The sequence below is a fragment of the Ranitomeya variabilis genome, chromosome 8, assembly GCF_051348905.1.
Source record: "Ranitomeya variabilis isolate aRanVar5 chromosome 8, aRanVar5.hap1, whole genome shotgun sequence".
NCBI lineage: Eukaryota > Metazoa > Chordata > Amphibia > Anura > Dendrobatidae > Ranitomeya > Ranitomeya variabilis.
The window spans coordinates 7,286,736-7,575,093 of record NC_135239.1 but is presented as its reverse complement, the minus strand read 5'-3'; the positions used below and the strand labels follow the sequence as shown (position 1 = coordinate 7,575,093).

Below are 288,358 nucleotides of genomic sequence, written 5' to 3'. Positions count from 1 at the left end.
TGCCTTCTTCTTCCGAGTTGGTGCCCCTGTTTTTTCAAAATGTTGTTCGTTTGCATGGTATTCCTGAGAATATCGTTTCTGACAGAGGAACCCAATTTGTGTCTAGATTTTGGCGGGCATTTTGTGCTAGGATGGGCATAGATTTGTCTTTTTCGTCTGCTTTTCACCCTCAGACTAATGGCCAGACCGAGCGGACTAATCAGACCCTGGAGACATATCTGAGGTGTTTTGTGTCTGCTGACCAGGATGATTGGGTTGCTTTTTTGCCATTGGCGGAGTTCGCCCTCAATAATCGGGCCAGCTCTGCCACCTTGGTTTCCCCGTTTTTCTGTAATTCGGGGTTCCATCCTCGATTTTCCTCCGGTCAGATGGAATCCTCGGATTGTCCTGGAGTGGATGCGGTGGTGGAGAGATTGCATCATATCTGGGGGCAGGTGATGGACAATTTAAAGTTGTCCCAGGAGAAGACTCAGCTTTTTGCCAACCGTCACCGTCGTGTTGGTCCTCGGCTTTGTGTTGGAGATTTGGTGTGGTTGTCTTCTCGTTTTGTCCCTATGAGGGTCTCATCTCCTAAGTTTAAGCCTCGGTTCATCGGTCCGTATAAAATATTGGAGATTCTTAACCCTGTTTCCTTCCGTTTGGACCTCCCTGCATCCTTTTCTATTCATAACGTTTTTCATCGGTCGTTATTGCGCAGGTATGAGGCACCGGTTGTGCCTTCCGTTGAGCCTCCTGCTCCGGTGTTGGTTGAGGGTGAGTTGGAGTACGTTGTGGAAAAAATCCTAGACTCCCGTGTTTCCAGACGGAGACTCCAGTATCTGGTCAAGTGGAAGGGATATGGCCAGGAGGATAATTCTTGGGTCACTGCATCTGATGTTCATGCCTCTGATCTGGTTCGTGCCTTTCATAGGGCCCATCCTGATCGCCCTGGTGGTTCTGGTGAGGGTTCGGTGCCCCCTCCTTGAGGGGGGGGTACTGTTGTGAATTTGGATTCTGGGCTCCCCCGGTGGCTACTGGTGGAATTGAACTTGTGACACAATGTTATCAGAAGCCTCTCTGTGCTTGTTCCTGCTCCCAGACATCTACTAGATAAGTTGGACATTCGTCCATGTTTTGTTTTTGTATTTTGGTTCCAGTTCACAGCTGCAGTTTCGTTACTGTGTCTGGAAAGCTCTTGTTGATCAGGAATTGCCACTCTGGTATTATGAGTTAATGCCAGAGTCCTAAAGTAATTTCTGGATGTGTTTTGTTAGGGTTTTCTACTGACCATGAAAGTATGCTTTCTGTCTTCTGCTATCTAGAAAGCGGACCTCAAATTTGCTAAAACTATTTTCCTGCTGCGTTTGTTGTTTCATCTCATATCACCGCCAATATATGTGGGGGGCTTCTGTCTCCTTTTTTTTTTGGGCATTTCTCTAGAGGTGAGTCAGGTCTTATATTTCCCTCTGCTAGCATTATTTAGTTCTCCGGCCGGCGCTGGGCATATAGGGATAAAAAGTAGGACATGCTACCTGGCTACTTCTAGATGATGCGGTAGGTTTAGTTCATGGTCAGTATAGTTACATCTTCCAAGAGCTTGTTCCTATAGAGGCTTATGCTAGTTCTCTGGCCATGGAGATCATGACATTGGCCCGAGCACAAACGTCACAAGACTGCACGAAGCCTCGCACATCTCGAGACAGGGAAGGCCACCAAAAGGACCTTGCCACCAAATCCCTGGTACCAAAGATTCCAGGATGACCTGCCAACGCAGAAGAATGAACCTCAGAAATGACTTTACTGGTCCAATCATCAGGAACAAACAGCCTACCAGGTGGGCAACGATCAGGTCTATCCGCCTGAAACTCCTGCAAGGCCCGCCGCAGGTCTGGAGAAACGGCAGACAATATCACTCCATCCTTAAGGATACCTGTAGGTTCAGAATTACCAGGGGAGTCAGGCTCAAAACTCCTAGAAAGGGCATCCGCCTTAACATTCTTAGAACCCGGCAGGTAGGACACCACAAAATTAAACCGAGAGAAAAACAACGACCAGCGCGCCTGTCTAGGATTCAGGCGTCTGGCGGACTCAAGATAAATTAGATTTTTGTGGTCAGTCAATACCACCACCTGATGTCTAGCCCCCTCAAGCCAATGACGCCACTCCTCAAAAGCCCACTTCATGGCCAAAAGCTCCCGATTCCCAACATCATAATTCCGCTCGGCGGGCGAAAATTTACGCGAGAAAAAAGCACAAGGTCTCATCACGGAGCAATCGGAACTTCTCTGCGACAAAACCGCCCCAGCTCCGATTTCAGAAGCGTCGACCTCAACCTGAAAAGGAAGAGCAACATCAGGCTGACGCAACACAGGGGCGGAAGAAAAGCGGCGCTTAAGCTCCCGAAAGGCCTCCACAGCAGCAGGGGACCAATCAGCAACATCAGCACCCTTCTTAGTCAAATCAGTCAATGGTTTAACAACATCAGAAAAACCAGCAATAAATCGACGATAAAAGTTAGCAAAGCCCAAAAATTTCTGAAGACTCTTAAGAGAAGAGGGTTGCGTCCAATCACAAATAGCCTGAACCTTGACAGGATCCATCTCGATGGAAGAGGGGGAAAAAATATATCCCAAAAAGGAAATCTTTTGAACCCCAAAAACGCACTTAGAACCCTTCACACACAAAGAATTAGACCGCAAAACCTGAAAAACCCTCCTGACCTGCTGGACATGAGAGTCCCAGTCATCCGAAAAAATCAAAATATCATCCAGATACACAATCATAAATTTATCCAAATAATCACGGAAAATGTCATGCATAAAGGACTGAAAGACTGAAGGGGCATTTGAAAGACCAAAAGGCATCACCAAATACTCAAAGTGGCCCTCGGGCGTATTAAATGCGGTTTTCCACTCATCCCCCTGCTTAATTCGCACCAAATTATACGCCCCACGGAGATCTATCTTAGAGAACCACTTGGCCCCCTTTATGCGAGCAAACAAATCAGTCAGCAGTGGCAATGGATATTGATATTTAACCGTGATTTTATTCAAAAGCCGATAATCAATGCACGGCCTCAAAGAGCCATCTTTCTTAGCCACAAAGAAAAAACCGGCTCCTAAGGGAGATGACGAAGGACGAATATGTCCCTTTTCCAAGGACTCCTTTATATATTCTCGCATAGCCGCATGTTCAGGCACAGACAGATTAAATAAACGACCCTTAGGGTATTTACTACCCGGAATCAATTCTATGGCACAATCACACTCCCGGTGCGGAGGTAATGAACCAAGCTTAGGTTCTTCAAAAACGTCACGATATTCAGTCAAGAATTCAGGAATCTCAGAGGGAATAGATGATGAAATGGAAACCACAGGTACGTCCCCATGCGTCCCCTTACATCCCCAGCTTAACACAGACATAGCTTTCCAGTCAAGGACTGGGTTATGAGATTGCAGCCATGGCAATCCAAGCACCAACACATCATGTAGGTTATACAGCACAAGAAAGTGAATAATCTCCTGGTGATCCGGATTAATCCGCATAGTTACTTGTGTCCAGTATTGTGGTTTATTGCTAGCCAATGGGGTGGAGTCAATCCCCTTCAGGGGTATAGGAGTTTCAAGAGGCTCCAAATCATACCCACAGCGTTTGGCAAAGGACCAATCCATAAGACTCAAAGCGGCGCCAGAGTCGACATAGGCATCCGCGGTAATAGATGATAAAGAACAAATCAGGGTCACAGATAGAATAAACTTAGACTGCAAAGTGCCTATTGAAACAGACTTATCAAGCTTCTTAGTACGCTTAAAGCATGCTGATATAACATGAGTTGAATCACCGCAATAGAAGCACAACCCATTTTTTCGTCTAAAATTCTGCCGTTCACTTCTGGACAGAATTCTATCACATTGCATATTCTCTGGCGTCTTCTCAGTAGACACCGCCAAATGGTGCACAGGTTTGCGCTCCCGCAGACGCCTATCGATCTGGATAGCCATTGTCATGGACTCATTCAGACCCGCAGGCACAGGGAACCCCACCATAACATCCTTAATGGCATCAGAGAGACCCTCTCTGAAATTCGCCGCCAGGGCGCACTCATTCCACTGAGTAAGCACAGCCCATTTACGGAATTTCTGGCAGTATACTTCAGCTTCGTCTTGCCCCTGAGATAGGGACATCAAGGCCTTTTCCGCCTGAAGTTCTAACTGAGGTTCCTCATAAAGCAACCCCAAGGCCAGAAAAAACGCATCCACATTGAGCAACGCAGGATCCCCTGGAGCCAATGCAAAAGCCCAATCCTGAGGGTCGCCCCAGAGCAAGGAAATCACAATCCTGACCTGCTGAGCAGGATCTCCAGCAGAGCGAGATTTCAGGGACAAAAACAACTTGCAATTATTTTTGAAATTTTGAAAGCAAGATCTATTCCCCGAGAAAAATTCAGGCAAAGGAATTCTAGGTTCAGATATAGGAACATGAACAACAAAATCTTGTAAATTTTGAACTTTCGTGGTGAGATTATTCAAACCTGCAGCTAAACTCTGAATATCCATTTTAAACAGGTGAACACAGAGCCATTCCAGGATTAGAAGGAGAGAGAGAGAAAGGCTGCAATATAGGCAGACTTGCAAGAGATTCAATTACAAGCACACTCAGAACTGAAGGGAAAAAAAAAAAAAAAACTTCAGCAGACTTCTCTTTTCTCTCCTTTCTCTGTAAATTAATTTAACCCTTTGTGGCCGGTCAAACCGTTATGGTTCTCAATGGCAAGAGAACATAGCCCAGCAAACATAAGAACTAGCTCTTGGAAGGATGGAAACTAAACTGACCATGAACTAAACCTGCCGCACAACTAACAGTAGCCGGGTAGCGTAGCCTGCGTTTTATCCCTAGACGCCCAGCGCCGGCCGGAGGACTAACTAATCCTGGCAGAGGAAAATATAGTCCTGGCTCACCTCTAGAGAAATTTCCCCGAAAGGCAGACAGAGGCCCCCACAAATATTGGCGGTGATTTTAGATGAAATGACAAACGTAGTATGAAAATAGGTTTAGCAAAATTGAGGTCCGCTTACTAGATAGCAGGAAGACAGAAAGGACACTTTCATGGTCAGCTGAAAACCCTATCAAAACACCATCCTGAAATTACTTTAAGACTCTAGTATTAACTCATAACATCAGAGTGGCAATTTCAGATCACAAGAGCTTTCCAGACACAGAAACGAAACTACAGCTGTGAACTGGAACAAAATGCAAAAACAAACAAGGACTAAAGTCCAACTTAGCTGGGAGTTGTCTAGCAGCAGGAACATGCACAGAAAGGCTTCTGATTACAATGTTGACCGGCATGGAAGTGACAGAGGAGCAAGGCTAAATAGCGACTCCCACATCCTGATGGAAACAGGTGAACAGAGAGGATGATGCACACCAGTTCAATTCCACCAGTGGCCACCGGGGGAGCCCAAAATCCAATTTCACAACAGGGCCTATACTGTTTGATTGAGGAAAGGGTGAAATTTAGGATTATTGGATAGTGAGGTGATGAGGATTTTGAAGTAGGTTTGTTTGGAGAGGTGCATGGTGGAGCTGTGTGTTTTAAGCATAAACTTATAATGGATGAAATCTTTAGCCAGATTGGATTTTCTCCATATATGTTCGGCGCACCTGGAGCACCGCTGTAGGAAACGTGTTTGCAATGTGTGCCAGGGTTGTCACTGTCTGTAAAGGTCTGTTCTATGTATAGGAGGTGCAGCTTCATCCAGGGCACTCTGCAATGTATCATTATCATGTCTGAGTCAGGACATGAGAGGGAGAAGATTGGGGTCAACGATGACTGCAAATTCCTCATAAGTTTCTGGATGTTAATGGCCTGTATATTTCTATATGTATGGAAAGTGGAGGTGTCCTGAGCAGGGTTACAGTTCTTGACAGAGAATGAAAGAAGGTTGTGGTCAGAGAGCGGAAGATGGGAGTTAGTGAAGTCATACACTGAGCAGAGCCAGGAGAAGAACAGGTCAAGAGTATTGCCGCCTTCATGTGTAGGAGAGTTATTAACCTATGAAATGCCGAAGGAGGAAGATACAGATAAAAGGTGGAAGGCAGATGGGGAGAGGGAATCATCGATGGGGATATTAAAGTCTACGATGATGAGAGTGGGAATGTCATAGGATAGAAAGTTTGTAAGCCAGGTGGCAAAGTGATCCAGGAACTGATGGGAGGAGCCCAGAAGGCGATACACAACTCACAGGGAGAAGGGCTGGAAAAGTCTGATAATGTGGACCTCAAAAGATGGGAAGATAAGGAATGGTACTGAGGGTGTAACACCCCAGGGTCCTGGTTGTTACAGTGGCATTGCTTTCCTCATGGGGAGAGTGATGTTACGCTTGGAAGAGAAGAAAATCTTTCACCAGGTAAACACAAAGCACAAAACATGTTCGCACTCCAGGCCAGAAGGGGGAGCTCTGAACCCGGTTTTCAGGGGAACTTCCCTAGAGATATATTCTGGCTGGTGTGGAAGGGAGTGAGTAGTCTGTCAGGAGGACAGAGAAGAGAGCAGTCAGAAAGTGAGTGTCAGGACTGAACATTTTTTACCTTTTGTGCATTACTGCCCTTTTCCAAGATAGCGTCTTTGGTCTCATGTGCACTGTGTCTTCCTGCTATAAAACTCCACCCCTGCCTTCAGTCTGTGCTAGAGTATTCTGCCTTGCATCCAGCTCCTGACCTCTGATTACTCCCTGGCTATATACCTGCTCTTGTGAACCTGTGTGGTGATCCTGCTACTCTGCTCTGAGTTCCTGCTGCATACACCAGTTCCAGTAATCCTCCTTCATCTGCTGCTCGTGTTTACTTCCATCTGCATTTGCTGGACATGTAAGCTGTTGCTGCTCTGCAAAAACCTGAGACTATTACCCAGGCCTCCCTGGTTGAGCTAAGATATGATTTGAACTGCCTATAAGCATATCTATCTGTGTTTTGACTAAGACAAGGATTTATTCGTGTCAAGTATCCTCAAGAATAACTGTGCTTCATAGACTTTCTGCTTGATTGCATTTTCCTCTGAAGTTTCCTATAGACTGCTAAGCTGCATTTAATATTTACTCCAAGTGTTGTGGACTTGAGTTTCTCTCTGCACCTGTTTGAATCACCTTGTGATAATATAGACTTTACCACTTATAAAACTGTGTCCTGTAGTTGTCTTGTTCCACGCAAAGAGTCTCCTGAGTTATCTCCTATAATTATTACAGTGAGTGTCAGAAGGACTGAAGGGGCCATGTAGCCAGAGGTGCTGCAGCTCCTAGATATTGAGAAACTGAAAGAAGAACAGTGTTCAGTGCGCGTGCAGGAGAAGGAAGCAGGAGAGAGACACCAGGGGAGCATATCAGCGTTTGGGCTACCTCCCTGGCCGAGCGCAGATTCCGGTAGCCGGAAGAGCGAGGTTGTGTCAGACTCCAGGATGCACAGCAGAAACCGGCAGGACAGCTGGATTGCACATCACCTGTCTGCCCTAATACCCAGGAGGCACAGTGACACATAGAGCCCGGGTCGTGATAGAGACCCTTTAAAAAGGTTCGAGCCACCTGTCATACGGGTTTGTGTCCTAACCTTCATGGAGGACAGAGAGAATTGTGAGGACCTTGCCAGAAGCCAAAGGCAGTAAGGGACTACAACATCACTGCGCTAATAGGAAGGCTTCTAACTCCACCTGGTAAAGGGGACTCTGAATTCGCTTCCAAGCCGGCCGGACCCTGCCTGCCCTGTGATCTGGTGCCCTGGACTGTGGTTGCCTGAAGCCTTCAGTAAACCAGGTAAAGAGACTGCAAACCTGTGTCCTCCGTTCTTTACTGCACCATTCACCATTTTCATCTATACACCGGGAGTCCTGGGGCCCTACTTCACCTGTGGGAAGTTATACCATCTAGCTGCCATAACTTCACCCCAGAGGACCCCTTTAAGCAGCGTCGGTCCCCACTGACCGAACACCACAGGTGGCGTCACGAACATAAACTTTATTTCAAATCCCCTTAAAAGACCTTCCCCTTTATTTGGGTGTCCAGGGCCACAGACCGGGTCACAGCCACCGTGACATCCCCTTTAAGTACTGGACCGAGTACCCCACGGCCCTGGCAGGCGACTCAGGGGGAATACCTGAACAGTACATTTTGTTGAAAGGAGCAGGTTATCTGTTTTTAAGTCTCGGGGTATGAGAAAAGTGTAGCCCACCAGATGAGAGCGCAGCGGCGGTGTTGTCTGACTGATGGATCCAGGATTCTGTAAGAGACAGAAGGTTAAGGGAATTTGAAATGAAAAAGTCATGGATGAAGGGCAGTTTGTTACACGCCAATTTCACGTTCCAAAGAGCACAACTAAAAGAGACAGAAAGCATGAAAGGAATATTAATGAGATTAGCAGGGTTTCTGAGTGTAGCAGAAAAGGAGTAAAGGTACCTTCACACTAAGTGACGCTGCAGCGATACAGACAACGGTGCCGATCGCTGCAGCGTCACTGTTTAGTCGTTGTGTGGTCGCTGGGGAGCTGTCACACAGACGGCTCTCCAGCGACCAACGATGCCGAAGTCTCCTGGTAACCAGGGTAAACATTGGGTTACTAAGCGCAGGGCCGCGCTTAGTAACCCGATGTTTACCCTGGTTACCAGCGTAAACGTTAAAAAAAAAAACACTACATACTCCCATTCCGGTGCCCGGCGTCCGGTTCCCTGCACTCCTCCTGCATCCTGTGTCAGCGCCGAACATCTCCGGCATCTCCCACAGAGCAGAGCGGTGACGTCATCGCTCTGCTTTACGGCCGGCACTTACACAGGATGCAGGAGGAGTGCAGGGAAGCGGACGCCGGGCACCGGAATGGGAGTATGTACTGTTTGTTTTTTTTACATTTACAATGGTAACCACGGTAAACATCGGGTTACTAAGCGCGGCCCTGCACTTAGTAACCCGATGTTTACCCTGGTTACCAGTGAAGACACCGCTGGATCGGCGTCACACACACCGATTCAGCGATGTCAGCGGGTGATCAGCGACGAAATAAAGTTCTGGACTTTCAGCAACGACCAGCGATATCACAGCAGGATCCTGATCGCTGCTGCGTGTCAAACACAACGATATCACTATCCAGGACGCTGCAACGTCACGGATCACTAGCGATATCGTTGTAAAGTCGCTTAGTGTGAAGGTACCTTAAGTCTTATTAGTCTTCCATCCTCTGACTGTGACGTGCAGGTCAGAGGGCGCGATGACGTCACCAGTGTTCGCCCTTTGCCTGAGCAGTCACAGCACAGAGAGCAGGAAGACGCAATACTGAGTAGTCCAGAGCAGCAACGAGAGGTGAGTATTTCATTTTTTTATATTAGGAGCAATATATGGGGACTATCAGAAGGGGCCCATATATGGAGCATTATATGGGGCTAATTCTATATGGAGCACCTTATGGGACCAATAATATAGGGAGCATCTTATAGGGTCAATTAAATATGGAGCATCTTAATGGGGCCAATTCTAGATGGAGCAGTATATGGGGCCAATTACATATGGAGCAGTATACGGGGCCAATACTATATGAAGCATCTTATAGGAATAATTATATATGGAGCATTTTATATGGCCAATTATATATGGAGCATTATATGAGGCCCATTATACATGGAGCATCTTATGGGGCCAATTATTTTTGGAGCATTATATGGGGCCAATCATATACTGTAAGGAGCATTATATGGAACCCATTCTGTAAGGAGTATCATATGGGGCCCATTCTATATGGAGCACTCTGTGGTGCCCATTATACTGTATGGAGCATTATATGGGGCTCATTATTCTGTATGGAGTACTACGTGCTGCCCATTATACTGTATGGAGCAATATATGGGGCTCATTATTCTGTATAGAGGACTATATGGTGACAATTATACTGTATGGAGCACCATATGGGGCCATTATACCCTATGGGCAATATATGGGGCCATTATACTGTATGGGGCAATATATGGGGCTCATTATTCTGTATAGAGGACTATACTGTCCGGTTTCTGAGCTAATGTAGAATGTACAATAGATATCACTCATGTAATGTAAGAAGTAAGTGAAATCTTTGGCATTGTACTATACCTACATTTCTCTGCTGTATCTGTGCATTATGAATTGTGGAACGTGTAAAAGGGGCGCGCTGGGACTCTTTCGCCCAGGGCCCATGAAAACCTGGAGCCGGCCCTGGGCTGAGTGATTTGTAAGAGCATATTTTGTGTTGTATGGTGGGAATGAATGGATCTGTGCAGTATAACATTGTTAAGAGCTGAGCATAGGAGAAGAGAGGAGAGACGGGTTGATATGGATGGAGCGCCAAGAGTTGGTGAAAGGACGGCAGTGATTGCAGCAGCCAGAACATAAATGGCACAAATACATATGGTGAATACTCTTCAGATGACCTGGAAGCAAGTTTGTTTAATTGTCTTGCATGACCTTCTTGCTTCCTGCCCTGTCTAACTGCCATATCTATCTGCCCTGGCACTTTCAAAAATATGGCACTTGCAATAAATCTACATAAATGCCCCTGTATAAATGCTATCCCTTAGCAGTGTCTGAATATATAGGGTGCTTAGTATGTGCTTAGATCTAACACAAATTTAACTCGTTAGGTATCAGTCAACTAGCTTAAGACAGCAGGAGACAACAAACTGCAGAAACAACAGACGTGCAGATAAACCTGGATCATAAACTGTTAAAACAACCGTAAAGCATCATAGATTAAGCACAGTAGATGAATGAAATATACACTGCTCAAATAAATTAAGGGAACATTAAAGTACCACATCCTAGATATCTCTGAATGAAATATTCCAGTTGCAAATCTTTATTCATTACATAGTGGAATGTGCTGAGAGTAATAAAACCTAAAAAGGTCTGGATTTGGAATGATACTCAAAATCAAAGTGGAAAATCAAATTACAGGCTGATGGAAATGCCTCAAGACAAGGAAATGATGCTCAGTAGTGTGTGTGGCCTCCACGTGCCTGTATGACCTCCCTATAGCGCCTGGGCATGCTCCTGATGAGGCAACAGATGTTCTTCTGAGGGATCTTCTCCCAGACCTGGATTAAAGCATCAGTCAACTCCTGGACAGTCTGTGGTGCAATGTGATGTTGGTGGATGGTGCGAGACATGATGTCCCAGATGTGCTCGATTGGATTCAGGTCTGGGGAACGGGCGGGCCAGTCCATAGCACCAATGCCTTCATCATGCAGGAACTGCTGACACACTCCATCCACATGAGGTCTGGCATTGTCATGCATCAGAAAGAACCCAGGGCCCACTGCATCTGCATATGGTCTCACAATGGGTCTGAGGATCTCCTCCCAGTACCTAATTGCAGTTGGGGTACCTCTGGATAGCATATGGAGGGCTGTGTGGCCCTCTAAAGACCTGCTTACCCACACCATTACTGACCCAAAGCCAAAAGCAGTCATGCTTGAGGATGTCTCTGGCATCAGCGTCTCAAAACTCCGTCACATCTGTCACATGTGCTCAGTGTGAACCTGCTCTCATCCATGAAGAGCACAGGGTGTCAATGACGAATCTGCCAATTTTGGTGTTCTTTGCAAATGACAATAGCCCTGCACGGTGTTGGGCTGTAAGCACAACACTCACTTGTGAAGGTCGGGCCCTCATACCACCCTCATGGAGTCTGTTTCTCACACATGGATGTTAGTGACCTGCTGGAGGTCATTTTGCAGGGCTCTGGCACTGCTTCTTCTGTTTCTCCTTCCACAAAGGAGGAACCTGAGGTCCTGCTGCTGGGTTGTTGCTCTCCTATGACCCCCTCCACGTCTCCTGTCGTACTGGCTTTCTCCTGGTATCTGCTCTATACTCTGGACACTGTGCTGACAGACACAGTTTGCATTGATGTGCCATCCTGGATGAGCTGGACTACTTGAGCAACTTCTGTGGGTGACTAATTATAAAAGGTCTGGCATGGCTGAGAAGGGGCAGTTGGCACCAGAACCTGTACCAGGCAGGAGGTGTGGCTGGGGGGTGGGCTTATTACCACCATCGCCACAGAAGAGCCCAAGAGCTGTCACATGACGGACAAGGCCTGAGCTGTGAGGAAGATCTGTGACCAGCCCCAGTAGAAGTATTTGATGCCTTGCTGATTTTGTAAGTTTGCCCACAGACAAAGACATGAACAGTCTATAATTTTAAGGGTAGGTTAATTTTAACATTGAGAGATAGAATATCAAAAATAAAATCCAGAAAGTCACATTGTATAAATTATATAAATGTATTTGCATTTTGCAGTGAGAAATAAGTATTTGATCCCCTACTAACCATGAAGAGTTCTGGCTCCTACAGACCAGTTAGAAGCTCCTAATCAACTTATTAACTGCATTGAAGACAGCTGTCTTACATAGTCACCTTTATAAAAGACTCCTGTCCACAGACTCAATTAATCAGTCAGAATCTAACCTCTACAACATGGGCAAGACCAAAGAGCTTTCTAAGGATGTCAGGGACAAGATCATAGACCTGCACAAAGATGGAATGGGCTAGAGAACCATAAGTAAGACGCTGGGTGAGAAGGAGACAACTGCTGGTGCAATAGTAAAAAGAAGGAAGAAATACAAAATGACTGTCAATCGACATCGATCTGGGGCACCATGAAAAATCTCACCTCGTGGGGTATCCTTGATTATGAGGAAGGTGAGAGATCAGCCTAAAACTACACGGGGGAACTTGTTAATGATCTCAAGGCAGCTGGGACCACAGTCACCAAGAAAACCATTGGTAACACATTATGCCCTAAAGGTGTAAAATCCTGCAGTGCCCGCAAGGTCCCCCCTGCTCAAGAAAGCACATGTGCGGCCCGTCTGAAGTTTGCCAATGAACACCTGGATGATTCTGTGAGTGATTGGGGAAGGTGCTGTGGTCAGATGAGACAAAATTGAGGTCTTTGGCATTAACTCAACTCGCTGTGTTTGGAGGAAGAGAAATGCTGCCTATGACCCAAAGAACATTATCCCCACTGTCAAGCATGCAGGTGGAAACATTATGTTCTGATGGTGTGTCTCTGCTAAAGGCACATGACTACTTCACTGCATCAATGGGATAATGGATGGAGCCATGTACCGTAAAATCCTGAGTGATAACCTCCTTCCCCCCACCAGGACATTAACAATGGGTCGTGGCTGGGTCTTCCAGCAAGACAATGACCCAAAACATACAGCCAAGGCAACAAAGGAGTGGTAGAAAAAGAAGCACATTAAGGCCATGCAGTGGCCTAGCCAGTCTCCAGACCTTCATCCCATTGAAAACTTATGGAGGGAGTTGAAGCTCCAAGTTGCAAAGCGACAGCCTCAAAATCTTCATGATTTAGAGATGATCTGCAAAGAGGAGTGGAGCAAAATTCCTCCTGACATGTGCGCAAACCTCATCATCAACTACAAGAACCGTCTGACTGCTGTGCTTGCCAACAAGGGTTTTACCACCAAGTGTTAAGTCTTGTTTACCAGAGGGATCAAATACTTATTTCTCACTGCAAAATGCAAATAAATGTATATAATTTATACAATGTGATTTTCTGGATTTTATTTTTGATATTCTATCTCTCAATGTTAAAATTATAGACTGTTCAGATCTTTGTCAGTGGGCAACCTTACAAAATCAGCAAGGGATCAAATACTTATTTTCCCCACTGTAGTGCTTACATGTGTGTATATATACTGTATACACAAATGTATGCATCCGAGTAACCTGTTCTTATGATACTTCTGTTTTTATAAATCAACAGTTGAAGATAGAACAAATAAATACTGCCTCCTTGTAGTAGTAATAATATCATAAAGGCCTCATTCACACGATCAGTATTTGGTCAGTATTTTACATCAGTATTTGTAAGCCAAGACCAGGAGAGGAACAATCAGAGGAAAACTTTAATTAAAACTACTGACACCTGCTCTGTGTTTCGGAGATGCTCCTGGTTTTGTGTATAGAAATACTGATGAAATACTGATCACAAATACTGGTGTGTGAATGAGACCTAATGATCAGTATGGGATTTGAATCTTTTGTGCACCCACAGATTTCAATGGATGAGTCTGATCCCCAAAACAACAGAAGGGACTTGTGGATGCTGCCGATTTATTCATGTGAAACGAGTCTGATTTGGAGATTACACGTCAGTCACATCGGTCTCTGCTGTCTGCGTGCTCCTGGACATTAGGAACGCTCGTCTGAGCCTGGCCTAGTACCACGCAGCCTCCGAGACTCAGGTGAGACCGCGCCGGAGAGCACTCGCCAAGCACAGAATCCAAGGGCCGAATGTGGATGCAAAGTCTCTGCAGACGGAGCTTTATGTGGAGAATTTGGCGCCATCCACTAAAAAAATCACTTTAAAAACAACTTGAAAGACTCTACCTATTCATGTCCCTTATAGACCCGTCTGCCGCTCACATGTTCAGTCTTATCAGCGTTTCAAGTGTTTTTGCAGCCTTCTGATTGGACAGCAGCAAGTTTGGAGAATTTTCCATCTGGATCCGCTCCAAAGAAGTGACTTGTACAGAGAGGGACAGAGACAGACAAAGGGAGGCAGAGAGAATGGGGACAGATGGACAGAGAGAGGGAGAGATGGGCAGGGATGGACAGAGAGTGGCCGAGATGGACAGAGTGGGGCAGAGATGGACAGAGAGTGGCAGAGATGGACAGAGAGTGGCAGAAATGGACAGAGAGTGGCAGAGACGGACAGACAGGGGCAGAGATAGACAGAGAGGGGCAGAGACGGACAGAGAGGGGCAGAGATGGGTAAAAGGAGGCAGAGAGAACAGACAGAGAGGGGCTGAGACAGGCAAAGGGGGGACAGACAGAGAGGGGCAGAGAGAACGGGCAGACAGACAGAGAGGGGCAGAGACGGACAGAGAGGGGTAGAGACTGGGAAAGGGAGGCAGAGAGAACGGACAGAGACAGACACAGAGGGGCAGAGATGGGCAAAGAGAATTGGTAGAGACAGACAGAGAGGGGCAGAGACAGACAAAGAGGGGCTAAAGGAGGCAGAGAGAATGGGCAGAAACAGGAAGAGAGGGGCAGAGACAGCGAGGGGCAGAGACGGGGAAAGGGAGGAAGTGAGAATGGGCAGACACAAAGAAAGAGGGGCAGAGATGGGCAAAGAGAATGGGTATAGACAGAGAGGGGCAGAGACGGACAAAGAGGCAAAGGGAGGCAGAGAGGGTCAGAGAGGGTCAGAGACGGGCAAAGAGGGGCAAAAGGAGGCAGAGAGAATGGGCAGAAACGAGAAGAGAGGGGCAGAGACAGAGAGGGGCAGAGACAGGCAAAGGGAGGCAGAGATAATGGGCAGAGACATGCAGAGACAGGCAGAGAAGGGGAACATGAGTAGAGAGACACAGGACAAATGGGCAGAGATTGACAGAGAGAGGCACATAAGGGCAAAAAGGGGCAAAGAGAGGTTTCAGAGTCTGACGGAGAAGTACAGATGAGCAGACAGGGATAGAGAGTATAGAGATGGTCAAACAAATGGGCAGAGAGGGAAAGAGGGTAAGAGAGGGTGAAAGAGAAGGGGCAGAGAGGGTCTGGCTCGGCTCTGTTGGGGATAACACACAATGCCAACCTCCCACAGTGATGAGCCTCATAAACTGTCTCATATGTAGTCTACCTTTATTGCCCATAGCAGCCAATCAGAGCGCAGCAGCTTTCTCCCATGCTTCCCCTGTGTCCTTGGATTTGCTACTCCAACCAGTCATCTCTTTTGTATATGACTATGAATGATTGTCATCCATCACAAAAATCACTGATAGAAAGTGGAGCCACAAGTCAAATATTTTCGAATGCAAACTTTTATTGGGAATGAAGAAATACATTACAAAGTCTAGATTACTTCTTGGGGGTCACCCTGAAATGAAAATCATGTCTCTGTGGGGTGCACAGATTATACAGAGAATTAAAGGATGGTGACGGCGGGACGCCGGATTAAGAGGAGCATGCCGTGTCTTCACATGAACAGGATGTATGTGCTTCCACGAGTTCTGTGAAGTCTTCAGACTTGTCCAAGCTCACTTGTCCTTCAACCAGGTCCAGAGTTGCTCCTACAGAGATGAAGACATAGAAAGTCATAAATCTTGCTAAAAAATTGACCCCATGGGAATTACATGATCATTATTTAACAGTAAAGTCTCGAAATACTTTGCAAAGAGGAAGGTTCCACTCACCAGCAGGTAGGCAGTGGAAACCAGTGGTTACTTCGGTTGTCTTAACTGGGGAGCATCCTTTGGCGCATCGTAATACGGGATGAACTGAGTAACACTTGGCATTCTCACCATCGATTTCCTTCTCAAGTTTCACAAGAGATTGTTGAACATTGCAACCTTAAAGGAAGAGAAACTCTGTGTTAGGCCATGTTCTGGATCTACCCAGAGGTACAACTCAGGATATGTGAGAACAGAGCAAAGCCGCCTACATTACCTTCAGCACAAGTCTGGGCAGGAAGAATCCAAGAGTGAATATGGCTCATTTCATCCATGGCCACGGAGCCATCAGGTCTACGGAACTCCTGTACTGACTCGTCATCATTGCGGCCACATAAGCCACATGTCTGACCCTTCATCCAGATGGCTGGTATCACCTGAAAAACCATTCATTCTGTAAACTGTATAGAAATCACAATCAGGTCTTTCCTAGAACAGTTTCCGACCCTCTGAGCCTTTATGATGGGTTTTAAACCTAAGACTGATGATCCATTTCTACCAAAACCTCACGCATGGAAATCCTTATTATTTCCAACACGATGGGCCACTCGCGAATACAATCACACCAGAAGTACCTGGACGTTCAATCCATCATAGTTGATCCTCTGAATGCCATATTCTGGTGCCAAGATGGACAAACCGTTTTCTGCTTTCAGAATCTCCACCACTGGCTCTAAAAGATCAAAATCGCATATGGTAAAGTTAGAGGGAAGGTATCACATGTAAAATTTTTACTAATGACATATCTTATGATAACTATTTTCTCTTTTTTTTTGTTATTGTAGATATATTAATTTTATTTTTTGTATATGATTATCAGGGCAACTAACTTGTATGGGGTGCAGCAGCTATACGGACCATGGGAAACAATAGTCTGGAGACGTTCCCTGACTTCTTGGTAAGAGTAGGGTATGCCCTGTAATCTACAGATATAACTGTGCAGGAAGGGAAGGTGAGCTGTGTCATCCATAAACTTCTACAGAAGAGTGTTGTAGGCATGCTCTATAGTCTGTGCGGAGGTCACGGTGCAGAGAGGAGGAAGTGAGTTGTGACACCACCTATTGGTTTCTGTAGGAAAGTGCTGTGGACATGCCCTGTGACCTTTGCAGAGGTAATTGTGCAGGGAACGGATGAGTAGGTAAGTTGGGAAATCATATATTATTAATAGTGGATCCTCTGCTATCTATATGTAGGTGTTACCTGTCATTGTAAAACATTGCAAAACAGGAAGAGTCAGCCTGGAACTAGGCTCTGTGTCCAAAGTCAAAAAAGTAAAACTTCAGGATTTTTTAACTATAGTTGACATGGAAACTTTCAAAAACATCAGCAAAATGTATTAAAAATTGACTTTATCCCTTGATAATTTTCTGGCACATTCCCTTCAATACTGCAGCTTCCCTTCCATGGGTCTATAATTTCCAATCACCTACCGGCCATTGACTTATATGGGAGCTGGCTTTCTGACAGGGGGACTCCGTTGAGGGTCATCTCCGGTGATTCAGATTTGTAGGACATTGAAATGTCACTATCAGGGTACAAAATGAAGAGGATTGTTTGTAATAGTCGATCACTTCTATATAGGTTTCACTATATGAAATCATCACCCCAGCGTCGCCTGATATCTCACCTTTTTCTTAGATTGGAAAACAAAAGCTTTTCAAATTTTACATTTAATTGAATTTCCTAAATTTAATAGCTTCTAAAATTTGTAATTGGTTATTTGATTTTTTTGTGAGATACTCACTAGTTGCCAACTTTAATGTTCAAGTCCTTGTGTCCGGGAACATGCTTAGATTTCTTCACCATCACCATGAATTTCATCTCATCGCTGCAGTCGTGGGCTAGGATGTGGTAGCAGTTTTCAGGCATGGCGTAAGCAAGGTCAATACCATTAAAGGTGGTCAGGCGGTTTTCAGTGGCCTTACATTCACCTGTAAATGTTAAAGTTATATGAGACAAAGTGGCAGATTGTGGGGAATTGTATTTATTTTCCATGTTTTCTGTGCACCATCGAACCTTGCAAAGAGTCCATGATCATCTGAGGAGCTTCAGCAATTAAGTTCCAAGTTGGGGACTGGAGAATCTCACTTTGTGAAACGCGCCGAACTGGGACTGGCAGTGGGATTCTGAGCGCTGTGTAGAGCATGGTCAGCTGTAGCGAGGACATTAGAAAATATTGATTATTACCACGTTCACCTTGTGAGATGGAATTCAATAGTATATAAGCTCATGTCCCAATTTACCTTTGGCAGGCGGAGAATGACATCGACGGTTCTAGAAGAACTGAGGGACAAGATGAGTTTTGCTTCACGTTGAGAATTCTTCTTGTATCTCTGAGAGGCTCCCAACAAGTACGCAACTCCTGGGATGAATTCTGAAACACTGACACAAATATTGACTTGTTAGTCCCTAATATGCTACAAAACCATCGACAAAAAAGCCTACACACGTGATCAGAGCTCTCAATGTCACGGAGTGAAGAGAACTTACTATGTGGCGGCATACTTCAGTTTGGATGGTACTTTTGGCCAGTTTACAGTCACCTTCACGGCAGGTTGGTTACCCAAGTGACCAGTTTGAGCTTTGGTTATAATCTTGTAATCCTGACAGTTCTGTCCCCACTTGAGACTGGCCTGAATTGGTAAAAATGTGGACACATTCAGTAGAATGGATTTAATACAGATATTTCAAGACTTATTTGACATAGACGTTGGCTCACCTCAGCTTTATGGGAGCTCAGCACTGCAGCATTGACACAAGCTCTCCACCGGCTTGCCTTGGTGAAGTCCACAACATAGGCCTGGAGACGAGGTTTGGAGATGGAATAGTCGGCATAGACGATGAGTTGATATCCTTGACGAACGTTGTCATTTCTGATGGCGCGGACAGTGACGACCAATGCAGGGGGCTTGTTATCACCCAAAAATTTGTTCTACGGGCAGAAATAGCCATAATGTGATGCTCTATAAACTTCAGGCGAGTTTAGGTTTAGCACATGTGCCAACAAGATCTACCTGGCGAGGACCACGGCTGATGCTTGAAGATGACGAGCTTGAGGATGAAGAGGACTGCTGCTTGCTGTCAGTCTGGAAAGATAATGGCTTTAGTCAGGATATCATAATAATTTTTAGAGATGCTTTTAGAGGTGATCCACGAGTGCATGAGAAAAGTGGTCACTTACTCTTTGTTCCCGTACTGGTCTGAAGCGAAGGTTGTAAAAATGTCTCTGTATAGGAAAATGACACAAGTTTATTAATGGATATGGATGGAATAAATGGTCACAATATGTGTTCTCAAGTATAAACTTATATATGCCGTACATGCAGCTTTACATGAACACCCGAGCCTTACACTATGGCTGGTCCAAATAACTAAAGCAATTGTTACCATCCACCTCTCGTGTCTCCCCTTTTCCTCATAGTTTGTAAGCTTGCGAGCAGGGCCCTCATTCCTCCTGGTATCTGTTTTGAACTGTGATTTCTGTTATGCTGTAATGTCTGTTGCCTGTATAAGTCCCCTCTATAAGTTGTAAAGCGCTGCGGAATATGTTGGCGCTATATAAATAAAATTATTATTATTATTATTATTATTATATGCCATACCTTGGATTGGCTGCTGCTGCTGCTGCTGCTGCTGCTGTCGTCGCTGCTGCTGCTGCTGCTCTTCTTTCCATGTTGGTGTTGCTGTGCTCGATCATGCTGCTGTTGCCTGTCCTTGTTATGCCTTCTTGAGCTGCTGCTGCTACTACTGCTGCTGCTACTACTGCTGCTGCTGCTGCTGCTACTGCTGCTGTCGTCCTTTTTAGGTCTTCCCATTCTGCTGCTGCTGCTGCTGCTGCTACTGCTACTGCTACTGCTACTACTGCTGCTGGAACTGCTGCTGCTGCTAGAGCTGAGTTTCTTATTATGGCCTCTCTTTGTTTCATCTTCATCATGTTTGTGCGCATGGCCATGTCTCCTGCTGCTGCTACTGCTGCTGCTTGACTGACTGCTAGAGCTTTGAGGCTTCTGACCATTTTGTCGGCTTCTAGCTCTATGACCAGGTGATGATGATGATGATGAAGAAGAAGAAGATGAAGAAGAAGATGATGAAGAGCTTGAGGATGATAAAGCACGGGCCAACTCAGTCTCAGTACCATCTGCAGCAGGTGTACGCTTTCTGGTCTGCTTTGCCTTCTGCTTCCTGGCTTTTTGGGCCAAGCTCTGGTTCCTTGCCTGTAGGAAAAAAAAGTATAATTTCAACCAAACTATTACATACTTAAGTTTATGAAAACCAGCAAACTAATATGGGTTAATTGACACCTACTGCAATTTGCTCATCGATGCCAAGAATGGTCTTCAGTCTCCTATGGATCTCAGATTCCTCCAGTTGTTCTCCTTCCTTCTCCTCTACATCAATCAAGGCAATTACCTTTGATGCTGCTTTGGGTCCGGCTGTGAACTCAATTTGGATCTTTTCAATAGAGGCATCGGTGTGAGCTGTAAATGTGCACAGATCAGACATCAAACAACCTTAAACCAATGAACGATAGACTGCAAGGTGTGAACAGTCCTGTGACCATGACCCCACTAACCTGGTTTTATTGTGATTTTGGTGTCCAGATCTCCCACCATATGATAGAGGATTGAGTTCTTGCGTGCTGCAGCTGTCAAAAACTCGTTCTCAAGACAAACTTGGATGGCAACTTGGCTGATTTTCAAACATTTTTTGAATGCCTGGGAAGAATATTGGCGATGGGTAGATGCAAGACCCATGTACTTCTTGGGTCCAGTTTCTGAGGAGGCCTCCTGAAAAAGAGAATAAGATGGGATTGATCACAGTGATCAGTAGAAATATGACTCTTCTTCTGGGCTATAGAAATTATTAGTTGTTACCGTCATGCTTGCTCCTTCAGCTGAAGTCCTGCCTGTAGCCTCGAAGTGTTTCTGGAGGATGCCTTGACTGACTGCTTTTGGCACCAATGGTGTCTTCTTAGCGGCATCCAAGTCTTCAGCATTTCTAGAGACGGCGTAAGTATGTGCACTATACAAAATTGAAGACAGGGGTTATTTGTTGCTGTCTTGGAATCCAGAAATGTTTTTTTTTGAGACATTTGGTTAGCAGCTCGCGATGAATTTAGCTTTCTTTGGATTTATTTACACAGGCTTGTGAAATATTGGTCTAAATGTACCTTATGCGAAGTAAGTCATCCTCTTGTTGGCAGGGTTGTGCTTCAAATTTAATGTTCTTTTCTTTCAAATCCACACGTGCTGTGAATTTCGCTGGGATGTTTGTGAGCACTTTGCCATGATATTCAAGTCCACTCTGGATCAAGGGGGTGTTGATTCCAATTGTTGAAACACCATGGATTAACAAACTGCAGGTACAACAGACAAGACATTATTAGATGGTTAATCTACAAAAATCGCTGATCATCCTGATTGAAGTTGGATCTCACCTGGGGTTGACATCTGCATTGATCTGCAACTGAGATTCCAGCAACTGAGCAATACTGAAGTCCGGTGTGTAAGCTGGGGTCATCTTGACATCAACTATAGTGAGGAATGGATATTCTGATCAATATCATACTCATAAAGGATATGACACAGGAAAGAACTCAATCACATTGACGTACTGTTCACAGGGGCGTTGGCCACAGCGGTAGAGTACCAACTGAACTCCATTGGAAAACCAACAGTAGTTGGGGTGATGTGACGAGCTTCAAATGCCACAATAGCCTTGGCGTATTGTCCAACCAGACCATTCAGAAGCTTGTTAAGGATGCTCTTGATGGCAGCATGTCTTTCTACTGGCTCATTCAATGCCTGAAATAATCCAATCTTATAAGTTACTCCTGACATATGCACAAAATGATATACACTCGTTGTACGTTCTTCTTACCTGGGTCAGAGTTTGAAGAGTCTCTTTGTTGATGTTAGTGAAGGAAAATTCTTGACCGAATGCTTTGATGTATCCAGACAGAAGTGGAGCCTGAGATGGTTGAGGCTTGAATCCGTTCAGCTGCCAAGAAAATTAAAGTTACAGCCTCTATTGCAAGCAAAGACATCTGGACAACATCAAGGAAAGACAAACGCTCACCATTTTCACAATCTGGTAGATCTTCTTCTTCATTGGGAAATCACGGAACTGGGCATCTTGCTTTCTCAGGATCTGCTCGATTCCTTCTCCTCTGATACCAACCTTTAAAAAAACAACAACAACAAAATCTTTATCTCCTTGACATAAATAATGGTGAACAGAAAAGAGGAAAAGGGCATCAATGGCACTGTGGCATCTCTGTTTTGTGTCAATCTTTTGGTTACTCTTGTACCTCTAGAACGTCAGTCTCTGCTCCACCAACATAGGCTTTCAATTTTAACATAAGGAACACGGGGAACATGGTACTGGCACTATTCATCACGTACAATTTAGCTGCGGCTCCACTCATCAAAGAGTCTACGAGATGAAAAAAATTCCAACAATTTAGTATCATGATATATTAGCATATAAACCGATACGATAACATAACTCCTTCCATAAACTCACATTTGAATGCGTCCATACGAATGACTTTGCTGTAGCGATAGCCCAGACTATCAATGCTTGGGTTGAACAGTTTGAGGGCAACATTGCAGGCAGCAGCCCTAGAAGATAATAGGCATTGGTTTATGGATTAGGACCTCATGAAATAATATACTTCCAGACGTTTTGAAGCTCAATTCAAATTTTGTCCATCATATTGTTTTCAGCACAGCTCTTAAAAGGGCCTGAGTTATAATGATATGTGGGCGCTATACTCACAGGGGCTCCAGTTGGGGAACACTGCTCTTGGCCAAAGCTTTGAGTTGGGAGTAGACGAAACTGGCAATCTGGAGGTTAGCCTTGCTCTCTCTAACAGCAATATTTGCAATATTGGCAACCATGGCGAGGCTGGGTTTTGTTTCAAATAAGCACAGAACGGCGACCATTCTCACTTCAGTCCGTGCCTCACGGTTCATGTAGACTTGCATAAGGATTTCTTGAACCTAGAATGCATATGCCAGTCAAGTTATTAATCAAAAAGGCCCCAAAAATGAATAAATTAAGAGTTCTAGAAGGCTATCTTACTCTTTGGGGTTCCTGCTTGGCAATATTCCTTAAAGCCATGATGGCATCAACCTTAATCCTGACTGGAAGTTGGGAGGCACTGGAGGAAAATCCTGGCAGGAATTTCTGAATACGTTTTAAGGATTCTGGCCGACCAGCGTTACCCAGGGCTTTCAATGCCAGAGCCATGTCTTCTTCATGGACCTTGCTTAGGGATTCTGCTGCCAAATCTTGGATAGGCTATAAAAGAAAAAGCACAAAAGTCAGGAAATCCTAAAAAGTAGATTTATAGGAGGTCTCTATGTCCGCCTCGCATGGTTATGGTCACCTTCACTAGGTGTAGACCCTAGGTTTTCTATGGATAGCCTACCTGCTCATGAAAAACACACTACAAAGTGGTTTCCTGTAGACCTCAGTAGTTATAATCTCCATCACATGCAGCAATAACTCACCTCGAGAACTGAATCTGGACAAGTACTGAGTTGGTTGCAGTATTTCTTTACCATTGAACCATATCCAAGCATTGCAACTTTGAACAATGAGGGGCTTTTCTCAATTTTGGAGTCCTTGATGATATCCTACAGCAAGAAGTATGAAAATGTGACTATTTTATGTAATTATAGTATTGGATAAACTGATATCAGAATGCACAATATATTAGTGATATAATATTAGGTAACAAGGTGAATACTTACTTGAGCAATCTGCAGTGCCCGCTGGGTGCCTCTGCTAAAGTGCATTGCAAAGGGGATCAATTTGAGGGCTTCTGCAGTTGTCAGATCTCCACTGTGAAGAATCTGGTAGACCACCTTCAGGCTGTCTGCTGTGGCAGCCATAGGAAGAGCTTGTAAGATCCAGGGTCTAGGAAAATGAGATACAATGTTCATTGTCCAAGAGGATATATCAGTTTACATAGGAATTAATGACCTGTTAGTATATTGATGACTCCTATCAGGTTTATGCAGTATGACATGAAAACCAGCAGGATATAAAATCACCAACCTATATCTTGGCTTTTCGGCAAACTGCTTCCAAATGGTCTGCATGATGTCAGGGGTGGCATGACGCAAAAGCTGGACCAGTTGCATGAACTTTATGGAGACATCCTTATGGAGCTCCTGCTGATTGTTCTGTACTATGTGCTGAAGAATTTCTACGATCTGATGGGAGTCAAAAAGAACAATTGAGGAATGAAATGCACTTGTGATATCGTTGTGGTGGGTTACATTGATGAATGTAATGAATATATATAGCTAGAACCTGTGCGTGTGCCCTGCTCCTACCTGCGCCTCAAGGCTCTTAGTCTTGATCATAACAAATGGAATTTGGTATATTTCATCTCCAAAGTTATAAGGAAGGTTTCCACGGTTCTGGAGCTGAAGTTGAGGGGTGCTCTGTTGGCTGCTCTTGGTTCCTGCCCAGGTGAGAATTTGCCTAAAAGTGAAAAGTTGTAAATAAAAACAAAACTAATGCATAAAATATTCTCAGCTTTTTCTATGTACATCATGAGTTTAGTTGGATTTGAAGAACTTCCTTACTTGGCTTCCATTACGGCACCACCTTGACGTTCTTGGAATGGAGAGTAGCGGATGATCTGCTCGGAAGTGACCTCGGTGATAACAGTATTGTGTTCCCGGTTCTTCATCTTGTAGGTGAAAGTTGCAGCATCACGAATGTTCCTGTGCATCTATATGCAATTACAAGCAGAACAGACAATGAGCAAGTGATAAAAGCCAGATGTTATAGAGTCTGTTGAGATTTCACAAGGAGCGTACCCTCTTGCAGGTGATGCATTCTTCCATGAAGGCCATCCCAATATCCTTTGATACTTTTTCTTGGCAGTTATTGAAATCGATGGATTTTACAACAACCAGTTGATCTCCTTTCTTGTCTTCTTGGATCACATATCTTGTATGGCAAACACCGGCAATGCTTATCTACGGCATGGAAAGAAATTAGTGGTGAGTACCCAACATAAGAAAGTACGGGGTATGGGTTACAGCAGAGTACGGCAGGACATTCACAGCAGAGTGTGATAGGAGGACATCCACTTACCTCTTGCAGGTCGTATACATTCTGGGTCTTCTTGATGGTGACCTGGAACAAGCTGATGATTCCTTTGTAAAAGTTGACCATGGTTTCGGAAACATCATTAGAAGCATAAATGTTTCCAATTCTTCCGCTGTGGTACTCAAACTTGATGGGTTTACTGAGCTGCTCAGCAACAACCTGGGTCAACTTAGAGGAGCGAGTGAATGGGTCTTTAGGCCACGCACCATTCATTTCTTTGATGGTCAGAGACTGGGCCTAAAAATTAAAATAGAATGATCAAAACAAATTCTGCACCCATTTCAGCCTCACCTGTTAATATTCACTTTGTGGCTTAGCTGTAGAGCCACAAATTGTAGACCACTGACCTAAGCCATTGGTGAGTCCACCATTGGGCTGCCTCCGATGAGCACTGAGAATCTAGGAGGACCTTATCAAATTTCTGCTCCTTCAGGATAAATACTTTGGACCAGCTGGGTTTTCCCTGACTTGTTAAAATATTTTTCTCCATGTATGATCAGTTGTACTATTAATTAGTCTAAAATCTACTCCCAACTAGTTACTTGTTCATAGTTACCCTGAGCCACTGGTTAAAGGGGTTTTCCATGACTTCCAAGCTAATGATCTACCATTTGTCACCAATGAATAGTGCCACCCGCAGAGAGCTGCAGTACCATACACAACCACTACAAGGCTTATGGTGCTGTGACTTGTAAACAAAGGAGAGGAAACAGGAAACCGATCGGTGGGATCAATCAGCTGATCAGACTTCAGATCCCACCAATCTGCTGTTGATGGATTACAATTTGATCCCATAAGAGAAGGTTTGTATCTTTCTTTACCTTTAACAAGTACATCCTCTGGGAATAGGGAATGATCTCAAGCTTGCAGGCGATATTAATTCCAGCTCGTACAAAATCATTTTCAGGAAGTCCAGTCATGACAAAGGCCTCATAGTCAAAAACTGTGATTTTGTTCTGGCTGAACGAAGGATCTGAGACATAAAAAGTAGAGAATCCGGTAAAATATACATTAAATCATTGGGCTCCTGGAGAGGGTCGCATTGTTTTATGATGCATACTAGTAATGATGACATAGAATCTGTGTATGAATCGGGCGGCAAGCTTCTACGTTCCTGCAGCGCCTCCACGGGGGGTATTAGGTAGTAAACATTGAAATCAATGGATTGTCTGTATTATGTACAAAAGTGATGGGTCCTCCAGAGAGAGATGATCTCTACAGCTCATAGAAGAGGCCCCTGAATATGAAATACACTTGTTTCCCCATAATTATCTGATAGATCATTGGAAATTGGGTTTTGTAAACTGTATCCCTTTAATGTGGCCAGAGGGTCATGAGTTACATTGGTGAGGATGATGGGTGTGTTAGTAGAGCAGTTATGCAAAGCAAGGATAGTCCACGACTCGTACATCTCTGATGACCACAGATTCTACTTCTAGAATATCCTCAGAAAATATCAATGAAATATTAATTACATCATAAAAATATATATGTAAAAAAAAGAAAACCGCCATCACTGTGATTACTGCTGGTGACACCGCGAATGAGCGGCTCAAAAGCTAAAATATATTTACTGGAGATATTCAGATCTGTCAATTATTATTTAATAATCAGAATAATGCTTATTACGATCAATAGACCATAACATAAATATGGCATAAGAATGACAGATCATTGCACTCATTTTATAGTCCATCATCTCCATGAAATCTATCAGAAGGCTTTTCCTGCGTAATCTGAGAACAGCATGATGTAGGATCCCTGATTCCAAACCCTGGGGCCGCTTGCTTCAGTTTTGATACAATACCTGTGTTTTCTGCTGTAGATGTAGCAGTGCTCAGAATGCTGAGCTGTGTATAACCCCGCCCACACCAGTGATTGGCTGCTTCCCGTGTATATTGTGAGAAAGCTGCCAATCAGTGGTAGGGGCGGGGCTACAGATTAGCTGGACCCTAGTAAGTGGCACATAGCTGGAATCAGGATCTTAGCCCCCACATCATGCTGCTCTCAGATTAAAAAGCAAAAACCTGGTGACCGATTCCCTACAAAACACAATCTGGATAGACAGATAGTAGTATCACATCTGTAGTGTTCATCTTACCTAAATAGGCATTGTCTGCACCTGTGGAGAGAAGACAAGAGATGTTATCTAACCTGGAGAAACTGGGAATGTGACTGTATATATATATATATATATATATATATATATATATATATATGTGTCTGTATATTAGGACCCCAGATATATATACTTGTATACCCCTGTGATTAATATACTTAGAATGAAAAGTACACAGATGTTGGACTTTATGGGGAGAATGTTCTAAGGTTTTTGCAGAATTTTTTTTTTACCATCACAAAAAAATCACAAATGTTGAAACTTTTTTATATTTTAAGCCTCTCTTGACCCCTTTGGAAAAGTGGGTGATAAAGTAGGTGTGGTTAGCTATGTAAATGAGCTGAAGAACAGATTTATAAATTGCAATTAAAAAAAAGTCACAAAATAAACTGTTAATTTTACTCCAGTAACTGAGATGGAAAACAAACTGAAGAAAGGTTTAGCGAGAAGTTTTATGTTTAAAGATGTGTCACAATCAATAAATATCACACAACACACGAAACGCAGACCCAGGAAAAGTGACCGCGAAAAGTCAATCATGATAGATAGCTAATAGATAGATAGATAGATAGATAGATAGATAATAGATAATAGATAGATAATAGATAGATAGATAGATGGATAATAGATAGATGGATAATAGATAGATAGATAATAGATAGATAATAGATAGATAATAGATAGATCATAGATAATAGATAGATAATAGATAATAGATAGCTAATAGATAGATAGATAGATAGATGGATAATAGATAGATGGTTAATAGATAGATAATAGATAAATAGATAATAGATAGATAATATAGATAGATAATAGATGGATAATGGATAGATAATAGATAATAGATAGATAATAGATAGATGATAGATAGATGATAGATGGATAATAGCTAATGGATAGATAGATAGATAGATAGATAGATAGATAGGTAGATGGATAATAGATAGATAATAGATAGATAGAGAGATAGATAGATAGATAGATAGATAGATAGATAATAGATAGATAGATAGATAATAGATAGATGGTTTATAGATAGATGATAGATGGATGATAGATAATAGATACATAATAGATAATAGATAGATAGATAATATATAGATAATATATACTGTAGATAATAGATGGATAATAGATAGATAGATAATATATAGATGGATAATAGATAGATAATAGATAGATGGATAATAGATAGATAGATAATAGATAGATAATAGATATTAGTTTCGGAGCCGCCACTCACCCGCCAGTGCGAGCACTAGCGCTAGGATGATTCCCCTCATGATGATGGTGAATGTCGGACTGCGGAGCGCCCAGCATATTTATAGTGCTCCGCGGGTGCACGTCACACCTTGGACACATCTCCGCTGGCATCGGCTCGGGTCCTTATCAGCTTTGGCCGGAGGATCTTCCATCAACCATTAACCTCAGAACTTTTGATAATTCTGGATTTTCTCTTCTCGGGGGATTAATCATCTTCTATCGCCCCGGGTCTGTGTTACCATGTGGGGATATTTTGTGTTTATACTTTGTATCATTTCTTTTTTACTTTTGGCGCAGGTCCAGGATGTGGATTAGGTCCAGGTTGTGTGGACTTTGGTGCGGTCACCATGACCTGCCTCCGGTCACATTAACTCCACAGTCATCAGATGTTCTCTGGAGACCTTTTCTGTCATTTTGGGGTCCATATTTCTGTAGTGCTGTCTGTATGATCGAGGGGCATTTACTGTGAGGACCCTAAATCTATAAGATGGTTATGAAAATGTAACGTGTCGCTCTGTGGCCCCAATCCAAGATATGAACCAGACACTTGTCTGTGTTGCCATAGAAAATGAAGAAAAATGGGGACAGATTGGGGGCACCAGCAACACCGAATACCCCCCATTGCTTATTCCTGCTGCCCCGGGATCAGAATTGTAAACTGTAGTTTCATCGTCCCTATCTCTAAATTTTGTGGCAGTTTGGCCACTTCTTTGGCTGCCTGCTCTACTGCCCTGGCTCAGTGGCTAAGAGCGCTCAGCGCATGTGAAGATACAGCAGATCCTGCAGCTTTTATCTGCAAATGTCACCATCTACACAGACGATTCAGGGGCAGCAGGGGGCTTGAAATGCAGCAAAGGGGAAAGTATCCGGTATTCAGAGTCAAGTGTCGGATCACTGCAGTCTCAGGCACTTTACTAGTGGCGGTAATGGTGGCAAACTGTGCGCACCAGGATGATGCCAAGGAAGGTGGTTTAGCTCTTTACTAAAGAAAATGTTGTTTTCAAAAAGTGTAGTTCATTGTATTTTTTTTGCCTTGTAATTTTAACTTTCGTCATCAAACGCTTTTCTGCCCCCTTTCTGGGGGGATAATTTCTGGGGGATATTTTGGAATAACTGCAGCCCCTTCATGAATTGCCCCATAGACAATGAATAGGCAGCTCATGCGCAGATCCGCTCTGCCCGGGAAGGGGTGCGGATCCAGTCTCTGAATCAGTGGGGGTCTCAGCGGTCGGACCCCAGTGCCCAGCAATCAGTAATTGATCCCCTAACCCATGGGTATCCTCTGATTGGGGATCAACTGATGTTATGGGAACAACTCTCTAATCTATTGTCATATTTCCATCGATGTTCTGCAGCAGCTGAGGTACATAGCTTCATGGGACATAGATCTGCCCCTGGGTGACTGGAGCCCTATGGAAGCCTCATCTGTGTGCAATCATAGCACCAGAGAGCCGCCCTCCAAGATGGCCACTTCATCACTATGCTGCACCTGTGCTGCTCCCGCCTTTATCATGGGGGTCTGCGGCGTCCTGCTGGTGCACTGGCATTGTAGACTGGTGTTGGAGGGTACGGCTGCCTTTTTCTCTTTGATGTTTTTTTTTTATTTACCGTATTTTGCGGATTATAAGACGCACCCCAAATTTTGAGGGAAAAAAAACCCCCTTTTTTTAATAAAATGGTGGTGCTTCTTATAATCCATGCGTCTTATTGCTTATTGGGTGTGGTGGCTGCGGTAAAGTGGGGTCCCAGGGTCACTGCTGGAGGAGGTAAAAGTGGAGCGTTGCCGCAGGCTGGGATGATGGGGTGTTCGGATGTGCTGCGCGCTGCTGCCAGTATTCGGTGCTGCGGGGGCTCTGCCGACATTTTGTGAAAGCCCAGAGCCCCCGCACTTACATAACTTACTATGCGGTGGACTCATGGCTGCTGGGGGCGGCGCATGCGCAGATGGAGATCTCAGGAGGTGAGATCTCAGTGCTGAGATCTCATCTCCTGAGATCTTGGTGCCGAGATCTACATCTGCGCATGCGCCGCCCCCAGCAGCCATTTTCCCAGAGTCCACCACATAGTAAATTATGTAACTGCGGGGGCTCTGGGCTTTCACAAAATGTCGGCAGAGCCCCCGCAGCACCGAATACCCGCAGCAGCACATCCGAACACCCCCTCATCCCAGCCTTTGGTCTGCAGCAACGCTCCACTCTTACCTCCTCCATCTGTGACCCTGGGACCGGTAAGGTGTATCTGCATTACAAGACACAACCCCATTTCCCCCAAAAAAATTTTGGAGAAAAAAAGTGCATCTTATAATACAAAAAATATGGTATTTGGGGGGGGGGATAGTTGACTATGGTGTGAAATAACAAAATAAGTAATGCTCCCCTTCCCATTCCCCGGTCCCCTGTGGTGTCATCCCCGGGTTCCAGCGCAGAGCAGGAGGAGACCCTTCTAGGGGATTTAGACACTTGTAAGGGGCTTCTACAGTAACCCTGGGCCTGAAAGACAACTTTCATTTACATTTTAAGCCACTAGAAAAAAAAAGATATTTATAACATTCAAAAAATACATTTACAAATAACAAGAGGAACATTTGATTTAAAATGGATCCTAATAACCAAAATAATATAAGTCAAATAGTCCGATCCGAGCGAAGTAATGTTTCCAAACACGAGCCCTCTTGGTAGGAGACTTTCTAAGAGCAGCTGCTCAATTTTTTTTCTATTAAAATGATGTACACCCAAATGGAAACCAAATGGGCCGTGTTAGATTTGCCTTGTCTGGTGCGGTTTCATCAATGAGTTCTGTCTCTACTATAAAGGAACAGAACTTTATAAGTCGCCAGAGTCCGCTCTGAGATAACAGAAATAATACCAAGAAATGAATAATTCCTGTGTTACATAGAAAGGAGGAGAATGCCCTCGGTGCAGATGTAACCGTAGGATAAGGCTACATTAGAATACAGATACATTTATTTTATTAATTACATGATAAAACAAAGTAAAGTTAAAATTAAGAAAGGTGCAAGAATCAAAAAATGGAGAGACATAGGACTCGGTCAATTATTATTGCTAAACATGATGAAATCTTCATGTCTTCATGCTCAGAAAAAATGCAACTAAGGTGTGAAATCAGAGTCCAGCAGTGTAAAGAAATTACAGAAAATCATAAAATGTCAGAACATCCATAGAATATGAAAGTGCCTGGTGCCAATAATGAAGTATAACTAAAAGTATATAACAATATATTGCTGGGAAAGTGTAAACTTAGGCAGGTTCTACACAGCAGACAGACAAAAACAATTCATTCATGTAATTCATTGATGTAAAAGTTTTAGTTCTCTGGAAGAAGCTGGGCGAAACGTGCGTCGGGGCAGAGGGACAGGACCGCTCTACACTTCCATATGCTATCTAGTGATGAGCGAATATACTCGTTGCTCGGTGGTCTCCAAGTATTTGTTAGAGCTCGGAGATTTTGTTTTTGTTGATGCAGCTGCTAGACAGCTTGAGTACATGTGGGGGTTGCCTGTTTGTTAGGGAATTCCCACATGTATACAGGCTGTCTATCAGCCATAAGCCATGCAGCTGAGGCGAGGAAAAGTAAATCTGCGAGCACATCCAAATACTCGGAGATCACCCGAGCAATGAGTACCCTCGCTCATCACTAAAGCTATCCCCACTCAGGTAGAAGCTTCGTGCCTCGTTCATTTTGCTTGGCTCTAATCATGGCTATGTCTGCTGCCAGCTCTATTCTATTGTGAGTTCTTGACAGGCGCTAATCTTCATGCTCAATACCTCTTATGGGGTTTATACAAGGCTCTGCGGTGTTTTCATGCGCACAGGCTTTGCGGCATGCTGCTTCGCTCTGTTATGTTAATACATTTTCTGCACCATCGTTGCATCTCAGCCTGTAAAACTGATCTCTCCTGTTTTGATTCAGGTCCGCTGCTAATTATCTAATCAGAATTTCTGACACTAAGGCCGGGGTCACACTTGCGAGTGTAATGCGAGTCTCTCGTATCAATACCCGGCACTGCCGCCGGCACTCAGGACCAGAAAACAGCACAGAAATACATAGAGCCGCACACTCCGGTCCCGTGTGCCGGCGGCAGTGCCGGGGATTGATGCGCGAGTTTCTCGTATTGGACTCGCAAGTGTGACATCGGCCGTACTCTTGCATCAATGAATTCCATGAATGAATCGTTTTTGTCTGTCTGCTGTGTAGAACCTGCCTAAGATCACACCTTCCCAGCAATATATTTTCAGATGCTTTGGTTATACTTCATTATTGGCACCAGGCACTTTCATATTCTATGGATGTTCTGACAGTTTATGATTTTCTGTAATTTGTTTACACTGCTGGACTCTGATTTCACACCTTAGTTGCATTTTTTTCTGAGCATGAAGACATGAAGACTTTATCATGCTTAGCAATTATTATTGACTGAGTTCTATGTCCCTCCATTTTTTCATTCTTGGACCTTTCTTAATTTTAACTTTACTTTGTTTTATCATGTCATTAATAAAAATAAATGTATCTGTATTCTAATTTAGCCGCTCCCTTATCCTATGGTTATTAACAATTGCTTCATGAATTGTCGCGAGTGTGCACCTATTATTATAGGAGTGTTACACTAACAAGGATCTTAACATTTAATACTAATAGAAAGGATGATGACAAACTACACATGGAACTAATGAGATTTTTACCTTTCACCTACTGAATTCATTTTAAAAGAAAGTTGTGGATCTGGCAAACAACAAACATTTTATGTTAAATACAAAATATAATAAATATTTAAAAAAACAAAACAAAGACTTTTCATTGTAAATATAATGTTTCAATGTAAATTCACTGGATTTCATACTATTAGAACAAATATTATTTACTTTTACTGTCCCGTTACTTTTTGACCCAATTTTTCCGTTACAGCTTCAGCCCCCTTAGCTTGTCAGGTAATCTGATGACATTTAGCCGCCCCCGGTAACAATATGAATGTATCCTGGCTTCTCACAAATACATTTAAGTGAAAGAATTACATTTCAGCATTTATACAAATATGCTCATACCGTATTTAGATTTCCCTTATATTATTCCAATTGAATAACAGGAATAACACAAATTGAAAATTTCTCCCACAGAGAGCAATCAATCTTTTTTTTTAACTGGTTAACATGGTACTAAAACCTTTTTTTTTTTCTTTTATAATTGACAAGACACACTTGACTTCAAGTTTTCATTTCGAGAATATGTATGAAAACAAAAAGAAAAACAGTGAAAAAGAGCCAACTATACAGATGGAAGAACGTAATGTACGGATATTCTTTATTTCACAGTAGTAATAACTTATGTTAATAATTTAATTTTATAAAGTGGATGTTAGAAAATAAACTGTTAAAAATCAGAAAAAAATTACCCAAAGCAAATCAGATATTTTCATTAGTTAAAAACAGTTGCAAAAATAAAAATAAATTGCCGAAACTAATTTTTAAAATGTGTACCATATATAAAAATGTGTGTAATAAATATGTTCACTAGATTGAAGATTGTGCCATCTTAATACACTGTTAATAGAAGATTAATATTTCATTACTAACTTCTAAATAATATTTTATAAAAAAAAAAAAAAGATATAGTAAATCAACTAAATGTGAGTTAATTGCCTGTACAGCCCTGAAGGAAGGATAAGCTAGTGAGGAATGAATAAGAAATATAAAACAGATACAGATTGTAGAAAACATGATCAGTTACAATTGCAAGTCACTGAGAAAATTCATATAAAATTAAATTAAATGCAAAATATTTGTAAACTAGGCAAACGCGACCACATTGCCAAAGAGAAAAACTATAAAACTGTTAAGCAAATGTACATTTTATAGTTTAATAAAGAGTACAATGTAGGCAGAGAGAAAAAGTACGGTAGTTCCAAAGAAATACAGAAGGAGAAGATATAGATGGGAATTTATTTTATCAAGAAAATAAAAATGCACAAAAAAGATATTAAAATGTGTCTGCAAAAGATACTAAATATATCAGAAGAATGCAGTGTAAATGGAAAGTAGAGGGGAAACACACAATGACATTGCTATTATATGTATATATATATATATATATATATATATATATATATATATATATATATGTATATATATATAGGTGCACGGACTCAAATTCATATAGTATAAGGAAACCTGGAATAGAATAGATTATATGTAAAATAAATGTCAATGCTAAAATAAAAATATGATATATAAATAATTTAAAAAAATATATAATTCGTATAAAATATATGAATGCAAAGCAAAATAAATTAAAAAATTACTGGAATAACTTAAGAAATAAATGATGAATGAAAATGTAGAAATCTGTAGATGTGGGAATACTGGAATCTGATGCACAAATAGTGGTCATAAAGTTCTGGGAAGATATTATTCTAGTATTAATCAGACACAGATTCTTCCTTCCCAAGAGATATTGTTGTTAAACCTAAAATTAATCACAATAGCAAACGAGACTCGGCAGAGAAGTCGAGGGATGTGTGTGCGGGTCACAGAGAAATGTACGGAGAACAGCAGGGACAGCGGCAGCCGCCGGTCACACACAAAGCAAACACAGAACGACTGTCGGCGGGGAAATAACAAGGTCATGTTCCCACATGGCGGAAAAGTTGTTGGGTTTTTTTGCAGTTTATTTTGTGCTGAAAATCCTCTAAAAGTAACAATTCTAATAAAGTGTGTGCGATTTCATGAAAACTCCGTCCATCGTGCTCTGTAGGTTTCTATAGAGCCTGAAAATCTGCATGGAAAAAACACAGCTACGTTATTAAGTGCAGAAGCAAAGCTTTTCTGTATGACATAAAATGCATTAAAAAGGCTGCTTCAAATCAGCTGCAAAAAGAGAATATTATGCATAAAAACAGCAATAATCAGAGCAGATGGATACTGTGTACTGTATGTTGGCAGATAAAAACCATAACATTCATGCTACATGTGAACACAGCCCAAGAGAGAGGAGACGATACAGGAAACCAGACTGAAAAGCTACAAGGAAAGGAAATGGTTCATTCTGCAAAAGCGAATATTAACCCTATACAGACTCAATCCGCCCGGGCTAGTGATACTCCTCACACTCCAGGATGGAGTTTCTTCTCTTCTTCCTCTGATCTGGAATTTTCTACCACTTTCATTTTCATTTATAAGTAACATTTAAATGTAAAAACTTTCATGTTTGTCTCAAAATTTTCTTGTTTTAAAATATTAAATACACAGTAAAGAAAATAAAATTCCACATAAAACCTATCAAAATCTGCATCTGAATAAAGGAAACATATCAGAAGAGATTAAAGATAGAAATCAGAGGGGAAATGTCCAAGTGCACGACACAGATAGTCATGGGTGAAGAAAGCAAACCGGTAAATGAATAAGAATTATTACTAAAGTGAATATGAACACCAAACTAAATATATAAAAAGTAACATCGAATATATAAATAAGATAGAAGGGAATCAATGAATAAATGATGAATATGTGGAGAGATTTGCAGGGATTTACTAATCAATTGTCACCAATCACTGAGAATCTGCCCGGTAATGTGATTTCTATACTTTTCTCACAACTTCCTCAGTCCTTAAACAGGTGTAGAGAAAATCAAAGTGTTGTGCGGAAATGTATGAGACGTGATGGAGCCGGGCACAGACATGCATGTGAATATATCCGCTCACATAACTGCGATCTGATGTTATTCCTTCATTGTACCATGTGTGTTTTATGTCGTCTACTGAATACATTTACATGTAATATTGTCCCTTAACTTCGAGCCTCTACAGGACAGATATATATATATATATATATATATATATATATATATATATATATATATACATACAGTACAGACCAAAAGTTTGGACACACCTTCTCATTTAAAGATTTTTCTGTATTTTCATGACTATGAAAATTGTACATTCACACTGAAGGCATCAAAACTATGAATTATCACATGTGGAATTATATACTTAACAAAAAAGTGTGAAACAACTGAAATTATGTCTTATATTCTAGGTTCTTCACAGTAGCCACCTTTTGCTATGATGATTGCTTTGCACACTCTTGGCATTCTCTTGATGAGCTTCAAGAGGTCGTCACCGGGAATGGTTTTCACTTCACAGGTGTGCCCTGTCAGGTTTAATAAGTGGGATTTCTTGCCTTATAAATGGGGTTGGGACCATCAGTTGTGTTGAGCAGAAGTCTGGTGGATACACAGCTGATAGTCCTACTGAATAGACTGTTAGAATTTGTATTATGGCAAGAAAAAAGCAGCTAAGAAAAGAAAAACGAGTGACAATCATTACTTTAAGAAACGAAGGTCAGTCAGTCCAAAAAATTGGGAAAACTTTGAAAGTGTCCCCAAGTGTAGTGGCAAAAACCATCTAGTGGTATCTTCCTATCGTCACACTTTGGTCCGGCACAACCATGGTGAATCTTTATTTTTATATAGCGCTAACATATTCTGCAGCGCTTTACAGTTTGCACACATTATCATCGCTGTCCCGATAGGGAACTTAGATTATGAGCCCCATCAGTAGGTCTTTGGAATGTGGGAGGAAACTGCTGCAAAAACGGGGAGAACATACAAACTCCTTGCAGATGTTGTCCTTGGTGGGATTTGAACCCAGGACTCCAGTGCTAACCACTGAGCCACCATACAGTGCTAACCACTGAGCCACCATGCTGCCCCTCCAGGTAACAGGACAGTATAGAAAACTGCATTAAACATTTTTGGTATCTTTAGCAGTAAACAGATGTGGCGTTCGAGTGGTCTTATTCGCGACCCTCACTTTGAGGGCCGGGAGGGTGCAGAGTTGCACATTGGTTATTTTTGGGTTTCTCTGTCCGGGGCGCTCTGGATCAGGTCACTGTGACTTTGGTAAAGAACAAACATTTGGCAAATAAATAACGGCGCTGGTCCTGAGATCAGTCGCATCTCATGAATTGTGCAAACACCAGACTGCCGCTTCCATGTAACGTCCTTCTCAGTTAAAGGGACATCACCACTGCAGCCATGGATTCTCCACGTGATAAGTGTCTGACGGATGCAGGTAGCGCGCAGATGCTCGGCTCTTTCTGTGACTGCTATCGAGAGTCATGGAGAGAGGCGCAGATGTGCAGCCCCCTCTCTGTGCAGTGGAGACCCCCATTCTATCTGACACACCCTGGGGGGATTTCGGTATCTGGCGGCGGCTGCAGCAAAACTACAACTCCGAGCGGACTGTAGACATCAGAGCATCCTGGGAGGTGTAGTCACATGTTGAACACTGCCGTGTTCAGGACCCTCATGTACCACTCACTTACAGTGGCTTGTGAAAGTATTCATTCCCCCTGGCATTTTTTGTGTTTTACCATCTCACAACCTGGAATTTCACCGTTTTCTTGAGGGTCTCCATCAGTTCACATAAAGAACATGCTGACAATCGTGAACATTTGGTTTTCTTTTTATTGTGGAGCAAACAACAAATAGGACAAAATAGATAAAAACTTCACTGTGCAAAACTACTCACCCCCTAAAGTCAGTACTTTGTAGAGCCTCCTTTTGCGGCAATTGCAGCTGCAGGTCGCTTTGGACAAGTCTCTGAGCTTTCCACATCTTGTCACTGGGATTTCTGCCCATTCCTCAAAGCGAAGCAGCTCCGGCTCCTTCAGGTTAGATCTGGTGAACAGCGATCTTCACGTCTGACCACAGATTCGCCATTATATTAAGGTCTGGGCTGTGACATTTCCACGTTTCCCCTTACACCACTTGCTTTAGCGGTATTCTTTGGGTCATTATCTTGGTAGAAGTAGTGATGAGCGAACTTGCTCGGATAAGGTGTTATCAGAGCACACTCGGGTGCTAACCAAGTGACTTTTGCATGCTCGAAAAAAAAGTTCTCATCCCCGCGCCTGTATGTCTCACAGCTGCTCAACTGTTGCAATACATGCTCTGATTGCCTAGCAAACGGACAAACCCTGCATGTGTTGTGGCTGTCAACCAGGTGCGGGGACTCGAACATATTTTTCGAGCATACCAAAGACACTTGCTTAGTACCTGAGAACTTTCACTCATCACTAGTTAGGTGAGCCTCCGTCCCAGTCTCAAATCACCGACAAACAGGTTTTGATCACAAATATCCCTGTATTTCGCACCATCCATCTTCCCCTTGTCTAGGACCATTTTTCCTGTCCCTGCTGCCTAAAAAAAATAAAAAAAAAATCTCCACATCATGATGCTGCCACTGCCATGTTTCACGGTGGGGATGGTGTTTGTGGGTTGATGAGCTGTGTTGGTTTGGCACCAGACACAGCATTTACCTTGGTGGCAAAGATCAATTTTGGTTTCATCTAACCACAGCACTTTCCTCCATACACTTGGGGAGGCTCCTACATGTCTTTTGGCAAACTCAAAAATGAGCCTTACAATGTTTGTGTATAAGTAAAGGCTTTTTTCTGCCCACTCTTCCATAAAGGCCACCTCTATGGAGTGTACGGCTTATTGTGGTCGTATGGACAGATACTCCTGTCTCTGCTTGGGAACTCTGCCGCTCCTTCACTGTTACCATTGGTCTCTGTGCAGCCTCTGATTAATAAAAACTGGATTCCAGCTCACCTAGTAGCTCTATGCTCATCCACCTGGGGCTCAGACACCGTCATTTTTTTCTATTCTCTCTGATTAATGCCCTCCTTGCCCGGGCTGAGAGTTTTGGTGGGCGCCTCTCTTGGCAGGTTTGTTGTGGTACCATGTTCTGTCCATTTGATGATGATGGATTTGATGGTGCTCCAGGGGATCATCAGAGATTGGGATATTAATAACCCAACCCTGACTTGTACTTCTCAACTTTGTCCCTGTTTGGAGATCTCCTTGGTCTTCACGGTGTTTGGTTAGTGGTTCCTCTTGTTAATGGTGTTGCAGCCTCAGTGCCTATTCAGAAAAGGTAAAGTGTATATACTGGTGCCCCCGGACAAAGCATCGGCGAAACAGCGTCAGGTGTGGGAAGGACACAGCACTCATATTGTTTCCACCTTGGCTTTCAAGATTAAGGTATTATACTTGCTATTTTTTGCTGATCTTACCTGTCTGCAGCATAGGAGCTTCTCACAAAATTAGAATATCATCAATGCAAAAAGTGAATCTCATATTCTATAGAGTTATTACACAGAGTGATCTAATTCACGTGTTTATTTCTGTTAATGTTGATTATAGTTTACAGCCAATGAAAACCCAAAAGTCATTATCTCAGTAAATTAGAATACTTTATAAGACCAGCTTGAAAAATGATTGTAAAATCCAAAATGTCGTCCTACTGAAATGTATGATCAGTAAAGGCCCTCAATACTTCGTCCTTTGATCAATTACTGCATCAATGCGGCGTGGCATGGAGGGATCAGCCTGTGGCACTGCTGAGGGGTTATGGAAGCCCAGGTTGCTTTGATAGAAGCCTTCAGCTCGTCTGCATTGTTGGGTCTGGTGTCTCATCTTCCTCTTTTTGTATTGAAGAACTGAAATAAATTAACTTTTTGATATTCTAGTTTTGTGAGAAGCACTTGTACGTCCAGCCATCATTTTTCTTCACATATAAGTTATACGATCACGGTCATTAGGACTAAATTGGTTATTATTTATATAGCACCATTAGTTCCATGGTGCTGTACATGAGAAAAGGTTACATACAGGGTTATAGATATCGTTTACGGTAAACGAATTTACAATGACAGACTGGTGCAGAGGGGAGAGGACCCTGTCCATGAGGACTTACATTCTAAAGGGTTATGCAGGTTTGACACCTTAGGCCGGTTTCACACGTCAGTGGCTCCGGTACGTGAGGTGACAGTTTCCTCACGTACCGGAGACACTGACACACGTAGACACATTAAAATCAATGCATCTGTTCAGATGTCATTGATTTTTTGCGGACCGTGTCTCCGTGTGCCAAACACGGAGACATGTCAGTGTTCGTGGGAACGCACGGATTACACGGACCCAATAGAGTCAATGGGTCCGTGTAAAACACAGACCTCACACGGACGTTCTCCGTCTGGGGTCCGTGTGCGTGCAGGAGACAACGCTACAGTAAGCGCTGTCCCCCCCACATGGTGCTGAAGCCGCGATTCATATGTTCCCTGCAGCAGCGTTTGCTGCAGAGAAAATATGAATAATAGTGTTTAAAATAAAGATCTATGTGTCCGCCGCCCCCCCACCCCCTGTGCGCCCCCCTGCTGTCCTGAAAATACTCACCCGCTCCCACGTTGGCTGTCACTCCTTCCTCTCTGCCCCGCGCCTCCTACTGTATGCGGTCACGTGGGGCCGCTCATTTACAATCATGAATAGTCGGCTCCGCCCCTATGGGAGGTGGAGCCACATATTCATGACTGTAAATGATCGGCCCCACGTGACCGCATACACTAGAAGCCGCGGCCAGACCAGGAAGCAGCGAGGGAGGCGGGTAAGTATTTTCTGAACAGCGGGGGGGCGCACAGGGGGTGGGAGGGCGGCGGACACATAGATCTTTATTTTAAACACTGTTATTCATATTTTCTCTGCAGCAAACGCTGCTGCAGGGAACATATGAATCGCGGCTTCAGCACGATGCAGGGTACCACACGCGTGGGTACCACACGCTCCGTGTGGTACCCACTCGCCATACGGGCGGCACACGTGTGCCGCACGTATGGCCTACGTGAGTTCCCAGGCACACGGACACGGATAACTCCGGCACCGATTTATTCCGGTACCGGAATTATCTGGATGTGTGGGACAGCCCTTAAATAGGTATGTCCACATATACCTTTCCCCATCTGTCTGCAATTTGCTGATACCTACCTGATTATGGTTGGAACAGTGGATGTCATCTGCACAGGCCCTTTTGAATAGAAATATATATATATATTTGTCTAAGGTCCACTTCCGTCTGTTTGTGACGGAAATCCCGCGTCGCTGATTGGTCGCGGCCGGCTGGGCGCGAGCAACCAGCGACAGGCACAGTTAGACCGCGAATTGCCCCCTCCCCTCCAGTCAGTGCCCCCTCCATACTCCCCCATAGCGTTTTAGCAGTCCATTAAACGGACTGCATTACACCGCGGCATAACGCAGTCCGCTAACGCTGCTATTAACCCTGTGTGACCAACTATTTACTAAAACATATAATGTTAAAAATAATAATAAAAAAAAAACATTCTCATCTTCCAGCGTATGGGGCAGCCTTTCCCGCTCCTCGCGACGATCCGGTCCCAAGAATGCATTGCGGCAACGACCAGTCATGACGTAGCGGTCTCGTCAGACCGCTACATCATCACGGGTTATTGTCGCAAGGCATTACTGGGACCGGAGCGTCACTAAAGGCCTGGGCTGGATTCGGGGGCCACCGGAAGGTGAGTATATATAACTATTTTAATTTTTTTTATTTTTTTTTTAAACAGGGATATGGTGCCCATACTGCTATATACTACATGGCTGTGTTATATACTACGTAGCTGTTTTATATACTGCGTGGGCTGTGCTATATACTACGTGGCCTGTTATATGCTACGTGGGCTGTGCTATATACTACGTGGGCTGTGCTATATACTACATGGCCTGTTATATGCTACGTGGGCTGTGCTATATACTACGTGGGCTGTGCTATATACTACATGGCCTGTTATATGCTACGTGGGCTGTGCTATATACTACATGGCCTGTGTTATATGCTACGTGGGCTGTGAGACTTTCGCCTGGGGCCCTCAAAAACCTGGAGCTGACCCTGGCTTCACTGATTGGTTGCACCAGGCCGGCCGCGACCAGTCAGCGACAGGCACAGTCCAGCCGCGAATTGGCGCAGGATTTGAACCACGCTTCGCTAATTGGTGGTGCCCGGCTGGCCGAATCCTGTGTATTCATTGCATTAATTCTGAAATCTTCATAAATAAACTACATATATATTCTAGAATACCCGATGCGTTAGAATCGGGCCACTATATATGTATTATATATACACACATACTCCTGGTGTCAAATTGTGTACACCTGTTTTTTTCCATATTGCCCCGGAGATGTCTATCTACTGTATTTATATCGATTATACCAATCTGGATTCAATTTTTTGCTCATGTCCTCCCTCTTTTGGAGTTTTTTTTGCTCACGCTGTCTTTTGAATCTTTGTTTTATATTAGAATCAATAACATTTTGAATTTTTAATTAAGCTTGTATCTCTTTATACAGTGGGGGAAATAAGTATTTGATCCCTTGCTGATTTTTGTAAGTTTGCCCACTGACAGACATGAACAGTCTATAATTTTAAGGGTAGGTTAATTTTATCATTAAGAAATACAATACCAAAAATAAAATCCAGAAAATCACATTGTATAAATTATATACATTTATTTGCATTTTGCAGTGAGAAATAAGTATTTGATCCGCTACAAACCATGAAGAGTTCTGGCTCCTACAGACCAGTTAGATGCTCCTAATCAACTCGTTACCTGCATTATAGACAGCCGTCTTACATAGTCACCTTTATAAAAGACTCCTGACCACAGACTCAATTAATCAGTCAGACTCTGACCTCTACAACATGGGCAAGACCAAAGAGCTTTCTAAGGATGTCAGGGACAAGATCATAGACCTGCACAAAGCTGGAATGGGTTACAAAACCATAACTAAGATGCTGGGTGAGAAGGAGACAACTGTTGGTGCAATAGTAAGAAAATGGAAGAAAAATATAGTTCTTACCGATAACGGTATTTCTCTGAGCCCATGACGGCACCACGGAGAGAGGGGATCCGCCCACCAAGGACAGGAAACCTACAGATAAAAAGGCGGTACCACTCTCCCGCATCAGTTGTTTACTAGAGAACGATGGGAGACTATGGAACAGCTTATTAGTTTCAACATTACTTTATATTAACTTAATTGAGATACCACGTGGCCTATCAAAACTATCAAAAAATAAACTATGGCACTATATTAACGTGCACACCCATAAGTGAAGGGAGGGAATGTACGGGTGCCGTCATGGGCTCAGAGAAATACCGTTATCAGTAAGAACTATATTTTTCTCTGTCGCCCATGACGGCACCACGGAGAGATTTCATAGATTGTACATTCAGGGAGGGACCACCGCTTCCAGAACCCTTTTACCGAAAGTAAGGTCCGAAGAGGAAATAAGGTCCAATCTATAGTGCCTATAGAATGTGGAAGGTGATGACCAAGTAGCGGCTCTACATATCTGATCGATAGAGGTTCCGGCCTTCTCCGCCCAAGAAGCCGCCACTGCCCTCGTTGAGTGAGCCTTGACTTCCCCTGGAACAGACACTCCACTTGACGAATATGACAAGCTGATAGCGTCCGTGACCCATCTTGCCAAAGTGGATTTGGAGGCTTTTTTCCCCTTTCGGGGACCCTGAAAGCATACAAAAAGAGAGGCATCCTCCCTACTCTCTCTAGTGGCTTCTAAATATTGTATGAGACATCTCCTTACATCTAGCGTATGTAATGCTTCCTCCTCTTTATTTTTAGGGTTAGGACAGAAGGAGGGAAGAGAGATCTCTTGAGTTCTATGGAACCGGGAAGCCACTTTCGGGAGGTATGCAGGATCTATCTTGAGAATAACTCTATCCTCTAAAACCTGAGTGTATGGAGGGTTAGCAGATAAAGCTTGTATGTCGCTAAAGGTACCGTCACATTAAGCGACGCTGCAGCGATAGCGACAACGATGCCGATCGCTGCAGCGTCGCTGTTTGATCGCTGGGGAGCTGTCATACAGACCGCTCTCCAGCGACCAACGATGCCGAGGTCCCCGGGTAACCAGGGTAAACATCGGGTTGCTAAGCGCAGGGCCGCGCTTAGTAACCCGATGTTTACCCTGGTTACCAGCGTAAAAGTAAAAAAAAACAGTACATACTCACCCAGCGTCCCCCAGCTTCTGCTTCCTGACACTGACTGAGCTCCGGCCCTAACAGCACAGCGGCTTTCACTTTCACTTTAGGGCCGGCGCTCAGTCAGTGTCAGGAAGCAGACGCTGGGGGAGGTATGACGCTGGGGTGAGTATGTACTGTTTGTTTTTTTACTTTTACGCTGGTAACCAGGGTAAACATCGGGTTACTAAGCGCGGCCCTGCGCTTGGTAACCCGATGTTTACCCTGGTTACCAGTGTAAAACATCGCTGGTATCGTTGCTTTTGGTGTCAAACACAACGATACACGGCGATCGGACGACCAAATAAAGTTCTGGACTTTATTCAGCGACCAGCGACATCACAGCAGGATCCTGATCGCTGCTGCGTGTCAAACTAAACGATATCGCTAGCGAGGACGCTGCAACGTCACGGATCGCTAGCGATATCGTTTAGTGTGACGGTACCTTAATCCTACGAGCGGATGTGAGGGCAACCAGCAGGGAAGTTTTGAGGGATAGGATTTTTAACGGGACCTCCTCCAAGGGTTCGAAGGGAGGTTTAGTCAGGGCTCTAAGGACCAAATTTAAATCCCATTGAGGGGAGGTTTTAATTGGAATTGGCCTTGATCTGCTTGCTGCCCTGATAAACCTTGAAACCCACCGATTCCCTGCCAGATCGTAATTAAACAGAGCTCCCAACGCTGCCACATGGACTTTCAGGGTACTCGTGGCTAAACCGATCTCCAACCCCTTTTGTAAAAATTCTAATACAGTTTTAAGGGGAACCTTTTCTCCTACTTTGGAACCTGATGATGATAGGAATTTCTTCCATATCTTCCCGTATTGTTTTGTCGTGACCGGTTTCCTACTTTGTAAGAGAGTGGATACTAATGCTGGTGAAAATCCTCTATCCTCTAGTAGCTTCCTCTCAAATGCCAGGCCGTCAAGTGCAAGTTCATAACTTGTGGATGGTTGATCGGCCCTTGGGAGAGCAAGCCTGGGAGGTCTGGGAGTACCCACGGGTCGGATATCGACATTCTCCTCATCCAAGAGAACCAAGGTCTCTTCGGCCAGAACGGGGCTATCAAGATTACATGAGCCCCGTCCTCCCGAATCTTCCTCAGCACTGCCGGAATCAGGGCAAATGGGGGAAATGCGTAAGCTAGATGATGCTGCCATGGAATCAGAAACGCATCCAGGGCTACCGGGTTCCCTTGAGGATTTATGGAGCAAAAGGAGGTTACTTTTTTGTTTGTGTTGTTGGCAAAGAGATCTATGTTGGGAACCCCCCATTTTTTTGTAATCTGGGTAAATACCGTCTGATTTAGCTCCCATTCCCCTTGCTTTAAACTGGAGCGGCTTAGAAAGTCCGCTTTGAAGTTGTCCACCCCCCTTATGTGTAGACTTGTCAGGGATAAAAGGTTGCTCTCGGCTATCTGAAAAATTTCGTTGGTTACCTCCATCAGTTTTTTGGAGCGAGTCCCCCCCTGGTGATTCAGGTATGCTACTACCACCCTGTTGTCCGACATGACTCTGACATGGTGGGAGTGAAGGGCCCCCAAGAATTCCTGGAGGGAGAACTTGACCGCAAGGAGCTCTTTCATATTGGAGGATTCCTCCCGCAGGGATGTTGGCCAGGTGTTTTGAGCTACTAGGTCGCCTAAATGAGCCCCCCAGCCACTGGGGCTTGCATCTGTCGTCAGTATCTTTGAGATTGGGATTACCCATGGGACTCCCTGGGAAAGATTCCTTAGTGATGCCCACCAGGTTAGTGACTGAGTTGTTTTTGGAGATAATCTCAACCGACTTTCTAAATGCCCTCCCAGAGAGATCTCTTCTGATAAAATCTGCCATTGAAGGTGTCTCGAATGGAGCTGCGCCCATTGGACCGCCGGTATGCACGAAGTCATGGATCCTAAGAGGGACATAGCCTGGCGTAGTGTTATAGAAGGGAGAGCTTGTATTTTGGCCACTCGTCTTATCATCCTCTGTATTTTTTCCTCTGGAAGACGGCATTCTTCCTTTATAGAGTCCAGTATTAGACCCAGATATTCTTGGACCTGGGAAGGTACCAGTCTGGACTTTTTTAAGTTTATCAGCCAACCCAGATCCTGTAGGGACCTTGTCACTGTATCCAGCTGATTGCTGCAGTGTTGGGGGGAGGAGCCTATTATCAAAAAATCGTCCAGGTATGGTACAATCAAAGTGTCTTGCTCTCTGAGATGAGCCATTACCTCCGAAATTATTTTTGTGAATATTCTCGGGGCTATTGCCAGTCCGAACGGTAGGGCTGAGAATTGAAAGTGGCGTAATGTCCCCCTGATATGAACTGCTATCCTGAGAAACCTCTGGTGATCTATGTGGATGGGGACGTGATAATAGGCATCCTTCAGGTCCAGGACTACCATAAAACACCGAGGAAAAAGCATTTTTATAGAGGATTTTATCGTCTCCATCTTGAATGGTTGAATCTCTAGGTATTTGTTTAGGCTCTTCAGGTTTATGATAGTCCTGTAAGACCCATCTGGTTTTTTTCTCAGGAATAGAGGGGAATAATAACCTTGTTCTCTTTCTTGTGGAGGGACTTCTAGAAGAACCCCCTTGTCCACTAGTCCTAGGACCTCGTTCTCTAATGCCCATTGTTCTTCCGCTGAAGACCTTGGAGAGGTTATTGAAAAGAAGGGACGAGGAGTTCTCAGAAATGTTAGCTTTAGACCTGATTTTATTATGCCCAGGATCCATTGGCTGCATGTAATCTTTTCCCAGGCCGGGAGAAAGAGTGACAATCTCCCCCCCACCCGGGGCCAACCTTCATTGAGAGGGTTTCTTGTTGTCGCCGGGGTTTTTATTAAACAGGTACCCTTTATTTCTGTTTTTCTTATCCTCCCATTTTCCCTGGTTTCTCCCTTGCTTTTTACGGAAAAACCTCTTGCTCCGAAAGGGCCGTTTGTAAGCGGGGAAACCCAGGGCAGGAAAAGATTTCTTTTTATCTCCTGCCTTCTCCAGGATGTCGTCCAGGGTGGGACCAAACAGAAATTCCCCTTCACAAGGAATAGTACATAATTTAGACTTCGTCTGTAAGTCCCCTGGCCAGCACTTAAGCCAGAGGGCGCGCCTTGCCGCGTTAGAGAAGACCGCTGATCTGGCAGCCAATCTAATAGAATCAGCAGAAGCATCTGCTAAAAACGCGGCCGCCCCCCTTAGTACCGGCAAGGTATTCAGTATGGAGTCACGGGACGCCTTCCCCTTTAGCTGGCCCTCCAGTTGGTCTAACCAAATCATTAATGAACGGGACGTGCATGTGGCTGCGACTGCTGGCTTTAGACCTCCTCCAGATGCTTCCCAGGCACTTTTGAGAAAAGCATCCGCTTTTTTGTCCATAGGGTCTTTCAAGACCCCCCATGTCCTCAAAAGGGAGGGCAAATTTTTTAGACGCTTTAGCAATAGCTACGTCTAGCTTGGGGGCTTTTTCCCAGAAGGAGCAAGATTCGTCTTCAAAGGGGTACTTCCTTTTTGGCGTTAATAACGCCTTTCTCAAGGGTTTCTTCCACTCCTTTTTGATTAGTGCGGAAATAGTTTCATTGAGTGGAAAAGCCCTCTTTTTCTTTTGCTCAAGACCTCCGAACATGATGTCCTGAACCGACCTTTTGGGGTGAGAGTCTACTAACCCCATAGTGCTCCTCACTGCTTTAATGAGGCCATCGGTGTCTTCTAAGGGGAAACAGCTGTGACCCCCAGAGGAAGAAGACGATGACGAAGAAGAGGAGGAGGAGGTGGAGGAGTCAGATGAATCTGAGTCCGCACTATCCTTGTCTGTATTAGACACCGGGGACGGAGACCTGTGTTTAGTCTTCCTCCGTTTTTTTCCCCTTTTCAGAGACTTAAAGGTGTCTTCTACCTGATTTTTAATCAGGGTTTTGAGGTCAGCTGCAAACCCGGGAAGTCCCTCGGATACTGTTTGCTGTATACATATACTACAGAGTCTTTTCTCCCAGGTATTTGGAAGATCTTCTTTACACAGGGCACAAATCCTATGCTTGGTTTTCCCTAAGCTCTTCTTTCCCTAGAGGAAAAGAGACAAATAATACCCTTACTGTCTCTAACTTTCACGAAGATCACTTACCACCTCCAGGACCCATAAATACCGGTTGAGGATGCTCCATGTCCGTCTTTTTCCCCGACGCCGTACTGGACTCCTTGCTATGTTGGGACCTTTGGCGTTCTTTACCGGTGGTGTCCTGGTGTCCTTTTTGCTGTCGCCGTTTTTGCTGCTGCTGCTGCTGCTGCGATGCTGATGGTGGTGGTGGTGACTCAGGTAAGGGTGATGCCATGTCACTCATTCTGATTGCAGGTATGGCCTCACGTAGGCTGCTGTCAATCGACTGATGATGCGGCTGACCGCCGCTCTGCTATGCTCTGGCCGCTGATGCTGCGCTCTGCGCCGGTGCCATGCTCTGCACTAGTGCTGCGCTCTGCGCTGGTGTTGAGGCTTGTGCCGCTGCTTGTGCTGCGGTCTTTCGCCTCCTGATGACTGGAGCCAGGTCCATTTTATACCGCCGCGCTTCCTGTGGCGCGCTTGCGCAATAGCTGCGGCCTTGTTCCCGGCGCCTGCGCAGAAGCGCCCATCCGGCGCCTGCGCAGAAGCGCTCTGTCGGCGCCTGCGCAGAAGCGCTCCCCCGCCGGCGCCTGCGCAGAAGCGAACCCCGCCGGCGGCTGCGCAGAAGCGCCCATCCGGCGTCTGCGCAGAAGCGCCCATCCCGACTGCGCAGAAGCGCTCGCAGAACGCCAGCGCCCACGTCATTCGGCGCCGCAGGAGCTCCCGCGCACGCGGCCCAAGATGGCGCTGCCCATGGCGCACATGAAACGCTGCCTCTCCGGAGCTCCCGGTTTGCTCGCAGCCTGAATGCGCGGTCCCTGCACGCCTCCTGGCCATGCAGTGTGCAGACTGACGCTTGAAGGGGGGAGAGCCGCGCTACCTCTCCCACAACCACAGAGGGACCCCCCTGGATGTTGCCGCTGCTGCATCTTACCTAGGGAGGTGACCGCGAACTCCATGTCACCTCCCCCGCACACCCTAGAGGCCCACTAGCCCCAGCGGTGGCGCTTCGGGTCACCACACCAGCCGAGGCAGAGGGACCCCAGCTGCCTGAGTCGGACTGATTGGCCCCGGAATCCCACGATGATCTTCTTCTGGTAAGTCTGTAGGTCTCCCATCAAGGACAGGAAACCAACTGATGCGGGAGAGTGGTACCGCCTTTTTATCTGTAGGTTTCCTGTCCTTGGTGGGCGGATCCCCTCTCTCCGTGGTGCCGTCATGGGCGACAGAGAAATACAAAATGATTGTCTATCGACATCGATCTGGGGCACCATGAAAAATCTCACCTCGTGGGGTATCCTTGATTATGAGGAAGGTGAGAGATCAGCGTAAAACTACACGGGGGGACTTGTTAATGATCTCAAGGCAGCTGGGACCACAGTCACCAAGAAAACCATTGGTAACACATTACGCCATAAAGGTTTAAAATCCTGCATTGCCCACAAGGTCCCCCTGCTCAAGAAGGCACATGTGCAGCCCGTCTGAAGTTTGCCAATGAACACCTGGATGATTCTGTGAGTGGTTGGGAGAAGGTGCTGGGGTCAGATGAGACAAAAATTGAGCTCTTTGGCATTGAATCAACTCACCGTGTTTGGAGGAAGAGAAATGCTGCATATGACCCAAAGAACACCATCCCCACTGTCAAGCATGGAGGCGGAAATATGTTTTGGAGGTGTTTCTCTGCTAAAGGCACAGGACTACTTCTCCGCATCAATGGGATAATGGATGGAGCCATGTACCGTAAAATCCTGAGTGACAACCTCCTTCTTCCAGGACATTAAAAATGGGTCATGGCTGGGTCTTCCAGCAAGACAATGACCCAAAATATAAAGCCAAGGCAACAAAGGAGTGGCTCAAAGAGAAGCACCTTAATGTCATGGAGTGGCCTAGCCAGTCTCCAGACCTTAATCCCATAGGAAACTTATGGAGGGAGTTGAAACTCTGAGTTGCCGAATGACAGCCTCAAAATCTTAATGATTTAGAGATGATCTGCAAAGGGGAGTGGACCAAGATTCCTCCTGACATGTGCGCAAACCTCATCATCAACTACAGAAAACGTCTGACTGCTGGGCTTGCCAACAAGGGTTTTACCACCAAGTATTAAGTCTTCTTTGCCAGAGGGATCAAATACTTATTTCCCCCCACTGTATGTGGCAGCTTCTTCTTGCTGCGACAGCTCATACAGGTATGCTCACACTGAGGCTTTTCCACATCGATTTTGCTGTAGATTCTGCTCCAATATTAACATGAAAAACTGCCTCAAATACACTGAGTAAGCTTACAATATATTAAAGGGAAAAACATGTGATTTAACAAAAAAACAAAAAACAAAAACCAGTCCCTCCCAAAAATGCGTTTTCTATGTGTTTTGGACTTCATGAGAAGGAGTAGGTTCACACAAGAGCAAAATTCACACCAAAATCCACGTCAGAAGGCTCTGGGTACAGACGCGCCTGGGCTGCATCTAGTGCAACATATCAATTCTGGCAGAAAAATCCTTATCAAAAAGGGCCCAGATCACAGGAGTATTAATGGGGGTCTCGGAGCAGAGACCACCGGTAAGCAGTAAAATGAATCAGCAGAGCTCCGTGCTGTTCGCCACAAGATGACGGCCCCGACCGCAGTCATTGGGGCAGACAAAGCTAATCTTTAGCTAACGACTAAAATTTATCAGTTTGTGACCGTGATTTATAAAGACGCATTTGGCACCGTTTTACATGCCGTCGTCTGAGCTTTCACCCGTTTACACCATTTTGTGCCTGCGGTCACTCAGGACCCCAATTCGAGCACGTAAAACGCAGTGAAAGCAGCGGAGGAAGGGTCTCCACGTAACTTGGTAAATCTTCCATCGAGTCGGTGTTCGTGACTGAGCACTATGTCCATCTATCGGTTAGTGGGGGTCTCTGCCCTCTGAGGCCTGGGGAGGGGGTCTAGATTTCTGGCACACTTCACTTTGATAACGGCATTAACTCTTTATATTCCTTGTCTCCCCGCACTGTACTGGCAGCAGGAGACAGACTCCGGGATCTACTGCCCCCTAGTGGGGACTCGTGGCAGATTTGCCTGTTCTTTCAGCATGACCTCTATAAAGGAAGAGGGGCATAATGGCAGCATATAGTGAGATCACACGTACTCGCATATACCGCCACATGATGGGAGCACTGCTGTTCTGGGCATTTGGTCTTCCAAGGCCTCCCCCACTATGAGGTGGTGCCCGAGAAATGAACATTCATTTTCTCCATCCGAGCCCCCCGCATTGCAGTCTGTCATGGCGCACAGGTGGTGAAACATGAATGAAGATGTTCCCTACTGCTCAATCCCTGGAGCGAGGCCTCGTCATTTCTCCAACGATCGCACCGGCAGGAATGACAGAACAAACAATAAAAAGCCAAAAATAATTTTATTATAAATCTAAAAAGACAAAAACAGGGAGGAGAATATAATCTGTAAGTGCAGAAAGCGATGCTGGAGACCGGAGGCGTCCTACTGAGAGTGCACAGCAGATGAATGGGAGCGACGAGGTCCCGCAGATCAGGACCGGCAGAAAATCCCAAATTTACAGATGAGACCTTGTACTAGAATATGTAGCGTCAATCAGGGGCTACGAGGGCAGAGCGGAGCCAGTGCAGGCCTGTGTGACCATAGTCGGCGGCTCAGCTTCTGCATTACAAGCCTTAAAGGGAACCTGGCAGCAGTTTTGGCCGATCTGAGTTACGGCCATCACCTTTAAGGCTTATCTACAGCATTCTGTAATACTGTATATCTGTCCCTAACCCGACCTGTAAGAAGAAAAAAAACAAAAAAAAACACCTTTTATTATCCTCCCCTGAGGAGCCGTCCGGTCTCAGTGGTGTGGTTCTTGGCCCGGCGCGCCTCTCATCTTCTTGCCATGCTCCTGCTTGCTTCGTGTGGATGACGCATCTCCCGCTCCTGCGCAGGCGCACTTCTCGGTCCTGCTGAGAGCAGAGCAAACTACTGCAGTGCGCAGGTGCCAGAAAAGGTCAAAGTGCCCCGGCGCCTGCGCACTGCAGTAGTTTGCGCTGCCCTCAGCAGGACAGAAGTGCGCCTGCGCTGGTGTGCAATGCCGGAGACTGTGGATGATGCAGCGATGCATCCTCCACACGAAGCAAGCAGGAGGACGGCACCGGACCAAGAAGAGCGACACCACCGAGACCGGACCGCTCCCCAGGGGAGGAATGAAAGTCACTGTTTTCTTCTCTTGCAGGTCGGGTTGGGGCAGATATACAGCATTATAGAATGACGCATATCAGCCCTGAAAGGTGATGGCCGCATCTTCTATCAGCCACAACTGGTAACAGGTTCCCTTTAATGAAAATGTAGAACAACAGAAGTAACGACACAGGATTCAGGCGACACGAGCCTGCGGTACGTCAGAGTCCGATGTCGCTTTGCTGGCGGTGCAGCCTCACTCACCATGTTTGCAGCGCCACATCGCAGCCCTGTGTCGTCACGTATCCCATGTGATAAAGCTGTATATGCCATGTAATAAAGAATATAACAGGACAGCTGCTGCTCCAGAGACCGCAGACATACCTGCACGCTCCAACCACCAGCCTCTAACAGTAGTGTTTCTGGTGCAATGTATGCGTGCAGACAGTACTGTGCTCTAGGACACATCTTCTAATGCATCACCGCCGTACAGTCTTTCCAGGGTCCAGTCCCATCCATGAGCATGGTGGACATCTGGTCTCAATCACATGGGATTGCTCCAAGTGTCGTAGGACTACAATTTCCAGCATGCCTGGACAATCACACCAGGGCATGCTGGGAGCCATGGATATCTCTTTCATCGACGGACATTCACTGCGGGTCAGAGGTTTAAAAAAAAAAAAAAAAAAAAAAAAGCTACGTCCTAATAAAAAGAAAGCTCCAAAATATCATCTAAAAACCATCCAGAACAAAAAAGTCCGTAGCAGCAGGCAGCTCCAACTCCTGACTACTACACCCAACATGCTTTGTACACCTTCAGAGCATGGCAGGAGTGGTAGTTCCCCCAGAACAGCAGCCTTACACATAAGCATCTCCCCCCACCATACACTGGGCTCCGATGAACATGCCGGGGGGCAGCGAGTTAAAGCAGCACAAACAAAAAAGGGTTAGGCATGTTAAAATCCAGCAGCCCAATCCCCATCACATATGTGGTCAGGGATGTCGGGGCCCCATACACACCATGAACGGCCAGATTTACCCATGGGCTAAGCTGCGATTATGGGGCTGCTCAGCGCATCACATGACGATATGTAATAAATCGCAGCTTTTATTTACCCCCCAAACTAGTGAGAGACCAGCAGGGCTCAACACGAGTCTGGCCCACCAGCAGGCACAGAGGACCCCCATGTAAAGTTTTTCTTGGACGATTTGTGAACCCGAGCTCCATTCTGATATGAGATATCATTGTGTGCAGCCAATGTGAGGCCACAACGACGCTCGGCTTTATTCCCTGAGAGAATCAATTCACATTCAGTCAGAAGCAATGAGATCCGCACCTCCACGGCCGGGACACAGCGTGGAGCACAACGAGGGGCGAATGATAACTCCCTCCAGCGTTAACGACAGACGACTCATTCAGGCAGTGAAATCCACAGAAGAAACGGACACGGGGTACAGGGAGAAGTCCCTAAGAATTCACATCAGAAGCAAGGCCACGGGCCGGCGTGTGCAGGAGCCGAGGACGATCCCGCACCTGCCAGGGCGTCACAAGCCGCTGCCATCAGTACGAGCTGATCTGGAGGGGAGAAAAATAAAAATGTATTACATACACACAAATATTGAGTGTATATATATATATATATATATATATATATATATATATATATATATATATATATATATATATATATATATATATATATATATATATATATATATATATATATAGTGTGTAAATATTATATGTGTGTGTGTAAATATTGTGTGTGTCAGATCATGAATGTAATTGGGAAGGATTCTCCATCTCTCGTCCCGGCTGCAATAATAGATTCCTGCAATGTAATGGCGCCATCTGCTGTTCAGTCACCGATCCAGGAGTCCGTTATAACGGAAATAATTCCAGGAACGTTATCATTGGATGATCAACAGCAGATCAACATATAACGTACATTAGTGACAAAGTAATCATTGTTTTTGCTGATCCACAATAATAGCTACATAAGTTTTGAATGAGTCCACGTCTTTTCGTCATGTCACGCTGCGGCACAATTCTCATTTTATCTTCCCACACAGAAAGTCGCTGTCTGCACAGACAGTATAATCGATGGCTGGGCCGTATGTCAGAGCAGAGGTGTAAGTGACCGCTCTCCCTATAGATTCCATACATTTTAGTTACAGGCCGCTCCTTTCCTGGCATCAGGTAATGGAGGGAGGACTGGGGACCAGTCAAAAATTACCCAAAACTTCTCAACGCTGCATCAACAATGGCAGATCACTAGGAAGGAAAAAAAAAAAAAAAAAAAAGAAGTGGCACCGGGAGATCCAGTGGATCTATGCCACTAGTGGTGAGGAGGAGGAGGAGGGGTTCCTAAATGATAAAGTGGAGCTCTACGTCCATCTACAATATCTGACAGCCGAGTGGTTTCTAGTCTCCAGATGGGGACTCCAGTGGAAATACGACGGATTGATGCACGCATTGCACCGCTGGGATGACATGTCCTTAGGGTGCGGGGGTACAGCGCCTACAGATGCAAGATGAAGCCTCTACAATATTTAACCATCGTTATGCTTCTCTTTAAGCCGATAGTCCAGACTGATGTACGGACTGATCACTGGTCTCCTGAGCGATGTGCCCAGGAGACGGCACAAGTGGGGTCAGGAGACCAAGTGTCGGATCGTACATCACAATCTGAGTACAGACCACGAGAACCAAACACGAGACAGACCCCAAAATAAAGATCTGCTAGAAGACGCTGCAAACAGTTTGTGAGGCTTCAGACATGTGCCACACACAGCTCTGGGGTTCTGTACATGGCACTGGGGGGAATCCGCATTCTTCTAACCCGCGGGTGGAGGCGAGCTGCCGGCCACAAGCTGCGGGAAACGTACCTGCACCTGTAGAGAGGCGATCGGCCGCAGGAAACGTACCTGCACCTGTAGAGAGGCGATCGGCCGCGGGAAACGTACCTGCACCTGTAGAGAGGCGATCGGCCGCGGGAAACGTACCTGCACCTGTAGAGAGGCGATCGGCCGCGGGAAACGTACCTGCACCTATAGAGGCGATCGGCCGCGGGAAACGTACCTGCACCTGTAGAGAGGCGATCGGCCGCAGGAAACGTACCTGCACCTGTAGAGAGGCGATCGGCCGCGGGAAACGTACCTGCACCTATAGAGAGGCGATCGGCCGCGGGAAACGTACCTGCACCTATAGAGAGGCGATCGGCCGCGGGAAACATACCTGCACCTGTAGAGAGGCGATCGGCCGCAGGAAACGTACCTGCACCTGTAGAGAGGCGATCGTCCGCAGGAAACGTACCTGCACCTGTAGAGAGGCGATCGGCCGCGGGAAACATACCTGCACCTGTAGAGAGGCGATCGGACGCGGGAAACGTACCTGCACCTGTAGAGAGGCGATCGGCCGAGGGAAACGTACCTGCACCTGTAGAGAGGCGATCGGCTCGCAGGAGTCGCTGGCAGTGATTTTCGCGCGCTTCTTGTGACATCTCCTAAAGACGATGGGCGAAGGCTACTTTCAGACTTAGACTGGACATTAGGAGATTCTTGATCAGGGCCTAAAAAAGTAATAAATAAATAATAATCTAATTTATATAGCACCGACATATTCCACAGCGCTTTACAATTTGCACACATTATCATGGCTGTGCCCGATAGGAAATCTAGATTGTGAGCCCCATCAGTATGTCTTTGGAATGTGGGAGGAAACAGGAGAATCCGGAGGAAACCCATGCAAACACGGGGAGAACATTATCTCCTTGCAGATGTCGTCCTCAGTGGGATTTGAACCCAGGACTCCAGTGCTAACCACTGAGCCACCATACAGTGCTAACCACTGAGCCACCGGGCTGCCGCCAAAATTAAACTAAATAACGAGCTTTGCAGATCTGTATGTAAAAAATGCAGTGGATGGAAACGTAGCGGACTGAGGTTTGATCATACACAATGGCCAATCTCACATGGAAAGCACAGGTCTCAATGGAAACTGTAATGCCTCATTTTGCCTGTTGGGGCGCTGCAGGGCAGTTCACCACACTGTGGAGTCCCAGCAGAGATTATAGGTGGTCTCTGGTGGTGCAGGGGTCCTAGCAGCAGGACAGCCAGCTGTCAACTCATCCTCACGGGACCAATTCATTAGAGATGACGCCATTCTAGCGATGTTGGGGCCTCTGCTTCTGGCGATGACGTGACATTAATGTGTCACATGTCAGCTACAGCCAATCAGAGGCTGGAACTCATCAATATGCCGTCAGGGCACGGGGTCCGCTCAGATAAAATAGTAAAGTCTGCAGCCCACACAGGACAACAAGGTCACCGCACCGCCAGGAGCAGTGGGGTCCGCACGGATGCAGGTTATAGATTGCTTTTATTATCATTCGGGTCTTGAACGGATAAAGCCGAGGTGGTCCGGTAGTTCCCGGTAGTGGGCCACACTGCTCCAGCGAGGAATTGAGCAAAGACCATTGTAGGATTTACATGGCACCTTCACAGATCCCGCAGGAGCATCTTACCTAAGGCACTTCGGGGGTGGCCGTGCTCGGAGCTCCTCCGCTCAGAGAACAAGGTCATGTTCAAGAACTGGTGCTTCAGCCACAGCGCCCGATCTTCCTCAAACATTTTCCTCTAAAGAAAAAAAGGAAGAAAAACCTTGTGACAAAATACAGAATAGCCAGGGGGTTTCCATGAAGACAATGGGGTGTAACTGAGCTAAAGGTGACCGAAAAAATAAAGCCTGCATGTATAGGGAAAGGCTTCGCCCCAAGACTACCACCACTAACGGATATAAAGACAGAGGTGGCAGAGGGGCCACTTTATGGACCCGGAGGGGCCGCCGACACCATCCACAGACTCACAAGACCATCCCACGCCCCATTAGTGGTGAGGGAGCGCCACCTAGTGACAGCTTTTAATATTTCTTTGTGCTACAGGCTGTACAGCACGTTACTTCATGGCCGAGGCGGATTGCTGCTTCGGTGAAGTTTCTTCTTTCCATTTCAAAGTTTTTCTTTTGCTCGTTGAACAGCGTCCATTCTTGCTGGAGCCGCTCCTGGTCTTCTAGGAGGTAGCAATCCTGCAGCAGGGTGGAGGTGTCATCGTCACTCGCTTCAACAACCTGTTGCTGCACATAAAATATAGTCATTAGTTAATCCCCCAGATAAAGCATAGAGGAGGCTGCGGCCATGGTGAGCGGCAGCAATGGAGGTCGGACTACTCTGGCAGAGAACGTTTGCTGTTTGTATGTATTCAGACCACTGCAGCCGCCACTTTAGATGTTAAAGTCCTACTCACATGCCAGAAAGGAAGAAGACACAGAATGCCTCGTCCTAAACCAGACAAGTCTTCTGCTTGCAAAGCTCAACACAAACACTGGCGGCTAAAAGATGATCGAGCACAAAGCCCAAGACCACCGAACCTCCGCCAAGTCTAGGACGATCGTACGGAAGAGTTTAGGAAATAAAGAACCTTCTGTGGAACATACACCACAATCCTGCAGATGGCAGCAGCGCACCATGAACAAGCCGCGCACCATAAAACACTGTACCCCATAAACACGACGAGCACCATGAATATGCAGCACCCCATAAACAAGCCGAGCACCATAAAACACTGTACCCCATAAACACGACGAGCACCATGAATATGCAGCACACCATGAACAAGCCGCGCACCATAAAACACTGTACCCCATAAACACGACGAACACCATGAATATGCAGCACCCCAGGAATACACAGCACCATGAACACGCAGCACCCCATGAACGCACTGCTCACCATAAATACATAGCACCCAATAGACACGCCGCCCTCGATCGTCCCCGCAGTCTGGTTATTGGGTACATAACTTCAAGCTCCTTTACTGATAAAGCGACTGGGGCAGATCAGTGTAAAACATAAGAAACCTGGGGACACAAGATGGCGGTCAGTGATCAGACGGCAGCCGCCTCGCTCAGCCGTGATCAGACGGCAGCCGCCTCGCTCAGCCGTGATCAGACGGCAGCCGCCTCGCTCAGCCGTGATCAGACGGCAGCCGCCTCGCTCAGCCGTGATCAGACGGCAGCCGCCTCGCTCAGCCGTGATCAGACGGCAGCCGCCTCGCTCAGCCGTGATCAGACGGTAGCCGCCTCGCTCAGTCGTGATCAGACGGCAGCCGCCTCGCTCAGCCGTGATCAGACGGCAGCCGCCTCGCTCTCATTCACCGTTACTGTAGTAGAAGAGTAAAATCCCCGGACCGCACATATTCTACATTGAGCTTCTGCAGCTGAGCAAAAGCTCCAACCTGAAGAGATTCTCAGTGAACATTACCATCAGGAGTCGGATGTACAAGACACTGCCACGTCACAGCGACTCTTCGCACATCCCTTACTGGTAGGCGCAGCACTGTGTACGGACGGCTACCACCCAGGGGCTCCGCAGCCCCCAACCTGCCGTGTAATGACACCATGGCGCTGGGCATCACAACAATGGCTGCCACACAGCATGGAGGTGAGACCAAGGTACAGAAGAGCAATGTGTAATATCTGGATGTGCGGCCCACCTACAGCATGGATTCATCTCCCTTGAACCCTCCATACATGCAATCTACAAGCAGTAGTGTGTTTTCAATGGGGAGCGTGGAGAAAGCGACTTCTAGACGCCTCTGGCAGCGGCTTATCTCCTCTGAAAAGAGCTGATGGAGAGAGGTTGGAGACCCCCCAGAAATGTCAGATGGTTGGCTGGTCCCCCCAAATTTGGCCGACTCTAAAGTGTATAAGGGCCCTGAAGAATACCGATTCTACATTGAAGATCTATTCACTTTCCCAACAGATGAGTTATGGGGTCAGACTTTCTATGAAGCCCATATACCCCTGGGCTGCAGTGAGAGACAATGTGGGGGTCTCAGGACCCGGACCCCACAGATCAGCTGCTCATTAGTAAGGGACTATAAACAGAAGACAGGCAGCAGCTTTCAGAGTTCTAGGACATATAGCGCTGATACATTTATCGGCGTTCTCTGTAGTAAGTGCAGATCTCCGTACATTCTAGAAATGGACATCGATGGGACGACCCTCAGCAGATTATGGGAAGATCACAGTTATATTCAGCCTACAAACCTCGGATTCGGCCTCAGCGCCCGTACCTGTAGCAGGTGCTGCTGGTTCTTTATGGTTTCTTTGCAGCTTTGAATTTCTTTTTTTAGTTGGCCGAGCTCCTTCTCATGATCTTCTCTGGACATTAGGCCTTTGCGATCTGGAGACTCCACACGGACTTGAGAAGCTGCAGACAGATCACAGATGTAGCGTCATCCAACCAGAGACCGCGAGTAATGAATACAGGGGTGGGTGGAGGCGCACCTTGGTGGTCCAGCTTCTCTACGTGGCTCTTCAGGATGCGCCACTGCTGACGGATGCTGTTCACCAGCTGCTCTCGGACCGCCTCACACGATAACTCAATCAGATTGTCCTTGCTGGAGTCTGCAGCATCATCTTCTCCATCTGAAAAGGCCTGAAAGTGAAGATCAGTCAGCAGCAATTCTGGCCAACTACAGCACCGGCGGCCATAATCAGGTACAGAAGGATGAAGAGAGCAGAACAGGAGCAGCCGACACTCACCGGGCCAAAGCTGTCCTCCAGCTTCTCCTTGGTTTTGGCTTTCTGCGGGCTCAGGATGGAGATCATTTCTTTCTTCATCTGCTGCAGGACTTTCTTCAGTTCTGCGTTCTCCAACATGAGCAGCTTCTGCCTCTGCTCATAGTCACTCAGCAGAACCTTGTACATCTCCTCTTCATTTCTGAGACCAAAAAACAAATTACGTGCCGTCCGCAGCTACAAAACCACCGCAGAGCGAAAATTCACACCTGATCGCAATATCTCTGGTCATACAGCAACCAATGTAACACCGATGCCCCAGGGCCGAAGAATCCGACCACAGCTAGTGTAACACGTAGGCAGAGGGCGGCCTGGAAGGAAAGAGCTCCTGTCTGCTGGTCAATATAGGTTTATAGAAAAAAATGCAAGGTTTACCTATATGGAAAAGCAGAAGAGGGCGACCCTTTCCCCGTGCAGGCTGGTTAATCAATATAAAAAATCTAAAATATATATTCGCGCTAAAGTTTCAGTATAAAAATATAAATAGAAACATAACACCTCATTGAATAGGCCGATTGTTAATTAGGTGCAATTTCATGTGACATACCTCAGTCCTTATATGCTATGTGTAGACGTTTTCCCCTTTCAGATCCTTCCAGTGATGTCCGTATGGTGCCGATGTATATAAATGAATCATGGCAGATGCCCATAGGATTAGGAGATGAGAACTCTATTGGAAACTAAAGAAAAGGTTGGAAAGTGTCCACGTGTGGAATTGTTGATCCAGAGGGACAAGACTAAAAATACTCACGAAGAATGGGGAATTGGTGAGATCCCAATCATCACGCAATATAACTCCAATAGTAAACTCCTACATAAAATTGTGAGTAGACATTGGAATATTCTAAGGGAAGATAAGGTGATTGGGGACCTTCTGTCTGTACGTCCCAGATTTATTTATAAAAAAGCGAACAATCTGGGCAATATAATAGCCCCCACAAGCGGCACGTTGAAGAATACATCTAATTCTGTACCGCTAAAGTGTCCCAATGGCTTTTTTCCTTGTAAAAATGTGCACCGTGCAAGAAACTAAATACAAAAAAACAAACATCTATTTCCAATAAATCAGTTGTTATGGACATTAAGGATTTCATTACATGTTCCACCAAGGGCATTATATATGGAATAACTTGTCCCTGCGGAAAAGTATACATAGTCCGCACCATAAGAGCTATGCATGTCAGAATTGGGGAACATTTAAGGAATATTATCAATAAATTCACGGGACACCCTTTATCCATGCACTTTTTAACACACCATGGGAGCTCAGTGAAAGACATCCAGGTCACGGGACTGAAAATAGTTAAAAGAGATGGTCGTGGTGGTAATTTTATCCATCAGATGTCAAGGGCCGAAACAAGATGTATTTTTGAGCTGAACACTTTAGCCCCATATGGCCTTAATAGTGAGGTGGAGCTGTTTGCTTTCAGCCAATAAGGCACAGCACAGGATCCGGTACTCTATATAGGACGCACACATCGCACACCTTACCATCCCTGAAGAAGGAATCAGTGATTCCGAACGCGTTGGAATTTGGTCTGGTGTGCGTTCCATAGCCGGTCACGTGACTCATCACGTGGCAGTGACGTCACGCAAGGTCCTGCAGCCGCTCTGCACCTTGCCGGCTCTGTTTCTTGGAATAGAGCTTTTTTGTGCCTGTGCACGGCACACTTTGTCCAGCTCTTTGTGGGGTATCACACCTGTCACCGGCCGGGACGGCGACCCCAAAGCTTTGGCAACTTTCTCATCTCCTAATCCTATTGGCATCTGCCATGATTCATTTATATACATCGGCACCATACGGACATCACTGAAAGGATCTGGAAGGGGAAAACGTCTACACATAGCATATAAGGACTGAGGTATGTCACATGAAATTGCACCTAATTAACAATCGGCCTATTCAATGAGGTGTTATGTTTCTATTTATATTTTCATACTGAAACTTTAGCGCGAATATATATTTTAGATTTTTTACAGTGCTTATTTTTGGATGAAGAGGGTGGTTTTCATCAATATATTTGCTGCATATTGATTCAGTTTTTAGAGCAGCGCCTCCTGGACGTTTGTTTATTTATTTGCTTAATCAATATATCCACCGATACATGATAGAAATCAGGAGACTGTCCTGTGAATAAAGCCAATAATGTGCATTACACTCGGCTGCAGAGAACCGACAGGCGCCACCATTGTGCACCAGAGACTTTCCACAGGTGTATGAAGGTCAGCCCCACAGACACGAGTGGCACAGGTCCCTGCCCCCACAGCTGTAATCTGCAGAGGTGACGGATCAATCACTTAGGTCTCATCACAAGTTACAGTCTCCCACCAGCTGCCATCTTGTGTTCTTCTGCACTTTACTCACTTGGCATCCGTTCTGCTTGTTCGCCATGCCATCCTCTTGCCATCAGCTCGGCCGACGTAGTTCAGCACATCGATGGCTGTGGATAAAGCGTTCGTTATTCATGGTGGATTTTTGACAAATCAGCAAATTCTCCTTATTCCATCACGAGCCTTCCCGCATGTCTACAGGGGAGCACAGACTGGCTCCAGGAAAAAACAAAACCCTCCCCAAACTTATGGTGTGTGACTATATCTGGGCTACAGGACTTCTACGTAGACCGCGAGCAGCAGCGTCCACATCTCTGCCTTACACAAGGTCCCGTTTCGCCATTCACAGACACGGATGTAATAAAGCGTCACGCAATGAGGGAGATGACAGCAGTGTGGAGCCACAGCGTCTGGAAAGAGTCTGCAGCAATTTACAGCACTGGACCAATGAACCGACATCAGCGCCGGCTGTAGATCGGCAGCACGTCCAGCTCAGCCTGCACATACAATACTGTGTAGTGGGAAAAGGTGACGTCTGTGGCCAGATCAGCGGCAGGAGATTCCTCCAAGGTGTGAACATGGCCAGGACCTCAGATAACTAATGTGCCGAGTTGCGGCTGTGGCTCGTGGACGCGCGCTCTGCACCTACAGATTTTCTTGTCCCTCTTGTCCATCACCAGCTGGTACAGCCGCTCCTTCAGTTTGTTATACTCGCGCTCCTTCCTCTTCAGGTTGTGATTGTGCTGAATGGATCGGCTGCTAATGATGTTCTGCAGCTTCTGCACCTGCACAGGACAGATATCAATGCTTGTGTCATATGTGCCCTTACTGATGGGATTACAGCCCAGTATATACAGGTACTGACGGGCCGGCGCTCACTACAGATTCTGCTATACCGATCCAAATTTGGGAGAAGACCGATTATTTTAGTGAATTGTGCAACAAACGTCTTCACAGACAGAAGCTGCTGTTCATGGAGGTCTGTACTCTGCGTACGCAGGAGCAGGCAGTGTCTGCATCCACGACCTCCATGCCGTACTGGTATAAAACCCACCAGCACACTCCCATGTCAGTCTGCAGACTCGTGCCTTTCGGCCGCGTCCCCCCCATGCACCCCGCACCTCTTCTTTCTCGTTCTTCAGCAGCTGGAGCAGGTTGTGGTTCTTGCACTGCTGCTGTCGCTCTCTCTCCAGGAGAGCAGCGTTTTCTCGTTTCGTTAGATCCAGCTGATCCTGCCGGTACAATAGATATATATTATATACATTGTGTAGGTGCAGACATTGTACCGGGTCACACTGGCACTCACCTTCAGTTTGCTGTGGCCGTTCTGCAGATGCTCCAGGTCGCTGTTCATCTTCAGGATCTGCATTTCTACATCTTCTCGTCGTCTCAGGTCTCGGCTTTGTCGCTGCAGCAGCTCGTGGATACAGTTCATGATGGACACCAATTGCAGCCTCCTGCCGACACCATTTTGGGGGACAGTTTGCAGTGAAGGAAACCCCAATGTTGTGAGCTCCTACAAGCACAGAATGAGACCGAATGCAGCAAGTTTCCACAATACAGGGTCTACCTTACCTTATATTGCTGTGTATTACCGCAGACGATGGCTGACAATGTCACCACCTATCCGATAAGCAGGAGGTTTCACAGTGGATTCTGAATATTACTTTTTCCCTGGCGCATATCAAAAATATAACACTGATTTAAGAAGGTAAAAAAAAAAAAAAAAAAAAAAAAAGGGGGAAGAATAGAGAACTTGTTGTTCAAAACAGCTGACATGTGGCAGGAAAGATGTGAGCTCAGCGCCAGAGCCCACATCAAAGGGAAGGACGCAACATGCGCAGTACATGTACGGCACACCATGAAGGGGTTAAACATGAATCTACGCTCAGCAACATTTGGAACATTTACAGGTACGCTGCCGATTTTGCAAGGTTTCCCACCTACAAAGAATGGAGAGGTCTGTAATTTCTATCGTAGGTACACTCCACCTGTGAGAGACAGAATCTAACAATTATTTCCAGAAAGTCATATTGTAGGATTGTTACATCATTAAATTCACATTTTATTGCATGAAATAAGTATTTGATAAAGTATTTGATATAAGTTCTGGTTTTCTAATATTTGGTCCAGAAACCTGTGTTTGCAGTTACAGAGGTTGGACGTTTCCTGTGGTTCCTGACCAGGTTCGCAGACACTGCAGCAGGGATATTGGCCCCCTCCTCCATATCTTTCAGGTTTTGGGGCTGTTGGGCAACATTGAGTTTCAGCTCCTCCAAACATGTTCTATCGGGTTCAGGTCTGGAGACTGGCTCAGTCACTCCAGGACCTTGAAATGCTTCTTACGGAGCCACTCCTTAGTTGCCCTGGCTGCGTGTTTCGGGTCATTGTCATGCTGGAAGACTCAGCCATGACCCATCCTCAATGCTCTTACTGAGAGAAGGAGGTTGTTGGCCAAAATCTCGATAGAGGACCCCATCCATCCTCTTTTCAATATGGTGCAGTTATCCTGTCCCCTTTTCAGAAATGCACCCCCAAAGTATGATGTTTCCCTCACCATGCTTCACAGTTGGGATGGCGTTCTTCTGGTTGTACTCCTCCTTCTTCCTCCAAACACGGCGAGTAGAGTTGATACCAAAAAGTTCTATTTTGGTGTCATCTGACCACATGACCTTCTCCCATGTCTCGTCTGTATCATCCAGATGGTCATTGGTGAACTTCCACCAGGTCTGGACATGTGCTGGTGTGAGCAGGGGGACCTTGAATGTCCTGCAGGACGGCGTAGTGTGTTGCTAATGGTTATGTTTGAGATTGTGGTCCCAGCGCTCTTCGGGTCATTGACCAGGTCCTCCTGTGTAGAACTGTTCTGACCTGTCTCAGAATCATCCTTACCCTATGAGGCGAGATCTTGCATGGATGATTGACAGTTTTGTGTTTCTTCCATTTTCTAATAATTGTACAACAGTTACCGCTTTCTCACCAAGCGGCTTGCTTATTGTCCTGTAGCCCATCCCAGCCTCGTGCAGGTCTACAATTTTGTCCCTTGTGTCCTTAGACAGCTCTTTGGTCTTGGCCATGGTGGAGAGGTTGGAGTGTGATGGAGTGTGTGCACAGGTGTCCTTTATACAGGTAACGAGGTCAAACAGGAGCAATTAATACAGGTAATGAGAGCGGAGTAGGAGGCTTCTTACAGAAAAACTAACAGGTCTGTGAGCAGGATTCTTGCTGGTTGGTCGGTGATAAAATACTTATTTCATTAAATAACGTGCAATTTAATGTTGTAACAATCCTACAATGTGATTTTCTGGATTTTATCTTAGATTCTGTCTTTCACAGGTGAAGTAAACCTACGATAAGAATTAGGCTAGGGTCACATTGCGTTATGTGACCGCGTTTAACGGACTACGTTACACCGCGGCATAACGTAGTCCGTTAACGCCGCCATTGCCTGTAATGGCGAACGCATCGCTAGCGCCCGCCCACATTGGGCGTGCGCTAGCGATGTTCTGTCATTTGAGTGACGGCCCGCGAACGCTGCAAGCAGCGTTCGCGGTCCGTTCCTCGCTAGCGCAGATCGGGGATCTGCGCTAGCGGGATCGGCTAACGCGATCCCTTTTGGAACATTGCGTTAGCGCAGTCCGTGTAGCGCTATACGGACTGCCCTAACGCAATGTGACCCTAGCCTTACAGATCGCTCCATTCTATGTAGGTGGGAAAACAAAATGCAAAATCAGCAGTGGCTCAAATCCTTATCTTCCCAGTGTATGTGCTGATGGCGCACACGTCCTGGCAGGTGTCCGTACACCTCAGTGCCGCTGCTCACCTGATACAGAGGTGAGCGGAGCTGGAACATCCCTATACGCTACGTGCCCACAATCCGTAATCGCAGCGTTCTGGACACAACTCACCTGCGCTGCGTCCTACGATACAAGCACAGTGCAAGGGACTTCTAGAAGTCTCACGCCCACTGTGCTACTATTTGACGCTGTGCAGATTTACCATATACAGCATGTAAATTTCTGTGGTGGAGACGAGCATCTCTGCACCAGAAATTTTCACAATAGAATGTATTGGATGCGACAAATCAACATTATTCAATAAACACATCCGGATTAACTGCGTTTCTGAAGGCAGCGAGAATAGAGTCCAAAGCGCTGCCATCTCCTGATCATGGGCAGGTACCCCTAGTCACATCCCTGTGTGCAGAGCGTAGACCCTGGGCATCTCTGTACACACAGAGGCACAAACTGCTCCGATCCCAGCAGTTTAACCCCCGAAAAGCCATCACCAATAGCGACACTGTGGAGTCTTGTTTGAGGCATTTCCAATTTTCAACAATTCTTTCTGAATGCAGTTCTCAGAATAATAAAGCCTGGGGGCCACTACTGCAACCTAGAGTGTGTGCCTTCCTGGAGGATCCCACAACATTATCCATGTCTCCATGCTGTACAGTAGCGGGCCGCGTGCTCACCTGGTCGATGTACGCTATGCACTGCTCCACGTTGTCATCAGTACAGAAGTTCAGGTCTTGGGACACTTTGGCCGCGCTGGCCGGGGGCTGCAGGAGGGCCGGGGGCGTCATCCTGGGCTCAGAGTTGTATCGGGAGAGGATTCGGCTTTCTGGAATGAGCAGTAATGGAGGAGACGGGGCAGTATCTACATGCAGGAGATCAGGCCAAATGCTCTGCACCTCAGGAGCGATTAACCTCAAAAGCAGTCGCTCCCGATAGTCATATTACTGGCTACTTAACAATAGCAACTCTATTTCCAAGCCAGATAGTAGTAATGGAAGAAAATATTATAACATACATACACTTTTTTTATATATTTATTTAGGTCCATATATATTTGATATTTGGACAGAGACATTTTTCTAATTTTGGTTATAGACATTACCACAATGAATTTTAAACAAAACACTTCAGATGCAGTTGAAGTTCAGACTTTCAGCTTTCATTTGAGGGTATCCACATTAAAATTGGATGAAGGGTTTAGGAGTTTCAGCTCCTTAACATGTGCCACCCTGTTTTTAAAGGGACCAAAAGTAATTGGACAGATTCCATTATTGTAAATAAAATGTTCATTTCTAGTACTCGCCCCACTCCTGTGACCCCGCTCCACTGCAGCCGCCCCACCACCGGTAAGCTACAGTCATATTATAAAACGCACCCCCATTTACCTCCCAAATTTGGGGGAAAAACGTGCGTCTTATAATCCAAAAAAATATGGTGCACTTACAGGGGCTAAGGCCAGAGGGACGTGATATTCGCAGACCGCGTAATAAGAGCAAAGAAGAAGAAGAAGAAGAAGAAGAAGAAGAAGAAGAGTGTCAGGATGCAGAATTACCTGGTTCCGGCATGTTTCCAGTCCTCCAGTCACCCATAGTTGGCATACCACATGCACCAATGGCCGGTATACAGCGAGAAGGAGCCGCATCTATGGAGACATTGCCTAAAATTAAAAAGAGACAAGAATTAGAACTTGACAAACCTAACGCAGCCTTTATATAAAATGAAAGACAAAAGTGATACTGGGGCGATCTGTAACCCACGTACGAAGGGCACCACGATCCCCCTACATACATCACAGGGCAGACACTTTATATAAGCAGTAGGATAGCCCTAACCTGGAGATGCAGCCCTCGGGCATCGTGCCCTCACTAGTCTGGGTATAGCGCTGCCCATGAAGATCATACCAGTTTAGGGAATCCCATCGCCCGTACACACGAACCTCTGACAGCAACAATTACTATAAGGAACACTGATCACATAACCAGACGCCACACAATCTACTTAGAGCCCCTACATTTTGGCCACTAATCCCCTCCAGATGGCTCTGCTGAAATGAGATCGTGGCCTAGAGAATTACAGAAGACCTGGTCACAATCCATTATCCCAGCGCTCAGAGGAGAAGATGATATGGGGCAGAGACTTCAGGACGATCATCCTCTGCCCATCGCACAGACACTTCATCTGCGCCTCGGGGACGCCCAATTTATGAGCTTTGACACTTTCCACAGACGTGACAAGGACAAATACCCCCTCAGAGTCATAGATCACGCTCAGTGTGGTGGAGTTATTCTGGACCGGCACCGAACACAACTTCAGTTTAGAGAAGAAGTTAAGGTAAAACTTACTGTATAGATACAAATACTAATAATGGAAAAAAAAAAAAAAAAAAAAAAGCTATGGAGCCTTAATGGCAGCAGATGGAGTCACTGTAGCCTAATATTACAGACCTTGAAGCAGAACATGTCAGCACCTGTATGTTCTCACTAATCCTTACTGCCTCCATATAATGCCCACAGCAGTGGAGGGGCCCCATAATGGCCGGCACAGACGGGGGACCACAGATCTGTCGCATGACGCCTTTTAGTTCTGACTTCATTAGTTCTGACTTCAATTTAGTATTCAAAATACTGCACAAACGACTCAAACAGCAGAGATTTACATCTTTGTACCGTGTTAGCCAGCAGTCCACTAAAGACTCAATTCTATATATTTTTCATAAGCAGCAGAAACTGATTAGACCCTTCAGAAGTGTTTCAGCTTGTAAAAAATGCACCAAAAATATTCATAAATAAAACCCAAACGTGTTGTAACTAAAACATTTATAACATAATAAAAATGGTTACAATTCAGTTTTAGGACAAATGTAACAATTCTAGCCAAAAGGATAAAAAAAGATCAACAAGTAAAGTAAACCTCACAAGGGATCGTACTTGGGAGTGACGGCCATCGTGCATCATTACACGTGTCGCAGCCAAGAAACACAGACACCACGACAATCCTGATGGTACAGTGCCCTGACCTGGTAAGACACGGCCGGTGGATGTAGCATCTGACCCTACAGAGGCCGCCACAGGTGAGAAGAAACACAGAAGATGTCAGCAGCAGACACTTACAGCAGGTCCAGCGTGTCGGGAGCGTCTATCCCTCCAGCAGTCACCTCCTGCACTGGGAGATAAGGAGCTTACACTGGGCTCAGCCCACACCGCACCCGCCTGCTGCTAAAGCTCAGGCACTAAAGCCTCCTCCACCAGCACACGACTCAGCTGCCCCTGATGCATCATAGTGGTCACCTGCCCGATCCCTCGGTTCTTGCAGATGAGCTGCAGCAGAGCTGTCCGGCCGCAGATTCTCTCCTCTGGAGAGCACAATAATACGTTCGCCACAGGAGGGTACAAAGTTGTCAGGAAAAGCATCTTAAAAAGGGATTGTTCCAACTTGTACATTTTTATTTATTTATTTTTTTAAATGGGCCTTTGATGGTTTTAAAAGTAAAAGCCCTACGAACTCACCTAGCAGACCCTGGTGGCACCTCCATAAGGCTGCCTGTGTCCCCCCTACAGCCACGGTCTGTCAGAAGAGGCCAAGAGGTAGGTGATTGAACAGCAGGGGTCCGGTACGAGTGTCTGGGTGTTTTTTTTTGTTTGTTTGTTGTTTTTTTTTTTAAAAGTAGAGAACACTAAACTGCAAAACCAAATCTGAACCATGGGCAGGAGTGGCCCCGTCCCTTTAAGACTATTTATACATCCAGTTCTTAGGCTATGTGCACACGTTGCAGATTTGCCTGTGGAATTTTCTGTGCAGATTCTGCATTTCTTGGCAGAAAATGCAGGTCAGAATCTGCGCTTTTTTTGGTATGTGCACACGTTGCAGATTTTTGTGCGGATTTCTTCCTTTTTTTAAGGCTATGTGCACACGTTGTGGATTTGCCTCTGGAATTTTTTGTGCAGATTCTACATCTCTTGGCAGAAAACGCAGGTGCGGATTTGCTGCATTTTTTAATGCGGATTTTGTGGGGTTTTTACCCCTGCGGATTTCTATAATGGAATAGGTACAAAAACGCTGCAGTTCCACACAAAAGTAGTGACATGCTACTTTTAATCCGCAGTGTTTCTGAGCGGAATTTTCCGCACCATTAGCACAGCATTTTTTTCCCCATTGATTTACATTGTACTGTAAATCACTTGCGGATCTGCAGCATTTCTGCACGGAAAAAAATGCTGCGGATCCGCAGGAAATCTGCAACGTGTGCACATTGGATTATATAATCCAGACATTCTCAAACGCCTCAAGAGGCGAGATCTGAGATAATAGGAGAGGTCCTGTTATCTACTGATGCCCACCCCTCGGCCCCCTGCATGTCTATATGACACCGAGCCATCAACACCTCATACCTGATGCCCCTCGGGTGCAGCACACGGGGGGCTGCTGCAATCCTGTGTGGTGACAAACAGCGCACACTGAACAATTAGACCTTTGGGGGAGGACGAGCTGCTCTGGAGCAGGGGCCATGAGCACATCCTGTCTCTCCTCAGTAAATGATGGGAACATACGTCCTCCTCACCTGTGCAGGGCGCGACCGTCACACCCAGAAACTGTCAATTCTGACAGACGCATCGGATGGGAAAACAGGGGCCATGCAGCTGTTACAAAGCGTCCGGCAAAAAAAAGTGTCAAAGCTCCAAAAACAGAGGTGGTCGGGAGCAATAGGCTCTAATGGGCTTGTTCCCAAAAATAACACTGTGCAGCAGGGACACAGGGAGCAGTAAATCAACTTCTCAGAAATAAACTGACAGCAGAGATAGAGCAGATCTGGAGCAAGACGCTGATTAGCATCTGTTCCTATGAGGAGGACGAGTCCTAGGAGATGTGACAACCCTGATGGGAGGTCTGCACACAGGAGCACCACTGCACCCAGCAGACATGGCCCTGCACTCATATGGGGTCACCCCAACAAGTAGCACAGGAGCAACCTGGAATCTGACACAGCTGACGCTGGGGTTATATCACTAAGTAACACTACAACTCTCAGCATGCACTTATCTGCCAGGAGTAGGTAACACTGCACAGTCAGACGCCCCACAACCAGAACCCCATAGTGTCGATCCGGGTCAGTCACAGAAGCTTCCTGAGAATCCTGATACGGTGGTTTTGTGAATCAGCGTCACGTGCGCCCGTCTCTGCCGGTTCACAGCGCCGTCACGTCTCTCTCACGGTTCACAGCGCCGTCACGGCCGTCTCTCGCGGTTCACAGCGCCGTCACGTCTCTCTCACGGTTCACAGCGCAGTCACGGCCGTCTCTCGCGGTTCACAGCGCAGTCACGGCCGTCTCTCGCGGTTCACAGCGCAGTCACGGCCGTCTCTCGCGGTTCACAGCGCAGTCACGGCCGTCTCTCGCGGTTCACAGCGCAGTCACGGCCGTCTCTCGCGGTTCACAGCGCAGTCACGGCCGTCTCTCGCGGTTCACAGCGCAGTCACGGCCGTCTCTCGCGGTTCACAGCGCAGTCACGGCCGTCTCTCGCGGTTCACAGCGCAGTCACGGCCGTCTCTCGCGGTTCACAGCGCAGTCACGGCCGTCTCTCGCGGTTCACAGCGCAGTCACGGCCGTCTCTCGCGGTTCACAGCGCAGTCACGGCCGTCTCTCGCGGTTCACAGCGCAGTCACGGCCGTCTCTCGCGGTTCACAGCGCAGTCACGGCCGTCTCTCGCGGTTCACAGCGCAGTCACGGCCGTCTCTCGCGGTTCACAGCGCAGTCACGGCCGTCTCTCGCGGTTCACAGCGCAGTCACGGCCGTCTCTCGCGGTTCACAGCGCAGTCACGTCTCTCTCTCGCGGTTCACAGCGCAGTCACGTCTCTCTCTCGCGGTTCACAGCGCAGTCACGTCTCTCTCTCGCGGTTCACAGCGCAGTCACGTCTCTCTCTCGCGGTTCACAGCGCAGTCACGGCCGTCTCTCACGGTTCACAGCGCCGTCACGGCCGTCTCTCACGGTTCACAGCGCCGTCACGGCCGTCTCTCACGGTTCACAGCGCCGTCACGGCCGTCTCTCACGGTTCACAGCGCCGTCACGTCTCTCTCTCGCGGTTCTCAGCGCCGTCACGTCTCTCTCTCGCGGTTCTCAGCGCCGTCACGTCTCTCTCTCGCGGTTCTCAGCGCCGTCACGTCTCTCTCTCGCGGTTCTCAGCGCCGTCACGTCTCTCTCTCGCGGTTCTCAGCGCAGTCACGTCTCTCTCTCGCGGTTCTCAGCGCAGTCACGTCTCTCTCTCGCGGTTCTCAGCGCAGTCACGTCTCTCTCTCGCGGTTCACAGCGCCGTCACGTCTCTCTCTCGCGGTTCTCAGCGCCGTCACGTCTCTCTCTCGCGGTTCACAGCGCCGTCACGTCTCTCTCTCGCGGTTCACAGCGCCGTCACGTCTCTCTCTCGCGGTTCACAGCGCCGTCACGTCTCTCTCTCGCGGTTCACAGCGCCGTCACGTCTCTCTCTCGCGGTTCACAGCGCCGTCACGTCTCTCTCTCGCGGTTCACAGCGCCGTCACGTCTCTCTCTCGCGGTTCTCAGCGCAGTCACGTCTCTCTCTCGCGGTTCTCAGCGCCGTCACGTCTCTCTCTCGTGGTTCTCAGCGCCGTCACCTCTCTCTCTCTCGCGGTTCACAGCGCCGTCTCTGGCGGTTTCTCTGCCGTCTCTTCTGTAGTCTGCGATGCTCCTAATACCGGACTCCGCAGCGACCCATGAACCGGCCGTCTGGTCCAATCTCACGCGGTTTTCCTGCAGTTCACCTTCTTTGCGCCATTTACAAAGCTCAGGAGTAAAGTCCGAGACTAAACTGTCACCATTGGTGCAAATCACTGGAGAATCCCAGACAGCTCAGGAACACGGGACACTGTCCACTGTGGTGAGGACTACCACCCCCAGCATGCCCTGCACACTACCACCCCCAGCATGCCCTGCACACAATCACCCCCGTCCTGCCGGTGTTACAGCCTCTCCCCTCAGAGGTCGGTACCTGAGCGCCTCCTCCCAGGATCTGCAGGTGCTCGAGCTTCTCCGGCCTCCGGCGGTTTATAGTTCCGTCCCACTAACTACCGGCCCCATAGGCCTGCGCGGTTACTAAGCAACCAGAGAGCGGCGGGCGGGACGTGCCTGGTCTCCAGGCAATCAAGGAGCTGAGGGGCGGGGCTTGAACACCTGTTACACCGCGCGGAGTATGACGGGAAGACAGCGGTGACACCTGCTACCGCTGTGGGCGTGACCGGAGAGACAAGGTGGAGTGAGAGGTCTGAGGGTCCCGGAGACTTGTCGTCATGGAGACCTGTGTGGGGAGGACAGTGCGATAATGTGACACAGTCCTGTGTGCTGTGCTGCCATTACAACCTCCATATACAGCGCAGGTACAGAGCGAGGGATCATGACACTGCTTATAACCTCTATATACAGCGCAGCGCAGGTACAGAGCGAGGGATCATGTCACTGCTTATAACCTCCATATACAGCGCAGGTACAGAGCGAGGGATCATGTCACTGCTTATAACCTCTATATACAGCGCAGGGACAGAGCGAGGGATCATGTCACTGCTTATAACCTCTATATACAGCGCAGGTACAGAGCGAGGGATCATGTCACTGCTTATAACCTCCATATACAGCGCAGGTACAGAGCGAGGGATCATGTCACTGCTTATAACCTCTATATACAGCGCAGGTACAGAGCGAGGGATCATGTCACTGCTTGTAACCTCTATATACAGCGCAGGTACAGAGCGAGGGATCATGTCACTGCTTATAACCTCCATATACAGCGCAGGTACAGAGCGAGGGATCATGTCACTGCTTGTAACCTCTATATACAGCGCAGGTACAGAGCGAGGGATCATGTCACTGCTTATAACCTCCATATACAGCGCAGGTACAGAGCGAGGGATCATGTCACTGCTTATAACCTCTATATACAGCGCAGGTACAGAGCGAGGGATCATGTCACTGCTTATAACCTCCATATACAGCGCAGGTACAGAGCGAGGGATCATGTCACTGCTTATAACCTCTATATACAGCGCAGATACAGAGCGAGGGATCATGTCACTGCTTATAACCTCTATATACAGCGCAGGTACAGAGCGAGGGATCATGTCACTGCTTATAACCTCCATATACAGCGCAGGTACAGAGCGAGGGATCATGTCACTGCTTATAACCTCCATATACAGCGCAGGTACAGAGCGAGGGATCATGTCACTGCTTATAACCTCCATATACAGCACAGGTACAGAGCGAGGGATCATGTCACTGCTTATAACCTCCATATACAGCGCAGGTACAGAGCGAGGGATCATGTCACTGCTTATAACCTCCATATACAGCACAGGTACAGAGCGAGGGATCATGTCACTGCTTATAACCTCCATATACAGCGCAGGTACAGAGCGAGGGATCATGTCACTGCTTATAACCTCTATATACAGCGCAGGGACAGAGCGAGGGATCATGTCACTGCTTATAACCTCTATATACAGCGCAGGGACAGAGCGAGGGATCATGTCACTGCTTATAACCTCTATATACAGCGCAGGTACAGAGCGAGGGATCATGTCACTGCTTATAACCTCCATATACAGCGCAGGTACAGAGCGAGGGATCATGTCACTGCTTATAACCTCTATATACAGCGCAGGGACAGAGCGAGGGATCATGTCACTGCTTATAACCTCTATATACAGCGCAGGTACAGAGCGAGGGATCATGTCACTGCTTATAACCTCCATATACAGCGCAGGTACAGAGCGAGGGATCATGTCACTGCTTATAACCTCTATATACAGCGCAGGTACAGAGCGAGGGATCATGTCACTGCTTGTAACCTCTATATACAGCGCAGGTACAGAGCGAGGGATCATGTCACTGCTTATAACCTCCATATACAGCGCAGGTACAGAGCGAGGGATCATGTCACTGCTTGTAACCTCTATATACAGCGCAGGTACAGAGCGAGGGATCATGTCACTGCTTATAACCTCCATATACAGCGCAGGTACAGAGCGAGGGATCATGTCACTGCTTATAACCTCTATATACAGCGCAGGTACAGAGCGAGGGATCATGTCACTGCTTATAACCTCCATATACAGCGCAGGTACAGAGCGAGGGATCATGTCACTGCTTATAACCTCTATATACAGCGCAGGTACAGAGCGAGGGATCATGTCACTGCTTATAACCTCTATATACAGCGCAGGGACAGAGTGAGGGATCATGTCACTGCTTATAACCTCCATATACAGCGCAGGTACAGAGCGAGGGATCATGTCACTGCTTATAACCTCCATATACAGCGCAGGTACAGAGCGAGGGATCATGTCACTGCTTATAACCTCTATATACAGCGCAGGGACAGAGCGAGGGATCATGTCACTGCTTATAACCTCTATATACAGCGCAGGGACAGAGCGAGGGATCATGTCACTGCTTATAACCTCTATATACAGCGCAGGTACAGAGCGAGGGATCATGTCACTGCTTATAACCTCTATATACAGCGCAGGTACAGAGCGAGGGATCATGTCACTGCTTATAACCTCTATATACAGCGCAGGTACAGAGCGAGGGATCATTTCACTGCTTATAACCTCTATATACAGCGCAGGTACAGAGCGAGGGATCATGTCACTGCTTATAACCTCTATATACAGCGCAGGTACAGAGCGAGGGATCATGTCACTGCTTATAACCTCTATATACAGCGCAGGGACAGAGCGAGGGATCATGTCACTGCTTATAACCTCCATATACAGCGCAGGGACAGAGCGAGGGATCATGTCACTGCTTATAACCTCTATATACAGCGCAGGTACAGAGCGAGGGATCATGTCACTGCTTATAACCTCCATATACAGCGCAGGGACAGAGCGAGGGATCATGTCACTGCTTATAACCTCTATATACAGCGCAGGGACAGAGCGAGGGATCATGTCACTGCTTATAACCTCCATATACAGCGCAGGTACAGAGCGAGGGATCATGTCACTGCTTATAACCTCCATATACAGCGCAGATACAGAGCGAGGGATCATGTCACTGCTTATAACCTCTATATACAGCGCAGGGACAGAGCGAGGGATCATGTCACTGCTTATAACCTCTATATACAGCGCAGGTACAGAGCAAGGGATCATGTCACTGCTTATAACCTCCATATACAGCGCAGGGACAGAGCGAGGGATCATGTCACTGCTTATAACCTCTATATACAGCGCAGGTACAGAGCGAGGGATCATGTCACTGCTTATAACCTCTATATACAGCGCAGGGACAGAGCGAGGGATCATGTCACTGCTTATAACCTCCATATACAGCGCAGGTACAGAGCGAGGGATCATGTCACTGCTTATAACCTCTATATACAGCGCAGGTACAGAGCGAGGGATCATGTCACTGCTTATAACCTCCATATACAGCGCAGGTACAGAGCGAGGGATCATGTCACTGCTTATAACCTCTATATACAGCGCAGGGACAGAGCGAGGGATCATGTCACTGCTTATAACCTCCATATACAGCGCAGGTACAGAGCGAGGGATCATGTCACTGCTTATAACCTCTATATACAGCACAGGGACAGAGCGAGGGATCATGTCACTGCTTATAACCTCTATATACAGCGCAGGTACAGAGCAAGGGATCATGTCACTGCTTATAACCTCCATATACAGCGCAGGGACAGAGCGAGGGATCATGTCACTGCTTATAACCTCTATATACAGCGCAGGTACAGAGCGAGGGATCATGTCACTGCTTATAACCTCTATATACAGCGCAGGGACAGAGCGAGGGATCATGTCACTGCTTATAACCTCCATATACAGCGCAGATACAGAGCGAGGGATCATGTCACTGCTTATAACCTCTATATACAGCGCAGGGACAGAGCGAGGGATCATGTCACTGCTTATAACCTCCATATACAGCGCAGATACTGTTATGATCTGGTGGCTTAGGAGCAGCATCAGACGTGCTCTGGAGGAGGTGGTACCTGTACTGACCGCAGACCCTGAACTTAATACCGCAACTAGCAGTAGCCGTGGGATGTACCTACCAGTCCTAGACACCTCGACACAGGCGGAGAACTAATTACCCCTATAGATAGAAACGGAAAACTATCTTGCCTCAGAGAAAATCCCCAAAAGATAGACAGCCCCCCACATACACTCACCGGCCACTTTATTAGGTACACCATGCTAGTAACGGGTTGGACCCCCTTTTGCCTTCAGAACTGCCTCAATTCTTCGTGGCATAGATTCAACAAGGTGCTGGAAGCATTCCTCAGAGATTTTGGTCCATATTGACATGATGGCATCACACAGTTGCCGCAGATTTGTCGGCTGCACATCCCAAAGATGCTCCATACAAGGCAGGATGGATCCATGCTTTCATGTTGTTTACGCCAAATTCTGACCCTACCATCCGAATGTCGCAGCAGAAATCGAGACTCATCAGACCAAGCAACGTTTTTCCAATCTTCTACTGTCCAATTTCGATGAGCTTGTACAAATTGTAGCCTCAGTTTCCTGTTCTTAGCTGAAAGGAGTGGTACCCGGTGTGGTCTTCTGCTGCTGTAGCCCATCTGCCTCAAAGTTCGACGCACTGTGCGTTCAGAGATGCTCTTAGGCCTACCTTGGTTGTAACGGGTGGCGATTTGAGTCACTGTTGCCTTTCTATCAGCTTGAACCAGTCTGCCCATTCTCCTCTGACCTCTGGCATCAACAAGGCATTTCCGCCCACAGAACTGCCGCTCACTGGATTTTTTTTCTTTTTCGGACCATTCTCTGTAAACCCTAGAGATGGTTGTGCGTGAAAATCCCAGTAGATCAGCAGTTTCTGAAATACTCAGACCAGCCCTTCTGGCACCAACAACCATGCCACGTTCAAAGGCACTCAAATCACCTTTCTTCCCCATACTGATGCTCGGTTTGAACTGCAGGAGATTGTCTTGACCATGTCTACATGCCTAAATGCACTGAGTTGCCGCCATGTGATTGGCTGATTAGAAATTAAGTGTTAACAAGAAGTTGGACAGGTGTACCTAATAAAGTGGCCGGTGAGTGTATATTGACTGTGAGAGGAGAGGGAAAAGACATACACAGACTGAAAACAGGATTTAGCAAAGGAGGCCACTTCTAGCTAAATAGACAGAATAGGACCGAGTACTGTGCGGTCAGTATTAAAAATCACTAGAAAAATCCACCACAGATAATACAAAAATCTCCACACCTAACTAAAGGCATGGAGGGAAAATCTGCTTCTCCAGAGCTTCCAGCTTGACTAAATAAATCCACACTGACAAAGCTGGACAAGAAAAACATAGAAATGCACTGAACAATAAAGTCCACAGTATGTGGACTGCAAAAACCAAGCCAGGACTTATCTTTGATGATTTGAACAGATAAGCAGGAGAATCCAGGAAGAGATGTGAATCCACCCAGGAACAATGGACAACTGGCACTAACCAAAGGATCTGGCCAGACTAAATAGCCCAGTCAGAATTGGTAATAAGTGAAAGCACCTGATGACTGCTGAAATCCAAAGGAGCAGCAGTACCACTTATAACCACCGGAGGGAGCCCAAGAGCAGAACTCATAACATTACCACGTATAACCACCGGAGGGAGCCCAAGAGCAGAATTCACAACAGTACCCCCCCCTTGAGGAGGGGTCACCGAACCCTCACCAGAGCCCCCAGGCCGATCAGGACGAGCCAAATGAAAAGCACGAACCAAATCAGCCGCATGAACATCGGAGGCAACAACCCAAGAATTATCCTCCTGGCCATAACCCTTCCACTTGACAAGATACTGAAGCCTCCGCCTCGAAAAACGAGAATCCAACATTTTCTCAACCACATACTCCAACTCCCCATCAACCAACACCGGGGCAGGAGGATCAACAGAGGGAACAACGGGCACCACATATCTCCGCAATAAAGATCTATGGAAAACATTATGGATGGCAAAAGAGGCTGGAAGTGCCAAACGAAAAGACACAGGATTGATAATCTCAGAAATCTTATAAGGACCAATAAACCGAGGCTTGAACTTAGGGGAAGAAACCTTCATAGGAACATGACGGGAAGACAACCAGACCAAATCCCCAACCCGAAGCCGGGGACCAACACACCGACGATGGTTAGCAAAACGTTGAGCCTTCTCCTGAGACAACGTCAAATTGTCTACCACATGAGTCCAAATCTGCTGCAACCTGTCCACCACAGAATCCACACCAGGACAATCAGAAGGCTCAACCTGCCCTGAAGAAAAACGAGGATAAAAACCAAAATTACAAAAGAAGGGGGAAACCAAAGTAGCCGAACTAGCCCGATTATTAAGGGCAAACTCGGCCAATGGCAAGAAAGCCACCCAATCATCCTGATCAGCAGACACAAAGCATCTCAAATAAGTTTCCAAAGTCTGATTAGTTCGGTCGGTTTGGCCATTTGTCTGAGGATGAAATGCGGAAGAAAAAGACAAATCAATGCCCAGCCTAGCACAAAAGAACCGCCAAAACCTAGAAACAAACTGGGAACCTCTGTCAGACACAATATTCTCAGGAATGCCATGTAAACGAACCACATGCTGAAAAAACAACGGGACCAAATCAGAAGAGGAAGGCAACTTAGGCAAGGGCACCAAATGAACCATCTTAGAAAACCGATCACAAACCACCCAGATAACAGACATCTTCTGGGAAACAGGGAGATCTGAAATAAAATCCATAGAAATATGCGTCCAAGGCCTCTCAGGGACCGGCAAAGGCAAAAGCAACCCACTAGCGCGGGAACAGCAGGGCTTGGCCCGCACACAAGTCCCACAGGACTGCACAAAAGAACACACATCCCATGACAAAGAAGGCCACCAAAAGGACCTACCAACCAAATCTCTGGTACCAAAAATCCCAGGATGACCAGCCAACACAGAACAATGAACCTCAGAAATCACTTTACTAGTCCATCTGTCAGGAACAAACAGTTTCCCCCGCTTGAAAAGCGATCAGGTTTATCAGCCTGAAATTCCTGAAGCACCCGTCGTAAATCAGGGGAGATGGCAGAAAGAATCACCCCTTCCTTGAGAATACCAACCGGCTCAAGGAGTCCAGGAGAATCAGGCAAAAAGCTCCTAGAGAGGTCATCAGCCTTAACATTCTTAGAACCCGGAAGATACGAGACCACAAAATCAAAACGGGAGAAAAACAAGGACCATCGAGCCTGTCTAGGATTCAACCGCTTGGCAGACTCGAGGTAAATCAGATTCTTATGATCGGTCAAGACCACAACACGATGCTTGGCCCCCTCAAGCCAATGTCGCCACTCCTCAAATGCCCACTTCATAGCCAACAACTCCCGATTGCCGACATCATAATTGCGTTCCACAGGCGAAAACTTTCAGGAAAAGAAGGCACACGGTTTCATCAAGGAACCATCAGAATTCCTCTGAGACAAAACGGCCCCTGCCCCAATCTCAGAAGCGTCAACCTCTACCTGAAAAGGAAGAGAAACATCCGGCTGACGCAACACAGGGGCAGAAGTAAATCGGCGTTTAAGCTCCTGAAAGGCAGAAACAGCCGCAGAGGACCAATTCGTAACATCAGCGCCTTTCTTCGTCAAATCGGTCAGGGGTTTAACCACACTGGAGAAGTTGGCAATGAAACGGCGATAAAAATTAGCAAAGCCCAAAAATTTCTGAAGGCTCTTCACAGATGTGGGCTGAACCCAATCATGAATGGCCTGAACCTTAACCGGATCCATTTCAATAGACGAAGGAGAAAAAATGAAACCCAAAAAAGAAACCTTCTGAACTCCAAAGAGGCACTTAGACCCCTTCACAAATAAAGCATTATCACGAAGGATCTGAAATACCATCCTGACCTGTTTCACATGAGACTCCCAATCATCGGAAAAAATCAAAATATCATCCAAATATACAATCATGAATTTATCAAGATAATTCCGAAATATATCATGCATGAAGGACTGAAACACAGATGGAGCATTAGAGAGTCCGAATGGCATCACAAGGTATTCAAAATGGCCTTCGGGCGTATTAAACGCAGTTTTCCATTCGTCCCCCTGCTTAATACGAACAAGATTATATGCCCCTCGAAGGTCAATCTTAGTAAACCAACTAGCCCCCTTAATCCTAGCAAACAAATCAGAAAGCAAAGGTAAAGGGTATTGAAATTTGACCGTGATCTTATTCAAGAGGCGATAATCAATACAGGGTCTCGAGCCATCCTTCTTGGCAACAAAAAAGAATCCCGCTCCCAATGGTGACGAAGATGGCCAAATATGCCCCTTCTCCAAGGACTCCTTAACATAACTCCGCATGGCGGTATGTTCTGGCACAGACAAGTTGAAAAGTCGGCCCTTAGGGAACTTACATCCTGGAATCAAGTCAATAGCACAATCACAGTCCCTGTGCGGTGGAAGGGAACTGGACTTGGGCTCATCGAATACATCCTGGAAATCTGACAAAAACTCAGGAATTTCAGAAGAGGGGGAGGAGGAAATTGACATCAAAGGAAAGTCATTATGAACCCCCTGACAACCCCAACTAGTCACAGACATAGATTTCCAATCCAGCACCGGATTATGTACCTGTAACCATGGAAAACCCAGCACAATAGCATCATGCAAATTATGTAACACCAGGAAGCGACAATCTTCCTGATGGGCTGGCGCCATGCACATGGTTAGCTGTGTCCAAAACTGAGGTTTATTTTTAGCCAAAGGTGTAGCATCAATACCCCTCAAAGGAATAGGGGTCTGCAAAGGCTGCAAGGGGAAACCACAACGCTTGGCGAATTCTAAGTCCATCAAGTTCAAAGCGGCACCTGAATCCACAAACGCCATGACAGAAAATGACGACAATGAGCAGATCAAGGTCACAGATAAGAGAAATTTGGGCTGTACAGTACTGATGGTAACAGACCTAGCGACTCTCTTAGTACGCTTAGGACAATCAGAAATTACATGAGCAGAATCGCCGCAGTAAAAACACAACCCATTCTGACGTCTGAATCCTTGCTGTTCAGCTCTAGTCAAAATCCTATCACACTGCATAGGCTCAGGACTCCGCTCAGAGGATAATGCCATCGTGTGCACATCTCTGCGCTCGCGCAAGCGCCGATCAATCTGAATGGCCAGAGACATAGAATCATTCAGACCAGCAGGCGTGGGGAACCCCACCATAACATCTTTAACGGATTCAGAAAGACCCTTTCTGAAAATTGCCGCTAAAGCATCCTCATTCCATTTAGTGAGCACAGACCATTTTCTAAATTTCTGGCAGTATGATTCTGCCGCTTCCTTGCCCTGACACAGGGTCAACAAGGTTTTTTCTGCATGATCCACTGAATTAGGTTCATCAGACAATAACCCTAGCGCCTGAAAAAAGGTGTCTACATTAAGCAAGGCCGGATTCCCTGATTCAAGGGAAAATGCCCAATCCTGAGGGTCACCACGCAGCAGAGAAATGACAATTTTAACTTGCTGAATGGGATCACCAGAGGAACGGGGTTTCAGAGCAAAAAACAGTTTGCAGTTATTTTTATAGCTCAAAAACTTGGACCTGTCCCCAAAAAACAAATCCGGAGTTGTAATTTTAGGCTCTAGAACCGGAGTCTGGACAACATAATCAAAAATACCCTGTACTCTTGCAGCAAGTTGATCCACACGCGAAGCCAATCCCTGAACATCCATGCCAGCGCCAAACTCCTGAACCACCCAGAGATTAAGAGGGAAGAGAAGACAAAGTAGACTGCAGAAAAAAAAATGGCTCAGCACTTTTCTTCCCTTCTTTGCATTTAACTCATTCTTGGCCAGTTGTACTGTTATGATCTGGTGGCTTAGGAGCAGCATCAGACGTGCTCTGGAGGAGGTGGTACCTGTACTGACCGCAGACCCTGAACTTAATACCGCAACTAGCAGTAGCCGTGGGATGTACCTACCAGTCCTAGACACCTCGACACAGCCGGAGAACTAATTACCCCTATAGATAGAAACGGAAAACTATCTTGCCTCAGAGAAAATCCCCAAAAGATAGACAGCCCCCCACATATATTGACTGTGAGAGGAGAGGGAAAAAACATACGCAGACTGAAAACAGGATTTAGCAAAGGAAGCCAATCTAGCTAAATAGACAGAATAGGACAGAGTACTGTGCGGTCAGTATTAAAAATCACTAGAAAAATCCACCACAGATAATACAAAAATCTCCACACCTAACTAAAGGCATGGAGGGAAAATCTGCTTCTCCAGAGCTTCCAGCTTGACTAAATAAATCCACACTGACAAAGCTGGACAAGAAAAACATAGAAATGCACTGAACAATAAAGTCCACAGTATGTGGACTGCAAAAACCAAGCCAGGACTTATCTTTGATGATTTGAACAGATAAGCAGGAGAATCCAGGAAGAGATGTGAATCCACCCAGGAACAATGGACAACTGGCACTAACCAAAGGATCTGGCCAGACTAAATAGCCCAGTCAGAATTGGTAATAAGTGAAAGCACCTGATGACTGCTGAAATCCAAAGGAGCAGCAGTACCACTTATAACCACCGGAGGGAGCCCAAGAGCAGAACTCATAACATTACCACTTATAACCACCGGAGGGAGCCCAAGAGCAGAATTCACAACAGGTACAGAGCGAGGGATCATGTCACTGCTTATAACCTCCATATACAGCGCAGGTACAGAGCGAGGGATCATATCACTGCTTATAACCTCCATATACAGCGCAGGTACAGAGCGAGGGATCATGTCACTGCTTACAACCTCTATACACAGCGCAGGTACAGAGCGAGGGATGATGTCACTGCTTATAACCTCCATATACAGCGCAGGTACAGAGCGAGGGATCATGTCACTGCTTATAACCTCTATATACAGCCAGGTACAGAGCGAGGGATCATGTCACTGCTTATAACCTCTATATACAGCACAGGTACAGGGCGAGGGATCATGTCACTGGTTATAACCTCCATATGCAGCGCAGGGACAGAGCGAGGGATCATGTCACTGCTTATAACCTCCATATACAGCGCAGGGACAGAGCGAGGGATCATGTCACTGCTTATAACCTCTATATACAGCCAGGTACAGAGCGAGGGATCATGTCGCTGCCATCATAACCCTACATACAGTGCAGGGATGGAGCGCGGGCTCATGTCACTGCCATCATAACCCTACATACAGTGCAGGATGGAGCGCGGGCTCATGTCGCTGCCTTTATAACCCTACATAAAGTGCAGGGATGGAGCGCGGGCTCATGTCGCTGCCATCATAACCCTACATACAGTGCAGGGATGGAGCGCGGGCTCATGTCGCTGCCTTTATAACCCTACATACAGTGCAGGGATGGAGCGCGGGCTCATGTCGCTGCCATCATAACCCTACATACAGTGCAGGGATGGAGCGTGGGCTCATGTCACTGCCATTATAACCCTACATACAGTGCAGGGATGGAGCGCGGGCTCATGTCGCTGCCATCATAACCCTACATAAAGTGCAGGGATGGAGCGCGGGCTCATGTCGCTGCCATTATAACCCTACATACAGTGCAGGGATGGAGCGCGGGCTCATGTCACTGCCATTATAACCCTACATACAGTGCAGGGATGGAGCGCGGGCTCATGTCGCTGCCATCATAACCCTACATAAAGTGCAGGGATGAAGCGCGGGCTCATGTTGCTGCCATTATAACCCTACATACAGTACAGGGATGGAGCGCGGGTTCATGTCACTGCCATTATAACCCTACATACAGTGCAGGGATGGAGCGCGGGCTCATGTCGCTGCCATCATAACCCTACATACATTGCAGGGATGGAGCGCGGGCTCATGTCACTGCCATTATAACCCTACATACAGTGCAGGGATGGAGCGCGGGCTCATGTCGCTGCCATCATAACCCTACATAAAGTGCAGGGATGGAGCGCGGGCTCATGTCGCTGCCATTATAACCCTACATACAGTACAGGGATGGAGCGCGGGCTCATGTCACTGCCATTATAACCCTACATACAGTGCAGGGATGGAGCGCGGGTTCATGTCACTGCCATTATAACCCTACATACAGTGCAGGGATGGAGCGCGGGCTCATGTCACTGCCATCATAACCCTACATACAGTACAGGGATGGAGCGCGGGCTCATGTCACTGCCATTATAACCCTACATACAGTGCAGGGATGGAGCGCGGGTTCATGTCACTGCCATTATAACCCTACATACAGTGCAGGGATGGAGCGCGGGCTCATGTCCCTGCCATTATAACCCTACATACAGTGCAGGGATGGAGCGCGGGCTCATGTCTGGTATGTTGTACAGTGACATAAAGTAAATTTGAATTTATTGAAAATCGCCATGAACATTATCACAACGGTGACCTGTGCTCCTGTATCCAAATTTCCTGGACCTCGCAACCAGAGGTCACATGTCGGCCATAAGAGAGATCAGAGGCTTTTTTTTTATCTGCCGCCCGGGACAGTGGGGGTCCCAGGCAGGTATGTCACAGTTTATCCTAGATGACAGATCTTCTCCATGTCTCTGAGATGACGTCGTGTTTCCATTATCCACCACGTGGGTGACTTACAGCGATGTGATGCAGTTTTGCAGAACTACTGCAGTAAAATGTGCAGGGTCCTTCAGAGTGACAGCGAGCAGAGATCTTACACTCGTCACCTAGTAACTATATTAGAAGGTCGTATAACGCTTCTCATTAGAATAAATGGATCTTTTTTTCCCTGAAATCAGGATGTGGTGACAGCAAGAAGCAACAGGAGCCCCGTGACCATCTGCAGCGGAAGGGGCCACAATTAAAGGTGAAGCACGAGGTAAACATGATTTTATATACAGTATATATATATATATATATATATATATATATATATATATATATATATATATATATATATATTACTTTTTTTAGCACTTGTAGGTTTTGGTAGCACCTTTAACGTTATGTTCAGACATTGTGTTTTTTTCTGCTTTTTTTTCTGCAGGCAAAACAGCTGTCTTCGCAGTAAAGAAGCTGCTTCTATAAAGCAGGTTTTGCTGCGTGTTTGCTCCTTTTTTCGAGTATTTTTGTCTTCTTCTTTGTGCAGATTATTTTTCTCATTTCTCCACAGTTTATGTTTAATAAAGTTAGTTTTAGTCACCAAAAAAACAGGAAAAACGCATTGTGTGTTTGTAGCGTTTTCGCATTTTCTCATTGCTTTCTATGGTGAAGAAATGCTGTAAAAACACTGGAAGAAGCAACTGCTGCAGTTTTCACAAACGCAACTGTTTTCCACTTCAGTCAGTTATAAAATAACAATCGTGTGCAGGAGATTTCTGAAATCTCATCGCTTTAGCTGGTACTGTAAAAAGCAGCTTTTAATTTGCAGAATAAATGCTGCAAAAACGCAACATGTGAACATAGCCTAATAATGTGGATTAAAGTGTAGTAACTTTCCAAACCTCAGGCATCAAAATAACAAAAGCAGCTGAGCACGGACGGTTCTCACTGATGTGACCATTTATTACACAGGAGAGCGGCGACAGGGTCACACAATCACATTCGGTGATGGGGTCTACTGCACTAATATGATATAAAGTAGTGCATCGCTCTCGTTCCTATCCTGCGTTCCTCTGGGCACCGCATCGCTTCTCTGTGATCCTGCGGACATGGCATGTTACATTAGCACAGCGCAGCACGTTACTGTGATGTCACTATGAAGCAGCAGCAGGTTAGGACTAGCCACCGTAGTCAGGGGATGAGGCCGAGGGCGCCGCCGGAACAAGAGGGAATCTCAAGAAAAGTTTACTAGGTTTACAAAGAGACACAGACACATCACGGTTTATAGCAGGGCAGCTCAATCACCAGATTACAATTCATGACCGATCTATAGGTTAGGTAAAGTCTCAGACTGCCAGTATAATAAATGTGGCACAAGGCGCGGGTCCCACACGTAAAGTTCTGCACAATTCTGGTCCATTGTGATTAGTAAATCCTCCAGTTTAGAGTTTATGTCAGAGGCAGATCCTGCACATGTCTGGTCCTGCTATCTGCTGACAAGTGGATACAATTGTATCCGCTGGACTCCGGACTGGTACATTGTAACAAACCAGCAGAGAGGCCTGTGCATCTGCTGTTGATGAGTTGAGCTCACAGAGCATTGTCCAGACTGGATACATTTGTATTCGCTTCACAGCAGAGAGCAGGACTAGGTATGTACAGGGTTAATGCCACTAAATGTAATGGAGAGTGTTCTCATTCACTGACAGCAACTATGTATCTTGATAATAGTGATAAACTAAACACAAGTCTATGAGAAAGTTGTAGAACTTTTTGGACAGTGATTAAACTTTTTTTTTTTACATAAATGGAGAACCCCTTTAAGGTTGGGATCAGATTATCCAGTGCTGAGCACTGCATCGGGGGTTTCCATCTAGATCCCAGAAAAATGAGATTCAGGAAAAAAACAACACAGCTGTTCAATATAAGTGGCTGGCGGCATTACTTGGGACTCGGTCTTTTTTAGGCTCGGTGTATCACACTGATTTGACCCTGTAGAGGTATACGGTAAGAATATAATTTATAAGAGGGATTCTAGGATGTTAAATGTTCCAGCTTCCCGGCTTCTCTTTTCCCTCCAGCCACCACGTCGTCATTGCTCCTTTTCCCTGGGAATATATAATAGAAATACGATTACAATATCTATATTAGGCCGGTTTCACACGTCAGTGGCTCCGGTACGTGAGGTGACAGTTTCCTCACGTACCGGAGACACTGACACACGTAGACCCATAAAAATCAATGCATCTGTTCAGATGTCATTGATTTTTTGCGGACCGTGTCTCCGTGTGCCAAACACGGAGACATGTCAGTGTTCGTGGGAGCGCACGTATTACACGGACCCAATAGAGTCAATGGGTCCGTGTAAAACACTGACCTCACACGGACATTCTCCGTCTGGGGTCCGTGTGCGTGCAGGAGACAGCGCTACAGTAAGCGCTGTCCCCCCCAAAGGGTGCTGAAGCCGCGATTCATATGTTCCCTGCAGCAGCGTTTGCTGCAGAGAAAATATGAATAATAGTGTTTAAAATAAAGATCTATGTGTCCGCCGCCCCCCCACCCCCTGTGCGCCCCCCCCGCTGTTCTGAAAATACTCACCCGCATCCCTCGTTGGCTGTCACTCCTTTCTCTCTGCCCCGCGCCTCCTACTGTATGCGGTCACGTGGGGCCGCTCATTTACAATCATGAATAGTCGGCTCCGCCCCTATGGGAGGTGGAGCCACATATTCATGACTGTAAATGATCGGCCCCACGTGACCGCATACACTAGAAGCCGCGGCCAGACCAGGAAGCAGCGAGGGAGGCGGGTAAGTATTTTCTGAACAGCGGGGGGGTGCACAGGGGGTGGGGGGGGCGGCGGACACATAGATCTTTATTTTAAACACTATTCTTCATATTTTCTCTGCAGCAAACGCTGCTGCAGGGAACATATGAATCCGTGATGCAGGGTACCACACGCGTGGGTACCACACGCTCCGTGTGGTACCCACTCGCCATACGGGCGGCACACGTGTGCCGCACGTATGGCCTACGTGAGTTCCCAGGCACACGGACACGGATAACTCCGGTACCGATTTATTCCGGTACCGGAATTATCTGGACGTGTGGGACAGCCCTAATATAACGCTGGGAGCGTCACTCTGTCCGAAGCCTTTATAGACTGCACAAGCGAAAGCACCGGCGCAGTCTGGACCCCACACAGTGACGCAGCCCAGGAGATCGCGGTATGCGTAAGCACTGAACGCACACCGCGATCTCCAACGGAGAAGCAGGGACGAGCCAGGAGGGTGAGTATGCTATATTCACCTGTCCCGTTCCAGTGATGCGCGCTGCTCCGTCCTCCACATCCTCTGCCTGTGACATTCAGAGGGCGCGATGATGCGCGCCGCCCTCTGACTGAACAGTCACAGCCAGAGGACCCGGAAGACGGAGCGGCACGCAGCACTGGATCAGGGCCAGGTGACTATAGCAAGTGTCGGGGGCCTGAGCTAGCGGCGACTCAGGCACCTGACCCCCACAGCGCGCCGGTGTCCCCGCCTGCTCAGGCCCCCCAGCACTCGGCGCCCAGCGACGATAGGTGAGTATGTTATTTTTTTTTTTTATTGCATCAGCATACAGGGCATATAATACTATGGAGCATCTTATGGGGGCCATCAACCATAATGGAGCAGCATACAGGGCATATAATACTATGGAGCATCTTATGGGGGCCATCAACCATAATGGAGCAGCATATGAGGCATATACCATGGAGCATCTTATGGGGGTCATCAACCTTTATGGAGCAGCGTATGGAGCATATGGATGGGAGCAGCAAATTACAGAATGGTGGCGCAGGATGGGAGCAGCACATGACAGAATAGAGCAGCACATGACAGAATAGGGCAGCACATGACAGAACGGGGGTGCAGGATGGCAGCAGCACATGACAGAACGGGGGTGCAGGATGGAAGCAGCACATGACAGAACGGGGTGCAGGATGGGAGCAGCACATGACAGAACGGGGGTGCAGGATGGCAGCAGCACATGACAGAACGGGGGCGTAGGATGGGAGCAGTACATGACAGAACGGGGGTGCAGGATGGGAGCAGCACATGACAGGATGGGGGCGCAGGATGGGAGCAGCACATGTCAGAATGGGGGTACAGGATGGGAGCAGCACATGACAGAATGGAGGCGCAGGATGGGAGCAGCAAATAACAGAATGGAGGCGCAGGATGGGTGCAGCACATGTCAGAATGGGGGTGCAGGATGGGAGCAGCACATGACAGAATGGGGCCGCAGGATGGTAGCCGCACATGACAGAACTGGGGCGTAGGATGGGAGGAGTACATGACAGAATGGGGGCTCAAGATGGGAGCAGCGCATGACAGCATGGGGGCACAGGATGGGAGCAGCACATGACAGAACGGGGGAGCAGGATGGGAGCAGCACATGACAGAACGGGGGAGCAGGATGGGAGCAGCACATGACAGGATGGGGGCACAAGATAGGAGCAGCACATGGCAGGATAAGGGCGCAGGATGGGAGCAGCACGTGACAGCATGGGGGTGCAGGATAAGAGCAGCACATGAAAGGATGGGGCGCAGGATGGGAGCAGCACATAACCAAAATGGAGGCGCAGGATGGGAGCAGCACATGACAGCATGGGGGTGCAGGATGAGAGCACTACATGACATGATGAGGGCGCAGGATGGGAGCAGCACATGACAGCATGGGGGTGCAGGATGAGAGCACCATGTGACAGCATGGGGGCGCAGGATGGGAGCACATGACAGGATTGGGGTGGAGTATGGGAGCACCACATGACAGGATTGGGGTACAGGATGGGACCACCACATGACAGCATTGGGGTACAGGATGAGAGCACGTGACAGGATGAGTGCTCAGGAAGACAGTAGCACATCACAAGATGGAGGCACACAAAACAGGATGGGGGCTGCACATGACAGGATGGGGGCGCAAGATGATAGGAGCACATGACAAGATTAGGGCGCAGGATGAAAGCAACACATACCAGAATGGAGACCATATCCCAATATAAATGCTCGCCACCCGGGCGTAGAACGGGTTCAATAGCTAGTTTCTTTATATCAGAGAGCACGGTTGCTGGAAGCTGCAGTCATTAGAGGTTGTATCGGCTGTTAGGTAAGAGGGTGCGGATAGAAAACAACACGTTTCTCACACCTTGTGCTTTGCGTGCAACCACTAGAGGGACCTCTTGTCACCTACGTGTATACTGAAGCTATGAGCTCCCCCTAGTGGCAGCTGCAAGCACATACTGGATGCAGGATGCACTGTGTGTGTTATCTATGTCTCTGGATGTCACATTTCTCTCTTCTATAAGAAGAATTACACATAGTAGGTAAATCTATAATTTTATTTCACAAAGTTTCCTTATTTCCGGGTCAGACAAGTCATTTACGGAGTCATATGCTTACCTTCACTTCCAGCGTGCCGCGGCATGCAAGAGTGTAGCCGCCTATTTTCTTCAGCAGGTCCGCGGCGCTGGAGCTGCACTGAATCTTCAAAGCTAATGAAAAAAGAATGATAGATGTAAAAATTATATCTAGTTTACCTAGAAATAGATGACCCTACTGCTACCGTCAGACATATTGCACGACTCCCATACTGCGCTTTATGGAGCTGCGGACTTTACCTTCGCTGGTAGACTCCATCCTTGATGCCGTGTTCACAGTGTCTCCGAATAAACAGTAGCGCGGCATTTTAGTCCCGACGACTCCGGCCACAACCGGACCTTCATTACAAGGAATAGAAAGAGTAATCCATGAATGCTTTTATATCTCATGTGATGTGCCCAGTTTGGTATTGGCACATTATACCCAGTCAGGTGCCACGAGGCTGCTCAGAAAATGGCGGTGCACTAATTTAGTGTGTAGTAAACTTGTCACCTACCCGAATGCACTCCAGCTCGGATCTTCAGCTTCATATCTGGAAGATGTGGGATCTTAAAGGAGTGGCAGACAGCAATGAGATCTAGGGCCATGCTTGCAATCTCTGCCACGTGGCTTATGCCATTTTCCTTTGGAACACCAGACACCACCATATCTGCAGGGCAGAAGACTGGCATTAAGAGGATCGGCACATTGTAGATAAATAACTGAGAGCTATGTCTGCTCTCCTAAAGATCTGGCTCTGTTGACTACTGTCCTGTTACATGCGAAAAGTCCAAGGCCCAGGTGCAACTGTTCATATTAAACCAATTTTAGTTAAACTCCTGATTACAATGCTTCTATTCGAAGATTTAGGGATCACGTAATGCATATTGCTAGCTTCATACAATAGAGAACAGTGTGACAGGGAAAACCCACTGTACTCAGAGCCTGTAGCTTCACATGCAAGCATGCATAGGAGAACAGTTTCACGGAAATAAAAACAGTAATGAAACAATCATACAAAGAACAGTGTTACAGGGAACATCCACTGAGCCCAGGGCCTGCATCTTCGCATGCACGCAAGCCGGAAAAGTTTTGAAAATAAATGAAGCAATGCAGTAATCATTCAACATCATCCAACAGAAAACAATGTTACGGGGGACACACACTGTGCCCAAAACCCACAACTGCCCATGAAGGATGCCTGAGAAACATGTTTTGAAAATACAAAAATTGATGCAGTAGTCAACTAAAATGGTCCAAAAGAGATCAGTTTCACAGAGAACCCCAACTATGCGAGCATGCCAGAGAAGAACAGCTTGAAAACTACTCAGAAGTCATCCAAATCCATACAACAGAAAACAGTTTCACGCCAGATGCCCACTGTGTCCAGAACCTGCAGCGTCACATGTAAGAATGCCTGAGAAAATGGGTCTTTAAAATACAAGAAGCAATGCAGCAATCATACAACAGAGAACAGTGTTGGAGGGATACCCACTGATCCCAGATCCTGCAGCTTCACATGCAGCAGTCATACAACAGAGAACATTGTTGCAGGGACACCCACTGATCCCAGAGCCTGCAGCTTCACATGCAGCAATCATCCATCATAAACCCGCTTGAACGCCTCCAGGCACAGATGCTAATTTTTTAATAAAACTCATACTCACACGCATCTCCAATGGTTTCCACCTTGTACACGTCATAATTGTCAATGATGTCATCAAACTTGGTGTACAACTTATTTAGGAAATTGACCACTTGATGTGGAGTGCTTCCCCCAGACAGTGACGTGAAACCCACAATATCACTAGAGCAGAGAAAAACGTCATTATCAGTGGTCAGCGCACATCTCTTCAACAGTATAAGGTGCTGGATTTCCCATAGTACTTGTCACTCAGCTTTCCAAGGGCCCAGAATGGCATCTAGTAACTGTGCACACCTGACACCCCCCACCGCCACCTCCTCGTGTGATCATAGCAGATCTGGCACCATTGTGCAGCCCTCGGACTGTGACCAGATATCGGCCCAGATGTGGTCACTACATTCAGTATTTATGGATTTCTATTCACAATTGGGGCCAAGTGCAGAAAATGTGCTGCCGCATGCAGCTATAATGCCGAAATGCCTGCGAAATGCGTATCTGGTCATTGCGGGACTTACTCATGGGGACATACACAATCAAGTGCACAAGATCCCGAAAACCTGCCTGAAATAGACGGTGGCATTAGCGTAACTCTGAGCCTCACAGGTCAGGCCTTGGCGCAGATCATCCGCCACGGGTTTGGGAAGCATACCTGGAAATACGCAGATATTACATTGTGAGATTAGAGCTGCACGTCCATCAATGCAGAAGAATCAAGATAAAGCTCAGGGAGGAGGACTGACAGCAATCTAGGAAGCGTCAGCGTCCACTGCGGATCTGGTGCTCCATCAGAGGCAGAGGACGAGCAGAGCTGGAGGTCCGTCTGTGGAACTGCGCGGCACGAGGCAAAATTATGGGAAGCCAGATAATACATATTGGGGGAACTCATCAAACACTTTTCTGCCAAAAAACTGATAGACTGAAATGGTGCACAGCGTAACGAATGTGGCACAAAATAAAATGTCTTGAATCCAAAAAAAGGCATGAAAAGAATGATGAATTGGAGCGTTGATGCTTTGACAACTTTTTAGAAAGCCTTGATTCATTCCCACACAGATTTCATGACAGAAAGTTTTGGAAGTTTCCCATTCATCTAGCGCACCCCCTGAAGGTGAATGGAACCAAATCCAGTCAGAGAATTCTGCAACAAAATCTGCAACAGAAAATCCTCAGTGGCAAAAACTGCACTAAATCTTGTTTGTTTTGCTGAGGATTTCATTGTAGAAATGTAGCACATGTCACCAGTTAGTGAAGATGCATTGTTCGCTATGGATTTGTGTGCAGAAAATTACAAAACAATTGAACTGCCGCATGGATCTGAAATCTGAAGCTTGTCAGTTTATGCTGCGGATTTTCACATCATACTGAGTGAATTTGTGGCAAATCTGCAGCATTTAAGCAACAAAATCCAGACAACAGATGTGCAGCACTGACAAGTTCACTGCATTTCTCTCTGGTTCCTACTTACTGTAAAGCAGACGGTCGGTCTTTTGCTTTTCTTGTAAGAGATCTTGAGTCCTCTCAGCTACAATGGCCTCCAGATGTTTACTGTACTTCTCCATCTACAAAAAAGTTGCAAAGTTTAACGGGGCAGAATATGATTAGTAAACACCAGGAGCGTTGCATGGTGCAATCATGGTGTCCAGCACCCCATCGACATGTAATGTCTGTAAAGGAATTTATACCACAAATCTGGGGCAAATCTGTTATACCTTAAAGGGGCTGGATGTGAAGGAGGGAGCTATAAGTGTATGAGCGGCTGTGCGAAACTCAACATATCTGTGTCTTACACAAACAACTGTTTTTCTGAATGGGTGCAATATAAAGTCAAATTCCCTGCCAAAGCTGGGAAGTACCCAACAACGAGAACAAGCCTTCACCAGGGGAATCAGCTGCTCATGGCCAAGGAAACAAGGCTTCACCAGGGGATATCAGCTGCTCATGGCCAGGGAAACAAGGCTTCACCAGGGGATATCAGCTGCTCATGGCCAGGGAAGCAAGGCTTCACCAGGGGATATCAGCTGCTCATGGCCAGGGAAACAAGGCTTCACCAGGGGATATCAGCTGCTCATGGCCAGGGAAACAAGGCTTCACCAGGGGATATCAGCTGCTCATGGCCAGGGAAGCAAGGCTTCACCAGGGGATATCAGCTGCTCATGGCCAGGGAAGCAAGGCTTCACCAGGGGATATCAGCTGCTCATGGCCAGGGAAGCAAGGCTTCACCAGGGGATATCAGCTGCTCATGGCCAGGGAAACAAGGCTTCACCAGGGGATATCAGCTGCTCATGGCCAGGGAAACAAGGCTTCACCAGGGGATATCAGCTGCTCATGGCCAGGGAAGCAAGGCTTCACCAGGGGATATCAGCTGCTCATGGCCAGGGAAGCAAGGCTTCACCAGGGGATATCAGCTGCTCATGGCCAGGGAAACAAGGCTTCACCAGGGGATATCAGCAGCTCATGGCCAGGGAAACAAGACTTCACCAGGGAATATGAACTGCTCATGGCCAGAGAAACAAGGCTTCACCAGGGGATATCAGCTGCTCATGGCCAGGGAAGCAAGGAATCACCAGGTGATATCAGCTGTTCATGGCTGGGAACAAGGCTTCACCAGGGGATATCAGCTGTTCATGGCCGGGGAAGCAAGGAATCACCAGGTGATATCAGCTGTTCATGGCTGGGAACAAGGTTTCACCAGGGGATATCAGCTGCTCATGGCCAGGAGAACAAGGCTTTCCTAGGGGATATCGGCTGTTCATGGGGGGTGTCAAGGAGATGACCATTAAATGGTATAGTCTCTGTAACTCTAAAGTGAACCTGTCAACACGGTTTTACTTATGGAAATAGTGTATGAGCCCTTGTATTTTTGCAAAAAATGACACTTCTTTTGTAGAGTTCCCATGTGCCAGTGATAAGAAATCTGACATAGAAGCCATATGACAATCAGTGTGTGCACTGGGGACGTGTCCGTGAACTTGGAATAGAGGCTTCTAGTGCACTGACCTGCCACCGTGCACTTCCAACCTGATTTGCATGTGGCTTCTATGTCAGGTTCTCACGACAGGCACGTAGGATCCCTACAAACAAGGTGACAGTTTTCCAGTTATGGTTAGAAGCAATGTCTGATAGACGAGAAACAAATGAAGGGCTGCGCCAGATACGTAGAATATACCTAAAGCCTAAAGTAATCACATAACCTGCCCCCACGACATCCAGTAATGAGAGATATCACATGTACCAGGTTCATCATCATATCCACCGGGCTGACTCTGTTTGGATTCATCTTCTCCAGACTCTTCTTAACCTGCTCGAACGGCGGCCGCAGTATCGGATTGTGAGTCCAGCACTTCTGTATCAGCTGCAGAAAAGAGAGAAGACTGTCTCTGGAGTGAAGACGTCATTTATCACACGTGTGATCAGATAAATACTGACCATCGAGGCTGCACCCTGGACTTGGACTTGCCATCGGAGACCCTGCAGGCGTCCTGCCTGGTGGCGTTAGGCTCCCTCCATACTTCACCACCAGAGTATTTAGCACTTTACAGTCTTATCACGATTTGTACAACATTGTCTCAACAATCCACCACACTTTTGATAAACTGTTTCCTTCTGGCCACAGTATTGGGAAAACTCATCCACATGGTTGTACTATGGCCTCAGACAAAATCTTTACCGTGTGCAACTGCTACATTACTACAGGTCTCCCTTGTAAGATCACTGCCAGGAGGAGCTGAATGTTGCATCTGGTCACACCTGCGCCCTGCTGCTCTATTCTCAGTCGTGCACCTGCACCCTGCTGCTCTGTTCTCAGTCGTGCACCTGTACCTTGCTGTTCTATTCTCAGTCGTGCACCTGCACTCTGCTGCTCTGTTCTCAGTCGTGCACCTGCACTCTGCTGTTCTATTCTCAGTCGTGCACCTGCGCCCTGCTGCTCTGTTCTCAGCCTTGCACCTGTACCTTGCTGTTCTGTTCTCAGTCTTGCACCGGTACCCTGCTGTTCTGTTCTCAGTCGTGCACCTGCGCTCTGCCGCTCTATTCTGAGTCATACACCTGCACCCTGCTGTTCTGTTCTCAGTTGTGCACCTGCGCTCTGCTGTTCTGTTCTCAGTCGTGCACCTGCACTCTGCTGTTCTGTTCTCAGTTGTGCACCTGCGCCCTGCTGTTCTGTTCTCAGTCGTGCACCTGTACCCTGCTGCTCTATTCTCAGTTGTGCACCTGCGCTCTGCTGTTCTGTTCTCAGTCTTGCACCGGTACCCTGCTGTTCTGTTCTCAGTCGTGCACCTGCGCTCTGCCGCTCTATTGAGTCATACACCTGCACCTTGCTGTTCTGTTCTCAGTCGTGCACCTGCGCCCTGCTGTTCTGTTCTCAGTCGTGCACCTGTACCCTGCTGCTCTATTCTCAGTTGTGCACCTGGGCCCTGCTGTTCTGTTCTCAGTCTTGCACCTGCACTCTGCGGCTCTGTTCTCAGTCGTGCACCTGCACTCTGCTGCTCTGTTGTCAGTCGTGCACCTGCGCCCTGCTGTTCTGTTCTCAGTCGTGCACCTGCACTCTGCTGCTCTGTTCTCAGTTGTGCACCTGCACTCTGCTGCTCTGTTCTCAGTCGTGCACCGGTGCCCTGCTGTTCTGTTCTCAGTCGTGCACCTGCGCTCTGCAGCTCTATTCTGAGTCGTACACCTGCACCCTGCTGTTCTGTTCTCAGTCGTGCACCTGCGCCCTGCTGTTCTGTTCTCAGTCGTGCACCTGCGCCCTGCTGTTCTGTTCTCAGTCTTGCACCTGCACTCTGGTGTTCTGTTCTCAGTCGTGCACCTGCGCTCTGCTGTTCTGTTCTCAGTCTTGCACCTGCGCCCTGCTGTTCTTTTCTCAGTCTTGCACCTGCGCCCTGCTGTTCTGTTCTCAGTCTTGCACCTGCGCTCTGCTGTTCTGTTCTCAGTCGTGCACCTGCGCTCTGCTGTTCTGTGCTCAGTCGTGCACCTGCATCCTGCTGCTCTGTTCTCAGTCGTGCACCTGTACCCTGCTGCTCTATTCTCAGTTGTGCACCTGCGCTCTGCTGTTCTGTTCTCAGTCTTGCACCGGTACCCTGCTGTTCTGTTCTCAGTCGTGCACCTGCGCTCTGCCGCTCTATTGAGTCATACACCTGCACCTTGCTGTTCTGTTCTCAGTCGTGCACCTGCGCCCTGCTGTTCTGTTCTCAGTCGTGCACCTGTACCCTGCTGCTCTATTCTCAGTTGTGCACCTGCGCTCTGCTGTTCTGTTCTCAGTCGTGCACCTGCGCCCTGCTGTTCTGTTCTCAGTCATGCACCTGTGCCCTGCTGCTCTATTCTCAGTCTTGCACCTGCGCTCTGCTGTTCTGTTCTCAGTCATGCACCTGCGCTCTGTTCTCAGTCTTGCACCTGCTCCCTGCTGTTCTGTTCTCAGTCTTGCACCTGCACTCTGGTGATCTGTTCTCAGTCGTGCACCAGCGCCCTGCTGTTCTGTTCTCAGTTGTGCACCTGGGCCCTGCTGTTCTGTTCTCAGTCTTGCACCTGCACTCTGCGGCTCTGTTCTCAGTCGTGCACCTGCACTCTGCTGCTCTGTTGTCAGTCGTGCACCTGCGCCCTGCTGTTCTGTTCTCAGTCGTGCACCTGCACTCTGCTGCTCTGTTCTCAGTTGTGCACCTGCACTCTGCTGCTCTGTTCTCAGTCGTGCACCGGTGCCCTGCTGTTCTGTTCTCAGTCGTGCACCTGCGCTCTGCAGCTCTATTCTGAGTCGTACACCTGCACCCTGCTGTTCTGTTCTCAGTCGTGCACCTGCGCCCTGCTGTTCTGTTCTCAGTCGTGCACCTGCGCCCTGCTGTTCTGTTCTCAGTCTTGCACCTGCACTCTGGTGTTCTGTTCTCAGTCGTGCACCTGCGCTCTGCTGTTCTGTTCTCAGTCTTGCACCTGCGCCCTGCTGTTCTTTTCTCAGTCTTGCACCTGCGCCCTGCTGTTCTGTTCTCAGTCTTGCACCTGCGCTCTGCTGTTCTGTTCTCAGTCGTGCACCTGCGCTCTGCTGTTCTGTGCTCAGTCGTGCACCTGCATCCTGCTGTTCTATTCTCAGTCGTGCACCTGCGCCCTGCTGTTCTGTTCAGTCGTGCACCTGCATCCTGCTGTTCTATTCTCAGTCGTGCACCTGCGCCCTGCTGTTCTGTCCTCAGTCTTGCACCTGGTTCACACAGTGCAGTTTATTATTTTTCATTTGCACTGTGTGGCCATCTGGGATATTCCGTAACTGATGCAGCTGATTATGGGGATGATATTCTGGAGTTCTGGAGGTAAATCTCCATTGGGCCCCCACCTCCCCCTTGCTGCAGATCTCATAGATCCTCCGTCCTAGTGTTTGCTCTTCCTATACACCATGTGCAGCTGATCTCCTGTGTAAACTCTGCTTCATCGGTAGCTGGACACGTAGGTCGCCCGTTGTCGGTATCGCTCATGGTAAGTGATGTCAGCGACATCTGCAGTAAACATGGCGCCGGTGACTCAGGACGAGCGATGACGTCAGGGGAATGAATGAAGCTGCTGCAAATAAACATCTCGTGTGAGGACGTCTGTGCGAGGAGCTGCGGTTACAGCTGTGACATGCAAAGAGGCTCCACATGGGACCACGCAGGACAGAAGGGCCCGAGAGCTGGCTGCCCCATCCTCCACATGGGGCCACGCAGGACAGAAGGGCCCGAGAGCTGGCTGCCCCGTCCTCCACATGAGGCCACGCAGGACAGAAGGGCCCGAGAGCTGGCTGCCCCGTCCTCCACATGGGGCCACGCAGGACAGAAGGGCCCGAGAGCTGGCTGCCCCGTCCTCCACATGGGACCACGCAGGACAGAAGGGCCCGAGAGATGGCTGCTCCATCCTCCACATGGGGCCACGCAGGACAGAAGGGCCCGAGAGCTGGCTGCCCCATCCTCCACATGGGGCCACACAGGACAGAAAGGCCCGAGAGCAGGCTGCCCCGTCCTCCACATGGGGCCATGCAAGACAGAAAGGCCCGAGAGCAGGCTGCCCCATCCTCCACATGGGGCCACGCAGGACAGAAGGGCCCGAGAGCTGGCTGCCCCATACTCCACATGGGACCACGCAGGACAGAAGGGCCCGAGAGCTGGCTGCCCCATCCTCCACATGGGGCCATGCAGGACAGAAGGGCCCGAGAGCTGGCTGCCCCATCTTCCACATGGGGCCACGCAGGACAGAAAGGCCCGAGAGCAGGCTGCCCCATCCTCCACATGGGGCCACGCAGGACAGAAGAGCCCGAGAGCTGGCTGCCCTATCCTCCACATGGGGCCGCGCAGGATAGAAGGGCCCGAGAGCTGGCTGCCCCATCCTCCACATGGGGCCACGCAGGACAGAAGGGCCCGAGAGATGGCTGCCCCATCCTCCACATGGTGCCACGCAGGACAGAAAGGCCCGAGAGCAGGCTGCCCCATCCACCACATGGGGCCACGCAGGACAGAAGGGCCCGAGAGCTGGCTGCCCCATCCTCCACATGGGGCCACGCAGGACAGAAGGGCCTGAGAGCTGGCTGCCCCATCCTCCACATGGGGGCACCCAGGACAGAAGGGCCCGAGAGCTGGCTGCCCCATCCTCTACATGGGGCCGCGCAGGACAGAAGGACCCGAGAGCTGGCTGCCCCATCCTCCACATGGGGCCACGCAGGACAGAAAGGCCCGAGAGCAGGCTGCCCCATCCTCCACATGGGGCCACGCAGGACAGAAGGGCCCGAGAGCTGGCTGCCCCATCCTCCACATGGGGCCACGCAGGACAGAAGGGCCCAAGAGCTGGCTGCCCCATCCTCCACATGGGGCCACGCAGGACAGAAGGGCCCGAGAGCAGGCTGCCCCATCCTCCACATGGGGCCACGCAGGACAGAAGGGCCCGAGAGCAGGCTGCCCCATCCTCCACATGGGGCCACGCAGGACAGAAGGGCCCGAGAGCTGGCTGCCCCATCCTCCACATGGGGCCACGCAGGACAGAAGGGCCCGAGAGCTGGCTGCCCCATCCTCCACATGGGGCCACGCAGGACAGAAGGGCCCGAGAGCTTGCTGCCCCATCCTCCACATGGGGCCACGCAGGACAGAAGGGCACGAGAGCTAGCTGCCCCATCCTCCACATGGGGCCACTTAGGACAGAAAGACCCGAGAGCTGGCTGCCCCATCCTCCACATGGGGCCACGCAGGATAGAAGGGCCCGAGAGCTGGCTGCCCCATCCTCCACATGGGGCCACGCAGGACAGAAGGGCCCGAGAGCAGGCTGCTCCATCCTCCACATGGGGCCACGCAGGACAGAAGGGCCCGAGAGCTGGCTGCCCCATCCTCCACATGGGGCCACGCAGGACAGAAGGGCCCGAGAGCTGGCTGCCCCATCCTCCACATGGGGCCACGCAGGACAGAAGGGCCCGAGAGCTGGCTGCCCCATCACACACTTCTTCACCCCTCCATTGACAGTAATGCTCTGGTTTGTGGACCGTGCACAGGTTTCAGCTCCAAGTAGCAAATGTGATTGGACGAGCATGACTCCAAGGGTCCAGGGCAGCCGTATGGGTGTGTAGACCACCTCTCCACGTATGGCCACTTTCACTGCCCCTCTATGTAGGGCAAGTTGTAGGGATGTGCAGGTTCTGTGGTCACAAAGTGGCACCATTGTTCCAGAGCTTGGGTCTTTCAATCTCGTACTTGGAGGCTAAACCAAGCTACTTTATTGTCTGTGCGGTGTCGTTTGGGCGCCATATAGCACTGTTATTTGGGCACTGTATGGTGGTGTTAATGCACTGGCCACCACCCAACCTAAGGCCAGCCGTGCCGCCACCTATGAGAGGACATGATGGGGGTTATTCCTCTGACATTGGCAGAACAGACTTAGGATAAGTCACCAGTATCAGGTTGGCTCAGTTCAGCTTGGCGGACCCCGGCGCTGCCAGGATCTCCACCCCCTCATTGTTTCCAGCTCCACACATTTTGCAATCTCTGTGTCTTTTAAAGGAATTATCTGAGTAGTAATAGCAGGTATGCGATGGAGGGGATGCAGAGCCCCCCAGAGTTTTGCAGCCTCTTCATTCAGTTGATCTTTGGGGGTGCTGTTTCTGTTGACCTATACTAAAGGTCAAGTCCTGGCATATCCCTTTAAACAAATATCACGTTTGACTGATGGCTACTTGCTGTTATTTCCTTTCAAGCTGCAGTTTAAAGCATGGCGGATGCATAGAGCAACAGCTGATCATTTGTTGAAATCTGATCAAGGTTATCTCAGACTACCAACATATAAAGTAGCCCCGTTTTTTGCACACAGCTCCTATGTAAACCTATGGGTCTCTATGGTTGTCACAGACAAATCCTGTGTCTATTCTGATCCTGCCAAAAGAATTGGGATAACAAAGCCTCACCTACAAGTCAGCCCCCGCAGCCACAATAGAGCCCCCATTAGACTGACCTCAGAGTAATCCCCCTGGTTGGGGCCCCCCGCAGCCACAATAAAGCCCCCATTAGACTGACCTCTGAGTAATCCCCCTGGTTGGGGCCTCCGCAGCCACAATAAAGCCCCCATTAGACTGACCTCAGAGTAATCCACCTGGTTGGGGCCCCCCCGCAGCCACAATAAAGCCCCCATTAGACTGACCTCAGAGTAATCCCCCTGGTTGGGGCCCCCCGCAGCCACAATAAAACCCCCCTTAGACTGACCTCTGAGTAATACCCCTGGTTGGGGCCCCCGCAGCCACAATAAAGCCCCCATTAGACTAACCTCAGAGTAATCCGCCTGGTTGGGGCCCCCCGCAGCCACAATAAAGCCCCCATTAGACTGACCTCTGAGTAATCCACCAGGTTGGGGCCCCCGCAGCCACAATAAAGCCCCCCCTTAGACTTACCTCTGAGTAATCCGCCTGGTTGGGGCCCCCGCAGCTACAATAAAGCCCCCATTAGACTGACCTCAGAGTAATCCACCTGGTTGGGGCCCCCCGCAGCCACAATAAAGCCCCCATTAGACTGACCTCAGAGTAATCCCCCTGGTTGGGGCCCCCCGCAGCCACAATAAAGCCCCCATTAGACTGACCTCTGAGTAATCCACCAGGTTGGGGCCCCCGCAGCCACAATAAAGCCCCCCCCCCTTAGACTTACCTCTGAGTAATCTGCCTGGTTGGGGCCCCGCAGCTACAATAAAGCCCCCATTAGACTGACTTCAGAGTAATCCACCTGGTTGGGGCCCCCCGCAGCCACAATAAAGCCCCCATTAGACTGACCTCAGAGTAATCCCCCTGGTTGGGGCCCCCCGCAGCCACAATAAAGCCCCCCTTAGACTGACCTCTGAGTAATACCCCTGGTTGGGGCCCCCGCAGCCACAATAAAGCCCCCATTAGACTAACCTCAGAGTAATCCGCCTGGTTGGGGCCCCCCGCAGCCACAATACAGCCCCCATTAGACTGACCTCGGAGTAATCCGCCTGGTTGGGGCCCCCCGCAGCCACAATAAAGCCCCCCTTAGACTAACCTCGGAGTAATCCCCCTGGTTGGGGCCCCCCGCAGCCACAATAAAGCCCCCCTTAGACTGACCTCGGAGTAATCCCCCTGGTTGGGGCCCCCCACAGCCACAATAAAACCCCCATTAGACTGACCTCGGAGTAATCCGCCTGGTTGGGGCCCCCCACAGCCACAATAAAACCCCCAATAGACTGACCTCGGAGTAATCCGCCTGGTTGGGGCCCCCACAGCCACAATAAAGCCCCCAATAGACTGACCTCGGAGTAATCCGCCTGGTTGGGGCCCCCACAGCCACAATAAAGCCCCCATTAGACTGACCTCGGAGTAATCCGCCTGGTTGGGGCCCCCCACAGCCACAATAAAGCCCCCATTAGACTGAACTCGGAGTAATCCGCCTGGTTGGGGCCCCCCACAGCCACAATAAAGCCCCCATTAGACTGACCTCGGAGTAATCCGCCTGGTTGGGGCCCCCCACAGCCACAATAAAGCCCCCATTAGACTGACCTCGGAGTAATCCCCCTGGTTGGGGCCCCCCACAGCCACAATAAAGCCCCCAATAGACTGACCTCGGAGTAATCCGCCTGGTTGGGGCCCCCACAGCCACAATAAAGCCCCCAATAGACTGACCTCGGAGTAATCCGCCTGGTTGGGGCCCCCCACAGCCACAATAAAGCCCCCAATAGACTGACCTCGGAGTAATCCGCCTGGTTGGGGCCCCCACAGCCACAATAAAGCCCCCAATAGACTGACCTCGGAGTAATCCGCCTGGTTGGGGACCCCGCAGCCACAATAAAGCCCCCATTAGACTGACCTCGGAGTAATTCGCCTGGTTGGGGCCCCCCACAGCCACAATAAAGCCCCCATTAGACTGACCTCGGAGTAATCCGCCTGGTTGGGGCCCCCACAGCCACAATAAAGCCCCCATTTGACTGACCTCGGAGTAATCCGCCTGGTTGGGGCCCCCCACAGCCACAATAAAGCCCCCATTAGACTGACCTCGGAGTAATCCGCCTGGTTGGGGCCCCCCGCAGCCACAATAAAGCCCCCATTAGACTGACTTCGGAGTAATCCCCCTGCTTGGGGCCCCCCACAGCCACAATAAAGCCCCCAATAGACTGACCTCGGAGTAATCCGCCTGGTTTGGGCCCCCGCAGCCACAATAAAGCCCCCCATTAGACTGACCTCGGAGTAATCCGCCTGGTTGGGGCCCCCGCAGCCACAATAAAGCCCCCATTAGACTGACCTCGGAGTAATCCCCCTGGTTGGGGCCCCCCACAGCCACAATAAAGCCCCCATTAGACTGACCTCGGAGTAATCCGCCTGGTTGGGGCCCCCCACAGCCACAATAAAGCCCCCATTAGACTGACCTCGGAGTAATCCGCCTGGTTGGGGCCCCCCACAGCCACAATAAAGCCCCCATTAGACTGACCTCGGAGTAATCCGCCTGGTTGGGGCCCCCCGCAGCCACAATAAAGCCCCCAATAGACTGACCTCGGAGTAATCCGCCTGGTTGGGGCCCCCCGCAGCCACAATAAAGCCCCCAATAGACTGACCTCGGAGTAATCCGCCTGGTTGGGGCCCGTGCAGCCACAATAAAGCCCCCATTAGACTGACCTCGGAGTAATCTGCCTGGTTGGGGCCCCCCACAGCCACAATAAAGCCCCCATTAGACTGACCTCAGAGTAATCCGCCTGCTTGGGGCCCCCGCAGCCACAATAAAGCCCCCATTAGACTGACCTCGGAGTAATCCGCCTGGTTGGGGCCCCCCACAGCCACAATAAAGCCCCCATTAGACTGACCTCGGAGTAATCCGCCTGGTTGGGGCCCCCCGCAGCCACAATAAAGCCCCCATTAGACTGACTTCGGAGTAATCCCCCTGCTTGGGGCCCCCCACAGCCACAATAAAGCCCCCAATAGACTGACCTCGGAGTAATCCGCCTGGTTGGGGCCCCCACAGCCACAATAAAGCCCCCAATAGACTGACCTCGGAGTAATCCCCCTGGTTGGGGCCCCCCACAGCCACAATAAAGCCCCCCTTAGACTGACCTCGGAGTAATCCCCCTGGTTGGGGCGCCCCACAGCCACAATAAAGCCCCCAATAGACTGACCTCGGAGTAATCCGCCTGGTTGGGGCCCCCGCAGCCACAATAAAGCCCCCATTAGACTGACCTCGGAGTAATCCGCCTGGTTGGGGCCCCCCGCAGCCACAATAAAGCCCCCATTAGACTGACTTCGGAGTAATTCCCCTGCTTGGGGCCCCCCACAGCCACAATAAAGCCCCCCTTAGACTGACCTCGGAGTAATCCGCCTGGTTGGGGCCCCCCACAGCCACAATAAAGCCCCCATTAGACTGACCTCTGAGTAATCTGCCTGGTTGAGGCCCCCCACAGCCACAATAAAGCCCCCCTTAGACTGACCTCGGAGTAATCCCCCTGGTTGGGGCCCCCCACAGCCACAATAAAGCCCCAATAGACTGACCTCGGAGTAATCTGCCTGGTTGGGGCCCCCACAGCCACAATAAAGCCCCCAATAGACTGACCTCGGAGTAATCCCCCTGGTTGGGGCCCCCCACAGCCACAATAAAGCCCCCATTAGACTGACCTCGGAGTAATCCGCCTTGTTGGGGCCCCCCACAGCCACAATAAAGCCCCCATTAGACTGACCTCGGAGTAATCCGCCTGGTTGGGGCCCCCCACAGCCACAATAAAGCCCCCATTAGACTGACCTCGGAGTAATCCCCCTGGTTGGGGCCCCCCACAGCCACAATAAAGCCCCCATTAGACTGACCTCGGAGTAATCCGCCTGGTTGGGGCCCCCACAGCCACAATAAAGCCCCCAATAGACTGACCTCGGAGTAATCCGCCTGGTTGAGGCCCCCCACAGCCACAATAAAGCCCCCATTAGACTGACCTCGGAGTAATCCGCCTGGTTGGGGCCCCCTACAGCCACAATAAAGCCCCCATTAGACTGACCTCGGAGTAATCCGCCTGGTTGGGGCCCCCCGCAGCCACAATAAAGCCCCCATTAGACTGACCTCGGAGTAATCCGCCTGGTTGGGGCCCCCCACAGCCACAATAAAGCCCCCATTAGACTGACCTCGGAGTAATCCGCCTGGTTGGGGCCCCCCACAGCCACAATAAAGCCCCCATTAGACTGACTTCGGAGTAATCCCCCTGCTTGGGGCCCCCCACAGCCACAATAAAGCCCCCATTAGACTGACCTCGGAGTAATCCGCCTGGTTGGGGCCCCCCACAGCCACAATAAAGCCCCCATTAGACTGACCTCGGAGTAATCCGCCTGGTTGGGGCCCCCGCAGCCACAATAAAGCCCCCATTAGACTGACCTCGGAGTAATCCGCCTGGTTGGGGCCCCCCGCAGCCACAATAAAGCCCCCATTAGACTGACCTCAGAGTAATCCGCCTGGTTGGGGCCCCCCGCAGCCACAATAAAGTCCCCCTTAGACTGACCTCGGAGTAATCCCCCTGGTTGGGGCCCCCCGCAGCCACAATAAAACCCCCATTAGACTGACCTCGGAGTAATCCCCCTGGTTGGGGCCCCCCACAGCCACAATAAAGCCCCCAATAGACTGACCTCGGCGTAATCTGCCTGGTTGGGGCCCCCACAGCCACAATAAAGCCCCCAATAGACTGACCTCGGAGTAATCCGCCTGGTTTGGGCCCCCGCAGCCACAATAAAGCCCCCCATTAGACTGACCTCGGAGTAATCCGCCTGGTTGGGGCCCCCGCAGCCACAATAAAGCCCCCATTAGACTGACCTCGGAGTAATCCCCCTGGTTGGGGCCCCCCACAGCCACAATAAAGCCCCCATTAGACTGACCTCGGAGTAATCCGCCTGGTTGGGGCCCCCCACAGCCACAATAAAGCCCCCATTAGACTGACCTCGGAGTAATCCGCCTGGTTGGGGCCCCCCACAGCCACAATAAAGCCCCCATTAGACTGACCTCGGAGTAATCCGCCTGGTTGGGGCCCCCCGCAGCCACAATAAAGCCCCCAATAGACTGACCTCGGAGTAATCCGCCTGGTTGGGGCCCCCCGCAGCCACAATAAAGCCCCCAATAGACTGACCTCGGAGTAATCCGCCTGGTTGGGGCCCGTGCAGCCACAATAAAGCCCCCATTAGACTGACCTCGGAGTAATCTGCCTGGTTGGGGCCCCCCACAGCCACAATAAAGCCCCCATTAGACTGACCTCAGAGTAATCCGCCTGCTTGGGGCCCCCGCAGCCACAATAAAGCCCCCATTAGACTGACCTCGGAGTAATCCGCCTGGTTGGGGCCCCCCACAGCCACAATAAAGCCCCCATTAGACTGACCTCGGAGTAATCCGCCTGGTTGGGGCCCCCCGCAGCCACAATAAAGCCCCCATTAGACTGACTTCGGAGTAATCCCCCTGCTTGGGGCCCCCCACAGCCACAATAAAGCCCCCAATAGACTGACCTCGGAGTAATCCGCCTGGTTGGGGCCCCCACAGCCACAATAAAGCCCCCAATAGACTGACCTCGGAGTAATCCCCCTGGTTGGGGCCCCCCACAGCCACAATAAAGCCCCCCTTAGACTGACCTCGGAGTAATCCCCCTGGTTGGGGCGCCCCACAGCCACAATAAAGCCCCCAATAGACTGACCTCGGAGTAATCCGCCTGGTTGGGGCCCCCGCAGCCACAATAAAGCCCCCATTAGACTGACCTCGGAGTAATCCGCCTGGTTGGGGCCCCCCGCAGCCACAATAAAGCCCCCATTAGACTGACTTCGGAGTAATTCCCCTGCTTGGGGCCCCCCACAGCCACAATAAAGCCCCCCTTAGACTGACCTCGGAGTAATCCGCCTGGTTGGGGCCCCCCACAGCCACAATAAAGCCCCCATTAGACTGACCTCTGAGTAATCTGCCTGGTTGAGGCCCCCCACAGCCACAATAAAGCCCCCCTTAGACTGACCTCGGAGTAATCCCCCTGGTTGGGGCCCCCCACAGCCACAATAAAGCCCCAATAGACTGACCTCGGAGTAATCTGCCTGGTTGGGGCCCCCACAGCCACAATAAAGCCCCCAATAGACTGACCTCGGAGTAATCCCCCTGGTTGGGGCCCCCCACAGCCACAATAAAGCCCCCATTAGACTGACCTCGGAGTAATCCGCCTTGTTGGGGCCCCCCACAGCCACAATAAAGCCCCCATTAGACTGACCTCGGAGTAATCCGCCTGGTTGGGGCCCCCCACAGCCACAATAAAGCCCCCATTAGACTGACCTCGGAGTAATCCCCCTGGTTGGGGCCCCCCACAGCCACAATAAAGCCCCCATTAGACTGACCTCGGAGTAATCCGCCTGGTTGGGGCCCCCACAGCCACAATAAAGCCCCCAATAGACTGACCTCGGAGTAATCCGCCTGGTTGAGGCCCCCCACAGCCACAATAAAGCCCCCATTAGACTGACCTCGGAGTAATCCGCCTGGTTGGGGCCCCCTACAGCCACAATAAAGCCCCCATTAGACTGACCTCGGAGTAATCCGCCTGGTTGGGGCCCCCCGCAGCCACAATAAAGCCCCCATTAGACTGACCTCGGAGTAATCCGCCTGGTTGGGGCCCCCCACAGCCACAATAAAGCCCCCATTAGACTGACCTCGGAGTAATCCGCCTGGTTGGGGCCCCCCACAGCCACAATAAAGCCCCCATTAGACTGACTTCGGAGTAATCCCCCTGCTTGGGGCCCCCCACAGCCACAATAAAGCCCCCATTAGACTGACCTCGGAGTAATCCGCCTGGTTGGGGCCCCCCACAGCCACAATAAAGCCCCCATTAGACTGACCTCGGAGTAATCCGCCTGGTTGGGGCCCCCGCAGCCACAATAAAGCCCCCATTAGACTGACCTCGGAGTAATCCGCCTGGTTGGGGCCCCCCGCAGCCACAATAAAGCCCCCATTAGACTGACCTCAGAGTAATCCGCCTGGTTGGGGCCCCCCGCAGCCACAATAAAGTCCCCCTTAGACTGACCTCGGAGTAATCCCCCTGGTTGGGGCCCCCCGCAGCCACAATAAAACCCCCATTAGACTGACCTCGGAGTAATCCCCCTGGTTGGGGCCCCCCACAGCCACAATAAAGCCCCCAATAGACTGACCTCGGCGTAATCTGCCTGGTTGGGGCCCCCACAGCCACAATAAAGCCCCCAATAGACTGACCTCGGAGTAATCCCCCTGGTTGGGGCCCCCCACAGCCACAATAAAGCCCCCCTTAGACTGACCTCGGAGTAATCCGCCTGGTTGGGGCCCCCCACAGCCACAATAAAGCCCCCATTAGACTGACCTCTGAGTAATCTGCCTGGTTGAGGCCCCCCACAGCCACAATAAAGCCCCCCTTAGACTGACCTCGGAGTAATCCCCCTGGTTGGGGCCCCCCACAGCCACAATAAAGACCCCAATAGACTGACCTCGGAGTAATCTGCCTGGTTGGGGCCCCCACAGCCACAATAAAGCCCCCAATAGACTGACCTCGGAGTAATCCCCCTGGTTGGGGCCCCCCACAGCCACAATAAAGCCCCCATTAGACTGACCTCGGAGTAATCCGCCTGGTTGGGGCCCCCCACAGCCACAATAAAGCCCCCATTAGACTGACCTCGGAGTAATCCGCCTGGTTGGGGCCACCCACAGCCACAATAAAGCCCCCAATAGACTGACCTCGGAGTAATCCGCCTGGTTGGGGCCCCCCACAGCCACAATAAAGCCCCCATTAGACTGACCTCGGAGTAATCCGCCTGGTTGGGGCCCCCTACAGCCACAATAAAGCCCCCATTAGACTGACCTCGGAGTAATCCGCCTGGTTGGGGCCCCCCACAGCCACAATAAAGCCCCCATTAGACTGACCTCGGAGTAATCCGCCTGGTTGGGGCAGTCGTGGTCACTTTTTCCTGCACTCAGGTCTGGTATCTCCGGTCTCCATGTCACATCTTTCAGGTAAGCGTCCCCCTGGGAAAGAGCGCGGCATTAGGGCTGGGATACGGCGATCCTGAAATCACTGATGTACGCCTCATATACTGAACTCTGCTTGTTCTCCTCCAGAAACAGCGCCCCTCTTGTCTGCAGGTTACATTTAGTATTACAGCTGTAAATGGGGCCGAGCTGCAATACCAGATGTAACCAATAGGTGGAGAAGAAACATTTCTCACATTCTGACAGTCCACTGTACTAAGCAATGATTTTTTAATGTCTCTGAAGGTTCTCATATTATGGGGGCTGGCGGCGGGTGGTCTCTGTTCACATGGCTGTTTTTAATGGGTCCAGTAGAAAAAAAATGGGCACGTAAGAAAACAGATACCAAACTGATGCCAAGATGAAACCAAATGGACGGATCCAACAGATCTGCAGAGACACGGACACTTGGCTTCTACCTCTGTTCTGTTTGTACCGGCTCCGCGTTTGTGTCACCGCAGTGTTCTGCGCTCTGCCATGAAATAACGACATGAGGACATCCCTCCTTTATGATCCGTTCCCGCAGGGGTCAGTGCTCTGACTGCCTTGTTCTGGATGGACAGTTGAGTTGAGCGAATAGCTGAATGAATGGATGCCTTGTAGGAAACATGAAAACCCATTCAGACTAATGACCCCTGTGAATTAACGCTTTATTTCTGTTATTTATGCACCACCCTAATGAATCCTGAAACTGGCCATGTGAACAGAGCTGAAAAGACTGGTAGTGACACAACCGAAGACTGATCTGTGCGAGCACCGTAGGTCGAGGCTGATGGCGGCGTCTTATCACTTGCCCCTTCCCCTGCGCCCATTTTCAGGACGTGCAATTGTGACAGTAAAAGGAGCCTGAGCCCATAAGGCTGGAGTCCCCACTCCTGTGATTGATAGGGGCCGCAGCTGTCAGACCCCCTTATCACATGATCACCTGTCCTGTAGACCCTTTAGTAGATTGTGCTCCACCCCAGATGTGGGAGATCAGACGTTAGCTGTAATATGTAGACTCGTCACACTCTGCTATTCCTGGCAGACTCGGCTCTGCTACATCTGTATCTGCACACACAGCGGCCACAGCAAAGTGATACCCGCGGGGGGGGGAGTGCGATATACGTCAGAGTTATAATCATTGTATTGTGTCATAATCATAAAACTCACCGGGAAGGTGTCACAGCGGCTGGCGATCTCTACTAGCACCATGGCGTAACTGGGAAAAGAGGGATGGAAGAAGTGACGGGGTGCGCTCATCATATGGGGTACCCTACATCTACATTCACACTGCCCACAAGGCCCGGCCATAAGGTGCAGGGCGCCACTCTGTGTTATGTGCACAAAGGACAATTGCACCATTTGTGTTCACGCCATTTACCTATTACCATAAATCATACATTCCCGGCGCTGTGCACGTTGTTACAGATACTAAACGCGGCGAGATATTACTGTCCCTGCGACATATATGTATAAAATGTCGTTATTTAAAATGTTTTTTCATTTATTGGTAAGTGTTGGGGAAAAAACTCTCGACTCTTCCCTTTTTACACCCATAAAGTATTGTCATGTAGACATATATCTGTATGTACCAGCACATCGTGCCTGTAAAGAAGAACATTACTACTTAGCTTTTTAGGCAGAGAAAATTCTCATACAGCACAATGCAGCCTGCTTGCTGACTCGGCACAGATCCTGGCTGAGCCCCCGGCTGCACATGTGTAATGTCTGCCCCTGATATAACGTGCACCACGGCGGGACCTTGATCGAGCCCATCAGGGGCCATTGACACATATATGAAGCAGTGCGCGTATTTCACCTGTACACGTCGGTGGCGGGGGTCGGCAGGACACGATTGTTGTGGCTCTGGATCACCTCGGGGGCACAGTAGATATGTGGGGGCTTCTTCTCTATCAGTTCTTTATACTCATCCCGTCTATAAACCATCAGACCATAATCTGCAGAAACAATCCGTAGATTCATACATTTCCCTGCAGGACCCACCTCGTCCGTGGTCGCAGTACATGACTCGGCCTCATTCCTGTCCGCTGAATATTTCGTTATTGGCTGTACACGTTGGCCAGTGACTTCTGCATCGGGCGCTGCATGGTTTGTCTTTGCCTTTGTACATTGGGAAGTGTTATATACTGCAGTTTTCTATGGCGGGTAAAGGTGTAATGACGCCCAGCGACCTTTGACCAAGTTTAAAAAACATGGATGCTTTCTTCCAAAAACAGCGCCACCTCTGTGCACAGGATGTAAGTGGTATTACAGCTCAGCCTCTTTACTATAGAGCTGCAATACCAGACAAAACCTGTGGACAGATTTGGCGCAGTTTCTGGAATAAAACAGACATATTTCTCTGTGCAGCCACTTTAAATCTTTTAACCCCTACTTCTTCTGATCATCACGCTTTCCTCCGTTACCTGAGATCTTGCAGACCCATCGATCGTCTATGACGCAGTTACGCGACGTCAGCCGCCCGTGGTACATTTTATGGTGGTGCAAATAAGCCATTCCACGCGCCACGTCCGTGGCAAAGGAAAGTCTGCAAATGGTGGGAAAGCAGAGTTACAGAGTGACGCCGACTGCGCTGACGTTCACGACTCCAGCTATTTCTGTTTTCTTGTCTGTTTTCGGAGCGGCTCGTCCGTTATCCTCCATGTAGATGAGAGGACGTCACCCACCTAAACCCCCAGTTGAGAGGGACGTCATCGTTCAGCAGGACTTCGGCCAGGCTTCCCTTTGGACAGTATTCTGTGATGATGAAGATGTTTCCTTCCACCGACCCCCCTATGAACTTGCACAAATTCTGGTGGTCCAGCTTCCTACAGATTCAATCACATGATGTTAATATCAATCCAATGTTCCCCATCCTTGTCCACCATTGATTATACTGCTCCGCTTTGTGCAGAGAGGAGGCTGACATTCCCTGTCCTCCGCAGCTGACTTGTCAGCTTTACTGTGCAGACTGTGACAGAATCAGCAGAGTCGTCTCATTAGTATTATTAGAGGGCAGGGTTTCAGCTTTTCATGATTTAATATCACATATGTTGAGTTAAAGGTTAATTTGACAGAAATAAAAAAGAAAATCTTCATTACAGAAAATAGAAAGCAGCTCCGATCCTCGTGGGCGGCACTTACCGGACAAGCTGCACCTCCTTCCTCACGGTTTTAGTGATGGTGAAATTTTTCTTATAAATCCTCTTGACAGAAACAATTCGCCCATCGCTAGAAGGCAACAAAAGAGAATTTGTGTTACAGGAGCGGCGGCTTCAGGTCTTGTCTCTGATTAGCACCTTTCCTCCCATGAAGACAATATGGCCGCCCGTGGTCAGAGGGACACAAAGTGATTATATATTTTTTTTTGCAAAAATTATTTGTCTTTTTTAAGCTCAGTTTAGACCAATGTTTGGATAAACTGCCAAGAAAAGTGAACAATGACTTGCACCAGTTTACAGATAGTACAAAGCTGCAAATGTGGCATCTTATGGTGGTTTATAGGGATAGTCCAAGCTTAGGAGAGGATCACTATCGGACCACGGTCACCCCCACTGATCAGCTCTCGGCACCGTTAACAGCTGATCTTTGGGGTGACGGATGTCAGATCTTGCTGATCTAATATGGATTTTAGCACCAGGGTTTCATGAAACATTCTGCACAGTTTGGTTTTTTTCAGGCTCTTTTGTTTCCCTGCTCCTGATGGCTGCAGATTGAGTTAACTGACAATCCCTCAGTGAGTTCGTTCGGAGACGGAGTTTGTGATTCTTTTGCTGTGAACTCCTGTGTGCTGATTTATGACCCCAGATCACATCAGTTCATCTGATCATAACTCTACTGAGAGGAGCTGAATAAAAGGCAGGTAAAAGCGTTACAGACACTCTGAGAAGAGTTCACTGACAGCTGCTCAGGTAGCTGATTCTGCAGCCAGCAATAGAGGCTACAGAAGACTTAGGGGAAAATGTTTCATTAAATCCAATTGCAAAAGTGATTTTTGGCTACGAAAAACATGTATTGAAATAAAATCCAAATGACCGACAGGCGTCCATACCCCTAAGACTGTGTCGTACCCCAATCATAGCCTGAGGTGTGTAGGAGAAGTGCGCCACATGTATTGCAGTTGCCCCCAATGTGATGGATTCCGGCACCCCCGTCTTGTGCGGTACTCACTAGATCCCCGTCTGGATGAAGTTTTCGGTGGAGGAGCCGCAGATGAAGACCGTGTTCGCCAGTAGCTCCGTCCGCTGCCCGGGAAGGAGGTTGTTGTTGTGTCTCAGGCTGATGGTGCTGCCCAGCTGGTTCCAGACCTCATCCCCTGCGGAGACACAAGAGGAACACTCTGCAGAGCCGCAGCCGTCGCCATGATGGACCGTGACGCACAACGTACCAGGCAAGTCCTTCACTGCCAGAATCCAACTCTCATCCCAAAGCATCTTCTGCTTCTGATACTGGAACCACTGTGGAAACAAGAGCCGGTCATTACTCCGAGGGGCGGACGGGGCGACGGCTCCTCGGGGGGCTGCAGTCACGGCAGGGTCCGCCATAGCAGCAGGAAGGGCTAGGATCCGTCTCTTCTGTGTACGGGTCATCGCTGGTCGTAGTAATCTCTGGATCAGAATTATTATCAGTGTTACATTTACCAAAAATGGCGCCATTAGTGTCGAAACGTTCCGGACTCTGATCCACCACTCCACATGTACCACATACATTTGTCCCTCCCACGTGTCTATAAGCACGCGTATTCTCTGTGCCTATATCTTCTCGTGGCATTGTGCCGTTCCTCTGTTATTCTTCCTGGTAATTTAGAGCTAAACTGACAACTGGGCGTGTGCGTAACCCGGTGAGAGCAGACAGTATCAGAGTCAGGACATGGCCAACTGACGTAAGAGTATATACCACCACTGCGAGGATGAAGCCGCTGCAGAACAGCGTTAGCGGAAGTACAATGGCGATTTTCACCGCGGTGGTCATCGGGCACGGGCCACAATCCGCCGGGCACAGGGCGCAGTTCTCATCTTGACTGCAGACGTCATCACCGCACACTGTGGAGAGAAGCAGCAAATGTGAGCGTGACCCCCGTGTAATGGCGACAGGTGACAGTGACGGCGCAGAACAGGCGGAGCAATTACATGCCAGTGTGACGGGAGGGTCCGGAGGAACATCCATGTCACCCACGAGCCGCTGATTAAGGGCCCCTTTCCACTTGCGAGGAAAACGGACGAGTGCAATCCGATAAAAAATCGGATTGCACTCGGACCAATGTTATTCAATAGGTGTCTTTTCATTTGCGATTTTTCTCTCAGCCGAAATCGGACTGAGAAAAATCTGGATCGGCTGAGAAAAAATCGCAGCATGCTGCGTATTGCTCAGATTCTTGGATGAGACTCGCCAATGCAAGTCAATGGGTGCGAGAAAAAAAATCGCACAGCACTCACACCATGCGAGTTCTGTCCGATTTTTACGCACCGGTGTCCTTTGAAAAGCCGGTAATTCAGCGCGGTGTACAGTAAAATCACACTGACAGGTTAGAATAGAATAGATATATACACATAGAATGTGTATATATACATATATATATATGTCAGTGAGACACCTATATATGTATATTTATATTTAATGCAGCGCTAGATAGCATTAAAGCCGCTAATTCAATTGCCGGCTTTTGCCCTCTCCTTCCCAAACCCGACAGGATATGAGACATGGTTACATACAGTAAACCATCTCATATCCCCTTTTTTGGGGGCATATTCCACACTACTAATGTTAGTAGTGTGTATGTGCAAAATTTGGGCACTGTAGCTTGTAAAATAAAGGGTTAAATCGCGGAAAAAAATGGCGTGGGCTCCCGCGCAATTTTCTCCGCCAGAGTGGTAAAGCCAGTGACTGAGGGCAGATATTAATAGCCTAGAGAGGGTCCATGGTTATTGGCCCCCCCTGGCTACAAACATCTGCCCCCAGCCACCCCAGAAAAGGCACATCTGGAAGATGCGCCTATTCTGGCACTTGGCCACCCTCTTCCCACTCCCGTGTAGCGGTGGGATATGGGGTAATGAAGGGTTAATGTCACCTTGCTATTGTAAGGTGACATTAAGCCAGATTAATAACGGAGAGGCGTCAATTATGACACCTATCCATTATTAATCCAATTGTATGAAAGGGTTAAAAAACACACACACACACATTATTAAAAAGTATTTTAATGAAGTAAACACACAGGTTGTTTTAATATTTTATTGCTCTCTCAATCCACCTGAAGACCCTCGCTTGGCAAAATAATAAACCAACAATATACATACCTTCTGATGAACTGTCACGTCCCACGAAGTAAATCCATCTGAAGGGGTTAAATCAATTTACAGGCAGGAGCTGTGCTAAAGCACTCGCTCGTACCTGTAAACCCCGGGTACTGAAAGGAAAGCAGGGTGATCTGTACTTACATTGAGTCGCGGTGAGGCGCCCTCTGCTGGATGTTCTCATGAACTGCAGCCTTGGAAAAGTTCCCACGCTCGAGTTCATGTGAGTTCATCCTGCAGAGGGCTCCTCACCGCAACTCAATGTAAGTACAGATCACTCTGCTTTCCTTTCAGCACCCGGGGTTTACAGGCACGAGCGAGTGCTTTAGCACAGCTCCTGCCTGTAAATTGATTTAACCCCTTCAGATGGATTACCTCGTGGGACCTGACAGTTCATCAGAGAGGGTATGTACAGTATATTGTTGGTTTATTACTTTGCCAAGCGAGGGTCTTCAGGTGGATTGAGAGAGCAATAAAATATTAAAACAACCTGTGTGTTTATTTCATTAAAATACTTTTTAATAATGTGTGTGTGTTTTTTAACCCTTTCATACAATTGGATTAATAATGGATAGGTGTCATAATTGACGCCTCTCCGTTATTAATCTGGCTTAATGTCACCTTACAATAGCAAGGTGACATTAACCCTTCATTACCCCATATCCCACCGCTACACGGGAGTGGGAAGAGAGTGGCCAAGTGCCAGAATAGGCGCATCTTCCAGATGTGCCTTTTCTGGGGTGGCTGGGGGCAGATGTTTGTAGCCGGGGGGGCCAATAACCATGGACCCTCTCCTGGCTATTAATATCTGCCCTCGGTCACTGGCTTTACCGCTCTGGCGGAGAAAATTGCGCGGGAGCCCATGCCAATTTTTTCCGCCATTTAACCCTTTATTTTAGCAGCTACAGTGCCCAAATTTTGCACATACACACTACTAACATTAGTAGTGTGGAATATGCAAAAAAAAAGGGATATGAGATGGTTTACTGTATGAAAACCATGTCTCATATCCTGTCGGGTTTGGGAAGGAGAGAGCAAAAGCCGGCAATTGAATTAGCGGCTTTAATGCTATCTAGCGCTGCATTAAATATAAATATACATATATAGGTGTCTCACTGACATATATATATGTATATATACACATTCTATGTGTATATATCTATTCTATTCTAACCTGTCAGTGTGATGTTACTGTACACAGCACTGATTTGCCGGCTTTTCAAAGGACACCGGTGCGTAAAAATCGGGCAGTAATACGGATGTCATACGGATGTTGCGGTAAAAAAATCGCATGACACTCGCACGATTTTCCTCCGTTTTTTCAGTCCATTAATCGGACCATTTTTTCTCTCGCAAGTGGAAAGGGGCCCTAATACCGGGCTCCGCACCCTCGTATTTCGGCATTACGCGACATTACACTGGTTGGCGCTACCAGCGCCTCCCTCACCGACAGTCCCCATTGTACAAGCCTGTCCCTCAAGATTCTGCTAATCTGCATTAAATTACGCATTTCTGCCCCAATTTTGGGAAGATCCTGGGCGGAATATCGGCTGAGAGTCTTTTATTTCCAGGATTTTTTCAAATGGGTCGACGGGAATGCTATATTATAAAGACGCATCGCTCCCCGCCGCTCCACTGGTCCCCGCAGGTCCTGCAGCAATGGCGGCCCCCCATCCGTCATGTGACTGCTGCAACCGATCACTGGTCTCAGGCGTCTTGTGCTGTACTTGCAAGTGTCATGACTAAGGCCAGTGATAGGCTGCAGCGGTCACACAGATATCAGCACATCATCCCCATAAAGGTACGTGTTCACACAAACTTATTTCTGGTCCGTGTAGTAACACTGACCTGACACGGGCAGAACTCTGAGCAGGGTCGGCCTGTGATCCTGTGCACCCGGGCGAATCTCCACGTGGACTCAGGTCCAAGTATAAAAGCTCACAGCCGGCCCGATTTACAGACTATACTGGAGCATTTTCATAGCGGCAGCTCCTGCACCATCCGCTATATGAACAGCGCTCGGAGAAAATGCTGCACGGTCTTTTTACATCCTGCACAAACCCCTATAAAGAGGTGCTGCAGATTCCTAAACCCATATATAAAGTCTTGTATTGATAGTGGGGGCTTCCCCCCTGCAGACTCCATTTCCTGTGAAGAATCTGTGTCTCTAGCAGAGAATCCGCACCCCTCCAAATACTGGGCGAGTACGGATTAGCCTGGATCTGACGCCCCAGTAATGACCCCATTACCTTTCCCGCTGAGCACGGTGGACTGCGCTTCTAATGCCGCCTGGAAGGTGCCGACTTTGATGTGAGCGATCAATGAGGTGACGCCGAGGTGGACCAAAACAACCTGCAATTACACAAATCACAGAGCAGCGCACAACCCTTCACTACACAGGAAGAGGAGCGGCGGCCACACTCCACAGGCGCTGCTTATCTCCGGGAACTCGCACGAGATGAGGCAGAGGAAACAACATTCTGCCAGAAGACAGATGTAGAGGGGGCTGGCCGTATACACTGTGTTCCAAATTATTATACAAATTGGATTTAAGTGTCATAAATATTTAATTATTTTGCTTTTCAAATAAACTCGTGGATGGTATTGTGTCTCAGGGCCCAATGGATCACTGAAATCAATCTTGAACACCTGTGATAATTAGTTTTCCAGGTTATTCTAATTAAAGGAAAACTGCTTAAAAATGATGTTTCACATTATTAAGCAGGCCACAGGTTTCAAGTAACATTGGAAAGGAAAAGGAACTCTCTGCTGTGGAAAAGCATTGAATAGTGCAATGCCTTGGTGAAGGGATGAAAACATTAGATATTTCCCGAAAACTTAAACGTGATCATCGTACTGTGAAGAGATTTGTGACTGAAACAGAGCACAGACAGTTCATGCAGATAAAGGCATAATGAGGAAGGTTTCTGCCAGACAAGTTCATTGGATTCAGAGAGCAGCTGCTAAAAAGCCATTACAAACCAGCAAACATATATTTGAAGCTGCTGATGCCTCTGGAGTCCCTCGAACCTCAAGGTGTAGGATCCTTCAAAGGCTTGCTGTGGTGCATAAACCTACTATTCGGCCACCCCTGAACAGTGTTCACAAGCAGAAATGGTTGCAGTGAGCCCAGACATACATGAAGACTAATTTCCAAACAGTCTTGTTTACTGATGAATGTCGAGCAACCCTGGATGGTCCAGATGGATGGAGTAGTGGATGGTTGGTGGATGGCCACCATGTTCCAACAAGGCTGCGACGTCAGCAAGGAGGTGGAGGAGTCATGTTTTGGGCTGGAATCATGGGGAAACAGCTGGTAGGGCCCTTTAAGGTTCCTGAAGGTGTGAAAATGACCTCTGCAAAGTATATAGAGTATCTGACTGACAACTTTCTTCCATGGTATAAAAAGGAGAAATGTGCTTTCAGGAGCAAAATCATCTTCATGCTGACAATGCCCCATCTCATGCTGCAAAGAATACCTCTGAGTCATTGGCTGCTATGGGCATAAAAGGAGATAAACTCATGGTGTGGCCACCATCTTCCCCTGACCTCAACCCTGTAGAGAACCTTTGGATTATCATCAAGCAAAAAATTTATGAGGGTGGGAGGCTGTTCACATCAAAACAGCAGCTCTGGGAGGGAAGAAATACGAGCAGAAACTCTCCGAAAACTCACAAGTTCAATGGATGCAGAATTGTGAAGGTGACATCACAGAAGGGTCCTATGTAACATGTAACTTGGCCTGTTAGGAGGTTCTGGAGGTAAATAGCTTTTTTGTTCAGTGAATGTGACCTCCTAATGCTGCAAATTCCACAAATGAGAATTTTCAGTTCTTTAAAACATATCAAATATTTTTACCATCCAAGAACAATTGAAAACCAGATCACAAGAGCCACCAGAATATCAAGGAATCACCTGCTACATTACAAAACTAAAGAAGAAAATAACCGGGTGCCTCTAGTGGTCACCTACAATCCAAATCTGGAGGCGCTAAGGGGAGCTGCACGGAAATTACAGCCTTTACTACAAAAAGAAGCCCGAATACAATCCATATTTCCAGACCCCCCACTACTGTGTTTTAGGCAGCCCCCAAATCTAAGTAGCATCATTGTCAGAAGCTCCCTGTCCTCTCCAACAGCTGCAGGAACCTGCAAGCAGAAAAAAATGTAAAACCTGTCCATGTATAATGACCACGGACAAGATAAAGATCCCAACTCACACCAGGACTACAAGATCCCAGGTACATTCAGCTGCGTCACTTCTAATGTGGTGTACCTAATTATTTGTACTAAATGTCCAACTGGGGGTCTGTATGTGGGGGAGACAGGGCAAAAGCTTAGAACAAGAATGAATTCTCACCGCCACACAATAAGAGAAAAAAGAATGGATGTACCTGTGGCCAAACATTTCTGTCTCCCTGATCACAGCACCATGGACATGAGATTACTGGTATTAAAGGGTAACTTCAAATCTCAGAGAGACAGAAGTGCAGGAATGAATGTGTCGCATGGATTTATGTCTTTTTACATCAACTAAGGAATTTGCTCCTCAGACCATGTGGGGTCATCACAACACAGAACCAGACCCCAATCAGAGGACAATAAAACATTCCTTATCTATGAACTGCTCCAATATTTATGGACACAACTGTTTATCACTCACATAATGGTAGTTCTGCTTCAGGTCACCTGTGTTGTCTATGGCATTTATTTGTGCTGTGTTGTGCATAAATATGTGATTCTTCAGAATTTCTTTTAGTCTTTGCCTGATGAAGGGACCTGAGTAGTCTCGAAAGCTGTAATTTGTTACCATCTTTTCAGTTAGCCATTAAAAGGTATCAACCACTGAGGACTCTCAATTCTACATATTTTTCTATCCACTGGCTAACACGGGACCAAGATATATAACTTTCCTGTATCAAATGTTTAGAAATTCTACTGGGCCTAATAATTTGGAACAGTGCATTGTGAGGTTTTATTCATTGTGGAGATTATACTGTTATCATTGGGAGGTTTCTTCAATAAGATTCGATGTATACTCTAACGGGTGATGACGTTTATTAGACTGACTGTCATTTGCACCGACCATTTAGGAAAATCCGAGAAAAATGTCATTTGCATAATAATTTGGAACATGGTGTACATGAGATAGGACATGGCCCCCGAAGCAGGGCAGAAACATCCCAATGGGTGTGTAATGTGCTGCGATAGACACTGACTAGAAATAAATGACCTAAAAAACCAACATGCTGCGATGGTGACTGGCGACATCACAGAAGAGACGGCCCCAGGAATGAGGCTGGATATTATCATAGGGAAAGTGCCGTCCTCGGAGCTTACTCTGATCCCGGCAGCTCTAGTGCAGTGCGGCCGTCCACCTGTCAGTCATCGGGCAGGAAAGTGGCATCAGCTACCTGAGGCCCTTGGCAAGTTGTAATATAATGGAGTATTAAAGGGATATTCCTACAGGATCGGTGATAAATGTCTCATCGCGGGGGGCCAACAGTCACTCGAAAAGTGGTCCTGAGCCCCCAATCCTTCTCGCTTCATGGCCGCAGTGTTGGGGAGTTTGGATGGCGCTATGATCATGTATGCGCCGTGCCCCGGGATTTGTCCCCTGCATAAGACAAGTGTCACTACCCCTGATCTGCGGATCTTTGTGCAGCTGCCCAGCGGCCGGGGTTAATCTCCGCCGCTCCCGTGGATGAACTTACCTTACTGGTCCAGTTCAGTTGCGTCATTTTCCCCGCCTGGGACACCGTGTGCGTCACTATTTTCCCATCATCCGGGATCCACGGCCCACAGATCCCGCGCTGCTTCTGTGCGGATAAATAGAAACGGATAATTCCTGGCCTCGCAGATATAGAGACCGAGTGCCCACATTATATCCATCGGGACTAATACCCCCAGCATCCTGCCGATAACCACTGCCCCTATTCTATATCCTGTGCCGCTGCAGAGCATTACCGGTACAGGGTTCCCAGCTGTAGAGTTGGTTGCCTGTCGCCCCCGTGCAGTCGCCCCTTTGCCCTCCTTGGATATCCCTCGCAGACGTCACATGGTAAAGACATTGCCAGAACTTCTCACCATGAAGGCCAGCGGGCAGGAGTGGATATTCGCATGGTAGATGCAGCAGTTGTCGGCAGTCGCATATTTCCAGTCTGCGGGACACTCAACTTCCTCACAAAACTTTTTCGCTTCACTGGCGTTACTGAGAAAATACTGAATACATTTATACACAGGATCTACACGATTACACGGTTATATCACAGGGAAAGATGGACGTAAATGCAAAGCAGTGAGGAAAGCAGTGTCATATACAGAGGCCAGGAACTGACAGCAAATATAGAGGCAGAAGGGCAAGAATGTCTGTGGTCAGAGGCCGCCACTGCAACATTCATGGCATACTCAGACTGCATGCAGCCACTAGGCAAAGTACGGAGCTCCCCCTAGTGGTGCCTGTATAATCTGTATGTAGTGAGCTCCCTCTAGTGGTGGCTGTATAATCTGTATGTAGTGAGCTCCCCCAGTGATGGCTGTATAATCTGCATGTAGTGAGCTCCCCCTAGTGGTGGCTGTATAATCTGTATGTAGTGAGCTCCCTCTAGTGGTGGCTGTATAATCTGTATGTAGTGAGCTCCCTCTAGTGGTGGCTGTATAATCTGTATGTAGTAAGCTCCCTCTAGTGGTGGCTGTATAATCTGTATGTAGTGAGCTCCCCCAGTGATGGCTGTATAATCTGCATGTAGTGAGCTCCCCCTAGTGGTGGCTGTATAATCTGTATGTAGTGAGCTCCCCCTAGTGATGGCTGTATAATCTGTATGTAGTGAGCTCCCCCTAGTGATGGCTGTATAATCTGTATGTAGTGAGCTCCCTCTAGTGGTGGCTGTATAATCTGTATGTAGTGAGCTCCCTCTAGTGGTGGCTGTATAATCTGCATGTAGTGAGCTCCCCCTAGTGGTGGCTGTATAATCTGTATGTAGTGAGCTCCCTCTAGTGATGGCTGTATAATCTGTATGCAGTGAGCTCCCTCTAGTGATGGCTGTATAATCTGTATGTAGTGAGCTCCCTCTAGTGTTTCCTGTATAATCTGTATGTAGTGAGCTCCCTCTAGTGGTGGTTGTATAAATCTGTATGTAATGGTTTCCCTCTACTGGTGGCTGTAAAATCTGTATGTAGTGAGCTCCCCCTAGTGGTGGCTTTATAAATCTGTATGTAGTGAGCTCCCCCTAGTGGTGGCTGCAGACAAACGCTAAGAGTTTCAATTATTATAATCTATCGCATCAATATCAAGTAGAGATATTACTTTCCTACATTAATAACCACCATTTTGGGATATAATCCTTTATAACTTCACTTTTATTTGTCACAAATTATTGCAACTTAATTATAAAGTAATGAATACTCTAGTGATATATTTGTTAGGGGTGTAACCTTCTGGCTCAGAATCGTCCAGTCGCCCGGCTTTTTAGCTCCTTTTGCGCTGTAATTCTATGCTTAACCAGGTGGTAAGGGGCGCCAGTGAGCAGGTAAATAATAAAAGGGGACACTACTCTATTCAGCATTTCCTCCCTTTCATACTAGGTATTGGGTGGGGGTCCCAGGAGTCAGGCCCACCATTCATAAAGTGATTGCGAGGAGAATGCAATTACTATTTGAAAAGAGAAATCAATAATTCATCAATTAACTAAACGAGTAAGTGAAGTCTGGTACCTGAAATTCAGGATACTTTGTGCCACTGCCTTGTGATAAAAGCTGTCGGGCACAGACACGGAGTAGCTAACGTTGAAGTCCTGTCCGGTAATCACCTTCTCCGGGGGTCTGTCAATCCAGGCCATCTCCAGCCCTGCGGGAGAAGATGCGCATCTCTGACTGGGTGCCATGTGGTACCGCACTTCTCCTGTAAGTGCCGCCGTCCTTTACATTATCCCCCGGCAGCGATGCTCCGAGCCCCCTACTGCGCAGGGAGATGGGACGCAGACACATTATGGTGATGATGGTCAGAGATCTCTGCGGTCAGAGCCCCTCCATCACAGTGACATGGGGTAGATGGGAGCAGCCCCTGAAGGACGTCTATACCTACCCATACAGTCTATCATGTTCTGCTCGTTGGGCTGATCATTTGGCCAACAGTCGAACTGCGTATTATCCAGGTCGTGCCACGCAGAAGTCACCTGCAGAGAATGGAAAACATCAGTACCCCAAGTGACCATCGCGCCTCCACAGGACATCGTGATTCCCCACCGCCGCTCTGCCCGCGGACACTCACACTCGGGGGCCACATTGGCTTAATCTTCCAGGACATCCCACAGGTATGGGTGATTGAATGGCTCAGGCAGACCCCAACTCAGGTGGTGCGGGCCCGGGACCACAACAAGACACTTTGCCTTGGCCATGGTATTTAGATACAGGGCTGAGACAATAAATAGAACATTTGCCCAGGAAAGGCTGAGATCTGACAAGGACACCAAGAATCAAATAGCTCTCCATGGTCCAACAGAGGTTCTCCAGCATCAAAGGAAAGACGATACAACTTAGCCTTTAATCGTATAGGAATAAAGAAATTGGGAGAATCTGCAAGAAAGACATTAATAAATAATAATAATCTTTATATAGCGCTAACATATTCTGCAGCGCTTTACAGCTTGCACACATTATCATCACTGTCCCCGTTGGGGCTCACAATCTAAATTCCCTATCAGTATGTCTTTGGAGTGTGGGAGGAAACCGGAGTACCCGGAGGAAACCCACGCAAACACGGGGAGAACATACAAACTCCTTGCAGATGTTGTCCTTGGTGGGATTTGAACCCAGGACTCCAGCGCTGCAATGCTGCTGTGCTAACCACTGAGCCACCGTACAGTGCTAGCCACTAAGCCACCGTTACATTAAAAAAGAAATCCATAAAGCTTATGTGTTTTGGGTAGAAGAACCCTGCATTATCTATGATTAAGGGTCTTTCTACCAGAAACTCGTGGGAATTATGGGTTTTCTTTTTTAATATGTGCGCATTCTCCCAATTTCTTTTATCTTCTACGATTAAAGGTTACATTGTAACGACTTTCCTTTGGTGCTGGAGAACATCCCTGTTGGATCAGTGAGCGCTATTTGATAAGCGCATACTCCGTGCACCCCACCTGGACCACAGACCGTCTGCCCTGGAAGTCTCCTGGGATACCAATCTCTAACACATAAGTGCTGAGCTGAATTGACACTTTTTCTATTTTTTCTGCATGAAAAATCATCTATTTTTTATCCAAAAAAACATGTGATGTTCATGTGTATGGTCATTCATATTTCTTCTGTGTCATTTGGGTATTATTATTATTATTTATTGTTATAGCGCCATTTATTCCATGGCGCTTTACATGTGAGGAGGGGTATACATAATAAAAACAAGTACAATAATCTTAAACAATACAAGTCATAACTGGTACAGGAGGAGTGAGGACCCTGCCCGCGAAGGCTCACAATCTATCAATTTTTCAAATCCGTATTTCATCCATGTCCGTTTTCATACATCCGTGTGTCATTGGTTTTTATACGGGATCCAAGGGGTAATATCTTTCCTTGTGGAGAGTGACATACCAAGCTTGGCATGCCAATGTTAGGAAAGTTTTAAACCTTGCAATGCTCTTCTGGGAAATTAAATATCGATTGCAAGGCTTAAAAGTACATTTCACATTGTTCCTATTGATGTCCTCACTTACCTGGAAGAAAATAAGAAGGTGTGAGCTGAACAAAAAAGACATCTGTATTTGGATCAGACGTCTATTATTCAACAGCCTGAGGGTGAAATAAATATTCTCGAAACAATCAGTGGCACTGTGTCCTAAAGACAAGTCAGTGTTGCAGGTGGTGAGCAAACTTGATTTTAAGGCTCAGTTAGTGAAACTTCAAGAAAAACTTGTGTCCAATTCTCAAGTTGAAAATTCTCTTGATGTCAGGTTTCTTTTTATTCTTAAACCCAAAGATCAAGGTCAATAAAGGTCATATGATAAATGCTGCAGGTCAAGTTCTTGAAGAAATGAAGCCTTCACACGAGATAAGGAACCTTTAATCATACTAGAAGCCAAGAGGAGCCTGATCCACAAGTTCCTTCAGCTTAGGCCCTTCAGATGGACTTCGTCCCCAATATATTGTCTATGTGCGTCTTGTATCTTCGAAGTGCTTTACTAGTGGAGGAGGATGGAGGTCACAAAGGAGATGAACAGGAAGCAATGTCTTGATGTTCCCGAGATAGAGACATCAATGTAGGATGGATATCTAGGAGATGTGAACACGGTGGGATCTGTCTTCTAGGATTATAATTCACAATTAGCATCCAACCTTTTATAATCACTTGTATCTGAAATCTAGAAGAGGATTAGCAATCCCAGTGGACACACGAGCCATGAAACCATCGCCAACTGCTATCTCCTGTGCTTAAGACCAGATCTTTAATTTCTTCATTTCATTTCCACATTATGTCATGGAGCATTGCACCAGGATTCCCGCACTAGTCATATCATCATTTCTTATTTTTTGGGGGGTTTGGATGAAATATCTTGGGGGGTTATCCCATCTCATACATTTAAGGTATTTCCACATGCTATTCCATAAATATATGGTAAATTCAGAAGCCACCAATGGGACTTGCATTTTTTTCTCAAGGCTGTGGCCCTGGTGAGCTGCTGTCAGTGCAGAGTTGGTCAGGCCAGCTTACACGTCCAGATAATTCCGGTACCGGAGTTATCCGTGTGTGCTCACGTGGCACACGTGCGGCAGCCGTGTGCCGCCCGTGTGCCGACTGGGTACCACACGGACCGTGCAGGAGACAGCGCTACAGTAAGCGCTGTCCCCTGCTTTGGGTGCTGAAGCAACCATTCATTTCTTCTCTCCAGCAGCGTTCGCTGGAGAGAAGGAATGAAAAATCATTGTTTTGTTTTTTTTGCGGTTGAAATAAAGTTCCCGGTAACCAACCCCCTCCCACCCCCTCCCACCCCCTGTGCGCCCGCCCGCTGGAAATAAAATACTCACCCAGGTGAGGCTGAGAGGAAGCATCGAGGGAGCTGGGTGAGTATTTTATTTCCAGTGGGCGCACAGGGGGTGGGAGGGGGTTGGTTACCGGGAACTTTATTTCAACCGCAAAAAAAATAAAAAAACAATGATTTTTAATTCCTTCTCTCCAGCGAACGCTGCTGGAGAGAAGAAATGAATGGCGGCTTCAGCACCACAAGCTGGGGGGACAGCGCTTACTGTAGCACTGTCTCCTGCACAGCACACGGACTGCACACGGACAGCATCCATGTGCGGTACGTGTTTTACACGGACCCATTGACTCTAATGGGTCCGTGTGATCCGTGCGCTCCCACGAACACTGACATGTCTCCGTGTTTTTCAAACGGACACACGGTCTGTGAAAACACGCTGACATGTGCAGAGACACATTGATTTTAATGTGTCAACGTGAGTCAGTGTCTCCGGTACGTGAGGAAACTGTCACCACACGTACCGGAGCCACTGACGTGTGAAACCGGCCTTAGACTTTTCATTCATTTGTATGGGAATCTTGACCACCTGCGCACTGAAAGCTGCGAGCGACGGGGCCTGGTTATTAAATAGATGAGATTCCATTGGTGAGTTCTCAATCTAATAAACATTTATGCAATTTATTTTTTTAACAGCCTTCGGCTCGATCTCAAGCCTTGGTGACTTGATGGATGAACGCTGTGTAGACCTAGATAGTTCCAGCAGGGTCTTCTCCACCATTATCTTGATAGTATCGAGCCATCAGTTTGCTGGTCTTCCTCTTCGCCTTGTTCCTTCTATTCTCCCCACCATGATGTCCGTCTCCAGTGATCGCTCTCCCCGTATGATGTGTCCACAGGTGGTACCTCGGTCATCCTTGCTTCCAGTGACATGTCTGGCTTGATTTCCTCTTGTCATCCATGGTATTGATAACATCCTTCTCCACCACATTTTGAAGGCGTCGATTCTTCTTCTGTCTTGTTTTTTATCGTCCAGGCTTCACATCCGTATGTTACCACAGAAAAGACGAAACTATTTCGAGAAAATTCTAAAATTCTTTGAAAATGCCATAAATGACCGAGTGGGACTAGCCATTCAATAAATTTTTGGGAAAATTTGAATAAGAAGGATCTTATTGTTTCTTTCATTCGAGTCACGTGCTTTCTTCCATTAATATGCCTGCAGTATAATAGAAGAACTTGAATCCACCAGAGACGGAGAAACGGCTCCATTCTGGCTGATTGATCAGTGTGAAAACGTGTATATGAGCTACAGCTGCATACACACCCTCATACAGGAGAGACCGATAGCTGTGTTCATCCAGTTCCTGCTGGTGCGCTAATAAAATTTCAGTACTACAGTGAAGACTGACACTCTGGCTCTGAGTCAATTCACATCTACTTTATCACTTCTGGCTTCCATGATAAGAACCAAGGACATTTTTGTTGCATTTGCTCGCAAAACTGTTTCTCAAGATATTGCAGTCATGCAGTGCTCAGTAATAAGTGGCTTTATTGCAGCCACCTGAAGCTGAGCTCAATGTCCAGACCAAGAACTTATTGAGGCCCCTTCGAACGTCCTGATATTTCTGCTACGGGCTCATTTCCACTTGCGATGTCCGAGTCTCGCAGGTTAAAACCCTCTTCTGGTGCCGGCACTCCAGAGCAGAGCGTGCAGCTCCATGTATTGCTGTCTGGCCCCACGCTCCGTTCTGGAGTGCCGGCGCCAGAAGAGGGTTTTAACCTGCGAGACTCGGACATATGTCTCACAAGTGGAAATGGGCCCTACTGGAAAAATCAGTACCTGAGCTATCCCGGTCTGTGTGTTACATACGTGTGGCATCCGTGTGCCGCATCAGTGTGACACATTCCGCCTCCTGGGAAAAGCGTTACAGTTCACTCTGTTCCCAGGCGCCGGCTGCTGAATACAACTCCCATCATTGTCACCTGGTTGTGTTAATCTCAGAGAGGCCAGGTGACAATGATGAGAGCTGCCTTCAGCAGGATTTCCCTCTATTTCCAGCGGGAGTGGGCAGTCATGTGACAAGTGTGCACCAGCGGGAGTGGGCGGTCATGTGACACAAGTGTGCACCAGTGTAAGTGGGCAGTCATGTGACACAAGTGTGCAGACTACATTCTCAATGTTCTAGAGAAGAGGATGAGAACCTGACGGCACGTGATTGCGGGGAATCCTGACTGTGTGCACATTGCACTTTGTTAGGATTTGGCAAATCACAGTCATAAATGATTGCAGGAATAAAACCCCTCTGATAAATTCCCCGAATCCTCCTGTGATCAGTAAGGCTACCCGGCGTGTGGCACGTGGCACATACTTGCCCTTCCAGTTGGCAGTGGCCGCTGAGCTCCTGCTCCTCCCTGTTTCCCGCATGTTCTTCACGTAACGTCTCTCTCGTTGCGTCACTTTCCGCTCAGATCTTCGCCTTATTTCGAGGTTTCCATCTTCGTTCTCCTGATTTCTTCTCGGATGATGTGAAGCAAATGCCCAGATTACTGTAACCTGCTGTCTGTAATGATACCGCGGAGAGAATGAAGACTCTTAAGTGTGACATTAGGGGAAATCAGCGCTGATCCGGCAGCTGCTCACTCAGGAGTCCGCGCTCTGGGACTGTTGTGGGCACGTAATAGGATTTAGTTGGTTAGAACAAATCTGATTGTTTTTTCTGTTTTCTATGGAAATTATGGGGGAGGGGTGAAAACAAACAAAAAATGTTTTATTGCTTTGCTGAATCCTGCCAATTCTTGTATTACATAGAGCGCAGCAGTGCCGGATCCTGCACCCCTATAAACCGCTCCTACCGCCCTGAAATGATCCAATAGTGAATTGTAGCTGAATCTTATAAATAGTTCTATATAAAAACTCCTGAAGGCTCAAGTGTCCACTGGGCGTGTCCAGACGTCTAAGTGTCCGGGTCATTCTCCTCTGATCCCGCCTCTAGGGCGCTGATTGACGTGGATTCACAGAATGGACGACACCTGGCTGCTGTGCGGTGGCGCATGCGCAGAGGATGGGCCCCTGTGTAGCTCTCGATGGTTCATCAGTGATCTCTGCCCAAATGACGGGAAATCCAATGTGCATGCGCCTGTCAATCAGCAGACAGGGTGGGCTCAATGAAGGCTACCAGGACACTTAGACGCCGGACGCGCCCTGTGGACTCTTCAGCCTCTTCATTTGCAAACGACTCTGAAGTTTTTCACAGTTTTTCACTCACAATTGACTAATGGCTGTACCTTTAGGCGGTCAGAGCCAGTGATGGGAGCCGTCCATCCTGCTGACAGTTTCCCTTTTTATTTGATCAGCACCACCTTTGCCTTGGGGAGGCAGTGATTGGGAGATGTGTGGCCCTTCTGCCGCCGATCATCAGTTGGACCATGCACCTGGATTACTGATGGGATCCACCAATAATCTCTCTATGTGACCCGGCAGATCTTTGCTGCTGCTGTTTGGAGATACCAAAGATTCAACCAAAGAACAAGACGCTGCCATACATGTCTGGCAGCTGCTCGTCTCCATTACTGTATACAGCATTTTTTTACTTCCCCCCCCCCCCAAAAAAAAAACAAAAAAAAAAAAACAGCGTATTACTGTACCAGCAAACTGAATGCGATTTTTTAAATCTCCTGCACTCACTCCTTCTGTTTTCCTTGTCTGGAGCGAAGAAGTAAATTGCACGGCACTCCGAATGATGTGAGGTGCACCGTGCACAAATAGGGTACCACTCCCAATGTAAAAAACAACGCTTGTCTGGAGCGTCCATTCGTCCATTATTTCAGAGTTTTTGTTGCGTTTTTCACCCATACCAACAAAAGAGGAAAAAAAACAGCAAATATGAACTAAAAATTGGAATATTTTATGTAGCGTTTTTCCTGCCAAAACACACGTCTTTGGTGCAGAACTGTCTGCTGAAAATACTTAACATGTGCACATACCCTAAGGGTTAAATAATCATGGCAGACGCAGGATTCAGGAAAATGTCCTGGTCTGACCAGCAAACCATAGCGACGTCCAGTGCAGAGGGGCGACATATGCCGCAGTGATGTACAAAGCCGCTCCTATATCTGATCTGAAATGTGCGGATGTCTGTAGAGCAGGTGAATGGCAACAATGACAACAAACCCGATCTCTTTATATTTCCTCTTAGGTCACTGACAGTGTGAAAGTGACTGGAGTATGATAATCGGACACCTGTCTGCAGGGAATCAATATCAACGATGCCGTAAAGATGTTACCTGCTCTACACATTTTATTTACATAGGATTTTATTTATGTAGGATTGATATATACTTTTTAATTTAGAGTGTCCCTCCTGTCACACCCCAGGATGATTTATTATTAATATAAAATACATTTGTGCAGTTAATGCCATAGTCCTTATAAAAACCGCAAAACCTTCTGCACAAATGTAATAGAACATTTAAAAAAATGTATCTACCTGCAGCCACCACAAGAGGGAGCTCTTTACTATCAATTTTAATGTAAAACAAGTATGTGCTAAATCCCTAGGCTCCCCCTAGTGGTGGCTGCAGACAAGATCTTATGTGTCTGTATACAGGGAGCTCCTCCTAGTGGTGGCTGTTGTGAATTCTATTTTTGGGCTCCCTCTAGTGGTCACAAGCGGTACTGTGTAGTGTTGTCTTTCTGCAGGTTGGCTGCATCAGCTGGTTCGTTATCCTTGGTTGGTTTCCTATTTAGCTCACCTGGAGACTCAGTTCCTTGCCTGCTATCAATGTATTCAGTGCTCTTCAGATTCCTTGTGTCTACCTTGCTCCCAGTCTCTCCAAGACAAGCTAAGTTTTTGTTTGATCATTTTTTGATTATCAGTGTTCATTATGTTTTTAGTCCAGCTCGCTAAAATGTGATTTCCTCGCTTGCTGGTTGCTCTAGGGGACTGAGTTTCTCCCCCCACACCGTTAGTTGGTGTGGGGGTTCTTGAAATCTCAGAGTGTATATTTTGTAAGGGTTTTTTAATGACCGCATAGATTCCCTTTTCTATTTTCTGCTATCTAGTATTAGTGGGCCTCATTTGCTGAATCTGCTTTCACCCCTGTGTATGTGCCTTCCTCTTACCTCACCATTATTATCTGTTGGGGGCTTCTATATCTTTGGGGATTATTTCTCTGGAGGCAAGAGAGGTCTTTCTTTCTCTCTAGGGGTAGTTAGTTCCTCAGGCTGGCTCGAGACGTCTAGGATTTTTAGGCACGTTCACCGGCTACTTCTAGTGTGTTTGGATAGGTTCAGATTTGCGGTCAGTCCAGTTTGCCACCTCCCTAGAGCTTGTCCTATGTTTGTTACTTAGCTGGAGTAATTTGTGATCCTCAACCACTAAGGATCATAACAGTATAGCAGGCCAAAAAGTGTTTAATGCATCGCAGAAGTGGGATAAAAAGAAGACCTGAGTACATTTTTTTTTTTTTCCTCCCGCTTTTCCTTTGCTGCAGTCTGTTTAGCTTCTTTCATCCCCTTGAACTCTGGGTGGTTTTGAGCTCAGCTGCAGACATGAATGTTCAGACTCTGACTTCTAGTGTGGATCATCTTGCTGCACGGGTGCAAAGTATTCAGGATTTTGTTATTCATAGCCCTATGTCAGAACCAAAGATACCCATTCCTGAGTTGTTTTCTGGAGATAGATCTAGGTTTCTAAATTTTAAGAATAATTGTAAGTTATTTCTATCTTTGAGACCTCGTTCCTCTGGTGATTCCGCTCGGCAAGTTAAAATTGTTATATCCTTGTTGCGCGGCGACCCTCAAGATTGGGTTTTCTCTCTGGCGCCAGGAGATCCTGCATTGCTTAATGTGGATGCATTTTTTCTGGCTCTTGGACTGCTTTATGAGGAGCCTAATCTTGAGAATCAGGCAGAAAAAGCGTTGCTGGCTATCTCTCAGGGTCAGGATGAAGCAGAGGTGTATTGTCAAAAATTTCGGAAATGGTCGGTGCTTACTCAATGGAAAACAGCATTTAATACGCCCGAAGGCCATTTTGAGTATTTAGTGATGCCTTTTGGACTCTCTAATGCTCCTTCTGTGTTTCAGTCCTTCATGCATGACATCTTCCGAGAATATCTGGATAAATTTATGATTGTTTATCTGGATGACATTTTGGTCTTTTCTGATGATTGGGAGTCCCATGTGAAGCAGGTCAGGATGGTGTTTCAGGTCCTGCGTGCTAATGCTTTATTTGTGAAGGGCTCAAAATGCCTCTTCGGAGTACAGAAGGTCTCCTTTTTGGGTTTTATTTTTTCTCCTTCTACTGTGGAGATGGACCCAATCAAGGTCCAGGCTATTCATGACTGGACTCAGCCCATGTCTGTTAAGAGTCTTCAGAAGTTCTTGGGTTTTGCTAATTTTTACCGTCGTTTCATCGCTAATTTTTCTAGCGTGGTTAAACCTTTGACGGATTTGACCAAGAAGGGTTCTGATGTGACTAATTGGTCTCCTGCGGCCGTGGAGGCCTTTCGGGAGCTGAAGCGCCGGTTTTCTTCAGCTCCAGTCTTATGTCAGCCAGATGTCTCTCTTCCCTTCCAGGTCGAGGTTGATGCTTCTGAGATTGGAGCAGGGGCTGTCTTGTCGCAGAGAAGCTCTGATGGCTCTGTGATGAAGCCATGTGCTTTCTTTTCAAGAAAGTTTTCGCCTGCCGAGCGGAATTATGATGTTGGTAATCGGGAGTTGTTGGCTATGAAGTGGGCATTTGAGGAGTGGCGACATTGGCTCGAAGGAGCTAAACATCGTGTGGTGGTCTTGACTGATCACAAAAATCTGATTTACCTTGAATCTGCCAAGCGCCTGAATCCTAGACAGGCTCGTTGGTCGTTGTTTTTCTCCCGTTTCAACTTTGTGGTCTCATACCTGCCTGGTCCGAAGAACGTGAAAGCTGATGCTCTTTCTAGGAGTTTTGTGCCTGACTCTCCGGGAGTTTCTGAGCCGGCTGGTATTCTCAGAGAGGGAGTGATTTTGTCTGCCATTTCCCCAGATTTGCGACAAGTGCTGCAGAAATTTCAGGCGGATAGACCTGACCGTTGTCCACCAGAGAGACTGTTTGTCCCGGATAGATGGACCAGCAAAGTTATTTCCGAGGTTCATTCTTCGGTGTTGGCGGATCATCCTGGGATTTTTGGTACCAGAGATTTGGTGGCTAGGTCCTTCTGGTGGCCTTCCTTGTCGCGGGATGTGCGTTCCTTTGTGCAGTCTTGTGAGATTTGTGCTCGGGCTAAGCCTTGCTGTTCTCGTGCCAGCGGTTTGCTTTTGCCTTTGCCTGTTCCGAAAAGGCCTTGGGCGCACATTTCCATGGATTTTATTTCGGATCTTCCAGTATCTCAGAAAATGTCTGTCATCTGGGTGGTGTGTGATCGTTTTTCCAAGATGGTCCATTTGGTGCCCTTGCCTAAGTTGCCTTCTTCCTCCGATTTGGTTCCTCTATTTTTTTCAGAATGTGGTTCGCTTGCACGGCATTCCTGAAAATATTGTGTCTGATAGAGGATCCCAGTTTGTGTCCAGGTTTTGGCGGACTTTTTGTGCTAAGATGGGCATTGATTTGTCTTTTTCGTCGGCCTTCCATCCTCAGACTAATGGCCAAACCGAGCGAACTAATCAGACGTTGGAAACTTATTTGAGATGTTTTGTTTCTGCTGATCAGGATGATTGGGTGACTTTTTTGCCATTGGCCGAGTTTGCCCTTAATAATCGGGCTAGTTCTGCTACTTTGGTTTTGCCTTTTTTCTGCAATTCTGGTTTCCAATCATCGTTTTTCCTCGGGTCAGGTTGAGCCTTCTGACTGTCCTGGGGTGGATTCTGTGGTGGATAGGTTGCAGCAGATTTGGAACCATGTGGTGGATAATTTGAGGTTGTCACAGGAGAAGGCTCAGCGCTTTGCCAACCGCCGCCGCGGTGTGGGTCCCCGACTTCGTGTTGGGGATTTGGTGTGGCTGTCTTCTCGGTATGTTCCTATGAAGGTCTCCTCTCCTAAATTCAAGCCTCGCTTCATCGGTCCTTATAAGATCTTGGAAATCCTTAACCCGGTGTCTTTTCGTTTGGATCTCCCAGCATCGTTTGCCATTCATAATGTGTTCCATAGGTCTTTGTTGCGGAGGTACGTGGTACCTGCGGTTCCTTCTGTTGAGCCTCCTGCTCTGGTGCTGGTCGAGGGCGAATTGGAGTACATGGTGGAGAAGATTTTGGATTCTCGTATCTCTAGACGGAGGCTTCAGTATTTGGTTAAGTGGAAGGGCTATGGTCAGGAGGATAATTCCTGGGTTGTCGCCTCTGATGTTCATGCGGCCGATTTGGTTCGTGCCTTCCACGCGGCTCATCCTGATCGCCCTGGGGGTCTTGATGAGGGTCCGGTGACCCCTCCTCAAGGGGGGGGTACTGTTGTGAATTCTATTTTTGGGCTCCCTCTAGTGGTCACAAGCGGTACTGTGTAGTGTTGTCTTTCTGCAGGTTGGCTGCATCAGCTGGTTCGTTATCCTTGGTTGGTTTCCTATTTAGCTCACCTGGAGACTCAGTTCCTTGCCTGCTATCAATGTATTTAGTGCTCTTCAGATTCCTTGTGTCTACTTTGCTCCCAGTCTCTCCAAGACAAGCTAAGTTTTTGTTTGATCATTTTTTGATTATCAGTGTTCATTATGTTTTTAGTGCAGCTCGCTAAAATGTGATTTCCTCGCTTGCTGGTTGCTCTAGGGGACTGAGTTTCTCCCCCCACACCGTTAGTTGGTGTGGGGGTTCTTGAAATCTCAGAGTGGATATTTTGCAAGGGTTTTTTACTGACCGCATAGATTCCCTTTTCTATTTTCTGCTATCTAGTATTAGTGGGCCTCATTTGCTGAATCTGCTTTCACCCCTGTGTATGTGCCTTCCTCTTACCTCACCGTTCTTATCTGTTGGGGGCTTCTATATCTTTGGGGATTATTTCTCTGGAGGCAAGAGAGGTCTTTTCTTTCTCTCTAGGGGTAGTTAGTTCCTCAGGCTGGCTCGAGACGTCTAGGATTTTTAGGCACGTTCACCGGCTACTTCTAGTGTGTTTGGATAGCTTCAGATTTGCGGTCAGTCCAGTTTGCCACCTCCCTAGAGCTTGTCCTATGTTTGTTACTTAGCTGGAGTAATTTGTCATCCTCAACCACTAAGGATCATAACAGGTGGCTACAGACAGGATCTTATCATGTATCTCTGTATACAGGGAGCTCCCCCTAGTGGTGACTGCAGACAGGATCTTATCATGTATCTCTGTACACAGGGAGCTCCCCCTAGTGGTGACTGCAGACAGGATCTTATCATGTATCTCTGTATACAGGGAGCTCCCCCTAGTGGTGACTGCAGACTGGATCTTATCATGTATCTCTGTATACAGGGAGCTCCCCCTAGTGGTGACTGCAGACAGGATCTTATCATGTATCTCTGTATACAGGGAGCTCCCCCTAGTGGTGGCTGCAGACAGGATCTTATCATGTATCTCTGTATACAGGGAGCTCCCCCTAGTGGTGGCTGCAGACAGAATCTTATCATGTACCTCTGTATACAGGGAGCTCCCCCTAGTGGTGGCTGCAGACAAGATCTTATGTGTCTGTATACAGGGAGCTCCCCCTAGTGGTGGCTGCAGACAGAATCTTATGTGTCTGTATACAGGGAGCTCCTCCTAGTGGTGGCTGCAGACAGAATCTTATCATGTATCTCTGTATACAGGGAGCTCCCCCTAGTGGTGGCTGCAGACAACATCTTATGTGTCTGTATACAGGGAGCTCCTCCTAGTGGTGGCTGCAGACAGAATCTTATCATGTATCTCTGTATACAGGGAGCTCCCCCTAGTGGTGACTGCAGACAGGATCGTATCATGTATCTCTGTATACAGGGAGCTCCTCCTAGTGGTGGCTGCAGAAATGATCTTACCATGTATCTCTGTATACAGGGAGCTCCCCCTACTGGTGGGTCCAGAGAGGATCTTATCATGTATCTCTGTATACAGGGAGCTCCCCCTAGTGGTGTCTGCAGACAGAATCTTATCATGTATCTCTGTATACAGGGAGCTCCCCCTAGTGGTGACTGCAGGCAGGATCTTATCATGTATCTCTGTATACAGGGAGCTCCCCCTAGTGGTGACTGCAGGCAGGATCTTATCATGTATCTCTGTATACAGGGAGCTCCCCCTAGTGGTGGCTGCAGACAAAATCTCATCATATATTTCTGTATACAGGGAGCTCCCCCTAGTGGTGGCTGCAGACAGAATCTTATCATGTATCTCTGTATACAGGGAGCTCCCCCTAGTGGTGGCTGCAGACAGAATCTCATCATATATTTCTGTATACAGGGAGCTCCCCCTAGTGGTGACTGCAGACAGAATCTTATTATGTATCGCTGTAAACAGGGAGCTCCCCTAGTGGTGGCTGCAGACAGGATCTTATCATGTATCTCTGTATACAGGGAGCTCCCCCTAGTGGTGACTACAGACAGGATCTTATTATGTATCTCTGTATACAGGGAGCTCCCCCTAGTGGCTGCAGACAGAATCTTATTGGGTATCGCTGTAAACAGGGAGCTCCCCCTAGTGGTAACTGCAGACAGGACCTTATCATGTATCTCTGTATACAGGGAGCTCCCCCTAGTGGTGACTGCAGACAGGATCTTATCATGTATCTCTGTATACAGGGAGCTCCCCCTAGTGGTGACTGCAGACAGGATCTTATCATTTATCTCTGTATACAGGGAGCTCCCCCTAGTGGTGTCTGCAGACACTATCTTATCATGTGTCTCTGTATACAGGGAGCGCCCCCTAGTGGTGGCTGCAGACAGAATCTTATCATGTATCTCTGTATACAGGGAGCGCCCCCTAGTGGTGGCTGCAGACAGGATCTTATCATGTATCTCTGTATACAGGGAGCTCCCCCTAGTGGTGGCTGCAGACAGGATCTTATCATGTATCTCTGTATACAGGGAGCTCCCCCTAGTGGTGACTGCAGACAGGATCTTATCATGTATCTCTATATACAGGGAGCTCCCCCTAGTGGTGACTGCAGACAGGATCTTATCATGTATCTCTGAATACAGGGAGCTCCCCCTAGTGGTGACTGCAGACAGGATCTTATCATGTATCTCTGTATACAGGGAGCTCCCCCTAGTGGTGGCTGCAGACAGGATGTTATCATGTATCTCTGTATACAGGGAGCTCCCCCTAGTGGTGACTGCTGACAGGATCTTATTGTCAGGACTCTGAACATTTTTTACCTTTTGTGCATTACTGCCCTTTTCCAAGATGGCGTCTTTGGTCTCATGTGCACTGTGTCTTCCTGCAATAAAACTCCACCCCAGCCTTCAGTCTGTGCTAGAGTATTCTGCCTTGCATCCAGCTCCTGACCTCTGATTACTCCCTGGTTATACACCTGCTCCTGTGAACCTGTGTGGTGATCCTGCTACTCTGCTCTGAGTTCCTGCTGCATACACAAGTTTCCAGTAATCCTCCTTCATCTGCTGTTTGTGTTTACTTCTATCTGCATTTGCTGGACATGTAAGCTGTTGCTGCTTTGCAATAACCTGAGACTATTAACCAGGCCTCCCTGGTTGAGCTAAGATATGATTTGAACTGCCTTATAAGCATATCTATCTGTGCCTGGACTAAGACAAGGATTTACTCGTGTCAAGTATCCTCAAGAATAACTGTGCTTCATAGACTTTCTGCTTGATTGCATTTTCCTCTGAAGTTTCCTATAGACTGCTAAGCTGCGTTTATTATTTGCACCAAGTGTTGTGGACTTGAGTTTCTCTCTGCACCTGTTTGAATCACCGTGTGATAATATAGACTTTACCACTTATAAAACTGTGTCCTGTAGTTGTCTTGTTCCACGCAAAGAGTCTCCTGAGTTATCCCCTATAATTATTACACTTATCATGTATCTCTGTATACAGGGAGCTCCCTCTAGTGGTGACTGCAGACAGGATCTTATCATGTATCTCTGTATACAGGGAGCTCCCCCTAGTGGTGACTGCAGACAGGATCTTATCATGTATCTCTGTATACAGGGAGCTCCCCCTAGTGGTGGCTGCAGACAGGATCTTATCATGTACCTCTGTATACAGGGAGCTCCCCCTAGTGGTGGCCGCAGACAGGATCTTATCATGTGTCTCTGTATACAGGGAGCTCCCCCTAGTTGTGACTGCAGACAGAATATTATTATGTATCTCTGTATACAGGGAGCTCCCCCTAGTGGTGGCTGCAGACAGGATCTTATCATGTATCTCTGTATATAGGGAGCTCCCCCTAGTGGTGACTGCAGACAGGATCTTATCATGTATCTCTGTATACAGGGAGCTCCCCCTAGTGGTGACTGCAGACAGAATATTATTATGTATCTCTGTATACAGGGAGCTCCCCCTAGTGGTGGCTGCAGATAGGATCTTATCATGTATCTCTGTATATAGGGAGCTCCCCCTAGCGGTGACTGCAGACAGGATCTTATCATGTATCTCTGTATATAGCGAGCTCCCCCTAGTGGTGACTGCAGACAGGATCTTATCATGTATCTCTGTATACAGGGAGCTCCCCCTAGTGGTGGCTGCAGACAGGATCTTATCATGTATCTCTGTATATAGGGAGCTCCCCCTAGTGGTGACTGCAGACAGGATCTTATCATGTATCTCTGTATATAGGGAGCTCCCCCTAGTGGTGACTGCAGACAGGATGTTATCATGTGTCTCTGTATAAACGGAGCTCCCCCTAGTGGTGACTGCAGACAGGATCTTATCATGTATCTCTGTATACAGGGAGCTCCCCCTAGTGGTGGCTGCAGACAGGATCTTATCATGTATCTCTGTATACAGGGAGCTCCCCCTAGTGGTGACTGCAGACAGGATCTTATCATGTATCTCTGTATACAGGGAGCTCCCCCTAGTGGTGACTGCAGACAGGATCTTATCATGTATCTCTGTATACAGGGAGCTCCCCCTAGTGGTGGCTACAGACAGGATCTTACCATGTATCTCTGTATATAGGGAGCTCCCCCTAGTGGTGGCTACAGACAGGATCTTATCCCGTATTTCTCTATACTTGCAGTCAATGTTAAATTTCCCTTCAGTGCCACCACAGGACACATAGAGCACTACAGTGTTTATCAGTGTATTACCTGGGGATTAGGCTGACACAGTAATGTTAACTGGGCAGATGCTTCGGGGTGTAATCTGGGTGGCTAATATAGTCATCCGCTTACGTGACTCTGACCAACAGGATCAATGTTGTGGGCAGAGGAGTTTGAGAGCCTGAGGTGCAGAAGTTGCCCAGGAGTGGTGACCCTGCAGTTCCTGAGCTCGCAGGGTGTGGCCCCCACTTAAGTTTTTGTCACTTTTGCTCAGCAATCCACTTTCACTCTTTTAAGCCCACACCCTTATTTTTTGCCTTTTGGTTAGGATGGGGACTATTTAAATTTCCAGGTGGACGGTTTAGTCAGCTTTTTTTGCTGTAAAGCCTCCACTTTTTATTTATATTATTCACTGTGAGTCACCAGTTGTATGTGTGTCTGTCATGAGCACTTTTCAGGGTGCGGTTCCTTTATAGGTTCTCTCCTGAGTGGTCTAGGGGGCTGTGTGTGGCCATCAGGTTCAGCTCGCTCCTGCAGATTCCCGAAGCTTCTCGCTCCGCTGGGGTGGATGCAGGGAGCACGCCCGGCTCGCCCCAAGCTTCCGATCCTTGACCCTTTTTTGAGTATATTTGGGTGCGCAGCACAATCTCCAAATTAATTTGTGAGTTATCTATGAAACACAGGACAGGACGGGTCCTCCAAAGCGAGAAATGCTCCTTGTAACTGCCAAATAAAGAATGAGGATCCTGAACTCAAAGTTCCCTGACTCAGGATATGGAAACGGGTTTTCTAAGTCTTAAGTGTCATCGTGCCACATTCAGTGACGTCTCTGGGTAACTATAATCCGCATATTATTATGTTATGCAATGGGAACACATCTGTAAAATATTAGATTTGTTTGTAGGCATGGCACGAGATGGGCAGCACAATCATCTACACGATCACCTGGGAACAATAGTCGTATACTGATATCATAAAGATAAAATTGTCAAAAATGGAGGTTGTTCCACTACATTTCCCCAAGCTGAAATCTGTGAGGGAACATGGCAGCAGGTGTTTATGTTCTCTGCAGCTCCTCCGCAGGTGGAATGAAGTATTACACAACTGAAATAATCGGGTCCTCCAGAGAATCCTCTGTGGCTTACAAATTAGAGATCCCTCTGTTAATCCTAAAGAAATAGAGTTAGGACTTATTGAAGATTTGTATGACGTAGATGTGGACCAACTAATGTCTCCTACTTTATATCAACACCCCCCACCATGAGTGTGCAGATGTAAAATCTTCAGTGGATCACCATGAAAAACCGTCATGCATACAAATATTTCCATGCTCACATTAACTATTACACTGGACACATATGGACACTTGACTCAAAATTTACTGAAAAATGTGTTAAATTGGAGTTGTAGGACATGTCGTCGCTCAGACACGAGACTTCACGACGTTTAGTTCATGTGTGTAAATTTATACGATCTGCCCCATTACCTATGCAGCCAGGAATAGACAGGAATTGTGTCATTGTAAGGCTATGCTCACATCACATATAACCCCACATGTGGGACGCCATCATCATCTGAACCCCTGAAAAAAGGGATTCGGGCATAACCCCTGATGGGGTCATTCAACATTATGAGTCACTTTTGTACTCCATCTGATGGTCCACCTAAAAATGACTCCATCTGCCTCATTATAGTGAATGGCTCCATCAGAGGTTACAATGGAGCCTCCCATTTGGTGCTGGATTTATTTCAGTGCCATCCCATAACAGGGGTCCGGCACATTCTCACCCCAAGTCGAATCGCTATGCCCCTAATTCCTGTCTCTAGCAGGAGAGTAGGCAAGGACAACGCCTGAGTTCCCTCTTCATGTTTCCACTTACATTGTAAACCCTATAGTAATAACAAACTCTCTAAAGATTTTCTCCACTCCTGGAAAAGTGGATAAGACCATCATGAACTCTTACACCAAGTCACTGGAGGCCCATAGTAGCTCCATGCACTCGCTGATTTACAGTAATCTTCCAAATACTTTACATGTGGTTCTAAAAATGTCAGAAGATTTGCCATTTTTTTCTCGGGGGACCGAGGCAATAAATGTTCCTTGCTGTTTCCCAATGGAGCCGTGTTTGGGTCCATGAGAATCTATGAGGCTGTAGATTAGTGATCCGGCCTTTTTAAGGATGAGCCGAGCAGAGCCAAACACAACCAAAGGGCCACAGTGCTCAGCAAAGCACTTTCTCTTTTGCTTTAGGGGGTCTTAGAACCAGGACCCTCACTAATCAAAACTTAATTTCTATGGCATTAATTAATGATAGATAGAAGAGATGGGGCGTGCAGCAAAGATCATAATGCCCCCTATCCCCCTTATGGTACTTGTTGAGTTCTACCACCCAAGACGAAGGGCCTGGTGTTTCTTACCTCTTTGCATCCTTTCTCATATCAGATGACATTGCAGCAGCCACGAAGGAGTCTACAGTTATCTGTACACCCTCAACCAAGACGATAGACAACACAGCTGGTAACTGTGGTCCCTACTGCTGACTTCTGCAGGGCCTACACCAGCTAACCTATGAAATCGTATGGCCAACCCAACGATATGCCACCATACGGTGGGGTCATAAGTGTACAGTCAGCAAAATGCACATTCTCTACCTGAGATCAAACACGTAAAATATAAAATACACATACAAATAAGAAACGGATTACCCACAAAAATGCCATTTCTAAGACTTTCACTGAGCAGGTGCTGTGTGTACACGTCATTGTCCTCGGAGGGCGGCTTTACATCACATTGCTGTGACACAATACAATATGCAGTTATAAATACAGGGGTAGCGCCGGGGTGTCGGCGTCTGCTCGTACCGCTAGGGTACTTTTTCTGGTGGTAGTTGATTGGCGAGGTCCTCTAGATAATAACTGGTGGTGTCGGTGCTTTTTGTGCTGTGTACCGTGGATGGAAACCTGGATGATCGGCGTTTCCCACTATATATGAAGCAGCAGATCATGCTCTTAAAAGTCCTCCACATCTCCTCATCCTTGTACGAGTAGATAATGGGATTCATTACAGAATTCATCAAGGCGAGGAGAAGAAACCAACGCTTGACCTGTTGTAGACCACAGGTAGTGCAGTTCAGGCCATCGAGAAGAAGGACGACCATCCCCGGGGTCCAGCACACGACGAATGCACCTGGAGATAGAAGACAGGCGGTTAGTAGCAGAACACCAGGACCAGATTTACACATTGTCCATGGAACATGATTAACGGGGTTGTCTTCTTTTGAGGACAGTTATTTTTTTACTTAAATGCATGTATTTGAGCCTAATAATTATTTTTGAAATTAGTTTTCATTAAATATTTTGCACACTTTGCACCTATAATTCTTCTATTATGATCCTTCAAAGGTGAAAATCCAAGATGTCCTGTCTAATTGTCAAGCACAGTGTAGGAAAGGCTAAACCCAACACAAAGGGATGAGGGAAGGGAGCCCAACACTAGGGAAGCGAGGAGTGGAAACCCTTAGGCAGATCTAACGTCACCCTGTCTGCCCTAAGCATCCCTATATAGGTTCCGCACCTATCGCCGAGCAGGATACCTAAGCCCTGTATAGGGAAGGACAGGATGAGCACTAGTCAATCCCCACTAAAACTAAAGACAGGTGGGATGCACAAACAAGGGGAACACTTAGCCTGAGTAGACTCAGAGAGAAACACAGACGTTCTCCAAACACCAAAGAGGAAGACAGCCAACTGCTATATCTCCAAGCCTCAACAGGGAAATGGAAATATCAACGGCAACTCCCAGCAGCAAGCGGTCCAGGTGTGTCAACTAGAGCCGGGAGAAGGCTGCCACTGGGTCCTAGAGTCAGAAGGACCAGGAAGAAGTCTGCAAAGCCAGCCGCTGAGAACTTCTGCAGTCAGATGCAGAGTGACGGTCTGCAGCCTCTGACACACCCGTGACATTAATATGGCAATGTGACGCAACATGAGATAACAAATCATATTATTGGGCGCCAATACGCCCCCTCTATGATATCACTTCCTGCTCTGCAGCTATTGGCTGAAGCTTCCTGCCCAGTCCACCCCCTGCCTGCAATCTGCACATGATACTGGTATTACTGGGAGCTCTCTGCTCCATTTAGTGAATGGAGGAGCGGATGGAGGGCACAACAGAAAGGTTGCGAGTTTGGGTTCAACTTTTTAAAAATGGGATGAAGATGAAAGACAAAACTATGTACAGGCTGCCATGGAGAAAAGGAGGAAGAACAGTATTCAGGTCGCGGTTACGCTGTCAGGGTGCCATTTTATGGCGATCATCCCCCAAGGAAACAATGTAAAAAAAACAGACACAAAACAATAATTAAAAAAATAATAGAAGTGAAAATGAAGAATTACACAGTGCCCCATAAACTGACTGACCTGTCCATTTGACCCACAGACATGGCTCTGTAGAGAGATATGCTCTGTGTAGCTGTTTTTGCTTTGGCCCGTACACGAGGGTTCAGAACAAGGAGACCCCCATCTTTTAACCTCGATATTACAGGAGATCTGAAAATAACCCGCCCCTACTTTTTACCATGTGGAAGGGGTTGCACAGCATGGAAGGGGTTAACATGACCAATATTTAATTGACGGCTGAAGTCCTTGCTTCAGGTTTGAAGGACACACAACACTCAGCTCATCGCAGCTTGAACAAACGTCATTGCTACGTCCGGCCATGCAACCGCTGCTTTAATCTGAGCTCCCTGAGAAAAGGGAGTTTTTCCAGTTTCTGCTCTTTTGTATAATGACTTTGATGAAGAAAGCAGAAAAACTCTGCAGGTTGCAACACGAGGTGAGATCAACGAGCAGGAAATGACAGAACATAAACACCCAGCCCACGAGATGACAGTGCGCTCCCAACATGCACAAAACCCGACATCTTGGTAAGAATGAGAAATAAATGCAGAAACAATAATACAAGACAATATAATCTAATAGTCTCTAATAGAAAGTGAATGTTCCTCTGTGCGCAGCTCTATATCCCTGTACTTGGTCATTCGGAACAAGTGTTTCCTGCTGCCTCATGCCGACTAAGCCATCAAGACTAAACTGGCAGCACCCCAACAACTGTCTGTTTGAAGAGGACAGTTCGCTTGATATCCTTCCATGGATCATTATTGGTCATTACTAATCAGGAATTCCCCACAAGACATGTTGTATACTGAGAAACCCCACAAGACCTGCCATACACCAGGAACCTCTCACAAGACCCGATGTATACGGATACCCCCCCACAAGACCTGCCATATACCGGGAACCTCTCACAAGACCCGATGTATACGGATACCCCCCCACAAGACCTGCCATATACCGGGAACCTCTCACAAGACCCGATGTATACGGATACCCCCCCACAAGACCTGCCATATACCGGGAACCCCTCACAAGACACGATGTATACGGATACCCCCCCACAAGACCTGCCATATACCGGGAACCCCTCACAAGAGACGATGTATACGGATAACCCCCCCACAAGACCTGCCATATACCGGGAACCCCTCACAAGACACGATGTATACGGATAACCCCCCCACAAGACCTGCCATATACCGGGAACCCCTCACAAGACACGATGTATACGGATAACCCCCCCACAAGACCTGCCATATACCGGGAACCTCTCACAAGACCCGATGTATACGGATACCCCCCCACAAGACCTGCCATATACCGGGAACCCCTCACAAGAGACGATGTATACGGATAACCCCCCCACAAGACCTGCCATATACCGGGAACCCCTCACAAGACACGATGTATACGGATAACCCCCCCACAAGACCTGCCATATACCGGGAACCCCTCACAAGACACGATGTATACGGATAACCCCCCCACAAGACCTGCCATATACCGGGAACCTCTCACAAGACCCGATGTATACGGATACCCCCCCACAAGACCTGCCATATACCGGGAACCTCTCACAAGCCCCGATGTATACGGATACCACCACACACACACACACACACACACACAACCTGCCATATACCAGGAACCCCACACAAGACCCGATGTATATGGATAACCCCCCACAAGACCTGCCATATACCAGGAACCTCTCACAAGACCCGATGTATACGGATACCCCCCCACAAGACCTGCCATATACCGGGAACCTCTCACAAGACCCGATGTATACGGATAACCCCCCCACAAGACCTGCCATATACCGGGAACCTCTCACAAGACCCGATGTATACGGATACCCCCCCCACAAGACCTGCCATATACCGGGAACCTCTCACAAGACCCGATGTATACGGATAACCCCCCACAAGACCTGCCATATACCGGGAACCCCTCACAAGACACGATGTATACGGATAACCCCCCCACAAGACCTGCCATATACCGGGAACCCCTTACAAGACCCGATGTATACGGATACCCCCCCACAAGACCTGCCATATACCGGGAACCTCTCACAAGCCCCGATGTATACGGATACCACCACACACACACACACACACACACAACCTGCCATATACCAGGAACCCCACACAAGACCCGATGTATATGGATAACCCCCCACAAGACCTGCCATATACCAGGAACCTCTCACAAGACCCGATGTATACGGATACCCCCCCACAAGACCTGCCATATACCGGGAACCTCTCACAAGACCCGATGTATACGGATAACCCCCCCACAAGACCTGCCATATACCGGGAACCTCTCACAAGACCCGATGTATACGGATACCCCCCCCACAAGACCTGCCATATACCGGGAACCTCTCACAAGACCCGATGTATACGGATAACCCCCCACAAGACCTGCCATATACCGGGAACCCCTCACAAGACACGATGTATACGGATAACCCCCCCACAAGACCTGCCATATACCGGGAACCCCTTACAAGACACGATGTATACGGATAACCCCCCCACAAGACCTGCCATATACCGGGAACCTCTCACAAGACCCGATGTATACGGATACCCCCCCCACAAGACCTGCCATATACCGGGAACCTCTCACAAGACCCGATGTATACGGATACCCCCCCACAAGACCTGCCATATACCAGGAACCTCTCACAAGACCCGATGTATACGGATACCCCCCCACAAGACCTGCCATATACCGGGAACCCCTCACAAGACACAATGTATACGGATAACCCCCCCACAAGACCTGCCATATACCGGGAACCTCTCACAAGACCCGATGTATACGGATACCCCCCCCCACAAGACCTGCCATATACCGGGAACCTCTCACAAGACCCCATGTATACGGATACCCCCCCACAAGACCTGCCATATACCGGGAACCTCTCACAAGACCCGATGTATACGGATACCACCACACACACACACACACACAACCTGCCATATACCAGGAACCCCACACAAGACCCGATGTATATGGATAACCCCCCACAAGACCTGCCATATACCGGGAACCTCTCACAAGACCCGATGTATACGGATACCCCCCCACAAGACCTGCCATATACCGGGAACCCCTCACAAGACACGATGTATATGGATAACCCCCCACAAGACCTGCCATATACCGGGAACCTCTCACAAGCCCCGATGTGTACAGATACCCCCCCCCCACAAGACCTGCCATATACCTGGAACCCCTCACAAGACACGATGTATACGGATAACCCCCCCACAAGACCTGCTGTATACTAAGAAACCCACAAGACCTGCCATAAACCGAGAACCTCTCACAAGACCCGATGCATACGGATACCCCCCCACAAGACCTGCCATATACCGGGAACCTATCACAAGACCCGATGCCTAAGGATGCCCCCCACAAGACTTTCCATATACTGGGAACCCCTAACAAGACCCGATGTATACCGATACCCCCCCCACAAGACCTGCCATATACCGGGAACCTCTCACAAGACCCGATGCATAAGGATGCCCCCCCCACAAAACCTTCCATATGCCAGGAACCCCTCACAAGACCCGATGTATACGGATACCCCCCCACAAGACCTAATAAATGGGGTTGGGACCATCAGTTATTTTGTGCAGAAGTCTGGTGGATACACAGCTGATAGTCCTACTGAATAGACTGTTAGAATTTGTATTATGGCAAGAAATAAGCAGCTAAGTAATGAAAAACGAGTGGCCATCATTACTTTAAGAAATGAAGGACAGTCAGTCCGAAAAATTGGGAAAACTTTTAAAGTGTCCCCAAGTGCAGTTGCAAAAACCATCAAGCGCTACAAAGAAACAGGCTCACATGAGGACCGCCCCAGGAAAGGAAGACCAAGAGTCACCTCTGCTTCTGAGGATAAGTTTATCCGAGTCACCAGCCTCAGAAATCGCAGGTTAACAGCAGCTCAGATTAGAGACCAGGTCAATGCCACACATAGTTCTAGCGGCAGACACATCTCTACAACAACTGTTAAGAGGAGACTTTGTGCAGCAGGCCTTCATGGTAAAATAGCTGCTAGGAAACCACTGCTAAGGACAGGCAACAAGCAGAAGAGACTTGTTTGGGCTAAAGAACACAAGGAATGGACATTAGACCAGTGGAAATCTGTGCTTTGGTCTGATGAGTCCAAATTTGAGATCTTTGCTTCCAACCACCGTGTCTTTGTGCGACGCAGAAAAGGAGAACGGATGGACTCTACATGCCTGGTTCCCACCGTGAAGCATGGAGGAGGAGGTGTGATGGTGTGCGGGAGCTTTGCTGGTGACACTGTTGGGGATTTATTCAAAATTGAAGGCATACTGAACCAGCATGGCTCCCACAGCATCTTGCAGCGGCATGCTATTCCATCCGGTTTGTGTTTAGTTGGACTATCATTTATTTTTCAACAGGACAATGACCCCAAACACACCTCCAGGCTGTGTAAGGGCTATGTGACCAAGAAGGAGAGTGATGGGGTGCTACGCCAGATGACCTGGCCTCCACAGTCACCAGACCTGAACCCAATCGAGGTGGTTAAAGGGGATGTCTGAGACCAGAACAAGGGCCTGTTATAGGGTTGGGGGAAACCTCTTCATTACTCAAGACCCCAAAGGATAATGATATTAAGGCCTCATTCAGGCATTCATATCATCAGTGTTTAGTCCTTGTGTCCGTTTTTACCTTCTTGTCTGCCAAAAGAAAAACAATTCTCCTCGCCATTACAGTCTTAATAACGGTCAGCGCGTGGATGGCGTCCGTGTGCTGCCCGTGATGTTCATAGACCTGTATGGGTAATTGTGATCCATGACTCGGATCAATAACGGACATGTATCCATGAATTTTGTCTAGATATGATCTGCAAAAAGAACATGGACCTGTACCGGGCTGGTGCCTTATCTGTGAATAAACAAAACCCTCCTTACAAGACGCCGCACTGGGAGCTGTCATGGACCCCGCACCTCTGCGGCCCTTCACATGACAGGACGGGCCTGTGCTCACCACATGTAAACAATGAAGGTCTCCATTGCAGATCTAGAATTAAGGGATGGAAAGTAAATTGGAAAGTTGTTTACTCTGCATTGATAACCCTTCGATGCCAATAACAGAGTGGCGGCGGCCCTCCATCTGGACAACCTTCTCTATATACAGCACTAGCCTCTATGGACACCGTGTGGGGAGGGTAATATTAAGGACTGAATGTGTGCAGTGGGGCTGACGCTGGCAGTTAATGATCCCCTCTGTGCCCCCCCAGAAATTCCACTAAATATGTAACTGAAGCAGATTCAAGAAGACTGTCCATAAGTACATCTGCTATTGTTGTCCATAGCAACCAATCACAGCATAGCTTTCATTTCTCAACAGCACGATACAAAATGAAAGCTGCGCAGTGATTGGTTGCTATGGGCCGTGGAGACAGGTTTCCGTTCAGACAGATCCATAAATCCACCATAAGTTGTTGTATTCTGTCGCGCATTTCTTAGGTTCTGTAAAGCAGTGCGGCCATCCTGTCAAGGAAAACGGCTGTCACAGGAAATCAAACACAGAGGGGTGTCTATCTCACAGGGACTCGCTGTACATCAGTTTCTGGCACTGCTAGGCCACAGAAATATGGCTGCCACTAAAGACTGTGACCCAGAAATCCTGAACCTAAAATTGCTCTGGTTTAGCATTTATGCAAGAGCACAAGAATTTCATATATCAATGGAGTCTGGAATATTTTGGCTACATAGACAACTTCAGATGAAGCTTTGATAGCTGCCATATTGGTCATCAGTGAACATATCAGTTTATACCCTCTAATCTCTCCTTCAAGTCACATATCCAAGCCCTTTCCACGTCCTGCCGACTTCAACTCAAAAATATCTCCCGGATCCGTACATTCCTAAATCAAGAATCTGCAAAAACCCTTCTGCACGCCCTCATCATCTCCCGCCTTGACTACTGCAACATCCTGCTCTGTGGCTTCCCCTCTAACACTCTCGCACCCCTCTAATCTATTCTAAACTCTGCTGCCCGACTAATCCACCTGTCCCCCCGCTATTCCCCAGCCTCTCCCCTCTGTCAATCCCTGCACTGGCTCCCTATTGCCCAGAGACTCCAGTACAAAACCCTAACCATGATGTACAAAGCCATCCACAACCTGTCTCCTCCATACATCTGTGACCTCGTATCCCGGTACTTACCTACACGCAACCTCCGATCCTCACAAGATCTCCTTCTCTACTCCCCTCTTATCTCCTCTTCCCACATACAAGATTTCTCCCACTTATCCCCCTAATCTAGATCTCTGTAACCCAACATATCAGACTATATCCTACCGTGGAAACCTTCAAAAAGAACCTGAAGACCTACCTCTTCCAACAAGTCTACAACCTGCAGTAACCACTGATATACCAAACTGCTGCACGACCAACTCTACCCTCACCTACTGTATCCTCACCCATCCCTTGTAGATTGTGAGCCCTCGCGGGCAGGGTCCTCTATCCTCACCCATCCCTTGTAGATTGTGAGCCCTCGCGGGCAGGGTCCTCTCTCCTCACCCATCCCTTGTAGATTGTGAGCCCTCGCGGGCAGGGTCCTCTATCCTCACCCATCCCTTGTAGATTGTGAGCCCTCGCGGGCAGGGTCCTCTATCCTCACCCATCCCTTGTAGATTGTGAGCCCTCGCGGGCAGGGTCCTCTCTCCTCACCCATCCTTTGTAGATTGTGAGCCCTCGCGGGCAGGGTCCTCTCTCCTCACCCATCCCTTGTAGATTGTGAGCCCTCGCGGGCAGGGTCCTCTCTCCTCACCCATCCCTTGTAGATTGTGAGCCCTCGCGGGCAGGGTCCTATCTCCTCACCCATCCCTTGTAGATTGTGAGCCCTCGCGGGCAGGGTCCTCTATCCTCACCCATCCCTTGTAGATTGTGAGCCCTCACGGGCAGGGTCCTCTCTCCTCACCCATCCCTTGTAGATTGTGAGCCCTCGCGGGCAGGGTCCTCTATCCTCACCCATCCCTTGTAGATTGTGAGCCCTCGTGGGCAGGGTCCTCTCTCCTCACCCATCCTTTGTAGATTGTGAGCCCTCGCGGGCAGGGTCCTCTCTCCTCACCCATCCCTTGTAGATTGTGAGCCCTCGCGGGCAGGGTCCTCTATCCTCACCCATCCCTTGTAGATTGTGAGCCCTCGCGGGCAGGGTCCTCTCTCCTCACCCATCCTTTGTAGATTGTGAGCCCTCGCGGGCAGGGTCCTCTCTCCTCACCCATCCCTTGTAGATTGTGAGCCCTCGCGGGCAGGGTCCTCTATCCTCACCCATCCCTTGTAGATTGTGAGCCCTTGCGGGCAGGGTCCTCTCTCCTCACCCATCCCTTGTAGATTGTGAGCCCTCGCGGGCAGGGTCCTCTATCCTCACCCATCCCTTGTAGATTGTGAGCCCTCGTGGGCAGGGTCCTCTCTCCTCACCCATCCTTTGTAGATTGTGAGCCCTCACGGGCAGGGTCCTCTCTCCTCACCCATCCCTTGTAGATTGTGAGCCCTCGCGGGCAGGGTCCTCTATCCTCACCCATCCCTTGTAGATTGTGAGCCCTCGCGGGCAGGGTCCTCTCTCCTCCTATACTGGTCATTTACTTATATTGTATAAGACTACTGTACTTATTTTTATTATGTACGTATACCCATCCTCACATGTAAAGCTCCATTGAAAAAATGGCGCTATAATAATAATAAATAATAATACCCTATGAACAAGCGACTGAACTCCTACCTCTTCCCATATGGGGTGCAGCCAAAATACGAGCTTTATTGACTAATTTAGCATCATACATGGCTAACACCTGAAACCTTTCCCATACTATATTCTGCACTTAGGCCATGAATATCTAACCGCAGGGGTCCGATTCCTGACACCGCTGACAATCAGCTAAATTACGGGACCACGGCACTCATACGTTGTGATCGGTACTGCGGTGTCATCCCATTCATGTGGGTTGTACTGAGATGCAGGCCCGGCACAACCAATAATGGATCGGAGAAGGAGCAGGACTTTGGAGCGGGCTCAGGAGCAGAGATGACAGCACAAGGGGCAGATGCCAGCCTTATTATACAGCTAGCATCTGCCTCTTACAGCAGAGATCGGTGCGCCCCCTGATCGCAGCGGTTAACCTCTTAAATTCTGCCGTCAATCACTGATAGTGGCATTAAAGTGCCGCAATCCATTCCAGACATCAGTTCAGGCGCCCACCAGCCCCCCATGAAGCAACCTGAGAGCCAATGGTTTGCTGTGATAGCCAGGGATCCGCTGATGGCCCCCATGACGGTCATGTGATCTCTCCTGTGACATCCAGCCTGTGGCATCATAGCAGATTGTTATTCCAATGATCACAGGTTCAAGTCTCCTAAGGAGACTAACAAATAAACTAAAAAGAAAAATAAAGTTTTAAAAATATAACAAAATCTAAATATTTGATCAATCACGTTTTCCCCAGTTAACAATAAATATAAAAATGATACGTATTAAGCTAATAATATGCTGTAAGGAAGCAAGAATATCAAAACCCAAGAGTTGCTTGTTTTTTTTTTGACGCAACAACAGTTAAAAATGCAATAAGAAGCGATCAAAACATAGTATGTACCCCAAAATTGTAGAAATAGAAATACCAACTGGCTATGCAAAAAAACCCTCATGCGGCTCCATTGATGGTAATACAAAACAGTTTTGGGTCTTAGAAAATGGCAACAAAAGCTAAAACTTCTTTTAACAAAATTTTGATTTTTTTAAAGCCAATAAAATAGTAGAAAAAAATACTATACATTTGGTATCTCTCATCTCTTTAATTGTACCGAACTGGAGAATAAACCCAAAAAACAATAGCAGAATTATTTCTTTTTTTCATAATTTCACCTGGATTTTTGTTGTTGCGATTTTCCCTTACTTTATATGGCGAAATGAATGAAGTCACTGCAAAAAAAACCCTCATGTGGCTATGTTGGCGCAAAAATAAAAAAGTTATGGCTATTTGAAGATGGAGAGGAAAAAAATGAAAGCATAAAAATGAAAATTGGCTGCATACTTAAAGTGTCGACATGATCTGGCAAAGTGATTCTCCAGGGCAGCACGATTACAGCGACACCAAGCTTAAGGGTTTGTATATATAATGTGTGGTCAAAAAAAATTCTACAACTTGTAAAAAAAATATATGGTTTGTGTCGCCATTTTCTGAGATACATAACATTTTTAGTCTTCTGTAGATAGAGCTTGGTTTGGTTTGGCTTTTTAGTGTGTCGAGCTATAGTTTTTAATACTTGGACACATACGTTTTGATCGCTTTTAATTGCATTTTTTTAGGTAGTGCAGCAACTGAGAAATATTTTTATTTCTCAGACAATGGAATAAATATTTAGATATTTTATTAGTTTTGTCAATTATGCACGCAGCAATACCAATTATACCATGAACTTGTCACAAAGGCGTCATCGGCAGCGTCTAAGAGTTTAAACTGTTCCAATCGGAGCTAGTACTGATGACATCAGTGACTCTCGGGTGCCAGCTATGTAAGTGTGCTCCATACAGACATCTGCCGTACATGTGCGCCAGATGTCACTATGTAAGTGTGCTCCATACAGACATCCGCCATACCTCCGCCGTACATGTGCTCCAGATGTCACTATGTAAGTGTGCTCCATACAGACATCCGCCGTACCTCCGCTGTACATGTGCGCCAGATGTCACTATGTAAGTGTGCTCCATACAGACATCCGCCATACCTCCACCGTACATGTGCTCCAGATGTCACTATGTAAGTGTGCTCCATACAGACATCCGCCGTACCTCCGCTGTACATGTGCGCCAGATGTCACTATGTAAGTGTGCTCCATACAGACATCCGCCGTACCTCCGCCGTACATGTGCTCCAGATGTCACTATGTAAGTGTGCTCCATACAGACATCCGCCATACCTCCGCCGTACATGTGCTCCAGATGTCACTATGTAAGTGTGCTCCATACAGACACCGCCGTACCTCCGCTGTACATGTGCGCCAGATGTCACTATGTAAGTGTGCTCCATACAGACATCCGCCGTACCTCCACCGTACATGTGCGCCAAATGTCACTATGTAAGTGTGCTCCATACAGACATCCGCCGTACCTCCACCGTACATGTGCGCCAGATGTCACTATGTAAGTGTGCTCCATACAGACATCCGCCATACCTCCACCGTACATGTGCGCCAGATGTCACTATGTATGTGTGCTCCATACAGACATCCGCCGTACCTCCGCCGTACATGTGCTCCAGATGTCACGATGTAAGTGTGCTCCATACAGACATCTGCCATACCTCCGCCGTACATGTGCGCCAGATGTCACTATGTAAGTGTGCTCCATACAGACATCCGCCGTACCTCCGCCGTACATGTGCTCCAGCTGTCACGATGTAAGTGTGCTCCATACAGACATCTGCCATACCTCCGCTGTACATGTGCGCCAGATGTCACTATGTAAGTGTGCTCCATACAGACATCCGCCATACCTCCACCGTACATGTGCGCCAGATGTCACTATGTATGTGTGCTCCATACAGACATCCGCCGTACCTCCGCCGTACATGTGCTCCAGATGTCACGATGTAAGTGTGCTCCATACAGACATCCACCATACCTCCACCGTACATGTGCGCCAGATGTCACTATGTAAGTGTGCTCCATACAGACATCTGCCATACCTCCGCCGTACATGTGTGCCAGATGTCACTATGTAAGTGTGCTCCATACAGACATCTGCCATACCTCCGCCGTACATGTGTGCCAGATATCACTATGTAAGTGTGCTCCATACAGACATCCACCGTACCTCCGCCGTACATGTGCACCAGATGTCACGATGTAAGTGTGCTCCATACAGACATCCACCGTACCTCCGCCGTACATGTGCACCAGATGTCACTATGTAAGTGTGCTCCATACAGACATCTGCCGTACATGTGCTCCAGATGTCACTATGTAAGTGTGCTCCATACAGACACCGCCGTACCTCCACCATACATGTGCGCCAGATGTCACTATGTAAGTGTGCTCCATACAGACATCCGCCGTACCTCCACCGTACATGTGCGCCAGATGTCACTATGTAAGTGTGCTCCATACAGACATCTGCCGTACCTCCACCGTACATGTGCGCCAGATGTCACTATGTAAGTGTGCTCCATACAGACATCCACCGTACCTCCGCCGTACATGTGCTCCAGATGTCACTATGCAAGTGTGCTCCATACAGACATCTGCCGTACATGTGCTCCAGATGTCACTATGTAAGTGTGCTCCATACAGACATCCGCCGTACCTCCACCGTACATGTGCGCCAGATGTCACTATGTAAGTGTGCTCCATACAGACATCCGCCGTACCTCCGCCGTAAATGTGTGCCAGATGTCACTATGTAAGTGTGCTCCATACAGACACCGCCGTACCTCCGCCGTACATGTGCTCCAGATGTCACTATGTAAGTGTGCTCCATACAGACATCCGCTGTACCTCCACCGTACATGTGTGCCAGATGTCACTATGTAAGTGTGCTCCATACAGACATCCGCCGTACATGTGCGCCAGAAGTCACTATGTAAGTGTGCTCCATACAGACATCCGCCGTACCTCCGCCGTACATGTGCTCCAGATGTCACTATGCAAGTGTGCTCCATACAGACATCTGCCGTACATGTGCTCCAGATGTCACTATGTAAGTGTGCTCCATACAGACATCCGCCGTACCTCCACTGTACATGTGCTCCAGAAGTCACTATGTAAGTGTGCTCCATACAGACATCCGCTGTACCTCCACTGTACATGTGCTCCAGAAGTCACTATGTAAGTGTGCTCCATACAGACATCCGCCGTACCTCCGCCGTACATGTGCTCCAGATGTCATTATGTAAGTGTGCTCCATACAGACATCCGCCATACCTCCGCCGTACATGTGCGCCAGATGTCATTATGTAAGTGTGCTCCATACAGACATCCACCGTACCTCCACCGTACATGTGTGCCAGATGTCACTATGTAAGTGTGCTCCATACAGACATCTGCCGTACCTCCTCCGTACATGTGCACCAGATGTCACTATGTAAGTGTGCTCCATACAGACATCCACCGTACCTCCACCGTACATGTGCGCCAGATGTCACTATGTAAGTGTGCTCCATACAGACATCCGCCGTACATGTGCTCCAGATGTCACTATGCAAGTGTGCTCCATACAGACATCCGCCGTACCTCCACCGTACATGTGCGCCAGATGTCACTATGCAAGTGTGCTCCACACAGACATCCGCCATACCTCCACCGTACATGTGCGCCAGATGTCACTATGTAAGTGTGCTCCATACAGACACCCGCCATACCTCCACCGTACATGTGCGCCAGATGTCACTATGTAAGTGTGCTCCATACAGACATCCGCCGTACATCCACCGTACATGTGCGCCAGATGTCACTATGTAAGTGTGCTCCATACAGACATCCGCCGTACCTCCACCGTACATGTGCTCCAGAAGTCACTATGTAAGTGTGCTCCATGCAGACATCCGCTGTACCTCCACCAGACATGTGCGCCAGATGTCAATGTGTAAGTGTGCTCCATACAGACATCCACCGTACATGTGCGCCAGATGTCACTATGTATGTGTGCTCCATACAGACATCGGCCATACCTCCACCGTACATGTGCTCCAGAAGTCACTATGTAAGTGTGCTCCATACAGACATCCGCCGTACCTCCACCGTACATGTGCTCCAGAAGTCACTATGTAAGTGTGCTCCATGCAGACATCCGCCGTACCTCCACCGTACATGTGCGCCAGATGTCACTATGTAAGTGTGCTCCATACAGACATCCGCCGTACATGTGCCATGTGCGCCAGGTGTCACTATGTAAGTGTGCTCCATACAGACATACGCCATACCTCCACCGTACATGTGCGCCAGATGTCACTATGTAAGTGTGCTCCATACAGACATCCGCCGTACCTCCACCGTACATGTGCGCCAGATGTCACTATGTAAGTGTGCTCCATACAGATATCCACCATACCTCCGCCGTACATGTGCGCCAGATATCACTATGTAAGTGTGCTCCATACAGACATCCGCCGTACCTCCACCGTACATGTGTGCCAGATGTCACTATGTAAGTGTGCTCCATACAGACATCCGCCATACCTCCACCGTACATGTGTGCCAGATGTCACTATGTAAGTGTGCTCCATACAGACATCCGCCGTACCTCCGCCATACATGTGCGCCAGATGTCACTATGTAAGTGTGCTCCATACAGACACCGCCGTACCTCCGCTGTACATGTGCGCCAGATGTCACTATGTAAGTGTGCTCCATACAGACATCCGCCGTACCTCCGCCATACATGTGCGCCAGATGTCACTATGTAAGTGTGCTCCATACAGACATCCGCCGTACCTCCGCCATACATGTGCTCCAGATGTCACTATGTAAGTGTGCTCCATACAGACATCCGCCGTACCTCCGCCATACATGTGCGCCAGATGTCACTATGTAAGTGTGCTCCATACAGACATCCGCCGTACCTCCGCCGTACATGTGCTCCAGAAGTCACTATGTAAGTGTGCTCCATACAGACATCCGCCGTACCTCCGCTGTACATGTGCGCCAGATGTCACTATGTAAGTGTACTCCATACAGACATCCGCCGTACCTCCGCCGTACATGTGCGCCAGATATCACTATGTAAGTGTGCTCCATACAGACATCCGCCGTACCTCCGCCGTACGTGTGCTCCAGATGTCACTATGTAAGTGTGCTCCATACAGACATCCGCCGTACCTCCGCCGTACATGTGCTCCAGATGTCACTATGTAAGTGTGCTCCATACAGACATCCGCCGTACATGTGCTCCAGATGTCACTATGTAAGTGTGCTCCATACAGACATCCGCCGTACCTCCACCGTACATGTGCGCCAGATGTCACTATGTAAGTGTGCTCCATACAGACATCCGCCATACCTCCGCCGTACATGTGCGCCAGATGTCACTATGTAAGTGTGCTCCATACAGACATCCGCCGTACCTCCGCCGTACATGTGCGCCAGATATCACTATGTAAGTGTGCTCCATACAGACATCCGCCGTACCTCCGCCGTACATGTGCTCCAGATGTCACTATGTAAGTGTGCTCCATACAGACATCCGCCGTACCTCCGCTGTACATGTGCTCCAGATGTCACTATGTAAGTGTGCTCCATACAGACATCCGCCGTACCTCCACAGTACATGTGCGCCAGATGTCACTATGTAAGTGTGCTCCATACAGACATCTGCCATACCTCCGCCGTACATGTGTGCCAGATGTCACTATGTAAGTGTGCTCCATACAGACATCCGCCGTACCTCCACCGTACATGTGCGCCAGATGTCACTATGTAAGTGTGCTCCATACAGACATCCGCCATACCTCCACCGTACATGTGCGCCAGATGTCACTATGTAAGTGTGCTCCATACAGACATCCGCCGTACCTCCGCCGTACATGTGCACCAGATGTCACTATGTAAGTGTGCTCCATACAGACATCCGCCGTACCTCCGCCGTACATGTGCGCCAGATATCACTATGTAAGTGTGCTCCATACAGACATCCGCCGTACCTCCGCCGTACATGTGCTCCAGATGTCACTATGTAAGTGTGCTCCATACAGACATCCGCCGTACCTCCACAGTACATGTGCGCCAGATGTCACTATGTAAGTGTGCTCCATACAGACATCTGCCATACCTCCGCCGTACATGTGTGCCAGATGTCACTATGTAAGTGTGCTCCATACAGACATCCGCCGTACCTCCACAGTACATGTGCGCCAGATGTCACTATGTAAGTGCGCTCCATACAGACATCTGCCGTACCTCCACCGTACATGTGCGCCAGATGTCACTATGTAAGTGTGCTCCATACAGACATCCGCCGTACCTCCGCCGTACATGTGCTCCAGATGTCACTATGTAAGTGTGCTCCATACAGACATCTGCCATACCTCCGCCGTACATGTGCGCCAGATGTCACTATGTAAGTGTGCTCCATACAGACATCCGCCGTACCTCCGCCGTACATGTGCGCCAGATATCACTATGTAAGTGTGCTCCATACAGACATCCGCCGTACCTCCGCCGTACATGTGCTCCAGATGTCACTATGTAAGTGTGCTCAATACAGACATCCGCCGTACCTCCGCCGTACATGTGCTCCAGATGTCACTATGTAAGTGTGCTCCATACAGACATCCGCCGTACCTCCACAGTACATGTGCGCCAGATGTCACTATGTAAGTGTGCTCCATACAGACATCCGCCATACCTCCGCCGTACATGTGTGCCAGATGTCACTATGTAAGTGTGCTCCATACAGACATCCGCCATACCTCCCCCGTATATGTGCTCCAGATGTCACTATGTAAGTGTGCTCCATACAGATATCTGCCATACCTCCGCCGTACATGTGCTCCAGATGTCACTATGTAAGTGTGCTCCATACAGACATCCGCCATACCTCCACCGTACATGTGCGCCAGATGTCACTATGTAAGTGTGCTCCATACAGACATCCGCCGTACCTCCACCGTACATGTGCGCCAGATATCACTATGTAAGTGTGCTCCATACAGACATCCGCCGTACCTCCGCCGTACATGTGCTCCAGATGTCACTATGTAAGTGTGCTCAATACAGACATCCGCCGTACCTCCGCCGTACATGTGCTCCAGATGTCACTATGTAAGTGTGCTCCATACAGACATCCGCCGTACCTCCACAGTACATGTGCGCCAGATGTCACTATGTAAGTGTGCTCCATACAGACATCCGCCATACCTCCACCGTACATGTGCGCCAGATGTCACTATGTAAGTGTGCTCCATACAGACATCCGCCGTACCTCCACTGTACATGTGCGCCAGATGTCACTATGTAAGTGTGCTCCATACAGACATCCGCCGTACCTCCGCCGTACATGTGCTCCAGATGTCACTATGGGGTTAATATTATAGCCCCCCCTATAGATGCACAATAATCTTTATTTTCTGAACTTAGTAGCATTAGAAACTCTGCCAATGCTGGCACGCCTGCACGTGTCTTGTGATATTGGGAATGCAGGTAGTTGGAATAACATGAATATTAAGGAAAACATACAGGGCTAAGCTTTGATTACATGCAGAAGACATGATGACTTGGTTCTTAGTCCTAGTGGAAAAGCAGCAAGGAGAATGTACAGTGCCCCATGTTTGTGTGCCTTCTCCAGACAGCATGGTTTACGTCAATGAGATTCCTCTAAAGTCACCCAATTCTGTAAGTGCCCCCTTAATATGGAGATACTAGATTAAGAGCTGAAGCCTGGGACCAGTCTTACCTAACACAGTCATGACAGTCTTCATCAACTTTACTGGGGTCCGCCGTCGACTTATGGAGCCAGTGGTGTGGGGAGAGAGCACGTTGGTCTTGTATTGTACATACGTGTAGATCCTTAGATAGGCCACCACCATGATTAGAAAAACAGCCAGGTTGGAAACCGTCCAAAAAGTGAGGTAGCTCCGACTGTAGATGGGAGCAAGAGAGGAGCATGTGGTTATGTCACAGATGCAATTCCAGCCTAAGGTGGGGACAGCACCCATAAAAATGGCCACACCCCAGATGAGCAGAATGAGACAGGTCACTCTCCGCTTGGTCAGATTGCTGTGAATTCTCATCCGGACTATTGAGATATGTCTCTCCACAGCAATGACCAGGAGGTTGGCCAACGAGGCCGACATGCTCGTGTCCAGGAGGCCTTGGCGCAGGAACCATTTGTGCACGGTCAGAGTTTTCGACACTGGCCCCGTATGGAACATCAGGTAGACATAGGCGATCCCCGAGAACAAGTCGGCAGCCGCTAAATTGGCCAGCAGGTAGTAGAAGGGATAGTGGAATCTCTTATTCTTGACCACTGCCGCAATGACCAACATGTTGGAGATGAAGATGAACAGACAGCAGCAAGCCCCGAAACAGAACAGCAGAATCAGCTTGGTCCCGGTCCAGTCGTCCTCTGTCTGCGAATTGCTCTGATTGTAGAAAAAGTCCATCCGTTTATCGTAGTGACAAGTGTTCATCCTGAAAGGGGCCCGCGTCCTGGAGGTGAGAGAAGGAGATCATCGTCACATGGACAAAAGGACACCAAACTCCATCATGTGAGGGACCCTGCTCTTATCTTACATTGTCATTATCAGACCATGATAAAAAATCTAAGCAAAAATCTCCTGAAATCCTCTGTGCTGTAATTGTCAGGTAATCTGATTGCTTCACTGCCTTGGCTATAGTTTGCAGTATGACCAATGAGACATCTGCTTAACCATCGCATGCTTTTGAGAGCTTAGTCCCCCGACACCACAAATTCTGGGTACGATAACTGGGTATCCACCTTTGGTGCCAAATTTTTACTTATTTATTTATAAAAACCTTAAATGTGAGTGTTTGGGGCTACAAACCATTATTGCCAGAAAAGTGTTGTTCTCACATTTTTCAGCTGAGTTTTTTTCCTGCAAGTGTCTGCACCAAAATACACAATAACAATTTACTTTGAATCTTGCATTCTTTACTGCATTTTTGTTGTTTTTTTGGTGCAGATTTAACAGTTTTAAATGGATTTTTTGTGCGCAGAAACGCCTAGGCCCCGTCACCATTATCGAATGCTCTTAATTACCATCTTTAGCATTGGCGCCTTCTTCTCTATTCCCTTTTTTTACATTGCTGTCTTCTTTTTTAAGTCTTTTTGTAATTATTTTTATTTTACAACTTCACTTATACAGATGTTTTAAACAGATTCAGTAAATGCAACTTTTACCAAATGTCGCATTTTGTTGGTGCGTCTCCCTCCAGTTTCTGACGGGGTTTTTCATTTGGAGCCTTTTTAGACAAACATGCGACTTTTTAAATGAATGGTTAAAATGATGGTTAAAGACAAAAATAAAGAGCGTTTTTAGTTTGCGCCAAAGTCATGAACTGTGTGCGCTGCTTTAAAGAATTTGACAAAAATGTATCAGCGAATACAACAAGAAAAATTACTTCAATAAATCACAAATAGTGGATCTGGGCTTTAGACTCAATACAACTGCAGTTTCCATGTGTTTCTTCAGGCTTCCCATAAAAGCCAACGGAAAAAAACACACCAAGAAAAGCACAGATCAACAGCAACTCTAGATGCACGGTGAGAACTAGTTTTCATGAAATCACATGCACTTTATTAAACTGTGAAATGCAGGAGATTTTCTGCAAAAAAAACAAAACTGAACAATACAGAATTAGGAACTAGAACTAGGAAAGAACTTGTCCTGAATGTCTGAGAAATGCCCCTATGCCACATCAGACACCAGGGTCAGAAAAGGCCCATGCTAGCTGGGGGCCCTGGTACAGGTTTTATACTGGGGCCCAGGGACTTTGTGACACCTCGGACATTATTGTAAGTTCTATTCATGCCAAATAGTGAAATATTCCTTTGTTTTAAAGGGGACAAATCTTTCAATATGTCTAGTTTAGGAATGTCAGCACCCTCTCTATCCAGGGTCTTTCTCTCCGGTGCGTCGGGCGAACTGTATGACCAGCCAGAGCATCCAGAGCTGATCACAATGGGCGCTGCTCGTTCTGGTGAGACTTCCCCTTTAATCGGAGAGTTCTCTCTAGTCTAACTATCATCCATTTGTCCCGCTCACGTTCCACTATTTCTTGGGTATTGATGATAAACCCCTTTAAGTACTGTTATTTCCCAGATTTGTGCCCTCTGCCCCCAATGTTGGTACAAGCTGCGACCGCTGGGTCCTGTTGGTTATATTTGCAGATGGCGCAGTATTATCATGCATGGTGCCATCTAGTCTGAAGCTCATTACTTCCATTAGAATCATATTATAATGTTTTACAATTAAACAATGAACATTAATGAGACGTCTAAGAATCACCTTGTGGGTTACATTAGAGGAAGAGAAATCCCCAGCCATTTGCTCCATCTTACTGTAAAATAAGTAAAAGTGAGGTGATGTGAGTGAATCTCACCGCCACTTATTTTCTTGCCTTTTCCATTAGGGTAGATATAGACAGTGGCTTAACTACATTAACTGCTGTGACATCCACGTCCTCACCAGTTCTCATGTCTCTGCGCTGCTGTCCTATTCCCAGCTTTACACTGCAGCTCTGCTCTCCCACAGTCATTCATCATCCATCTACATATGTAATTGAAAAGTAAATCTAGAATAGAGTGACAAAAAAAACAGCAAACACTGCCATCCGCAACTTTCGATGCCTATATTAGCCGATCACCAGGGTAACTTCATTATAAAAATGGGTATTAAGATAAGAGATAATTTACCTTTGCTTGTGTTATTGCAGCTAAGCAGAAGGCGAAGGTTGCATTTACCCAAGAAGATAATGCGGTCTAAAGAGCTTAAAGAGGGTGAAAATGAGAGAGATAACATTAAATGCTCATATAGTACATGAAAGTTCTTGTTATCCTTTGAATTTGCTTTTTAAAGATCAGGATCAATGAGAAATGCTATGATATTGACCTTCTTGATCCTTCTGTCCACTGTAAAGTGCTTATAAAATCGATTTTAACAAACCTTTAAAAAAAAGAATGATAATCCAACAGTGACAGTTTTCTAAGAACACATGGAAGTAAATCACCAAATGGTGATGTACGTTTTATGAGAACATAAGGATGTAAACACCAAATGCAGAGCTAAGTTCTGTGAGAACACAAGGATGTAAACTACCAAACGCAGAGCTAAGTTTTGTGAGAACGCAAGGATGTAAAGCACCAAACGCAGAGCTAAGTTCTGGGAGAACACAAGGATGTAAAGCACCAAACACAGAGCTAAGTTCTGTGACTACACAAGGATGTAAACCACCAAATACAGAGCTAAGTTCTGTGAGAACACAAGGATGTAAAGCACCAAACACAGAGCTAAGTTCTGTGAGAACACAAGGATGTAAAGCACCAGACGCAGTGCTAAGTTCTGTGAGTACACAAGGATGTAAACCACCCAATACAGAGCTAAGTTCTGTGAGTACACAAGGATGTAAAGCACCAAACACAGAGCTAAGTTCTGTGAGAACACAAGGATGTAAAGCACCAAACACAGAGCTAAGTTCTGTGAGAACACAAGGATGTAAACCACCAGACACAGAGCTAAGTTCTGTGAGTACACAAGGATGTACAGTTAGGTCCATATATATTTGGACAGAGACAACATTTTTCTAATTTTGGTTATAGACATTACCACAATGAATTTTAAACAAAACAATTCAGATGCAGTTGAAGTTCAGACTTTCAGCTTTCATTTGAGGGTATCCACAATAAAATTGGATGAAGGGTTTAGGAGTTTCAGCTCCTTAATATGTGCGACCCTGTTTTCAAAGGGACCAAAAGTAATTGGACAATTGACTCCAAGGCTATTTCATGGACAGGTGTGGGCAATCCCTTCGTTATGTCATTCTCAATTAAGCAGATAAAAGGCCTGGAGGTGATTTGAGGTGTGGTGTTTGCATTTGGAAGGTTTTGCTGTGAAGTAAACATGCGGTAAAGGAGCTCTCCATGCAGGTGAAACAAGGCATCCTTAAGCTGCGAAAACAGAAAAAACCCATCTGAGAAATTGCTACAATATTAGGAGTGGCAAAATCTACAGTTTGGTACATCCTGAGAAAGAAAGAAAGCACTGGTGAACTCATCAATGCAAAAAGACCTGGGCGTCCACGGAAGACAACAGTGGTGGATGATCGCAGAATAATCTCCATGGTGAAGAGAAACCCCTTCACAACAGCCAACCAAGTGACCAACACTCTCCAGGAGGTCGGAGGATCAATATCCAAATCTACCATAAAGAGAAGACTGCATGAGAGTAACTACAGAGGGTTCACTGCACGGTGCAGCCACTCATAAGCATCAAGAAGAAAAAGGCTAAAAACATCTAAAAAAGCCAGCACAGTTCTGGAAGAACATTCTGTGGACAGATGAAACCAAGATCAACATCTACCAGAATGATGGAAAGAGAAAAGTATGGCGAAGGCTTGGTACAGCTCATGATCCAAAGCATACCACATCATCTGTAAAACACGGCGGAGGCAGTGTGATGGCTTGGGCATGCATGGCTGCCAGTGGCACTGGGTCACTAGTGTTTATGGATGATGTGACACAGGAATGAATTCTGAGGTCTTCAGAGCCGCCATACTATGTGCTCAGATCCAACCAAATGCAGCCAAACTGATTGGTCGTCGTTTCATACTACAGATGGACAATGACCCAAAACATAAAGCCAAAGCAACCCAGGAGTTTATTAAAGCAAAGAAGTGGAATATTCCTGAATGGCCAAGTCAGTCACCTGATCTCAACCCAATTGAGCAGCATTTCACTTGTTATAGACTAAACTTCAGACAGAAAGGCCACAACCAGCAACTGAAAACCACCGCAGTGAAGGCCGAGCATCAAAAAGGAGGAAACACAGCGTCTGGTGATGTCCATGAGTTCAAGACTTCAGGCCGTCATTGCCAGCCAAGGGTTTTCAACCAAGTACTAGAAATGAACATTTTATTTACAATTATTGAATCTGTCCAATTACTTTTGGTCCTTTTAAAAACAGGGTGGCACATGTTAAGGAGCTGAAACTCTTAAACCCTTCATCCGATTTTAATGTGGATACCCTCAAATGAAAGCTGAAAGTCTGAACTTCAACTGCATCTGAATTGTTTTGTTTAAAATTCATTGTGGTAATGTCTATAACCAAAACTAGAAAAATGTTGTCTCTGTCCAAATATATATGGACCTAACTGTAAACCACCAAATACAGAGCTAGGTTCTGTGACTACACAAGGATGTAAACCACCAAATACAGAGCTAAGTTCTGTGAGAACACAAGGATGTAAACCACCAGACACAGAGCTAAGGTCTGTGAGAACACAAGGATGTAAACCACCAGACACAGAGCTAAGTTCTGTGAGAACACAAGGATGTAAACCACCAAATACAGAGCTAAGGTCTGTGAGAACACAAGGATGTAAACCACCAGACACAGAGCTAAGTTCTGTGAGAACACAAGGATGTAAAGCACCAAACGCAGAGCTAAGTTCTGTGAGTACACAAGGATGTAGACCACCAGATGCAGAGCTAAGTTCTGTGAGAACACAAGGATGTAAACCAGGTGCTGAGATACACAGTATGAAGCGCACCGGCGCTCCCCAAAAAAGGATTAGAATGTAATACAGGTACAGCTGCTGCGCTCAGTCTGTCAGTGCTAGGAGAGGCAAACAAAATTAATAATGAAGGTCACCGCGCTACCCTATATAGAATGGGATGAAAAAAGAGAGCGCCATTTCTATATAAACCTAGAATGCAAAGGCAAAGTACATCAGTTCCTGCGTGGCCAATCTGCAATAGATAATCTGATTATCAGTCACTGCCGGACACTGACAATCCCGATCATGTACCAGAAAAAGGTAGTACAATTTGTCCCGATCACAGAAGATAGGTATAAAGGAAAGGAAAAGCCTAGATCCTAGTGCTGAGCTCTTTGAGAGTTTTCCTACTCATTCCCTTTTTTTCTAGAATCCTGAATATGATCTTATCTCCTAATATTCAATGCGGACAGAACTGTGTATGGCTGGATCCCCTCTATCAGACACCATAGTAGTTGCATGGTCTGTGTCTTTGGTATGTCTTTCTTTTCTTACAGACTATTCATACTGAACTCTAGGAATATCTTGGGGTCACACTACATCGCCATCCGTCAGCTTCAGGCTTCTCGATCCTATCAGGGACATGTAAGGAGGTGCCACTGCCAGCCAGGCTGATAATTATGTTTTCAGTTCAGTGCGCTGATGGGTGCACCGTGACACAATTCCCACAGTCTGAAGCAAGAGGCCAAAATGTGTCAAGAGTTACCTGCTCCAGTGCCAGGAATTTAGCAGGAAAAGATACAATGTGGAGGATAATAATAATGGAAAGAAACTGTGCACATTCCTGAGAAGCATAGACTGACACACACGCTGCCATATAGACTGGCACACAGGCTGCAGTATAAACTGGCACACAGGCTGCAGTATAAACTGGCACACAGGCTGCAGTATAGACTGGCACACAGGCTGCAGTATAAACTGGCACACAGACTGCAATATAGACTGGCACACAGGCTGCAGTATAGACTGGCACACAGACTGCAATATAGGCTGGCACACAGACTGCAATATAGGCTGGCACACAGACTGCCATATAGACTGGCACACAGACTGCCATATAGACTGGCACACAGGCTGCCATATAGACTGGCACACAGACTGCAATATAGGCTGGCACACAGACTGCCATATAGACTGGCACACAGACTGCAATATAGGCTGGCACACAGACTGCCATATAGACTGGCACACAGACTGCCATATAGACTGGCACACAAACTGCAATATAGACTGGCACACAGGCTGCCATATAGACTGGCACACAGGCTGCAATATAGACTGGCACACAGGCTGCCATATAGACTGGCACACAGACTGCCATATAGACTGGCACACAGGCTGCCATATAGACTGGCACACAGGCTGTAGTATAGACTGGCACACAGACTGCAATATAGACTGGCACACAGGCTGCCATATAGACTGGCACACAGGCTGTAGTATAGACTGGCACACAGACTGCAATATAGACTGGCACACAGGCTGCAGTATAGACTGGCACACAGGTTGTCATTGAAGGAAACATGAATGTGGCCAAGTACAGAGATATCCTGGATGAAAACCTCTTCCCGAGTGCTCTGGACCTCAGACTTGGCCGAAGCTTCACCTTCCAACAAGACAATGACCCTAAGCACACAGCTAAAATAACAAAGGAGTGGCTTCAGAACAACTCTGTGACCATTCCTGACTGGCCCAGCCAGAGCCCTGACCTAAACCAAATAGAACGTCTCTGGAGAGACCTGAAAATGGCCTCCACCAACGTTCACCATCCAACCTGACGGAACTGGAGAGGATCTGCAAGGAAGAATGGCCGAGGATCCCCAAATCCAGGGGTGAAAAACTTGTATCATTCCCAAGAAGACTCATGGCTGTACTAGCTCAAAAGGGGCTTCTCCTCAATACTGAGCAAAGGGTCTGAAGACTTATGACCATGTGATAGTTCAGTTTTTCTTTTTTAATAAATTTGCAAAAATTTCTACATTTCTGGGTTTTTTTTCAGCCAAGATGGGGGCAGAGTGTACATTAATGAGAAAAAATGGCTGCAATGAAACAAAGTGAAAAATGTAAAGGGGTCTGAATACTTTCTGTACCCACTGTAAAATATAACAACATAAAACTATTTATTTTTAAAATATCTTATTTGAAAAAAAAAAAAAAAAGAAACAAAAGTGGTAAGCGTGGATATAATCTGCGCTGCCGGATGACTGAAGATCCAGATGTATTTTCATACAGAAGTTTTTCAGAGTTCGTAGACTCCTTCATCAGGAGGTTCCACAAACTGATTGTATCCGCACTTACCCCTTTTGTTTCTATGGTTTGGTCGTTTGTGGATCTGCTGCAGCGGAGAATCTACATGCTATAATAATAGCTCAGTCTGGGGAGTACAATCCAACTGTATTAACCCTATTTTTCCCAGATAAGACCCTATTTGTGCTCTCTCTCCAGCACCATTTATTTGATTTGAAAAAAAAAGGCATAAAAGTAGAAAGTCAAAGCACAAACTGTAATTACCGCAGTATTTTCCTGAAATTACAATCCGGGTGCTCGGGGATAAGAGGGTCAGCACTGGACTGCTGGGGGGGAACGTTAACGGTTCCTGGGTTCGGGGCACAGAGTTCTTGCCTTGCCCCGGGTGCTGACGGCCCACGCGGAGCCTCTGGTTGGTGTCATTGTATTTCCCGCCACACGTGGGTAACCTCACATTTGTCGATGTTCCTCCTGTGACGCCTCGAGTCAGCGACTATTATCAGGAAGTGACCTGTATATAGTATATAATACCTGTATACAGCAGCAATCTACGGGGAGGACAATCCTGACATCCCAGCATTGATGGCATCTGTCACTCGCCTCCTCATATGTTTCTCATCTATATGTGATGTATTAGTCGCCCTCATAACATTCATCCATAGAAGTGGACGATTCAGGGATTCTCGAGATAATTGGTCGATTGATCAATAATTCATGCACTAGATCCCAGTGACAGATGGATCACAGCTAGATTCCCGAACCATTGGGGGGATCTGCTGCCATCTCTGCTCTTGTATCATTCCTATTTCAGCTTTTCTCGCCGTTCCACCTTCTCCTTAAAAATACCCAATAATTGATTCTCCATCCTTGAGGTCCAATGACCGTCATTCCCTAAAATGCGTGGGATGATGTTCCAGGGGCAAATATGGACGGGATTCCCGGCGATGCCCTACACTGCCAAATATTCCCAACTTAGGAGCTGGGATCACTTCCCCCTACACTGAAACAATGCAGCCATGGAAGCCTAGAGACTGAGGGCTGGCTACTAGTAGTGAGTACCCCCATGGAGTGGAGTATGGCGCCAGGTACTCACCACTGGGCTGGGGTCTGCTCAGATGCCCTGGTGGTCCCTATAGGTGTCCCGCGCAGGCAGCATCCGGGCTGTGGGGTCAGCAGCCCTGGTCATGGTGCAGATAGGATCCTGTGTGAGGAGCAGGTTACAGAACAGGGAGACTGGCTGGTTACAACTTGCAGGCAGCTTCATGCTTTCTTCTTGTCCCACCCCACGCAAAGAAGAGCATTCCGCTCCCTCCCAGATTAACTCATCATATGCTCAGCCCTATAAATTACCAGGAGCATCCATACCCTGCGCGTCCGCCGATCCCACATGCACCATGCAATCCGGTGCAGGCGACATTCAGGTCCATGGGTGGCCATACACATTCATAGGCTGGGGCTGAACTCTTGTTTGTTCAATAAATTATTATTATTATTATTTATTGTTATAGCGCCATTTATTCCATTATTCAATAAATTATTATTCAATAAATCTTTACATGTATGATCAGTTCTTATGAGCATGCATGTGTTTTCAATGGGAAGAGGGGAAAACCAGCTGCCAAACACGTCCGATGGCGGCGAACCTCCCACGAAAAGTTATTGAGACGTTGTTCCTTGAAATCTTGGAGGGGTGTTCAGTGCACGGTGTATGGGCTGCTTAATGGGTCATTCTGCAAAATATCCCCTCTATCCAAAGGATGGGGAATAACTTGCTGATCGCTTGGGGATCCTCGGGGATTTCAAGAAACGTCTCTGCAGCCACCACGAGAATGGAGTGGTGGTGCGCATGTGCGTCCTTGGCTCCATTCATTGTCTATGGGACTGAGGGAAATCGAGGAGCACTTGCAGCTCCCATATGTAATGAATGGAGTGGTGGTGCGCATGTGCCACCTTGGCTCCATTCATTGTCTATGGGACTGAGGGAAATCGAGGTGCGCTTGCAGCTCCCATATGTAATGAATGGAGTGGTGGTGCGCATGTGCCACCTTGGCTCCATTCATTGTCTATGGGACTGAGGGAAATCGAGGTGTGCTTGCAGCTCCCATATGTAATGAATGGAGTGGTGGTGTGCATGTGCCACCTTGGCTTCATTCATTGACTATGGGACTGATGGAAATCGAGGCGCACTTGCAGCTCCCATATGTAATGAATGGAGTGGTGGTGCGCATGTGCCACCTTGGCTCCATTCATTGTCTATGGGACTGATGGAAATCGAGGCGCACTTGCAGCTCCCATATGTAATGAATGGAGTGGTGGTGCGCATGTGCCACCTTGGCTCCATTCATTGTCTATGGGACTGATGGAAATCGAGGCGCACTTGCAGCTCATATATGTAATGAATGGAGTGGAGGCCACATTCAGAGCTCCGTTCTTGGGATCACTGGGGGGTCCCAGTGGTCGGACCCCAAGTAATCAGTAAGGGGGAAATAACCGTTAAGGTTCATGCACAGACCCATATCACAGCTCCGTACACAGCGCCTCTAGATATATATGGTCCCACATTGCTCTTTTTCCCGGCATGTGCCATTGGATCCTATATTGGAGCAGTCGTCCTAACACTTAGGCCTCATTCACACCTTCAGTATTTGGTCAGTATTTTACATCAGTATTTGTAAGCTAAAACCAGGATGGTGACAACACAGACATGGTGACGTGTTATTCATTTCCCCCCGTATAGAGCTGATCAGTATATACATGCCTCAGCTCTCTCCCAGAAGGAAGTGCAGCTCTGGAGCACATACTGCTGCTGGTATAAGTGGAGTTCAGTGCAGTAGGAATGTACAGGATCATCCAGAGACGCGGGAGCTCGGGATAGTCTGTAGTTCTTCAGGTAGATGAATCTTTGCGCTTGTTGTCATCGCTCTCCTCATCTTCATAAATTACAGTGGGGGTCTCACAGTGGCATAGAGGGTCCACACGACAGCCCGCTCATGTCCATTGCTCTGTATGGACGGTACAGCCTAGTGATCTATCATTCCTGCGGTACCGCTGCCGGTTTACATCCTTACATTGGGTTGTAGTTTACACACGGCGGTTTTTCTTGTGCTGCTATACCCCGTACATGACGCGGTACACTATCTCCTCTTATATACACCGCCGCCTCCATTGTAAACACTCTTGTAGCTTCTCGTCCTCCTGTTTGGTTACAATATACAGGTCCTTCTCAAAAAATTAGCATATAGTGTTAAATTTCATTATTTACCATAATGTAATGATTACAATTAAACTTTCATATATTATAGATTCATTATCCACCAACTGAAATTTGTCAGGTCTTTTATTGTTTTAATACTGATGATTTTGGCATACAACTCCTGATAACCCAAAAAACCTGTCTCAATAAATTAGCATTTATATGCTAATTTTTTGAGAAGGACCTGTATACAATCAGATATTTATCGCCATATTTACCGCTCCAAAGACTCCGCATCGCCCTCATATATCATGCTGTACACTGCTATGTTATTAGTATTATATCTGAGCTTCTCTGTACATTATTACATACGAGCTCCTCGGTAGACTATACATTATCGCAGATCTCCTTTACGTGGCTATATTATGCAGAATGGTTTTGTTACGGGGCCCCATAACTGTTGCACTACTTGATCTTTCACGATTCCCCGCCCATCATTACGTCCCTTTTACATTTTCATTTTTTTAATTAACAAACTAGTCCAAGAAAAATCGTTACAGAGTCTGAGACGACCTCAGAAATGTGGAGGGGACGATGGATGAGGCGGCAGGGAAGGATTGGGATTACTCACGCAGCAGGTCTGTACTCGCCACCAGTAAAACACGATTCTCCAGTTTCCTTTACATTTCAGATCGTGAGACCTTGTAAAGACCGAGACCTTCCACAGCTGACAGTTCGTCACAGTTGCATCTGGTGTAGGCAAACCTCTGTACAAATGTCCTAATATTTTGCTACAATGTATCAGCAGTGGTGTCCAATTTGTTTAGAAAGCAAACACTGCATACAATTGTAGCAAACCCTCAGCTGTGAGGAGCCACAGTTTACAGTGACTGACAGCAAGCAGAGATCTTGTCAGGAATTGCCACACGAAGTCTATTAGCTGCAGAACGTTACGGCAATTAGGCTTCATTTATCATCCATTTCCTGTCCTGATGATTGCGGCTGTGGATCAGCCCCTGAGGGCTCCGTAATGTCCTGATAATACATTATAACGTGCAGTAATGGCGCCATTTACAGACAACGAGGAGACGGAGTGTAGATAATAAGATGAGCGAGTATACGGCGCTTCGGTAATTCCCAGACTCTCAGCTCCTCTGCAGACAAAACATCCGGATCCTTTACTCAGATACGACAGCGGGCGGGAAATCACTATTCACAGGGAATAAAATGCAGATATTGGATGCAGGCATCGGATATCGGCCTCAGGGTCACATCATACTGACGGCCGCCCCTGGGGGACAGAAAGGCCCCAATATAACACCTTAGATGCTGTGCCCATCACCAACCGCGGCATCTGAGGGGTTTACCAGCTCCGATCACTGCAGCGACTGGCGGGTGGGCATCTGCGGTGTAAAGGCCCCTGCGGACCCCAGGCATGGACGAGGCCTATCAGCACCAGCCCCCCAGCTCAGATGCACCATAGCAGGCACCATCCCCCCAGCTCAGATGCACCATAGCAGGCACATGGCCCCCAGCTCAGATGCACCATAGCAGGCACCATCCCCCCAGCTTAGATGCGCCATAGCAGGCACATGGCCCCCAGCTCAGACGCACCATAGCAGGCACCGGCCCCCAGCTCAGACGCATCATAGCAGGCACATGGCCCCCAGCTCAGATGCGCCATAGCAGCCACATCGCCCCCAGCCCAGATGCACCATAGCAGCCACATGGCCCCCAGCTCAGATGCACCATAGCAGGCACATGGCCCCCAGCTCAGATGCATCATAGCAGGCACATCGCCCCCAGCTCAGATGCACCATAGCAGGCACCATTCCCCCAGCTCAGATGCACCATAGCAGGCACATGGCCCCCAGCTTAGATGCACCATAGCAGGCACCATCCCCCCAGGTTAGATGCGCCATAGCAGGCACATGGCCCCCAGCTCATATGCACCATAGCAGGCACATGGCCCCCAGCTCAGATGCGCCATAGCAGCTACATGGCCCCCAGCTCAGATGCGCCATAGCAGGCACATGGCCCCCAGCCCAGATGCACCATAGCAGGCACATGGCCCCCAGCTCAGATGCACCATAGCAGGCACATGGCCCCCAGCCCAGATGCACCATAGCAGGCACATGGCCCCCAGCCCAGATGCACCATAGCAGGCACCGGCCCCCAGCTCAGATGCACCATAGCAGGCACCATTCCCCCAGCTCAGACGCACCATAGCAGGCACATGGCCCCCAGCTCAGACGCACCATAGCAGGCACCGGCCCCCAGCTCAGACGCACCATAGCAGGAACCATTCCCCCAGCTCAGATGCACCATAGCAGGCACATGGCCCCCAGCTCAGACGCACCATAGCAGGCACCGGCCCCCAGCTCAGACGCACCATAGCAGGCACCGGCCCCCAGCTCAGATGCATCATAGCAGGCACATGGCCCCCAGCTCAGATGCACCATAGCAGGCACATGGCCCCCAGCTCAGATGCGCCATAGCAGGCACCGGCCTCCAGCTCAGATGCACCATAGCAGGCACCATTCCCCCAGCTCAGATGCGCCATAGCAGGCACATGGCCCCCAGCTCAGATGCACCATAGCAGCCACATGGCCCCCAGCTCAGATGCACCATAGCAGCCACATGGCCCCCAGCTCAGATGCGCCATAGCAGCCACATGGCCCCCAGCTCAGATGCGCCATAGCAGGCACATGGCCCCCAGCCCAGATGCGCCATAGCAGCCACATGGCCCCCAGCTCAGATGCACCATAGCAGGCACATGGCCCCCAGCTCAGATGCACCATAGCAGGCACATGGCCCCCAGCTCAGATGCACCATAGCAGGCACATGGCCCCCAGCTCAGATGCACCATAGCAGGCACATGGCCCCCAGCTCAGATGCGCCATAGCAGGCACATGGCCCCCAGCTCAGATGCGCCATAGCAGGCACATGGCCCCCAGCTCAGATGCACCATAGCAGGCACATGGCCCCCAGCTCAGATGCGCCATAGCAGGCACATGGCCCCCAGCTCAGATGCACCATAGCAGGCACATGGCCCCCAGCTCAGATGCACCATAGCAGGCACATGGCCCCCAGCTCAGATGCACCATAGCAGGCACCATTCCCCCAGCTCAGATGCACCATAGCAGGCACATGGCCCCCAGCTCAGATGCACCATAGCAGGCACATGGCCCCCAGCCCAGATGCACCATAGCAGGCACATGGCCCCCAGCTCAGATGCACCATAGCAGGCACCATTCCCCCAGCTCAGATGCACCATAGCAGGCACATGGCCCCCAGCTCAGATGCACCATAGCAGGCACCATTCCCCCAGCCCAGATGCACCATAGCAGGCACATGGCCCCCAGCTCAGATGCACCATAGCAGGCACATGGCCCGCCGCCACCGGCTGCTCCAGTAATACTAGTAGGTCCTTCATTCTCCACCTTGGTAAACTCATCTTTACATATTGTGCTGATGGAAAAAAAAAAAAAAAACATTTAGAAACTTTGCAACTGTTCTTGATTAAAAATCATTTTGTTCCTAAAACTCCTGTGTGTCTCCGTGGTAACAGACCACAAACAACCCTGTGTAGTCAGAGCCGATAGTCACACTTTCATAAGTCCCCCGTTAGCTTGTAGTGGGGCACAGATGGAAGCATGGCTGCGGAGCAGTCTGTTACCACGGAGACACATCGTGCTGCATAGAGCTGCAGACATTGCACTGTGATCGCACGCGTAATATTCCATGGACCCCCGGGTCTGTGTGCAATGTCCGGTTTCTCTACAGTGCAGCAGTAATAATCCAATCTCTCTTCTCTCCTCCCCCTAGAAATATATATTGCTGGAAAAAGGTATAAAAAGAAAAGCGCTAACAAAAGCAAGCGGTGACCAGGAAAGCAAAATCAGGGAACAAAGTGCGAGGTAAAAGCTTTGTTCTTTCCCAGCATCCATCAGCTGCGGCCGCGGGATAACCAGACTCGCTTTATGTGCAATATGCATGTTGTGCAGGACAAGGCGGTAATAATCTGCCGGGATCTGCAGGTTTATAATGGATCCGTCTGCAGCAGCGGCTCTCCCAGATATTGGCGGTTTATAATGGACGATGTGGAACTTGCTGAATGTAAGAGACTGGCCATTAAATATTCATCAGTCCCTGGACGGGGCCCAGCGGTCGCTCTCAGAGGCTTTTGTCCATCTGCAGCCCCCAACACTGTGCCGTCATTCACAGTTAATAAGTTAATGGGGCAGACAGTGGCCGCACCCCAGCGAGATCCAGGCTGCCAGCACCCCAACCCGAGCGTGATCTGGGCCGCCCGCACCCCAAACCGAGCGACATCCGGGCCAACCGCGCCCCAACCGAGACCCAGGCCGCCCGCGCCACAACCCAAGCGAGATCCGGTCCACTAGTGCCCCAACCCGAGCGAGACCCAGGCCGCCCGCGCCACAACCCAAGCGTGATCTGGGCAGTCCGTGCCCCAACCCAAGCGAGATCCGGTCCACTAGTGCCCCAATCCGAGCGAGATCCAGGCAGCCCGTGCCCCAACCCAAGCGAGATCCGGGCCGCCCGCGCCACAACCCGAGCGAGATCCAGGCAGCCCGTGCCCCAACCCAAGCGAGATCCGGGCCGCCCGCGCCACAACCCGAGCATGATCTGGGCTGCCCGTACCCCAACCCAAGCGAGATCCGGGCCGCCCACATCCCAACCCGAGCATGATCCAGGCAGCCCGTGCCCCAACCCAAGCGAGATCCAGGCAGCCCGTGCCCCAACCCGAGCGAGATCCAGGCAGCCCGTGCCCCAACCCAAGCGAGATCCGGGCCGCCCACATCCCAACCCGAGCATGATCTGGGCCGCCCGTGCCCCAACCCAAGCGAGATCCAGGCAGCCCGTGCCCCAACCCGAGCGAGATCCAGGCCGCCCACATCCCAACGAGAGCATGATCTGGGCCGCCGTTGCACCGCCAACATGACAAACTGAGAATCAATGAGACATTATACTGTGAAGAGATAGGAGGGACGGGTGGAGAGAACTTAGCAACAACTGGGATATTTCTGCAGATTAATATTAAAATGATTAATGGTGGTCTCTGGATTACAAGGGTCAGTGTCTCCCTCGTATGATCACCGTATGCCACAGATGGGGTCTCTGTCCAGGACTGGCTACTGACAGCGGCTCTTGTGGTGGACGACCTCGACCTCACGACATGTCAGGCCTGGACAACGTAGTTTATGGTTTCTGAAAACTGTGGGGCCGTTTGTGAAGTCCAGAAGTGCCGGCGACTGTAGTAAAACACATTCACTAATTTGTGAAATATAACAGTGACATTTTCAGAACCACATGGACCATGTAAAGGGGAGCTGGGCCGGCATTAGTGATGAGCGAATATACTCATTACTCGAGATTTCCAGACCACGCTCGGGGGTCCTCTGAGATTTAGTTTTCTTCGCAGCAGCTGAATGATTTACATCTGTTAGCCAGCATAAGTACATGTGGGGGTTGCCTGGTTGCTAGAGAATCCCCACATGTAATCAAGCTGGCTAGTAGCTGTAAATCATCCAGCTGCAGCGAAGAAAACGAAATCTCCGAGCACTAAAAAATACTCGGAGGACCCCCGAGCGTGGTCTGGAAATCTCGAGTAACGAGAATATTCGCTCATCACTAGCGGGCACTAGTCCACACAAAGGTGTTCTTGAACCATGACGTCCAGTGAAGGAAGCGCCGTCCGGTCTTATTTTACATGTAACGTGCAGTTTAATACATTTTATTTGCTTTTTCTCTATTTTTATTATTTTACAGGAGAATTCTTACATATAGTTATGTAGAAAACCTTTAAAACCCAACCAGCCAGTGTGCAGAGCTCCTGGGAAATGGAGGCCACGGCTGACTGCAGTGTCGGACTGGGCAGGCGAGGGACCACCAGTAACATAGGATCTAAGACCCCACTGCTGAGAATTAGACAGATTTATATGTGTGACCTATGGGGAAGTAGGCGATCACTAAGCGCCCCAATAATCCCCCGCACGGTGCCCATCAGGACCAGATCGGACCCTTCATCCAGCTGGGAAATACCGGTATAAGTAACAATGTAGCAATCAGCCGCATCGCACGCCGTCAGTATAAATCACTTTTATTATTATTATTATTATTTCAGAGGTAAACACATTGTATGAAAATAAACCACTTTTATAAATAATTCATGTCATAAAAATAAACAGGTTTCTCTGTAAATGACAGAATTCAATACCGAGCGCAGCCGGAGTGAGGACGACACGGCGAAACCGCGAACAATGCATTACTGGCGTTTACAACCCCCAGATGAAGCGCTCCGAACATCACTGCTCCAAGGGGAAAGCAGCCGGCGTATTCCTGGAGCGCGGCCGTCACGTGGACAGAAGATCAGCAGTCGGATCGAGGCACAAGACCAGAGAAGGGTCCGGTGTAGGGGGTCCGGCGTCAGTGTATGAGGATGGAGTCATCGTCTCCTCGGGTCCTGGAAATACAGCAGAATAATAGAGAACGATGGCTGTGAGTGGTCAGTACCATCAGTAGCCTCCCTGGATCTTATTGGGGTCCCCCTGGTGCCAGACACTCCACATCCCCACACAATAGGAGATGCATTATGCCCACCCCGGACCCTCTGCGTTCAGCTGCCGGACACGTGCAAGGTTTGTTATGAATTAACCCCGTAAAGTTAACCTGTCGTTTGCCGTAAATCCATATTCCTTTTTCACCTGATAAAATGCCGCCATTTTCCTGTTTGTTCCTGCACTTCAGCTCCCGAGCTCGGGCCCCTACTTCCCTGTATATAAATCTCATTTTATTAGCCAAATGGGTATGGTCCTCAGGACGATGCTCCTAGAAGACCACGCCCACTTGGATAAAAAAAAGACAATTTATATACAAGAACATAAACAACGAAGCCGGATCCAGAAGAAGATTAAACAGATAAATACATCCGTAATAGACTGTGTGCGTGACCGCCCCCATTAATATCCAGCTCTTCCCCCTTTTTGCCTTTTTCTATGATTGTATGAATAATATTTCTACCTTGTTATGTGTAGATTATAGATTTTGTGGAACAAATATAGGGAATAAAGTTATTTGCTTTGGTGTTCTAATATTTGCCCAATTACATTATATTTAGCAGGTTTATTCTTCCCTTTTGGGCTTGTGGCTTCGGTGTTCATTGTACATTTATACTCCTGGATTATAACACGTGGCGCTGTAATCACAGGCGATTGTTAGGGACATTTATCGATCGCACCAGTCACCCATCGACAGCAGCCATCAAATGGCGAAATGGCCGGGATCGGAGAGTGCCACTGCCCACTGCAGAGCCTCCGCGGCCGGCAGCACAGGACCGCGCAGGTTATGCTACAATGCCGCGTAGGCGCAGCGCAGCAGGGCAGGTGCCGTAAAGAGGCACAGGTAATGGGAAGTCCAGGCGGAAAACTCACCGAGAACAGCAGCAGATCACAGGAACCGCATCCAGCCATCTTTTTTCACAAGTCTGTGTCTCGAATACGACATTGCCACTGTGAAGAAACCTATGAAGATCTGTGGTTGGAAAACCGTTCTGCTGGTAATTCTACGAAACAAGTATAATAAAGTAAGTTATCCCGTGTGTAATGTCACTCATTTATATCCAGTCTTAATTAGAATTTGGGGCCAATATTCCCAGGAGACAATTACGCCCCATTACTACAAGTTCCACGCTTAGAACTTGCAGTACCGGTTGTCACCACTGCCATCACCAATAGAAGCCTATGCAACAGCGCCCCCAGCTGTAATCCAGTTTACATGCAATTCTCTTTTTGTATTCCAGGTTATGATAAACTCACCTTAATGGTTTCATAGGAGTCGGTGATGAGCGCAATGAACAGACTGAGGATCATGTAGATGAACAGACTCATGAAGGAATAGAGGTAGAGTCGGCTGAACAGCCACACCAGGGTGCTCTTCTGCTGGATTTGAGCAAAAGTAGCAAACATGTCGTCACCATTGACTAGTGAGAAGAGACATTCGGCCACAGTGTTCAGATCCTCGAACTGTAATAAACAAGTCCAGGTTGTCATGGAGGAGACAAGGGTGCAGGAGGCAACTTACTGCGGGTGCAGACGGCGCCCAACATTCGGATCCTCTATTGGGGCATTAACGAGGTGGGCACTACTTCATCACGGATTACCTATCCCTAGGATAAGTCGTCTATGTCTGATCGGTCGGGGTCCGGCACCCACTAGTCAGCTGTTCTTGGTGGCGGCCTGAAACGCTCACTTATGGAGCGCGCCATCTTCTGATAGTGGTCACGTCTGGTACTACACATCCGCCTGCTAGTCAAATCCATAGGATGTGTAGTACCAGCCGTGGCCACTATCAGAAGACGGCGCGCTCCACAAGTGAGCGTTTCAGGCCGCCACCAAGAACGGCTGATCAGCGAGTGCCGGACCCCAACCGATCAGACATAGGTGACTTATCTTAGGGATAGGTAATCAAATAGTGGAAAACCTCGTTAATGTCCAAAACCTGCTCTACTACAGAAGTGCCTCGGTACAGGCTGCAATTCACATCTCAACCACTGGGCGGCTACAAAGACACATATAGCATAAACCTCTCCCAACAGAGTATCACAAAATAAGGTTTTTATCCAGAGCTGCTCATGTCAGGATAGATCAAGCCTGGAGGAAACATGAGGAAGGACACATCTGTGCCCCTAATAACATGCATTCAGTCCAATATAACTGAACTGGTCGGTCACAAGCGCACAAAGCCAGAGGTGGGAAATCCGCTAATCTGTAAGGGCGTGTGCACACTACAGCCAGTGCAAGCCGCTGCGCTCCAGGATGCGCCCGGAAAGCACTGAACATCGGCATTTCTATATAAACAACTCGCTGATCACATGTTCAGGCTTTTATGACGCTTAAAATTACTACAGGTTTCCAAAATATGCCAAGTGGTAAAGAGCAGTGAGAGGAGCGGTGAGAGGAGCGGTCAGGCACGGTCTGCCCTGAAGACACAGTTACCATGTTAGTTAATGGGAAGGCTCAGAAGATGCCCAGGCATTTTTTTTTTATTCTGAAAAAAAAAAAAAAAAAAAAACAACCTGTCTCTTTATTGTCAAAAATGTAAAATAATCACTCAGGAAACACTTCAGGGAAAACAAAAATGATGGCTTCACCTGAAGAGTTTTCCTCTTGGAAAACCCAGCTTATTTATAGTCACCAACATGGGGAGCTCACTACATACAGATTTATACAGCCACCACTAGGGGGAGCTCACTACATACAGTGTTATACAGCCATCACTAGGGGGAGCTCACTACATACAGATTTCTACAGCCACCACTAGGGGGAGCTCACTACATACAGTGTTATACAGCCATCACTAGGGGGAGCTCACTACATACAGATTTCTACAGCCAACACTAGGAGCCTGTAGTCTGTGGAGGAAGGTGCTGGTCTGTTTGCTCCAGGAGAGTAACCAGTTGTTTTTTTTTCCACCCAGTAATTCCCCCCCCCTCTCTGACCTAGGAAAGAGAGGGGTGTAGTGGATGGACTGTGGGGCTGAGTCCCCGTCTCCCACCCCTCGGTCTAAGCCGGCGAGGGGTGGGAGCTCATTGCTACCGGCAAAGAGGGTCACCAGATCTGGCAAGGCCCAAAACATGGAGGAGCCTAGGAAGACCCAGGAGGGCTGCAAAGCCCCTAAGGCTGAGGCGAGGGCCACTGCGGTGTCTCCTCCCGGAGGTGAGCGGAGTACTCACAGAGGTGCAGCGGCGGCGGTGCAGAAGGATTGGGGCACTAGGGCCGCACGGGAGCCGGTTACCAGCTATGGCTCCCGCGTCCATGCGTACCTCAGCGAGTATGATGAGGCTGGGAAGACCATCAGGAGACTCCGGGAGGAGCTGAAGGAGGTGAGGCAAGCTGCAAGCAGAGCCTCCCGCACAGAGAAGTCTGCCCTGACAGCCAGGATATCCAGCCTGGGGATATGCATTGAGGGCATGGAAGCCCGGAGAGCGGCAATATTGGACAACAGCGGGCCCTTCCGGGAAAAGCTGGAAAATGAGGACCGATTCCACAACATGGCTGCTGCAAAGGAGCCAGAGGGGTCTCGGCGTCCGACCCAGGTGGAGGAGGTGGACCATGAGGAGATGGAGGAGGCGCCGTACCCACCTGGGGGCTTGGTAAGTGATCTCCAGGCCACACACAGCGGGATAGATCCAGTGCAGGTCCCACTCCCATCAGACAATAGCATTTCAGAGGATGATGGGGGTGATGCGGATGATCGCAGCAGCGATAACAGCAGTAGTGGGGGTTGCCTCGTCTTGCAGCAGATCCGTCAGCTAGAGTCCCCAGTAAACTATGCCCACCTGAAGTTTGGGGATGAGGTCTGCGGGGATGAGGCAACCAGGAGGGGGAAAAAGAAAAGCAAAAAAAGGAAGAAAACATCGGAGGAGAGGTTGGTGTTTGTCCCCCTTCCTGGGACCCCCCGATCCCGCTGTGTGGAGCCCGCTACCCACCCCGGCCCGGGACCTGCAGTGGGTCCGGTGCGAGGGAGCGGGGAGAGTACAAGTCGTATGGCGCAGGTCGCCGTCTCTGCTGGCGGTAGCAGAGGGGGCGAGAGTGGGCATGCGGCTGCAGAGCCGGACAGTGTGCATGGTCTGGAGTGTGGCCCTGTGGCGGGCGGTAATAAAATCTGTGGGGGTGTCCAGGCCCGATCCTCTGTGGAAACGGGGGACGGCCTGGTGCCTGCTGCACACGCTGACGCTCGGGGGGTGGAGGCTGTGGGTACCTTGCCGGTGGTCACCGCTCCCCGCAGTGTTGGCGGTGCGCTGTCAGCCGGGGCCGCATCATCGGCGGCGTGTGCTGTGGTGTCGGGGTCCCCCACATGCAGATCCGATGCTGGGTCAAAATCCGGGACCCCGGCACCGGTTATCATCTCAGGTGCAGCTGTAATGGCTGCGGTAATGCCGTCCCGGATCGCACCCTCGTCGGAGGGGGTCACACCGCCAGGGTCCTCTGCATGTGTGTCACCTGTATCTGTGGGGGACCCGGCGGTGAAGTGCACACAGGAACGTGGAGATGGTCTGCAGGAGAGGCTGGAGCAACAGTCTGCAGCTGCCAGCACATGCTCTGCTGAAAAGCAGGGTGTGGTAATCAAACCCTGCAGTATGGATCTTAAAGGGGCAGCTGCACTGCAAATAGCAACAACCCCAGCAGAAAGCAGAAAAAAAAATGCTAACAAAAATGTAAATGTAAATAAGAATGGAATTGGTGCAAGTGGTGTGAATAGTGTCTGTGATAATGGTGACGGGTCAGGGGCGGTTTCTGCTGGAGGTATGGTTGGTGTGAATGGTGCCAGTGCGGTGATTTCTACCAGTGAAAATGGTGAGGCTGAGGTAATTGAGGTGGAGATGGTTGACTGTGAGGTTGAGGGTTCAGGGAATATAGGGGCTGGTCCATCGTCCCCCTCACCTGCAGCCGCCATTAGTTATGCGGCTGCTGCCGCTGGGGTTCCACAGGGGTCTTCCTCATCTCCGGACCCAGGGAATGAGGCTTTTCGCCGCCGTTTCCTGGAGGCCCTCAAAAAAGGTGAGCGGACGATCAATGTAGAGGGAAGAGAGGTGGCGTTGTCCTACTGGCTAGATAAGTTTGGTCTAGCTGCCTTCCAAGAGAAAAGGGGGGGGGGGGGAGACCGTGTGGTCCCTCCCGACAGCCGGGCAGGGGGTCTCCAGGAGAAATGTGGTTCGTCTTCGCTGGAGGGGCGATGAGGCATGTCCATCCAGGACAAATGTAGTGAAGCTCCTCATGAAGATGGACTTCAGAGCTATTGACATCTTTGCTCTGATACATCCTTTTGGGACCTCCACCTTTGATATCAGCTTTGTTCGGCCGGAGGGCTTGGAGCTCTTTTGGTCGAATTATGAGCTGGTAAAAGAGGAACCCGGCTGGCGAGGGTTCGCCGTGGAAGCAATTTCTCGCCAAAGTGGGCCGAAGAAAGTGACCGTTTTAACATGTAATGAGTCTCTTTCTGGCGTTGACATAATGACCTGGTTGAGCCGCTATGGCGAGGTTGTGGACGTCCCTAAGAAGAACCGGGACGATTTTGGTATCTGGTCAGGAGGCTGGACCTTCATGGTAAAGTTGAAGCGTTCAGGTGGCACTGTCACCCACATCCCTTCCTCGGCTTTCCTGGGAAGGGATCGGATTCTGGTCTTCTACCAGGGGCAGCCGAAGGTATGCCACAGGTGCGGTGATCCTCGCCACTTCAGCGCAGGCTGCAAGGTGCAGAAATGTTCCTTGTGTGGCGAGGTGGGTCACCTCGCCGCATCCTGTGGTGTCATTCGATGCCACCTGTGTGGTGATCTAGGTCACCCGTTCAGCCGCTGCCCTCGTTCCTTCTCTAATGCCATGGCCGGCCGGGCGGAGGGGAGCCGCGAGGAAGTTCCTGGCGGTGCAACTTCTGCAGAGGTTGGAGGTGGCAGCGGGGGAGGAGCTGAGGGGCCGATGAGGAATGGCAGGGCGAGGGGCCCCTCTTACCAGCGGAGGCAGGCAAGGCGTCAGGAGGGCAGGGGGCAGGAGGAGCCTCGGGAAACTGGGGTAATGGCTGCCCCCTCCTTCGAGGCGACAGCTCATGTCACTGAGGCACCGGGGGAGGAAGCGGTGAATGAGGAGATCAGACGGATGGAGAATGAGGAAGTGGCTGATCTCTCAGATGCCTCTCAATATGAAAGTTTTGATGAGGATGGAGGGGAACAGCCAAAAGAAATGGGTGACAAGGGTACCAAGAGTGCCAAAAGTAAAAAAAAGAAGAAAAAAGGTGGAAAATCTTCTTCCCTGACCAAGGTGCCTAAGGAAGGTCCCACCGACTCCCCTCTGATCCCCCTCTCCAACCGGTTCCAAGCCCTTGACGATCCTGCTGAGACGGGAGTCGGGGGTGAGGTTCCGGAGGTAACATCGGGAGGGCCTTTGGGAGGCGGGGGAGTCCCTTCTCCAGGGGGTGTGTCTTCCTCGGGAGGTGGGGACGACCCTGGGTCCGGAGATGAGAAAGAGGTGGGAGGGATGGATACCTCAGTCTCTCTGAAAAGAAGAGGGGGGGCTTCATCGTCCGGAGATGAGCGGGCTAAGAAAAAGGGTGGGGGGAAGAAAAAGGCCATCTAACTTGATCACTCATGATGGCGGCACCCACCCCGTTGACTCTAGCGACCATTAATGTCGCTAGTATAAAGTCTGATGCGGCTAGATTTGCGGCCTTTGATTTTCTCACCCGATTTGAGGCTGAAATTTTGTTTTTGCAGGAGACCAGGCTTACGGATATGGGGGCCATACGCAAGGCGGAGAGCGAGTGGAGGTGCGGGTCTTCGTACTGGTCTCTTGCGGCCGAGCCGTGTAGCGGGGTGGCAGTCCTTTTTAAGACTGCATCGGTTGAATGCCGGAGAGTTATCGAGGTAGAAATGGGGAGGTGCCTGGTCTTAGACGTCTTCATGAGGGGACAGGAGCTTCGGCTCATTAACATCTATGGTCCGCAGTCAAAGTGGGACCGTAAATGTCTCTTCCTGAAGATTAAGCCCTATCTTTTTACGAGTCGGCAAGTGGTCTTTGGAGGTGACTTTAACACTGTCACAAGGCTTCGTGATAGGGGAGGCTCCATTGACCGGCTGGCTTATGATAGTAATACTCTTAATAGCATAGCTAGTGACGCTCGCCTGGTGGATGTCCACATCCGGCACACCCCAGGTCACTGTGGTTTCACCTTTTATAGAGGTAATTGTAGGTCTAGGATAGACAGGTTTTTTTTAAAGGAGGAAGCCATCTCTTCAGCAGTGTCCGTTGTTGAGGTGGAGTTCTCCGATCACTGTCTGATTTCTTTTTCTCTGAATGTTTCAGAAACCCCTCGGATGGGAAGGGGACTATGGAAGCTGAATTCGTCCCTCTTGGAAGAAGCAGAGATAAGACAATCCTTTGAGGACTTTCTTCAGAGCCAGGTACCGCTTTTGGATCTCTGTAGCGATAAGTCAGAGTGGTGGGAGATGTTCAAGGATCGGGTTGCGAGTTTCTTCCGCCAGCTCTCGAGCCTCAGGAGCCTGAGCAGGTACCGCCTGTATCAGGAACTGAGGAGGAAACTCGAACATCTCGTCTCGGCTGGAGGTGACCGTGAGGAGATCTCCAGAGTGAAGTCTTTACTCAAGAGGTGTCAGTACGATAGGCACACATCTTTGGTTTTTGAGAGGGATTTCGGGAGGTACCGCTCGCCTGACCCCTACAGAAACTGTAAGATGTCAGTGAGTTGTAAGGTGGTGACAGGTTTGGTCGACGATACGGGTTCCCTGAACAGATCCAAATCAGGGATCCTGGAGGTGATCAGATCTTTCTACTCACACCTCTTGGGGAAGAGGGATCTGGATCGGAACGTGATGTCGGCTTTCCTGGCCGAAGCCATCCCTGAGCCAGGAGATGACCCCTCGCTTCACGTTTTGACAGAACCAATCAGGGAAGAGGAAGTGCGACTGGCCATTGATGGGCTTCGGCCTAAGAAAATCGCCAGGTCCGGATGGCTTAACATCCGAGTTTTATAAGACCTTTAGGGACTCCTTGGTCCCTCTCTTGACTGAGGTGTTTAACGAGTGTCTCTCCTCGGGCGCTCTTTCCCAGTCAATGAGGCAGTCTGCCCTGATTATCCTGTCAAAGGGTAAGGACCCGTCCCGTATTGAGAATTGGCGTCCCATAGCGCTTCTCAATACGGACCGGAAGGTTCTGGCAAAGGTGCTGTTCAAACGGCTGGTGAAGTTTGCACCCCGGCTCCTTTCGGAGGCCCAGCACTGCTCTGTTCCAGGCCGCAGTACGTTTAGTGCTGTGCTCGGTGTCCGAGAGGCAGTGGAGCAGGGCAGGGCAGGGCAGGTCACTGGAAGGGGTACTTGCTGTCCTTAGACCAGGCGAAGGCTTTTGATCGGGTTAACCATGAGTACCTCTGGTCCGTCCTTCTGAGGTATGGTCTGCCTGGGGGGTTTGTAAATTGGCTAAAGATCTTGTACGCGGGGGCAGAGACTTTCCCGCTCGTGAATGGTTGGTCTGGCCGCCCTTTTGAGGTTGGGTCTGGGGTCCGCCAGGGCTGTCCATTGAGCCCGCTGTTATACGTGTTCGCGATAGATCCCCTTTTAAGGAGGATTGAGCGTGGACCGTTGGTGGGAGTCAGGATGGACCAGGTGGCCCCGGAAGCCACTCTGAGGGTGGTAGCGTATGCCGATGACGTCTCCCTTTTCGTGTCCTCGGGTGAGGAGGCGGAGTGGGTCATGTCTGAGGTTGATCGCTACTCGGAGGCTTCTGGGTCCAGAATTAATCAGGAAAAGTGTGAGAGTCTCTGGCTGGGAGGGGGAGACCCTAGTTTTGGTCTCCCGGACACTCTTCCAGAGCCCCAGGCATCAGCAAAAATCCTAGGCATCGAATTTGGCCCTGGGGACTACCCCCAGCAAAATTGGGAGGGCAGACTTAAGATCGCCGCCCAGAAGGTGGACCAATGGAAGGGTTGGTCTTTGACCCTGAGGGAAAGGGTTAGCCTGGTTAAGGGTTTTTTGCTACCCTTGTTAATATACCTGGGCAGTGTCTGCATGTTGCCAGAGCCGCTCTGGACACGGGTCTACAGCCTGTTTTTCCAGATGTTATGGGGAAATAGGCTGAACCTAGTCAAGCGGGAGGTCACATACCGCACAAGGAGACTAGGAGGGTTGGGTATGGTCAACCCAGTGGTGTTTCTAATAAACACTTTTGTCAAGACTAACATCGCCAACCTCTGGTCAGAGAGGGCTCCTCCGTGGGTATTCTCCTGCAAGGGGTGGCTTCGACCCTTCTTCCAGGAATGGGAGACAGGAGGGCAAGTGAAGGACCTGCGCACACCGCACGGGCATCTCCCGGCTTACGCTACCCCGGTTCTGAAGGTGATCCGCCGGTGGGGTCTGGGAATGTGGGAGATCAGGACCATGTCGAGGAAATTCCTTGACAGGAGGGTCCTGTTGACCCATTTCCAGAAGCCTCTGGTGCTCAAAGATTGCCCAAGTCGGGATCTGGAGGGTGGGCTGAGGTTATTGAATTCTACACGGGTCCCCTTGAAGTTTTGGGACTTGGCGTTGCTTCCATGGGAAACTGTATGTAAGGGACAACCTGAAGTGTAGGAACTCCGATGATCGGGGTTGTCCCCGTGAGGGGTGTTGCGACACGCTGGAAAGCATGGAGCACTTCCTCCTTCAGTGTCCTTTTAATACAGGGGTCTACAACAGGGTGGGTGCTTCCATAGGCTGGCCTCGGCTGGCACACCTTTCCTATGCGGAGTGGGCGTATGGGGCATTCGGATCCCTGGGTGGCCGAGATCGGGGCACTTTATTTCTAGTCAGTTTAGTCGTCAGGTTTTACACGTGGAACGCACGGTGCTTAGTGTCAACTCAGCAGAAAATCCTCCCCCGGGACGAGGTTGTTAGGAACATTCTGGGTGGCCTGGTGAAGGTGCGCTCTCTGGAGTATGACAGGCTGGGTGCAGCGAGGGCCTCTCTTCTCTGGAGAGGGTTCTCATTTAATGTACCTAGGGCTTAGATGAGCAGGTAAATGATAGGGACAGGTAGACAGCTTCAGTAGGGACAGGTAGATAGGTAGGGACAGGATAGGGACAGCCCAGGGACAGTTAGGTAGGCACGCGGTGAGTTAGGTAGGGTAGTAGGGTGAGGCAGGGAGAGACAGGGAAAGGTAGGTAGATAAATAGGGGCAGATGTCTAGACAGGTAGGGACGGCTGGTAGGGTAAGGATTGTTAGGGTAGAAGCCTGTCATCTCCGGTTTCCCGGTGGCGGGCTGGGGCTTTTCACTATCAGATTTTTGTTTTGCAGAAGTGAATTATTGATATAGGGCTTACAGGCACCAATCCTGGCTCTGGGTAAGTGTTGTATATAGAGTTATGTAGCATTGTATTGTAAGGTGATGATCCTGTGGCTTTCAGGGTTAATGCACCTGTAAGCAAGAGGTTATGAGTTACTCGGTGAGCTTATTTTTGTATTGTGTGGGTTTGGTGGTAGGTTGTTTATAGTTGTGTTTGCTGTGTAAAAAAAAAAAAAAAAAATTAAAAAATGAAATAATAATAAAAAAATATATATAAATTTAAAAAAAAAATAAAAATTTTTGTGTGATTTAGATAGATGTGTTTAAGCCAGGTGGCTATAATGTTTCTTTTTGGGCGATGGACCAGAGTTTTCTTTGTCAGGTTTGGTATGAAGTGTGTATGTGCGTGTGTATTAATAAAATGTTTCTTCTCTCCTTGGGTGAGGTAACCTGGGGAGGAGGAATCAAAAAGTGAAAAGAAGAGTAAAGGACAGAAAACAACATAAAGAAAGAAAGGAAAGATGGATGAAGCTTCTCTGAGAAAGAAGAAGGCAGTTTGTTTTCTTTTGCAGGGTTGCTTTGACTGGGGGCAGTTATGCTGGACTCGGACTTTGCTTTGGACTGGGGGGGGTAATGTTGGACTCGGACAGTTGCTTTTGCTGGGGTTTTGATTTTTGCTATTTATTGTAAGTTTTGTATTTTTATAATAAAAGAGTTCACTACATACAGATTATACAGCCATCACTAGGGGGAGCTCACTACATGCAGATTTATACAGTCACCACTAGGGGGAGCTCACTACAAACAGATTTATACAGTCACCACTAGGGGGAGCTCACTACATACAGATTTATACAGTCACCACTAGGGGGAGCTCACCACATACAGGTTTATACAGACACCACTAGAGGGCGTTCTCTACACACAGGTTTATACAGTCACCACTAGAGGGAGCTCACTGCATACAGATTTATAAAGCTGCCACTAGAGGGAGCGTCCTATATACTGATCCCACTGAAATCAGAGTGCAGTGAGCTCCCTCTAGTGGTTGCAAAAGGAAAACCAAAACTGCATGAGACTTTTCTTAAAGAGTGCCTTATATATTTATACTTAAAGGGAACATGTCACCCCAAAAATCGTACCTGAGCTAAGCCCACTGGCATCAGGGGCTTATCTCCAGCATTCTGTAATGCATTCTGTAATGCTGTAGATAAGCCCCCAATGTATCCTGAAAGATGAGAAATGTTAGATTATACTCACCCAGGGCGGTCCCGGTGCGGTCCAGTCCGATGGGCGTCGCGGTCCGGTCCAGGGCCTCCCATCTTCATACGATGACGTCCTCTTCTTGTCTTCACGCTGCGGCTCTGGCGCACTTTATCTCCCTGTTGAGGGCAGAGCAAAGTACTGCAGTGCGCAGGTGCCAGGAAAGGTCAGAGAGGCCCAGCGCCTCAACAGGACAGATCAGTGCGCCTGCGCCAGAGCCGCGGCAGGAAGACAAGAGGACGTCATCGTAAGAAGATGGGAGGCGCCGGACCGGACCGCCCCTGGGTGAGTATAATCTAACCTCTTTTTCTCCTCTTTCAGGATACATCGGGGGCTTATCTACAGCATTCCAGAATCATTACAGAATGCTGGAGATGAGCCCCTGATGCCGTGGGCTTAGCTCATATAAGATTTCTGGGGTGACAGGTTCCCTTTAAGGTTTCCTTTATAATCAGCAATTCCCGCCAAACCTCGTCCATGCTCCGGAGGTCATTCACTAGGGCCGATATCAATGCTACGCTGAGATATGGAAACCAATTACATCTCGTCTTATTTTCTCCTCTCCTTTTGTTTCTGGATCTGAAGACTGAAGACCGCGTCTCATTATTGGTTTCATATTTCTGTTAAGGAACCATTATAATCCCCTGTAATGTCCCCAAAGAGTCGACTCTTAGTGATAATCTGTGCGCTCAGCGGGTGGAAGAAATGCGCGGATCACTAAGTGTCAGGATATAGATCTGCAAGGTTTAGCGTCCCTCGTAGACATTAATTACTGCAGTAATGGACACGCGAGGAGGACGGAGGGGATGTCACCAGAATACTCGGGCTCCAGGGATAAACCCTTACAGATTTCTGTGTCTGGGGGTGAATATCGATCAGGAATCCATGTTCTTCCGTTACGTGTGCGCTGTTCTTCCCGGCTGCAGGCGCTATTCACTCTGCGAGCCGCTTCCTGCACTAATCTGCACACGGGAAGATTCGCGGAGGTTGTTCGGACGGATTCACAGTATATTGAACACTAGCAACAAATTACCGTGCAGTTAAGGAAATGGAGTTTTCAGTTGCAGATTTTCTGCAGCAGTAACAAAGATTTCGGTCACTGATAACTCGGACATTCACATGACCAGAGGCCAGACATTAAAGGGTTATTCCCACAATCACAATGTTTCACATAGAACAGTAAATCAAACCTATTGTTAATACACAGACTAAGCCCAATAGAAAGCTCCTTTCATTTTTATCCGCCCCTCGTGCATCCAGCGTTATAGGGCTAATGAGCTATTCTGCTCTTACACTGCTAACACTACATCTCCAGCAGCTCCTGCTTCTCCTCAGTGCTGCAGACCCCGCTTCTCCTCAGTGCGGCACACCCCGCTTCTCCTCAGTGCTGCACACCCCGCTTCTCCTCAGTGCAGCACACCCCGCTTCTCCTCAGTGCGGCACACCCCGCTTCTCCTCAGTGCGGCACACCCCGCTTCTCCTCAGTGCGGCACACCCCGATTCTCCTCAGTGCTGCACACCCCGATTCTCCTCAGTGCTGCACACCCCGATTCTCCTCAGTGCTGCACACCCCGATTCTCCTCAGTGCTGCACACCCCGATTCTCCTCAGTGCTGCACACCCCGCTTCTCCTCAGTGCTGCACACCCCGCTTCTCCTCAGTGCGGCACACCCCGCTTCTCCTCAGTGCGGCACACCCCGCTTCTCCTCAGTGCGGCACACCCCGCTTCTCCTCAGTGCGGCACACCCCGCTTCTCCTCAGTGCGGCACACCCCGCTTCTCCTCAGTGCGGCACACCCCGCTTCTCCTCAGTGCGGCACACCCCGCTTCTCCTCAGTGCGGCACACCCCGCTTCTCCTCAGTGCTGCACACCCCGCTTCTCCTCAGTGCTGCACACCCCACTTCTCCTCAGTGCTGCACACCCCACTTCTCAGTGCTGCACACCCCACTTCTCCTCAGTGCTGCACACCCCGCTTCTCCAGATGTGCTCCTGACCAGCCCTGACTCTCAGGCATCACCAAGCTGCTCTAGGTGTCACATTCACCCTCTGCTCTTGTACAGGGCCCTGCCTGGCCGATCTTCTGTCATCTACAGCACTATAGCTGCAGCCTGTTTTTACATTAGCTGGTTCTAGCAGAGCTCAACTCTCCTGCAATCCTCCACAATTACTAGGCAGTGCAGAGTGGAGCCGTGCTTGATGCCTGCTGCAGGCAGATCAGTGATGTGAAACCACAAATAATCCTCTGCCATATTGCACTGTCTTATGCATCAGCATCTCCCCTATGGATGAGAACATGCATCTGAGCAGACCGAGGATCATCTTACAGTACGTGGTTCCTGCAATCAGGAAAAACCCCTTTAAGGCAATGATTTCCTATTTTAGAAAACCACTCTTCCCTGGCTGAAGTTTGATTTAAAAAACATGGAACGTTTGTTTATTCACCCTCCCCCGGTCCAGCTCAGAGTCTCCACTGCTGCTCCCAGTTTCCATTATTGTCTGCAGCGCTGACAAAATGTCATTGCTGCAGCCAATCAGTGAGCTCAGCAGCTCTGAGTGACTTGTGCTGTCTATTAGGGCAGTGCCGCCGAGCTCACCGTTTGGCTGAAACAATGTTCACATGATGTTATTGTCTGCAGCACTGAGAACAGTGGCTGGACCTGGGGAGAATGCTTCTTAAAGCAAACTGGAGGTCTTCTGAAACCGGAAAACCCCTTTAATGACAAAACGCTTGGAGATTTCCAGCTGCAATTGAAGAGAAGTGTGAGTACAGGGCCGCGCTACCTTCTCGTGGTAAGGTCCGAGCACGATCCAGCCGCAGAACGTGTAGCCGAGGTAGATCATCCCTGCGCAGCAGCAGAACCTCAGCACTTTGGGGAGAGACGCCTGCATGGTCAAGATCAGAACCTAGAAGACAGACGGAGGGCCGCTCAGGATTTATTCATTTCTGCAAAGTAATAGATGATCACTGGCTCAGAAATCACAAAGAATGAAGATCGGAGTTTCCATTCATCTTCAAAACAGTTTGTTCTTTCTCCCCAGAAAGATCGGGGGCTCAGGTTCATGACCGCAGTGGAAGACTAGTGGTGCAATACCAGTCACAGCCATGAAGAAGAGTGGCGCTGTTTCTGCAGAAGAAAAAACAAGACACAGAAGTCTTCTCTTATATCTCAGATATCAGATGTTGGTGGGTAAGTCTAAGTCCACCCGTTAATTAGACCACACCTTAAAGGGGTATTCCCACCTGGGAAATTCGTGGATAGGACATGCACTAAATGTCCAACCACTGTGACCTGCACATTGAGCTCGAGAACGGGGCCCCATCGTGCTGCCCGAAGTGGACAAGTGGTCGTGCATGTGCTGCGTTCTTTGAAATGTTAAGAGTTTCTGTAAAAATAAATTAAGAAGGCAGCGCAGAAACGACCCCTTGTTCAGTCCCGGCAACACGACCATCTCCCGCATCCCCCGCCCAGTCCTGGCGGTACGACCATCTTCCCCATCCGCCGCCCAGTCCTGGCAGCACGACCATCTCCCCTATCCCACGCCCAGTCCTGGGGGCACGACCATCTCCCCCATCCCCCGCCCAGTCCTGGCGGTACGACCATCTCCCCCATCCCCGCCCAGTCCTGGCGTTACGACCATCTCCCCCATCCCCCGCCCAGTCCTGGTGGCACGACCATCTCCCCTATCCCACGCCCAGTACTGGGGGCACGACCATCTCCCCCATCCCCCGCCCAGTCCTGGCGTTACGACCATCTCCCCCATCCCCCGCCCAGTCCTGACGGCACGACCATCTCCCCTATCCCACGCCCAGTCCTGGGGGCACGACCATCTCCCCCATCCCCCGCCCAGTCCTGGCGTTACGACCATCTCCCCCATCCCCCGCCCAGTCCTGGTGGCACGACCATCTCCCCCATCCCCCGCCCAGTCCTGGTGGCACGACCATCTCCCCCATCCCAAGCCCAGTCCTGGGGGCACGACCATCTCCCCCATCCCCCGCCCAGTCCTGGCGTTACGACCATCTCCCCTATTCCCACGCCCAGTCCTGGCGGCACGACCATCCCTCCCATCCCCCGCCCAGTCCTGGCGGCACGATCATCCCTCCCATCCCCCGCCCAGTCCTGGTGGCGTTTGACAGAGCCCAGAAATGCCATAACTGTCCCAGATGTGAGAACCCAAATCTCATGTTAAATAGGAATAGTCGGGAAGACTGTGGGAAGTGAGTGAGCTCGTAATTATTTCTTCCATCTTGTTCCGATCTCCTGCTTTGAGATATTTTCAGCCATGTTACTGCTCATTGCCTAGGAGACCGGCCACCACTGCTGTCTTGTAGAGGTGGCCGAACATATGCACTGAGGCCGGCAGGGATCTCCAGAGTATGCGCCCCAGCCCCTGATCTCGGCCACCTTTCTCCCACCCCTTCATTTCTGTAGATTGGCTCTTGGGCTCATGCAATGGTTGTTCTACAGCACTGCACACATCCCTCTCGGCTCTTGATCAGACACCTCTTCCCCCTCCCCGTTGGATGCGCTGCCACTTCACCATAGCCAGTATTTAGGATCCCGGCTCATCTGATGTGTTAGAGGCCGTCCTTACACAGCACCATTGGGAGCAGAGCAGGAATCAGGAGGGTGACGAGTGGTGGGTGACGAGTGGTGGGTGACGAGTGGTGGGTGACGAGTGGTGGGTGACGAGTGGTGGGTGACGAGTGGTGGGTGACGAGTGGTGGGTGACGAGTGGTGAATGGTGGGTGACGAGTGGTGGATGGTGAGTGGTAAGTGGGGGATGGTGAGTGGTAAGTGGGGGATGGTGGGTGACGAGTGGTGGATGGTGGGCTCGTGCTGGGATACTCCTTTAATGTAACGTATGGTTGTAGACATCCGATAATTGGGGATCGCTGCAGACGTGTGGCGCCCCGGCAGCCTTCTCCCTAGTGCTGCAGACGGGGGGCTTCGTCGGCCCTCTACATTTGGGTCACGGTCCCGTCTTTTACACTTACGTTATACTTCTGGAAATATCCCAGATATCGGATGACGCCGACCCAGACCAGTAACGTGGACGTGCCGAGGAGGAGGCTGCACACATCGTAAGACGTCAGGTTCTGCAATCAAAGAGGGAGCGCAGAATTAGTACACCCAGAGATAAACCCCGCAGATAAAGGGGCAGGCAATATGGTGAAGTCACTTAAAGGGGCATGCCACTCAGACAAAAGGCGAATCCTGCCAAATTCAGCCCTTCTTACACCAGTCACATCAGTCCCCCTTAATGACACGTCTGCCCCATAAATCCTGTAGAACGCCAGATACCCCTTACTGGAGCGATACCTTAGCTTTTATCTCCATCTTCATCACAGATCCGATAATCGTCATCAAATCACTGATAATGACCATGACGTACCAGCCGTTCACAAACTCCCAGCGATCAGCGGAGCTCACGTGGTGATTGTATTTATTCAGGAAAAACCGTACAAATCTCTGCAAGAAAGAAGGACACGTCAGTGCGAGGCACGCTGCCCCCAAGTGGAGGAGGGGAGAATTGTAAAATTACATAAAACGTGAGGACCTAAAAAACTGCAATGTGGAGACGTCCTCCAAAATCACAGAACATTACACATCAGCCCCTGATGCACAGGAACAGAGGCTGCGTCAGTGACATGAATGCAAACGAGTGAGGGGAACATTGCACCAGGGGCTCCTCTACCGATGTAGGACTATGGGGTGACAGCAGTCAGGGGGTCCTCGCCACAGCCAAGCCGGATCATGGGGGTTTCAGCTCACTCTGGGCAGAGACGTGTGCGTGTCGGGTACGGCAGATGGGCCTCCTACATGTGGCCCATATTCCCGACTCTTGGGGTCAGTTACAGAGGGAGAGTCCAGTAGAGTGTGCCACACCAGGATCGGTCACCGACGGGTGGTGGTTTCAGTAACTGACCCAGGAGGGGAGATCAGTCACACGTACAGAGGCCTGCTCCCGGGTCTCAGGAAGGCAGTGCTTAGAGATGGAGCCATATGAATGAACTTAGCACCTGAGAGCAGTCGCCAAGAGTGACCGCCACCTGAAGGTCCTGCCGACCGATGGAGAGTGCGAGACTGCCCAGATGAGGGGAGAAGGGAGAGCGACGGTGTCTGCGAGACGATGAAGAAAGTCCCCGAGCGTGGGTCTGACTCAGAGAAGTCCAGGGATGGTGTGAGGCCAAGCTAGGGAACGTGTCAGAGGTCACAGACGGTACTATATACACATATACTTTGTAAACGCGGAATGACGTATGGAGGTTCTGTAGCAGATTTTGTGCTTCCTCCATCTGAGGAATTTCCATGATTAGGGCCAAACTAAAGAGGCCCTCACAGGACAGAGTGTGGCCGTACGGCTCTTCAAACATCAGGACTCTCACAATCTCTTTACGGGGGCTGTACCCAAAAGGAGAACAGAGGGGCCCGTGCCCCTGGCCCACAGCTAATAGGGGTCACCAGAAATGCAGGTGATCGCGGGCGGCCGTGTTACGTATGTGTACCCAACAGACAGCAGGGCGGGCGACGATTCACTCACCCTCAGCAGCTTTATGGCCAGAACGATGGACCTGGAGCAGAGGATGAGAGACGTCAGACACGTCAGGATCACAAACGCATCGAAGACCAAGATGTAATGAGTGTTCTTCTGAACTGCGAAGAAACACAAGAGTCTCAGCACGCAGAAATAAGAAGGGGCGAAGCAAAACCTCGTGTGCCGCCATTAATCCCAGAGACACGCGGCACTGAAACATTTCTGCCTGGAGCGACCTTTCGAGTCAGGAAACTTTTCCATCCCAAAATTTCTTTTCACAAAGTCGTAATGAGGCACAACTTTCATTTTACTCTGTAAATGGCGAATCGCACCACGAAATGTGTCACCCGGCCATAGCTGCCCCAGTCCCGGCCCAAAAGCAGGCGCCCCAGTCTGTTGGTTGTGTTCTGTCAGAGAACCAGGACTTAAAGGCCCCAATTTTGCCCGCACCAGCACTGATCAGCATGCCATGGGCTGTAGCTGTCACATTTTGTTACCTCCAGGGTTCTGAAGATGAGAAGGGTCACGGCCACCATTGGCCACCAAGGCTAAATTCACGGGTACACGGTGCTCTACTGGGTTTTCATCTGAATCCCTGAAGACAATGGAACCAGACAGGTCCCCGGACAAAACCATGCAGGGTACTGGGGCAGAGTTAGTTTCGCCTCCTTTCTGGTAGAGGACAATTTTTATTTATTTATTTATTTTTAATTACATAGCCCACCATGCCATCGTGCCTGCCATTTCTCGGAGATTTAGATGAAAAGCCAAGCGCAGTGTTCGGCGCGGAGCACTATGTAAATGTAAGCTAGTCCGTATGGAGGTCCTCACATCAGAGCCGGCACAAAGCTTCAGATTCATTGGGATTTTTCCTTTTCTACACTGAAAATTGTGACGTCACCGGCATTTGTGCAACGGAATAAGCGTCTGGGAGAAAAACCGCAGCTTGTTTGTACGGAGCAGAAAAATGCTGTATAATACGTCGTCCCCATTTGTCGGGTCCTGTAACCCAGGAACTTCACCCCGAGAAGCAGCAGGTGGGGAATAAAAGCCCCTTTCCCCTCAGTGATGGAGTCCGAGTGCCGCTACCTACAGTACATGGCCGACATTACCCAGACCGCGTCCCCATCGGTGGTGTGAACTACAACCTGCGGAGTCCATTGTCGGCCATTAATGTCTAACCTACAATTATTACATCTGCACAAGTGAAAAGATGTAAAAACCACAGAACAAAGTAAACGTGGACCGGTACGACACGTGCCGGGTTCTGGTGACTTACTGGAGCCAGATATCTGCCAGTCCTTACAGTCCTGAATGGTGGCATCACTCTCAAAGAAAATCTTCACTTTGCCGCTGTGCGCCTGATTATTGAACGTGATCTGGAAACAGAAGATTCATCCGATCCAATAACCGCATCGAAGACCCGAGATAAAACCATCACACGTCTTATATTTATAAGACAACACAGATAAATCAGGATTGTTCCCGGCGCGGCCGGACGAAGGCGAGAGATCTGTGTGACAGTGATGGCTCCATCCTCATGGGGCGAGCTTAGCGCCGCAGACTCCGGAGCCCATAATCTCCCCACAACTAATCATCATCAGAACATAAAATGCCGCCGAGCAGCCGGCGTAACACTGCGTTATTTGCCTTATTGTGGAACACGTAGCAGTCGGGCAGCTCTCGAACTCGGATCGTTTGTAGGTCGATTCCTTTCAGCCTAAAGGAAATTTCAACCTTAAGAAGCCTGAAAAATAAGAGCAAAAACCACAATAAGACGTAGGAATGAGATGTTACATCATCTCCGGCCCCAACAAAAGGTTACCTGTAAAACTCCAGATTGAAGAAAGAGGAATTTATGGCGCGGTCCCGGGGCGGCAGCTCCGGCTCCAGGTGTAAACACTCTAAAAACACAAGAGCTCCTCAGTCCCTGGAGTACAGCAGCCGCGCTCCCACAGGCGGCGCACTCCCACAGGCGGCGCACTCCCACAGGCGGCGCACTCCCACAGGCGGCGCCCGAGACGCTGCCCGACAGCCACTCGGACCATGAACCCACACACTACCCAGAGATGAAAAATCACCAGATCAGTGCACCAGCTGTCCGTCAGGGCCGGACCCAGTTATATCTACCACGTCCCATGATGGCGAGGATTATTCGGCATTGGCTCCAGCAGGGCACAACCAATCCCCACCGTCACATTGCTGCCCCCAAAACTCAGGTTTTCCCCCATTTGAAGCTAATAGGACCCAATCTCAAACAGGGACCCAACAACTACCAGCCTTCAATATTGTTCTTCTGATAAGGGAGACGGCCATTGTGACCTCACCCCCACTACGCCCCATAGGCTCCAGGTACGATTTCTGCCCCTGCACCCATTAGTATTCAAGCTGGACAGATCATCTAACTCCATGGGAGGGTAAGGAAGCAGGGCACTCCAGTGACTGTCAGCATGGGGGTGTGAAAGACTCCCTCCATAGGGGGCGCACAAGAGCTGGATAAAGGCCACCGAGCGCGGTGGTCATTATTACTTCAGTGCTGGTAGTAAGAATAGTGAGTGTCTGCCATTACTAAGCCTTAGGGTGGCTCATGTCGGGATTACACTACTGTAACTGTAAAGAAGCCTGTCATATTGATGATAAAACATCCACAATGCCCTGGTCTAACATTGTCCGCCTCCTGTTGCCTCCAGCTCAAAAATATCTCCAGAATCAGCCGTTTCCTCAACCGTCAATCTACTAAAATGCTTGTGCATGCCCTCATCATCTCCCGCCTTGACTACTGCAACATCCTTTTCTGTGGCCTCCCTGCTAACACCCTTGCACCTCTCCAGTCCATCCTTAACTCTGCTGCCCGACTAATTCCTCTCTCTCCTCGCTATTCCTCCACTTCCCTCCTCTGCAAATCTCTTCACTGGCTCCCATCCCCTCAGCGTATCCAGTTCAAACTACTAATACTGACCTACAAAGCCATCCATAACCTGTCTCCTCCATATATCTCTGACCTAATCTCCATATATCTTCCCTCACGTAATCTCCGGTCCTCCCGAGACCTCCTTCTCGCCTCCACACTATTCGCTCCTCATCCAATCGCCTCCAAGACTTCTCCCGAATATCCCCCATCCTCTGGAATTCTCTGCCTCAACACGTCCGACTATCAACCACATTCGGATCCTTCAGACGGAACCTGAAAACCCATCTCTTCAGGAAAGCCTACAGCCTGCACTGACCTCGCTGCCTCCTCATCACTACTGAAGCTACCGCCTCACCAACACCAGAGCTACCGCCTCACCAACACCGGAGCTACCGCCTCACCAACACCAGAGCTACCGCCTCACCAACACCAGAGCTACCGCCTCACCAACACCAGAGCTACCGCCTCACCAACACCAGAGCTACCGCCTCACCAACACCAGAGCTACCGCCTCACCAACACCAGAGCTACCACCTCACCAACACCGGAGCTATCGCCTCACCAACACCGGAGCTACCACCTCACCAACACCGGAGCTACCACCTTACCAACACCGGAGCTACCACCTTACCAACACCGGAGCTCCTGCAACCCCCAACCTACTGTCTCCTTCCCCATAATCCTGTAGAATGTAAGCCCCCAAGGGCAGGGTCCTCGCCCCTCTGTATCAGTCTGTCATTGTTACTTTACTGTAAGTGATATCTGTAACTTGTATGTAACCCCTTCTCATGTACAGACCATGGAATCAATGGTGCTATAGAAATTATTAATAATAATAACAACAACGGAGATCACGTCTGGGCGCATTGCTGCAGCAGATCAGGAAAGTCATCTCAACTCCCTTCATCACTAGGGTGAAACCTGTCACTACCTGTTTCCACAGTAGGGTCCACGTAGAAGGTGTCGTTGGACGGGTGTATGACGCCCCGGTGGTAATGCTGTTTGCAGATCTTCAGACCTTTTCTTTTTTCTTCATTTTCATAGCTGACTGTACCAAGCGACAGGTTTCCGATCTGGCGGTACTAAAGAAAAAGGCAGGAATGGATGAGACTTCCCGCTAATTGCACTGAGCTGTCGATTAACACCAGAGATTCTCCACCCGATTAATGGAACAACCTGGATAATATTGTAGGCTGATGAGGAAAAGCGAATATGTGCCAATTTAGTTCAACACTTTTTTTTTTTTTTTTTTTAATTTGTCACACTAAAAGATAAAAACCCCACAAAACTAAAGACACGGAAATGCCGGCTGTGTCAGAGCGGAGTCCCCCAGACTGGATGCTGCGGCTGCTCTGACAACAGTCTGTCCCAGGGTTGTCAGCAGATCCAGAGCGTCCGCTCTGCCTCAGGTCTCCCACTATAGGCAGCGGTCAGTCGCTGTGACCCCAGAGATTGGCTGGAATCTGTTTAGTCCCCCTGCAGCGCCACCACAGGGTAAATGCAGTATTACACAAATCAGTAAGTGCCGAGTCCTCCAGAGCGGGAAACGCCCTCCGACTGCTCACAAATGGGGGTCCGGTACAGGAGAGCCCCTCGGTTACCCCACGAGATCAGACACGGAGTATACGGGGGTCGGACCACATTCTCACCTGGTCGATCACATAGAAGATGCTGTCATACAGGTCCCTCTGGGTGTAGACCGTGCGGCTGTAGTCATCCTCATCAACGCCGGTGTAACCCTTAAGAAACAGGTGCTTGAACGCCATCGTGTTCTCCTCCTTGAAGGACACGACCAGCTGATTGCTCAACCCGAAGAGAACGAGCTGAAAGACAATGGGGTCCGGAACCGATCAGACGGGCGCTCCGTACAACCGCTTAGATGCCACCGTCACTGCAGCACATAAGGGGTTAGATGGCCAGGACTGAGGCAGGTTCTGACAACAGCCGATACCTGCTGATGATGGGGCAGACCAAGCGCCAACATGTCCAGTCGCTCATCAAGACCCTCCCGGGCAGTATACAGATGGTGCAAGAAAGGGTTAAAGAGGAAGGGGCACAAGAAGTCACAGACACCACCATGAAGGCAAGATGGCAGGACACCTCCGTGTGGCCACCAGGACCCGACTACACGGCCACGTACCTGCGTGGTCACCATGACGATCTTCAGGACCTGGAGGGCGAGTTTCCATGGGATCTGCCTCCGCGCTCGGTACTTGTCACAGGGACTCATGAAATAAAACTGCAGATCTTCGCGCAGCTTTACGCCTTCTCGCTCCACCTCCGACTCCACGGCGCCTCCTCTAGGCAGAAGCAGAAGAAACGTAAGCCGCCATGATTATCCCCAGGCAAGAGGAACACACTGCGCAACTACACTGGGCACTATGGTGACGCCAGAAGGTGCCATTAACCCACCAGGGACACTGGCATCACCATCATACCAGTAACCTCCCCCCTCACCACCAGGGACACTGGCGTCACCATCATACCTGTAACCTCCCCCCTCACCACCAGGGACACTGGCATCACCATCATACCTGTAACCTCCCCCCTCACCACCAGGGACACTGGCGTCACCATCATACCTGTAACCTCCCCCTCACCACCAGGGACACTGGCATCACCATCGTACCAGTAACCTCCCCCCTCACCACCAGGGACACTGGCGTCACCATCATACCAGTAACCTCCCCCCCTCACCACCAGGGACACTGGCATCACCATCATACCAGTAACCTCCCCCCCTCACCACCAGGGACACTGGCATCACCATCATACCAGTAACCTCCCCCCCTCACCACCAGGGACACTGGCGTCACCATCATACCAGTAACCTCCCCCCTCACCACCAGGGAAAATGGCGTCACCATCATACCAGTAACCTCCCCCCTCACCACCAGGGAAAATGGCGTCACCATCGTACTAGTAACCTCCCCCCCTCACCACCAGGGACACTGGCATCACCATCATACCTGTAACCTCCCCCCTCACCACCAGGGACACTGGCATCACCATCGTACAATTAACCTCCCCCCTCACCACCAGGGATACTGGCATCACCATCGTACAATTAACCTCTCCCCTCACCACCAGGGACACTGGCATCACCATCGTACAATTAACCTCCCCCCCCCCCCTCACCACCAGGAACACTGGCATCACCATCATACCAGTAACCTCCCCCCTCACCACCAGGGACACTGGCATCACCATCATACCTGTAACCTCCCCCTCACCACCAGGGACACTGGCATCACCATCATACCTGTAACCTCCCCCCCTCACCACCAGGGACACTGGCATCACCATCATACCAGTAACCTCCCCCTCACCACCAGGGACACTGGGATCACCATCATACCAGTAACCTCCCCCCTCACCACCAGGGACACTGGCATCCCCATCATACCAGTAACCTCCCCCCTCACCACCAGGGACACTAGCGTCACCATCATACCAGTAACCTCCCCCCTCACCACCAGGGACACTAGCGTCACCATCATACCTGTAACCTCCCCCTCACCACCAGGGACACTGGCATCACCATCGTACTAGTAACCTCCCCCCTCACCACCAGGGACACTAGCGTCACCATGGTACTGTTACCCCCCACACCAGGGACACTGGCATCCCCATCATACCAGTAACCTCCCCCCTCACCACCAGGGACACTAGCGTCACCATCATACCTGTAACCTCCCCCTCACCACCAGGGACACTAGCATCACCATCGTACTAGTAACCTCCCCCCTCACCACCAGGGACACTAGCGTCACCATCGTACCAGTAACCTCCCCCCTCACCACCAGGGACACTAGCGTCACTATCGTACCAGTAACCTCCCCCCTCACCACCAGGGACACTAGCGTCACCATCGTACCAGTAACCTCCCCCCTCACCACCAGGGACACTAGCGTCACCATGGTACTGTTACCCCCCACACCAGGGACACTGGCATCACCATCGTACAATTAACCCCCTCACCACCAGGGACAATAGACAGCTTGCATCCTGCACTGACCCAGAAAACATTTCCAATTACTAAAAATATCTGGACTATGGAAGCTGTGCAGATGTTGTCGGGGTGTGGAGACCTTTGCATTCTATGGTCTCCGATGCTGGAGGTCAGAGATCCCCTTTAATATAAACCTCCCCCCCGCACACACGACCTTAATAACTTGGCCACAAAGTCTGAATATAAATGTTTTCCATAATGTCTGAAGTCAGGCGAAGGAGTACATGACCGGTCAGGAATAATACAGACATTCTGGAATCTTCCATATGACGGCAGAAGAAAAGTCTGTTCCCAATTTACAGACCGGGCAGTTTCTCTATAGAGGGTCTCACAGTTGGGGGCCGGACTGTGACATTTTTTGTCCACAGAATTCTATCTGCTTCTAGACCATGGTCTCTGCAGGCCGGGGGTCTCCTGCGACTGGAGGCTGAACTGAGAAAAGTGACGGAGAAAGCAGAGGCCGGACCCCATAATCCTTCTATATTATTTCTAAATACTCTTTTTCGGTGATTGCTTTGTATCTCCGTTCATACTGCACCCACACACACAGATGATGCACCATTTGAAAGGTAAACTTGCCCCCTTCAGCAAGAAAATAGCCAAACAAACCACACATCCACGATGTGATCATAAAATACATTTTAAACATTAAATTTTCATAAATCTGCAGTAAGGAAAAATGACCTGCAGGTGGCACCACACTACCCCAAAGCACACTACCACAAGGCTGAAACAAATCCTAACATTTGCCTTGGGGGCTTTCCAGCTTGGCGAACTCCTTGCCCAGCCGAATTCAGGCAGGTACATATAAAATATTTGCTACATATGTGGAAGTAGAATAAAAGTAAAACTTTTCCTGTTTAAGACTTCAGCTTTAAAACTGAAGATATAAATGAATGCAGCCTAAAAGGGACCGGACAGGTTATATTCCTAAAGGGATATTCCCAATTATTATACAATGGTGTAAATACGCTCAGTTATGGGGTCAATTCTCCTTCATCATTTTTACTGTTAAAGTGGCACTGCTGTACAGGGAGCTGCTCCGGTCACATACATAGGGCTGTGCTGCACTTCCCTACACTGCAGATAGATGGCAGTGCTACTGTGGAGGGGAACAAATGCTGCTGCCCCTGTTCTTTTGCAAGGTCCTGACAATCAGACCCCTTCTGATCAGTAAGTAAAATACCATTTTGTTTAATGTTGGGGGATCTCCTTTAGGCTGGAGTCACAAACAATGTAAAAAAAAAATAAAAAAATTGGTCCATTTTACAAGGACGAGAATCGCAGAAATGTTCCCTGAACAGTGATCCGTATGTCATCCGTGTGCAGTGCGAGGAGGCGTATGACATCCGTACAGTGAGATTTCCTCACCGGCTTGCAAAATGGACATATAGTGGATCCATGGGCTCAAATATTCGTGAATATATAAATGTCAGTGAGACACACACCTCTCTGTGTTCATCATCTCATTAAATACATTTACATTTGACCAGCTTGATTTTCCTGAAATTGCCTGCGCCCCCGACAACCAATGTGCGAATCATTTTGCACGGGCAACTAGTACACCTATAAAATGATTAGGATGCCCTCCGTGCCCACCAATGACCCCTTCACTATGATGATTAACTATTAAACCACCCTAGCCCCCCATCCCCCAGAGATTGTAGGAACCAACTCGAGCCACCTAGACCACCACATATAATATTAAGGGGAAACACGTTTCCTGCAGCGGTGCTCCAGGGGCCGAACGTCTGTGGATAAAATCTAATCTACCCGAAGATTTCATCCATTATAAGTTCATGCTAAAAACATACAACTCTGCCCTTCACCTCTCCAAACAGACCTATTTCAACACCCTCATCACCTCACTGTCAAATAACGTCTCTTTGACACTTTCCAGTCCCTACTCAACCCAAGAGAGCAGGCCCCAACCACAGATCTCCGCGCTGACGATCTGGCCAATTACTTCAAATAAAAAAAACTGACCACATTCGACAGGAAATCATCTCCCAATCCCTTCATACCAGGCACCGTCCTCCCTCCCCCACTGCATCTACTTCACTCTCTGACTTTGAACCAGTTACAGAAGAAGTAAGCAGGCTCCTTGCATCTTCTCGCCCGACCACTTGCACCAGTGACCCCATTCCGTCACATCTCCTCCAGTCCCTTTCCCCGGCTGTCACCTCTCACCTAACAAAAATATTCAACCTTTCCCTCACTTCCGGTATTTTTCCCTCCTCATTGAAACATGCCATCATACATCCATTACTTAAAAAACCCTCCCTCGACCAAAACTGTGCCGCTAATTATAGACCGGTCTCTAATCTTCCCTTCATCTCTAAACTCCTCGAACGCCTGGTCCACTCCTGTCTTAAGGCCCCGTCACACACAGCGACGCTGCAGCGATACAGACAACGATGCTGATCGCTGCAGAGTCGCTGTTTTGTCGGTGTGGTCGCTGGGGAGCTGTCACACAGACCGCTCTCTCCAGCGACCAACGATCAGGGGAACGACTTCGGCATCGTTGAAACTGTCTTCAACGATGCCGAAGTCCCCCTGCAGCACCCGGGTAACCAGGGTAAACATCGGGTTACTAAGCGCAGGGCCGCGCTTAGTAACCCGATGTTTACCATGGTTACCAGCGTAAATGTAAAAAAAAAAAACCAAACCGTACATACTCACCATCTGATGTCCGTCAGGTCCCTTGCCGTCTGCTTCCTGCTCTGACTGAGTGCCGCCGTACAGTGAGAGCAGAGCGCAGCGGTGACGTTACCGCTGCGCTCTCACTGTACGCCGGATCAGTCAGAGCAGGAAGCAGACGGCAAGGGACCTGACGGACATCAGATGGTGAGTATGTACGGTTTGGTTTTTTTTACATTTACGCTGGTAACCATGGTAAACATCGGGTTACTAAGCGCGGCCCTGCGCTTAGTAACCCGATGTTTACCCTGGTTACCAGTGAAGACATCGCTGGATCGGTGTCACACACACCGATTCAGCGATGTCAGCGGGACCTCAACGACCAAAAAAAGGTCCAGGCCATTCCGACACGACCAGCGATCTCGCAGCAGGGGCCTGATCGCTGGTACGTGTCACACATAGCGAGATCGCTATGGAGGTCGCTGTTGCGTCACAAAACTTGTGACTCAGCAGCGATCTCGCTATGTGAGACGGGGCCTTAACTCGCCAACTCTCAGATAACTCTTCTCGACCCTCTTCAATCTGGCTTCCGCTCTTTACACTCTACAGAAACTGCCCTCACTAAAGTCTCTAATGACCTACTAACAGCCAAATCTAATGGTCACTACTCCATGCTAATTCTCTTGGATCTCTCCGCAGCATTCGACACTGTGGATCATCAGCTCCTCCTCACTATGCTCCGCTCCATTGGCCTCAAGGACACCGTTCTCTCTTGGTTCTCCTCCTATCTCTCTGGCCGATCCTTCACTGTTTGTTTTGCTGGTTCCTCCTCCTCTCACCTTCCCCTTACTGTTGGGGTTCCTCAAGGATCAGTCCTAGGCCCCCTCCTCTTCTCTTTGTATACCGCCCCTATTGGACAAGCAATCAGTAGATTTGGTTTCCAGTACCATCTCTATGCTGACGACACCCAATTATACACCTCTTCTCCTGTTATCACGCCGACCTTTTTAGAAAACACCAGTGATTGTCTTACCGCTGTCTCTAACATCATGTCCTCCCTCTATCTGAAACTGAACCTGTCAAAAACTGAACTCCTCGTGTTCTCTCCCTCTACAAACCTACCTTTGCCCGACATTGCCATCTCTGTGTGCGGTTCCACCATTACTCCAAAGCAACATGCCCGCTGCCTTGGGGTCATCCTTGATTCCGAGCTTTCATTCACCCCCCACATCCGATCACTGGCTCGCTCTTCTTATCTGCATCTCAAAAACATTTCTAGAATTCGCCCTTTTCTTACTTTCGACTCTGCAAAAACTCTCACTGTTTCTCTTATTCATTCTCGTCTGGACTATTGTAACTCTCTACTAATCGGCCTCCCTCTTACCAAACTCTCCCCGCTCCAATCTGTCCTGAATGCTGCAGCCAGGATCATATTCCTCACCAACCGTTACACCGATGCCTCTACCTTGTGCCAGTCATTACACTGGTTACCCATCCACTCCAGAATCCAGTACAAAACTACTACCCTCATCCACAAAGCACTCCATGGCTCAGCACCACCCTACATCTCCTCTCTGGTCTCAGTCTACCACCCTACCCGTGCCCTCCGCTCCACTAATGACCTCAGGTTAGCATCCTCAATAATCAGAACCTCCCACTCCCGTCTCCAAGACTTTACACGTGCTGCGCCGATTCTTTGGAATGCACTACCTAGGTTAATACGATTAATCCCCACAGTTTTAAGTGTGCCCTAAAAACGCATTTGTTCAGACTGGCCTACCGCCTCAACTCATTAACCTAACTATCCCTGTGTGGCCTAATAAATAAAAAAACAAACAAAAAAACCTAATCAGGTTCCTCTCATCATGTTCTCATACACTTTATGCAGTTAATAGCCCTCTGTGTCTGTACTGCTACATACTTAGGCTGATAACTGGTTCCTGCAGCTTTACATGGACACCCGAGCCTTACACTATGGCTGGTCCAAATAACTAAAGCAATTGTTACCATCCACCTCTCGTGTCTCCCCTTTTCCTCATAGTTTGTAGCTTGCGAGCAGCAGGGCCCTCATTCCTCCTGGTATCTGTTGTGAACTGTGATTTCTCTTATGCTGTAATGTCTATTGTCTGTACAAGTCCCCTCTATAAGCTGTAAAGCGCTGCGGAATATGTTGGCGCTATAAATAATATTATTTTTCAATTAAAGCCGGGGCCCATTGTTAGGATAGATCATTTCATGATCAATGGGGTCCAACCTCTGGGACCCCCATGGACCCCATTCTGGACAGTGTCATTTCCCTGCACAGTCAGGAGACCACAAGTGCTGCCATGTAAATAAATGTTAGAAGAATTCACAGTATTACACCATTGCTGGCTGCAGACATTCCCAGAATTGGAGGAGTCCCAGGGGTCAGTGGGGGTCCCGGGGACTGACTAACCTCAGTAATAATTGGAAATGGAAGATAATAGTTGCTAAACCATTCCAGACCACCAGGAGGGCGCACATATTCTGCTGGTGGTCTTCTCTAATCATGGGAATTTTGCTCTCACTGTAATGCACTTTAAAAAATGCACCGACCAGAGCGGGAAAGCACATCAGAGCCTTCACCGGTGTCCTGGGCATGCACCCGACGGTCACCCCCTGCACATGTGATCACAAGACCTCCCGTGGATTCTCTGTGACTTACATTTCCAGCATTTCATCGTCTTCAGGAACAGACGAACCGTTCATTAAAGGGAAATCAAACATGCTCCAGCTGCGGAGGAAAGTCCTTTATGTCTCCAGTCCCGGAGCAGAGGAAAGTCCTTAATGGTTCCAGTCCAGGAGCAGAGGAAAGTCCTTAATGGTTCCAGTCCCGGAGCAGAGGAAAGTCCTTAATGGTTCCAGTCCAGGAGCAGAGGAAAGTCCTTAATGGTTCCAGTCCCAGAGCAGAGGAAAGTCCTTAATGGTTCCAGTCCCGGAGCAGAGGAAAGTCCTTAATGGTTCCAGTCCCAAAGCAGAGGAAAGTCCTTAATGTCTCCAGTCCCGGAGCAGAGGAAAGTCCTTAATGGTTCCAGTCCAGGAGCAGAGGAAAGTCCTTAATGGTTCCAGTCCAGGAGCAGAGGAAAGTCCTTAATGGTTCCAGTCCCAAAGCAGAGGAAAGTCCTTAATGGTTCCAGTCCAGGAGCAGAGGAAAGTGCTTAATGGTTCCAGTCTCGGAGCAGAGGAAAGTCCTTAATGGTTCCAGTCCCGGAGCAGAGGAAAGTCCTTAATGGTTCCAGTCCCGGAGCAGAGGAAAGTCCTTAATGTCTCCAGTCCCGGAGCAGAGGAAAGTCCTTAATGGTTCCAGTCCCGGAGCAGAGGAAAGTCCTTAATGTCTCCAGTCCCGGAGCAGAGGAAAGTCCTTAATGGTTCCAGTCCAGGAGCAGAGGAAAGTCCTTAATGGTTCCAGTCTCGGAGCAGAGGAAGGTCCTTAATGGTTCCAGTCCAGGAGCAGAGGAAAGTCCTTAATGGTTCCAGTCCAGGAGCAGAGGAAAGTCCTTAATGGTTCCAGTCCAGGAGCAGAGGAAAGTCCTTAATGGTTCCAGTCCCAAAGCAGAGGAAAGTCCTTAATGGTTCCAGTCCAGGAGCAGAGGAAAGTGCTTAATGGTTCCAGTCTCGGAGCAGAGGAAAGTCCTTAATGGTTCCAGTCCCGGAGCAGAGGAAAGTCCTTAATGGTTCCAGTCTCGGAGCAGAGGAAAGTCCTTAATGGATCCAGTCCCGGAGCAGGATCCTGGGTAATCTCTGGGCAGGGACGTGGACAGACTCCCAGAACGCAGATCTCAGGGGTTAAAGGGCCGGAATATGTTGGCGCAGACGATTGCCTCTCCTATTCTGTGCAAAGGTGACGGAGCCAGGAGCGCGGCGCAGAGCCGGATATTTACAGGAAGCAGCAGGCGCTCGTGTTTGTCTTTCTCGGAGAATTATTACTTACACAATATAGAAACCTGCAGCGATTCTGCTCATGCTCGGAGGGAAGACGCTTTCTGTCCGGACATTGCCGAAAACCCGACTGTGCACATGACTGGGAAGGAGGAGACCCCCACCGTGTAGCAGCTGCTCTATACTGATGACCACTCATCCTGGTGGTTCCCCTTTTATAACGATGAGTCCGCGCTGAGGTTTTACCCAGAAATTAGCTTCCCGTCTTATCTCTTCCTCTCTCAGTGGCCGGGGTCACCGCGGTTTTCTCTCCATCGGACTGAAACACGATTTTCTCAGAATGAAGAGAAAAAAAAAATTAAAACAAGTCAGTTTCTCCACCTTCTCCAGTCAGTCCACGAGAATCAGACTGCAGTCGGAGGCCATCCGAGTGCGGCAGCTGTACACACCGACAGTCCGCTGCAGTGCGAGCGTCAGCACGGTCCCGGTATACTGACACTTTCCCCATGTAGCCACACGGTCAGTACGGTGGCCCCGGAGCCTGGTGACGCTGCTTGCCCGTGAACCAGCGATGTCTGAGGGGACAGGAATTAGGATTTCGTTAGATCCTTCGGAGTCCTTGAAGTGAACCGGTTTTACTCGTCCGGCAGCTCGCGAGGTCCCAGAATCTCACAATCCCCAACACTTCTTCGGACTCTTCCTGCAATTGTCGCATTCTCGTGACTTTGGACGCAGCGGGACCCGAAGTAACAAGTTCTGCATTTGTATCATGTGCTGATGACTCGGGAACGTCTCACATCAAGAAGTCACCGGATCCTCAGCTGCTCCACAGTCATCATCACATGGACAAGTGACAAATCAGGCATACCTCCCAACTTTTGAAGATGGGAAAGAGGGCCAAAGTTTGCGGTGCGCGAAGCGCGCCGCGGCAAATTTTAGGCCACGCCTCTGACCACACCCATTCATAATTAGTCACACCCATATCCACGTCCCAAGCACACCCATTTAGCACTGCTGATCACACTGTTTCATATACAATAGTTATAAACAAAAAAATATGGCCACACAGTGCTCCATACTGTATAATGACCACACATGATGCTCCATGCTGTATAATGACCACACATGATGCTCCATACTGTATAATGACCACACATGATGCCCCATACTGTATAATGGCCACACATGACGCTCCATACTGTATAATGGCCACACATGACGCTCCATACTGTATAATGACCACACATGATGCTCCATACTGTATAATGGCCACACATGATGCTCCATACTGTACGATGACCACACATGATGCTCCATACTGTATAATGGCCACACATGATGCTCCATACTGTATAATGGCCACACATGACGCTCCATACTGTATAATGACCACACATGATGCTCCATACTGTATAATGGCCACACATGATGCTCCATACTGTATAATGACCACACATGATGCCCCATACTGTATAATGGCCACACATGACGCTCCATACTGTATAATGACCCCACATGATGCTCCATACTGTATAATGACCACACATGATGCTCCATACTGTATAATGGCCGCACATGATGCTCCATACTGTATAATGGCCGCACATGATGCTCCATACTGTATAATGGCCACACATGACGCTCCATACTGTATAATGACCGCACATGATGCTCCATACTGTATAATGGCCGCACATGATCGGTCGGGAGGAGACCCAGCATGTATAAGAAAAAAAAAACAGCCACAAACCTAAGCTACTCAGGTGCCGCCCCCTGCATTGTCCCTGCCCTAGGCACGGGACATTAGTGTCCCGCCCGGGATCCCGGGGCTGGCTGTCAAAATCAGGACAGTCCCGCGGGATCCGGGACGGTTGGGAGGTATGAATCAGGTTGTGGGGTCACATTTATGTGCAGGAAAAACGGAAACCTTGTAATTTCACACAACGGCCGCTGCGGTTTTTATAGAGTCTAACTTCCTGTTTAAAGGGAACCTGTCACCTCAAATTGGCGGGATATTAAAATGAGTTTTTACCGGTCAGATGGGTGGCGTATCCTCGTCATTTCTCCACCCCGTCCGTTCCTGTTTTCCGCAATATTTTAGTGAATAAGAGTATGCGTGCTCCATAGTTGGAGCGTGTGCCATGCAGTCTTCAGTGGCGCACGCGCAGTATGCTTTGCCCTACTGCGCATGCGCCTGAATAGTGCGCATGCACCCGCCCACTATGTCCCGGAAGTATTTCGCTGTGTTTCGGGACATAGTACGCAGCAATCTTTTGTATTGAAGCACCGGTTTTACCTGCGGCTAACAGTGAAATGAATATTCACCGCTCTCCACGCCCATGGGGGCACGGGGAAGAGGGAGTATCAATTTCTCTTTAGCAGCAGGACAGGCTTCTTCCTCATGTCTCCCACTGCTGCTCTGCTGGCACCGGGCGGGCACACCTGACTCAGGGGCCCCATAGCACCTTCATGTGTGCCACTATTAGCGACACGCCACTGGCTGGGGGCCCCTGGAGCAGCCGGGGCCCTAGGCAGCTGACGGCCCTGTATGCCAGCAGGTGTCAGTGCCTGGGCCCACCGGAGAATTCTCCAGTGTGCCAATCCGACCCTGTATGTACTGTACAGTTGTGGCCAAAAGTATTGACACCCCTGCAATTCTGTCACATAATACTCAGTTTCTTCCTGAAAATGATTGCAAACATAAATTCTTTGTTATTATCTTCATTTAATTTGTCTTAAATGAAAAAACACAAAAAGAATTGTCCTAAAGCCAAATTGGATATAATTCCACACCAAACATAAAAAAGGGGGTGGACAAAAGTATTGGCACTGTTGGAAAAATCATGTGATGCTTCTCTAATTAGTGTAATTAACAGCACCTGTAACTTACCTGTGGCACCTAACAGGCGTTGGCAATAACTAAATCACACTTGCAGCCAGTTGACATGGATTAAAGTTGACTCAACCTCTGTCCTGTGTCCTTGTGTGCACCACATTGAGCATGGAGAAAAGAAAGAAGACCAAAGAACTGTCTGAGGACTTGAGAAACCAAATTGTGAGGAAGCATGAGCAATCTCAAGGCTACAAGTCCATCTCCAAAGACCTGAATGTTCCTGTGTCTACCGTGCGCAGTGTCATCAAGAAGTGTAAAGCCCATGGCACTGTGGCTAACCTCCCTAGATGTGGACGGAAAAGAAAAATTGACAAGAGATTTCAACTCAAGATTGTGCGGATGTTGGATAAAGAACCTCGACATCCAAACAAGTTCAAGCTGCCCTGCAGTCCGAGGGTACAACAGTGTCAACCCGTACTATCCGTCGATGTCTGAATGAAAAGAGACTGTATGGTAGGAGACCCAGGAAGACCCCACTTCTTACCCCGAGACATAAAAAAGCCAGGCTGGAGTTTGCCAAAACTTACCTGAAAAAGCCTAAAACGTTTTGGAAAAATGAGACAAGTAGAGCTTTTTGGGCAAAGGCATCAACATGGAGTTTACAAGAGAAAAAAAAAGAGGCTGTCAAAGAAAAGAACACGGTCCCTACAGTCAAACATGGCGGAGGTTCCCTGATGTTTTGGGGTTGCTTTGCTGCCTCTGGCACTGGACTGCTTGACCGTGTGCATGGCATTATGAAGTCTGAAGACTACCAACAAATTTTGCAGCATAATGTAGGGCCCAGTGTGAGAAAGCTGGGTCTCCTCAGAGGTCATGGGACTTCCAGCAGGACAATGACCCAAAACACACTTCAAAAAGCACTAGAAAATGGTTTGAGAGAAAGCACTGGAGACTTCTAAGGTGGCCAGCAATGAGTCCAGACCTGAATCCCATAGAACACCTGTGGAGAGGTCTAAAAATGGCAGTTTGGAGAAGGCACCCTTCAAATATCAGGGACCTGGAGCAGTTTGCCAACGAAGAATGGTCTAAAATTCCAGCAGAGCATTGTAAGAAACTCATTAATGGTTACCGGAAGAGGTTGGTCGCAGTTATTTTGGCTAAAGGTTGTGCAACCAAGTATTAGGCTGAGGGTGCCAATACTTTTGTCTGGCCCATTTTTGGAGTTTTGTGTGAAATGATCAATGTTTTGCTTTTTGCTTCATTCTCTTTTGTGTTTTTTCATTCAAGACAAATTAAATGAAGATAATAATAACAAAGAATTTGTGATTGCAATCATTTTCAGGAAGAAACTGAGTATTATCTCACAGAACTGCAGGGGTGTCAATACTTTTGGCCACAACTGTATATACAGGTGTTCGTCATTGTCCAGGAGGAGGAGGTGAGCTGTGACATCACCTATTGTGAATGGTGGATCCTGTGTTATCTGCTGTATATAGAGGTGTTATCAGTCATTGTACAGGAGGAGGAGATGAGCTGTGACATCACCTATTGTGAATGGAGGATCCTGTGTTATATACTGTATATAGAGGTGTTATCAGTCATTGTACAGGAGGAGGAGGAGGTGAGCTGTGACATCACCTATTGTGAATGGTGGATCCTGTGTTATCTACTATATATAGAGGTGATATCAGTCATTGTACAGGAGGAGGTGAGCTGTGATATCACCTATTGTGAATGGTGGATCCTGTGTTATCTACTGTATATAGAGGTGTTATCAGTCATTGTCCAGGAGGAGGAGGTGAGCTGTGACATCACCTATTGTGAATGGTGGATCCTGTGTTATCTACTGTATATAGAGGTGTTATCAGTCATTGTACAGGAGGAGGAGGTGAGCTGTGACATCATCTATTGTGAATGTTGGATCCTGTGTTATCTACTGTATATAGTGGTGTTATCAGTCATTGTCCAGGAGGAGGAGGTGAGCTGTGACATCATCTATTGTGAATGGTGGATCCTGTGTTATCTACTGTATATAGAGGTGTTATCAGTCATTGTCCAGGAGGAGGAGGTGAGCTGTGACATCACCTATTGTGAATGGTGGATCCTGTGTTATCCACTGTATATAGAGGTGTTATCAGTCATTGTACAGGAGGGGGAGGTGAGCTGTGACATCACCTATTGTGAATGGTGGATCCTGTGTTATCCACTGTATATAGAGGTGTTATCAGTCATTGTACAGGAGGAGGAGGTGAGCTGTGACATCACCTATTGTGAATGGTGGATCCTGTGTTATCAGCTGTATATAGAGGTGTTATCAGTCATTGTACAGGAGGAGGAGGAGGTGAGCTGTGATATCACCTATTGTGAATGGTGGATCCTGTGTTATCTACTGTATATAGAGGTGTTATCAGTCATTGTCCAGGAGGAGGAGGTGAGCTGTGACATCACCTATTGTGAATGGTGGATCCTGTGTTATCTACTGTATATAGAGGTGTTATCAGTCATTGTCCAGGAGGAGGAGGTGAGCTGTGACATCACCTATTGTGAATGGTGGATTCTGTGTTATCTACTGTATATAGAGGTGTTATCAGTCATTGTCCAGGAGGAGGAGGTGAGCTGTGACATCACCTATTGTGAATGGTGGACCCTGTGTTATCTGCTGTATATAGAGGTGTTATCAGTCATTGTACAGGAGGAGGAGGTGAGCTGTGACATCACCTATTGTGAATGGTGGATCCTGTGTTATCTACTGTATATAGAGGTGTTATCAGTCATTGTACAGGAGGAGGAGGAGGTGAGCTGTGACATCACCTATTGTGAATGATGGATCCTGTGTTATCTGCTGTATATAGAGGTGTTATCAGTCATTGTACAGGAGGAGGAGGTGAGCTGTGACATCACCTATTGTGAATGGTGGATCCTGTGTTATCTACTGTATATAGAGGTGTTATCAGTCATTGTTGTCCTGCCTCTGATAAAAAAATTCTCAAAATCTCTGAAGATTCCAAACTACATTGAAAAATGAAAACAAAAAATGCATGCAACATTAAATCCTGATTTAAACTTCCTCCTCTTCAACTTGCGGCCCCTCTACGCACTCATCCCCCCTCCACGGACTTTGCAGTGAAGTAGAATTGTAGTTCTAATTATTATTTTAACAAAAATCATATGGGTTAATTTTATATTTCTATAGATTGAACTTTGGTGACATGGTGGTACAAAGAAGGTTTAATTTTTTATTTTTTTTATATTTGGTGTCTTGAGATAAGGGGCTGGCTGTATAGCACAGCTGGCACCCATCACATATGTAGTGACGCAGCTCTCGAGCCCGCACTGTACAGTGACATCCACTGAATGTGAAAGGTTTAAGAAGAGAGTTTTCCAGAACTATTTGATTTCTTTTTACTATGTATCTGTGAAATAACAGGCAGGCTACTGCTAACTACCTGCCTGCTCTGCCCAGCAGAGATCTCGACTGATGCACAGAGGTGATTCTGAGGACGTCATGCCAACAGAGCGACAGCTTCTCTTCTGCTCAGTGGACGGGGCCTGACTGCCGATGTCACCCTGACTGACCGCTGGCTGCCCGTTTCCCCAACTGTGGAGATGTCAGCAGTCAGGCCAGAAGAGGAAGAGCAGCTCTGCTGACACAATCAGCAGAATCCAGTCAGCTTCAGAGCAGCGCTGACAAGCCATATAGCAAAGAGCCTGTCAGCGCTGCACTCCTCTCCTAGGAGAACGGCCACAGAGGAGGCGGCTACCTCAGCAATGAAATGAAAGATAAAAAAAAAAGTCTATTGATCAGAACAGAGAGGACTTTCATAACAAATTGCAAAGATGTTTCTTGAGATAAAAAAAAAAAAAACACTACTAATTTTTTTTTTTTTAAAGAAACACCGCAGTCTTTCCCACTGAAGGGCAGAACAACCGCATGCATTAGCAGTGTGGAGGGAAGCAATGGACACTGAGCTACATCACAAAAACCCCAACAAGCTTTAAAAGAAAAGAAAATGTAAATCTACTGAGACGTTGGATCTTTGTTTTGTCATCACAGGTTCAGCAGCGGCTTATCCCAATTGCATCCTGACGGCCTACCTGGCAAGGCGACCATTGAAAGCAGATTATGGAAAAGTGACCGACACCGCAGAGAAATGTCCTGGTCCTACTCCTGAAAAACCGCGGTCAGCGATAATCCGGCCTATTCTGGGCCATGAATCATTGGGTCTGTAACTGACCGATAAATGCCTGGACCCCCCGGTTTGTGTGGGTGAATTCATGGGCTCAATGGCGCCTCTGTCCCTGCTGCGTCCTGGAATGGCTTCTCTCCAACCCGCTCACCTCAAAGCACAGAACCCTGCCGAGCTCCAATGGAGAAGTATACAGAGGAGCGTTGTGTCAGGGCACAGCCACTTGTATCCTGCTCATATGCACAGTGACGACTGCAGTAAGAGACAGTCTCATCCAACACAGGGCGGTGTTACCAGTGCTGATGGATTGGACTGCCAATGACTATGTGCAGCAATCAATAGCTTTACCACTTCGCCATCTCTGCTATCAAAAGGTGGAAATACAAGGTCCGAACACACACATATATATTTCCAGTTTAACCAAAAATCTGTGAGCTAAATACATCCACTGCACAAGTGTATTTACTGCCCTGTTTGCTACAATGTATCAGTAGAGGTAAAATCCTGTCTGGTTGCTCAGAGGATTGTTACAATTACATCCAGTCTGGGATACAGACAAACTAGAAACCATATGTCAAACGCACAGAGAAGAAGCCGATCTGTCCGGACGACTTCATTTGTATCTTGTTGTTTATTTACAAATAAGCAAAATAATTGGATAAAATGGATGGAGCTCAAGTCAGCAACAAAATGTAAATATGAGAGGCGCAAAAACAACGCATTGCACCCGGACCAATGTTTCTCCATGGGGCAGCTTCCATCAGCCGTATATTATTCTCGGCCGTATTTTACGGGCTAAGAAAATTGCAGCATGCTGCGTTTGTCAGCGTATTGCACACAAAAAAAATGGAAGTCTATGGGGCGAGAAAAATACGGATTACACAGGGACCAGCATTGTGACTTGCGAGAAATACGAACCGGTGTTCTATAGAAAAGCCGGCAATTCAGTGCGGTGTACAGTAACATCACACTGACAGGTTAGAAATAAATTATATATATATATATATATATATAATTTTTTTTTTTTTTTTTTTTTTACAGACACACACTGTCTATAGACTGTATATACGTTGTCATTTGGATCATCATGTTGGATCCATTCTATGTCCATTTTGCAGGCCAGCGAGAAAATCTCGCCATACGGATATTTTTTGGAGAAAAAAAAAAAAATAATAATCGCATCCTCGCATTGAATAAGGATCACTGTTCAGGAGCTTTTCTGTGTATCTTGGCCGTAAAAAACAGACTGTATTTTTATACGTTAGCTCTGACCCCGGCCTTAAAGGGATCCAGTCATTAGATTCATTCTGCCCAAACAATGAGCGCCACGAATCAGAGCAGGGCTGTTTGATTGCAGCGCGGTATATTTTGCTCGGAATTGGTGGTGTTTCAGAGAAAACAGTATAACGAGATGTCCAGCGACCACAGGGAGAGATGTGACTAGGGCAGCAGCTTCTCTCCACACCACTGTAGAGGACTGCAGGTCTCGGTCATACATGGGAACAGGAGGATGCCGGTGGCCGGACTAGTACATGTCTGTCATGGTTCTCAATGGCAATAGAACGTAATAAAGCATACAAAAGGACTAGCTCTTGGAAGATGGGAACTCGAGCTGACCATGAGCTAAACCTACCGCACAACTAACAGTGGCCGGGTAGCGTGCCTACGTTTTATCCCTAGACGCCCAGCGCCAGCCGGAGAACTGACTGACCCTAGCAGAGGAAAATACAGACCTGGCTTACCTCTAGAGAAATTTTCCCCAAAAGGCAGACAGTAGCCCCCACATATATTGGCGGTGATTTTAGAGGAAATTGACATACGAAGTATGAAGATAGGTTTAGCAAATTGAGGTCCGCTTACTAGATAGTAGGAAGACAGAAAAGGGAACTTCACGGTCAGCTGAAAACCCTTTCAAAACACCATCCTGAAATTACTTTAAGACTCTAATATCAACTCATGACACCAGAGTGGCAATTTCAGCTCACAAGAGCTTCCAGCCTCAGAAATATTCAATCACAGAGAACTGGAACAAAAATGCAAAACAAACTTAGGACAACAAGTCCAACTTAGCTGATAGTTGTCTAGGAGCAGGAACATGCAACAGAAAGGCTTCTGGTAACATTGTTGGCCGGCATAGAAATGACTGAGGAGCAAGGCTAAATAGAAAACTCCCACATCCAGATGGAAAACAGGTGAACAGAGGAGATGAAGCACACAAGTGCAGTACCACCAGAAACCACCGGGGGAGCCCAGAAACCAAATTCACAACAGTACCCCCCCCTCAAGGAGGGGGCACCGAACCCTCACCAGAACCACCAGGGCGATCAGGATGAGCCCTATGAAAGGCACGGACCAAATCGGAGGCATGAACATCAGAGGCTGTCACCCAAGAGTTATCCTCCTGACCGTAGCCCTTCCACTTGACCAGATACTGAAGTCTCCGTCTGGAAACACGGGAGTCCAAGATCTTCTCGACAACGTACTCCAACTCACCCTCAACCAACACCGGAGCAAAAGGCTCCACGGAAGGCACAACCGGTACCTCATACCTGCGCAACAATGACCGATGGAAGACATTATGAATAGAAAAAGATGCAGGGAGGTCCAAACGAAAGGACACAGGGTTAAGAATCTCCAATATCCTGTACGGGCCGATGAACCGAGGCTTAAACTTAGGAGAAGAAACCTTCATAGGGACAAAACGAGAAGATAACCACACCAAGTCCCCAACACAAAGACGAGGACCAACACGACGACGGCGGTTGGCAAAATGCTGAGTCTTCTCCTGGGACAACTTCAAATTGTCCACCACCTGCCCCCAAATCCGATGCAACCTCTCCACCACAGCATCCACTCCAGGACAATCCGAAGACTCCACCTGACCGGAGGAAAATCGAGGATGAAACCCCGAATTACAGAAGAAAGGAGAAACCAAGGTGGCAGAACTAGCCCGATTATTGAGGGCAAACTCCGCCAAGGGCAAAAAGGCAACCCAGTCATCCTGATCCGCAGACACAAAACACCTCAAATAAGTCTCCAAGGTCTGATTAGTTCGCTCGGTCTGGCCATTAGTCTGAGGATGGAAAGCAGACGAAAAAGACAAATCAATGCCCATCCTAGCACAGAACGCTCGCCAAAATCTAGACACGAATTGGGTTCCCCTGTCAGACACGATATTCTCCGGAATACCATGCAAGCGCACCACATTTTGAAAAAACAGAGGAACCAGCTCGGATGAGGAAGGCAATTTGGGCAAGGGAACCAAATGGACCATCTTAGAGAAACGGTCACACACCACCCAGATGACAGACATCTTCTGAGAAACAGGGAGATCAGAAATAAAATCCATGGAGATGTGAGTCCAAGGCCTCTTCGGAATAGGCAAGGATAACAACAATCCACTAGCCCGAGAACAACAAGGCTTGGCCCGAGCACAAACATCACAAGATTGCACAAAACCTCGCACATCTCGCGACAGGGAAGGCCACCAGAAGGACCTAGCCACCAAATCCCTGGTACCAAAGATTCCAGGATGACCTGCTAACGCAGAAGAATGGACCTCCGAGATGACTCTACTGGTCCAATCATCAGGAACAAACATTCTACCAGGCGGGCAACAATCAGGTCTATCCGCCTGAAACTCCTGCAAAGCCCGTCGCAGGTCTGGGGAAACAGCAGATAATATCACCCCATCCTTAAGGATACCTGTAGGTTCAGAATTACCAGGGGAATCAGGCTCAAAACTCCTAGAAAGGGCATCCGCCTTCACATTTTTAGAACCTGGTAGGTAAGAAACCACAAAATTAAACCGAGAGAAAAATAACGACCAGCGCGCCTGTCTAGGATTCAGGCGCCTGGCAGACTCAAGATAAATCAAATTCTTGTGGTCGGTCAATACCACCACCTGATGTTTAGCCCCCTCAAGCCAATGACGCCACTCCTCAAAAGCCCACTTCATAGCCAAGAGCTCCCGATTACCAACATCATAATTTCGCTCAGCGGGTGAAAATTTACAAGAAAAGAACGCACAAGGTCTCATCACGGAGCAGTCGGAACTTTTCTGCGACAAAACCGCCCCAGCTCCGATTTCTGAAGCGTCAACCTCAACCTGAAAAGGAAGAGTAACATCAGGCTGACGCAATACAGGGGCGGAAGAAAAGCGGCGCTTAAGCTCCCGAAAGGCCTCCACAGCAGCAGGGGACCAATCAGCAACATCAGCACCCTTCTTAGTCAAATCAGTCAACGGTTTAGCAACATCAGAAAAAACAGTTATAAATCGACGATAAAAATTAGCAAAGCCCAAAAACTTCTGAAGACTCTTAAGAGAAGAGGGTTGCGTCCAATCACAAATAGCCTGAACCTTGACAGGGTCCATCTCAATGGAAGAGGGGGAAAAAATGTACCCCAAAAACGAAATCTTTTGAACCCCAAAAACGCACTTAGAACCCTTTACACACAAGGAATTAGAGCGCAAAACCTGAAAAACCCTCCTGACCTGTTGGACATGAGAGTCCCAGTCATCCGAAAAAATCAAAATATCATCAAGATACACAATCAAAAATTTATCCAAATAATCACGGAAAATGTCATGCATAAAGGACTGAAAGACTGAAGGGGCATTTGAAAGACCAAAAGGCATTACTAAGTACTCAAAATGGCCCTCAGGCGTATTAAATGCGGTTTTCCACTCATCCCCCTGCTTAATTCGCACTAAATTATACGCCCCACGAAGATCAATCTTAGAGAACCACTTGGCCCCCTTTATTCGAGCAAACAAATCAGTCAGCAGTGGCAAAGGATACTGATATTTAACCGTGATTTTATTCAAAAGCCGATAATCAATACACGGCCTCAAAGAGCCATCTTTTTTAGCTACAAAGAAAAAACCGGCTCCTAAGGGAGATGACGAAGGACGAATATGTCCCTTTTCCAAGGACTCCTTAATATATTCCCGCATAGCAGCATGTTCAGGCACAGATAGATTGAATAAACGACCCTTTGGAAACTTACTGCCCGGAATCAGATCTATAGTACAATCGCAATCTCTGTGCGGAGGCAGTGAACCAAGTTTAGGCTCCTCAAAAACGTCACGATAATCAGATAAAAATTCCGGAATCTCAGAGGGAATAGATGACGAAATGGAAACCAAAGGTACGTCCCCATGAGTCCCCTGACATCCCCAGCTTAACACAGACATTGCTTTCCAGTCGAGGACTGGGTTATGAGATTGCAGCCATGGCAATCCAAGCACCAACACATCATGTAGATTATACAACACAAGGAAGCGAATAATCTCCTGGTGATCCGGATTAATACGCATAGTTACTTGTGTCCAGTATTGTGGTTTGTTACTAGCCAATGGCGTGAAGTCAATACCCTTCAGAGGTATAGGAACTTCCAGAGGCTCTAAATTAAACCCACAGCGTTTGGCAAAGGACCAATCCATAAGACTCAGAGCGGCGCCAGAGTCGACATAGGCGTCCGCGGTAATAGACGATAAAGAGCAAATCAGGGTCACAGATAGAATAAACTTAGACTGTAAAGTGCCAATTGAAACAGACTTATCAACCTTCTTAGTACGTTTAGAGCATGCTGATATAACATGAGTTGAATCACCACAATAGAAGCATAACCCATTTTTTCGCCTAAAATTCTGTCGTTCGCTTCTGGACAGAATTCTATCACATTGCATAATCTCTGGCGTCTTCTCAGTAGACACCGCCAAATGGTGCACAGGTTTGCGCTCCCGCAAACGCCGATCAATCTGAATAGCCATTGTCATGGACTCATTCAGACCTGTAGGCACAGGGAACCCCACCATAACATCTTTAATGGCATCAGAGAGACCCTCTCTGAATTTCGCCGCCAGGGCGCACTCATTCCACTGAGTAAGCACAGACCACTTACGAAATTTTTGGCAGTATATTTCAGCCTCATCTTGCCCTTGAGACAGGGCCATCAAGGCTTTTTCAGCCTGAATCTCTAAATGAGGTTCCTCATAAAGCAACCCCAAAGCCAGGAAAAACGCATCCACATTGAGCAACGCAGGATCCCCTGGTGCCAAAGCAAATGCCCAATCCTGAGGGTCGCCCCGGAGCAGGGAAATTACAATCCTGACCTGCTGTGCAGGATCTCCAGCGGAGCGAGATCTCAGAGACAAAAATAATTTACAATTATGTTTGAAATTCTGGAAGCGAGATCTATCCCCAGAGAAAAATTCAGGTAAAGGAATTCTAGGTTCAGATGTAGGAGCATGAATAACGAAATCCTGTAAGCTTTGAACCTTCATAGCGAGATTATTCAGACCTGTAGCTAAACTCTGTGGATCCATATTAATCAGGTGAAATCAGAACCATTCAAGGATTAGAAGGAGAGAGAGACGAAGGCTGCAGTAAGCAGAGATGCTAGTGAATCAACTAATGAGCAAACTCAGGAAAAAAAAAAAAAAAAATCTCTGCAGACTTCTTTTCTCTCCTTTCTTCTGCCAATTATTTTAACTCTTGGCCGGCCAAACTGTCATGGTTCTCAATGGCAATAGAACGTAATAAAGCATACAAAAGGACTAGCTCTTGGAAGATGGGAACTCGAGCTGACCATGAGCTAAACCTACCGCACAACTAACAGTGGCCGGGTAGCGTGCCTATGTTTTATCCCTAGACGCCCAGCGCCAGCCGGAGAACTGACTGACCCTAGCAGAGGAAAATACAGACCTAACTTACCTCTAGAGAAATTTTCCCCGAAAGGCAGACAGTAGCCCCCACATATATTGGCGGTGATTTTAGAGGAAATTGACATACGAAGTATGAAGATAGGTTTAGCAAATTGAGGTCCGCTTACTAGATAGTAGGAAGACAGAAAAGGGAACTTCACGGTCAGCTGAAAACCCATTCAAAATACCATCCTGAAATTACTTTAAGACTCTAATATCAACTCATGACACCAGAGTGGCAATTTCAGCTCACAAGAGCTTCCAGCCTCAGAAATATTCAAACACAGAGAACTGGAACAAAAATGCAAAACAAACTTAGGACTAAAAGTCCAACTTAGCTGATAGTTGTCTAGGAGCAGGAACATGCAACAGAAAGGCTTCTGGTAACATTGTTGGCCGGCATAGAAATGACTGAGGAGCAAGGTTAAATAGAAAACTCCCACATCCTGATGGAAACAGGTGAACAGAGGAGATGAAGCACACAAGTGCAGTACCACCAGAAACCACCGGGGGAGCCCAGAAACCAAATTCACAACACATGTCCCTGCGGTTCTCTCCCAGATTTTCACACTGCAGCGTTTCAGAGGAGACCACACGTGGCTGCCATCACAGCCTGGCTCAGTCATGGTTCGGGCATCTAATGAAAGGCTCCCTGCAATCTCACTTTTTTTTTTTCTTTAAAGCCATTACATGCACATGCAGTGAGCGGCTCCGGAGGCGACTACTCCACATACTCTCGGATAGTCAGCTAGGACGACACAGCTAATCACATGGGAAACACACTGCTGTATGGTGACATTACACTTAAAGGGGCTGCACTGCCCCAAACTGTAACACACATCCCAAATGGTAGAGGGGGCGGATTTATACAGGTGGGCAGGCGCTGATCGGCTGCAGCCTTCACAGGTTGTTTCTTGCTTGGACTGAATGTGAAGGCGGCCGGAGCCAGGAGAATGGCAGGGACCTAGCGGGTACGGAGGAGCGTCACCAGCCCGGCAGGGGCAGATCGCCCTCCCACCACCATCCTTGGACCAAGTAGTGGACAACCCCTTGTAATGATTCGCAATAAGTTCCCCATGTGACCATTAGACATTCCAGCCTTGGTTTTTTGGTCACAGGCAGTAAGTTCACATGACTTTGCCTCTATACATTTGGAATGTTCTATACAAGGTTTTTTGTGCTTTTTTTTAGGTTGAACAGCAAGTTCCACAAATTATTCAGTGCAATTTGTCAGCATGGTGGCTCAGTGGTTAGCACAGCACAGTGGCTCAGTGGTTACCATTATTAATTTTCAGCAATAGGTTTAAACCCCACCAAGGATGACATCTGCAAGGAGTTTGTATGTTCTCCCCATGTTTGTGGGGTTTTCTCTGGGTTCTCCGGTTTCCTCCCACATTCCAGACACTGATGGGGAATGTAGATTGTGGGTAAAATAATTTCTGTCCCACGATCATTGTGCAGTCTGAGCCTAAGGCCGTGTTCAGACTGCCATATTGGAAAAGGAATCCGTCGCATCCGCCCATTGCTGTGTGTTATAGAGAGGCGTCGGACCAAGTTAGTGCACGGAGCGATTCTTTCCACGCAGGACCTCGGTTCATGTGGAATATCGTGGAACGTTGGATCTAATGGGTCCGTGGCGTCCACTGATCGAGTATGTGCTTGTCTGTACGAGCCCTATGGTAAAGAGGCCTTGCCATGTCTGGAGATTGCACCTCTCCTCTTCGGGGGCGCTCGTCTTTTCTGGTGGGTTACGTGGACCAGCTGGGTCATTTTTAGACTTGTAGGTTAATGTTGTTGCGTCTTCAATGTCCCTTTTGAATAAATGTAATTATTTGTAATATTTCCTTATATCTGAGATCCTGAGGGCCACGTATCTGCCTGTGGCCCTTCTTTGTACAGGATGCCCAGATCTGCAGATTCCAGATGAGGCCGCACTGATGATTTGTGTTATGTCCCAGGATCCCGCGACTCCTAACACGACAATATCCTGCTGGCTGTAGATGCAGCTGCCTGACATTGTGCACCAGATCCTGCTCTACGTGCGATTCTCGGGGGGCTACTCCCCGTACAACACACGATCCTGCAGATCATCAGGGCTAGGTGCACAATATGCAGTTATGAACATTTCTGCCTGCAGACCTCCCTTCCATGCGTCCAGACTCGCACTGGCCCATAGGGGATAGGGGGAATCCCCCGGTGGCCCCTGTGCAGATCTGGGCCCCCATCCCCACTGTATGGGCAGCACTTGGCATAATTCACACGATTCACCCTGTACAGAAAGAAGCAGCGTCTCATCATTAACCAAACTGCCAGTGTATTATTATAGAGATAGAGGTAAATTTGTGAACGAGGGAGTGTAATATTCGTATGCAGGTGAAAAGTGGCCCCCAAAGGCAATGTTGCTGGGGGGCCCTTGTCAGCCCAGTCCGACGCTGCATGCGTCTTTATGGCGCGGTTCAGAATCACAGCTATGATCACGGATAAAGAAGCTGCACATAAAGGCGAGATTCCTATAAGGGCCGACACGTCACAGGATCGGAAGTCTCTGCACACTGCGACCTGTGGAAAGTTTCTACACATTATGATTCCCATAAACGATGACATTAGCTGTCAGTGCTGCATCCTGGCCATGTGGGGGAGGGCTGCGGGCATTTAATAGACATGCGGACCCCACTTCCCATGTGCACACTCAGGTTTCCGAGCACCGAGTGGAAACTCCAAATCCACATCAAAGACTTTCTGCAAGGAAAGCTCAGCAAAACGGCTCAGTGTGCACGTAGCCCAACGGGCCCTAGCAGACTGCTAAACTTTCCCAATTCACTTCTATGGGAAATCCACTTTGCCGTTCATATGAGGAGTTTTTGGAGTATATATTTATTGTTACTTTCTGCTCCAGGTTTGGAAATACATTTGCTGGAAAAAGAAAAAATGTGGCAAATCCTGAAGGAAACGACACGAGCAACAAAACTGCACGAAAATAAAAGCAAACTCATTTCTGATACAGATTCGGCTATTAAAACCCGTCATGGTGGCCGGACCCCTCAGATCTCCGCATGCACAACCCAGGGATCGGCTGCAGCCAAAAGCGCACAGGTACCACGAATCGCCAGCGAGGTCACCGGCACCGAGGTTACAGGTAAAACACGAAACCTCCACAGAACTAAGTGTGCAACCAGACACCCCCGGGTGGTCTCAGCTCGTGGCCATGCACGCAATTGGGGGCTGACAGCCGAAGGGGGAATTCGCTTCCACACGGGCAGGTGTGGGGGTGTCCCTTTATTAGATTCTAGGAGGGATCCCTTTATTAGATTCTGGGAGCGATCCCTTTATTAGATTCTGGGAGCGATCCCTTTATTAGATTCTAGGAGCGATCCCTTTATTAGATTCTAGGAGCGATCCCTTTATTAGATTCTGGGAGCGATCCCTTTATTAGATTCTAGGAGCGATCCCTTTATTAGATTCTAGGAGCGATCCCTTTATTAGATTCTGGGAGCGATCCCTTTATTAGATTCTAGGAGCGATCCCTTTATTAGATTCTGGGAGCGATCCCTTTATTAGATTCTGGGAGCGATCCCTTTATTAGATTCTGGGAGCGATCCCTTTATTAGATTCTGGGAGCGATCCCTTTATTAGATTCTGGGAGCGATCCCTTTATTAGATTCTGGGAGCGATCCCTTTATTAGATTCTGGGAGCGATCCCTTTATTAGATTCTGGGAGCGATCCCTTTATTAGATTCTGGGAGCGATCCCTTTATTAGATTCTGGGAGCGATCCCTTTATTAGATTCTGGGAGCGATCCCTTTATTAGATTCTGGGAGCGATCCCTTTATTAGATTCTGGGAGCGATCCCTTTATTAGATTCTGGGAGCGATCCCTTTATTAGATTCTGGGAGCGATCCCTTTATTAGATTCTGGGAGCGATCCCTTTATTAGATTCTGGGAGCGATCCCTTTATTAGATTCTAGGAGGGATCCCTTTATTAGATTCTAGGAGCGATCCCTTTATTAGATTCTAGGAGCGATCCCTTTATTAGATTCTGGGAGCGATCCCTTTATTAGATTCTGGGAGCGATCCCTTTATTAGATTCTGGGAGCGATCCCTTTATTAGATTCTAGGAGGGATCCCTTTATTAGATTCTAGGAGCGATCCCTTTATTAACTACCCAGAAAATTTATATTTGCAAAGTTCAGAGTACCGAGAATCCTTTTTTAGGCAGAGTTGAGTCTGGTGCTCTGAAAGCAGCAAATATTTTTCTAATTAGCCAATAAAAGGGATCCCTCCTACAGTATAGTAAAGGGATCTCTCCTAGAGTATAGTAAAGAGATCTCTCCTAGAAGATCCGTTACTTTTGGACACAAGTAATTATATAGAGTTTTCTGGCCACCACAATAGAATGTATCAAACATCACCTTTACATTAGGGAATTGTTACCTGAGCAGTTCCCTCCCACGTTCCTCCAGATCTAAAGGAGATCAATTACCCAGCGCAGGTGATCGGACACAACAGTCCATGGGGGTCTCTCACCCACAGTCCATGGGGGTCACTCACCCACAAGGCTCCGCTCGCACACACTTCAGGGAGATATCCATGGAGCAGCAGGAAAAGGAAGACTCCAGGGGGAACAGGCTGCAGGGACAGAGCCCTCCGTCTGGGGGGGGGCCAATGAAGGAAACACCTTTAATTACTGCAGGAGACAAGCCTTCACAGACGGTGGGAGGTTCTGCCAGGATTTGGGAGTGGAGGGGGATGGGGCCAAGGCTGTACCAGCTATGATAGAAAGGAGTCAGGACCCGCAGAGCATCGCAGCTATGATAGAAAGGAGTCAGGACCCACAGAGCATCGCAGCTATGATAGAAAGGTGTCAGGACCGCAGAGCATCGCAGCTATGATAGAAAGGAGTCAGGACCCACAGAGCATCGCAGCTATGATAGAAAGGTGTCAGGACCGCAGAGCATCACAGCTATGATAGAAAGGAGTCAGGACACACAGAGCATCACAGTTATGATAGAAAGGAGTCAGGACCCGCAGAGCATCGCAGCTATGATAGAAAGGAGTCAGGACCCACAGAGCATCGCAGCTATGATAGAAAGGTGTCAGGACCGCAGAGCATCGCAGCTATGATAGAAAGGAGTCAGGACCCACAGAGCATCGCAGCTATGATAGAAAGGTGTCAGGACCGCAGAGCATCACAGCTATGATAGAAAGGAGTCAGGACACACAGAGCATCACAGTTATGATAGAAAGGAGTCAGGACCCACAGAGCATCACAGCTATGATAGAAAGGAGTCAGGACCCGCAGAGCATCGCAGCTATGATAGAAAGGAGTCAGGACCCACAGAGCATCGCAGCTATGATAGAAAGGAGTCAGGACCCACAGAGCATCACAGCTATGATAGAAAGGAGTCAGGACCCGCAGAGCATCGCAGCTATGATAGAAAGGAGTCAGGACCCACAGAGCATCGCAGCTATGATAGAAAGGAGTCAGGACCCACAGAGCATCGCAGCTATGATAGAAAGGAGTCAGGACCCACAGAGCATCACAGCTATGATAGAAAGGAGTCAGGACCCGCAGAGCATCGCAGCTATGATAGAAAGGAGTCAGGACCCACAGAGCATCGCAGCTATGATAGAAAGGAGTCAGGACCCACAGAGCATCACAGCTATGATAGAAAGGAGTCAGGACCCGCAGAGCATCGCAGCTATGATAGAAAGGAGTCAGGACCCACAGAGCATCGCAGCTATGATAGAAAGGAGTCAGGACCCACAGAGCATCGCAGCTATGATAGAAAGGAGTCAGGACCCACAGAGCATCACAGCTATGATAGAAAGGAGTCAGGACCCGCAGAGCATCGCAGCTATGATAGAAAGGAGTCAGGACCCACAGAGCATCGCAGCTATGATAGAAAGGAGTCAGGACCCACAGAGCATCACAGCTATGATAGAAAGGAGTCAGGACCCGCAGAGCATCGCAGCTATGATAGAAAGGAGTCAGGACCCGCAGAGCATCGCAGCTATGATAGAAAGGAGTCAGGACCCGCAGAGCATCGCAGCTATGATAGAAAGGAGTCAGGACCCGCAGAGCATCACAGCTATGATAGAAAGGAGTCAGGACCCACAGAGCATCGCAGCTATGATAGAAAGGAGTCAGGACCCGCAGAGCATCGCAGCTATGATAGAAAGGGGTCAGGACCCGCAGAGCATCGCAGCTATGATAGAAAGGGGTCAGGACCCACAGAGCATCGCAGCTATGATAGAAAGGAGTCAGGACCCGCAGAGCATCACAGCTATGATAGAAAGGAGTCAGGACCCACAGAGCATCGCAGCTATGATAGAAAGGAGTCAGGACCCGCAGAGCATCGCAGCTATGATAGAAAGGGGTCAGGACCCGCAGAGCATCGCAGCTATGATAGAAAGGGGTCAGGACCCACAGAGCATCGCAGCTATGATAGAAAGGAGTCAGGACACACAGAGCATCGCAGCTATGATAGAAAGGAGTCAGGACCCGCAGAGCATCGCAGCTATGATAGAAAGGAGTCAGAACCCACAGAGCATCGCAGCTATGATAGAAAGGAGTCAGGACCGCAGAGCATCGCACCTATGATAGAAACGTGTCAGGACCCACAGTGCATCGCAGCTATGATAGAAACGTGTCAGGACCCACAGAGCATCGCAGCTATGAAAGAAAGGAGTCAGGACCGCAGAGCATCGCAGCTATGATAGAAAGGTGTCAGGACCCACAGAGCATCGCAGCTATGATAGAAAGGGATCAGGACCCGCAGAGCATCGCAGCTATGATAGAAAGGAGTCAGGACCCGCAGAGCATCACAGCTATGATAGAAAGGTGTCAGGAGACGCAGAGCATCACAGCTATGATAGAAAGGTGTCAGGACCCACAGAGCATCGCAGCTATGATAGAAAGGAGTCAGGACCCACAGAGCATCGCAGCTATGATAGAAACATGTCAGGACCCACAGAGCATCACAGCTATGATAGAAAGGTGTCAGGACCCACAGAGCATCGCAGCTATGATAGAAAGGTGTCAGGACCCGCAGAGCATCGCAGCTATGATAGAAATGTGTCAGGACCCACAGAGCACTATGATAGAAATGTGTCAGGACACACAGGGCATTGCAGCTATGATAGAAAGGGGTCAGGACCCACAGAGCATCGCAGCTATGATAGAAAGGAGTCAGGACCCACAGAGCATCGCAGCTATGATAGAAAGGTGTCAGGACCCGCAGAGCATCACAGCTATGATAGAAAGGTGTCAGGACCCACAGAGCATCGCAGCTATGACAGAAAGGTGTCAGGACCCGCAGAGCATCGCAGCTATGATAGAAGGGTGTCAGGACCCACAGAGCATCGCAGCTATGATAGAAAGGTGTCAGGACCCACAGAGCATCGCAGCTATGATAGAAAAGTGTCAGGACCCGCAGAGCATCACAGCTATGATAGAAAGGTGTCAGGACCCACAGAGCATCGCAGCTATGATAGAAAGGTGTCAGGACCCGCAGAGCATCGCAGCTATGATAGAAAGGAGTCAGGACCCGCAGAGCATCGCAGCTATGATAGAAAGGAGTCAGGACCCACAGAGCATCGCAGCTATGATAGGAAGGTGTCAGGACCCGCAGAGCATCGCAGCTATGATAGAAAGGAGTCAGGACCCGCAGAGCATCGCAGCTATGACAGAAAGGTGTCAGGACCCGCAGAGCATCGCAGCTATGATAGAAAGGTGTCAGGACCCACAGAGCATCGCAGCTATGATAGAAAGGTGTCAGGACCCACAGAGCATCGCAGCTATGATAGAAAGGTGTCAGGACCCGCAGAGCATCACAGCTATGATAGAAAGGTGTCAGGACCCACAGAGCATCGCAGCTATGATAGAAAGGAGTCAGGACCCACAGAGCATCGCAGCTATGATAGAAAGGTGTCAGGACCCGCAGAGCATCACAGCTATGATAGAAAGGTGTCAGGACCCACAGAGCATCGCAGCTATGATAGAAAGGTGTCAGGACCCGCAGAGCATCGCAGCTATGATAGAAAGGAGTCAGGACCCGCAGAGCATCGCAGCTATGATAGAAAGGAGTCAGGACCCGCAGAGCATCACAGCTATGATAGAAAGGTGTCAGGACCCACAGAGCATCGCAGCTATGATAGAAAGGTGTCAGGACCCACAGAGCATCACAGCTATGATAGAAAGGTGTCAGGACCCACAGAGCATCGCAGCTTTGATAGAAAGGGATCAGGACCCGCAGAGCATCACAGCTATGATAGAAAGGAGTCAGGACACACAGCATCGCAGCTATGATAGAAAGGAGTCAGGACCCGCAGAGCATCACAGCTATGATAGAAAGGTGTCAGGAGACGCAGAGCATCACAGCTATGATAGAAAGGGGTCAGGACCCACAGAGCATCGCAGCTATGATAGAAAGGTGTCAGGACCTGCAGAGCATCGCAGCTATGATAGAAACATGTCAGGACCCACAGAGCATCGCAGCTATGATAGAAAGGAGTCAGGACCGCAGAGCATCGCAGCTATGATAGAAAGATGTCAGGACCCACAGAGCATCGCAGCTATGATAGAAAGGTGTCAGGAGACGCAGAGCATCACAGCTATGATAGAAAGGTGTCAGGACCCACAGTGCATCGCAGCTATGATAGAAACGTGTCAGGACCCACAGAGCATCGCAGCTATGAAAGAAAGGTGTCAGGACCCACAGTGCATCGCAGCTATGATAGAAACGTGTCAGGACCCACAGAGCATCGCAGCTATGATAGAAAGGAGTCAGGACCGCAGAGCATCGCAGCTATGATAGAAAGGTGTCAGGACCCACAGAGCATCGCAGCTATGATAGAAAGGGATCAGGACCCGCAGAGCATCGCAGCTATGATAGAAAGGAGTCAGGACCCGCAGAGCATCACAGCTATGATAGAAAGGTGTCAGGAGACGCAGAGCATCACAGCTATGATAGAAAGGGGTCAGGACCCACAGAGCATTGCAGCTATGATAGAAAGGTGTCAGGACCCGCAGAGCATCGCAGCTATGATAGAAACATGTCAGGACCCACAGAGCATCGCAGCTATGATAGAAACATGTCAGGACCCACAGAGCATCGCAGCTATGATAGAAAGTTGTCAGGACCCACAGAGTATCACTGCTATGATAGAAAGGGCTCAGGATATGCAGAGCATCACAGCTATGATAGAAAGGGGTCAGGACCCACAGAGCATCGCAGCTATGATAGAAAGGTGTCAGGACCCACAGAGCACTATGATAGAAATGTGTCAGGACACACAGAGCATTGCAGCTATGATAGAAAGGGGTCAGGACCGCAGAGCATCGCAGCTATGATAGAAAGGTGTCAGGACCCACAGAGCATCGCAGCTATGATAGAAATGTCAGGACCCATAGAGCATAGCAGCTATGATAGAAAGGTGTCATGACCCACAGAGCATAAAAGCTATGATAGAAAGGTGTCAGGACATACAGAGCATCGCAGCTATGATAGAAAGGTGTCAGGACCCACAGAGCATCGCAGCTATGATAGAAAGGTGTCAGGACCCACTGAGCATCGCAGCTATGATAGAAAGGTGTCAGGACCCACAGAGCATCGCAGCTATGATAAAAAAGGTGTCAGGACATGCAGAGCATTGCAGCTATGATAGAAAGATGTCAGGACCCGCAGAGCATCGCAGCTATGATAGAAAGGAGTCAGGACCCGCAGAGCATCACAGCTATGATAGAAAGGTGTCAGGAGACGCAGAGCATCACAGCTATGATAGAAAGGTGTCAGGACCCACAGAGCATCGCAGCTATGATAGAAAGGAGTCAGGACCCACAGAGCATCGCAGCTATGATAGAAACATGTCAGGACCCACAGAGCATCACAGCTATGATAGAAAGGTGTCAGGACCCACAGAGCATCGCAGCTATGATAGAAAGGTGTCAGGACCCGCAGAGCATCGCAGCTATGATAGAAATGTGTCAGGACCCACAGAGCACTATGATAGAAATGTGTCAGGACACACAGGGCATTGCAGCTATGATAGAAAGGGGTCAGGACCCACAGAGCATCGCAGCTATGATAGAAAGGAGTCAGGACCCACAGAGCATCGCAGCTATGATAGAAAGGTGTCAGGACCCGCAGAGCATCACAGCTATGATAGAAAGGTGTCAGGACCCACAGAGCATCGCAGCTATGACAGAAAGGTGTCAGGACCCGCAGAGCATCGCAGCTATGATAGAAGGGTGTCAGGACCCACAGAGCATCGCAGCTATGATAGAAAGGTGTCAGGACCCACAGAGCATCGCAGCTATGATAGAAAAGTGTCAGGACCCGCAGAGCATCACAGCTATGATAGAAAGGTGTCAGGACCCACAGAGCATCGCAGCTATGATAGAAAGGTGTCAGGACCCGCAGAGCATCGCAGCTATGATAGAAAGGAGTCAGGACCCGCAGAGCATCGCAGCTATGATAGAAAGGAGTCAGGACCCACAGAGCATCGCAGCTATGATAGGAAGGTGTCAGGACCCGCAGAGCATCGCAGCTATGATAGAAAGGAGTCAGGACCCGCAGAGCATCGCAGCTATGACAGAAAGGTGTCAGGACCCGCAGAGCATCGCAGCTATGATAGAAAGGTGTCAGGACCCACAGAGCATCGCAGCTATGATAGAAAGGTGTCAGGACCCACAGAGCATCGCAGCTATGATAGAAAGGTGTCAGGACCCGCAGAGCATCACAGCTATGATAGAAAGGTGTCAGGACCCACAGAGCATCGCAGCTATGATAGAAAGGAGTCAGGACCCACAGAGCATCGCAGCTATGATAGAAAGGTGTCAGGACCCGCAGAGCATCACAGCTATGATAGAAAGGTGTCAGGACCCACAGAGCATCGCAGCTATGATAGAAAGGTGTCAGGACCCGCAGAGCATCGCAGCTATGATAGAAAGGAGTCAGGACCCGCAGAGCATCGCAGCTATGATAGAAAGGAGTCAGGACCCGCAGAGCATCACAGCTATGATAGAAAGGTGTCAGGACCCACAGAGCATCGCAGCTATGATAGAAAGGTGTCAGGACCCACAGAGCATCACAGCTATGATAGAAAGGTGTCAGGACCCACAGAGCATCGCAGCTTTGATAGAAAGGGATCAGGACCCGCAGAGCATCACAGCTATGATAGAAAGGAGTCAGGACACACAGCATCGCAGCTATGATAGAAAGGAGTCAGGACCCGCAGAGCATCACAGCTATGATAGAAAGGTGTCAGGAGACGCAGAGCATCACAGCTATGATAGAAAGGGGTCAGGACCCACAGAGCATCGCAGCTATGATAGAAAGGTGTCAGGACCTGCAGAGCATCGCAGCTATGATAGAAACATGTCAGGACCCACAGAGCATCGCAGCTATGATAGAAAGGAGTCAGGACCGCAGAGCATCGCAGCTATGATAGAAAGATGTCAGGACCCACAGAGCATCGCAGCTATGATAGAAAGGTGTCAGGAGACGCAGAGCATCACAGCTATGATAGAAAGGTGTCAGGACCCACAGTGCATCGCAGCTATGATAGAAACGTGTCAGGACCCACAGAGCATCGCAGCTATGAAAGAAAGGTGTCAGGACCCACAGTGCATCGCAGCTATGATAGAAACGTGTCAGGACCCACAGAGCATCGCAGCTATGATAGAAAGGAGTCAGGACCGCAGAGCATCGCAGCTATGATAGAAAGGTGTCAGGACCCACAGAGCATCGCAGCTATGATAGAAAGGGATCAGGACCCGCAGAGCATCGCAGCTATGATAGAAAGGAGTCAGGACCCGCAGAGCATCACAGCTATGATAGAAAGGTGTCAGGAGACGCAGAGCATCACAGCTATGATAGAAAGGGGTCAGGACCCACAGAGCATTGCAGCTATGATAGAAAGGTGTCAGGACCCGCAGAGCATCGCAGCTATGATAGAAACATGTCAGGACCCACAGAGCATCGCAGCTATGATAGAAACATGTCAGGACCCACAGAGCATCGCAGCTATGATAGAAAGTTGTCAGGACCCACAGAGTATCACTGCTATGATAGAAAGGGCTCAGGATATGCAGAGCATCACAGCTATGATAGAAAGGGGTCAGGACCCACAGAGCATCGCAGCTATGATAGAAAGGTGTCAGGACCCACAGAGCACTATGATAGAAATGTGTCAGGACACACAGAGCATTGCAGCTATGATAGAAAGGGGTCAGGACCGCAGAGCATCGCAGCTATGATAGAAAGGTGTCAGGACCCACAGAGCATCGCAGCTATGATAGAAATGTCAGGACCCATAGAGCATAGCAGCTATGATAGAAAGGTGTCATGACCCACAGAGCATAAAAGCTATGATAGAAAGGTGTCAGGACATACAGAGCATCGCAGCTATGATAGAAAGGTGTCAGGACCCACAGAGCATCGCAGCTATGATAGAAAGGTGTCAGGACCCACTGAGCATCGCAGCTATGATAGAAAGGTGTCAGGACCCACAGAGCATCGCAGCTATGATAAAAAAGGTGTCAGGACATGCAGAGCATTGCAGCTATGATAGAAAGATGTCAGGACCCGCAGAGCATCGCAGCTATGATAGAAAGGTGTCAGGACATGCAGAGCATCGCAGCTATGATAGAAAGGTGTCAGGACCCACTGAGCATCGCAGCTATGATAGAAAGGTGTCAGGACCCACAGAGCATCGCAGCTATGATAAAAAAAGGTGTCAGGACATGCAGAGCATCGCAGCTATGATAGAAAGGTGTCAGGACCCGCAGAGCATCACAGCTATGATAGAAAGGTGTCAGGACCCACAGAGCATCGCAGCTATGATAGAAAGGAGTCAGGACCCGCAGAGCATCGCAGCTATGATAGAAAGTTTTTTAGAAAACACCAGTGATTGTCTTACCGCTGTCTCTAACATCATGTCCTCCCTCTATCTGAGACTGAACCTGTCAAAAACTGAACTCCTCGTGTTCTCTCCCTCTACAAACCTACCTTTGCCCGACATTGCCATCTCTGTGTGCGGTTCCACCATTACTCCAAAGCAACATGCCCGCTGCCTTGGAGTCATCCTTGATTCCGAGCTTTCATTCACCCCCCACATCCGATCACTGGCTCGCTCTTCTTATCTGCATCTCAAAAACATTTCCAGAATTCGCCCTTTTCTTACTTTCGACTCTGCAAAAACTCTTACTGTCTCACTTATTCATTCTCGTCTGGACTATTGTAACTCTCTACTAATTGGCCTACCTTTTACCAGACTCTCCCCGCTCCAATCTGTCCTGAATGCTGCTGCCAGGATCATATTCCTCGCCAACCGTTACACCGATGCCTCTACCTTGTGCCAGTCATCACACTGGCTACCCATCCAATCCAGAATCCAGTACAAAACTACTACCCTCATCCACAAAGCACTCCATGGCTCAGCACCACCCTACATCTCCTCTCTGGTCTCAGTCTACCACCCTACCCGTGCCCTCCACTCTGCTAATGACCTCAGGTTAGCATCCTCAATACTCAGAACCTCCCACTCCCGTCTCCAAGACTTTACACGTGCTGCGCCGATTCTTTGGAATGCACTACCTAGGTTAATACAATTAATCCCCAATCCCCACAGTTTTAAGCGTGCACTAAAAACTCATTTGTTCAGATTGGCCTACCGCCTCAACGCATTAACCTAATTATCCCTGTGTGGCCTATTAATAAAAAACAACAACATAATCACGTTCCTCCATCATGTTCTCATACACTTTATGCAGTTAATAGCCTCTGTGTCTGTACTGTTACATACTTAGGCAGTTAACTGGTTCATGCAGCTTTACATGAACACCCGAGCCTTACACTATGGCTGGTCCAAATAACTAAAGCAATTGTTACCATCCACCTCTTGTGTCTCCCCTTTTCCTCATAGTTTGTAAGCTTGCGAGCAGCAGGGCCCTCATTCCTCCTGGTATCTGTTTTGAACTGTGATTTCTGTTATGCTGTAATGTCTGTTGTCTGTATAAGTCCCCTCTATAAGTTGTAAAGCGCTGCGGAATATGTTGGCGCTATATAAATAAAATTATTATTATTATTATTATTATAAAGGAGTCAGGACCCGCAGAGCATCACAGCTATGATAGAAAGGTGTCAGGACCCACAGAGCATCGCAGCTATGATAGAAAGGTGTCAGGACCCACAGAGCATCGCAGCTATGATAGAAAGGTGTCAGGACACACAGAGCATCGCAGCTATGATAGAAAGGAGTCAGGAAACGCAGAGCATCTCAGCTATGATAGAAAGATGTCAGGACCCACAGAGCATCACAGCTATGATAGAAAGGAGTCAGGAGCCGCAGAGCATCACAGCTAAGATAGAAAGGAGTCAGGACACACAGAGCATCGCAGCTATGATAGAAAGGAGTCAGGACCCGCAGAGCATCACAGCTATGATAGCAAGGAGTCAGGATCCGCAGAGCATCACAGCTATGATAGAAAGGAGTCAGGACCCGCAGAGCATCACAGCTATGATAGAAAGGAGTCAGGACACACAGAGCATCACAGCTATGATAGAAAGGGGTCAGGACCCACAGAGCATCACAGCTATGATAGAAAGGAGTCAGGTTCCGCAGAGCATCGCAGCTATGATAGAAAGGTGTCAGGACCCGCAGAGCATCACAGCTATGATAGAAAGGTGTCAGGACCCACAGAGCATCGCAGCTATGATAGAAAGGAGTCAGGACACACAGAGCATCACAGCTATGATAGAAAGGAGTCAGGACCCGCAGAGCATCGCAGCTATGATAGAAAGGAGTCAGGACCCGGAGAGCATCACAGCTATGATAGAAAGGTGTCAGGACCCACAGAGCATCGCAGCTATGATAGAAAGGTGTCAGGACCCACAGAGCATCGCAGCTATGATAGAAAGGTGTCAGGACCCGCAGAGCATCGCAGCTATGATAGAAAGGTGTCAGGACCCACAGAGCATCGCAGCTATGATAGAAAGGTGTCAGGACCAGCAGAGCATCGCAGCTATGATAGAAAGGAGTCAGGACCCGCAGAGCATCACAGCTATGATAGAAAGGTGTCAGGACCCACAGAGCATCGCAGCTATGATAGAAAGGTGTCAGGACCCACAGAGCATCGCAGCTATGATAGAAAGGAGTCAGGACCCGCAGAGCATCGCAGCTATGATAGAAAGGAGTCAGGACCCGCAGAGCATCGCAGCTATGATAGAAAGGTGTCAGGACCCGCAGAGCATCGCAGCTATGATAGAAAGGTGTCAGGACCCACAGAGCATCGCAGCTATGATAGAAAGGTGTCAGGACCAGCAGAGCATCGCAGCTATGATAGAAAGGAGTCAGGACCCGCAGAGCATCGCAGCTATGATAGAAAGGAGTCAGGACCCGCAGAGCATCGCAGCTATGATAGAAAGGTGTCAGGACCCACAGAGCATCGCAGCTATGATAGAAAGGTGTCAGGACCCACAGAGCATCGCAGCTATGATAGAAAGGTGTCAGGACCCGCAGAGCATCACAGGTATGATAGAAAGGTGTCAGGACCCACAGAGCATCGCAGCTATGATAGAAAGGAGTCAGGACACACAGAGCATCGCAGCTATGATAGAAAGGAGTCAGGACCCACAGAGCATCGCAGCTATGATAGAAAGGTGTCAGGACCCGCAGAGCATCACAGCTATGATAGAAAGGTGTCAGGACCCACAGAGCATCGCAGCTATGATAGAAAGGAGTCAGGACCCGCAGAGCATCGCAGCTATGATAGAAAGGAGTCAGGACACGCAGAGCATCGCAGCTATGATAGGAATGTGTCAGGACCCGCAGAGCATCGCAGCTATGATAGAAAGGTGTCAGGACCCGGAAGAGCATCGCAGCTATGATAGAAAGGTGTCAGGACCCGCAGAGCATCGCAGCTATGATAGAAAGGAGTCAGGACACGCAGATCATCACAGCTATGATAGAAAGGTGTCAGGACCTGCAGAGCATCGCAGCTATGATAGAAAAGTGTCAGGACATGCAGAGTATCACAGCTATGATAGAAAGGAGTCAGGACCCGCAGAGCATCACAGCTATGATAGAAAGGTGTCAGGACCCACAGAGCATCGCAGCTATGATAGAAAGGTGTCAGGACACGCAGAGCATCGCAGCTATGATAGAAAGGAGTCAGGACCCGCAGAGCATCGCAGCTATGATAGAAAGGAGTCAGGACCCGCAGAGCATCGCAGCTGTGATAGAAAGGAGTCAGGACACGCAGAGCATCGCAGCTATGATAGAAAGGAGTCAGGACCCGCAGAGCATCGCAGCTATGATAGAAAGGTGTCAGGACCCGCAGAGCATCGCAGCTATGATAGAAAGGAGTCAGGACCCGCAGAGCATCACAGCTATGATAGAAAGGAGTCAGGACACGGAGAGCATCGCAGCTATGATAGAAAGGAGTCAGGACCCGCAGAGCATCGCAGCTATGATAGAAAGGTGTCAGGACCCGCAGAGCATCGCAGCTATGATAGAGAGGTGTCAGGACCCGCAGAGCAGCGCAGCTATGATAGAAAGGAGTCAGGACACGCAGAGCATCACAGCTATGATAGAAAGGTGTCAGGACCTGCAGAGCATCGCAGCTATGATAGAAAAGTGTCAGGACACGCAGAGCATCACAGCTATGATAGAAAGGTGTCAGGATCCACAGAGCATCGCAGCTATGATAGAAAGGTGTCAGGACCCGCAGAGCATCGCAGCTATGATAGAAAGGAGTCAGGACCCGCAGAGCATCGCAGCTATGATAGAAAGGAGTCAGGACCGCAGAGCATCGCAGCTATGATAGAAAGGTGTCAGGACCCGCAGAGCATCGCAACTATGATAGAAAGGTGTCAGGACCTGCAGAGCATCGCAGCTATGATAGAAAGGAGTCAGGACCCGCAGAGCATCGCAGCTATGATAGAAAGGTGTCAGGACCCACAGAGCATCGCAGCTATGATAGAAAGGAGTCAGGACCCGCAGAGCATCGCAGCTATGATAGAAAGGTGTCAGGACCCACAGAGCATCGCAGCTATGATAGAAAGGTGTCAGGACCCACAGAGCATCGCAGCTATGATAGAAAGGTGTCAGGACCCGCAGAGCATCGCAGCTATGATAGAAAGGTGTCAGGACACACAGAGCATCGCAGCTATGATAGAAAGGTGTCAGGACCCGCAGAGCATCGCAGCTATGATAGAAATGTGTCAGGACCCGCAGAGCATCGCAGCTATGATAGAAAGGTGTCAGGACCCACAGAGCTTCGCAGCTATGATAGAAATGTGTCAGGACCTGCAGAGCATCGCAGCTATGATAGAAAGGTGTCAGGACCCACAGAGCATCGCAGCTATGATAGAAAGGAGTCAGGACACGCAGAGCATCGCAGCTATGATAGAAAGGAGTCAGGATCCGCAGAGCATCACAGCTATGATAGAAAGGTGTCAGGACCTGCAGAGCATCGCAGCTATGATAGAAAAGTGTCAGGACACGCAGAGCATCACAGCTATGATAGAAAGGTGTCAGGATCCACAGAGCATCGCAGCTATGATAGAAAGGAGTCAGGACCCACAGAGCACTGCAAATATGATAGAAAGGTGTCAGGACCCGCAGAGCATCGCAGCTATGATAGAAAGGTGTCAGGACCCGCAGAGCATCGCAGCTATGATAGAAAGGTGTCAGGACTCACAGAGCATCGCAGCTATGATAGAAAGGTGTCAGGATCCGCAGAGCATCACAGCTATGATAGAAAGGTGTCAGGACCCACAGAGCATCGCAGCTATGATAGAAAGATGTCAGGACCTGCAGAGCATCACAGCTATGATAGAAAGGTGTCAGGACCCGCAGAGCATCGCAGCTATGATAGAAAGAGGTCAGGACCCGCAGAGCATCGCAGCTATGATAGAAAGAGGTCAGGACCCGCAGAGCATCACAGCTAAGATAGAAAGGAGTCAGGAACCACAGACAGAGGCATAGTAGCTCGTGTTTTGGTTCGGGGGGGGTGGTCGAAGCTCCTGAGTGGGCTCCTAACCAGGTAACCTTGATTACAGCTGGGTGATGCCCCCTAATAGTGGAGGAGAACCTCAGCAGATGACCGCACTGTTATTGAAGATAATCTCTATATAAAGACCAAAGATCGCCATATGGTCAGTGGTACATACCAGTCCTACAGAACATATAAGAGATCACAGCACAGTTATGTGCACACGTTCCGAATTTTTTGAGTTTTTGCGCGTTTTTTCAGCGGTTTTCCGTGGCAAAAACGCTTAAAAACCGCATACATTAAGCATCCCATCATTTTGAATGCATTCCGCAATTTTTGTGCACATGCTGCGATAAAAACGCATTGCGGAGAAATACGCAGCATGCTCATTCATTTTGCGGATTTTTTGCGGTTTTCCCATTATTTAATGCATTGGGAAGCTCTGGAAAAAAACGCGAAATATTCACACAAAAAAACGCACAAAAAATGTGAAAAACCCGTGAGAAAAACACGTGCGGATGTTCTGCAGAAAATCTCCGATTTTGTTCAGGAAATTTCTGCATAAAATCCTGACGTGTGCACATAGCCTGACAGATAGTGACTTACCGCTGACGTTCTTTCTGATGACAATTGTTCATTTTTCCTGCCTTTTCCATCTGCCAAGACCGACATGACAACTTCTTCCAGCCAGCACTCATCTGCAGAGAATACAACAAAGACACATTTCACTTCTCATATTCCAGCCCCATCACCATCTATTCCCAACCTGCACAAACCCCTCATCCTGCTGATACCCCAATACTGAGCCGCTGCTGCCGTATGTGTCCCTATTACTGCCCCTGATACCCCAATACTGAGCCGCTGCTGCCGTATGTGTCCCTATTACTGCCCCTGATACCCCAATACTGAGCCGCTGCTGCCGTATGTGTCCCTATTACTACACCTGATACCCCAATACTGAGCCGCTGCTGCCGTATGTCTCCCTATTACTGCCCCTGATACCCCAATACTGAGCCGCTGCTGCCGTATGTGTCCATATTACTGCACCTGATACCCCAATACTGAGCCTCTGCTGCCGTATGTGTCCCTATTACTGCCCCTGATACCCCAATACTGAGCCGCTGCTGCCGTATGTGTCCCTATTACTGCCCCTGATACCCCAATACTGAGCCGCTGCTGCCGTATGTGTCCCTATTACTGCACCCGATACCCCAATACTGAGCCGCTGCTGCCGTATGTGTCCCTATTACTGCCCCTGATACCCCAATACTGAGCCGCTGCTGCCGTATGTGTCCCTATTACTGCCCCTGATACCCCAATACTGAGCCGCTGCTGCCGTATGTGTCCCTATTACTGCACCCGATACCCCAATACTGAGCCGCTGCTGCCGTATGTGTCCCTATTACTGCCCCTGATACCCCAATACTGAGCCGCTGCTGCCGTATGTGTCCCTATTACTGCCCCTGATACCCCAATACTGAGCCGCTGCTGCCGTATGTGTCCCTATTACTGCCCCTGATACCCCAATACTGAGCCGCTGCTGCCGTATGTGTCCCTATTACTGCCCCTGATACCCCAATACTGAGCCGCTGCTGCCGTATGTGTCCCTATTACTGCACCCGATACCCCAATACTGAGCCACTGCTGCCGTATGTGTCCCTATTACTGCCCCTGATACCCCAATACTGAGCCGCTGCTGCTGTATGTGTCCCTATTACTGCCCCTGATACCCCAATACTGAGCCGCTGCTGCCGTATGTGTCCCTATTACTGCCCCTGATACCCCAATACTGAGCCGCTGCTGCCGTATGTGTCCCTATTACTGCACCTGATACCCCAATACTGAGCCGCTGCTGCCGTATGTGTCCCTATTACTGCCCCTGATACCCCAATACTGAGCCGCTGCTGCTGTATGTGTCCCTATTACTGCCCCTGATACCCCAATACTGAGCCGCTGCTGCCGTATGTGTCCCTATTACTGCACCTGATACCCCAATACTGAGCCGCTGCTGCCGTATGTGTCCCTATTACTGCACCTGATACCCCAATACTGAGCCCCTGCTGCCGTATGTGTCCCTATTACTGCACCTGATACCCCAATACTGAGCCGCTGCTGCCGTATGTGTCCCTATTACTGCACCTGATACCCCAATACTGAGCAGCTGCTGCCGTATGTGTCCCTATTACTGCCCCTGATACCCCAATACTGAGCCGCTGCTGCCATATGTGACCCTATTACTGCCCCTGATACCCCAATACTGAGCCACTGCTGCCGTATGTGTCCCTATTACTACACCTGATACCCCAATACTGAGCCGCTGCTGCCGTATGTGTCCCTATTACTGCACCTGATACCCCAATACTGAGCCGCTGCTGCCGTATGTGTCCCTATTACTACACCTGATACCCCAATACTGAGCCGCTGCTGCCGTATGTGTCCCTATTACTGCACCTGATACCCCAATACTGAGCCACTGCTGCCGTATGTGTCCCTATTACTGCCCCTGATACCCCAATACTGAGCCGCTGCTGCCGTATGTGTCCCTATTACTGCACCTGATACCCCAATACTGAGCCCCTGCTGCCGTATGTGACCCTATTACTGCCCCTGATACCCCAATACTGAGCCGCTGCTGCCGTATGTGTCCCTATTACTGCACCTGATACCCCAATACTGAGCCGCTGCTGCCGTATGTGTCCTTATTACTGCCCCTGATACCCCAATACTGACCCGCTGCTGCCGTATGTGTCCCTATTACTGCACCTGATACCTCAATACTGAGCCGCTGCCGTATGTGACCCTATTACTGCCCCTGATACCCCAATACTGAGCCGCTGCTGCCGTATGTGTCCCTATTACTGCACCTGATACCCCAATACTGAGCCGCTGCTGCCGTATGTGTCCCTATTACTGCACCTGATACCCCAATACTGAGCCGCTGCTGCCATATGTGTCCCTATTACTGCACCTGATACCCCAATACTGAGCCGCTGCTGCCGTATGTGTCCCTATTACTGCCCCTGATACCCCAATACTGACCCGCTGCTGCCATGTGACCCTATTACTGCACCTGATACCTCAATACTGAGCCGCTGCTGCCGTATGTGTCCCTATTACTGCACCTGATACCCCAATACTGAGCCGCTGCGGCCGTATGTGTCCCTATTACTGCACCTGATACCCCAATACTGAGCCGCTGCTGCCGTATATGACCCTATTACTACACCTGATACCCCAATACTGAGCCTCTGCTGCCGTATGTGTCCCTATTACTGCACCTGATACCCCAATACTGAGCCGCTGCTGCCGTATGTGTCCCTATTACTGCACCTGATACCCCAATACTGAGCCACTGCTGCCGTATGTGTCCCTATTACTGCCCCTGATACCCCAATACTGAGCCTCTGCTGCCGTATGTGTCCCTATTACTGCACCTGATACCCCAATACTGAGCCGCTGCTGCCGCATGTGACCCTATTACTGCACCTGATACCCCAATACTGAGCCGCTGCTGCCGTATGTGTCCCTATTACTGCACCTGATACCCCAATACTGAGCCGCTGCTCCCGTATGTGTCCTTATTACTGCACCTGATACCCCAATACTGAGCCTCTGCTGCCGTATGTGTCCCTATTACTGCACCTGATACCCCAATACTGAGCCGCTGCTGCCATATGTGTCCCTATTACTGCCCCTGATACCCCAATACTGAGCCTCTGCTGCTGTATGTGTCCCTATTACTGCACCTGACACCCCAATACTGAGCCTCTGCTGCCGTATGTGTCCCTATTACTACACCTGATACCCCAATACTGAGCCGCTGCTGCCGTATGTGTCCCTATTACTGCACCTGATACCCCAATACTGAGCCGCTGCTGCCGTATGTGTCCCTATTACTGCCCCTGATACCCCAATACTGAGCCGCTGCTGCCGTATGTGTCCCTATTACTGCCCCTGATACCCCAATACTGAGCCGCTGCTGCCGTATGTGTCCCTATTACTGCACCTGACACCCCAATACTGAGCCGCTGCTGCCGTATGTGTCCCTATTACTGCACCTGACACCCCAATACTGAGCCGCTGCTGCCGTATGTGTCCTTATTACTGCACCTGATACCCCAATACTGAGCCGTTGCTGCCGTATGTGTCCTTATTACTGCCCCTGATACCTCAATACTGAGCCTCTGCTGCCGTATGTGTCCCTATTACTGCACCTGATACCCCAATACTGAGCCGCTGCTGCCGTATGTGTCCCTATTACTGCCCCTGATACCCCAATACTGAGCCGCTGCTGCCGTATGTGTCCCTATTACTGCCCCTGATACCCCAATACTGAGCCGCTGCTGCCGTATGTGTCCCTATTACTGCCCCTGATACCCCAATGCTGAGCCGCTGCTGCCGTATGTGTCCTTATTACTACACCTGATACCCCAATACTGAGCCTCTGCTGCCGTATGTGTCCCTATTACTGCACCTGATACCCCAATACTGAGCCTCTGCTGCCGTATGTGTCCTTATTACTGCCCCTGATACCCCAATACTGAGCCGCTGCTGCCGTATGTGTCCCTATTACTGCCCCTGATACCCCAATACTGAGCCGCTGCTGCCGTATGTGTCCTTATTACTGCCCCTGATACCCCAATACTGAGCCGCTGCTGCCGTATGTGTCCCTATTACTGCACCTGATACCCCAATACTGAGCCGCTGCTGCCGTATGTGTCCCTATTACTGCACCTGATACCCCAATACTGAGCCGCTGCTGCCGTATGTGTCCCTATTACTGCCCCTGATACCCCAATACTGAGCCGCTGCTGCCGTATGTGTCCCTATTACTGCCCCTGATACCCCAATACTGAGCCGATGCTGCCGTATGTGTCCCTATTACTGCCCCTGATACCCCAATACTGAGCCGCTGCTGCCATATGTGTCCCTATTACTGCCCCTGATACCCCAATACTGAGCCGCTGCTGCCGTATGTGACCCTATTACTGCACCTGATACCCCAATACTGAGCCTCTGCTGCCGTATGTGTCCCTATTACTGCACCTGATACCCCAATACTGAGCCACAGCTGCCGTATGTGTCCCTATTACTGCACCTGATACCCCAATACTGAGCCGCTGCTGCCGTATGTGTCCCTATTACTGCACCTGATACCCCAATACTGAGCCGCTGCTGCCGTATGTGTCCCTATTACTGCCCCTGATACCCCAATACTGAGCCGATGCTGCCGTATGTGTCCCTATTACTGCCCCTGATACCCCAATACTGAGCCGCTGCTGCCATATGTGTCCCTATTACTGCCCCTGATACCCCAATACTGAGCCGCTGCTGCCGTATGTGACCCTATTACTGCACCTGATACCCCAATACTGAGCCTCTGCTGCCGTATGTGTCCCTATTACTGCACCTGATACCCCAATACTGAGCCACAGCTGCCGTATGTGTCCCTATTACTGCACCTGATACCCCAATACTGAGCCGCTGCTGCCGTATGTGTCCCTATTACTGCACCTGATACCCCAATACTGAGCCTCTGCTGCCGTATGTGTCCTTATTACTGCACCTGATACCCCAATACTGAGCCGCTGCAGCCGTATGTGTCCCAATTACTGCACCTGATACCCCAATACTGAGCCGCTGCTGCCGTATGTGTCCCTATTACTGCACCTGATACCCCAATACTGAGCCACTGCTGCCGTATGTGTCCCAATTACTGCACCTGATACCCCAATACTGAGCTGCTGCCGTATGTGTCCCTATTACTGCATCTGATACCCCAATACTGAGCCGCTGCTGCCGTATGTGTCCCTATTACTGCACCTGACTCCCCAATACTGAGCTGCTGCCGTATGTGTCCCTATTACTGCCCCTGATACCCCAATACTGAGCCGCTGCTGCCGTATGTGTCCCTATTACTGCACCTGATACCCCAATACTGAGCCTCTGCTGCCGTATGTGTCCCTATTACTGCACCTGATACCCCAATACTGAGCCGCTGCTGCCGTATGTGTCCCTATTACTGCACCTGATACCCCAATACTGAGCCGCTGCTGCCGTATGTGTCCCTATTACTGCCCCTGATACCCCAATACTGAGCCACTGCTGCCGTATGTGTCCCTATTACTTCACCTGATACCCCAATACTGAGCCGCTGCTGCCGTATGTGTCCCTATTACTGCCCCTGATACCCCAATACTGAGCCACTGCTGCCGTATGTGTCCCTATTACTTCACCTGATACCCCAATACTGAGCCGCTGCTGCCGTATGTGTCCCTATTACTGTACCTGATACCCCAATACTGAGCTGCTGCTGCCGCATGTGTCCCTATTACTGCCCCTGATACCCCAATACTGAGCCGCTGCTGCCGTATGTGTCCCTATTACTGCCCCTGATACCCCAATACTGAGCCGCTGCTGCCGTATGTGTCCCTATTACTGCCCGATACCCCAATACTGAGCCGCTGCTGCCGTATGTGTCCCTATTACTGCCCGATACCCCAATACTGAGCCGCTGCTGCCATATGTGTCCCTATTACTGCCCCCGATACCCCAATACTGAGCCGCTGCTGCCGTATGTATCCCTATTACTGCCCCTGATACCCCAATACTGAGCCACTGCTGCCGTATGTGTCCCTATTACTGCACCTGTTACCCCAATACTGAGCCGCTGCTGCCGTATGTGTCCTTATTACTGCACCTGATACCCCAATACTGAGCCTCTGCTGCCATGTGTCCCTATTACTGCCCTTGATACCCCAATACTGAGCCTCTGCTGCCATGTGTCCCTATTACTGCACCTGATACCCCAATACTGAGCCTCTGCTGCTGTATGTGTCCCTATTACTGCACCTGATACCCCAATACTGAGCCGCTGCTGCCATATGTGTCCTTATTACTGCACCTGATACCCCAATACTGAGCCACTGCTGCCGTATGTGTCCCTATTACTGCACCTGTTACCCCAATACTGAGCCGCTGCTGCCGTATGTGTCCTTATTACTGCACCTGATACCCCAATACTGAGCCTCTGCTGCCATGTGTCCCTATTACTGCCCTTGATACCCCAATACTGAGCCTCTGCTGCCATGTGTCCCTATTACTGCACCTGATACCCCAATACTGAGCCTCTGCTGCTGTATGTGTCCCTATTACTGCACCTGATACCCCAATACTGAGCCGCTGCTGCCATATGTGTCCTTATTACTGCACCTGATACCCCAATACTGAGCCGCTGCTGCCGTATGTGTCCCTATTACTGTACCTGATATCCCAATACTGAGCCGCTGCTGCCGTATGTGACCCTATTACTGCCCCTGATACCCCAATACTGACCCGCTGCTGCCGTATGTGTCCCTATTACTGCACCTGATACCCCAATACTGAGCCTCTGCTGCTGTATGTGTCCCTATTACTGCACCTGATACCCCAATACTGAGCCGCTGCTGCCGTATGTGTCCCTATTACTGCACCTGATACCCCAATACTGAGCCGCTGCTGCCGTATGTGTCCCTATTACTGCACCTGATACCCCAATACTGAGCCGCTGCTGCCGTATGTGAACCTATTACAGCCCCTGATACCCCAATACTGAGCCGCTGCCGTATGTGTCCCTATTACTGCCCCTGATACCTCAATACTGAGCCGCTGCTGCCATATGTGACCCTATTACTGCACCTGATACCCCAATACTGAGCCGCTGCTGCCGTATGTGTCCCTATTACTGCACCTGATACCCCAATACTGAGCCGCTGCTGCCGTATGTGAACCTATTACAGCCCCTGATACCCCAATACTGAGCCGCTGCCGTATGTGTCCCTATTACTGCCCCTGATACCCCAATACTGAGCCGCTGCTGCCGTATGTGTCCCTATTACTGCCCCTGATACCTCAATACTGAGCCGCTGCTGCCATATGTGACCCTATTACTGCACCTGATACCCCAATACTGAGCCACTGCTGCCGTATGTGTCCTTATTACTGCCCCTGATACCCCAATACTGAGCCGCTGCTGCCGTATGTGTCCCTATTACTGCACCTGATACCCCAATACTGAGCCGCTGCTGCCGTATGTGTCCCTATTACTGCCCCTGATACCCCAATACTGAGCCTCTGCTGCTGTATGTGTCCCTAATTACTGCACCTGATACCCCAATACTGAGCCTCTGCTGCCGTATGTGTCCCTATTACTGCACCTGATACTCCAATACTGAGCCGCTGCTGCCATATGTGTCCCTATTACTGCCCCTGATACCCCAATACTGAGCCGCTGCTGCTGTATGTGACCCTATTACTGCCCCTGATACCCCAATACTGAGCCTCTGCTGCCGTATGTGCCCCTATTACTGTACCTGATACCCCAATACTGAGCCTCTGCTGCCGTATGTGTCCCTATTACTGCACCTGATACCCCAATACTGAGCCTCTGCTGCCGTATGTGTCCCTATTACTGCACCTGATACCCCAATACTGAGCCGCTGCTGCCGTATGTGTCCCTATTACTGCACCTGATACCCCAATACTGAGCCACTGCTGCCGTATGTGTCCCTATAACTGCACCTGATACCCCAATACTGAGCCGCTGCTGCCGTATGTGTCCCTATTACTGCACCTGATACCCCAATACTGAGCCGCTGCTGCCGTATGTGTCCCTATTACTGCACCTGATACCCCAATACTGAGCCTCTGCTGCCGTATGTGTCCCTATTACTGCCCCTGATACCCCAATACTGAGCCTCTGCTGCCGTATGTGTCCCTATTACTGCACCTGATACCCCAATACTGAGCCTCTGCTGCCGTATGTGTCCCTATTACTGCACCTGATACCCCAATACTGAGCCACAGCTGCCGTATGTGTCCCTATTACTGCACCTGATACCCCAATACTGAGCCACAGCTGCCGTATGTGTCCCTATTACTGCCCCTGATACCCCAATACTGAGCCGCTGCTGCCGTATGTGTCCCTATTACTGCCCCTGATACCCCAATACTGAGCCGCTGCTGCCGTATGTGTCCCTATTACTGCCCCTGATACCCCAATACTGAGCCGCTGCTGTCGTATGTGTCCTTATTACTGCCCCTGATACCCCAATACTGAGCCGCTGCTGCCGTATGTGTCCTTATTACTGCCCCTGATACCCCAATACTGAGCCGCTGCTGCCGTATGTGTCCCTATTACTGCCCCTGATACCCCAATACTGAGCCGCTGCTGCCGTATGTGTCCTTATTACTGCACCTGATACCCCAATACTGAGCCTCTGCTGCCGTATGTGTCCCTATTACTGCACCTGATACCCCAATACTGAGCCGCTGCTGCCGTATGTGTCCCTATTACTGCACCTGACACCCCAATACTGAGCCGCTGCTGCCGTATGTGTCCCTATTACTGCACCTGACACCCCAATACTGAGCCGCTGCTGCCGTATGTGTCCCTATTACTGCCCCTGATACCCCAATACTGAGCCGCTGCTGCCGTATGTGTCCCTATTACTGCACCTGACACCCCAATACTGAGCCGCTGCTGCCGTATGTGTCCCTATTACTGCACCTGATACCCCAATACTGAGCCGCTGCTGCCGTATGTGTCCCTATTACTGCCCCTGATACCCCAATACTGAGCCGCTGCTGCCGTATGTGTCCCTATTACTGCACCTGATACCCCAATACTGAGCCGCTGCTGCCGTATGTGTCCCTATTACTGCCCCTGATACCCCAATACTGAGCCGCTGCTGCCGTATGTGTCCCTATTACTGCACCTGATACCCCAATACTGAGCCGCTGCTGCCGTATGTGTCCCTATTACTGCACCTGATACCCCAATACTGAGCCGCTGCTGCCGTATGTGTCCCTATTACTGCACCTGATACCCCAATACTGAGCCGCTGCTGCCGTATGTGTCCCTATTACTGCACCTGATACCCCAATACTGAGCCGCTGCTGCCGTATGTGTCCCTATTACTGCACCTGATACCCCAATACTGAGCCACTGCTGCCGTATGTGTCCCTATTACTGCACCTGATACCCCAATACTGAGCCTCTGCTGCCGTATGTGTCCCTATTACTGCACCTGATACCCCAATACTGAGCCGCTGCTGCCGTATGTGTCTCTATTACTGCACGTGATACCCCAATACTGAGCCGCTGCTGCCGTATGTGTCCTTATTACTGCACCTGATACCCCAATACTGAGTGCTGCTGCCGTATGTGACCCTATTACTGCACCTGATACCCCAATACTGAGCCGCTGCTGCCGTATGTGTCTCTATTACTGCACGTGATACCCTAATACTGAGCCGCTGCTGCCGTATGTGTCCCTATTACTGCACCTGATACCCCAATACTGAGCCACTGCTGCCGTATGTGTCCCTATTACTGCTCCTGATACCCCAATACTGAGCCGCTGCTGCCGTATGTGTCCTTATTACTGCACCTGATACCCCAATACTGAGCCGCTGCTGCCGTATGTGTCCCTATTACTGCACCTGATACCCCAATACTGAGCCACTGCTGCTGTATGTGTCCCTATTACTGCCCCTGATACCCCAATACTGAGCCGCTGCTGCCGTATGTGTCCCTATTACTGCCCCTGATACCCCAATACTGAGCCGCTGCTGCCGTATGTGTCCCTATTACTGCACCTGATACCCCAATACTGAACCGCTGCTGCCGTATGTGTCCCTATTACTGCCCCTGATACCCCAATACTGAGCCGCTGCTGCCGTATGTGTCCCTATTACTGCACATGATACCCCAATACTGAGCCGCTGCTGCCGTATGTGTCCTTATTACTGCACCTGATACCCCAATACTGAGCCACTGCTGCCGTATGTGTCCTTATTACTGCACCTGATACCCCAATACTGAGCCGCTGCTGCCGTATGTGACCCTATTACTGCACCTGATACCCCAATACTGAGCCGCTGCTGCCGTATGTGACCCTATTACTGCCCCTGATACCCCAATACTGAGCCGCTGCTGCCGTATGTGACCCTATTACTGCCCCTGATACCCCAATACTGAGCCGATGCTGCCGTATGTGTCCCTATTACTGCCCCTGATACCCCAATACTGAGCAGCTGCTGCCGTATGTGTCCCTATTACTGCACCTGATACCCCAATACTGAGCAGCTGCTGCCGTATGTGTCCCTATTACTGCACCTGATACCCCAATACTGAGCCGCTGCTGCCGTATGTGTCCCTATTACTGCACCTGATACCCCAATACTGAGCCGCTGCTGCCGTATGTGTCTTTATTACTACACCTGATACCCCAATGCTGAGCCGCTGCTGCCGTATGTGTCTTTATTACTACACCTGATACCCCAATACTGAGCCGCTGCTGCTGTATGTGTCCCTATTACTGCACCTTATACCCCAATACTGAGCCACTGCTGCCGTATGTGTCCTTATTACTGCACCTGATACCCCAATACTGAGCCGCTGCTACCGTATGTGTCCCTATTACTGCACCTGATACCCCAATACTGAGCCGCTGCTGCTGTATGTGTCCTTATTACTGCACCTGATACCCCAATCCTGAGCTGCTGCTGCCGTATGTGTCCCTATTACTGCACCTGATACCCCAATACTGAGCCGCTGCTGCCATATGTGTCCCTATTACTGCACCTGATACCCCAATACTGAGCCGCTGCTGCCGTATGTGTCCCTATTACTGCATCTGATACCCCAATACTGAGCCGCTGCTGCCGTATGTGTCCCTATTACTGCACCTGATACCCCAATACTGAGCCGCTGCTGCCATATGTGTCCCTATTACTGCACCTGATACCCCAATACTGAGCCGCTGCTGCCGTATGTGTCCCTATTACTGCATCTGATACCCCAATACTGAGCCGCTGCTGCCGTATGTGTCCCTATTACTGCACCTGATACCCCAATACTGAGCCGCTGCTGCCATATGTGTCCCTATTACTGCACCTGATACCCCAATACTGAGCCGCTGCTGCCATATGTGTCCCTATTACTGCATCTGATACCCCAATACTGAGCCGCTGCTGCCGTATGTGTCCCTATTACTGCACCTGACACCCCAATACTGAGCTGCTGCCGTATGTGTCCCTATTACTGCCCCTGAAACCCCAATACTGAGCCTCTGCTGCCGTATGTGTCCCTATTACTGCCCCTGATACCCCAATACTGAGCTGCTGCTGCCGCATGTGTCCCTATTACTGCCCCTGATACCCCAATACTGAGCCGCTGCTGCCGTATGTGTCCCTATTACTGCCCCTGATACCCCAATACTGAGCCGCTGCTGCCGTATGTGTCCCTATTACTGCCCCTGATACCCTGATACTGAGCCGCTGCTGCCGTATGTGTCCTTATTACTGCCCCTGATACCCCAATACTGAGCCTCTGCTGCCGTATGTGTCCCTATTACTGCTCCTGATACCTCAATACTGAGCCGCTGCTGCCGTATGTGTCCCTATTACTGCACCTGATACCCCAATACTGAGCCGCTGCTGCCGTATGTGTCCCTATTACTGCCCCTGATACCCCAATACTGAGCCGCTGCTGCCGTATGTGTCCCTATTACTGCTCCTGATACCCCAATACTGAGCCGCTGCTGCCGTATGTGTCCCTATTACTGCTCCTGATACCCCAATACTGAGCCGCTGCTGCCGTATGTGTCCCTATTACTGCCCCTGATACCCCAATACTGAGCCGCTGCTGCCGTATGTGTCCCTATTACTGCTCCTGATACCCCAATACTGAGCCGCTGCTGCCGTATGTGTCCCTATTACTGCACCTGATACCCCAATACTGAGCCGCTGCTGCCGTATGTGTCCCTATTACTGCTCCTGATACCTCAATACTGAGCCGCTGCTGCCGTATGTGTCCCTATTACTGCCCCTGATACCCCAATACTGAGCCGCTGCTGCCATGTGTCCCTATTACTGCACCTGATACCCCAATACTGAGCCGCTGCTGCCGTATGTGTCCCTATTACTGCACCTGATACCCCAATACTGAGCCACTGCTGCCGTATGTGTCCCTATTACTGCACCTAATACCCCGATACTGAGCCGCTGCTGCCGTATGTGTCCCTATTACTGCACCTGATATCCCAGTACTGAGCCGCTGCTGCCGTATGTGTCCCTATTACTGCCCCTGATACCCCAATACTGAGCCGCTGCTGCCGTATGTGTCCCTATTACTGCACCTGATACCCCAATACTGAGCCGCTGCTGCCGTATGTGTCTCTATTACTGCCCCTGATACCCCAATACTGAGCCGCTGCTGCCGTATGTGTCCCTATTACTGCCCCTGATACCCCAATACTGAGCCGCTGCTGCCGTATGTGTCCTTATTACTGCCCCTGATACCCCAATACTGAGCCGCTGCTGCTGTATGTGTCCCTATTACTGCCCCTGATACCCCAATACTGAGCCGCTGCTGCTGTATGTGTCCCTATTACTGCACCTGATACCCCAATACTGAGCCGCTGCTGCCGTATGTGTCCTTATTACTGCACCTGATACCCCAATACTGAGCCGCTGCTGCCGTATGTGTCCCTATTACTGCACCTGATACCCCAATACTGAGCCACTGCTGCCGTATGTGTCCCTATTACTGCACCTGATACCCCAATACTGAGCCGCTGCTGCCGTATGTGTCCCTATTACTGCACCTGATACCCCAATACTGAGCCGCTGCCGCCGTATGTGTCCCTATTACTGCCCCTGATACCCCAATACTGAGCCGCTGCTGCCGTATGTGTCCCTATTACTGCCCCTGATACCCCAATACTGAGCCGCTGCTGCCTTATGTGTCCCTATTACTGCACCTGATACCCCAATACTGAGCCGCTGCTGCCGTATGTGTCCCTATTACTGCACCTGATACCCCAATACTGAGCCGCTGCTCCCATATGTGTCCCTATTACTGCCCCTGATACCCCAATACTGAGCCGCTGCTGCCGTATGTGTCCCAATTACTGCACCTGATACCCAATACTGAGCCGCTGCTGCCGTATGTGTCCCTATTACTGCACCCGATACCCCAATACTGAGCCGCTGCTCCCATATGTGTCCCTATTACTGCACCTGATACCCCAATACTGAGCCGCTGCTGCGGTATGTGTCCCTATTACTGCCCCCGATACCCCAATACTGAGCCGCTGCTGCCGTATGTATCCCTATTACTGCCCCTGATACCCCAATACTGAGCCACTGCTGCCGTATGTGTCCCTATTACTGCACATGTTACCCCAATACTGAGCCGCTGCTGCCGTATGTGTCCCTATTACTGCCCCTGATACCCCAATACTGAGCCTCTGCTGCCATGTGTCCCTATTACTGCACCTGATACCCCAATACTGAGCCGCTGCCGCCGTATGTGTCCATATTACTGCACCTGATACCCCAATACTGAACCGCTGCTGCCGTATGTGCCCCTATTACTGCCCCTGATACCCCAATACTGAGCCGCTGCTGCCGTATGTGTCCCTATTACTGCACCTGATACCCCAATACTGAGCCGCTGCTGCCGTATGTGTCCTTATTACTGCACCTGATACCCCAATACTGAGCCGCTGCTGCCGTATGTGTCCTTATTACTGTACCTGATATCCCAATACTGAGCCGCTGCTGCCGTATGTGACCCTATTACTGCCCCTGATACCCCAATACTGAGCCGCTGCTGCTGTATGTGTCCCTATTACTGCCCCTGATACCCCAATACTGAGCCGCTGCTGCCGTATGTGTCCCTATTACTGCACCTGATACCCCAATACTGAGCCGCTGCTGCCGTATGTGTCCCTATTACTGCACCTGATACCCCAATACTGAGCCGCTGCTGCCGTATGTGTCCCTATTACTGCACCTGATACCCCAATACTGAGCCGCTGCTGCCGTATGTGTCCCTATTACTGCACCTGATACCCCAATACTGAGCCACTGCCGAATGTGTCCCTATTACTGCACCTGATACCCCAATACTGAGCCGCTGCTGCCGTATGTGACCCTATTACTGCCCCTGATACCCCAATACTGAGCCGCTGCTGCCGTATGTGTCCCTATTACTGCACCTGATACCCCAATACTGAGCCGCTGCTGCCGTATGTGTCACTATTACTGCACCTGATACCCCAATACTGAGCCACTGCCGAATGTGTCCCTATTACTGCACCTGATACCCCAATACTGAGCCGCTGCTGCCGTATGTGACCCTATTACTGCCCCTGATACCCCAATACTGAACCGCTGCTGCCGTATGTGTCCCTATTACTGCACCTGATACCCCAATACTGAGCCGCTGCTGCCGTATGTGTCACTATTACTGCACCTGATACCCCAATACTGAGCCGCTGCTGCCGTATGTGTCCCTATTACTGCACCTGATACCCCAATACTGAGCCGCTGCTGCCGTATGTGACCCTATTACTGCCCCTGATACCCCAATACTGAGCCGCTGCTGCTGTATGTGTCCCTATTACTGCCCCTGATACCCCAATACTGAGCCTCTGCTGCCGTATGTGTCCCTATTACTGCACCTGATACCCCAATACTGAGCCGCTGCTGCCGTATGTGTCCCTATTACTGCACCTGATACCCCAATACTGAGCAGCTGCTGCCGTATGTGTCCCTATTACTGCCCCTGATACCCCAATACTGAGCCGCTGCTGCCGTATGTGTCCCTATTACTGCACCTGATACCCCAATACTGAGCCGCTGCTGCCGTATGTGTCCCTATTACTGCCCCTGATACCCCAATACTGAGCCGCTGCTGCCGTATGTGTCCCTATTACTGCACCTGATACCCCAATACTGAGCCGCTGCTGCCGTATGTGTCACTATTACTGCACCTGATCCCCCAATACTGAGCCGCCACTGCCGAATGTGTCCCTATTACTGCACCTGATACCCCAATACTGAGCCGCTGCTGCCGTATGTGTCCCTATTACTGCATCTGAGACCCCAATACTGAGCCGCTGCTGCCGTATGTGACCCTATTACTGCACCTGATACCCCAATACTGAGCTGCTGCTGCCGTATGTGTCCCTATTACTGCACCTGATATCCCAATACTGAGCCACTGCTGCCGTATGTGACCCTATTACTGCACCTGATACCCCAATACTGAGCCACTGCTGCCGTATGTGTCCCTATTACTGCACCTGATACCCCAATACTGAGCTGCTGCTGCCGTATGTGTCCCTATTACTGTACCTGATATCCCAATACTGAGCCGCTGCTGCCGTATGTGACCCTATTACTGCACCTGATACCCCAATACTGAGCTGCTGCTGCCGTATGTGACCCTATTACTGCACCTGATACCCCAATACTGAGCCGCTGCTGCCGTATGTGTCCCTATTACTGCACCTGATACCCCAATACTGAGCCGCTGCTGCCGTATGTGTCCCTATTACTGCATCTGATACCCCAATACTGAGCCGCTGCTGTCGTATGTGTCCCTATTACTGCATCTGATACCCCAATACTGAGCCGCTGCTGTCGTATGTGTCACTATTACTTCACCTGTTGTGTAGCATAAAAAAAAGTAAAGTAATAGTACCGTCATTTTGCCCCTATAGAAAGTCAATGCCCCCTGGTCTCCCCCTTTTACAATAATGCCCATGTGTATCACCAGTAATATTGTACTCTAAATTCCCCACATATAGTAATAATGCCCCCTGCATCCCCCCACAAAAAGGTAATGGGGCACCAGAAAATTAAAAAAACAAAGATATAAAGTCACCTACCACTGTATCCTGGTGCGCCCACCAGCACTGACAGGGTCTCAGGGTAAGTGGAGCCACGTGGTGACGTGATTACATTGTGCCGGGATCCGATGTCCTCTGTGCGCCGCCATTCTGCAGACTAGAGATGGAGTGTGGCCGGGCAGGGTTCTACGTGCCATCACATTGGCTAACCCTAAGGATTTGTGATGACAACTTACCTGCTCCCTTTACTGATTTATCTGGGCAGTGTGTGCATCTTGCCGGAATCTCTCTGGACTCGGGTCTACAGTTTGTTCTTCCAACTGTTATGGGGGAATAGACTGAACCTGGTCAAGAGGGAGGTTACTTACCGTACGAGGAGACTAGGAGGGTTGGGTATGGTCAACCCTGTGGTATTCCTTGTGGATACCTTCATTAAGATCAATATCGCAAACCTCTGGAAAGAGAGGGCTCCTCCGTGGGTATTCTCCTGTAGGGGATGGTTTCAGCCTTTCTTCCAGGAATGGGAGACAGGAGGGCAAGTGAAGGATCTTCGCACACCGCATGGACATCTTCCGGCTTACGCTACCTTGGTTCTGAAGGTAATTCGTCGGTGGGGTCTGGGAATGTGGGAGATCAGGACTCTGCCAAGGAAACTACTTGACAGTAGGGTTCTGTTGACCCATTTCCAGAGGCCTCTGGCGCTCAGGGACTGCCCAAGTCGGGATCTTGGGGTGGGTTTGCATCTTTTGAATTCTATCAGGATCCCCTCGAAGTTTTGGGACTTGGCGCTGCTTCCATGGGAAACTGTGTGTGAGGGACAATCTGAAGTGTAGGAGCTCGGAGGACAGGAATTGCCCTCGGGAGCATTGTGGTACCTTGCTGGAAAGCATGGACCACTTCCTGCTTCATTGTCCCTTTTGTGAGGGAGAGCCAGAGCGTAGTCATGGCCAAGAGCATATGCATCAGCGCGCCCTGGTCTCCCGTCACATAAATATAATGTGTCTCCTGCAGCATACCTTATGCCCTATTAGGATACAATCTGGCTGGTTGAAGGTCGGATTCCAGCCCCGTTGAATACAAAGAGACAGAGTCCAATTCAAACTGATAACGTAAAACTTTACTTTCCTTCCTACGTCCCTCAGTATGTTCCCGGGTCGTACCGCATGTTGCGGTAACACAGCGTCCTCCCTGTCCAGACTCTCTACACTTGGGAGTTCCCTCGTCAGTTTCGCACCGGATCTGAGGCCATCAGCCCATGCGACGATCTGCCACATAATGAGTGAACTGCGTCCCCGTATTGCTTAGGACCTTTTTTCTCACTTCTGTTCAAACTGCTGACACCAGGCTGCTTCAGCTGTGCATCTGTCTATCCAGACTCCAGATGGCTGGGTACTCGCTTCGACGTTGTGGAGCTGTCCGCCCTACATGGGCACCCGGGCCCTTCTCCCTAATATCAGTGAGTCTTCTCCCCTTAACCATGGCTAGCTCCTGCTAAATAACTATGTACACGATTGTGCTCCATCTAGTGTCCGATTCGGAATACTACGCTGACCCCATCTTTTCTTACAAAAGCCAAAATTCACATTTAGTCTATGTGCACACGTTTCTTGTGCGGATTCTGCCTCTCCTGGCAGAAAACGCAGCTGCAGATTTGTCGCTTTTTTTGTGCGTATCTGCAGCGTTTTTTGTGCGTTTTTGCTGCTTTTTTTGTGGATTTGCTGCGTTTTTTTTACCCCTGTGGATTTCTATAATGGAATGGGTACAAAACGCTGCAGATCCGCAAAAAAGAAGTGACATGCTACTTCTTTTAAACCGCAGCATTTCCACAGCGGATTTTCCGCAACGTGTGCACAGTTTTGTTTTTTTTTCTCATTGATTTATATTGTACTGTAAATCAATTGCGGATCTGCAGCGTTTCTGCACTGCAAAAATGCTGCAGATCCGCAGAGAATCCGCAACGTGTGCACATAGCGTAAGTCTGATCGGCACTACTGATATTCAGGACATTTCCACCGACGGTCGCTTTTGCCCCGTGCGGTTATTTCAGGGCCCCGTGGGGTTTTCCTGCTTTCTCAGAAGGGGCAAACAGCTTTGTCCACTTGTGTATCTGTTTGGAGGTAAAAAGTGCGCACTGTTAGTTGTGGGGGACACACAACGGGGGGACGGCAATTACTGGTGGAGTATTACAATGCCGGGCACTATGGAGTTTACTTAGAGGAGGGTAAATGTTAGGAGGGCACTAGAGAAGCCGCGAAGACTTCTGTGTGCTGCAGAATTGGTCATGACGTCCTCCATAGAGGAGAAATGACTGGCTGCAGTCTACACACGGTATAAGTGCGGCTGTACTTCTGGTATCCACCACTGTTTCATCACGGTATGGGGGACATCTTGGTGTCAGGGGATCGGTTTCTGGTCAGGATCAGTGTGGTGGTCGCCATTGTTTGTATTATTTGTTCCTTTTGTAGCGGTATTGGTTTTCGCCAGTGATCGTATAATGATATTTCTTTTCTTGAGTAGTGGTATTATTTGCTAACTCCATAACTTTGTCATGTATGCAGATGGCGCACGTGGTTCATTAACCCTCTGTGCCACGGGGCCGGGCTCACCTAGGTGGGGCGCAGGCAGGAGGCTACCTGGGGTTCACCGGTGCTCCTGATGGTGGAGTCAGGCTTGGCTGCCGGTAGCTGCTAGGTACTGCTCCTAGGAGGTCCCCGATACTGCAGCTGCTGGCCCCATGGGCCACCGACACGGACTCGGGCTTCGTACAGACCACTCCTGGAGCCCCGGCCATGTGCACAGCACGTATCGCTGGCTGCTATGGACAATTGCCGCTCTGCATGACCACACTGGGGTAGCTCAGCCATGTGTGAGGGGTCAGGGTCTTCGTCCCGTAGTTAGCGCCTTGACAAGGCTGGAATTTATATTTATGATTTTGTTTTGGTGCCGTGAAACTTGTGGAAATAAACATCACGTTGTTTTAACACAAAAATCCAGGGCCTGTATGACCGCTGGCGACCTGAGAGCGGGAATCCATACACTATACACTATGCATAGGAGCAGCACGGTGGCTCAGTGGTTAGCACAGCAGCCTTGCAGCGCTGGAGTCCTGGGTTCAAACCCCACTAAGGACGACATCTGCAAAGAGTTTGTATGTTCTCTCCGGGTTCTCCGGTTTCCTCCCACATTCCAAAGACATACTGATAGGGAATTTAGATTGTGAGCCCCATCGGGGACAGCGATGATAATGTGTGCAACCTGTAAAGCGCTGCGGAATACGTTAGCGCTATATAAAGTAAAGATTATTATTATTAGTGTGTGTTACTGTCTTTTTTGATTGAGGGGGAACATATATCTTTGTACACTTTAGCAGAGTCACAGGGTCCCACACATCAGAGAAACAATCTGATGATTGCAGGGAGACCAGAGACCAGTTGTCCAGGGGCCCATAGGACTTTAGTTACGCCCCTTGGCCCTACAGATAAGTCACAATATCATAAGGTAGGACAAGCCCCTTAAATGCGACCTTAGGTCCTTGTCACTGCATTCTACTATTTAACCACCAGAGGGAGGCAAATTGCCAGGATTATATCTAATGGACATAACCTATAAATTCTGAACTATGATAGTGTGCAGGAGGTGGCGGAGCGATGCTCTGCAGAGAGGTCAGTGGTGTAATAATCTGCAGAATATATCACTATGTATCTGTCAGGAGGTGGAGGAGCGATGCTCTGCAGAGAGGTCAGTGGTGTAATAATCTGCAGGATATATCACTATGTATGTATCTGTCAAGAGGTGGAGGAGCGATGCTCTGCAGAGGTCAGTGGTGTAATAATCTGCAGGATACATCACTATGTATCTGTCAGGAGGTTGAGGCGCGATGCTCTGCAGAGAGGTCAGTGGTGTAATAATCTGCAGGATATATCACTGTATCTGTACGGAGGTGGAGGAGCGATGCTCTGCAGAGAGGTCAGTGGTGTAATAATCTGCAGGATATATCACTATGTATCTGTCAGGAGGTGGAGGAGCGAAGCTCTGCAGAGAGGTCAGTGGTGTAATAATCTGCAGGATATATCACTGTATCTGTAAGGAGGTGGAGGAGCGATGCTCTGCAGAGAGGTCAGTGGTGTAATAATCTGCAGGATATATCACTGTATCTGTAAGGAGGTGGAGGAGCGATGCTCTGCAGAGAGGTCAGTGGTGTAATAATCTGCAGAATATATCACTATGTATCTGTCAGGAGGTGGAGGAGCGATGCTCTGCAGAGAGGTCAGTGGTGTAAATCTGCAGGATATATCACTATGTATCTGTCAGGAGGTGGAGGAGCGATGCTCTGCAGAGAGGTCAGTGGTGTAATCTGCAGGATATATCACTATGTATCTGTCAGGAGGTGGAGGAGCGATGCTCTGCAGAGAGGTCAGTGGTGTAAATCTGCAGGATATATCACTGTGTATCTGTCAGGAGGTGGAGGAGCGATGCTCTGCAGATCTGTAGAGGTCAGTGGTGTAATCTGCAGGATATATCACTATGTATCTGTCAGGAGGTGGAGGAGCGATGCTCTGCAGAGAGGTAAGTGGTGTAATCTGCAGGATATATCACTATGTATCTGTCAGGAGAAGGAGGAGCGATGCTCTGCAGAGAGGTCAGTGGTGTAATAATCTGCAGGATATATCACTGTATCTGTCAGGAGGTGGAGCAGTGATGCTCTGCAGAGAGGTCAGTGGTGTAATAATCTGCAGGATATATCACTATGGATCTGTCAGGAGGTGGAGGAGCGATGCTCTGCAGAGAGGACAGTGGTGTAATAATCTGCAGGATATATCACTATGTATCTGTCAGGAGGTGGAGGAGCGATGCTCTGCAGAGAGGTCAGTGGTGTAATAATCTGCAGGATATATCACTATCTGTCAGGAGGTGGAGGAGCGATGCTCTGCAGAGAGGTAAGTGGTGTAATAATCTGCAGGATATATCACTGTGTATCTGTCAGGAGGTGGAGGAGCGTTGCTCTGCAGGGGGTCAGTGGTGTAATAATCTGCAGGATATATCACTGTGTATCTGTCAGGAGGTGGAGGAGCGATGCTCTGCAGAGAGGTCAGTGGTGTAATAATCTGCAGGACATATCACTGTGTATCTGTCAGGAGGTGGAGGAGCGATGCTCTGCAGAGAGGTCAGTGGTGTAATAATCTGCAGGATATATCACTATGTATCTGTCAAGAGGTGGAGGAGCGATGCTATGCAGAGAGGTCAGTGGTGTAATAATCTGCAGGACATATCACTATGTATCTGTCAGGAGGTGGAGGAGCGATGTTCTGCAGAGAGGTCAGTGGTGTAATAATCTGCAGGACATATCACTATGTATCTGTCAGGAGGTGGAGGAGCGATGCTCGGCAGAGAGGTCAGTGGTGTAATAATCTGCAGGATATATCACTATGTATCTGTCAGGAGGTGGAGGAGCGATGCTCGGCAGAGAGGTCAGTGGTGTAATAATCTGCAGGATATATCACTATGTATCTGTCAGGAGGTGGAGGAGCGATGCTCTGCAGAGAGGTCAGTGGTGTAATAATCTGCAGGACATATCACTATGTATCTGTCAGGAGGTGGAGGAGCGATGCTCTGCAGAGAGGTCAGTGGTGTAATAATCTGCAGGACATATCACTATGTATCTGTCAGGAGGTGGAGGAGCGATGTTCTGCAGAGAGGTCAGTGGTGTAATAATCTGCAGGATATATCACTATGTATCTGTCAGGAGGTGGAGGAGCGATGCTCTGCAGAGAGGTCAGTGGTGTAATAATCTGCAGGATATATCACTATGTATCTGTCAGGAGGTGGAGGAGCGATGCTCTACAGAGAGGTCAGTGGTGTAATAATCTGCAGGATATATCACTGTGTATCTGTCAGGAGGTGGAGGAGCGATGCTCTGCAGAGAGGTCAGTGGTGTAATAATCTGCAGGATATATCACTGTGTATCTGTCAGGAGGTGGAGGAGCGATGCTCTACAGAGAGGTCAGTGGTGTAATAATCTGCAGGATATATCACTGTGTATCTGTCAGGAGGTGGAGGAGCGATGCTCTGCAGAGAGGTCAGTGGTGTAATAATCTGCAGGATATATCACTGTGTATCTGTCAGGAGGTGGAGGAGCGATGCTCTGCAGAGAGGTCAGTGGTGTAATAATCTGCAGGATATATCACTATGTATCTGTCAGGAGGTGGAGGAGCGATGCTCTGCAGAGAGGTCAGTGGTGTAATAATCTGCAGGATATATCACTGTGTGTCAGGAGGTGGGGGAACGATGCTCTGCAGAGAGGTCAGTGGTGTAATAATCTGCAGGATATATCACTATGTATCTGTCAGGAGGTGGAGGAGCGATGCTCTGCAGAGAGGTCAGTGGTGTAATATTCTGCAGGACATATCACTATGTATCTGTCAGGAGGTGGAGGAGCGATGCTCTGCAGAGAGGTCAGTGGTGTAATAATCTGCAGGACATATCACTATGTATCTGTCAGGAGTTGGAGGAGCGATGTTCTGCAGAGAGGTCAGTGGTGTAATAATCTGCAGGATATATCACTATGTATCTGTCAGGAGGTGGAGGAGCGATGCTCTGCAGAGAGGTCAGTGGTGTAATAATCTGCAGGATATATCACTATGTATCTGTCAGGAGGTGGAGGAGCGATGCTCTGCAGAGAGGTCAGTGGTGTAATAATCTGCAGGATATATCACTGTATCTGTCAGGAGGTGGAGGAGCGATGCTCTGCAGAGAGGTCAGTGGTGTAATAATCTGCAGGACATATCACTGTGTATCTGTCAGGAGGTGGAGGAGCGATGCTCTGCAGAGAGGTCAGTGGTGTAATAATCTGCAGGATATATCACTATGTATCTGTCAGGAGGTGGAGGAGCGATGCTCTGCAGAGAGGTCAGTGGTGTAATAATCTGCAGGATATATCACTGTATCTGTCAGGAGATGGAGGAGCGATGCTCTGCAGAGAGGTCAGTGGTGTAATAATCTGCAGGATATATCACTATGTATCTGTCAGGAGGTGGAGGAGCGATGCTCTACAGAGAGGTCAGTGGTGTAATAATCTGCAGGATATATCACTGTGTATCTGTCAGGAGGTGGAGGAGCGATGCTCTGCAGAGAGGTCAGTGGTGTAATAATCTGCAGGATATATCACTGTGTATCTGTCAGGAGGTGGGGGAGCGATGCTCTGCAGAGAGGTCAGTGGTGTAATAATCTACAGGATATATCACTATGTATCTGTCAGGAGGTGGAGGAGCGATGCTCTGCAGAGAGGTCAGAGGTGTAATAATCTGCAGGACATATCACTATGTATCTGTCAGGAGGTGGAGGAGCGATGCTCTGCAGAGAGGTCAGTGGTGTAATAATCTGCAGGACATATCACTATGTATCTGTCAGGAGGTGGAGGAGCGATGTTCTGCAGAGAGGTCAGTGGTGTAATAATCTGCAGGATATATCACTATGTATCTGTCAGGAGGTGGAGGAGCGATGCTCTGCAGAGAGGTCAGTGGTGTAATAATCTGCAGGGTATATCACTATGTATCTGTCAGGAGGTGGAGGAGCGATGCTCTGCAGAGAGGTCAGTGGTGTAATAATCTGCAGGATATATCACTATGTATCTGTCAGGAGGTGGAGGAGCGATGCTCTACAGAGAGGTCAGTGGTGTAATAATCTGCAGGATATATCACTGTGTATCTGTCAGGAGGTGGAGGAGCGATGCTCTGCAGAGAGGTCAGTGGTGTAATAATCTGCAGGATATATCACTGTGTATCTGTCAGGAGGTGGAGGAGCGATGCTCTGCAGAGAGGTCAGTGGTGTAATAATCTGCAGAATATATCACTATGTATCTGTCAGGAGGTGGAGGAGCGATGCTCTGCAGAGAGGTCAGTGGTGTAATAATCTGCAGGATATATCACTGTGTGTCAGGAGGTGGGGGAGCGATGCTCTGCAGAGAGGTCAGTGGTGTAATAATCTGCAGGATATATCACTATGTATCTGTCAGGAGGTGGAGGAGCGATGCTCTGCAGAGAGGACAGTGGTGTAATAATCTGCAGGATATATCACTATGTATCTGTCAGGAGGTGGAGGAGCGATGCTCTGCAGAGAGGTCAGTGGTGTAATAATCTGCAGGATATATCACTATGTATCTGTCAGGAGGTGGAGGAGCGATGCTCGGCAGAGAGGTCAGTGGTGTAATAATCTGCAGAATATATCATTATGTATCTGTCAGGAGGTGGAGGAGCGATGCTCGGCAGAGAGGTCAGTGGTGTAATAATCTGCAGGACATATCACTGTGTATCTGTCAGGAGGTGGAGGAGCGATGCTCTGCAGAGAGGTCAGTGGTGTAATAATCTGCAGGACATATCACTATGTATCTGTCAGGAGGTGGAGGAGCGATGCTCTGCAGAGAGGTCAGTGGTGTAATAATCTGCAGGATATATCACTATGTATCTGTCAGGAGGTGGAGGAGCGATGCTCGGCAGAGCGGTCAGTGGTGTAATAATCTGCAGAATATATCATTATGTATCTGTCAGGAGGTGGAGGAGCGATGCTCTGCAGAGAGGTCAGTGGTGTAATAATCTGCAGGATATATCACTATGTGTCAGGAGGTGGAGGAGCGATGCTCTGCAGGGAGGTCAGTGGTGTAATAATCTGCAGGATATATCACTATGTATCTGTCAGGAGGTGGAGGAGCGATGCTCTGCAGAGAGGTCAGTGGTGTAATAATCTGCAGAATATATCATTATGTATCTGTCAGGAGGTGGAGGAGCGATGCTCTGCAGAGAGGTCAGTGGTGTAATAATCTGCAGGATATATCACTATGTATCTGTCAGGAGGTGGAGGAGCAATGCTCTGCAGAGAGGTCAGTGGTGTAATAATCTGCAGGATATATCACTATGTATCTGTCAGGAGGTGGAGGAGCAATGCTCTGCAGAGAGGTCAGTGGTGTAATAATCTGCAGGATATATCACTGTGTATCTGTCAGGAGGTGGAGGGGCAATGCTCTGCAGAGAGGTCGGTGGTGTAATAATCTGCAGGATATATCACTATGTATCTGTCAGGAGGTGGAGGAGCAATGCTCTGCAGAGAGGTCAGTGGTGTAATAATCTGCAGGATATATCACTGTGTATCTGTCAGGAGGTGGAGGAGCAATGCTCTGCAGAGAGGTCGGTGGTGTAATAATCTGCAGGATATATCACTATGTATCTGTCAGGAGGTGGAGGAGCGATGCTCTGCAGAGAGGTCAGTGGTGTAATAATCTGCAGGATATATCACTATGTATCTGTCAGGAGGTGGAGGAGCGATGCTCTGCAGATAGGTCAGTGGTGTAATAATCTGCAGGATATATCACTATGTATCTGTCAGGAGGTGGAGGAGCGATGCTCTGCAGAGAGGTCAGTGGTGTAATAATCTGCAGGATATATCACTATGTATCTGTCAGGAGGTGGAGGAGCGATGCTCTGCAGAGAGGTCAGTGGTGTAATAATCTGCAGGATATATCACTGTGTATCTGTCAGGAGGTGGAGGAGCGATGCTCTGCAGAGAGGTCAGTGGTGTAATAATCTGCAGGATATATCACTATGTATCTGTCAGGAGGTGGAGGAGCGATGCTCTGCAGAGAGGTCAGTGGTGTAATAATCTGCAGGATATATCACTGTGTATCTGTCAGGAGGTGGAGGAGCGATGCTCGGCAGAGAGGTCAGTGGTGTAATAATCTGCAGGATATATCACTATGTATCTGTCAGGAGGTGGAGGAGCGATGCTCTGCAGAGAGGTCAGTGGTGTAATAATCTGCAGGATATATCACTGTGTGTCAGGAGGTGGAGGAGCGATGCTCTGCAGAGAGGTCAGTGGTGTAATAATCTGCAGGATATATCACTATGTATCTGTCAGGAGGTGGAGGAGCGATGCTCTGCAGAGAGGTCAGTGGTGTAATAATCTGCAGGATATATCACTGTGTATCTGTCAGGAGGTGGAGGAGCGATGCTCGGCAGAGAGGTCAGTGGTGTAATAATCTGCAGGATATATCACTATGTATCTGTCAGGAGGTGGAGGAGCGATGCTCTGCAGAGAGGTCAGTGGTGTAATAATCTGCAGGATATATCACTGTGTGTCAGGAGGTGGAGGAGCGATGCTCTGCAGAGAGGTCAGTGGTGTAATAATCTGCAGGATATATCACTGTATCTGTCAGGAGGTGGAGCAGTGATGCTCTGCAGAGAGGTCAGTGGTGTAATAATCTGCAGGATATATCACTATGGATCTGTCAGGAGGTGGAGGAGCGATGCTCTGCAGAGAGGACAGTGGTGTAATAATCTGCAGGATATATCACTATGTATCTGTCAGGAGGTGGAGGAGCGATGCTCTGCAGAGAGGTCAGTGGTGTAATAATCTGCAGGATATATCACTATCTGTCAGGAGGTGGAGGAGCGTTGCTCTGCAGGGGGTCAGTGGTGTAATAATCTGCAGGATATATCACTGTGTATCTGTCAGGAGGTGGAGGAGCGATGCTCTGCAGAGAGGTCAGTGGTGTAATAATCTGCAGGACATATCACTGTGTATCTGTCAGGAGGTGGAGGAGCGATGCTCTGCAGAGAGGTCAGTGGTGTAATAATCTGCAGGATATATCACTATGTATCTGTCAAGAGGTGGAGGAGCGATGATATGCAGAGAGGTCAGTGGTGTAATAATCTGCAGGACATATCACTATGTATCTGTCAGGAGGTGGAGGAGCGATGTTCTGCAGAGAGGTCAGTGGTGTAATAATCTGCAGGACATATCACTATGTATCTGTCAGGAGGTGGAGGAGCGATGCTCTGCAGAGAGGTCAGTGGTGTAATAATCTGCAGGACATATCACTATGTATCTGTCAGGAGGTGGAGGAGCGATGTTCTGCAGAGAGGTCAGTGGTGTAATAATCTGCAGGACATGTAATAATCTGCAGGATATATCACTATGTATCTGTCAGGAGGTGGAGGAGCGATGCTCTGCAGAGAGGTCAGTGGTGTAATAATCTGCAGGACATATCACTATGTATCTGTCAGGAGGTGGAGGAGCGATGCTCTGCAGGGAGGTCAGTGGTGAAATAATCTGCAGGAGATATCACTATGTATCTGTCAGGAGGTGGAGGAGCGATGCTCTGCAGAGAGGTCAGTGGTGTAATAATCTGCAGGATATATCACTATGTATCTGTCAGGAGGTGGAGGAGCGATGCTCTGCAGAGAGGTCAGTGGTGTAATAATCTGCAGGATATATCACTATGTATCTGTCAGGAGGTGGAGGAGCGATGCTCTGCAGATAGGTAAGTGGTGTAATAATCTGCAGGATATATCACTATGTATCTGTCAGGAGGTGGAGGAGCGATGCTCTGCAGAGAGGTCAGTGGTGTAATAATCTGCAGGATATATCACTATGTATCTGTCAGGAGGTGGAGGAGCGATGCTCTGCAGAGAGGTCAGTGGTGTAATAATCTGCAGGATATATCACTGTGCATCTGTCAGGAGGTGGAGGAGCAATGCTCTGCAGAGAGGTCAGTGGTGTAATAATCTGCAGGATATATCACTATGTATCTGTCAGGAGGTGGAGGAGCGATGTTCTGCAGAGAGGTCAGTGGTGTAATAATCTGCAGGATATATCACTATGTATCTGTCAGGAGGTGGAGGAGCGATGTTCTGCAGAGAGGTCACTGGTGTAATAATCTGCAGGATATATCACTATGTATCTGTCAGGAGGTGGAGGAGCGATGCTCTGCAGATAGGTCAGTGGTGTAATAATCTGCAGGATATATCACTATGTATCTGTCAGGAGGTGGAGGAGCGATGCTCTGCAGAGAGGTCAGTGGTGTAATAATCTGCAGGATATATCACTATGTATCTGTCAGGAGGTGGAGGAGCGATGCTCTGCAGAGAGGTCAGTGGTGTAATAATCTGCAGGATATATCACTGTGTATCTGTCAGGAGGTGGAGGAGCGATGCTCTGCAGAGAGGTCAGTGGTGTAATAATCTGCAGGATATATCACTATGTATCTGTCAGGAGGTGGAGGAGCGATGCTCTGCAGAGAGGTCAGTGGTGTAATAATCTGCAGAATATATCATTATGTATCTGTCAGGAGGTGGAGGAGCGATGCTCGGCAGAGAGGTCAGTGGTGTAATAATCTGAAGGATATATCACTATGTATCTGTCAGGAGGTGGAGGAGCGATGCTCTGCAGAGAGGTCAGTGGTGTAATAATCTGCAGGATATATCACTGTGTGTCAGGAGGTGGAGGAGCGATGCTCTGCAGAGAGGTCAGTGGTGTAATAATCTGCAGGACATATCACTATGTATCTGTCAGGAGGTGGAGGAGCGATGCTCTGCAGAGAGGTCAGTGGTGTAATAATCTGCAGGACATGTAATAATCTGCAGGACATATCACTGTATCTGTCAGGAGGTGGAGGAGCGATGTTCTGCAGAGAGGTCAGTGGTGTAATAATCTGCAGGACATATCACTATGTATCTGTCAGGAGGTGGAGGAGCGATGCTCTGCAGAGAGGTCAGTGGTGTAATAATCTGCAGGACATATCACTATGTATCTGTCAGGAGGTGGAGGAGCGATGTTCTGCAGAGAGGTCAGTGGTGTAATAATCTGCAGGACATGTAATAATCTGCAGGACATATAACTATGTATCTGTCAGGAGGTGGAGGAGCGATGCTCTGCAGAGAGGTCAGTGGTGTAATAATCTGCAGGACATATCACTATGTATCTGTCAGGAGGTGGAGGAGCGATGCTCTGCAGGGAGGTCAGTGGTGAAATAATCTGCAGGAGATATCACTATGTATCTGTCAGGAGGTGGAGGAGCGATGCTCTGCAGAGAGGTCAGTGGTGTAATAATCTGCAGGATATATCACTATGTATCTGTCAGGAGGTGGAGGAGCGATGCTCTGCAGAGAGGTCAGTGGTGTAATAATCTGCAGGATATATCACTATGTATCTGTCAGGAGGTGGAGGAGCGATGCTCTGCAGATAGGTCAGTGGTGTAATAATCTGCAGGATATATCACTATGTATCTGTCAGGAGGTGGAGGAGCGATGCTCTGCAGAGAGGTCAGTGGTGTAATAATCTGCAGGATATATCACTATGTATCTGTCAGGAGGTGGAGGAGCGATGCTCTGCAGAGAGGTCAGTGGTGTAATAATCTGCAGGATATATCACTGTGCATCTGTCAGGAGGTGGAGGAGCAATGCTCTGCAGAGAGGTCAGTGGTGTAATAATCTGCAGGAGATATCACTATGTATCTGTCAGGAGGTGGAGGAGCGATGTTCTGCAGAGAGGTCAGTGGTGTAATAATCTGCAGGATATATCACTATGTATCTGTCAGGAGGTGGAGGAGCGATGCTCTGCAGAGAGGTCACTGGTGTAATAATCTGCAGGATATATCACTATGTATCTGTCAGGAGGTGGAGGAGCGATGCTCTGCAGATAGGTCAGTGGTGTAATAATCTGCAGGATATATCACTATGTATCTGTCAGGAGGTGGAGGAGCGATGCTCTGCATAGAGGTCAGTGGTGTAATAATCTGCAGGATATATCACTATGTATCTGTCAGGAGGTGGAGGAGCGATGCTCTGCAGAGAGGTCAGTGGTGTAATAATCTGCAGGATATATCACTGTGTATTTGTCAGGAGGTGGAGGAGCGATGCTCTGCAGAGAGGTCAGTGGTGTAATAATCTGCAGGATATATCACTATGTATCTGTCAGGAGGTGGAGGAGCGATGCTCTGCAGAGAGGACAGTGGTGTAATAATCTGCAGGATATATCACTATGTATCTGTCAGGAGGTGGAGGAGCGATGCTCTGCAGAGAGGTCAGTGGTGTAATAATCTGCAGGATATATCACTATGTATCTGTCAGGAGGTGGAGGAGCGATGCTCTGCAGAGAGGACAGTGGTGTAATAATCTGCAGGATATATCACTATGTATCTGTCAGGAGGTGGAGGAGCGATGCTCTGCAGAGAGGTCAGTGGTGTAATAATCTGCAGGATATATCACTATGTATCTGTCAGGAGGTGGAGGAGCAATGCTCTGCAGAGAGGTCAGTGGTGTAATAATCTGCAGGATATATCACTATGTATCTGTCAGGAGGTGGAGGAGCAATGCTCTGCAGAGAGGTCAGTGGTGTAATAATCTGCAGGATATATCACTGTGTATCTGTCAGGAGGTGGAGGGGCGATGCTCTGCAGAGAGGTCAGTGGTGTAATAATCTGCAGGATATATCACTATGTATCTGTCAGGAGGTGGAGGAGCAATGCTCTGCAGAGAGGTCAGTGGTGTAATAATCTGCAGGATATATCACTATGTATCTGTCAGGAGGTGGAGGAGCAATGCTCTGCAGAGAGGTCAGTGGTGTAATAATCTGCAGGATATATCACTATGTATCTGTCAGGAGGTGGAGGAGCGATGCTCTGCAGAGAGGTCGGTGGTGTTATAATCTGCAGGATATATCACTATGTATCTGTCAGGAGGTGGAGGAGCAATGCTCTGCAGAGAGGTCAGTGGTGTAATAATCTGCAGGATATATCACTGTGTATCTGTCAGGAGGTGGAGGAGCAATGCTCTGCAGAGAGGTCGGTGGTGTAATAATCTGCAGGATATATCACAATGTATCTGTCAGGAGGTGGAGGAGCAATGCTCTGCAGAGAGGTCAGTGGTGTAATAATCTGCAGGATATATCACTGTGTATCTGTCAGGAGGTGGAGGAGCGATGCTCTGCAGAGAGGTCAGTGGTGTAATAATCTGCAGGATATATCACTGTGTATCTGTCAGGAGGTGGAGGAGCGATGCTCTGCAGAGAGGTCAGTGGTGTAATAATCTGCAGGATATATCACTATGTATCTGTCAGAAGGTGGAGGAGCGATGCTCTGCAGAGAGGTCAGTGGTGTAATAATCTGATGGATATATCACTATGTATGTCAGGAGGTGGAGGAGTGATGCTCTGCAGAGAGGTCAGTGGTGTAATCATCTGCAGAATGTATCACTATGAATCTGTCAGGAGGTGGAGGAGCGATGCTCTGCAGAGAGGTCAGTGGTGTAAATCTGCAGGATATATCACTGTATCTGTCAGGAGGTGGAGCAGCGATGCTCTGCAGAGAGGTCAGTGGTGTAATAATCTGCAGGATATATCACTATGGATCTGTCAGGAGGTGGAGGAGCGATGCTCTGCAGAGAGGACAGTGGTGTAATAATCTGCAGGATATATCACTATGTATCTGTCAGGAGGTGGAGGAGCGATGCTCTGCAGAGAGGTCAGTGGTGTAATAATCTGCAGGATATATCACTGTATCTGTCAGGAGGTGGAGTAGCGTTGCTCTGCAGGGGGTCAGTGGTGTAATAATCTGCAGGATATATCACTGTATCTGTCAGGAGGTGGAGGAGCGATGCTCTGCAGAGAGGTCAGTGGTGTAATAATCTGCAGGATATATCACTATGTATCTGTCAGGAGGTGGAGGAGCGGTGCTCTGCAGAGAGGTCAGTGGTGTAATAATCTGCAGGACATATCACTATGTATCTGTCAGGAGGTGGAGGAGCGATGCTCTGCAAAGAGGTCAGTGGTGTAATAATCTACAGGACATATCACTATGTATCTGTCAGGAGGTGGAGGAGCGATGTTCTGCAGAGAGGTCAGTGGTGTAATAATCTGCAGGATATATCACTATGTATCTGTCAGGAGGTGGAGGAGCGATGCTCTGCAGAGAGGTCAGTGGTGTAATAATCTGCAGGATATATCACTATGGATCTGTCAGGAGGTGGAGGAGCGATGCTCTGCAGAGAGGACAGTGGTGTAATAATCTGCAGGATATATCACTATGTATCTGTCAGGAGGTGGAGGAGCGATGCTCTGCAGAGAGGTCAGTGGTGTAATAATCTGCAGGATATATCACTGTATCTGTCAGGAGGTGGAGTAGCGTTGCTCTGCAGGGGGTCAGTGGTGTAATAATCTGCAGGACATATCACTGTGTATCTGTCAGGAGGTGGAGGAGCGATGCTCTGCAGAGAGGTCAGTGGTGTAATAATCTGCAGGATATATCACTGTATCTGTCAGGAGGTGGAGGAGCGATGCTCTGCAGAGAGGTCAGTGGTGTAATAATCTGCAGGACATATCACTGTGTATCTGTCAGGAGGTGGAGGAGCGATGCTCTGCAGAGAGGTCAGTGGTGTAATAATCTGCAGGATATATCACTATGTATCTGTCAGGAGGTGGAGGAGCGATGCTCTGCAGAGAGGTCAGTGGTGTAATAATCTGCAGGACATATCACTATGTATCTGTCAGGAGGTGGAGGAGCGATGCTCTGCAGAGAGGTCAGTGGTGTAATAATCTGCAGGACATATCACTATGTATCTGTCAGGAGGTGGAGGAGCGATGTTCTGCAGAGAGGTCAGTGGTGTAATAATCTGCAGGATATATCACTATGTATCTGTCAGGAGGTGGAGGAGCGATGCTCTGCAGAGAGGTCAGTGGTGTAATAATCTGCAGGATATATCACTATGTATCTGTCAGGAGGTGGAGGAGCGATGCTCTACAGAGAGGTCAGTGGTGTAATAATCTGCAGGATATATCACTGTGTATCTGTCAGGAGGTGGAGGAGCGATGCTCTGCAGAGAGGTCAGTGGTGTAATAATCTGCAGGATATATCACTGTGTATCTGTCAGGAGGTGGAGGAGCGATGCTCTACAGAGAGGTCAGTGGTGTAATAATCTGCAGGATATATCACTGTGTATCTGTCAGGAGGTGGAGGAGCGATGCTCTGCAGAGAGGTCAGTGGTGTAATAATCTGCAGGATATATCACTGTGTATCTGTCAGGAGGTGGAGGAGCGATGCTCTGCAGAGAGGTCAGTGGTGTAATAATCTGCAGGATATATCACTATGTATCTGTCAGGAGGTGGAGGAGCGATGCTCTGCAGAGAGGTCAGTGGTGTAATAATCTGCAGGATATATCACTGTGTGTCAGGAGGTGGGGGAACGATGCTCTGCAGAGAGGTCAGTGGTGTAATAATCTGCAGGATATATCACTATGTATCTGTCAGGAGGTGGAGGAGCGATGCTCTGCAGAGAGGTCAGTGGTGTAATAATCTGCAGGACATATCACTATGTATCTGTCAGGAGGTGGAGGAGCGATGCTCTGCAGAGAGGTCAGTGGTGTAATAATCTGCAGGATATATCACTGTGTATCTGTCAGGAGGTGGAGGGGCAATGCTCTGCAGAGAGGTCGGTGGTGTAATAATCTGCAGGATATATCACTATGTATCTGTCAGGAGGTGGAGGAGCAATGCTCTGCAGAGAGGTCAGTGGTGTAATAATCTGCAGGATATATCACTGTGTATCTGTCAGGAGGTGGAGGAGCAATGCTCTGCAGAGAGGTCGGTGGTGTAATAATCTGCAGGATATATCACTATGTATCTGTCAGGAGGTGGAGGAGCGATGCTCTGCAGAGAGGTCAGTGGTGTAATAATCTGCAGGATATATCACTATGTATCTGTCAGGAGGTGGAGGAGCGATGCTCTGCAGATAGGTCAGTGGTGTAATAATCTGCAGGATATATCACTATGTATCTGTCAGGAGGTGGAGGAGCGATGCTCTGCAGAGAGGTCAGTGGTGTAATAATCTGCAGGATATATCACTATGTATCTGTCAGGAGGTGGAGGAGCGATGCTCTGCAGAGAGGTCAGTGGTGTAATAATCTGCAGGATATATCACTGTGTATCTGTCAGGAGGTGGAGGAGCGATGCTCTGCAGAGAGGTCAGTGGTGTAATAATCTGCAGGATATATCACTATGTATCTGTCAGGAGGTGGAGGAGCGATGCTCTGCAGAGAGGTCAGTGGTGTAATAATCTGCAGGATATATCACTGTGTATCTGTCAGGAGGTGGAGGAGCGATGCTCGGCAGAGAGGTCAGTGGTGTAATAATCTGCAGGATATATCACTATGTATCTGTCAGGAGGTGGAGGAGCGATGCTCTGCAGAGAGGTCAGTGGTGTAATAATCTGCAGGATATATCACTGTGTGTCAGGAGGTGGAGGAGCGATGCTCTGCAGAGAGGTCAGTGGTGTAATAATCTGCAGGATATATCACTATGTATCTGTCAGGAGGTGGAGGAGCGATGCTCTGCAGAGAGGTCAGTGGTGTAATAATCTGCAGGATATATCACTGTGTATCTGTCAGGAGGTGGAGGAGCGATGCTCGGCAGAGAGGTCAGTGGTGTAATAATCTGCAGGATATATCACTATGTATCTGTCAGGAGGTGGAGGAGCGATGCTCTGCAGAGAGGTCAGTGGTGTAATAATCTGCAGGATATATCACTGTGTGTCAGGAGGTGGAGGAGCGATGCTCTGCAGAGAGGTCAGTGGTGTAATAATCTGCAGGATATATCACTGTATCTGTCAGGAGGTGGAGCAGTGATGCTCTGCAGAGAGGTCAGTGGTGTAATAATCTGCAGGATATATCACTATGGATCTGTCAGGAGGTGGAGGAGCGATGCTCTGCAGAGAGGACAGTGGTGTAATAATCTGCAGGATATATCACTATGTATCTGTCAGGAGGTGGAGGAGCGATGCTCTGCAGAGAGGTCAGTGGTGTAATAATCTGCAGGATATATCACTATCTGTCAGGAGGTGGAGGAGCGTTGCTCTGCAGGGGGTCAGTGGTGTAATAATCTGCAGGATATATCACTGTGTATCTGTCAGGAGGTGGAGGAGCGATGCTCTGCAGAGAGGTCAGTGGTGTAATAATCTGCAGGACATATCACTGTGTATCTGTCAGGAGGTGGAGGAGCGATGCTCTGCAGAGAGGTCAGTGGTGTAATAATCTGCAGGATATATCACTATGTATCTGTCAAGAGGTGGAGGAGCGATGATATGCAGAGAGGTCAGTGGTGTAATAATCTGCAGGACATATCACTATGTATCTGTCAGGAGGTGGAGGAGCGATGTTCTGCAGAGAGGTCAGTGGTGTAATAATCTGCAGGACATATCACTATGTATCTGTCAGGAGGTGGAGGAGCGATGCTCTGCAGAGAGGTCAGTGGTGTAATAATCTGCAGGACATATCACTATGTATCTGTCAGGAGGTGGAGGAGCGATGTTCTGCAGAGAGGTCAGTGGTGTAATAATCTGCAGGACATGTAATAATCTGCAGGATATATCACTATGTATCTGTCAGGAGGTGGAGGAGCGATGCTCTGCAGAGAGGTCAGTGGTGTAATAATCTGCAGGACATATCACTATGTATCTGTCAGGAGGTGGAGGAGCGATGCTCTGCAGGGAGGTCAGTGGTGAAATAATCTGCAGGAGATATCACTATGTATCTGTCAGGAGGTGGAGGAGCGATGCTCTGCAGAGAGGTCAGTGGTGTAATAATCTGCAGGATATATCACTATGTATCTGTCAGGAGGTGGAGGAGCGATGCTCTGCAGAGAGGTCAGTGGTGTAATAATCTGCAGGATATATCACTATGTATCTGTCAGGAGGTGGAGGAGCGATGCTCTGCAGATAGGTAAGTGGTGTAATAATCTGCAGGATATATCACTATGTATCTGTCAGGAGGTGGAGGAGCGATGCTCTGCAGAGAGGTCAGTGGTGTAATAATCTGCAGGATATATCACTATGTATCTGTCAGGAGGTGGAGGAGCGATGCTCTGCAGAGAGGTCAGTGGTGTAATAATCTGCAGGATATATCACTGTGCATCTGTCAGGAGGTGGAGGAGCAATGCTCTGCAGAGAGGTCAGTGGTGTAATAATCTGCAGGATATATCACTATGTATCTGTCAGGAGGTGGAGGAGCGATGTTCTGCAGAGAGGTCAGTGGTGTAATAATCTGCAGGATATATCACTATGTATCTGTCAGGAGGTGGAGGAGCGATGTTCTGCAGAGAGGTCACTGGTGTAATAATCTGCAGGATATATCACTATGTATCTGTCAGGAGGTGGAGGAGCGATGCTCTGCAGATAGGTCAGTGGTGTAATAATCTGCAGGATATATCACTATGTATCTGTCAGGAGGTGGAGGAGCGATGCTCTGCAGAGAGGTCAGTGGTGTAATAATCTGCAGGATATATCACTATGTATCTGTCAGGAGGTGGAGGAGCGATGCTCTGCAGAGAGGTCAGTGGTGTAATAATCTGCAGGATATATCACTGTGTATCTGTCAGGAGGTGGAGGAGCGATGCTCTGCAGAGAGGTCAGTGGTGTAATAATCTGCAGGATATATCACTATGTATCTGTCAGGAGGTGGAGGAGCGATGCTCTGCAGAGAGGTCAGTGGTGTAATAATCTGCAGAATATATCATTATGTATCTGTCAGGAGGTGGAGGAGCGATGCTCGGCAGAGAGGTCAGTGGTGTAATAATCTGCAGGATATATCACTATGTATCTGTCAGGAGGTGGAGGAGCGATGCTCTGCAGAGAGGTCAGTGGTGTAATAATCTGCAGGATATATCACTGTGTGTCAGGAGGTGGAGGAGCGATGCTCTGCAGAGAGGTCAGTGGTGTAATAATCTGCAGGACATATCACTATGTATCTGTCAGGAGGTGGAGGAGCGATGCTCTGCAGAGAGGTCAGTGGTGTAATAATCTGCAGGACATGTAATAATCTGCAGGACATATCACTGTATCTGTCAGGAGGTGGAGGAGCGATGTTCTGCAGAGAGGTCAGTGGTGTAATAATCTGCAGGACATATCACTATGTATCTGTCAGGAGGTGGAGGAGCGATGCTCTGCAGAGAGGTCAGTGGTGTAATAATCTGCAGGACATATCACTATGTATCTGTCAGGAGGTGGAGGAGCGATGTTCTGCAGAGAGGTCAGTGGTGTAATAATCTGCAGGACATGTAATAATCTGCAGGACATATAACTATGTATCTGTCAGGAGGTGGAGGAGCGATGCTCTGCAGAGAGGTCAGTGGTGTAATAATCTGCAGGACATATCACTATGTATCTGTCAGGAGGTGGAGGAGCGATGCTCTGCAGGGAGGTCAGTGGTGAAATAATCTGCAGGAGATATCACTATGTATCTGTCAGGAGGTGGAGGAGCGATGCTCTGCAGAGAGGTCAGTGGTGTAATAATCTGCAGGATATATCACTATGTATCTGTCAGGAGGTGGAGGAGCGATGCTCTGCAGAGAGGTCAGTGGTGTAATAATCTGCAGGATATATCACTATGTATCTGTCAGGAGGTGGAGGAGCGATGCTCTGCAGATAGGTCAGTGGTGTAATAATCTGCAGGATATATCACTATGTATCTGTCAGGAGGTGGAGGAGCGATGCTCTGCAGAGAGGTCAGTGGTGTAATAATCTGCAGGATATATCACTATGTATCTGTCAGGAGGTGGAGGAGCGATGCTCTGCAGAGAGGTCAGTGGTGTAATAATCTGCAGGATATATCACTGTGCATCTGTCAGGAGGTGGAGGAGCAATGCTCTGCAGAGAGGTCAGTGGTGTAATAATCTGCAGGAGATATCACTATGTATCTGTCAGGAGGTGGAGGAGCGATGTTCTGCAGAGAGGTCAGTGGTGTAATAATCTGCAGGATATATCACTATGTATCTGTCAGGAGGTGGAGGAGCGATGCTCTGCAGAGAGGTCACTGGTGTAATAATCTGCAGGATATATCACTATGTATCTGTCAGGAGGTGGAGGAGCGATGCTCTGCAGATAGGTCAGTGGTGTAATAATCTGCAGGATATATCACTATGTATCTGTCAGGAGGTGGAGGAGCGATGCTCTGCATAGAGGTCAGTGGTGTAATAATCTGCAGGATATATCACTATGTATCTGTCAGGAGGTGGAGGAGCGATGCTCTGCAGAGAGGTCAGTGGTGTAATAATCTGCAGGATATATCACTGTGTATTTGTCAGGAGGTGGAGGAGCGATGCTCTGCAGAGAGGTCAGTGGTGTAATAATCTGCAGGATATATCACTATGTATCTGTCAGGAGGTGGAGGAGCGATGCTCTGCAGAGAGGACAGTGGTGTAATAATCTGCAGGATATATCACTATGTATCTGTCAGGAGGTGGAGGAGCGATGCTCTGCAGAGAGGTCAGTGGTGTAATAATCTGCAGGATATATCACTATGTATCTGTCAGGAGGTGGAGGAGCGATGCTCTGCAGAGAGGACAGTGGTGTAATAATCTGCAGGATATATCACTATGTATCTGTCAGGAGGTGGAGGAGCGATGCTCTGCAGAGAGGTCAGTGGTGTAATAATCTGCAGGATATATCACTATGTATCTGTCAGGAGGTGGAGGAGCAATGCTCTGCAGAGAGGTCAGTGGTGTAATAATCTGCAGGATATATCACTATGTATCTGTCAGGAGGTGGAGGAGCAATGCTCTGCAGAGAGGTCAGTGGTGTAATAATCTGCAGGATATATCACTGTGTATCTGTCAGGAGGTGGAGGGGCGATGCTCTGCAGAGAGGTCAGTGGTGTAATAATCTGCAGGATATATCACTATGTATCTGTCAGGAGGTGGAGGAGCAATGCTCTGCAGAGAGGTCAGTGGTGTAATAATCTGCAGGATATATCACTATGTATCTGTCAGGAGGTGGAGGAGCAATGCTCTGCAGAGAGGTCAGTGGTGTAATAATCTGCAGGATATATCACTATGTATCTGTCAGGAGGTGGAGGAGCGATGCTCTGCAGAGAGGTCGGTGGTGTTATAATCTGCAGGATATATCACTATGTATCTGTCAGGAGGTGGAGGAGCAATGCTCTGCAGAGAGGTCAGTGGTGTAATAATCTGCAGGATATATCACTGTGTATCTGTCAGGAGGTGGAGGAGCAATGCTCTGCAGAGAGGTCGGTGGTGTAATAATCTGCAGGATATATCACAATGTATCTGTCAGGAGGTGGAGGAGCAATGCTCTGCAGAGAGGTCAGTGGTGTAATAATCTGCAGGATATATCACTGTGTATCTGTCAGGAGGTGGAGGAGCGATGCTCTGCAGAGAGGTCAGTGGTGTAATAATCTGCAGGATATATCACTGTGTATCTGTCAGGAGGTGGAGGAGCGATGCTCTGCAGAGAGGTCAGTGGTGTAATAATCTGCAGGATATATCACTATGTATCTGTCAGAAGGTGGAGGAGCGATGCTCTGCAGAGAGGTCAGTGGTGTAATAATCTGATGGATATATCACTATGTATGTCAGGAGGTGGAGGAGTGATGCTCTGCAGAGAGGTCAGTGGTGTAATCATCTGCAGAATGTATCACTATGAATCTGTCAGGAGGTGGAGGAGCGATGCTCTGCAGAGAGGTCAGTGGTGTAAATCTGCAGGATATATCACTGTATCTGTCAGGAGGTGGAGCAGCGATGCTCTGCAGAGAGGTCAGTGGTGTAATAATCTGCAGGATATATCACTATGGATCTGTCAGGAGGTGGAGGAGCGATGCTCTGCAGAGAGGACAGTGGTGTAATAATCTGCAGGATATATCACTATGTATCTGTCAGGAGGTGGAGGAGCGATGCTCTGCAGAGAGGTCAGTGGTGTAATAATCTGCAGGATATATCACTGTATCTGTCAGGAGGTGGAGTAGCGTTGCTCTGCAGGGGGTCAGTGGTGTAATAATCTGCAGGATATATCACTGTATCTGTCAGGAGGTGGAGGAGCGATGCTCTGCAGAGAGGTCAGTGGTGTAATAATCTGCAGGATATATCACTATGTATCTGTCAGGAGGTGGAGGAGCGGTGCTCTGCAGAGAGGTCAGTGGTGTAATAATCTGCAGGACATATCACTATGTATCTGTCAGGAGGTGGAGGAGCGATGCTCTGCAAAGAGGTCAGTGGTGTAATAATCTACAGGACATATCACTATGTATCTGTCAGGAGGTGGAGGAGCGATGTTCTGCAGAGAGGTCAGTGGTGTAATAATCTGCAGGATATATCACTATGTATCTGTCAGGAGGTGGAGGAGCGATGCTCTGCAGAGAGGTCAGTGGTGTAATAATCTGCAGGATATATCACTATGGATCTGTCAGGAGGTGGAGGAGCGATGCTCTGCAGAGAGGACAGTGGTGTAATAATCTGCAGGATATATCACTATGTATCTGTCAGGAGGTGGAGGAGCGATGCTCTGCAGAGAGGTCAGTGGTGTAATAATCTGCAGGATATATCACTGTATCTGTCAGGAGGTGGAGTAGCGTTGCTCTGCAGGGGGTCAGTGGTGTAATAATCTGCAGGACATATCACTGTGTATCTGTCAGGAGGTGGAGGAGCGATGCTCTGCAGAGAGGTCAGTGGTGTAATAATCTGCAGGATATATCACTGTATCTGTCAGGAGGTGGAGGAGCGATGCTCTGCAGAGAGGTCAGTGGTGTAATAATCTGCAGGACATATCACTGTGTATCTGTCAGGAGGTGGAGGAGCGATGCTCTGCAGAGAGGTCAGTGGTGTAATAATCTGCAGGATATATCACTATGTATCTGTCAGGAGGTGGAGGAGCGATGCTCTGCAGAGAGGTCAGTGGTGTAATAATCTGCAGGACATATCACTATGTATCTGTCAGGAGGTGGAGGAGCGATGCTCTGCAGAGAGGTCAGTGGTGTAATAATCTGCAGGACATATCACTATGTATCTGTCAGGAGGTGGAGGAGCGATGTTCTGCAGAGAGGTCAGTGGTGTAATAATCTGCAGGATATATCACTATGTATCTGTCAGGAGGTGGAGGAGCGATGCTCTGCAGAGAGGTCAGTGGTGTAATAATCTGCAGGATATATCACTATGTATCTGTCAGGAGGTGGAGGAGCGATGCTCTACAGAGAGGTCAGTGGTGTAATAATCTGCAGGATATATCACTGTGTATCTGTCAGGAGGTGGAGGAGCGATGCTCTGCAGAGAGGTCAGTGGTGTAATAATCTGCAGGATATATCACTGTGTATCTGTCAGGAGGTGGAGGAGCGATGCTCTACAGAGAGGTCAGTGGTGTAATAATCTGCAGGATATATCACTGTGTATCTGTCAGGAGGTGGAGGAGCGATGCTCTGCAGAGAGGTCAGTGGTGTAATAATCTGCAGGATATATCACTGTGTATCTGTCAGGAGGTGGAGGAGCGATGCTCTGCAGAGAGGTCAGTGGTGTAATAATCTGCAGGATATATCACTATGTATCTGTCAGGAGGTGGAGGAGCGATGCTCTGCAGAGAGGTCAGTGGTGTAATAATCTGCAGGATATATCACTGTGTGTCAGGAGGTGGGGGAACGATGCTCTGCAGAGAGGTCAGTGGTGTAATAATCTGCAGGATATATCACTATGTATCTGTCAGGAGGTGGAGGAGCGATGCTCTGCAGAGAGGTCAGTGGTGTAATAATCTGCAGGACATATCACTATGTATCTGTCAGGAGGTGGAGGAGCGATGCTCTGCAGAGAGGTCAGTGGTGTAATAATCTGCAGGACATATCACTATGTATCTGTCAGGAGTTGGAGGAGCGATGTTCTGCAGAGAGGTCAGTGGTGTAATAATCTGCAGGATATATCACTATGTATCTGTCAGGAGGTGGAGGAGCGATGCTCTGCAGAGAGGTCAGTGGTGTAATAATCTGCAGGATATATCACTATGTATCTGTCAGGAGGTGGAGGAGCGATGCTCTGCAGAGAGGTCAGTGGTGTAATAATCTGCAGGATATATCACTGTATCTGTCAGGAGGTGGAGGAGCGATGCTCTGCAGAGAGGTCAGTGGTGTAATAATCTGCAGGATATATCACTATGTATCTGTCAGAAGGTGGAGGAGCGATGCTCTGCAGAGAGGTCAGTGGTGTAATAATCTGATGGATATATCACTATGTATGTCAGGAGGTGGAGGAGTGATGCTCTGCAGAGAGGTCAGTGGTGTAATCATCTGCAGAATGTATCACTATGAATCTGTCAGGAGGTGGAGGAGCGATGCTCTGCAGAGAGGTCAGTGGTGTAAATCTGCAGGATATATCACTGTATCTGTCAGGAGGTGGAGCAGCGATGCTCTGCAGAGAGGTCAGTGGTGTAATAATCTGCAGGATATATCACTATGGATCTGTCAGGAGGTGGAGGAGCGATGCTCTGCAGAGAGGACAGTGGTGTAATAATCTGCAGGATATATCACTATGTATCTGTCAGGAGGTGGAGGAGCGATGCTCGGCAGAGAGGTCAGTGGTGTAATAATCTGCAGAATATATCATTATGTATCTGTCAGGAGGTGGAGGAGCGATGCTCTGCAGAGAGGTCAGTGGTGTAATAATCTGCAGGATATATCACTATGTGTCAGGAGGTGGAGGAGCGATGCTCTGCAGGGAGGTCAGTGGTGTAATAATCTGCAGGATATATCACTATGTATCTGTCAGGAGGTGGAGGAGCGATGCTCTGCAGAGAGGTCAGTGGTGTAATAATCTGCAGAATATATCATTATGTATCTGTCAGGAGGTGGAGGAGCGATGCTCTGCAGAGAGGTCAGTGGTGTAATAATCTGCAGGATATATCACTATGTATCTGTCAGGAGGTGGAGGAGCAATGCTCTGCAGAGAGGTCAGTGGTGTAATAATCTGCAGGATATATCACTATGTATCTGTCAGGAGGTGGAGGAGCAATGCTCTGCAGAGAGGTCAGTGGTGTAATAATCTGCAGGATATATCACTGTGTATCTGTCAGGAGGTGGAGGGGCAATGCTCTGCAGAGAGGTCGGTGGTGTAATAATCTGCAGGATATATCACTATGTATCTGTCAGGAGGTGGAGGAGCAATGCTCTGCAGAGAGGTCAGTGGTGTAATAATCTGCAGGATATATCACTGTGTATCTGTCAGGAGGTGGAGGAGCAATGCTCTGCAGAGAGGTCGGTGGTGTAATAATCTGCAGGATATATCACTATGTATCTGTCAGGAGGTGGAGGAGCAATGCTCTGCAGAGAGGTCAGTGGTGTAATAATCTGCAGGATATATCACTGTGTATCTGTCAGGAGGTGGAGGAGCGATGCTCTGCAGAGAGGTCAGTGGTGTAATAATCTGCAGGATATATCACTGTGTATCTGTCAGGAGGTGGAGGAGCGATGCTCTGCAGAGAGGTCAGTGGTGTAATAATCTGCAGGATATATCACTATGTATCTGTCAGAAGGTGGAGGAGCGATGCTCTGCAGAGAGGTCAGTGGTGTAATAATCTGCAGGACATATCACTATGTATCTGTCAGGAGGTGGAGGAGTGATGCTCTGCAGAGAGGTCAGTGGTGTAATCATCTGCAGAATGTATCACTATGAATCTGTCAGGAGGTGGAGGAGCGATGCTCTGCAGAGAGGTCAGTGGTGTAATAATCTGCAGGATATATCACTGTATCTGTCAGGAGGTGGAGCAGCGATGCTCTGCAGAGAGGTCAGTGGTGTAATAATCTGCAGGATATATCACTATGGATCTGTCAGGAGGTGGAGGAGCGATGCTCTGCAGAGAGGACAGTGGTGTAATAATCTGCAGGATATATCACTATGTATCTGTCAGGAGGTGGAGGAGCGATGCTCTGCAGAGAGGTCAGTGGTGTAATAATCTGCAGGATATATCACTATGTATCTGTCAGGAGGTGGAGGAGCGATGCTCTGCAGAGAGGTCAGTGGTGTAATAATCTGCAGGATATATCACTGTGTATCTGTGAGGAGGTGGAGGAGCGATGCTCTGCAGAGAGGTCAGTGGTGTAATAATCTGCAGGAGATATCACTATGTATGTGCGATGCTCTGCAGATTTCTGCCTCCATCTTGCAGCCGCCTATCGATATTGAGACTTTGCTGTTATTTCCGCCGGCTGGAGCGGACTCTGCAGCGATTGGCTCCCGTCTCCCCAGGACGCGGCCACCGGGTGAGATAAACGTCTGTCTGAATTGTCTCATTGTCTTATTCTTCCGCTTTCTTAAAGGGCAACGCCACCTGAGATGAGCCAGGTGAGGATCATGTCCTTCCTCCAGCTGCAGGTACAACGTGCCCCGGTAGATGGTCGCGTTTTACATTCATTCTCTGCTCGGCTGAGTGTAAAGCACAGAGGAAGGACACGGCGGCTGCTTATACCTGGAAGAAAGGAGCAATGGAGAAAGTAAAAATGCAAAACAGGAGAAGTCACTGATGAGAGTAGAAGCGGAGGTGTGGAGGATCGGGGAGAGGGAACCGCTGGGCTCAGAATGGCGGACAGGAGGAATCTCCGCTGACGTCTTCTGACTGCTGCACCTCAGGGGCTGGAACTCCTGGTGAAGCATCTCGGGGAGGCCGAGCCTCTACTGATGGGAGAAGTTCTGCTGTTTACTATTGGAAACCGTCAGCGAGAAGGTGGACACAGGCAGGGCCGGACTGGGACTAAAATTCAGCCCTGGCATTTGAAGTTACACAGGCCCACTTGTCACATGGTGACTGTATAATATCTTTGTACACTTGTTGGCAGGGCCGGTTTTAGGCAAAGTGGGGCCCCGGGCTAAGTTTAAAATGGGTCCCCAAATGCTAACATATTCCACATCACACAGAAGCCTTTCTGTTGTATTTACGTGCGCTGAGTTCAGGCCGCTAAGTGAGTTTGATCGACAATACTGAAGATGTTCAACGCTTGTTTCCCGGCCTCTTTCCACCAGCTGAGGAATAATGATGGAA

The 288,358-nt window shown here is 48.6% G+C and overlaps 5 protein-coding genes and 1 long non-coding RNA gene across 15 annotated transcripts; 1 reads left to right on the top strand and 5 right to left on the bottom strand.

Annotated features, from left to right (window-relative positions):
- Positions 1 to 15,813: 15,813 nt before the first annotated feature.
- LOC143788408 (vitellogenin-A2-like) lies at positions 15,814 to 28,986 on the bottom strand. The gene is made up of 35 exons (XM_077278079.1): positions 28,735 to 28,986; positions 27,471 to 27,491; positions 26,191 to 26,342; positions 25,355 to 25,606; positions 25,075 to 25,236; positions 24,838 to 24,986; positions 24,583 to 24,733; positions 24,302 to 24,459; positions 23,995 to 24,160; positions 23,752 to 23,877; positions 23,321 to 23,539; positions 23,015 to 23,238; positions 22,760 to 22,857; positions 22,545 to 22,669; positions 22,313 to 22,414; positions 22,115 to 22,234; positions 21,849 to 22,038; positions 21,672 to 21,765; positions 21,405 to 21,590; positions 21,109 to 21,256; positions 20,808 to 21,021; positions 20,540 to 20,712; positions 19,837 to 20,448; positions 19,416 to 19,460; positions 19,249 to 19,320; positions 18,954 to 19,166; positions 18,725 to 18,867; positions 18,478 to 18,616; positions 18,251 to 18,386; positions 17,979 to 18,165; positions 17,665 to 17,759; positions 16,810 to 16,907; positions 16,452 to 16,611; positions 16,199 to 16,354; positions 15,814 to 16,075 (listed from the first exon to the last, which is right to left on the bottom strand). Exons 1-35 carry the CDS (start codon positions 28,772 to 28,774, stop codon positions 15,960 to 15,962), a joined length of 5,442 nt encoding a protein of 1,813 aa, XP_077134194.1. The 5' UTR covers positions 28,775 to 28,986; the 3' UTR covers positions 15,814 to 15,959.
- Positions 28,987 to 52,122: 23,136 nt separating this feature from the next.
- SSX2IP (SSX family member 2 interacting protein) lies at positions 52,123 to 73,800 on the bottom strand. 3 transcript variants are annotated; one of them, XM_077276701.1, is made up of 14 exons: positions 73,672 to 73,800; positions 68,231 to 68,335; positions 67,356 to 67,504; positions 64,191 to 64,400; positions 64,006 to 64,116; positions 63,534 to 63,669; positions 62,919 to 62,994; positions 60,518 to 60,695; positions 60,260 to 60,410; positions 60,046 to 60,182; positions 57,872 to 58,045; positions 57,438 to 57,549; positions 56,345 to 56,483; positions 52,123 to 54,487 (listed from the first exon to the last, which is right to left on the bottom strand). In XM_077276701.1, the coding sequence occupies exons 2-14, from the start codon at positions 68,274 to 68,276 to the stop codon at positions 54,457 to 54,459; spliced, it is 1,650 nt and encodes a 549-aa protein (XP_077132816.1). In that variant the 5' UTR covers positions 68,277 to 68,335; positions 73,672 to 73,800; the 3' UTR covers positions 52,123 to 54,456. The 3 variants fall into 3 exon arrangements, with proteins under 3 accessions (XP_077132816.1, XP_077132817.1, XP_077132818.1); XM_077276702.1 differs by having other exon boundaries at positions 57,872 to 58,039; XM_077276703.1 differs by having other exon boundaries at positions 73,298 to 73,695.
- A 5-nt stretch (positions 73,801 to 73,805) lies between these two features.
- On the top strand, positions 73,806 to 179,140 carry LOC143787731 (uncharacterized). 5 transcript variants are annotated; one of them, XR_013218450.1, is made up of 4 exons: positions 73,850 to 74,056; positions 86,465 to 86,544; positions 177,056 to 177,147; positions 179,021 to 179,140. It is a non-coding gene; the product is annotated as an uncharacterized LOC143787731 (long non-coding RNA). The 5 variants fall into 5 exon arrangements; XR_013218451.1 differs by lacking the exons at positions 177,056 to 177,147; positions 179,021 to 179,140 and adding an exon at positions 86,713 to 86,858 and having other exon boundaries at positions 73,806 to 74,056; XR_013218448.1 differs by lacking the exon at positions 179,021 to 179,140 and having other exon boundaries at positions 73,822 to 74,056; positions 177,056 to 177,690.
- Positions 87,220 to 120,272, bottom strand: LOC143787730 (atrial natriuretic peptide receptor 1-like). The gene is made up of 18 exons (XM_077276705.1): positions 119,280 to 120,272; positions 115,634 to 115,779; positions 115,125 to 115,194; positions 114,908 to 115,052; positions 113,882 to 113,968; positions 113,425 to 113,565; positions 113,164 to 113,285; positions 112,557 to 112,695; positions 111,908 to 111,956; positions 110,651 to 110,752; positions 96,544 to 96,663; positions 94,777 to 94,870; positions 93,873 to 93,960; positions 93,334 to 93,473; positions 92,184 to 92,336; positions 91,927 to 92,025; positions 91,709 to 91,800; positions 87,220 to 88,375 (listed from the first exon to the last, which is right to left on the bottom strand). Exons 2-18 carry the CDS (start codon positions 115,706 to 115,708, stop codon positions 88,310 to 88,312), a joined length of 1,782 nt encoding a protein of 593 aa, XP_077132820.1. The 5' UTR covers positions 115,709 to 115,779; positions 119,280 to 120,272; the 3' UTR covers positions 87,220 to 88,309.
- On the bottom strand, positions 142,471 to 171,307 carry LPAR3 (lysophosphatidic acid receptor 3). 3 transcript variants are annotated; one of them, XM_077278273.1, is made up of 4 exons: positions 171,128 to 171,307; positions 164,930 to 165,003; positions 161,948 to 162,702; positions 142,471 to 144,296 (listed from the first exon to the last, which is right to left on the bottom strand). In XM_077278273.1, exons 3-4 carry the CDS (start codon positions 162,681 to 162,683, stop codon positions 143,974 to 143,976), a joined length of 1,059 nt encoding a protein of 352 aa, XP_077134388.1. In that variant the 5' UTR covers positions 162,684 to 162,702; positions 164,930 to 165,003; positions 171,128 to 171,307; the 3' UTR covers positions 142,471 to 143,973. The 3 variants fall into 3 exon arrangements, with proteins under 3 accessions (XP_077134388.1, XP_077134387.1, XP_077134389.1); XM_077278272.1 differs by lacking the exon at positions 164,930 to 165,003; XM_077278274.1 differs by lacking the exons at positions 164,930 to 165,003; positions 171,128 to 171,307 and adding an exon at positions 164,523 to 164,733.
- A 194-nt stretch (positions 179,141 to 179,334) lies between the features above and the next one.
- On the bottom strand, positions 179,335 to 229,801 carry MCOLN2 (mucolipin TRP cation channel 2). Of its 2 annotated transcripts, none has more exons than XM_077276700.1 (14): positions 229,615 to 229,801; positions 202,926 to 203,085; positions 202,435 to 202,608; positions 201,717 to 201,867; positions 199,700 to 199,778; positions 199,525 to 199,621; positions 199,154 to 199,253; positions 197,881 to 197,993; positions 196,659 to 196,808; positions 196,334 to 196,435; positions 194,119 to 194,241; positions 181,066 to 181,272; positions 180,682 to 180,812; positions 179,335 to 179,714 (listed from the first exon to the last, which is right to left on the bottom strand). In XM_077276700.1, exons 1-14 carry the CDS (start codon positions 229,653 to 229,655, stop codon positions 179,678 to 179,680), a joined length of 1,665 nt encoding a protein of 554 aa, XP_077132815.1. In that variant the 5' UTR covers positions 229,656 to 229,801; the 3' UTR covers positions 179,335 to 179,677. The 2 variants fall into 2 exon arrangements, with proteins under 2 accessions (XP_077132815.1, XP_077132814.1); XM_077276699.1 differs by lacking the exon at positions 229,615 to 229,801 and adding an exon at positions 210,124 to 212,075.
- Between the last annotated feature and the right edge of the window lie 58,557 nt (positions 229,802 to 288,358).

What these genes read in the sequence shown, in the direction of transcription:
- LOC143788408 (XM_077278079.1), bottom strand. Translation starts at nt 28,774, where the DNA reads ATGAGGGGAATCATCCTAGCGCTAGTGCTCGCACTGGCGG. An exon ending in ATGTATACGACCTGCAAGAG is followed by an intron (nt 25,237 to 25,354) that starts GTAAGTGGATGT and finishes TCCATGCCGTAG; the next exon opens with ATAAGCATTGCCGGTGTTTG. An exon ending in GGTGCCGTAATGGAAGCCAA is followed by an intron (nt 24,734 to 24,837) that starts GTAAGGAAGTTC and finishes TTTCACTTTTAG; the next exon opens with GCAAATTCTCACCTGGGCAG.
- LOC143787730 (XM_077276705.1), bottom strand. Translation starts at nt 115,708, where the DNA reads ATGACCACCGCGGTGAAAATCGCCATTGTACTTCCGCTAACGCTGTTC. An exon ending in GCTTCATCCTCGCAGTGGTG is followed by an intron (nt 115,195 to 115,633) that starts GTATATACTCTT and finishes TTGTTTCCACAG; the next exon opens with TGGTTCCAGTATCAGAAGCA. An exon ending in GGCAGTGAAGGACTTGCCTG is followed by an intron (nt 115,053 to 115,124) that starts GTACGTTGTGCG and finishes GTGTCTCCGCAG; the next exon opens with GGGATGAGGTCTGGAACCAG.
- SSX2IP (XM_077276701.1), bottom strand. Translation starts at nt 68,276, where the DNA reads ATGCCAACTATGGGTGACTGGAGGACTGGAAACATGCCGGAACCAG. An exon ending in CAATCCGCCTCGGCCATGAA is followed by an intron (nt 57,550 to 57,871) that starts GTAACGTGCTGT and finishes TTTTTTCTTTAG; the next exon opens with AGGAAAATGTTTGAGGAAGA. An exon ending in CCACCCCCGAAGTGCCTTAG is followed by an intron (nt 56,484 to 57,437) that starts GTAAGATGCTCC and finishes TTACTTTTTTAG; the next exon opens with GCCCTGATCAAGAATCTCCT.
- MCOLN2 (XM_077276699.1), bottom strand. Translation starts at nt 210,185, where the DNA reads ATGTTTGATTTCCCTTTAATGAACGGTTCGTCTGTTCCTGAAGACGAT. An exon ending in ACTCCTATGAAACCATTAAG is followed by an intron (nt 180,813 to 181,065) that starts GTGAGTTTATCA and finishes CTTGTTTCGTAG; the next exon opens with AATTACCAGCAGAACGGTTT. An exon ending in GTGATCTGCTGCTGTTCTCG is followed by an intron (nt 179,715 to 180,681) that starts GTGAGTTTTCCG and finishes CTGTATTTCCAG; the next exon opens with GACCCGAGGAGACGATGACT.
- LPAR3 (XM_077278273.1), bottom strand. Translation starts at nt 162,683, where the DNA reads ATGAACACTTGTCACTACGATAAACGGATGGACTTTTTCTACAATCAG. An exon ending in GACTGTCATGACTGTGTTAG is followed by an intron (nt 144,297 to 161,947) that starts GTAAGACTGGTC and finishes TTCTATCTCCAG; the next exon opens with GTGCATTCGTCGTGTGCTGG.